The sequence below is a fragment of the Arvicanthis niloticus genome, chromosome 10 (assembly GCF_011762505.2).
Source record: "Arvicanthis niloticus isolate mArvNil1 chromosome 10, mArvNil1.pat.X, whole genome shotgun sequence".
Lineage (NCBI taxonomy): Eukaryota > Metazoa > Chordata > Mammalia > Rodentia > Muridae > Arvicanthis > Arvicanthis niloticus.
Genome location: NC_047667.1, coordinates 56,758,442 through 57,046,799, shown reverse-complemented (window position 1 = coordinate 57,046,799; position 288,358 = coordinate 56,758,442). Strand labels below are relative to the sequence as shown.

General features: G+C 43.4%; 5 protein-coding genes, 4 long non-coding RNA genes and 3 pseudogenes across 18 annotated transcripts; 4 read left to right on the top strand and 8 right to left on the bottom strand.

The window, feature by feature from the left end:
* Window positions 1-41,867: 41,867 nt before the first annotated feature.
* LOC117716687 (U4 spliceosomal RNA) lies at window positions 41,868-41,950 on the bottom strand (annotated as a pseudogene).
* An 89,278-nt stretch (window positions 41,951-131,228) lies between these two features.
* Window positions 131,229-148,522, bottom strand: Hhipl2 (HHIP like 2). The gene is made up of 9 exons (XM_034513375.2): window positions 148,205-148,522; window positions 143,561-144,213; window positions 142,437-142,580; window positions 140,816-141,147; window positions 139,229-139,355; window positions 138,627-138,769; window positions 134,677-134,758; window positions 132,745-132,827; window positions 131,229-131,601 (listed from the first exon to the last, which is right to left on the bottom strand). Exons 1-9 carry the CDS (start codon window positions 148,520-148,522, stop codon window positions 131,318-131,320), a joined length of 2,166 nt encoding a protein of 721 aa, XP_034369266.2. The 3' UTR covers window positions 131,229-131,317.
* A 3,590-nt stretch (window positions 148,523-152,112) lies between these two features.
* On the top strand, window positions 152,113-153,884 carry LOC143443814 (uncharacterized). The gene is made up of 3 exons (XR_013113106.1): window positions 152,113-152,428; window positions 152,769-152,895; window positions 153,046-153,884. It is a non-coding gene; the product is annotated as an uncharacterized LOC143443814 (long non-coding RNA).
* A 3,099-nt stretch (window positions 153,885-156,983) lies between these two features.
* Taf1a (TATA-box binding protein associated factor, RNA polymerase I subunit A) lies at window positions 156,984-175,270 on the bottom strand. Of its 2 annotated transcripts, none has more exons than XM_076941571.1 (11): window positions 175,127-175,270; window positions 174,742-174,865; window positions 170,274-170,443; window positions 168,303-168,416; window positions 166,301-166,499; window positions 164,332-164,462; window positions 162,676-162,834; window positions 161,493-161,559; window positions 160,735-160,858; window positions 158,730-158,884; window positions 156,984-158,130 (listed from the first exon to the last, which is right to left on the bottom strand). In XM_076941571.1, exons 2-11 carry the CDS (start codon window positions 174,860-174,862, stop codon window positions 158,012-158,014), a joined length of 1,359 nt encoding a protein of 452 aa, XP_076797686.1. In that variant the 5' UTR covers window positions 174,863-174,865; window positions 175,127-175,270; the 3' UTR covers window positions 156,984-158,011. The 2 variants fall into 2 exon arrangements, with proteins under 2 accessions (XP_076797686.1, XP_034369495.1); XM_034513604.2 differs by having other exon boundaries at window positions 174,992-175,251.
* Window positions 175,271-176,402: 1,132 nt separating this feature from the next.
* On the bottom strand, window positions 176,403-178,391 carry LOC143443725 (uncharacterized). The gene is made up of 3 exons (XR_013112944.1): window positions 178,253-178,391; window positions 177,250-177,612; window positions 176,403-176,534 (listed from the first exon to the last, which is right to left on the bottom strand). It is a non-coding gene; the product is annotated as an uncharacterized LOC143443725 (long non-coding RNA).
* A 1,145-nt stretch (window positions 178,392-179,536) lies between these two features.
* LOC117716545 (small ribosomal subunit protein eS25 pseudogene) lies at window positions 179,537-179,917 on the bottom strand (annotated as a pseudogene).
* Window positions 179,918-192,171: 12,254 nt separating this feature from the next.
* LOC117715943 (peptidyl-prolyl cis-trans isomerase NIMA-interacting 4 pseudogene) lies at window positions 192,172-193,116 on the bottom strand (annotated as a pseudogene).
* An 816-nt stretch (window positions 193,117-193,932) lies between these two features.
* On the top strand, window positions 193,933-234,748 carry Mia3 (MIA SH3 domain ER export factor 3). Of its 7 annotated transcripts, none has more exons than XM_034513577.2 (29): window positions 193,933-194,282; window positions 198,300-198,433; window positions 202,128-202,214; window positions 204,946-207,706; window positions 209,928-210,137; window positions 212,003-212,145; window positions 218,607-218,738; window positions 222,370-222,391; window positions 223,041-223,129; window positions 223,361-223,438; window positions 223,531-223,641; window positions 225,123-225,194; window positions 225,379-225,483; window positions 226,087-226,209; window positions 226,297-226,408; window positions 227,169-227,224; window positions 227,312-227,402; window positions 227,554-227,692; window positions 228,666-228,767; window positions 229,615-229,675; window positions 229,787-229,822; window positions 229,909-229,976; window positions 230,088-230,188; window positions 230,350-230,487; window positions 231,268-231,336; window positions 231,444-231,517; window positions 231,604-231,675; window positions 232,944-233,082; window positions 233,927-234,748. In XM_034513577.2, exons 1-29 carry the CDS (start codon window positions 193,979-193,981, stop codon window positions 234,238-234,240), a joined length of 5,943 nt encoding a protein of 1,980 aa, XP_034369468.2. In that variant the 5' UTR covers window positions 193,933-193,978; the 3' UTR covers window positions 234,241-234,748. The 7 variants fall into 7 exon arrangements, with proteins under 7 accessions (XP_034369468.2, XP_034369470.2, XP_076797685.1 ...); XM_034513575.2 differs by having other exon boundaries at window positions 193,944-194,282; window positions 222,370-222,403; XM_034513579.2 differs by lacking the exon at window positions 231,604-231,675.
* Window positions 211,646-217,156, bottom strand: LOC117716525 (uncharacterized). The gene is made up of 2 exons (XR_013112942.1): window positions 216,805-217,156; window positions 211,646-212,865 (listed from the first exon to the last, which is right to left on the bottom strand). It is a non-coding gene; the product is annotated as an uncharacterized LOC117716525 (long non-coding RNA).
* A 1,411-nt stretch (window positions 234,749-236,159) lies between the features above and the next one.
* Window positions 236,160-265,252, bottom strand: Aida (axin interactor, dorsalization associated). Of its 2 annotated transcripts, XR_004607720.2 has the most exons (11): window positions 264,988-265,252; window positions 258,807-258,876; window positions 255,169-255,222; window positions 254,718-254,772; window positions 248,341-248,404; window positions 248,011-248,114; window positions 245,444-245,566; window positions 243,026-243,148; window positions 239,064-239,181; window positions 238,685-238,976; window positions 236,160-237,265 (listed from the first exon to the last, which is right to left on the bottom strand). XR_004607720.2 is itself a non-coding variant. In XM_034512830.2 (10 exons), the coding sequence occupies exons 1-10, from the start codon at window positions 265,095-265,097 to the stop codon at window positions 238,880-238,882; spliced, it is 918 nt and encodes a 305-aa protein (XP_034368721.1). In that variant the 5' UTR covers window positions 265,098-265,252; the 3' UTR covers window positions 237,899-238,879. The 2 variants fall into 2 exon arrangements, 1 of the variants encoding a protein (XP_034368721.1); XM_034512830.2 differs by lacking the exon at window positions 236,160-237,265 and having other exon boundaries at window positions 237,899-238,976.
* On the top strand, window positions 243,144-244,778 carry LOC143443724 (uncharacterized). The gene is made up of 2 exons (XR_013112943.1): window positions 243,144-243,483; window positions 244,717-244,778. It is a non-coding gene; the product is annotated as an uncharacterized LOC143443724 (long non-coding RNA).
* Window positions 265,253-265,576: 324 nt separating the features above from the next.
* On the top strand, window positions 265,577-283,841 carry Brox (BRO1 domain and CAAX motif containing). Of its 2 annotated transcripts, none has more exons than XM_034512828.2 (13): window positions 265,577-265,719; window positions 267,506-267,622; window positions 269,398-269,504; window positions 269,987-270,083; window positions 272,401-272,496; window positions 274,136-274,208; window positions 275,060-275,165; window positions 275,936-276,025; window positions 277,507-277,592; window positions 278,803-278,884; window positions 279,167-279,317; window positions 280,496-280,655; window positions 281,547-283,841. In XM_034512828.2, the coding sequence occupies exons 2-13, from the start codon at window positions 267,522-267,524 to the stop codon at window positions 281,631-281,633; spliced, it is 1,236 nt and encodes a 411-aa protein (XP_034368719.1). In that variant the 5' UTR covers window positions 265,577-265,719; window positions 267,506-267,521; the 3' UTR covers window positions 281,634-283,841. The 2 variants fall into 2 exon arrangements, with proteins under 2 accessions (XP_034368719.1, XP_034368720.1); XM_034512829.2 differs by lacking the exon at window positions 265,577-265,719 and adding an exon at window positions 266,078-266,180.
* The last annotated feature ends 4,517 nt before the right edge of the window (window positions 283,842-288,358 follow it).

Here is a 288,358-nt window from a genome sequence, read left to right as displayed (position 1 = left end):
TTAGACTTTTTCATTTTGATGGCATTTTAAAGTGGAAGAGAATCAGCCCCTCTCAATGCATCAGGAGGAGGAAAGGGGCAGAAGAGCATGAATATGCATGTGGGTTGGTCTCCTCCACCCACCATCCTGGGCATCACAGAAAGGTTTTTTTGTTCAGTAGAAATTCTTCTTATCTTAATGTTCTCCACATCTCAGTGTCAACCACTCAGCACACTAAAGTGATAAAAAGAAGGAAGAGGAAGAAGAGGAGGAGGAAGAGGAGGGAGGGAGGGAGGGAGGAGAGGAGGAGGAAGAAGAGGAGGAAGAAGAGAGTTATTATGTTAACTGTTTGATAAAATACAGCTGATTTTTAAAATCAAGGTCAACTTTGAAATGAAGAGGTTCCAAGAGAAAAGAATCAAAGAGAGGCTCAAAAACCCTGCACGTTTATGCCCCTCTCTTTTTGCCTACATTTTCAGAGTATTATTAAATAAATACTCATTGATTTACAATGCATCATTTTGAATGTGCCCATCAAACGTTGAAAATATCTTAGGTCAGAATACATTGAATTCACCTAAATACTAATCACCATAGCTTAGCCTAGCTTACTTGAAGCATAGGCAGCATTAGCCTACAACCATATACAACCATCTAATTAGAAGCCTGAGATATCTATCTCTCTCTCTCTCTCTCTCTCTCTCTCTCTCTCTCTCTCTCTCTCTCTCTCTCTCTCTCTCTCTCTGTGTGTGTGTGTGTGTGTGTGTGTGTGTGTGTGTGTACACATGTGTATGTATCTTTAAATGTGTATGTAGATACATGTGGAGACTAAAGCTTTGTGTTCTTTTCTTTCTCTTTTGGTTTGGCCCTGTGATTGGTCTAGACCTTGCCAAGTTTGCAAAGCTAGCCAGTCAGTGATCCTCATAGACTACCTGTCTGCCTCCCCAGCACAGGGCTTGTGAGTGTGCACCGCCATGCTCAGCTGCTTTGCTTGGGTTTAGGGGATCAAACTCAGGCAGATGTCCATGATTGTAACTGAGCTGTCATTCAGCTCTCTAAGCCTGTTGGCATGAAGTGTACTAAGGGCTGTGGCAAGATAGTACCAAGTTGTTGCCTCTTAGAATTGTGTGAAGGAGCTGTGGCTCATGGCTGTCTCCCAGCATCACAAGAAGCCCCAACATGTGACGCCTTTCTGTGGGTGCAGAATCACTGAATCCACTGCAGCAAGATCGGGGGCGCACAGCAGAGAGCAGCGTGGAATGACCATACATACAGCCAATGTCAAACTGGGTCTGTTGATACCAGGCCCTTACTATTAAGCAATGTATTTTGTCATTTGTGCAATTATTGTGTGTTTAATAGTGAAAAGACAGACTAACCAAAATAGAGAGATATAGTCAATATTCTCTGCACCATGGGTTCTTCATCCATGGACCCCATCCACCATATGTAAAAGTTATTTGAAAAAAAAAATCATGTGCACTAAACACACACAAACTTTTTTATGTTATTATTTCCTACACATAACACATATTTACATAACATTTACATTCAGTTCTGCATTGTAAGTAACTTACAGATACTTTAAATTGTATGGGGAATGTGTGTAAGATATGTGGAAATTATCAAGGCATTCACACAAGGAACTTCAACACTCTCAGACTTCAGTATCCACAGGGAATCAGAGTCAGTCCTCTAAAGATACAGAACAATGACTATAATTTAAAATTTGGTCAGCCAGAGAAAACTACTATCATTTTCCTGTGCACGTATTTTGTAATAAAAATAAGACCCAGCTAAGTTGTAAGCACCAGTATCACCAGCCCTTGGGAAGCTGAGGCACAAGCGCCATGACTTCACCTCCAGCCTGAGCTACAGGTACCATGCCTTGAAGAAAACAATCAAAGTGTGTGCTTTTTAGTCTGTTCTTTTTACACTTGATCAACCGTACATGGATTTAAATTGCTTTTATACTATAATTTCAGCATTTAAATTATATGTGTCCGTGTGGACATGCTATATTTCCTCAATAGTCCTCAATGTTCTATTTCTCAAGATGTGTTTTCAAGCTTGTCTTTCTTTGTCAGATTTTTGTTTCAATTTAATTTCAGCTTTTGCGATCTCTTTTTATTTGTTGGTTTGGTTGGTTGGTTGGTTGGTTGGCTGGTTGGTTGGCTGGTTGGTTTTGGTTTGGTTTTGGGTTTGGTGTGTGTGTGTGTGTGGTGTGTGTGTGTGTGTGTGTGTGTGTGTGTGTGTGTGTGTGTGTTTGATCTCACTGGGTAGCACAGGCTGGCCTCAAAATTCTGTCTCAGCCTCCCAAGTGCAGGAAGCAAAAGCATACAGTCATGCCTGGCCCTGGCTCTCCAATCCTTTTCCATATTGTAATGTTGCAAAAAAAAATGTAACTAAATTGTTCATACTTTTCTACAGAACCAATGTTTAAAAGTGTCATTGCTGATCCAAAGATACCCACATTTTAAGGTGTTCTCATTTGAATTGGTAGCTACATCTCCAAAAATAGTAATTTATATTGTAGCCAGTAGTATAATAAATATCTGGTAATAATAATAACAAAAAAGTCAAACTTGCATTATAGTGAGTTATCTTTTCTTATTTTTAATATGTATCGGTTTGATAGGTAGATCATTGCTTAACGTTTGTTCATATTGTTCATATTCTCAGTGGCCACATGAGTGTTCTTTTTGTAACTTGCCCATGTGCATACATTTTTGCCATATTTCACTGAATATTTACTTTTTAAATTTTTTAAAGCGTGACACCTGAGGCATGTGAGTGCAGTAGCCCAGAGAAGCCTGAAGAGGGCGTCTGAGCCTCTGGAGCAGGTGCAAGTGGCCTGATGTCAGTGTCAGAAACGGAACCAGGGTCCTCTGCAAGGAAAGTGCATGTACCAGGCCACCAAGCTATCTCCACAGCCCCAAATATTTACCTCTTAAACCCACTGATAAATTAATTTATGCCTCTTGAATTAGGACTTATTATCAGCCCCAAATGTCTAAATCCTTAGAAGTGAGGTACCCAGACCCAACTCTCCTGTCTAGCTAGTATTCTATATTCTGGTGGTTATTTATGCTCCATTTACATATCTCTCTATGAAATTTGACTTTGTTGAATTCAGAGCATAGTAGCAGAACACTTCAAATGATCTGAGACCTCTCCTCTTTTCTCCTGTTCTACACCAAGCAGTTTAACCCATATCCTATCAACACATTCACTCAGATTATGATAAATAATATAACTGGACAGGCTCGGATCCACAGAAAGCCCTTCTCTTCACAAAAATGCCTTCATTCATCATTTCTCTCACAGGTGCCCTTGGGCTATGTTGGAGTCCTGTACATTTATTAACGTCCACAGCCGATGACGGAACACATAATAAGGCAGAGAAAACACGGCCCCAGTTCAGAGAAGTTTACAGACTCACAAGAACATCATCAGTCAGTGATGTTGAAAGCATAATTGTTCCAATGATGAGTATGGGGTGGGCGGATACCCAGCACTGTAGCAAACAGTAAGAGCCTGACAACTGAAAATGTCCATCAAAACATGATGGCTGCTTGGTTCAGGGTAAAGATGTAGTAAAGAAACACAAGTAAGTAGACAAGAAATACGTAAAGGTAAAGTCAAAAGTATTTCTTGATAAATCCTACATAGAGAACATGAGAAAACAGTTGGGTATGAAAAACCCTACATTTCTACCTTCTAAAGGTAAGAACCATGGATGGCTATTATCTCAGGGGTCCTCCCACAGGTGTAAACAAGTACGTGTGTGTGTGTGTGTGTGTGTGTGTGTGTGTGTGTGTGTCTGTGTGTGTGTCTGTGTGTGTGTGTGTCTGTGTGTGTGTGTCTGTGTGTGTGTGTCTGTGTGTGCACATGCACATGTATGTATGTATCTATGTATATATATATATATATATATATATGTATGATTTGTTCTAATAATGCAAATGTTTTAGATATTTATCAAATATGTATGAATATTTATCTCAATGTATATAGTCCACCATATGTTGAAGTGTCCACTGAACCCAGAAGGCACGAGATCCCCTGGAAATTGAGTTATAGACAGTCATTAGCCACCATATGGGTGCTGGGAACTGAATCCTGGCCCTCTGCAAGAGCAAGTGCACTGTAGTGCTGAGTTACGGCTCCAGGGTCCAATACAAACAGTTTAAGCTGACTACATGGCCACTTACACTTACACTAAATAAGTCCCCATTCTAGTCCCCAGGTTGTATCTGCTTTCAGGGTTTGAATAGTACCAAAACCACCTGAGTGTCACCTGGGTGTCACCTGGGTGTCAGGGTTAAGTCTCACTGGATTGACACCATGGCTCACAGTCCTGAGTTTACCAGGCCCTCATGTCAACTGACCCCTTTAATTATAACTCCAACAGTGAATTCTTTCACTAATATAAAGATCTAACTTAGGGGGAAATCCATTTACATTTTTTCATTTTATTAAGCAGCACATTGGAAGCTTTGTCATAAAACTCAGACTAAAGAAGTCGATTGTTTTAATTGTCACAAGCTAATTGGGAAAGTCTGAAAGAGATGTATAGGTAGATGATAGATAGATGATAGATAAATAGATAGATGATAGATAGATGATAGAAAGATAGATGATAGATAAATAGATAGGTAGATGATAGATTAGATAGATAGATAGATAGATAGATAGATAGATAGATAGATAATAGATAGATGATAGATAGATGATGGATGGATAGGTAGATAGATGATAGAAAGATAGTTAGATGATAGATAAATAGATAGGTAGATGATAGATTAGATAGATAGATAGATAGATGATAGATAGATAGATAGATAATAGATAGATGATAGACATGGATAGATAGATAGATAGATAGATAGATAGATAGATAGATAGATGATAGATAGATGATAGATAGATGATGGATAGATAGATAGATAGATAGATAGATAGATAGATAGATAGATAGATGATAGATAGATGATAGATAGATGATAGATAGATAGATAGATAGATAGATAGATAGATAGATAGATAGATAGATATAGATGAGCTCAAGCCAGGGAAAGGAAAAGGAGGTCATATCAGGCTATGAAATTGGAAGGATTTTTTTTAATGGAAGTTGAATAGATGAAAGTGGACAGAGCCTTAATTAGCCTAATGCTGAACTCAGAAGAAACTGGACAGGAACAAGAAAAGTGCCATTCACTGGACCTACTGCTGTGAAGTAAGTAAAACTGGGTTACCTTCAGGAAAAACTCCATGAAGACATTAAGTAAATTACTAAAGGTTGCTATGCACACACTTAGACAGAGAGATCAGGGGAACAAAGTAAGCCTGAAGTATGCTCTTACATTGGGGTCAATTGATTTTCAAGAAAGGGCCAAGACAAGTCAATGAGGATGAATTGCTTTTTCAACATTGACACTACAATAAAAGTGGATCAGTCAAAAGAATGAAGTGAAACCCCTTATAACATGTGCTCATGGGCACACACACACTTAGGGGCATAGACCTAAATTCTTAAGAGCCCAAACTACAAAACATGTTCATGCAATTGAATATTTCTTATTGATTTTTTTAAGGTCTCACTGTGGAACCCAGTCTTCCTTCAAATTGACCATCCTCCTGTCTCTGTCAGAATGCAGAATTGCCACAAAGCCTAACCACACCATGGTTATTGTTTAATAATAAAGAAGAATGAAATAATAAACAGAGAACACCGAGGTGAGTCTGTAAAGCAGTGCGCCAAGCAAAAGCAACCAGATATACAGGGTCATGTATTACAGTCTCCTAGTTACATTCTATTAGTTCAGACCTTTCCTGACCCAAACATCTCTGGAAATTATGTCACAGACACCAGAAGTATGCCTTGTCAATCGCCTAAGCCTTTCTCAGTCCAGTCAAGTGGACAGTCACAATTAAACATCACAAGTCATGTAAGGGGGGCTATCCTGGACCATCTGGATAGGACAGCCAACAGTTGAATACCACAAGTGGCTCAAGTCAGTGTTGTGTAGGACAGAAGTGTTGACTACCCAAGCTCCTCTGGATTCCTGCATCACAAACCAATAGGCTATGATAAAGAGACCGCAATGTATTATTAAATTGGTGACTAACGTGTTTTGTTTGCTCACTTGATTTAAGGCACTAGGAATTAAGCCCAGGGCCCTGCACACACTGAGCAAGTGTATTCTACCACAAGCTACACCTCAGGTTTGCTTTTGCTTTTTATTCTGATACATGGTCTCACAGGTGAACCCATCTTGTAACCCAGGCAAGCTTCAACATGGGATCCTCCTGCCTCAGCTTCAGGAGAAGCTAAAATTATAAATCTTCACTCCCAGACAGAGCTGGGGGCTAGCTTTTCCACATCATAAGTAACCAGAACGAGGTTAATGTGAACTCATTGTCTGAAGTTCTACAGTGAGTGGAATAGATTTCTCTCCAGATGTGTATGCAGAACCTCAGAATGACAACTTACTTGGAGGCAAAGGGTTTACAGATATACGGAAGATAATGATCAAAACAAGATTATGTTAGCTTGAAGGAAGGTCCTGAAGCCACTGATGGTTCTCAGTAGAGGAGAGAGAAAGCAGAAGCCGTTCTAGCTGCAAGGTGAAGGCAGAGACAGACTGGAGTCTGACACAACTGTGAGTCTGTGGACGCAGAGGATTGCCAGGAGCACCAGAGCTGGGAAACTGCTAGAAAAGTAATTTCCACTGAGACTGGGTAGGGGACATAGACATTCCCACAGCCTCATTTTAGCTTCTGGCTTTAGAACTACAAAAAAGTACATATCTGTCTTGCTAAGCCACTGAGTCTGTAGTGATCCACACTGGTCTGGGGAGATTTTGTTCTGGTCCAGCAGTCTCTGTATCTGCTGCTGAGAAGTGGAGCTGGTATATCCCCCAAAATGAGGGCTAATTGCTCCTACCCCAGGGGTGAGAGAAACACATGTCTCTTCTCTCCTGGTAAGACCTGGATTCTGTCTGCCCTTTAGAAAATTTGGGTTTTTTTCTCTGGTTTTTAAAAAATGGCTGTTTTGAAGTTCTTCTGGTCTTTTCCTGTCAGGATGAGAATAACACTTTGTAGTCAAATTCTAGGTTCCTGCCACAAGCTTGAGTGGAGCTTTTCTAATTCATCCTGTCTACACTGGTACAAATGTGCCATATAACCCACTTAGAACTACTTGCTTGTTCTTCCCAATTTATTTTTTTTTTTGTAAAACTATACAAAAATAACATGAGTGATCGCTGTGAGCTTAGAGAACTCTCTCTCTGTCTCTGTCTCTCTCTGTGTCTCTCTATCTCTCTCTGTCTCTCCCTCGCCACCCCCCCCCATGCTCTTTTAGATGGGCAGTTGATAAGACTTCTGGTCAGTTATGAATTTGACTTGTTTTGTGCACTCCAGCCTGTAATTTCCAGGTCTACACTTCTTAAAAGTATAATGGAAGATCTTTCCACATTGCACACCAAAATTTCGATTTCCTTCAGGATTCTTTTGATCTACACATACACATCAATTCTGAACTCTAGACTCACATGGTACAGGTTTGAGAGCACAGACAGCTGTAGGTATAGGAACAGATTTGGACACATAAGAAATTAGTTAGCCTCAACTTGCTCTTGGAGAATTCATGTTAGCTCCTAATCGTGATTACTTTCTAATTTTAGTATGAGTAGCAATAAATCCACACAAATCATGGCTCCCTAGTTTGTGAAATCTATTTTTATCACTTCTGGCTGGTACTGTATTTGCTGTGGCTGTTCTTCTGGCACCTCTCATAAAATGTGAGCTACCTATTCAATAAATAATTCCTGACCCAAGGAAAAAAATTACAAAATGAAAGCTGAAAAACAAAACAGTATTTCTCCTCCTTCTTCTCCTCCTTCTCCTCGTCTTCTTCCTATTCCTTCTCTTTCTCCTTCTCCTTCTCTCTCCATCCTCTCTCTCCCTCTCTCTCTTTGTGTGTTTGTGTGTGTGTGTGTGTGTGTGTGTGTGTGTGTGTGTGTGTAGGTGAGTATACATGTGTGCACCTGTATGTAGAAGCCATAGGACAATGATGAATGTCTTCCTCAGTCCCTTTCCAGCTTATTTGGGAAAAGGGTCTCCCACCAAACCTGAGGCTCACCAGTTCAACAAGTCTGGCTGGCCAGAAAGCTCCCAGGATCCTCTTGTCTCTGGCTCCCCAGTGCTGGAATTACAAGTGTGCAACTCACACTTGGATTATTCACATGGAAGCTGGGAACCACACTCGGGTTCTTGTCATTGCACGGGGGCACCGTCACAAGTGAGCTATGCCCCCTGGCGCCCAGAGCACTGTTTCTTATTTTAAATGATCCAAAACTCTTGAATAAATGCTATAGTTTGAAAAGGATTGTTCTAGCACACAAGTCATAGATCCTATAGAGTAAGACAGCATTTCTGTTGAGTCTGTTATACGATAAAAATCCAGCTGGACCTGAGTAATCACATTTATTTAAATTAAAGCTATAATAATCTGCCTTCTACTGAATCTCACCTGCCATCATATAATACCATGGCATAATTCTAGGGTGTTTACAGGTAAAGCTATTACAGTCTGATATATGACATTCAGCGCTATGTAAAGTGCTTGAAAACCTTACCAAGAAGTTTCTATCTTTATCTCTGTTATGACCCTAATCACATTTAAAAATACCTCTATCAATAAATTAAATTATCTCAAAGTAAGAATAAACATCAATGCTAATTCCTGTAATAATAATGCTTCTTTCCATATCAGATCAGATCTCTTCCTGTTGCAGTGACTTCTGGAGTACCGTTAAAATTAAGCTAAATGAAGCTGACTTCTGAGTGTTACAACTGTCTGTGTTAGAAATAGAAGGTATTATGAATGGTTCGTCTCGCAGAGAAAGGAGGATGTAAGATGCCCTTCATGAGGAGGTCTTTGAGCATCTTTTTCCAATTTCCCTCTGTAGTGTTCTGTCAACAAACTTGACATGCACACCCCTCAGCAGGTGGTGCCCCCCTGTGATTCTCCCTCATACCCATACTAAACATAAGGAGACATTCCTTTGTCTCTACATCAGACATTAACTGAGGATCCAGACCCTGGGGGAAAATACATATTTTTATGTGTTTTTTTTTTATGTATGAAGAGGAAAGAATTATAGCCTGATGTTCTATACTAGCCAAATATTTGTATTGCTGGTATTAATTTTGTTCATCAACTCCACTACAAACTAATCCTCAAAATGAATAAACCAGTGATGTGTGATCTGTTTTTTCCAGAGTGACTTAAATTTTTTTTTAAAAAAGTAGCTGATGAACTAACATAGCATTATCTCGATAGCTAGCTAAGCCAAGGGTGATTATGATATCTTCTATATGAAATCATGACTCCATCTCCCAGAAGGAACAAGCCAGACCTCATGGTCCCATGAATAAGCAGGCCAGTGTTGAGTTTGAATCTGAGCGGGCAAATTAATATGTGTTTGAAGCACCACTGAACTTGCCTACCTGCTGAGGTTCAAAGAGATAAATGACCCAGAGTCATCATTAAATTCCGTATCTACATAGGGGCCACTTGCCCCTGCCTTAGATCACTGTTGCCATGACCACTACCCAGAGTTGCTGCTCTCAACCAGCCAGTCTGACCCACATCAGCACCAGTGCTTGGCCCAATGGTGCAGCTATGAAATGAGTTGGTGGGTCACTGTTTCCTCAGAAGGAAAGCAACAAGCCCAATCAATACTCCATATCTGCATTTTTCCCAAACACAGAGCTCACTTGTCACTATTATCTATAGTCTGTCATCTCAGACTCTACCAAGCAGTCAGGAACAGTAGTCATGACCTGAATAGCAATAGGAAGGAAGCCAATGACAGAATTTGCAAATGTCTCCAGACATCTGACATTTTGTTTATAGAAATGGCTCTAGGCAGGCCCGATGGCACATACCTGTAATCTTAGCACTTGAGAGCCAGAGAGAGCTCAAGCTCCTCATAGGCTACATGGCAATATTTTGTCTCAAAACAGAACAAAAACAAAGAAAAACAGAAGTTCCTACACTTTATAGTTTTAAACCATCAAGTCAGCAAAAATGGAAATTAGCCATGTTTGGCAAACTCTCAAACAACTTCCATCTTGACTTTAAAAAAAAAAAATCACTGGTTATGGGTAGTATTGAAGGGAATGGAGAAAATACATAATTATATTTTTAATTGCAAAAAAGTATTAGAAAAAGCAACTTGTATGAAATTCTCATAGAATTAATTAAAGAATTGCCTTTAAAAAAAACCATTGTACCTACTGGGACCTGGGACCTTTTTTCACTAATTCTTAGAATTAGTTCACTGCCATTTGGATGAATTTGTCTCCCAGTCATGTGCGGAAATTGTAGTCCTCCATAAGTCACTGTCACAGGTGATGGGGCCTAATGTAAAAATCTTCCATATTGGGATGCCACCCTCAGAAGAGATTATTAGTACAGTTATTTCAGGACAGGAGACCAAGGTGTTATAAAAAGAACAACCCTACCCCCTGAACTCCTCACATACTGGTTCACCAAGTGATGGCACACGCCCTTCCATGTGAGCTCCCACTACGATGTCATCAGCATGCTGTAGTCAATATGTTAGGATAAAGCTAGAGGGTCCCTCCCCAGACACTGAACAAAACTATGAATCAAAGAAACCCTGTTTCTCTATACACCATCCAGCCTCAGGCATTCTGCTATCACAACAGAAAACAAAAAATAAACTAGCACAGGTTTCTACCATGCCAATGTCTGGCCCTAATGTGTAAACCTGAGAGTCTCTTCTCTGTACCTTTCTTCCACTCTAAGAAGTAGTATCTCCACCACAGGTTCCAAATAGCCTAGAGGTCCATTGCTCATACCTGGATGGATCTCTGAATAACACAATGAGATATAGCATGTTCAGCTGTGTTCTTCCTTGGCTTTCTCCTTCTTTATCCTAAAGAAATATGTTTCCTACAGTCAGCAGTGGCTATGCTAATGTCTGGAACTTGTGTCCTACTCAGAAACTAACAAGTTAACTTTGTGCTGTTTCATGGGTACTGACAAAAGACATGAGATTCTAGACCACAGAGACCGTTATTAATAACCATGTCTCAGTGAACAGAATGAGCTAATGTTTGTGTTGGGTTGTCTTTGTTTCCCCCACCTCAAATTCCTATGGGAGCAACTTGAAGCCACCTGCCTTCTCTATAGAGAGCCCACACTGAGTTCCAAAGAAAGTTATGACTTCGTTTTTTATGGTTATTCATTGGAAACATGACTTTGAGCAATGACCCTGGAAAAGAATGGCCAAGCCTTGCATTCTGGAACATTCCAGACAGAATGTATAAGCACACTCAGGGCCCAGGGAGGATCACCTCATCCAACAATGACTACCAAATATTGGCAGAAGGACTTGGCCATCTCTAAAATACAAACTCATGCCGGAGTTCGGATGCTGGAAAAACATTGAGGTTACTTGGGTTTTATCAACAGAAAATTACCGGACAACTGATGAAGGGAGATAACCACACTGAGGAGTACACACATAGAAAATGAGTTTAGAATGAATTTAATATGATTTTTATTGTTTTTTAAGCAATTCTTAACAGTTTTGAGTTCTGCTTCTGTACTTCTTTCAAGTGACTCCTTAGATTCCCCTCTTTGCAGCTTGTCTCCATCATCAAGTCCCCAGGATGCTGCTCAGGTTCCTCCTTACACTTAAGACCAACGTACTTTATCCTTATCTTACCCTAGAAGATAAAACACTTGCCTCTTGGGACCCATTGCTTGCTCAGAGGGATGTCTGCCCACATGCCTGCTCTCAGCTCCAGGTTCCTGTCCAGAATCTGTTCAGAAGAAAAGATGGATGTTTTTGATGCTGAGTGATGGCTCAGTGGGTAAGCAATTCTGCATAATCATAAGGACCTGGCTTCTATCACCAGGAAAAGTAATAAAAATGTGCAGTCCCAGTACTCCGATGGCAAGATGGAAAATGGAAGCAGGAGATCCCTGGAAACTCACAGGCCAGATAGCTCAGTGCCCACCACAGCAAATAACAGAGACCCTGGCATAAAAGAGGTGAAAGGTGACACATGAGGTTGCCCTCTGACTTCTACACACATGAGCATACACACACGCACACACACATACACATGCACACATATACACACAGGCATGCATGCACACATACACATAGAAAGACTTTTAAAGAATAGATATAGATACTCTTTTATCAGTTATACAGAGGATTATTAGCAAGACTGTCATTATTTTTTCTTTCTTTTCATCATATAATAACTTTTTGTCAGCTATATTAAACCAATCATTTAAGTGATATCTGGGGATCAGCCAGATTGCCCTGAGTAATTACTGTATGTAATTAATTAATATAATTACTTAGCCCTCACAGCCCTTCAGTGTATTGTTATAAGTGTGTTGTTAGAACCCTCCTACAGATGGAGAAACAGTTCAAAGGGGTTTATCCAAACATCACTAAGTGGTATAAAAAGACAGAAAACAGAGCATCTTGATGCTGAAGCTGACACTTATAACTTCTTGCTAGTACATTTCCTTCCAAATTATTCTGATTCCTCCTCCAATTCCCGTGTACTGATTGGGATCAATAACTTCTCCAGTATCAGACTTTTCACATGAATTTGCATTTCCCAAACTATAGGGCGTGAGAACACATGATCCAAAGAAAGAGTCTTGAAATCATCAGGAGAGAAACAGCCCATCACGAACAGGGAACCCTCAACAAAGCTAACAGGTTTCTCAGAAGATCTGTTGGAGGAGGGGCTGGTGAGAGGGTTCAGTGATAAAAAGCTCTTGCTGTTTAACTAGAGGGTCTGAGTTTGATCCACAGAACCCATCACAGAAGGAAAGCGCTGGACTTACCACAAAGCTGCAATGACTTACCACATTTTAAATACATTTAATACGTCTTTAAAACACTTGAAGTTGGTGACACTGGTAGGCTCTCTGCCGTGTGTATTTTGCTACAAAAAGGGAAGGAAATATTTCCATGAGTAACACCCTAAGTCTCACTGGGGGCTTTTGGATGGTCCATGTTGCCTTGCCACTCTGTGATTAAGAGTCACTTTGAGATTAAATAAGCAGGGTGCTACAGAGGGAAATCCCTTCATTCCGAGATGTAACTTAGAGAGCCCAGCTATCATGGCTGTCCTTCTCTTCTTTCTGTCAACCTTTTGACAGAGTTGTCATTTTAGACATCCCAGGCAATAGCAAGTGTACTTAAGGCCATCAGAGCCAACAGGCTTCTCTCCGGGGCTACCTTGTGCAGCTGTCATCCTACCTGACAGATCTTCTGAATGCATGTGACAGTGGACAATCTACCATAGCAGCAGGGAAATATGCAACTTCCCAGAGACATTTCCTCCAACAAAACCACACCGACTCCAACAAGGCCACAACTGCTAATAGTACCACTTACTATGAGCCTATGGGGGGAACATTTATTCATTCACACCACCACACTGGTCCTATTGCTTGAGGCCTATGTCAATACAATATCATCACAGAATATGTGGTAGAACAAAATGGCTTGACTTATCACCTGGAAGTGAATGACAGTGGGGAGGTAGGCAGGTGGTCCCACAATCCCACTTGGAAGGTATATTTCAAATGACCTAAAGACTTCAATAAAGCCTTTCTCTTGAAGGATCCCTTACCTCCTAACAATAACACCCTGGGGAGCAAGCCTGAAATGGGTGGACCCTTGGAGGCATTCAACATCTAAACTATACCTGCCTCCCTGCATCCTGGGCTTTATGGTCTTAGATGTAACGATAAAGGATCTTCGGTTTTCAGCCTGTCAGAAGACAGGCTGAAATACAGCAAAGTGCAACACTCCCCGAAACAGCCAAAGCCGTCATGAACAACACCAGCTATTGGGCAGCAATGAAATTATGAGAATCTGTTCCCTCTTAGAGAGCTCACTGCTGCTGAGTCCAAGCTATATCCAAGGTCATTTATCTCCACGGACATTTTGTTGACTAATAGGAGACTTCAGATTAAACCCATTACTTACTGTCCTCCACGTTGATCTCAGGACGAAAAATAAGGGAAAGCGTCTGCTTTTTGAAATTCAAATGAAATACATAGAATCTTTTTGAAAGCCCATCTCTTGAGTGAGAATTAGAAATGGCATAGGGAGTGTTGGTGAGGAAATGGCTTCACAAATAAGTCCTGACCACTTGAGTTCAACTCCTCAGAACCCACGTAAGTCAGGAGTGGTCGCTTGTGTTCCTCCTACAGGGAGACAGGAGACAGGAGGCAGAGGCAAGGTTCCCAGAAGCTCATGGGCTGTAGTATGTGCTGCGGTACACAGTAAGAGACATGTTGTCGCAAAACAAAGAACACAACAAGGGTGACACCCGGGGTTGTCCTCTGACTTCCACATATGTGATGGAACACCCAAGTGTGTGTGTGTGTGTGTGTGTGTGTGTGTGTGTGTGTGTGAAGGGAGCACACATACACACACACACACAAATGTGCACATATACATACCTATATCATACACATACATGAATTTATACATACATAAGCACAAAAAAGGAATGAAAGAAAGAGAGAGAGAGAGAGAGAAAGACACACAAAGAGAGAGGTGTGAGAGAGAGAACATGTTAAAAGAAAAGAAAGATAGCCGGGCGGTGGTGGCGCACGCCTTTAATCCCAGCACTTGGGAGGCAGAGGCAGGCAGATTTCTGAGTTTGAGGCCAGCCTGGTCTACAGAGTGAGTTCCAGGACAGCCAGGGCTACACAGAGAAACCCTGTCTCGAAAAACAAAAAAAAAAAAGATATCAACCAGTTCTATGGAGACAACTATAAATGTGAGATCAAAGCGAATGAATTACCACAAAGAGTGAACTGTATGGTTCTGGTCTGAGTATTCCCTCAAGGCTGCTCTGATGGGACCACAGCCCCACACAGACCTGGGTTTTACCCTCGTGGCTCCCATGGCACGTACTGACCTCACCTTTCAAAAATCAGAACATCCTTACCCAGAGTGGGGCAGGATGTGGAATGGAGTTTGTGGCCTCCTAACAAACTCCATAGATATGTTAGCCCTGACTCGCCTTCATTCTGAGATAACATTGGCTGCCCCACCTTTTAGCATTTGAGAATGGCACTGTGGAAACAGCTTCCCTGTTAAGTAGAAACCAATGGCAGGGACAACCCACACTTCTCTGACTTTTCTTTCATTGAATTTACAAGTGGTGACCAACCACTAACTGAGCCCTGTTGAAGTATCAAGACCATTGGTGGCAAGGGGGAGGATGCCCCAGATGAGAGAAACGCTCCAGTCACTACGTTGCTAGGTACCCACTGCTCTGCAATGACTCATTCCTCACTAGAAATGTGAAATCTATAGTTGTGGGAAGTCTTTATAAATGTTCTAAAGCATGTGAAGCAACTCCAGAGGAGCAGAAGCCACTGGCCAGGGAAGCTGATATTCTAGAGAGTCAGGGGGCAGAAGCTACCTGGAGCTGAATCCCAGCTTTCAGGTGCGCAGGAGGCCTGGGCCCTGCAATTGCCTAGGCATAAACTTTAGGCTAAGGCCAACAGGAAACACAAATAAGGGTAAAAGTCTGTGTTTTCTACCCTTGAAGAGACTCCTACTGTCAGGAAATGTGTTATGGCTGGTTTCTATTTTAATTTTACTTAGTTTTAAAATGATACATACTATGGGGCCCATAAATAAAGCAAACTCTAAAATGCTAATGAAATCATCCTGGTGCCTATCGTTAGCAATAACCACACTCAGTGTGAAGGAACAGCCTTCCAAACATTCTACTGTATAAATTTTCCCACACATACAGACATACCAAGTACAGATATGCAAGCACACATATATGTATATGCAAGTACATATATACAATTGCACATGTTTTCACATACACAATTACACACCCATACACACACACACACACATACAATCACACATGCATGTAAGCTATATGGACACACATGCAAATACACATAGAACTACAGACACTCAAATATGTGACTACACATTCACACATATATAAGCTGACACATATGTAAGCACATGTGCATGTACATATACACACAAATGTACACAAGTACACATGCAGATATTTTAAATAAATAACTTATGATCAACATGTTGTCTTATAATATACTTTATCAGCATTACTGATGCAGACATACAGATAATATATGCATTTTGTGCTTTCAGATTTAAAACAATTTTCTTAGGTAGCATCTTTGCTCATGAAAATATCTCTCTCTCTCTCTCTCTCTCTCTCTCTCTCTCTCTCTCTTTCTGTGTGTGTGTGTGTGTGTGTGTGTGTGTGTAGTATGTATATTGTGTGTCAAGAAGAATGTCCATGGATCTGGATTTCAAAAAAGGGTTAGTTCATGTTTTAAGGCTCTTTTAATTGTCAAACTAAAATTGGTTTTGTCTCTTCTACGGTATTTATTGCAAGTTGCATTGACCGTATACTTTCTAATTGTGTTAGTGTATTGAAACCTGGCATGTCTGTTATGGAGGTCTATCAACCAGCTTTTGTCTTACTGCCCTGAGTATTATAAAACCTTGATTCTTCTTTTTTTTTTCTGAAAAAAAGCTTGAAAGTGCTGAAAGAAGTGAGTTAGGCTTTAAGCAGAAGCAAGAAAGTAGTGGGCTTCATTATTGCTGGTATAACAGCTTTAATTTCATTAATTGCTAACACCACTGCTTCTACAATAACTTTGATACAAGTACTTAAGACAGCTATTTTTGTTAACCGTCTAGCAAAAAAAAAAAAAATGTTACTAATGTGTTGAGTATACAAAAGGATTTATATAGGTGTGTGGAACAATGAATTGATGCTCTATATCCTATTTAAATTATCTGAAGGAGGTTCAGGGTTCAAGAGTTAGGAGCCATCTCAAGTGTCATGACAAACATATTGGAGTAGTGTTACATCTAAAATTTACAATGATTGCCATTATAATTAGAAAAAAAGTTTAAGGACACCTGTAGGGTATTTGGCATAATTCTAACACCTCTCTGGGTGTTTTAACTTTGCGTAGTGACATTATGAATTTAAAGAATGCTGCTCTGTTGACCTTTGATGCTGCAGATAATGCCAATAAAATTATCCATGGCCTGAGGTCAGTATTTCCATTTTGGTCAAACCTCAGGAATCGAATATATAGCTTGATCATACTAACCCTCCTTGTACTGGAAATACTTTTATTCCTGCCCATCATGTTAAAGCTTGTCTCTAACTACATCAACAGGTTGACAGCCCAACTACATGACTTGAAACTGAAAATGAACCTCCAGACAGAGTTATTAATTTAACAGGCTGGCAAGCCAAAGACAGTTAAGATTCTGTACAGAGCCTTACTAACCTAAGACATAAGTGCATTGCTTTTGATAATGCATATTCCATGACAGGTAGGGAATGCTTTCTTGTCAGAATGACCTAAGACAGGCTCAGTCTGGCTTATACAATAAAAAGGGGAAGATGTGGAGAGCTTTTGGCGCTGTCTGGCAGGAATCTGACATTGGTCAAAGGCAAGGAAATGGGCTGCTTGGAAGGAATCTGACATAGGACAAGGACAAGGAAATGAACTGAGGGAGGAACCTGACATTAGGCTGGAACAAAGAAGTAATTTCAGACAGAAATCTAAATCTTAGGCTAAATCAAAGAAGTAATTATAAGCAGGAATCTAAATCTTAAGCTAGAACAAAGAAGTAGGTTTCAGGAATGAAAATTACTTTGGGCTAGGACAGGGAAGTAGGCGCAGATATTTTGGTCATCCTGATAAGCCCTTAGAAATAGTGGTCACAGGAGTGATCACGGGACTCTGTTTATTGTCGTGCATGTTCTTTAACTATCTGTGTTTATTGTCTTGCTTGTTCCTTGACTATTTGCATCTATTGTATTGCTAGTTCCTCAACCTAGAACTGACCTTAATACTTACATGTAATTTAAACAGTGTAAAGGCAAAAAAGGAGGAGAAGGGATGGGTTAGGGATTAATGGGGAAGGGGGGAATATGGAAAGGGGATAACATCTGAAATGTAAATAAATAAAATATTAAATAAAAAAGTAAAACAAAAAGAAGAATGTCCATATGTCATGCTCACATGGAGAAGTCAGAGGACAAACTCTGCTGTCAGCTCTCACCTTCACCTTGGTTGACACAGGGCCTTCTGTTTTCCTACCATGTGAGCCATACTATCTGTCCCTCCTCTACCTGCCTTACCCCAGCTTCTAGGGATTCTCTTGTCTCCTTCCTCCTATGGGATGCTAGGACCACAGACACGTACAACACATCCAGATTGTATCATGGTTTTTGAAATTCAAGCTCAAATTTTTATGCTTGTGTGAAAAGCACTTTGACCCACTGAGATGTCTCCCAACCCCTTAGAAAAATTCTTAAAAGTAGAATTGTGGGGTTGGGAGAAAGTGCAAGTCTTCAAAACCTTGGCAGATATGGCTAAGCATACAATGAATGGTCTGTTATCATAGCTGTCTTGGGGTTACTATTGCTGTGATGAAACACCATGGACAAAGCAACTTGGGGAGAAAAAGGTTTATTTGGCTTACAGTTTCACATTATAGTGCATCACTGAAAGAAGTCAGGATAGGAACTCACATAGGGTAGGAACCTAGATGCAACATCTGGAGACCATGGAGGGGTGCTGCTCACTGGCTTGCTCCTTAAGGCTTCTTCAGCCTGCTTTTCCATAGAGCCCAGGACCACCAGTCCAGGGATTACACTACCCACAATGGGTTGGGCCTTCTCTCATCAATCACTTATTAAGAAAAATGTCTTACATCTGGATCCTATGGAGGCATTTTTCTCAATTGAGGTTTCCTCCCTTCAGATAATTCCAGCTTATGTCAAGTTGCCATAAAACAGAATCCCTGTGTCCCCATAGTTTCCCTCCCAGCTGATGAAGCCCTACTTGGGCCCTTCTCTTGGCCTAGCTAGGTTCTGCCTTTTCCCAGAAGTCATGGGTATGCCTGGCTTCCCAAGTGTCTCCCAGAGAGAAAGTGTGAATCCCAGGCTTCCTCAGCCTTACAGTCCCACGATGGATCAGGACCCTAACTGCCCTCAGGGAGTCTCCTCTCTTCTGCAGTCTCACATGACCCTCCTTTCCCATGGGAAACCTGTGACAAGACCTGACACAAGAGTCACCACTCCCCCTAACACACACCTCAGTTCTCAGCAAGTGACACTGTGTAGAGACTCCAAGCAAGTATCTGTAGCATACCATCAAGTTGTGGTGTACAGAAATAGTTCCTACCTTAAAGAGGCACATTTTACCTGCTGGAAACATTTAGCAACATCTAAAGACACTTTACCTTATCACAACTGGGGCAATGTGCTACCAGTGACCAGTGAGTGCAGGCCAGAGACACTGCTAACAGACTTCCTACCCCCATGAGACAGTTACCTAGGTCAAATGTCAATGGTGGCAAGAGAGAACTCCCAGCATGCATTATGTATCCCTGCCTATTTTTTGTTCTTTGTTTTGGGTTTTGTTTCAGTACAAGTTCTCACTATCTCTCACTATGTAGTACAGGATGACTTCAGATTCAAAATCCCCGACTCTCAGCTTCTTAAGCTGGGTTTACAGGTATATACTACCATGCCTGACTTATATGAAGCCTCCAAAAATAAAAGCCAACCTTCGTAATTTTACCCCTGTGGTCGTTAACCTGGTCTCAACTTGGTGGGATTTAGAATCGAAGCGGAAACAACCCTCTGGACCTGTCTGGGATGGAGTATCTAGATTCTGTTAACTGAGGTGGGAAGAGCCATAAACAGCAGTAGAATCCCATGAGCCAGGGTCCTGGATTGAGAAAAAAGGGAAAAGAGAGCAGAGCTTCCATCTCTGCTGCTCCGTGACGTGCGGATGCCACGTGACCACTCCTGCTCCATCTTCCCCAGTACAATAGACACAATACTGAACCCTGAGCTGGGGGAAAAAAAAACCTTCCCTTCTGAGAGTAGATACTTTGTTACTGAAAAGTTTAAAAGTAACTATTACATCCTTCAATGCCTTTCCATGTTCTGTGTCCTCTTCTCACTGCAGAACCAAGATCCACAAACCCTATTTTCAAGAGTTCAAGACTGTCTACTGACTTTGAATACCAGGTGGCTCTGGTACAAATAAGTCTGGCTTTTCCTTCTGTGGTGTTTTGTTTTGTTTTGTTTTGTTTTGTTTTGTTTTGTTTTGTTTTGTTTTGTTTTTGGGAGGAGGTGCCATTTAAACATCAGAACACCAAAAACAGTTTTCTCCCTGTGGCAAATTTTTACTTCTTGATATCACTTTAATTTACAGTCTTCTCTCCAATCACAAGCCACTTGTGTTGCCCTGGAGGCAACGGGTAGAAGTCTTTCTTGTTCCTCTCTAAAAGAGTTTTAACACTCGGGCTGGAGATATTGGCTCAGTTGGTACAGTGTTTGCCTGCCAAGCACAAAGCCTCAGATTTCATCTCCAGCAACGGATAAAACCTGGCATGATGGCAAACCCTATAATCCCAGCAACTCTGGAAGTGGGTGCAGAAACAGCAGGTATTCAAGGTCATCTTCAGTTCCACAAAAAGTTCAAGGACAGCTTGGGTTATATGAAACCCTGCCTCAAAAAATAATAAATAATCCAACAGCCCACACACCACCCCTTCTCTCCCTCTCCACCGCCATTCACATAAATCAAAAGCAGAAACAAGACATTTGGAAACAATTGAACCCATTCTTTCAGCACACCCCACTGGCTGGAAGAGTAACTGAAAGGTACTCACATTTTATCCACATCTGGACTCATTCCAGCTCCCCTCTGGGTTTATTCCCTCACTAAACACTCGGTAGATTTTGTGGGCCAACCAAAAATGGCTCCCCCAGAAGAGAAGAGCAATGAGCCGTGAGAAAGAAGCTTGGGGTAAAGCAGATGGGCCCTGTGACAACAGCCCCATAATGTCTCCCTGCTGCATTGGAGTGACATTGAGGAAATGCTAACAGCCTCAACTGTTTGTAGAAAAGAACTTTATTTCAAATTTGAGTCCACAGCCTACCTGTGTGTAGGTACACACATACAAACTTAAAGACATCTGCACCTGCCCCTGGTGGTAAATTAGCTGTGCTCAATTTCTTTCCCTGCCACACTAAGAGCCAAGTTCTATCTGCCTCCCATCTAGGAAACCATCCTTCTGCCTGATCAGAAATATCAGCAGGAGAGTGCAGCTGAGAACTGCAGACAGTGGCCATGGAGGAAAAGCTCCCGGGATGGAGAAGTGGCTCTGGGTGTTCTGTATCCACAGCAAAAGCCTGAGGACCGGGATTTGGCTCCTCAGAATGCACTTAAAAAGCCAGGGCATGGTAGTGTATGCTTCTAATCTAAATACTGGGAAGGTGGAGACAGAAGGATCCTGGGAGTCCCTGGCCAGTCAATCTTGCCATATCAGCAGGCTCCAGGCTCAGTGAGAGACTGTTTCAAAGATAGGGTGAGAGGAAGACACATGGATGCTCTGGCCTCCATGCACACAAGAAAATATACATATACACAAATATATGTATGCTTGTATACATAATACATACACAAATATACATACATAAATATATAAATATATACATGTACACAAATTATATACAAATATACATGCATACATACACACAAAAAGATATACAAATATATACACAACACACACACACACACACACACACAAGACTATAATGGAAACTTATATTTGTTATCTAGAAAAATCCTGAGATTCAGTAGAGTTGAAAGTATTGTCCACATTTGGCAAAGAAATATCTCTTAAGGGACATAGCAGCCACGAAGACTCAAATTTATGTCTGTAGAATGAGAAGTTTCCACTGATCCCCCTTGTAATACCTAGCACAACATGGCGTTGCTGAGTGAATCGCTTATGCCAGAAAGTCCCCTCACTGGCTGTGACCTAGTCTCATGGTGTCATCTATAGAACAGCAGCAGCTGCCTCCTAGGAGCTTACTAAAAACGTTGGCTCAGGCCCCTCTCTAACCCTAACTACAGACTGAATTTTAACAAGATCCTAGGTGATTCATATACTTATTAAAATTTGATAAGCACTGTTCTAAGCAAATGCTCTTAAGAAAATGTAGTAACTCTGCCCCCAAGACAGCTGAGGACTTATTCCGCCTATCAGTCAACTGAACACTGCCTGACAGCTCTGTATCCTGTGCCAGCCCGAACCACTACACAGAATACAAAGTAAAATAGCATCAAGGAAATACAGGGTTGCCATAGTCCTCTCCCCAACGCCTCCCTGCCCTGGAGACCCTGGACACAACACCATGAGGCAAATAAAAGGCAGCTTTGGCTTCTAGGGACTGGTCTGAAAAGAAGCCTTAGGAATCCAGATGTGCATGGGTGTGGCCATGTCTACTTCCATCACCATCAGTCTTCCCCAGGTGCCTCTGCTGAGAAGTGGGAAGGCAGATCTGAATGAAGATGTAAAACCAGAGATGATGAGAAATGAATAAGCAATAGGTTAGAATGAAACAAGAAAAGGTGAAGGTTAGTGGTACAGCCCTGGACCCCTACAATGACTTTAATAACTAATTTCCAGGCTGCCAAAGGCAGTCACCATCAGTGGTAGTGAGCAGGAAATGAGTGACTTGTAGCCACTGTGACTATGCTCCAGCTAGGGAGACTCAGGCTCTCATTGCCTGATAGGCCTGAGTCTTTTTTTTTTCTTTTTAATTTTTTATTTAAATTTGTTTTTTATTTCTTTATTAGATATTTTATTTATTTACATTTCAGATGACATCCCCATTTCCCCTCCCTAGAACCCCCCTACCCCATCCCTCTCTTCCTTTTTGCTTTTATACCATTTTAACTACATGCAAGTATTAAGGTCAATTCTAGGTTGAGGAACTAGCAATACAATAGATGCAAATAGTCAAGGAACAAGCAAGACGGTAAACACAAATAGTCAAAGAACAAGCAAGGCAAGAAACAAAATTCTGTGAACACTCCAGTGATCAGTGTTTCTAAGAGCTTATTAGGATGACCAAAATATCTGAGCCAACTTCCTTGTCCTAGCCCAAAGTCATTTTCATGCCTGAAGCCTACTTCCTTGTATATTTTTTAAATGTGACCATTTATTCAGACTCAATCATGAACTGCTCTAGAAATCAATCCAATATTGGAAATAACAGTCTTCATTTGGAAGGCTGGTTCTGGACATTTTCAGAGACATAATTGGATGCTAGCTGCAGTTCTCTATAATGTTATGTTAGCAAGAGATAAAATTGGGACAGGATCTGGATTTCAAACAAGTGTTAGTGCATGTGTTAAGGCTCTTCTAATTGTCAAGTTAAAATTACTTTTGTTTCTTCTACAGTATTTAATGTATGTTGCATTGATTTTACACCTTCTAATTGTGTTAGTGTGTTGAAACCCAGCATGTCAGTTATGGAGGTCTATCAACCAGCTTTTGTTTTATTGCCCTGAGTATCACAGAATCTTGGTCTTCTGAAAAAAAGCTTGCAAGTACTGGAAGAAGTGAGTCAGGCTTTAAGCAGAAGCAAGAGGGTATTAGGCTTGATTATTGCTGGTATAATGGCTTTAATTACATTAATTGGGGCTGAGTCTTAAAAGAAAGAAGTGCTGGGGAGGCAGCAGACCTCCCTTTCCAGCTTCTGTTTAGACTTAGGGGTGAGAAGCAGGCTGAAGATGCACAGGCAGGCTGAGAGGGACACCTGGGGAATCCCCGTTCTCCCCTCACCAGCCTCACCATTGCTCTGGCCTGGCAGAGACTATATTCCTTTATCATAGTGTTGAATGGCCCCATGGGGGACACAGTGGATGTATGGTACCTTCAGGTGAGGACAGAGATTATGCTGGGACACGGTGGTGTTCTATTTCATGTAAGTGGGTGAGTACCACTCACATGGTATGCTGAGAGACTGCCGGTGTTGTTAACCAACCTACAATACAAAGGAGATCACTCAAGCCCTAGTGATGAGTGGGTGGGCTGAGAACAGAAGTACTTTCCTCCGTGTACTCAAAGGCAGCTTACTTACCAAGTTAGAGAGGCCACAGGACTGTGGTTCTGACCTCCATGGATGCTTTCCAATGATGTAAGAAAGACCACCACGGCAAGTGGCTTACATATTTATACATGCTTTCAAATTTTGCAAGTCGGGGTTTTTCTTTTTTGACCCAGGGTCACATGTAGACAAAGACAGTCATTAAAGTGTCATTGGCAACTGCCTCATTGATTATCCACCATCTTTACTCTGAAATTCCACGCTGTGCAGTGTGCTGCAAAAACTGAAAGAGATGATGGAGTTCCCTGGGACTAACACCCAGCGTCACTTTGTGGTGTCTGTCGCTCACCAGGGCCCTGGCTGGTGATGGCTCCGTAAGAACTGGCTTGAGGTGGTGCAAGCAGAGCGCTCCAGCACTCTTACTGCATGCTGGGCTTTTATGTCAGAGCAGTTGAACACTGTCCCCCAGAAGTCCCTGTGCTTCCTTCTCCACCAGAGGAAGCCCTGACTCATATTTTGACAAACTCTCCATGTTGGCCACATTAATCTTCACTTTTATTATTTTATTAGTTTGTAGAGAGGGTACAAGTGGGTATGAGGGGCAAATATGTGTTCAGGTGTACACACACACACACACACACACACACACACACATATGGAAGCATCCACCAAAATTGGAGAAACATCCTGTCTTCAATATTTCATCACAATAATGGAAAACAAACTTATTAATACTTTTGTTAGAATTCTTCTAAGTCACCCAAGATCTCCTTGAGCCTGGAACCAATCTGTGAAGTCCAGGTAGCAAGGACATCTGGTACAGATGTTTATAATGACTGAGGAAAGTGAGCAAAGCTGTGATCCACAGCCTGTAACCTACTACATTTGGGTTTTATAGCACATAGTCCAATATAATAGTACACAGTTATCTACATCTTCCCCCCATGCAGCCTGGTGCTGCCAATTTATGAAAATACATCAGTGTCATTAAGAGAAGGGAAGGGCAGGAAGAACCCCAAGGCATGGCAGTGACCATCCTGGTCATTCCTAGTGTACTGCACAGAATAAGCCATGTATGGCTTGGTGTCATTCTACATCTTTGACTTAAAAATGAAGAATACTGTCAAAGCCTTCGCTGACAGTAAACTTCCCTATAGATCTGGAAAGCTGGCTTTTCAGGGTTCTAGTTATCCATGGGCTGTGTCATTGCAGCCCAGGCCTTAAATTTGGAAATGGCTTTTTAGCATCATTGTTACAGTCTACTATGTGCCATCGCTCCCACGAACGACTCTGGGGACAGGGGACACTCAGTCTAAAGTGGAACCAATGTTCCATCCATTTCCCTTCCTATTCACAGGCTTCAGGGTAGAAAACAAAATTAAAGCAAGAACTGCTGGCCACTGCCTGGACTGACAATCTCCTAAGCCCATCCCAAGCAAGGCTGAGATTACATTGTTCTCAATAAATTGGTGTACTGTTCAATCTAAAAAATGTTCCCCTCAGATTGGCCTTTCAGCAAACCTCTGGACATCCTCTTGATTGATGACTGACATGGGAGTCACCCATTGTGGGTGGTGCCATTCCAGGGCAGGTGATCTTGGGGTATACAAGAAAGCAATTGAGCAAGCCAGTAAGCAGCACTCCTTCATGGTCTCTGCTCCAGTTCCCTCCTCCTACTTCCCGCCCTGACTTCATTTCATGATAGATTGTTGTCTGAAGGTGAAATCAAAAGTTGCTCATGGTCCAGGTGTTTCATCACAGCAATAGAAACCTAACTAAGACAACTGGTGTTCATTTCTGCAGTAACTGGGGGTTCTTTGGAGGATCCAAACCCTCTACTTAAAGGCAGCATACTTAGCTGTTTCTCCAACTTGTCTCTTTCTCAAGAGAGTTCTTTAACTGCCCCATCTTTCACTTTTAAACTAGTTTCCATGAAATCTCATATAAAACACAGACCACCAGATACAACAAACCTCAGAAAGAATGAGGCGAGGAGAGGATGACTTCAGAGGGAAAACTTCAAAATGTTTCCACGGGATAGAAAGTTCTAGCTAAATAATCTTTCCACTTCCCCACTTGCACAAAACAAATAACGCCATCTAAGACACAGCGGATGTGAGTGGCAAGACAAGCTCCTCAAGGATTGTAGACCCAATCACTGAAGGAGGAGGACTTCAACTTCCTGCTTTCTCCCTGAGACTGTCTTCCTGCAAGAAACGCTGGTCGAGACAAAGAGTGAAACCTTAGTTTCTGATTAATCACGCTGTTATGGTTTGGTTGAGCATTTGCCAAGGCCTGAGTGCACTTCTGCTCCTCTTCTCTTGCTTTTTTATTTTCCTGACTGAAGGCACCCACAATCTTCTTGAGCCTTCATTCTCCACCAGAGCCATTCGTTAAGTTCACTCATCAGAGGCCCAAAGCAATATGACTGTTCAGTTTAGACCACAACTTCCAGAACCAGGAACCAACAAGCCTTTTCTCTTTATAAGCTAACAACTGTCTCCAGTATTTAACAATAGAAACTCGAATATGGATAAGATACATTCAGTCCATCTATACTAATCATATAGTATGTGTCAGACTCTGACTTAAAAGCTGGAAATAAGACAAGATGTTTCCCATGGAAACATTTTGAAAATTTCCCTCTGAAGTCATCCTCTCCCTGCCTCATTCTTTCTGAGGTCTGTCGTATCTGGTGTTCTTGGAGTTTACATTTTCCTACTCTGGTTGTTTTGTTTTGCAGCAGAGGTTTATGGATCTCGAGCCAGTCTTGAACCTGCTATGTATCCAAGATTGACCTGGAACTTCTGGTCCTCCTGACTCTGCTTTCCAAGTACTGGGCCTATGGATATGGAACTGCACCCAGTTCATGAGGTTCAGGGAATCAAACCCAGGGATCTGCAAATACTCGGCAAACACTGTACCAACTGATCCATGTTCTCAGGCCCTCATTTCTTTGGTCTTGTAGGGTTTGTCCTGAGCCATGTGAATTCCCACCTTTAGGACCTCTGTTTTCCTCTTCCAGCTGCTCAGATTCCCACCCCTTAGCATTTGTTAGCAAATTCAAGACTTCTTCAAAGCCTAACTCAAGTCAAACTCTAGATTTCTCTAATGTAAGGTAGTTTTAACCTACACACAGCCCTAAATTTCAGACCTTAATGCTTTATTTATCTTTTATACATATATTGATGCACAGATCCTATTTCTATAATTATTATAGATTAAAACACTTAGATGACAGGAGCTACAACTTAAACTTTTTTTTTAATACAAGCACTAAGAAGAGTGCTCTGTATGAGAGGATACAGCAGAGACAGTGGTCATTAGCTGGAATGAAAACAACAAAAATGTATTGTCTCCTTCTGTCTGGAATAAAGATCCAGTAAATAAAGCAGCAATATCTATCATGTGAAAGACTGTTTTCTTGGGTTGCAATTTTTTTTAATTCATTGGTAACTACAAAAGGCCAGTTTTCTTGGTTGGTCTTAAATACCACTCAAAGGTCTATTATCAGCTGTCTCCTTGAATGAACTGCCTTTAAGATTTATTTCCCATGAATCATGGGGCTCATGGATACTTCTCACTCTGCTTAAACTTCCTTGAGCAAGCAGCTACTCTGCAAGAATGATGTGGTAGACTGAATAACGGCAGTAGCAGGAGTAAACTCTACTCTCATATGACAAAATTTTTAAAATGAAACAAGACATGCTTCATAGATTTGAAAAACAAATGGTCAAGCTTTGCTGAAACTCTTGCCATTATGCAATCCAGTAAGTTTTGTATGCCTGAGGAACTCCTGGTTAGCAAATATTATTGCTGTTAGGCTGATACTTTTTTTCACTGAAATTCTGTAAAACCCAGGAACTTTCTAGAAACACACATTGATAACAAATCTTCACATTTGAATGTCCCTCTAAAAATTTCAGGATTTCTACACATTATCTTACTTACTCCTTTACGAACCAACCATAAAGAATACATACCAATTTTATTAATATTAGGTTTTGATAATGAGTCTCAAGTGGTATTAAGAGTGTGACGAGAATTAGTCATCTGAGATACATTCCCATCTGTGTGGGTTTTCAACTTTCAAAAAGTATCTCTTGGGAACCTCTTATGAAAGAGGCGTAGTAGCACCATCAACCCCACAACCATCTCCAGTGTGTCTGTGCCTAATATGTCTCTTACCTTCCCACACATGTGCACAAACTACTGACAATTTTACCTGCCTCTGGTCCTTTTCTCTAAATTTGAAATTGAGTGAAATACCTTCTGGGAATATAACCCAGTATCAGAGAACTTTCCTAGCATGTGTAGTTTCTTAGTATTTGATTCTCCAACACCATACACACACACACACACACACACACACACACACACACACACACACAAACACACACACACAGTTAAATTAACAGAGTTCTGGTTAGGGGCAAACTTGATGGGATCATAGCATTCATAAACAATTAAGAACACACTGACAATGTACTTTGAAATATCTGTTCTAAGCACTTTAGCAACAAGAACAGTAAGGGCTGAATTCAATACCCCACAGAGAAGGGAAGCTCAGAGGAACGGCCCTAGGACATGGTAGTGTCTTATGAAGGTATTCATCAATTCAAAAGCAACAGTGAAAAGATTTGGAAATTAGATAGGCATTCTGTAGTTCTCACAGGGATGAAGGATAAGCATTGGAGTTTAGATTTTTCAAAGAAAAGTCCCTGCAAAACATTTCAGAATTGTGGATGTGACACAGAATGACTACAGCCATGGAGTAAGAATGACATCAAAATAGACACATGAGGAATAAAACGCAGTAAGAGCAGCCAGTTTCCTAAGTGGATTGGATACTAGACTCTGACATCCTGCCAGAGGCAAGGGCAACTCTTCCTGTAAGTATGTGTCATTCACAAACCTGGCTTCTCTTTACACATTTTCCTGTGAGACTTGGAAAAAATAAAAAAACAGACAGAGGTAGATATATCTTTAATTGATAGATGGTGAATATATGCAAAAATAGAGATGATGATAATATAATAGATACATAGATAATAGATGCTTTATTGATAGATTATAGAACATGGTAGATAGATAGATAATTGATAGGTAAATGGATAGATAGATAGGTAGATAGATAGATAGATAGATAGATAGATAGATAGATAGATAGGCATAATTTTAAGTCAATATCAAAATGTTCTATAAAGTTGTACTTTAATGGGAAGCACAAAATATACATAGTATACTACATAAGGTAACTGCTAAAACAGTATGTAACCAACAAGGTTGGAGGAGAGAACAAATCAAATACAAGTATGTATTAAAACTTTTTAAAACTATAATACAAAAAGACTAAAACAGATGATCCAACAGAATACAATAGGCTTCCAGAATAGAACTGCTCTCCTGAAAGATTTCCAGTCAGCCAATAAACTAGCCTAGCTTTGTTAGGTGTAAATGTAATTTTAATTAAAATCCAAATTATATAATTTATATCATTACATATTAATATATTAAATGTGTATATTAAAATATGTTATACAATAGATTATATAATTTATATAATATTACATATAATTATAATGCCAAAACTAATTTTGAAGATTATTTTGCAGTACTTATCAAAGTTAAATATAGCTTACAGCCTAGGCTTTCTCTCTTAGGCTTATGTATCATAAAATGTATGCATTTAAATTTAAAAAATCAAAATATTTCTATAAGTTAAAAATATGAGACCATAGAAATGGTTCAATGAACCAAAGCCCATGCTGTACAGCATGAGGACATGAGTTCAAATCCCAGTACTTACATAAGACCCAGACTTGTAGCACAAGTGTCAGTAAACCCTGTTCTCCTAAGGGGGACAAGGGGACAGGAAGCGTGGGCAGGAAAATGGAAGCTCACAGGACAGTTAACCTGCTGTATGGTACTGAAAAGGCCTTGCTTATAAGGAGCTGGAAGACAGGGACTAACAGTGAGCTTGTCCCTGACCTTTATGCATGTGCTTTGGTATGTCAGCACTGCATTCACACTAAGAAATTTGCACACCTACAAACACACATTCATCATATATATATATGTATATGTATATGTATATGTATATGTATATGTATATGTATATATGTATATATGTATATATGTATATATGTATATACATATATATGTATATATATATCCTATACATACACATATACATGTGTGTGTTTATGTCTATGTGTGCCTGTGTGTGTCTCTGTGTGTGTATTATATACATAAGTGGCAGTAATATATATGAACTCATTACTGTATGTAACAACATAGATGATTCTTCCAAACACATTCATGTTAACTGATTAAAGCCACACCGACTGGGATACATGTTTTATTATTTTATTTGCATACTGCTAATTTTCAATGCCAGCCAAAGGAACTGTGCTAGATATTATAGTTGAAGTCATATTGGGAGGAGGGTCAGGGACTATGTTGGGAGGGGCTTCTGGGGCCTAGTGGAGTAGCATTCTGAGTACATTCACATTGTATGGATTACATACGTGATTTCAGTGTTTCTGTGTTAATATTATGCTTCGACTTAAAATTTACTGGACAACAGAAACAAATTTATCTTTGTTTACAGCCAGCTTATCAGTAGGGTCCTTTTTTTATTTTTCCCATTTTATATTACTGTAATATTTTATACTATACATATGTTATTTATAATGGTAAGAAAAGATGCTAAAATCCACATCATTAATATGGGAAACTAACCTTTAGAAAGAAACCCACACACATTCCAGCCCGGTTCCATCCTCTTCCTCTTCCCCCCCAGGAAGGCTTTATGCTGCCTCTGGTCTTCCCAGGGCTCCCTCTGGCCTCACCCACGCCTTACTTTGATTTTCCCATCTTAGAACTCTTGCCTAAAACAGAGTAGTTAGTGGGTTTCCAATAACCTCTGTTAGGTTTCTTCTCTGGTTCTCTCCTGGAGGGAAATCTGTCTATACCAGTTTGAGCCCCTACATTTCAGAGCTTGTAACTTTAAAGCAGAGTAACCTAGAAACAACCCGACCAACAACTTGCTTGCTGACAGAAAGTGCTGGAGAGAAACCAACACAGGTTCTGAACCATGCTGTAACTAGAGAGCTAGATTCTCGCAGATTTCTCCTGTAGTTCCTTGCAAAGTCTAGGACCAATGCTGGTGGTGTCTCATCCGAAATGTACTGGTTCATTGCTACCACACAATCTTATGGGGACACAGAAGGGGAGCTGGAGAGATCAGCTCAGTCAGAAGGTGTTTGTCACACAAACATGAAGATCTTTGGATCGTCAGAGTCCATGTAGAAGCTGGACACAGCCAGCAGCACACAATGCAACCCCAGCACTAGAGAGGTAAAGACAAAATAACCCCTGGGACTTACTGACCACCCAGTAGCCAAATGGTGATCTCCAGGTTCAGTGAGAGATCCTATCTCAGAGATAAGATGGAGGGTGCTGGAGGAAGATATACGTGTGCACATGCGCCAGTACACACATGTGAACACATATACAACACACACATATATATACACACAGAGGCACGGGTGTTTATGAAGTACATACATGAAGGTAGAACCCTGGGGTCTTTACTAGAATTCTGCTTCTGTAGGCACCTATCCCACAATAGAGCTTCCAATAGCATCCTAAGAGAAAAAACACAAGAGCAGGGATGCAGAGAGATAGGGATGCAGAGAGATAGGGATGAAGAGAGATAGGGATGCAGGGAGATAGGGATGCAGAGAGATGGGGATACAGATAGATAAGGATGCAAGGATATAAGGAGGCAAGCAGGGCAAGAGACAGTTCAGTTAAAATCCCCAACAAATGCAAAGTCACCAATGAGAATATCACAAGACACTCAAGGAAAGGGTCGGGTTGATTCTCTTTCTGACTGTGCTGTCCAGCAGAAGAGGGGTCACTCCACAGACAAGACTTCAGGAAGAGATATGAGTTCATCATGAGATGCATCAATGCCTATGGGGAAAGATCAAAGATGATATCTGTCAATCCATAACCCACTCCCTCCCCGCCCCCAGAGAAAGAAAGACTGGAGCAAATGGTACAGCTTCTAACCTTCAAAATCAGTAATTAAACCTGCTACCTTTGTTCCTGTTTCTATTACTGCAAGGAAACACCATAACCAAAAGCAAGTTGAGGAGGGGAGGTTTAATTAGTTTACACTTCCAGATCATAGTCCATCACTAGAGGAAGTCAGGACAGGACCTCAAGCAGGGATGGAACCTGGAGGCAGGATCTGATGCAGAGGCCATCCATAGAAGAGTGCTTCTTACTGGTTTATTTCCCATGGTTTGCTCAGGGTGCTTTCTTATAGCACTCAGGACAACCATCCCAGAGATGGCACCACTCACCATGGGCTGGGCTGGCCCCCACTGATCACTAATTGAGAAAATGCCTTTCAGCCAGATCTCATGGAGATATTTTCTCAATAAGGGTGCCTTCCTCTCCAATCACATTAATTTGTGTCAAGTTTACACACAAAAGCAGCCTGTATACCAGTAATGGATAGGTTAGTCAACACGTGTGTATATGCAAGGACAAAGACTCAGATCTTAGGAGGGTGAAGACAGAACTGAAGAAGACAGGAGCAGACAGAGGTCTGGAATAGAAAGCTATCCCCAGAGCTGAATAAAAGGCTTCAAAGGGGTGCACCCAATCCTCAGTACTCATCAGATGTTAAAATAAAGACCAAAAGGAGAAGATATTTCAGTGGATTAGAGGGTGCCTGGTCCTTGGTAATGAAGACATAGCAGATTCTTTTATGTGAACTGGAAAGAGAGGGTGGGTGTTGCAGGATGGGATTTGGTTAATGTGGCAGAAGTGATTTACCTTCAGAGGATGTCATAAGCCTATGTGTTGAATGAATCACAGTGACCCAAAACAGCCAGAACAGACTACATAAATCCTTCAGACCATGTTCATGGGGTGATGGTGCCCCATGTCAATTAAAAATCTATTTCTTTGGAAAACTGTGATGGACCTCTTAGGTAACAACTGAGTCTTTCTTTCACATGTATAAAACCCAGGCTCACCTTGCCTTTGAAGCATCTCTCAGAGTGACAACTTTCCCATTGCTGTTAGGACTCCCTGTGTTCATTTATCCCACTGGCTTGAAATCCATGAAGGATAAGAGGATGCCTGAGAGGTTCAGACTTATAGCCCCAAGGCCTAGAAGTGTTCCTCGTACCTATCAGCTATTAGGTAAATAGGTGCTACACAGGTCTGTTGAATTCTCTTATTTTGCAGCTGAAGAAGCTAAGTCTTCAAAGTTAAGAACCCTTGTCATTGTTACACCAGTTTGAGAAGCAGGCTGACAGGGTGTGTGTTCATTTCCAGTCCTGTTGAATGAATACTCTCTTCCTACTCCAGCAACATTGCAGTTCCTCTGACTAAGCAGGGAACACACATAAGCACCGTCATCCAGAATGCACAGCTTGGGGCTATTATAATCCGGCCTCTCCACGCATTCGTCCAATGATGCCAACACACTGTGATTCCATGATCCCTCTTTGTAAACTGCCACTTACCAAGTACTCACTCTGTACTAAGCATGAACAGACCAGGGCATTATGTCCACTGACTTGTTATTTTCATAATAACTCCTCACAATGATTCATATCATTCTTTTTACACAAAGAACAGCTATGTATTTCAGAAGTCAAGTAACTGAGCAAAGCCGTCCATGTCGGGGGTAAATACAGCTCTGACAGACCCCAGTATGCAGGGGCTTGTCTACCCTGGTCTAGCACTTTATGCCTTTTTCCGGGATGTTTAGCAATTCCAATGTTCTCTTCTGATAATACTCTATTTGTAACCCTGCTGTCAGAAATGATGTATTCTAAGCAGACACTTGTATCCCTCCCTTTAGTTGTCAGTCAACTCAAACAGTGTACCCCAAGAAACAAGAATTTCCTTAGGAGGCCCCTGTTGAAAGAAAGAAAAGGTTAGGGGACCTTGGTGCCAGCCAGAGGGTAACTTGTCTCCGAGGAAGAGATTTCATCACATAGTTCTCACAAACTGTCAGATCACCTTGCAGAAGCAACTATGGCAGAGATAATGATGGATCACTGACAGGTAGGACTGCACTTTGACCAGGGCTAGTTAATTATGCATACCTTCTGCATTAGACTTCATTGGTCCTCATTGAATAAACAGCTTCTTTTCACCATTACTTGTCTATTTAGCTGGCCTGCTGGGGACAGATGGATTAGTTTGTTATCACTGCCAGAGCCCAGGCTCTGACCATAGCAGCACTGGTAACAAATTATGAAAAGCAGATTGACTAGTCAAAAAAACCAATGAACTGCTTCAAGGCACTGTGAGTTGCTATCAGATAGTGGGGGGGGGGGAGGGGAGCTAACTATAAAGAAAGTCACTTGATTTAAATAAAATTACTGTTACTCATTTTAAAGTAACATAAACTTTATGGTTGACAATACCTATGGAAACTACTATATACATATGAATGCATGTGAATGTGTGTGTGCACGTATAATATACCTGCATGCACATGTACACACACAATAGAAACAGATCGCTAGAAATACCCATGGTCAGGTCACAGGAGGATGGAAGATGTGAGATTCTCAGGTTAACTGTTTTTCCGTTTTACCTGGTTCAAACTTCCTCCTTCCAGAAGAATAACATTTATTCTTCTGTTTCGTAGCTTTCCTACGCAGAAGTGTAGCCAGTTCAAACCAGAAAATCCTCCTGATACAAAACTGTCTTTGAGAGATGAGGAGGTTGGACATTCTAACTACAGATTAAACTGTGCATAGAGGAGAGAATGGAGCTGGGTCTTAGCAGAAGCAGAAACAAGAGTTTGGGAGGAGGATTGCTGTCTCCTCTAAAGTCACAAACTGGCAGCCCTGTGAAGCGGGAGCCTGTTTAATCCTTTCAAATCTGTGTCTACATCTTGTCAATGATTCCATAAAACAGGGCTCCCTCCCCCAAGTCTTGTACCTACAGTGTGACCCCACAGGCAAAGCATGCTGGCAGGTGAGAAGAAACTTGTTAAGTCAGATCCCCTGGCCCCCGAGCTCTCATTAGCTTAAGGTGACATGTCCAGATGACAGTAGACACACTTACTTAGACATGCTCCAGATCCCTGGAGTCAACAGGCTTCAAATTGAGCTCATTATTTTCCCGCCCAGGGGATGGGCTCTGTCCATGCCATGTCATCTCTCATGGAAGAAATATGTTGCCATCAATGCAGTCTACCAAAACTGAAAACCTAATGATACCTTTATGGATGTTTCTTCTACCCCTGCCACCCATTCATCACCATAACCTATTGATGTAGCTCTGTATCCAACTCTCTATGGTGTCATTATCCAAAACCTGGATAATTGCAATGACATCTCTGCTTCTAATATGGCACCTGCTACCCTTTCCCCATGATGTTTTTAGAGTTACCCATGAAGGAAGAAGAAAGAAGAAGAAGGAGAAGGAGAAGGAGAAGGAGAAGGAGAAGGAGAAGGAGAAGGAGAAGGAGAAGGAGAAGGAGAAGGAGAAGCAGAAGCAGAAGCAGAAGCAGAAGCAGAAGCAGAAGCAGAAGCAGAAGCAGAAGCAGAAGCAGAAGCAGAAGCAGAAGCAGAAGCAGAAGCAGAAGCAGAAGCAGAAGCAAAAGAAGAAGAAGAAGAAGAAGAAGAAGAAGAAGAAGAAGAAGAAGAAGAAGAAGAAGAAGAAGAAGAAGAAGAAGAAGAAGAAGAAGAAGAAGAAGAAGAAGAAGAAGAAGAAGAAGAAGAGAAGAGGAGGAGGAGGAGGAGGAAAGAAGAAAGGAAAGAAGGAAGGAAGGAAGGAAGGAAGGAAGGAAGGAAGGAAGGAAGGAAGGAAGGAAGGAAGGAAGGGTGGGTGAGTTGCTCTTTCAGAGGACCTAGGTAAGATTCCCAACACCTATATGGTAGCACAAAGGAATCCATAACTACAGTTCCAATGGACAATTGGACACTTTCTTCTGACCTGTTTCTCTGTTAGCACCAGGCATGCACATTGTACACATACATACATGCTGAAAAAATACTCACATATGTGAAATGAAATAAATACATTTTAAAAGTGTTAAATCTTATCAAATAATTCCTAAAGTATAAATACCTATTGGCTCTGCATTGTCTGCAGTTAAAATTCCTTAGCTTGGGATTCAGGTAACTTGTGGTGATGGGCCAGACTTAGCAAGGATGAACCCAAGTCCCTTCACACCCTATTTGGTCACTCTTGGTGGCTTAAATTTATCATATTCTCACACTCTTCCCTATAAATCTAGGTATTCAGGTAGAATGTCACCTGGTAAGGAGAAATATCCATGTTAGTTAAAGAAAGCCTTGCTTGGGAACCCACTGCAGACTTCATATCTCATTTGCAAGCCAGAATTGTTTCTTTTGCCAGTGAGTAAATCAAAATCCAATAAGGACCTTTCAACCATCATGATGGACCAGACCAACTGGCTGGGTAGGGACAACTTCATTAGTCACTTCTGAAGATGGAATTTTTTTAAGATCTTATTTTTAAGGAGGTATAAGTCTGTGTGTGTCTGTCTTTCTTTCTCTCTTTCTCTGTCTCTGTCTCTCTCTGTCTCTCTCTCTCTCTCTCTCCCTCTCTCTCTCTCTCTCTCTCTCTCTCTCTCTCTCTCTGTCTGTCTCTCTCTCTCTCTCTCTCTCTCTCTCTCTCTCTCTCTCTGTGTGTGTGTGTGTGTGTGTGTGTGTGTGTGTGTGTGTGTGTGTGTGTGTGTTTTCAACCCACTGGATTTGGAGTTACGGGCAGTTGTGAACCCATTTAGTGTGGGTTCTGAGAACAGAACTTGGGTTCTCTGAAGGAGCAGTATGTACTCTTAATCACTGAGCCACCTTGCCAGCCATCCTTGTGCTATAATTTGTTAATGTGTTTGCTCTTTGCCTGTGGTTCCTGGCATAGCATTTCTAAAACCCTTGAATTTTCCCTAGTAATGGGATTATAGCAGCCAGAACAGCCTACGATAAAAGCCTTGAACTGTTGAAAGTGCTGGGATTAAATTTGAAATCCTTTCAACCCTGCCCTTTCTTGTGTTGCCTCTAAAACAAAATCATTATTAAATGGCAGAAATCCTCTCCGGAACATTAAATGTGGGAAGAAGATCCAAAATGCTTTCATTTTCTCTACAGTTGTTCTTGTGCTTTCAAATAACTCAGTCATTCTATCTTCCGAATTCTGGTTTCAGTGCACAAAGATGGGTATTCTTTGAAATTCTCTGAACTGATAGGAACTTCAAGCAGCCCCCGTCTCTTTCATCTGAACCTTCCAACAACTGGTAGGAAGATCTGCCTACCATAGATCAGTCCCCTTCAGGGACTGATGACAGCCACTGGAACAGAGAAAAACACGCCTACATCTCTGTACTTCTGGATTAGAGAGAATAATAACGTGCACTTTGCAGCATCGAAATGATCATAACCACAAGGCAATTTGGCAGCTAACTGGGGTATCATTCATCAGCCAGCTTTGCATGGGAATCAGCATGGGACCAGCCACAAGGATCAAAGGCAAATTGCTTCTTCTTACTCTGGGGGGCATAGAAAAGAGGAGATGATGCCTGGCCACTTAAAATGTCATCAGTGGAAACCAGAGCCAGAGATTTAGAGTCATCAGCAGCAATTTGAGCTACTGGTCTCAACTCCAGAGAATCAAACGAGAAGAGAAAATGAAGTTTTACCAATGGTGTTAAAGCTGTGCTTTCCCCCTACATGCAGCAAGTCCTGCCAGCCTAGAAATCCAAATGAGAAGCCTCGCGGGTGTGAGCTGAGCCCTCCCTGCTCATGCTGCATTTCCAAGACACAGTATACAGAATTGCTCTCCGTTTTGCAGAAATTCAGAAGAAAGGGCATTTTGGTAAATAGGATTGATTTGCCCTAACTACCTGGTAAGAAGTCACAGCAAGATGGATCCCCTCCTGTGCCACATCCTGGACCTCAGTGCACCTGTAGCCATAACCTGAGGTCCCCTGCTCATTAAGTGGCTTGTTCATTGTGCCCAAGTCAAAGGCAAGGCGTTCTTTCAGCTCCTGGAGTTCAGAATTGCAGCATTAGCTTTGGATCCAAATGGCAGGTCAAAGGTTCCCTGAGCCTGTCTGTAGTTGAAGAGACCTCGTGTGTCCTCCCATCAGACATTCTGGTAGAATCACTCACTGAGGAAAGAAACCCTGACACTTTGAAGCTTGAGGGTGGATCTGTGGTCAACAGGAAGCACAAACACGGGGAACACAAGCCTGCCCCTTCTGCTCTCTCTGCCATGGCTTTCTCAAACTCTGGGATCCTATGACTGTATTTTAAAATATCTTTTCTTTTTCATATTTCATATTACCAAGAACTGCAAATTACACATTTTCCAGTCATCATAGCCGATATCTGCAAGAGTATATGAGTGTGCACAAAGAAATGCTTAAGCAGTTTACATATGGTAATTAAGGCAGTGTGATGGTTTGAATATGTTTGGCCCAGGGCATGGCACTATTAGAAGGTATGGCCTTGTTGGAAAAGGTGTGTCACTATGGATATGGACTTTAAGATTCTACTCCTAGCTGCCTGGAAACCAGTCTTCCATCAGCAGCCTTCAGATGAAGATGTAGAACTCTCATCTATGCCTGGACCACACCTGCCTAGATCTTGCCATGTTCCCTCCTCGATGATAATGGGCTGAACCTCTAAATCTCTAAGCCAGCCCCAATTAAATGTTGTCCTTATAAGAATTGCCTCAGTCATGGTGTCTGTTCACAGCAGTAAAACCCTAACTAAGACGGACAGTCTTGACTCTTGTGATTGTATCCACATATCTTTCTGGGAGAAATATTTTCAAAGACCAGTTCAAAGCAGCCCTGGAGGAATATATTGGAGAAAAATTGTTTTTCATCTCATCGTTTTGAACTTGGCAATGTTTATTTAGTTCCAACTAAACCAGGGCCTGTCATGCTGATGTTTTCCCTCCAGGTTTATAGATCTCCCGTGTATGACAGGGCCACAGGACAGAATCCAGCCATGATGCCTGAAACCTAACTAGAAATCATTGTGCTTTCTTGAGTGTGGCAGAGAAAAAAATCCCTAGCATCTGAATGTCCTTGTGTTGTCTGAACTTGTGAGGCAGCATTCAGGGCAAAGTAGCTCCCTGCACTAGAGAAAGATAACCAGTCAGGTGTGTAAAAAAGTCCCAGAGTAGAGATCATTGTTAGGACATCTGCTGCAGGCTGGGAAGATACTTGCTTTGCAAGCATAAGGACCTGAGCATGTGCCCCAACATCCACATTACCCGTGTTACTGTGGTGATGACTGAAATGGTCATCTGGTCCCTCTGTTCACTTGCTCTGCAGGCCACCTTTCTGTCACTCCTTCCTATGAAATTACAGAACAGGCTGTAATTTCATACAGGAAGACTTTCAAGACTGTATGCTGATACAGTCCTTCGAGGAAGGGTAAAGAGGAGAAGAAATAAAGAGCATGAGTTGACCCATTTCCCACACCCATCAAGTACCAACCTGGTACTCCAGGCTGGGACTGAATATAACTGATAAGGCACACAGCATCAATTCTCCTGAGTCTTCACTCCCAGGTGACAGTAGGGAGGATGTGGAACTCAGCTCTGCTGTCCAATGTCCATTTTTACAATGTGTATAGTCAGTCCTTCATGGTCCTCATATTTTTAATCATGAATCTCTAGTAAATATCAGCCATGATAATTAGAAAAGAAATTACAAGATCTAGGGAGAGAGATGAGTGGGTGAAGCACTGCCATGTAAGGGTGGGGGCAGGAGCTACCATCCCTGGACAAAGCTGGATGAATAGAGCAACCACTGGTAGTCCTGACATGCTAGAAGCAGAGACAGGGGGTCTCCAGGGCTAGCTAGACCCAAAACAATAGCTCTATGTTCAGCAAGATGCTATACCTTAGAAAGATTACCAGTTTGAGGCCATCCTGGGCTATATACAGAGACTTTAATGCTAGCCTGGGACACATGTTAAGACCCTAAGTATAATTCATTCTTGTACTCCACTGAGTTCTGGTTGGGCCTTGGCACAAGCCAGAATTATTTTAGAAGGAACCACAATTGAAAAAATGCCACCATAGGATCAGCCTGTAGGGAGTCCTTGGAGAATGTTCTTAATAAGTTATTGATGTGAACCGGTACAGCCCTTTTAATTCCAGACAGTGATATGTGCCTGTAAGTAAGTAATGAAGGTCACTGATGTCAGAGTTTCTGGTGATACTGAGAAGAAGTTGTGAGGGCAAAATCATGACCAAAGGAGCATGGGGAAAAAATGGAAATGAGAAAGTAGAGAGCCTGCCAATGTAGTGACAGTCACACAATAGTGTGAACATACTGAAGGTAACCAAACAGTCTGGTTAAAAGTGTATGTTTCTGTGTAGCACAGTTAGAAACGAGCACGGAGAGAGAGGTGTCTGGAGGGTGGTGGTCTAGAATCAAGAGAAAATTTTTGAAAGAGAAAAGTTGTGTGCTGGCCTGGATCTGCTTTTCCTCTTAGGATATGGGGTTTCCATTCCAGGCACTGTTGTTTACTGGGCTGGACTGGAAGGAATGAAGCTTAGCTGGGAGGGTGGGCTAGGGTCAGTCAGAGTTGGAAGACGTGAGGATGAAGTAAAGTGGGAAATCAAAGCAAGCAGTGAGAAGAATGTGGGGTTTGTAGAGCGAAGAAAATGTAAAATAACTGTGGAGGGGAAAATGGGAGGGTAAAAAATATGAAAAGTATTTTCAAGAATGAGCCCTGGGATCTAAGGTGAGTGTGAAGGAAATCATGTCCAGAGGGGTTACAGACGGTAACCTATGGCTGAGGGCATGGTCTTAAAAGATCTACAGAATCAGTGGATAGTCAGAGTAGAAATGGCAGAGTCACAGAAGAAGGTACTAACAATCTGTACTATAGAGTATTACCAGTGATGTCATGCTGGACTCAGAGAGGCAGTGGGAACAGAGTGTCCTCAGTAGGAGTAGGAGGCTGCATGGGGGCTCCTGGGGGGGAGCTCCTGTGGTGGGGGCTCCTGGGTTGGGCGCTCCTGGGGTGAGGGCTCCTGGGGTGGGAGCTTCTGGGGTGGGAATTCCTGGGGTGGGGGCTCCTGTGGTGGGGGATCCTGGGGTGGGGGCTCCTGGGGTGGGGACTCCTGGGGTGGGGGCTCCTGGGGTCAGGGCTCCTGGGGTCAGGGCTCCTATGATGGGGGCTCCTGGGGTGGGGGCTCCTGGGGTGGCGGCTCCTGGGGTGGGGACTCCTGGGGTGGGGCTCCTGGGGTGGGGGCTCCTATGGTGGAGGGTCCTGGGGTGAGAGCTCCTATGGTGGGGGCTCCTGGGGTGGAGGCTCCTGGGGTGGGGACTCCTGGGGTGGGGGCTCCTGGGGTCAGGGCTCCTGGGGTCAGGGCTCCTATGGTGGGGGCTCCTGGGGTGGGGGCTCCTGGGGTGGGGGCTCCTGGGGTGGGAGCTCCTATGATGGGGGCTCCTGGGGTGGGGGCTCCTGGGGTGGGGACTCCTGGGGTGGGGCTCCTGGGGTGGGGGCTCCTATGGTGGAGGGTCCTGGGGTGAGAGCTCCTATGGTGGGGGCTCCTGGGGTGGGAGCTCCTGTGGTGGGGGATCCTGGGGTGGGGGCTCCTGGGGTGGGAGCTCCTGGGGTGGGGGCTCCTGGGGTGGGAGCTCCTGGGGTCGGGGATCCTGGGGTGGGGACTCCTGGGGTGGGAGCTCCTGTGGTGGGGGATCCTGGGGTCAGGGCTCCTGGGGTGGGAGCTCCTGGGGTCGGGGATCCTGGGGTGGGGGCTCCTGGGGTGGGGGCTCCTGTGGTGACCCAATCAGAAGGGTTTGGGAAAAGTTTTCAATTAGCAATAATCTCGCCTCGGATAAACCTCATTGGCTACGATACTGCCACTGCGCAAAGCTACCCAATCAGAAGGGTGATAGCATCTGCCAGAATTAGAGTCAATAGCAGCAGAGCTTTGGAGAAGAGGGGAAAAAAGGGGGGAAAAACTGAATAAATGGATGTGCAACCAAAGAGAGTCCCTTTGCCCCCTCCAGAGCTTGAGGGAAAGGCAGAGAACAAGCACTCTAAGAGCTCTGTGGGAAGCAGAACCCTTGGGCACAGAGAATTCTGGGAATGTAGAAACACTGAAAAGGCAGAAGATAAAGGATTTTAAGAGGGATTTTACTGATGACCAGACATCAGACAACTCTGAGCTTGCCAGCTTGCCTACCAACCTGCCTGCCTACCAGCCTGCCTGCCTACCAGCCTGCCTGCCTACCAGCCTGCCTGCCTACCAGCCTGCCTGCCTACCAGCCTGCCTGCCTACCAGCCTGCCTGCCTACCAGCCTGCCTGCCTACCAGCCTGCCTGCCTACCAGCCTGCCTGCCTACCAGCCTGCCTGCCTTTGTTCCTTCCTCCCTTTCTTTAAAACAGGGTTACATGTAGCCTAGACTGGTCCTGAAATCCTATATAACCAAAGACGGCCATAAATGTTTGATTCTTGTGCACCCACCTCCCCAGTGCTGAGATTGTAACCCATGTGCCATCATGCCTGGTCGACGTAATGCTGGAGATCAAACACAAGGCATTTTGTTTGTTTGTCTCTTGTTAGACAAGCATTCTGCCAAGTCAGCTCCATCCGAGCACTGACTCTGGACCGTCTCAAGTAAACCTTGGGTCCTGTGAATGCAATAAATTGTTCTTGAAATAACAGAGAATGAATACGTTCTTCTAAGGAATAGGATTTCAGTAAGCTGCCAAGTCTGGAAAGAAAAGCCCATATAGTTATTGTGTCTTCTTCTCCAGAGCCCATCTCAAAGTGCTGCCAACAGACATATGATGGGAGAGAAGCTCTTAGATCCACTCCTATCAGAAGGAGCTTCTTCCTTGCTTGGCACAGCTGACACTCAACTGACTAAGCACTCTGAAAATGTCATGATGTTATCCTTTTCCCACTTAAAATTAAAAGCCTTTATTATGAGACCCCGAAGAAAGGCGTCATTAACCCCATCCGACCCTGATGTTGCCATCTTCCTTGCCTGGCACTTTCAAAACTCCAACCCAATGTCTCTTTGGTTCTCATGAATCTAAATGTAGCTGGCAAATTCAGGACGCTGTGTAAATCATTTGTGGATTTGTACCAGTTAGGGTACAGTAGGATGAGACCAGTAACATGAGACCACCCCCACCGACACAAGGCAAAAGCTCCCCCTACAAATAAATAGTGAATGATGGAAAACTCTCCTAGATTAATCGTCTAAGGTCCATTCATTGTTTTCTAAGGTGGCTGTTAATGTCTACATATTTTGGATGACATAAGAAGATATGTTTCCTACCCCCAAATACTGCCTCTTGGGTCCCTGTTTGTCTTCTAGGAAGAGGGCAGAACAGAGGTTACTCTTTTCTATGGTTCTCTCAGAAGAACCTGGAGTCTGTGCTTCCATTCTTTCAGGAATTCAGTCTCGCCTTCCATCATGTAGGTCCTGAGGATCAAACCCAACTCATCTGGGCTTGGCAACAAGCACCTCATTTCATCCAATAGCTCTTGTTTTAAAAACAGAAATGACAGTACGTCCCTCAATCTGAAGAGGAAGGCATGAGACATGGAACACAAAATGCCTAGACGGCAGTTCTCATAGGACGCCAGGCGTGATTTCTCGATACTCCCACACCATTAATGAACTACCACATGTACTGTATGTGCTCTCTCACTCCCACGGCAGTCCTATGTGGGAGAGTCTAGTCTTCCTACAGGCTCACTCACCTGTGTGCCAGAGGTATGTGTAGTGAATAAGGTTTACGGTATTGTCTGTAACAATAAAAAATAGGGACAAAGAAACAGAACTTATAGAAAGGACAGAACTCTACCTTGTATTCATAACTATGATTTCAAACATAATAACCCCTTACCCCATTGCTTTGTCAGATGTTTTATTACAGCAATTAAAAAAAAACTTAATGAACAGTGTCTACCAAAGGGACCCAATGCTAAAGATCAATAAAAATGAGATCGATATCCTATAGATCTCGTGAGACAAGGGTCACAAAGGACCCTGGAAAAAGAACATCAGTTTTGCTTGTGGTCCAAGGGTAAGTGCTGTGAGCCTGGCCTGATCTTGTAAGACACAAGTGACTTCTCCTAATCTAGAATTTCCTATGTTGTCTGGTCACTTGACTGTGCTGACCACCAGTATAATCTACAGAAAGATAGCACTGTGTTCAGAGATGCCAAAAAATGTGAGACATGGAGTCCTATTCTGTCACCACATGGATCGAGAAAGACTTCATGGGAAGCAGCTACCTGGCTGGTGGGAGCAGCTACGAAGAGAAGAGGATATGCAGCAAGACAGGAAGCAGAGAAAGAGAGCTGACTGGGGAGGAGGAAGGGGGCTTTGCAGCGACTGTGTGGGCTTAGGCTCCACTATAGCTACACACGGGGCTGGGAGAGGAGCCAAGTCAGGAAAGGGGCCAGTGGGAAAGGGCTGAGGTGACATAAGAGGAAGGGGACATCACTTAGACTGGTGTTGGGCTAGTTACTTTCTCATTTATATCAAGCTCGGAAGGACAGAAAGGACTGTTCTACCTGTGAAGTCATCAACAGCCTCATTGACAGCTGAGGAATCTTACAGCTGTAGGCAAGCTGGGCCTCTGAAGGGAACAAAGCAGCAGGCCAAAGCTGAGAGAGCACAGAATTCAGGGAAGTCACCTCTATCCCTGTGACAGGCTTGGAAAGTGGGTTCACTAGTATTTGCTATCAAGGCCAGTCAGTGATGGGGTTAGCCTGGGATTCCGTAACTGAAATGATCTCCTTAGATACAAAGTTGTTCCCTGAGTATAAATGTGTCTCTGTACTCAAAGTTACCTAAAAACAGGAGACCTCATCTCTCTAAGTACCTGAGGACAGACCTTAGTCAAGACCTGGAATTTCTAATCTCAGATTAAGACCTATGTGACATAGAAACCCTTACTGTCTGTGTTTAATGAACCCATAAAGTACCCTCTACTCCCCCCACCCAGTTATCCAGAGGCTGGCTGTCTCCTTTAGCATCCCTAACTATGACTACATCCAAGCTATGCCCAAAAGTTTGCACATCCAAGAACTTGGGACCCAAAAGAACTCATTCCATTTTCACAAAGTCTAACTCTGTTTCCCATTGAAACAAAATGTTATCACCACATGCTATTGAAACAATGAACCTGAAGTCTACAGAACAGAGAGAACTTCTTCCCTCTGTTCCTCTAGCCTTTTACTCAGTAAGCTGACTATTGTGACCCTACTGTGCTCTAGGGACTCTTCTGGGCATGAGGGAAACAGTTGAATGATAGATTTTGGACAGGGGAGCCTACAAATCCAAGAGCAATGAATGATAGTGACAGGCAGGGGACTTCATGAAGCACAGGAACTCCCTCAGAAAGTCTTGATGGAAGAGGTGACATCTGAGGTGAGCTGAGCTAGAAGGTGGAGCTGAAGAAAGAGAAGCAGTCGGGAAAGTGTATATCAAGGAATAGGAACCTGTGTCTGTTGTCCCAAAGGCACATAGATGGTCTTGCTGGAGTGACCAGGATACAGCAGGACAGTAGAAGAAAACTGAATATATCTCAAAAAAAATAGAATTAATGAAAAGGTTAATATTTGGTATACTCATTTCTTCATGGAGGGAATATCATCAATTTTTATTGTATCTTTATTTTGTGCAATGTCCGTTTTTGAAGTACTAAGGATTAAACCTAGATTCTCACACATGCTATGCAGAGTCCTACCACTGAGCTATAACCCCAGATTTTTTTCTTTTCTAAATTATCATAGAACGTTTGCAAAATTAGGAAAGCCAGTATCAGAAAGACCCATGAAAACATTGCATTGCTCATGCCTTTTAAACCCTTCCCCATCAACACAGGCCCTGAATCAGACAGCACAAGTCTAAAGTCTGATGGGGCAGTTCTCGAACACAGTGTCTCTTGCTTTCTTCCTTCCAGAATAGTCTTTCAACGTCCCTTTGCTTCACTCCCTTATCTCGACAGCCCAGACAATATGTCTCAAGTCATTTTACTTCATTTAGCCATTTTTGAAATATCCATGTAGCATCTACATGTCATCGGGACTCTTTAAAAGCACTTCTGAGTTTTAAATCTTTTCCTATGTGTGTCTCTCTCTGTCTGCAGTGTATTTGCATGTGCCTCTCTCTGGGCACACAAACCTGAGCACCACATATACACAGAGGCCAAAGGAGGATGTCAGATGTCTTGGCCTGTCACACCATGTCTTAGTCTCTCTCTCACTGGACATGGAGCTGGGCTAGCAGCCAGCAACCTCAGTGAGAGATGGTCCTTTCTCTGTTCTCCATGGTGCTGAGGTTATGCGTGTAGGCATAGCTACATTCACCTAGATATCCCCCTCTTTAATTTCTTGAGACAGGGTTTCCCTCTGTAGCCCTGGCTGTCCAGGAACACTCTCTGTAGACCAGGCTAGTATAGAACATATGTAGCTCCACATACATCTGCCTCTAGAGTGCCAAGACTGACAGCTGCATCACCACGCCTGGCACCATTCAGATTTTTTAGTGAAAGGGATTTGAACCCATGTCTACATACTCATACAGAAAGTGTTTTTACCCATAAGTCATCTCCTTAGCCCCCTTTAACTTTTTTTTTTTTTTTTTTTTTTTTTTTTTTTTTTTTTTTTTTTGGTTTTTTCCATGCTGTCCTGGAACTCACTCTGTAGACCAGGCTGGCCTCGAACTCAGAAATCCACCTGTCTCTGCCTCCCAAGTGCTGGGATTAAAGGTGTGCGCCACCACAGCCCGGCCCCCTTTAACTTTTAATCAGCATACATTAATCATACATAACAATGGCTCTCGTGACATTTTCATGTACACTGATAACATATATTTTGATTACATTTACACTCCATTACCCCCCATGTCCCCTCACACTCCTGCTGGTCCCCTCTTGTCAGTGAATCCCCTTCCAACTCTCATGTCTCTTCCATTGTGAACCAGTAAGTTTCATCAGCATCCATGAGGGTAATTTGTAGGACCACAGGTACCTCTTTCCCTTCCTCCAGCCTCAGCAACCATTAACTGCCTATATATGGGGACCATGGCACCCCTCCACATTGTGTATTTTTGTTATATTTTATTTCTGTTCTTATGTCTATAATCAGGACTGGTTTGATTTTTAAAGGCTACACAAGTTGTTCATCCTCCCTGTGGAAATAGGCACCATTAGAAAACAGGCTGCATGTTTTCACCACATTCAGCCTGAGAAGACTGGATCTTGGCAGGAACAAGAACCTCAGATGAAGCAGTGCCTCCAGGGAATAAACTGAGTGCTAGAATTCACAAGTGACAGTCAGCTTTTACCAAGTGTCACACAGTCTGAGCATCCATCAGTCCATTCCCTACCTCTCTGCATATTTTTATGTTTGGTTTCTTAGAGATCCTATATTTGAGAGGAGTGGCATATGTGGCATGTAACTGACTTATTTCATCAATGGTAAGAGAACAGGTGCTTGGCTACAGACCCAAAGCTGGACTCTCCTAGAAGGTTTATCAGTAAGAAGAGAGAAATCTTTCTCTCTAGCTCTGATTCCCATACCTTTCTCTCAATGGGCTTCAAACTCCTAAGGGCAGACATGATTTATCAGCTCCATGGACCCTGAGCAAAATGTTTAATGAAGGAATAAATTAATTACTGAGGACTGAGTCCCAAGATTCAAGAAATTCCCAATCAAATAAGAGCAATGAAAATTGGATTGGGGGATGGGAGTCAACTGGAGAATAGACTGAACCCTGGTGGCAGTGACGTAAGCCATACACTGGAATCAAAGAGGGAATGTCACAATCGGGAAGACAGTGATAAACAAGCCAGGTGACTGTGAGACCATAACCAAAGATACTTCCAGAAATTAGAGGCCATGTTGTCACTTGAAAGGGGGACAGTATTGGGGGAGGAGTCTAAAACCTACAGGATGCAGTAAATGAGCATTTCTCAATAACAATAAAAATGATGACAAGCATCCAGGGACTGAGGCAGTCAGGAGAGCTTGTGGGGTGGCAGCCAGATGTGTCACCTCCGTGGAACTGTTACAGAGGTTAGAAAATATCTTATGGAAGAGGTGTATCAGAACCACTAGATACTGGGATGCCATCTGCCAGGCTAGTTCACATGTGCACACAAAGTTGAAATCCAAGAGACAGGGTTATAATAGAAAAGGCCCCAAACCAAGGTCTAGGCCAACTTCCCATCTGCATGCTGATTTCCACACCTTGATGGCCTCCTGGGCATTGTGAAGACTGCAGGGCTTCCTGTGTGAACAAGAATGAATGAACCACAAGTTGTTTTACAGCTCTGACTTGAAGAGCATTACCCAGTCCCTGAGGGATAGCCCTGTCACTGACTGGAATTACTTCTCTTTTTCTTCTGCTCACCTCTGGCTTTGTGCACAAAGGAAACCAAAGCTGGGTTTTGAGAATGATTTTGCTTCAGGCCCCTACTGTCCAGGTAAAGACCTTGCTTCCCACATAAATGGCCACATAAAGCCTCTTGCTTTAGTGAGGATGGAGGGGAGCCAGGGGTTTTGTGGGTTTTGTTTTGTTTTGTTTTATGTTGCTGAACCGTGCTTTGTGGTTCAACAGAATAAGCTCTTGGTGGGAAAAGACAAGACTCTCTCATAAGATGAAAATGAATGGACATGGGTAAAATGTGCTTAGAATATAAAGAGCCAAGCTGTGGTGTGTAACACATGTGTAACATCATACCATCATGTATACACACACCCATTCACTTCCAAGCAGACTTCTTTGTCAACAAAAGCAGGGAGTTATTATTCCATACACTGGTGCTACTGGTGAATCTGCTTAGGGCTGATTCTAACCACTTCCTCCCGAATATCCTACAAAGACATATTATAGTTCTAATGTGAGAGCAGAAAGCTGCTTCCTTGGTACAAGATACTAGATGCCAATCCACTAATTTAATCACTCACTGGTGCTGGGGCTCTCTCCAAGGCAAACTGGGGTTTAGTCAAAATCCCTGGGAGGAAGGTGGAGGTCACTGGCCATGCCATGCCTAAGAGCTAGCACAGTGGACTCCACTCATGGCACATGGGAAAGCTGACACATTGGGGACATTTTCAGAGCCATGTGCTTCTTCAGAGCACCTTATTTTTTGTAAAGTAGAAAGAAACAGGCTCTGAACTGTCAATCAGGAAACTTTAGGGGTGCATTCTTCTCATCTGATCCTGGTATGCTAATGTCCACAGAAAGTCAAGGTTGGTAATAAAAACCACATTGGGGTGATCAGGACACCCCAGGTGGAGCACAAGAAAGCTGGATTTCTCCAGTTATTATCCCTGACCAAGAGAAACAACCCCAGAGCCCAGCGGCATAGCTGCAGCTGTTAATATATTCAAAGACTCTTAAAATTGATTTTCTTTAGCAAATAAGTAAATAAATTGTTCATACAACCATATTGCCATTCATTGAACATCCACTAGCTGGTCCTTGCTGTAGACAGGGGACTTGTGTGACATTAGAGGTGTTCACAGTGAGAGGAGTGGAAAGCAAGGCGCCTACAGAACGACCTGTGTTCAACAAGTTTACAACTCCATGGCCACTAAGCAATCAGAGTTATTTTCTGGATGACCTTTGTTTCTTCTTCATCTCTAATGGGGAAGAAAACTAAAGCTTTCTTTACTGTAGAGAAGAGTTTCTCTCAACATCAGCATCATTGACAGTTTGAGTCCTGACATTCTTCTTTGGGGGATGGTCTTGAGCATCGGGGAATAGTTAGCCTTCTCTCTCTCTCTCTCTCTCTCTCTCTCTCTCTCTCTCTCTCTCTCTCTCATGCCCTGTGCACTGTATGAATCCCAGGATAGCTACGGATGAGTTCTAAAGCTTGGACACGCCTTCTCAATGCCAGTAGCATCTTCACCACTGTCCTTTGCAGTCATGGCTGAATGTCTGCAGAAGACAAAGCCTCCCCTGGTTGAAGACTACTGCTTTAAAGTGTCTTTTGCGTATATATTATGGATAATTTTAAGAGTAGAGACGAAATTCTCAGGATAGACTCATAGCACAACTGTGAAAGTTTGGAGATAAATGCCAGGACATGTTTTCCAACAGTCAATATTGTGATGCCCTTGGCTGTGCTTGTAGATAATGCTGTTGGGCCCTCATCTATGATGATCTGGTCAGGGTACCACCTCAAGGCAGGAAAACAGAAGAAGGGATATCTTCACAGTCTCCTAGCTCCAGAAACTCATGACTGGTAAAGTAGAAAGGTGAGAGTATCCTTCTTGGTTAAATAACATGACTGATATTTCTATATATTAAGGCATTCCAAAGAAAATGGAAACACCAAGAAAGTGTGTGGAAATAGGGGAGAAGGAGGCAGAGAGGAGGGAGAATCGGGAGACAGAGAGGGACTAGGGAATGGAGGCAAGAGAAGAGGGCGAGAAGGGCAGAAAGATAAAAGACAGAGAGAATCAGAGATGGAGGGAGGAAACAAGGGAGGGAGGAGGAAAGAGAGCCAGGGAGCCAATCCTATAATACAGCTCATTCAGAAGGAGCCAGAAGAAATGTGATGGGGAGGCTGACAGGTGCACAAGAGGTGGCCCAATATCCAAAGCTCTGGACAAGTGTGTGCTGTTGCTCCGTCCAGCACTGCTCAAACACCAGAGGCCACAGCCTAAGATGGGTCTCCTCTGCACTTGGCAGAGCTCAGGCTAAATGTCCAGTGCTCCTTATCTATGTGAGTTTGGCATGATCTAAAGGACAGAGGTCTAAGTCTCTTCTTTCTCTCCACCAGTACATTTCAAAGCAAACCTAAAGCATCTGTTTCTGCCCTGTCCACTCTACAGCCACAGCGTAGTTTAAGGAGACTCAGTTACCACCTAGAAAACTGCATGAATGTCTGATGTGCCCTCTCCAAGATGTTCAGCTCTTTTATGGGATTATTTTGTGGGCTTGATTTGTTTTAAACAATAAAAGTCTGGTTTCTCTTGGGAAAGGGAATTGAAGTGATTCTAGATAATGAGCCAAAGAGATTCTAAGCCTGGCAGAGGACTCGCTTATCTGATGAACGCCTCACATGAAGGAAATTGGATGGAACAGTTCTGACATTCAAGGACAGTGTTCAGCCATGTGTCCCTATCAGCCCCACTGGGTAACATAGATGGAATGAAGACAATGTGTTCTGCATTCATCTTTCTGATCAATTTGTCTCTCTGATGGCAAAGGCAGCAACCACTGAAACAGTGACTAGTTTTTATTCTAAATAGAAAGCAGATGGAGAAGGAAGAGAGCAGCAGATAGCCTATGAAAACAGAGTCTGTCAAACTGAGATAAAGCTAGGTAAAGAACTGTTTCCCCACTCGACCCCGGGGGCAGCAGCTGTCCATCACGTTCACTGCCCTGGCCTGTTTTGTTTTGTTAGCTGGGCATACAATTTGTGTCCTGGAGTAAACATTCAAAAGGGACTTTTGCAGCTGGTGAGATGACTCTACAGCTTAGAGAGATTGCTGAAGAGGCATGAGGACCTGAGTTTGCATCCCCAGCACCCATGTAAAAACCTAGGTGTGGCCTCTCATCCCTGTATCCCAGTGCTGTGAGGAAGGACAAGATCACTGAGTCCTGCTGGCTACCAGCCTAGCTCCAGGTTTAGTGAGACACCTGTCTCCAGGGGCTGAGAGTGATAAAGAAGGACACTTGGTTCTCCTCTGGTCTCCATGCACATGTAGATGTGCACACTCAAACACATGCATGGACTTCACACCCATACACACATACACACATACACACATACACACATACACACATACACACATACACACATACACACATACACACATACACGTGTGGATAGGATCTCATGTGGTCCAGCACGTTTTCAAACTCTCTATATACACAAAGATAACATTGATCTCCTGATCCTCCTGCCTCTGCCTAAAAGCTGGGATAATACGTATGCACTAACAGGCTCAACTGTCATTTTTAAAGTTAATTTTCTAAAATTTAAAATAAGTATAAATGTCTTTCTGACTAAATGGCCTATAACAGTAACAAATTAAGGGGGGGGGGGGAGCCTGTTAAGATACATTTGGCCAGAAGAAATGGAGTCCATTTAACAAGGACTTTAACCTTAAAACAATTGCCGTTTACCATGGGTGCCACTGGAGAATGATGCCGAAGTTGGTTTACAAGCCTCAACGCAGTTGAAATAAGTAGAGCTACATGCATAGGACCTTGCATATGTCAAACACAAATAGTATTGATACATGAAGAAGTTACTAGACAGCTAATTTTTAGGAGTCATACAACAAATGTCCATTCTGATTATTTAAGTTTTAATTGCTAAATATTCCAAATGCAAGGGCCAGCAAGCTGACTCAGAGAGCAAAGGTGCTTGCCACCAAAACTGAGAGCTAAGTTCAGTCCCAGGGAGAGTCACATGGTGTGGAAGGAGAGAACCAACACCTGTAACTTGTCTTCTGACTACAACATGCATGCTTACACACACACACACATACACTATTATATATATATATATATATATATATATATATATATATATATATATGTATATATAATGATTATATAATATATAGTTATTGTATATATCAAATAATCACTATATATAATTTTTAAATATCAGCCATCTATACCATTGCTGAGCTTAATGTTAATGGAGAAGACTGACAATAACTGAAATAAACAAATCAATTGAACTGTGATTTAAAAAAAAACTGAAACTTCTATAAGTGTAATCAAGTAGGAAAAAGAAAGAGCAGAAATCCTCAGAGATGGGTACAAGTGGAGATACTGAATGGGATGGCCTCCTGGAAGAAGAGAGACAACCAGCAGCACAAAAGCCCCCAAGTAGGATGCAGGCTCAGCACACTTAAGGGATGAGAGACAGAGACTGATGAAAAGAGTAAACAAAGGGAAAGACGAAAGGCATGAAGTCAAGGTCTCCCATGAGGGTAAGGACCAAACAGTAGGGGCAGTGTAGACCTCTAACTCTGAAAACCAATGAGAAGCCATCACAGTGTTTGCAGCAGGAGTCAGTAGTACGGATGCTGTACTCCCTAGCAACCCCCTTTTTGCTTCTAAGTTACCCAGGCTGGCCTTGAACTCACTCTGCAGCGCAGATAGGCCTCAAGCTCCCTAACAGCTAGGATTGCAGACCCGCACGTGGCAGCCTGAATTGTGTCTCTAAAGAGGCATTTCCGAGTTGCAATGGAGAACTAGAGGGCAATAGGAAGAGACCAAATAGAAGACTCTGACTCTCCCTTCCCAGAAGCCATGATAATTGGCAAGTAGCGATGGTGCCTGGGAAGGGTAAGCTCCTCCCTCCCCCATGCCTCACTGCTCATTGGCCTGATCAGGTGCAGATTTTGTGAGCTCGTGAGAGTATTGACCCTATCAGATCCAGAAGACATTTATTTTGCCTTGATCATCCTAAGCCTCTGGCTCTTAGAATCTGTCCCTTCCTCTACCACGATGGTCTCTGAGCCTTGCGGAGAGGGTGTGGTATAGTGACCCATTTGTGGCTGAGCGTCCCAAAGACACTGATTCTCCACACCTGTAAGGAGTCCCTTTTGATGACAGAAATAACACTGTGCTTAGGTCCAACAGAGGAAGGAAAGAAAATGTTGGTGAAGAGGGAATTGGAGAAGTACAGTCCTCAACCTGCAAGCAGAAATAGGAGTTAGTGGGCTTCCGGTGAGAGCACACAACGCTGGGAAGAAGCAGAAGCCAGAGTCCCAATGCCGACAAGCTCATGGAACACAGAGGGGAAAGTCTCTGGCATTCTGTCTGCTTTGACTTCTTAGTAAAGTGGGGTTCAATGTCAGCAGGTAAGAATGGGGCTGAGGTAGAGCCGTAAGATTTGAAATGCTGAAACAACTATCCAGGAATGGAAGAGAGTAGATGAGTAAGGGAAATGAACAAAGATAATGACTCTGGGCAACATTAAGTTCTCATTTCAGGTACATAGCCATGAATATAAAGTCAAACCAGGCATCAAGAGTGTGATTTTCCCCAGTTGCATTCATCTGTATAGGAACTTGCACAGAATAGGTGGAGATGTAGCCAACGTGGCGCTGTCAGTAAAGTAGTAGGAACAAGGTCACTTTAAATGGGTCACATGGGGATGCCCATGGGATTCAGCTGGCATGGAGTAGAGAGCAGGTGTCAGAAGGATGAGGGGTAATGAACACCAAGTAGAATTCGTTCATTGTGGGATCCTTCTAGGATTGAAGGATGGTTGGAATTCAAGATTCTAAACAGGAAAAGACAAAGAGATTGGGTGACTTTAGCAAGAATTGTGATACATAAAACAGGCTGTGGATCCAAGATGACAGTGTCTAAAGGGATCATAGACAACTTGAAGAAGAACGGTAGAGTGGAAATTGATTATTATTCTAGGACCAGGGCTTAGAAATTACAGACAGGAAGGTTTTAGGATTGGCGTTCTATGACAGGACAGATGGAACAATGATGTCTGCCCATGTCATCAGGTCTCTAGAACTGTCCTAGCAGAGGTGGCACAACCCCCAGCCTGTGAGTGACAGATAAAAGGCTCCCAAGGTAAATGGATTGTATTGAAAGCCTTGTAGCACAGACCCTGCTCAAAGCTTCCTTTGTTGTCTCATTGTAAACTTCCTAAAAGGAGGTGCACAATAATGTGGTGGTGTTTACTCAAGAAGTTCCCCCTCCTTGCTCCAGGTCCCCTCCATCTTCTGGATGGGAGGAGCCCAGAAGTTCTGTAAGTATCCACTGAAGCCATTCTTAAACATAGCCTTTTCCCAGAACCCTCTCCACACAATGTGCTTTGAGGATGGAGTATCAAATCCAAATGCATAGGGTTGGTTGCCATGGCTTTCTGGCTCTGAACTCCTCCATCCACAGCACCTCCCTTAATGCCTCTTCATGATTTGTGACCTTCCCTGTTCGGCCTCACATTCCTGGGAGGCTTCTCTCTTCTACTCATGCCTCACTCTTAAGACAACTCAAAAGCAGCCAGTCTGTGAGATCCCCCAAATGGCCCCACTCCTGTACTAACAGAGATATCCCTTTTCTCCTCCAAGCCATCTCAACAGTACATTTCACGCACATTGTTGACAAAGGACACATACCTTGCCAACCTACTGTATTTCAAAGAGATTTCTACCCATGTGAAAAAGTGGTTATCACAAAAAAAAAAAAATTATACACTTTGTCTAGAAAGATTACTGTCCTGTAGACAGAGATTTTCTCCAATGAACTGAAGACTGACATCCCATAGCTTCTGTCTTACTTGGAAGAATGTTCAGTTTACCAACTACTGTGCTGTTATTCGTTTTCCTGTGGTCATTGGCAGCTTTTCTTTCTGTCTTTATAAAACATGGCACCCCTGGGTATTGTTCACCTCCCTCTAGGCTTGTTAGTAAGTGCATTGAGAATCATTTCTCTTGGTCCAAACTTGATAGGGTAGGAACAGAGTCCCCTCTGTGAGCTCAGACCTATGTCATTGTCCCCAACACTATTCAGTAGAAGCAATGCTTATCAGGGTTATGGTCTGCTTTCTCAGAGTAGTAAATCAGAACCTCATCTCCCACTTGGCTAGCATTTCATGAATGAGTTTTATTCCCTAAAATTCAGGGATGAGGAGAGAAGTAGTAATTCACCACACCCCCTACCCAAGACTGGGCTGTTTACTTCCAAGTATTAATTTGTCAATATAGAGAAGCTTCACTCCCACATAAGACTTTGTAGTCTTTGGTAGCAGGGACATCTTCCATTTCTTTACAGCCCCTCTAGCACTCACCACAATGTGGTGCAAGCAATTGATAGTCAATGGAGAGCTTGGCAGTAATGTTGTACTCACATAGTGATAAACCCATGCATCACTAGCTGTGCCCTGTGCCACCCTGAGCAAGCCTTGCCATCACAATATGAGTATCTCAGTGGATAAATAAAAATAAGACCCAAAAGGACATCTGAATTCCCAGTGTCTTTCTCTGTTCTTCCCATTGGCATAGGGGGAAAAAAACCTCTTATCTCAACACTTCAAAAACAATATAGATTGGATCTCTGGTCCATTTAATTGAACATAGAAAGCAAGGTCACTGTATCCATTCGCTCCCTGTGCCTTTAGAGTCATCATATCAATTAAAAGGGAAGATTTAGCTTTCTGTCACCTACCACTTAGAAACAAACAAACGGCATTAACAGGTCTTTAGTCTCCTCATTGAGGCAGGTGTTTGAGTTGGGAACTATGACAGTTCTGCAATGAATGTGGGAAAATAAGGGGTCTGTGTGTGTGTGTGTGTGTGTGTGTGTGTGTGTGTGTGTTTCCCTGATGGGACTGAGAATGCTCTGTGGCCCTACATAGCTATGCTGTGTGCACATGTGTGTGTGTGGGTACATGCACAAGTGTGCACACACATATGGAAACAAGAGGCAATATCAGATATATTCCTCAATCATTAGCCATCATATTTTCTGAGACAGGATCCCTCATTGAAGCCACAGCAGGGCTGGCTAGGCAGTGAGCTTCGGGAATCCATCTGTCTCAGCACCGGGGACTGCACATGCTACCAAGTGAGTGCTTAGGGATCTGAGCTCAGACCTCCATGCTTGCCATTTTTCCAGCCTATGTACATGCTGGAGGGAAGAGGGGAAATAGATTCTGATCACATTTTATTTGCTTCCTTTGCTTTGGGGTAAGCCCATCTTCACTTCCAAGCACTCTCGTGATACTGAAGAAGGACACTTACCTAGAAGGACCAACTAGAGATGCTTTCAACTCTGAAGCAAACAGAAGCAGTCATGATGGAACACACCTGTAACCTTAGCACTGGGGAGACTGAGGCAAGCAAATCATGAGGTAAGCCAATATAAGCTACATTGAAAGATGTTGGAGAGAGAGAGATGCTGATTCTGAACTAAATGCATTGATCATATCTAATTAATGGCCACTGAACTTGACCCTTGGTGACTATGCTTATTACCAGAAGAGCCCATTCATTTAACAAACACTGACAATTCCCATGTATATATGAACAGCCTCCGAGACTAAGAACCCCATAAAAGTCTGACTTTTAACACTGAAGAAGACATACTAACAGTATTGGATAATATTATGCACAAGTCATTTCTCTGATTTTCTTTATTGCTCGTATTGGTAATCAAACACAAGGCTCACTGTTGCTTAGCAAATGCTTCACCACAGAGCTAAACCCCAAGCTCGCTTTGAATGCCAGTTTTCCAACTCACTCTTCTTTCTTCATAGGTGCTGTCTAGAAAGCACCAGTGGAATGAAAACCAGCCCCTTGCCTTGCTCTCAGAACCATTCACAGACGTCAAAACTTGTGAAGCCACTCTCTCGTGGCCACCAACAGCAGTTACCAGAGCTCCGCGAAGCAAAGGCGACATAGATGTAAACAAGTTTGTCATATGACCTCCTCCCACATATGTACTTTCACACACAGGAACACAGGTACACACAACACACACATAGACAACACCCACAAAGGCAAGACAAAGCTACTGGTGCTCTTGAAGGACGTGGAACTGGCTTAGTATCACTTGCAGAGTATTGGTGAGAGCAATCTCAGACCAGCCCAGATTCAAGAATCCACTTCTTGATAGGAGAGAGGAAAGTGTTAGGTGGCCATCTCTAATCTACTACACAGAAGGTAAGCTATTTACTGAAGATCAGGAAGAAACAAGTGCCTGTGGTGGTTTGAATGAGAATGTAAACCCCCCCCCCCCATGTGCTAGTATTTGAACATTTGGTCCCCAGTTGGTGACACTGTCTGGGTAGGTTTAGAAGTTACAGCTTGATGGAGGAGTATGTTACTGAAGGGCAGGCTTTGAGCATTTACAGCTTCCTTCCTGGCACTTCCAGTTTCCTCTCTCTCTACTTTGTGGTTGATACGATACGTGAGCTCTCAGTAACCTGCTTTTCCCGCCATGCCTGTTGCTTGGTGCCATATTATTCCAATGTGATCCCTTGGGAACCATAAGCCAAAATAAACTCCTTCTTTACATTACCCCAGTCATGGTGTTTTATCAGAGCAGCAGAAAAATTATTAATACAGTGCTTGATCTGTTCAGTCTGACTCTGGCTGCATTACCACCCAGTCTGTTCATGTCTCACTTCACACACACACACACACACACACACACACACACACACACACACACACTTCTATACAGCTGCCAACGCAGAACACAAGTGAGCCTACCCCAGGCTCCTCCCCATCCTTGCTATAACCAAGGCACAGGGTTTCTGAGGACTTTGGCTCCTCACTGAATTCCAAGCAAAGCTACTGCCCATCAGATACAGGGACCCAGGCTCCATGCCCTAGGAGTCAGAATTCCTTTGACCCTGACATAGGAAGTTTGGGTTTTGTAAAATATATCTCCTGATAACTCAAGATTTTTTTATGCAAACTCTTGAGTGCGCTACAGAGATGACAAGTGAAAATTCAAAGAGGAGCCACAGCATTTTGCTGTTGTGCCAAGTTTTAGGTCAGGCCAGACACAAAAACCACCTAAGGGCTTTACTTAACTGGTGATGGGGGGTGGGGGGGCATTACTGGAGTGTAGAATCCTGCCTGGTAATCTATAAAGGAATTTAATTACTCAGAGACTGGAAATAAGTAATGGCCAAGTAGGTAGTATCCCAAGGACCCTGTCAATACCTTTTCTCATCACTGTAAGGTCCCTTTCCTCCAATTCCAACAGGACAAAAACAGGTTGGAACTGGAGGAAAGGGACCTTACAGTGACAAGAAAAGGTATTGAGAGGACAGTGTCCCCATCCCAATCGGAATGGCCAGAGGCTCCAGGAGGACCTGTGAGGAGAGAGTGTTCATATTCTGACTGTCTTCTGCCCACTTCAGGGCAACTAGCCTTGCTCATTCTTCCCTGAAATGATTGTAGCTCCTTGGTACCACTCAGATTCCCTGACCCTGGCCCTGGAGAGCCACACCTTTTCAAGCACTTTGAACTCCCCAGAGCCTGCACCATCACTCTCTCCTTTATCTCCTCAGAGCCAGCATTCTGGTTACAGAGCTTTTCATTAATCATCCAAAAGCCATCCCTGACCTGCAGGGACACTGCGGCCATCTCTAAAAACCCTCTGTCCACCCACAGTCATTACTAGGAATGCACAAACTGCCACACACATTTTCATCTGCTCAAGGCGGTTGTTCTTTACGAGCAACGGCGAAAACAAAGGTTCCATTACGTCCGAGTTAATTCCTCAGAGGCACATCGATAGACGCTCCTCAGAAGCAGTGTGGCAGACCTGCTGTGGCCAGTAGCACAGAGGATGACCAAATTAAAATTTCAGTGAGGCATCCACAGTTAGAATATCCATCCTAGCTAATCCTCCCATATACCCCAAACCACTACCGCATCTGGGTGAATCCCAAAGTGAGTCACAATCTATCTATGCATTGCTCATCCAGCAACTAAAATAGACTATCATTAGGTAGCCCCAACCAGTGTGTTCCGGCCTCCATTTATGACCAAAGGATTATGACCTGAGGGATGGCTCACATCGCAGCAATCAATGGTGACTCACCCTTCCCTTTGCTATCAATCTGCTCTCTCGGGAGAACTTTTTGACCAGAAATCTCTCTACTGCCTTCACACATACCAGGGTAGCCAGCATGGTCACACATGGGAAGCATTGTAGCCACAAAGCCCTGCAACAGAGGGAGGCAGGTGTGGCTTTATGTTGCTGATGTGACTTCTACGGGATTAAAGCAGAGTAGAACCTTGTGCTTTTCTCCTCTCCAGAGGAAAGAGCAGCAATGGGTCACTGTGAGCCTTTTGACAGAGAAAGCCAGTGAAATGTTGAGAGCAGAAAAGACTGCAGATAAGGGGGGCATGGTCACCTCAGCCTCTCATCAAGGGAAAGATGCTCCCAGCCATGAAGGCAATGAGGGGCTGCTCAGAGAGGCTTCCTTTGGGTTTAAAGTAAGTTCAGAAGAGAGAGTGGAAACAGTATCTGCCCCCACCCTAATCCTTTTACAGTCTAAATTCATCTCCCAAAATAAATTTGATCCAATAATAGCGATGTCTGCTTCTCTTACCACAGCTTAAGGAGGTGCCGAGGTCACTGTTTTAATGTACCACTGGAGTCAAGATGATAGTGCTTGTCAGGAATGACTTGGTCCTATCGAGAAAGAAAAGTCTGTGAAGGGAAAAACATTATTCACCAGCTCCAAATAATTCCAACTGGCTAGATGATTCCTTATTTCCACAAATCTAAGCAAGGTTGTCATTCAGTAATTCTCAGTGACCTGTAAGCCCGATGGGACAAAGATCAGCAGAAGAGAAATATGATGCCTGAGAGCCGATGGTTGAGGCTGAGGGCTGACTGCATATGGACCAGGTAGGATCTGATGGACAGTTGAAAAGCCAGTGGTGTTACATGGTGGCTAAGAAACTTGGATAGGGAAGCTCCAGCTGTGCAAAGTCAGAGAGATGTTTTTGAGCAGTGGTTCTCAACCATCCAAATGCTGCAACCCTTTAATACAGTTTCTCCTGTCGTGGTGAACCCCAACCATAAAATTATTTTGTTACTACTTCATAACTATAATTTTGCTACTGTTGTAAATTATAATGTAAGTGTCTGAGATGCAGGTTATCTGCTATACAACCCCCAAAGTGGGGCCATGACCCATAGGTTAAGAACTACTGGTTTTGAGGATACTTCAGTCATTTGAAACCCTTCACAGGCTGCCTGTGCCTGTGGTCATTCCTCAGAGTACTCAAAAGTAATTGAAAGTGAATAGTGAAAGTAATATGAACACCAAAATCTAACAAGGAAAGACTAACATGGGGCTGGAGAGGTAGCACAGCAGTTAGAAATACTTGCTGCTCTCATGAGAAGTAGCGCTTGGACCTCAGCATCAACTTTGGATTGCTTACAATCATTTGTAACTACAACTCCAGGGATCCAACACCTTATTCTGGCTTCCTCAGGCACCCATTCACTTTTGTGCATGCTTGCATGTGCAAACACAGACACACACACACACACACACACACACACACACACACACACACACACATCTTTTTTTAAAGAAGGGGAGTGTTTTCCAGAATTTGCAGAGGTTTCGAATGTATTGGAGCTATCTGCAATGTTAAGGGTTAAGATGGATTTTCCATGCCTGTGGTGGTTTGAATATGCCTAGCCCAGGGAGTGGCACTATTAGGAGGTGTGGCCTTGTTAGAATAGGTGTGTCACTGTAGGATTGGGCTTTAAAACCCTCACCCTAGCTGCCTGGAAGTCAGTCTTCTACTAGCAGCCTTCAGATGAAGATGTAGAACTCTCAGCTCCTCCTGCACCATTCCTGCCTGGATGCTGCCATGCTCCCACCTTGATGATAGTGGACTGAACATCTGAACCTGTAAGCCAGCTTCAATTAAATGTTGTCCTTATAAGAGTTGCCTTAGTCATGGTGTCTGTTCACAGCAGTAAAATCTTAACTAAGACAATGCCTAAATCATATTTCCCATTATTCCCTGCTGGAATTTTCTATAGGAGGAGGATACACAAAACAAAATACATTTATTCTCATAACTGGGAAAAGAACTAAGAGTCTAAAAAACAGAACTTTGGAGTGGCAAAACTGAATAGTACCACATGGTTTAAGACAGAAAACCTAAGTATAGCTTCTCACCCTCACCCAGTGAGCAGCTTCATGCCTCCATGTTTAAGCAAATACTTCAGGATTGAAGAATATGGCGGAATTTCATAACAAGTCTACAGTCTATTCAACAAGGCAGCACTTATGCCACCAGAGACATGAACTAAACACTGAGCACTGGCGACCCTTCCTTGCCAAGGGAATGGAGTGCACGCCGAGTTGAAGGATTGACCAATGCCCAGTGTTTGTCAGTACTTGTCTCAAATAAGATATCTGGTTTGTAGCCTTCCATTAATTAAAAACTGTCAAAATGTAAGGAAAAAAACCACAAAGGTTATGTAAACAAACAAGTTTGTCAATAAGTTTATTGCTTTATTGGTAAGTTCTTTCTAAAGGGAGGTAGAGCATCCTCATACTCAGGTAAGAGACCAACACAGCATCAAATCTCATCCCAATTCTACAGAAGACCACCTAGTCTCAAGGCAGGCAGTACTCCTAAGTACTGGGAGCACAGCACAGCTAGCAGAGCCATGCCAAATCCAATGAAGATTTTCGGGAAATGTTTTAATGGTTCAGGGAATGGCTGTGTCTAGATCACTTAGCAATCAAGCGCTAGTCCTTCGGACTTTATTAAATGGGTTAACCAGTTGGATGATAGCAAGCATCTCTTCAATGCTCCCGCAGCCTGTGTAGCTGGAATGGGGGAGCCTTCAGCCATACCTTGTGCTTTGTAAGCCTATCACAGGAGATTTTGATATCCATGAAATACGCTAGCAGCCCAGAAGAGGTTCAAGGGCTTGGCTCATTGACCGGCTGTCTGAGAGTAGAAGTGTCACCCTTGGACCACATGCTGAGCCTTCTGTGTTCTGACCATAGTAGAAACGCAGGATACTTGAGCCACACAAAGGCTGGTACCTGCCAGGTGAGTAATACAAGCAAGACAGAGGAAAAGAGAAAGAGAAAACATCTCCTTGTACGGAAGCTTCCATGTTCACTTCTTTGAGCTCTCAAGGGTGTCTCAAGGCCAATTTGAGGGTCACGATGGGGTAGAGAGGGCTAGGAACCCCCACCCCTGCCTTCAAAGGAACACACAGTGCCTCAGTTTCAGATCCATCTGTGCAGATCCATGGCGGCTTTTATTTGGCAAAAGGCAGCGGTCTTCTGAACCGTGCTCTTTTAGAAAGAATAGAGAATACAAGTTCCTAATAGAACACAAAGCAGAGCCCTTGGCCTCTAATGTAACCACTTACAAAGATTGACTCAAGCATGGATGAATGAGAACTGCTAGCTGCTGGCTTATTTATCCTTGTACTCTTGGCTTAACGGTCCCAAAATCCAGTGGCATGAAGGAAAGAGCCCCAGACTCAGACATAAGAGACATCGATGTGGAGCGTGACTTCTTTTGTTTGCCAGTAACATCATCTCTCTGAGCTCTTTGTGTGTGTGTGTGTGTGTGTGTGTGTGTGCGCGCGTTAGCTGCATATGTATGTATTTGCATGAATGCACACGTATGTGCATATGTATGTGTGTGAGTGTATGTGTGTATTGTATGTATGTATGTATGTATGTGTGTATATATGTATATGTGTGTATGCATGTATATATGTATGTATGTATATATGCATGTGTATATATGTACGTGGAAGCCAGATGATAACCCCAGATATTGTTCCTCAGGTACTCTCCTCCATTTTACTTACTTAGAAGTATTTATTTTTATTTCATATGTATGGGTATTTTGTTTGCTTTTGTGCATATGTGCCATGCATGTGCCTGGTCCCAGTGGATGTCAGAAGGTATCAGATACTCTGGGACTGAACCAAAGCTGGCTCCTCTGCCAGAGTGACAAGTGCGTTTAACCACTGAGCCACCTCTCCAGCCCATCCTGATTTTGAGGCTAGCCCCCCTTCTCTCTGGAACCTGTGACTCATGAGGTAGACTTAGCCTGGGTAGTCAGTAAGTCCCAGAGATCTGCCTTGCAGGCCTTAAAATGTAAGTGTGTGCTGTCATGCCTAGATTTTTACAAGGGTTCCACTTGAACTCCGGTCTTGGTGCTCACGGGCAAACACATCACTGACTGACCTATCTTTCCACTCTTCCTTCATTTTATTAACTGTGGAGAACTTGATGACTCAACCCCCTCCCTACTATCCGGGGTTCTGAGGACAGTTTATAGGAGAGAATTTCCCATGAAAACTGTGCACTCATTCCAAACATCACTGTGCATCTCTGGACCCAAGTGCACACTTCAGTCAACGAATTATACATTCAAGTGGACCCAAACTTCAGCCAGCCTACAGACAGGCAGGGATAAGTGAATAACTTAAGCTTAAATGAAAGACGACAGTACTAAGAAAATCTTGTGATAAAGAATTCAGAGTCCCACTCTCGTCCACTGTGCTCAGAGGTAACCCTCATGACCACCCAGCTCAGAATTATAAGAATTACAAGTTCACTGAGGGGATGTGTCTGAAGGGTCCCCCTTCGGTGACTTTCATATGCAGCTCCACACCAGGTTCCTATTGCTTGTGCTACTGCCCCAGAGACAAAGAGAGCCAAGGAGCTTCTGCACTGTCATCTACTCAGGCCCACTACCCCAAGCCTTCAGTGTGGACAGAAGATAATATAGCCAGTGACCGTGAGGGCCAAGAAGAAGAGAGCAGAGGCCACGAGGTTCAAGAAGAAAAGCAAATGATATGCTGCAGCTAGAGCCAGAGAGCCAGAGAGAGAGAGAGAGAGAGAGAGAGAGAGAGAGAGAGAGAGAGAGGATGCCTTGTAATTCTCACAAGGGCAGAAAAAAAATCTATCATCCTTCTTAGATATGCAAACACCCGACAGCAAGAGATCTAATTAGCAGAATGCTGCCATGCTCCCCGACCCCCATCAGTAGCTTCTTAAACACCAGAACCCCCAGCATCGGATCATCCAGTGCCGCTGTCACCCATGAGTGCTCCTGCCTCCTCTGCAGCAGCTGCAGATGGAGCAGGGACAGGAACTGAGCACTGCAAACCCAGGCACAAATGCAAGGTACCACTCTAAGAGGCAGGGCTCCGTGTGGCACTCTTCAAAATTATCTCTCAGGAAACTGTATCCCCTAAATCACTGTCTTTGCCTTCATCAATGACACTGGGAAGTCAGCATGCTCACAGAAGAACCCGTGGTTATGGAATCAGAGTCAGGTCACTGAAAAGCAAGCCTAGGCAATAAGAGAAAAGAAAATATCGTCAAGCTGCACAGGAAAGGGGGCTGTTGTCCCTCGCATAAGTATCGAGATTGACCAGAGACGTGAATGACTGCAGTATCCCATGAGTGCTGGAAGGGGATCCCAATGTGTGTGTGATGATCTGTGGCCCTTAAATACTGCCTTGCCATTTTCAAAACCCTTTCACATCGTGATCAAATCTCATGCTCACAAAACTTGGATGCGGGCAGCACAGGCATAGTTCCCATTTGACGGAGAGGAAAACTAAAGCCCAAAATGTTACCTGACTTTTCTGTGATCACACAGCTGGTGACAGAGTTGAGCCTTAAGCCTAGATCTCCAAGCTTCCCGCTCAGTGCTTGCTATTAGAGAAATGTGTTGCCATGGGAACGGAGTGACAGCAAATGAAAAGACTGGGAATGTGGCTCAGTGGACGAGCATTGGCCTAGCATGCATGGTGCTGGTTCAATCCCCAGGACAATGAACAAAATAAATAAATAAAGTCTTAGAGGAAGCACTAAGCTGTCAAACTTCTAGAACTGCATATCAGAACAAAACTGGCCCAAGTGGAAGGTCAAGAAACAAGATGGAGTCAGTGAGATGATTCGGTGGTAAAATGTGCCTGCTGCTCTTTCAGAGGACCCAGGTTCAAGGCCCAATACCCATAAGGCAGCTCACAACCACCCATAACTCTGGTTCCATGGGACCCAGCAGTCTCTTCTGGCCTCTTTGGCACTAGTCACACAGGTGATATACATATATACAGACATGCAATCAAAACACTCAGAAAGAGAGAGACAGAGACAGAGAGACAGAGAAGTAAATAAATTTAAAGGAAAAATGAGAAAGAAATGATAGTCATGATGTCAGAAGGCCAACCCTTGCAAATCTACCTGGACTCCATGCTATTTCTCCTGTTCTCCAGAAAATGCACTTAGACACAAAGACACTAAGGCATGGGCTACAGTGCACATTTAAAACCCAGAATGAACTATGGGAATTCCCAGGTCTTCCTCGAATCAGGTTTGGTGCTAGGTTAACTACACCACTGGGTACCTACTGGATCCCTGACGTTGGTGGAAGGAGGAGAGAGAACCCACAAATGCAGTAGAAAACACCGTTCTGCCCTGAGAAAGCCAGAAAAAACTGTTCTCCCAAGGCAAAGAAGGTACAATCACAGAGTAGAGGCCACCCTCCCCTGTAAGGACCCCGGGAACTCCATTCTCACTAGCTATATATCTGTTTCCTATGGGTCACTGCTGGCTTCCACCTGAATTATTTCACCCACTTCACCAGTCACTGCTGATCAAACGGGAGTCATTTAGCCCACAAGATAGCTTAGGAGGTCAAGGTACCTGCCACCAAATCTGGGGACCTGAGCTTAATCCTGGGTATCACATGGTGGAAGAAAGGAACCAAATCCAGAGAGTTATCCTATGACCTCCACCTATGCTCTGTGGCATGTGTGCATGCACACATACACATACAGTCACACACAAAGTAAATATAACAAATATATACATAGATCAATAGAATCACACAGTAAGTAAATATGATAGTTGGATAGACAGATACATACATACATACATACATACATACATACATAGATGATAGGTAGATAGGTGATAGATAGATAGATGATTGATAGATAGATAGATACATACATACATACATACATACATACGTACATAGATATATAGATACATAAATACATAGATAGGAGTCATTTTTAAAGTCTCTATATAAATTTTGAGAATTATTATTTACTAGGTCCATTCAAGCTAACAACTCTGTAGGTTTTCTGAGTGTGTGTACATGCATGCATGTGTGTGTGCGTGCGCATTTATGCATGTTTGTGCATGTTGTGTGTGCATGAATTGTGTGTGTGTGTGTGTGTGTGTGTGTGTGTGTGTGTGTGTGTCCTGCCTTTGCCTGTATGCCCAATGCTCAAGCAAGAAGCATTGCCTTTTCAATTTACTCTCTAATTCACTGTTCCAGCTTAAAAGGCCCGGAGAGTACATGCTCTGCAGAATCTGGGTTCTGTTAAAAAAAAATAATAATAATAAAGCATTTTGCACCGAATACTGAATGAGCTACCTGGGATGAAGGACAACACAGGCTGTAGTGACACCTTAGCAGACAGTGGCTGGGCACATTACATGCTTCTTCCTTCTGCTCTGAGCAGGCTCAAGCTTCCCACCACTCTGCTATTTTTTTCCCATTACAATAAGTCACAATGTTTCCCTTTCAATGCTCATGAAATATTACTGTTGGGTTCCAGGTTAAAACACAGCCCTAAATCTTATAAAGAAAACAGGGACCAAGAAAATAGGTTGTAACATCATAGAAGAAACTTCAGACCACCCAACCAACCCCTGAAGGCCATAGATTCTCAGCAGGCCAGAAAGAAACACCCAGGGGTCTCGCCCTGTCAAAACCACTATCTCAATCCATCAACACAGTTCCAGCCAGTTCTGCTGGCTCCTGTGGAGGATCAAGGCTAATTAGGTTGCCAGACGAACTTACCATGGTAACCATGTTGAGAGGCAAGTTTCTAACCTCTAAAGCAGCTTGCACTGCTAAAGAGCCTTTGTTTTGGATTTAGGCAGAATGGCTTCAACCTTCCCCAGAATGGGCTGGTGACCTCTGCAAAGAGGGAGGATGAGGTCAAACCTTTGCTAAGCACACGAAGTGTGGTGTTCTCTTAGTTCAGGGTTTTGAGGCAGCAGCGGCAGCAGCGGCAGCAGCAGCATCGTTGACACTATAGGACAAGTAATCCTCTGTTGTGGGGTGTGTTGGCCTGCCAGGGAAATGAACACATAAACAGAGGAGCCGAAAACAGGAGAGACTTGTTCCTTCAGACTTCCAGAAGCTGGAAGTCTGATGTCAAGGTGTCAGAAGGGTTGGCTCTTCCTCGGGGCTCTGAGGGGGATATGTTCCATGCCTCTCTCCAATCTTTCCGACAATGGCAGTGTTAAGGATTGACTCCAAAGTGCACACTAGAAGTTCCTGCTGTCTACACTTAAGCTCCATATTGCCCTGTGTTTTGAAGACTATGGGACCTGGCTGGTGAAAATAGGTCAAAGGGTGGGCTTTAAGGGTCTACCCTTTGCTGTGGTGGCTGCCTTCTACTTGATATGATGTGCCAAGCTCATGCTTCTAATGTTAGAGTCTGATTTACTCTCAACACAGGTGTCTTTCCCATTGGGATGGAATGAACTCTGTCTGAAACCATGAGCTAAAACAAAATTAAGCCTTCCTCCCTTCGGCTGTTTCTGACAGGGATTTTGGTCACTGCCACGAGAAGCATAACTTAGTTAAATAGAATCCTTGGTGCTCCCTGGCTGCTGTGACACAGCACCTGAGTCTCTGCTTTCACCTCCTCCTCCTGGGTTTTCTTGGTCTTTGTCATCAGACCATCATGTGGGAATATGTGGTCAGGTTGGTTCTGGGGTGCTGAGTCTCAGGATATCCATGTGTCTTTCTAGGGAGACATAGTTAAACTCATAAAGAAGAACGTCGTGGGTACATGATCTGTTCGCAGCATTGAGCCCTCCATGTTTCTCATGTCAACCTCCTCCCTGCGGTGACAATTTAAAATGTTTCCAGACATTGTCCAGTGTCCCCTAGAGGTAGAAGTGTACTGGTTGAGAAGCAATGTCTTAAAGCTTTTTTGGATCAGAAAAATGAAAGTTTGATCATGAGTCTAACTACTAACGCTGTGGCCTTAGAAAACTTGGGCTACCCTTTCTTCTGGTCACCTCAGGTTCATAATTACAGAGCTGCAGAGCTGCTGGGGATCAAATGACAAGGTATGAAAAGCAATGGCTATGAAGTGAGACCCAAGAAACAGCAGCTGCTGTATTCATGCGATGGGGAAGTTTCTTTGGCAGGATTCTCCACAGGCCTCAAGATTTAGTACCCTTGACCCCTGAGATCCAGAAAAGGCAAAGTTGCTAACCCAGGTGTGCTCTGCATCCACTAATGAGGAGCAAAACTCCTCCATAGAGCCTAGCCAATACCTTCTCAGCATCAGTGAGCACAAGAGTAGGTCTGCAGATCGCCATATATCACAGCCAAGAAATGGCTTGAAGTGCTGGTATGCCCAGAATGTTAATGTGAGTGCCCTTGCACCATGGATGGTATCAGGCAAGAGAACACTAGAAAATCTCCTGGAGAAGACAGGGTTAGGGAAGAAGAAGGTAGATGTCAGTTAGTGGCTTCTCTGTAGGCCTTGCTTCCTGTGCCATGACATGACCTACTAGCTGACATCTCGCACTGTTGAGCTGAGACTGCCGAGTTACTCATCTAGTTCCCTCACCCGAGCCAGAGAGAGACAAGAGCAACATGTCATTTACATGCCTACCACTTACGCTATTAAAAAAAAAAAAAAAAAATGCCTGCCATTTTGACAGAAGCAGAGAAGGCGGTGGTGTTTACTTGCATGCCACCCCTGTGCTACCAGTATTGCCAGCCTCTTTGATGGCAGAGCAGTATTTATTGAACACTGAGTCACCTCTCCAGACCCTTAGTTGGTCCTTGAGGCTCACTCTGTATGATGTCAACTGAAGTACCCCACATCACTCTAGTTGAGTGTTCAGTGAACTGTGGAGAGCAGGTAACAGCACCTAACAGACCCCTTACCAAAGACTGGATAGGCCACGTCGCTTTCTTCTGCAACTACCAACAGCTTCTCTGAGGTCACCTTCATTTTCCTGCCTTCTTATCAAGGCCTACATTTGATGATGTGGGAAAGGGATTCTCTATCCTCTTAGGAATCTCCAGGCCTCCCTTTGTCCCAGGTTATTGCTCCACTCAAGTTTGGGAGCAGAATAACAGGAAGCTCCACCCCCCACTCCATGTTATTGCCCATCCCAGAATGACTAACAGTGGAAACATCTTCTTTAGGAACAAGGGACTCTGGTCACTGTTGTCCCATCCCCCCCAAATCACCATATTTATCAATAACTTTTAACATGTGGGTTCATTCCATCTTAACTAATACCAAAAAGAGAAGTGTTACTTCAAGAGTCCCAGAAACACAGCTCTCGTGTCAGACCCAATCTCTATCTCTATCGTTCCTCTGGAAACAATCATACCCATCCCTCATGACACAAGCTGAATAAATCTGGCTCACAGAATGCCAAGTCACCAAGGAAAAAAGCAAAGCCTTCCAACATAAAGTTTAATTTGCATCCCAAAGCAGACGACTCCATCTCAGACTGTAGCATGTGTAGTAACTGGTCCAAATCTCCTTCACTCCACTGAACTGACTTCCACTTCAACTCTGCCTGGTTAAAGAGATCAATCTAAGGTTAGTTCCTTAAACTACAGGGGCATATAGGGATTTCTTGTTTAATTGCTGGTCACAATCAAAAATTCCTTTCTAGAGCTAGAGAGGCGTCTTCGCGGTAAAGAAGGCTCTTGCAGAGGTTCGGTTCCCAGCACCCCTGCCAGGCAGCTCGCAAGAGCCTGCAACTCCATATGCCCTCTTCTGGCCTCTGAGGCACCTGCACTCACATATATGTAATCACAAAAAATACATCATTAAAAATAAAACTTTTTTTTTTAAAGTTCTCTTCTCATTTGAGGAAACTGTCTTGATGAAAATCCACAGAGGCTAAATGTAGGTGATTGCTATTCCTTCCACACCTTGGCAGCCGATCAAGGGCATGCTCAAGGGCAGGGCTACTGCAGAGACTGCTTTTGTACTGCTCAACTGCAGGCTGTGCCTGCCCACTCTAGTCCTCCTTGATTTCAGTATTCATTAACAACACTCCAGCAGAGAGAATAAAATGTCTAAGGGGAGGAATGGCTTTGTATGGTTCATATAAAGGCTTCATTTGGACCAATGGTTCTCCTGGTCCAGCACCATCCAATATTTTAAATCAAAGCAAGGGAGATCCACTGTCTCTGGCCATGTTATGTGAATAGTCCTGGAACCTGTGTCTAAAGGTCATGATATATCATGGTGACAATATAACCTGGCGGCGGTATATAGTGCCAGCAGTGGTACTATAAATTATAACATGGTGGCCAGATATAGTGTCAGAGGTAGTACTATAAAATCTAACATGGTGGCCAGACATAGTATCAGTGGTGGTTCTGCAGAGCAGCGGCCATAGCCACTGCTTACTCCCCACTGTGTGCAGCTACCATCCAGCTTCCACATGGATACTGTGAAAGCCAAGATTATTCCGGATTCTTGCTTATATTGAGCAGCTAGACATAGCTGTAAAAAGGCTCACAGCCATACAGAAACTACCCAGAAGTCCTACAATCTTCCTTTAATACAATCATTCTCAACCTGTGGATTATGACCCCCTTTGGGGGTTGGATGACTCTTTCGCAGGATTTGCATATCAGATGTGCTACATGTCAGATATTTGCATTACAATTCATAGCTATAGCAAAATTGCCGTTATGAAGTAGCAATGAAGGTAATTTTGTGGTTGGCAGTCACCTGTTGATATGGTTTGGGGGGCTGCTTTGTTGGGTTCTTTCACCTACCTCCCTTCCAACTCCCCAAAACTAGGTAGGAGAGAAAGAAGGAAAGAGGGGAAAGAGGGAATAGACCTCTTTAGACTACTTCCTGCTGCCTAGGGACATCAAGTTCTCTGGGGCAAGTCCAATCTTCGTCATCAGAATATCCAGTAATCCAGCAATCCAGCAATCCAGCAATGCAGCAATGCAGCAGTGCAAATAGCAACAGGAACCAGCTACATTGAGGGCACCAGCAGGGGGAGCAGCAGCAGCCCCAGACACTCTCAGGGCTCCCTCCCATTTATACCCTCTCCAGAGTCCCCAGAATCCCAAATGTGAACTATGCCCAGCAAGCAAAGTCACACCCCTCCTAGAGGGTGAGACAATCATAGTTAGTGGCTGTGGACAATCTGAAGCAACCCCATACCCCATACCTGGGATTAAAACAAAAACATATTGATGTAACACAACTGGGTTTTTTAAGAAACCAAAATTCTCACTACAGTCACCACAAGAGAAGCTATATTAAAGGGCCGCAGTATTAGGAAGGTTGAGAACCACTGCTTTAATACATAGGTTTCCTTGTTTTGGCAGGAACTAGATCCGACCTTCTGTGTTCTCCTCGGCAGCTCTGGGGCCTCCTTCAACATCTCCTCTCTGCATCACCATCTTCAGCTGACAGCTTCATCCTTCCTCACTGAGGGAAACAGGAGCAAATGAAAGACAGCTGTACTTGTCTCTCACTTTCTCTTCCTGCTGCATTGAACTCTGGTCCTGCTTCATCCAACCCTTCAGTTGCACTAGAGTTCACACCCATAATCCTCCCTGCACTCATAGCCACCCTGTCCCACAGTCACCTGTCCTTCTCTATTGACTGCTGCTGCTCCAGTCGGCGTCATTATAATCTACAAGTTGCCATTACATTTGAAAACAAGATCTCCAGTCCACTGGAAGCACCCTACTTAGAATCTCTGACATGATCCTGCCTCTCAGAGGGGTTAGACAGCTGGAAAGGTTGTTTGTATTGGACTCCTCCCATCAAGGAGGGGTATCCATTTGTCCTCACCAGAATAGATGCTTACCTTTTCATATGGATTTACTTCCTCTGCCTTAGCTACTATGCTTCTATTAGTGTATTAACTAATTAACTTCAGTTAGCATTCTATACCATTGTGGGCTACATATTGTCTGACCGAGGGGTTCACTTGTAAGGAAATACAGGTAAAAAGGTTAATGTTCACACAACTCAACATTATATAATGCCTCCTCTCACCCAAGGACAGTTTGTGGGATGGTAAAATGCCCCACTGGATCCTTGGAAAGGGACAAGTTTGGAAGCAATACTGCCTTGGGGTTGGGGGGGACCACACTCGAAGACGATGTGTATGATCTGAACCACCAGTCAGCTCACGGAGTTATCCATGTCCGCCACCCTCAAGACACAAGGCAATGAAGTGAGGGAAGAGAGCTGCATCCCTCGTGGCTGCTCCCAGTGGCTGTGTCGAGCAGCAGCTGAGACCATCAGCTGCAGCAATGCCCCGCAGTGGTCATGCCCATACTCTGGACTGGTCCCTTCTACCATCAAACCACCTTGGCTTCTGCCCACTGTCCCAGTACTGTTTTACTTGTATGAATAAGTTATTTAGGAATAGCCTATACCTTGGGGCCCAGGCTGGACAGGTGGTAGTTGTTAATTTGCATAAACATGACCTCAGCATTGATTCTCAAAATGAAGCCAACTCCTGTTTAGTTTAATGGAGTCCCTTGGTAATGGGCCCAGACTGAAATCTATAGAATACTAAAACAGAACATGGTCTCTCCAATAGGAGTGGTCTCCCAGTATCTGGAATTTGGCTCTGGAATGTTCTAGACAGAGGAGTAGGCCTCTTCTAGTGGATGAGGCAGGTGGAAAACAGGCACTCAGGGTGTGGGCTCTTGGTTGGTGACTCTGATTTGCATTTGAAAGACTTGCTCCTTGGTAAGTCCTTGCTATCTCTAAGAATTAGCTATCCTCAGGAGAGACAATCTGTCACCAGGCAATGCCAATGCGGGCACAAATGTCAAAGCACCTGTGAGGGAAAAAAATGGCTTCCTGAAAGGCCTCCTGAATTATCAAAGTGCATGGAATCTAAATCCATCATCATTTTAGTTATAAAACCTGTAAATTTTAGGATTACTTGTTACAAATCATATACACACATGTACACATACACAGAGAGAGAAAGGAGGGGCAAGGAGGGAGGGAGAGAGAGAATGAGAGAGATGAAAAAGCGAATTAATCTGGTTTCAACAAAGTGGGGAGAATGGGTTTGTTGACTCCTAAATGTCAAGGTTTGTGTTTAGTCAACTTCCTTCACCAAGGTAAGACCACAGAGCTGCCAGACTCAAATCCCCTCTTTCTACCGATAAAATCAGAAGGAGAAAGACAAGGTTCTTTTCTCTAAAGTTCCAACAAATACCACCTTGGTTCCCAGTATGCTAGATTACATCATCATCCTTGCACCAGTCACTCTGGCTCTCAGAACCACCCAGAAGACCTGCTGAGACCTGGCAGTTGAAGCCCACTGTAAAGGCTGCGGGCTTAGTAGACTCCATAGAGCCTGGGCCTCTGAGTTACAGCCAAGGTCTCAAGGAGCACTGACACCAGCCCTCAGGGCATCTGACTTTGAAAATCACTGCTGTACATTAGGTGTTCGATGTGACTGTTCAGCTTCTCACTATAAAAAATTAAGTTCTTGGGGATGAGGGTGTGGCTTATTGGTAGAGTATTTGTCCAACATGCATGAAGCCCTGGGTTCAATCCCAGCACTACAGAACCCAGGTGTGGTAGTGAATGCCTGTAATCCAGCACTAAAGGGGTCTTAGGTAACAGCTGGAAGAATAAAACTCCAAGGGTTATCCTTAGTTCCATAATAAGTATGAGATTAGCCTGGTCTATGTCAGACACTATCTTTGAAAGGAGAAATCTAAACAACAAAGTTCTAAATGATCATTCTGCTTTCAGCTTTAACCCTAGCCTTCTGGGTTACTGAGAAAACATTTTATAAAAAGGAAAGCCTGTGTGTCTCCTTGAGAGACATCAGGTAAGGATAATGGCAAGTTTACACAGTTCCTTAGACAATTGTTCACACGGTCATGCTCTGAAAGGTCACCACAGCAAGAAGATACACAGATGTTGCCAGGAAAGACACCAATGAGCTTACAGTGCTTGGGTTACATGACTGGTGGATCCAGAGCCCAGAGTAGCCTGATGTACAATTTATATTCATAGGAAAAAATGAGCTTTGTGGGGCTGATGTGATGGCCCAGCCAGTGAAGGGCTTGCATCGTACACATGAGAACCTGAGTTCAATCCCCAGGACCCACATTACAAAAAATTTTTAAAAGAGCCAGGAGGATGACACAGGCTTGTAATCCCTGCACTGAGGTAGATGCGGGAAAATCCCTGGGGCTTGTTGATGAGCCAGTGTTGCCTAATGAATGAACTCCAAGTTAGTGAAAGACCCTGTTTCAAAGAACAGGGTGAATGAAGACTGACACCTGAGGTTGACTGCTGGTCTCCACAGGCATGTGTGCACATGTGCACTTGTACATACAAGAACTCACACAAATATGCACATATACATGTATGCCAATAACTTCACAAAAATACTAAGATATTCTTTTTCTATTGGGATATGAGGCTTTTAAGACTATTTTATATTCCAGGAGTGCCTGGCTCCTTAAAATGCCCAGTAGGTCCCTCAAATGCTGTCATTGTATAAGGACCCGTAGTTGGAAAAGTCAGATGTTCATTCCTGTCTTAAGCACCCCTGTTGGCTGGATTTATGCTGAGGGTAGTAGCTGTCTCCCCGTGACTGTCAATTTTTCCAGTTCAGAAACCTTACAAGGAAAAACAGGGGGAGGCAACACGTTTTGCCAGTCCTGGGGAAAAAAGAAGGCAATATGTTTTTGCACACACATATGGTTTCTATAACATTCTTTTACTACAGTTTGACCTGTACATCTGATAAAGACAGTTCAGTTGAGGACAGCAGGCACAGAGAACCTACCTCTGCCTCAGGCAGGGTGCACCTGGACTTGATTTGTGGCCCTGGATGGAGCCCTGGACTGTAGGGTGACTTTTATGCCATTGCCTTGCTGACTGACCTCCTCGAAGTTGCTCCTTCCATACACAAGCCAGCTTCATATGTTTTCCAAGTGGGTGGTGATCTGGAATCCATAAATAATAAGCATGGAAGGGAAACATTATGTCCCTAAAATAGAAACCAGATATGCGTATTCACAAAATGAAGCTGCCCCTGAAGAATAATGCCCCTTATGATAATATGGCAGTCATGGGGGTGTCCATAACTGCCACACCATACACCAGAACCTGAGAAATACAAATTGAGCCAGCTTAAAAAGACTTATGAGGTGACCACCGTTCCCCTGTTCCTATGCCTATTGCACTGAGATCAAAATACCCAGCACAACAACATAAGGGAGGAGAGATTCCTCTCGTGGTTTCAGGTGGCCTCAGCCCATCATGCTGAGGAAGGCCTACCAGAGAAGCTCAGTTCACAGTGGCAGTAGCAAGTGGCAAAGACAAGTCATAGTCACCTCATGGTAGACCAGGAAATGGAAAAAGAAAGCCAGAACCAAGGACTTACTTTGAGCAGGTAGGCTCCTAAATATTCTATATCCTTCAAGGACAGTGGCATCAGCTGAGCAACTAGAGGCTAGACATGTCTCTTAGCCTTGCCTTAGCTCAGGTAGCATGTTCTGATCCCTCTCGTGAGCCTGCATCTCCTCCATGACAACAAACATCCATGGCCCTCTGACTCCTCCTTTCTGTGAGTCCCACTCACATCCACCACCTCACCTCACTTCCCTCTGACACTGCAGCAACAACGTTCTACCCCACAGAAGAAAAGATCCAGGGTCCTTTTTTGAACCATGTACATTGACAGAACCTCACTATATCTCCCCAGGCCTGTCTCATCAGCCAAACCCATGCTCCTGTGGTCCTTCCAGAGCCTTTCGTCACCCTATCCATTTGGGGGTCTTCTTATTTGGTGAGAGCAGGCAATTATAAGGACAGAGGACTTTCAGTAGATTTTAGTCAACCTCCTCAGCAGTCCCGTGGTCCAGGGAGGATCCTCCATCATCATTAGCTTTGTCCGATATCTGATCTCTGCTACACCCCCATCCCGTTCATACCTACAATAACAAGAATTAATAACTGTCTCTGCCCAGTGTTTTTACCATTCCCACACATCCGGTTCCCACAGAGGAGCAGGAAGGAGTGCCAGTGAGCTCGCTGGCCATTGGTCGAAGGAGTGTTGTTTCATTCACAATATTTCAGAGAGTTGTTGGGAAAGTTAAACCCATTTCCACGCCAACATTCTTCCTCTTCTGACTGCTTCCTCTGAAAGTGAGAGGGACTATAAACGTGGTGTCCATGAAAATAAGACTGAGTGAAGAGCAGGAAGCCAGGAGTTCCCTCTGCTGCACCCAAAGATCACTAAGAGGGGCTTACCAAGGAAGGAGGGCTCCTTCAGACACTCCACAGTTACCTCAAATTATGTCATTTTCTCCCTATCTCCGCTAAAGAAATCTATGGGAATACTTTTCTCCTTGCTCCCCTTCCCTTGAGCCAATTTCTCTCTAGCTTCATGCCTCCCTGCCTCCTCCAATCATGTCTTTCCCTCCATAATTACTTAAAATTAAAGGTCTCTATGCACAGAACTCTCACAGACACGTAGACATGCAGAAAGGTCACAGAGTTCAGACATATGCAGGCATGCATACCTGTGCACACGCTGCAAGAGATTTACTGCCCTGGAATGTTGCCACTTTCACAGACTTACTCTTTGAAATGTGGGTTTTCCTTCTGGGATGGACCTGTAGGGTATCAGCAGAGAAAAGAAAAGACTGCATGTATTTCACCAGCCCACCCAGGCTCCAGCCATCCTACCAAGGAAGGAAGGGATGATGGAAGGAGAAGGGATATGAATAAATCATTACAAGCAAGAACTGGAAATGCTACTCAGTCTAAGGCTTTAGAGCCGGTAAAAAGATTCAGATCACTGGGGAGATTTATAACGACGACATCTGGTCCATCTACAGTGGACTAGCACCTCCATAGACAAGCATCCATTTCCAGAAGCAGATGCCACAGAGTGATGACTCTCAAAGTGAGAAGCTTGTACACTGTCTGCCTGCAGCTGAGATTCTACCTCAGTGTTCCCTGATGGCCTACATAGCTTTTAGGGCTACCAGCAATTCCATTAATGTATCACTTCAGAATCTTCCTAAAATAGATTTGAATTCTTTCAAGCTGGGTGGTACACACAAGCCCATGAAGGACAGGGACTGGCTAAGATATATGGCGTGCATCAGGTTGTTAGTCAACTCCAGCTACCTAAGCAAGGAAACCCTGAGGAAGGGGTCCCAGATATGTATCTCTGTAGACATCTAGGAGAGAGTCAGAGTGGTGTTTTAGCATGCCCTGAAGTGCTCAAGGGATTCATTTATAACTGCAGTCTCTAGTTGTCAAAAAGCAAATGCAGACTTGGAATGCATCGCAGATGGGCTTAGTACAATGCTTCTCAACCTGTGGATCACGACCCCTTTAGGGGTCACCAACCTTTTCAGAGGTTTGATCACGTAAGACCATCAAAAATACAGATATTTACATTATGATTCAAAACAGCAGGAAAAGTAGTCATAAAGTAGCAAATGGTCAGGGGCACATGAGGAACTGTATGAGAGGGTGTAGCACTAGGAAAACTGAGAACCACTGGTCTAGTGGGCAGCCAAGAGAACAGCATGGTTCTTCCTGGGCCCTGCCAGACCCCAGGGGTGGTGCCTATGTCAGCTCTGAGCATCACTTTGTAAAAATGATGTTGACAGATTGAAGCTTATGTAGAGAACTGTAGATACTAGAGGGGTGACCTCTGAGAAAAGGTCATTTCCGCTCATTTCCTTGAGTAACTCAAAAGATACCCTCTACGTACACACACATACAAGCACATGTATGTACATGCATGTGCAGACACACACACACACTCACAGAGAGAGAGAGAGAGAGAGAGAGAGAGAGAGAGAGAGAGAGACTTTCATCTGCTCGCTCTGAGATAGTCTGTAGACAGACCCATCACCATGTAAAGAATTGAGTCACAGCTCTATTCATTATAGTTATCACTTTAAGAATTATACCTGGTTGTTTTTTTTTTCCAGTTGTGTGTATACCTTTAAAAGTTTCTTGCGTGTGAGGGTTTTTGTGTTATACTGATTTGGATATGAAACTCCCCATTGAGTTTATGTGGAGCATTTGAACCCCAGCTGATGGTAGGAGAACATGGCAGAGGAGGAGGAGCTTTATGGTTTTATAGTCTGGTACCACTTCCTGTTTTCCTTCCTTTATCCCCACGTGTAGATGAAATGTGACCATCGGTTTACTGACTACTAGACCCGCCCACACTCCTGCTGCCAGGCCACCCCCGCCATGATGGAGAACATCCCCTCTGCGACTCTGAGCCAAGATAGAGTCTTTTCTTGTCTAACTTGACTTTGCCAGGGCATTCTATCACAGCAGCAGGAATGTAGCTGGTGCACTCACACACCATCATGATGCTGTGTCTCCAGTGCATGGAAAAAACTGCAGCTCACAGCAAGAATCCAGTGCATCCTGATTGGCTGAGTGAGTACCAGTGAGTGACTGAGTGGTAAATTAGGCCAGTATACATCTCTAGATCCTGAGATTCTAGTAATTTCATCAGTGCAGATGGGATAAGAGAGTAAAGAATACCCCACATAATACATATTCAGGATGGAGGAAGGAAGGAGATGGGTTGGGGGGGGTTGTTTGTTTGTTTGTTTGTTTAACTTTTTATTGATTCTTTGTGAATTTCACATCATGCACCCCAATCTCACTCATTTCCCCATCCCTCTGCCCTTATAACCTCCCCCCCAATAGAAGACAAACAAACAAAAAACCCTCACCTTGGAAGCTGCAGTGTGTCATGGTCACAATATACCCTTTCACCCAAACAGCTTCTCTTGCAAGTAATCACTGAAGTGAGTCATTGGTCTGGTTCAAGGCCTCTGGCTTCTGCTACACTATAAACACTGGATCCTCACCAGGACTCCTCCCAGATATCCTGTTGCTACCCTGTGTCAGGGAGATCATGGAGCTTTGGATCCGTAGGATTGGCTCTCACGTGTTCTGCAGTTCATAGATAGGGTAGATGTTGGGGTGGGCCAACTCAAAGCCCTGGATCTGGACCTGTGTAGTAGCTGAATTGGTCAGCCTGACAGCTCCCCACAACCATGCCACCTGGGCCACCTCTTTAGCACTGCCCAGGTGAAGGATGGGGCCAGCTCACCTGAGTGCCACAGCCAGCAAAGGGCAGGGCCAGCTTACCTACTCCCATGCTTTTGGGGCTGGCTCTCCCACAGCCCCCCCAAACCAGGGCCAGATCTACTGTGCTTTCTGCATGAGGTGTGGAGTCGCTCTCCTGAGTGGTATAGCCAGCAATGGCTGGAACCAGCTTGGGATGAAGATATTTTAATATCAGACATGTTGTCACTTATTCCTCACAACCTATGAGGTCATGTTATTATGGCATCTATTTTCCAAATGATCAAGTTGACTAACGTAAGTGGGGAGAAACTTCTCTGAGTTCTCACAGGCAGAAATAAGGATGCAAATTTGTAGCACCGGTGCTAAGGTTGGGCTGCTTTCACTGCCTTACGTTGCAGAGATTACTGTTCACAGGGACACATGTATGGTATCACCCTTCATCTCAATACTTTTACTGAGCTAATCAATGCATTAGGGTATGGGTTCTTCAATAGCAGAGACAAAGGTGACTATTTCTCTTGAGAAGACCACTGGTCATGTAAAAATATTTTCTATAAATAGATAGATGGACGGATAGGTAGGTAGGTAGAAAGGTAGATGAATGGATGAATGCATGGATGGATACATGGATGGATGGATAGATAGATAGATAGATAGATAGATAGATAGATAGATAGATGATAGATAATAGATAGATGGATAGATAGAAGATAGATAGATAGATAGATAGATATGATAGATAGATGATAGATAAGTGATAGATAGAAAGATAGAGAAAGAGAGATGACAGATAATAGATAGATAAATAGATAGGTGATAGATAGATAGGTGATAGATAAATAGAGAGAGATAGATGATAGATAAGTGATAGATAGGTGATAGATGATAGATAGATAGATAGGTGATAGATAGATGATAGATAAATAGATAGATAGATAGATAGATGATAGATAGATAAATAGATAGATGATAGATAGATAATAGATAGATAAATAGATAGGTAGGTAGATAGATGATAGATAGATGATAGATAGATAAATAGATAGGTAGATAGATAGATGATAGATAGATGATAGATAAATAGATAGGTAGATAGATAGATAGATAGATAGATAGATAGATAGATAGATAGATAGATGATAGATGATAGATGATAGATAAATAGATAGATGATAGATAGATGATAGATAGATAAATAGATAGGTAGATAGATGATAGATAGATGATAGATAAATAGATAGGTAGATAGATAGATAGATAGATAGATAGATAGATAGATAGATAGATGATAGATAGATGATAGATAGATGATAGATAGATGATGGATAGCTCCTCCTTCCAAGATTTCCATTACTAAACTCCAACTGTGCTATATTCTGATTCTAATTTTTTTTCTGTGGCCTAAGTCAATATTCCAGATTCATCTGAGCAGGACTCTGAAAACCTCCTCAGGCTGTACCTCTGGTACCTCCTGGCTGTGTCTTCTGCTGCTGCTGATATTAACACACTGAGAGCCTATTAGTATGAAACTCCTATAGAAAGATCTGCCGTCCCTGCTGCCTGCAGATCTTTGCTTGATTCATGGTAACTTTATGGTAACTTTCTCATTCTACAGACCTGGAAGTCATAGCTTTCTACACAGAGGGAGGCTGTGGAGAGGAAGAGTTATGATAGTGAATGACGACCTTGTACATGATAAGTGTACACTGAGTCACCACACAACCATGGCTCCGATTTAAGGTGACTATTGTTTAAGAAAAAATAAAAGATGAATTGTGACAGCTCTATGGCAGTTCCCTAGAGTGTGACTGAAAACTGGTAGTGTAGCTCAGTGGTAGAGTTCTTGGTATGCAAGGCCCTGATTTCAATCTACAGCACAAACAAACAAACAAACAAACAAAAAACAGGAAGCAGAGACAGGCTTCAAAAAACAGCTCAACGTGGATCAAAGTTCTAAGTCTTGAACTTCCAACTATGAAACTGCTGCAAGTTAACACCAAAGAAAAGAAAACATTTTAGGCACTAGGGTAAGGAGTGTGTGTGTGTGTGTGTGTGTGTGTGTGTGTGTGTGTGTGTGTGTGTTATAGGACCCTTTAAGTTCAGGCAACCTAAGTAAACTTGGACAAATAAGAAGCTTTGGTACAGCCTGAGAAACAGACAACAGGATTAAGAGACAACACACCAAGTATGAAAAAATATCTGCCGATGGTAGATCTGACAAGGGATTGATGTCTAGTAAGTATAAGAAACTGGAAAACCTGTACCCCTAGAAGCAGAGCTTCCCGCTTTGAAGTGGACTAAGAACAAACAGAAGTCAGATGTGGTGCCTCATGCCTATAATCCCAGCACTCAGGAAGCACAGGCAAGAGGACCTCAAGTTCAAGGCTACTTCAAACTATACAGTGGTTTCAAGACCCACGTGAGCCATCGAGTGAGATTACCCCCAAAACCAAAGGTGGGATACAAAACAGAGCATGGATTGTAGGTCACATGGCATGTTTGCTGAACTGTAGGTCATACTACATGCTCGCCTGAACTGTAGATCACATGGCATGCTCACCTGAAAAATTCAGTGAGATATTTATTCTCCTACCTCAACTAGAGTGGCTACCATCCATAAGAAGGAAAAAGAGAAAAAATACAGGCCCCAGGGCAAGAACAAGAATGGCAAATGCTACCAAAAAATGTGGAGAAATGGAGCCCATACACAAGTAATGAGCCTGTGAGTTAATACAAGCATTATGGAAACCACTGTGGAAAATTCCTCCCTCAAAAACAAACGAACAAACAAAAATGGAAAAACAAGCTAAAACTAGAATTACCATCCAATTCAGCATTTCTAATCCCAGCTATACTCAAAGGAAACAGAATCATTCTACCAACGAGATAAGCGTTATTCATTAACAGCCAGAATAGACTAGCAACCCAGATACCTTTCTCTGAGTGAAGGGATGCAGAAACTGTTGTCTTGAATAACGCTCAGCCATCAAAAGAATAAAATTCTGTCCTGTGCACCATGGATAGGGCTGGAGGCTGTCTGCTGAGTGAGTGATACAAGCCAGACACAGAGGGACACATACCACATGTTCTCACTCACGTATGGAAGCCAGTATGTCAGCTTAGAAGAATGGTTGGGAATTGTGGTCACAGGGGATGAAGAATATAGAGGAGAGAGAGGACAGAAGTAGATTAAGAGGGATTTGGAAGAATGTTGGTGGTGGTAGGGGGAAAGGATGCCTGAAAAGAAGAGAGGAGTGGAGGAGAGAGGATGAGGAGGGAAGGGGAGAGGGAGGGGAAGAAGAGGGGAGGGGAAGGAGTGAATAGACATGATCAGTGATTGATGGATGAATAGAGCATCATAATGAGTCCTGTTAATTCCTACAGTTAATAGGTGATGATGATAATCACATTAAAAGGGGCAGATGCCAAGCCCTGACTCTCCTCAAACCAGGAACACTGCCAGTGCCTCCCTTGTTGAATGCTAAGTAAGATGGTTGCATAAACCATCCATACCTTCTGCCTTGAAGTGTTTACAGTAAAGTGGTACCCCGGTGGTCTAGAACACAGCAGAAAGGATCATCATAAGAAGAACGTGCAGTGCGCAGCTCAGTGTATCGTAGCATGCTCATAGTCTCAACTACCTGGTAGGCAATGACAGGTGGAGCATGAGTTCAAGGCCAGCCACAGCTACACAATGAGCTCAAAAGCCAACCGGAACAACTTAAAGGGACCTTGTCCCAAAAATTAAAAGGGCTGAAGATATCCTTCTGTTCAATCCTCAGTACAGGTGGGTGGAAAGGGGGCTTTTAGTATGTAAAAGAAGTTTTGCATAACACTTTTGAATTAATTTTAAGGCTTCCAGCAAAAGTGAGGTCAGTATGACTACTATGCTTATTTTACAAACATGTGGACAGAGATTCAAAGAAGGTAAGTAACTGAAAAGAATCACAAAACTAATGAGGGATAGACCCAGACAGACTGACTCCAGAGCCTGTGCAACATGCAGTGCATAGTGCACAAGAGTCACATGACAGACACCGAGAAGTATCTCAGAAGATGTGTATATCTGAATCCCTGATGGTATTGAATTCTCTCTCATCAACTGTGAAAGAAACAGACCGGCCTATTTAAAGTACAGCGCCATCAAAGACAGACTTCACATGTACACAGTGAGAACATCCGCTTGCCCTTGCCAGCCCTTCCCCTTCTGCTGAGGCCTTCCCTCCAAAGGGACTGAAACTAGGCACACACATGCCTTCTTGACCACACCTCTAGAGAGGTCAGGTCTTTCCAAAGCCACAGTGCCAACAAAAACTAAGCATAGCTACATCTCATTTAATGACATTTTGGTCAACAGTATTGATCTCATTAAGATTATACCAACTGGTGACACTGTAGCCATCTTAGTGCAAGCCAGATACTTTATGGTGTCGCATGGTTAAACTTTCTAATAATGCATTTCCCAGAATATATTTAGACTGATAAATTAGACACAACTGCTGACGCTCTGATGGAGTCTAGCAGGAGACATCTTCACCACACGGAACAAGTGTCATCATTCAAGGCTCCTCTCACTTCAGCAACATCTTCCCAGAGTTCCATAGGAGGGACATGGGCTGCATTCCTAAGTGAGGACTTGGCTGCAGACTGGTGCTCAACTGATCCTAAGAGACATGGGGGAGGAAGAGCCTCCAGAAGGTCTTGATTAACTGATTTTTCTGTGAACACGAAGACACAGCTGTCACTGCTGCACACCTAAAGCTGTAAGAATATGGAGGGGTTGTCTAAAAACAGGGGCGTTGAGAAGCTGTCCACGCTGGTCACCTGCCACTAATGGAGTGATTCCAAAGTAACTTCACATGGACATAAAGCTGCTGATACTTGTAAAAAGCTTACAGAAGAGGAGGGGTGAGAAGAACACACTAGGTTGACTTTTGTTACACAATTCTACCCTTCCTCCATAGTCACTGAAAAGAATAGAACATTCACCCTTAAACTACCCACATGAAAACAGTGGTCATCTGGCCAAGGCAACCATTTGCCTGTCAACTAGAAGCATGAGCAGAAAGTGAGGACCTATTGTGTGTTTTCAAAAGAGGAGACGGGAATTAACCCAGCTGGGCTTTGTAGAACTCGGCTAGCATAGGAGGATGCCGACTGACACTCCCCGTGAAACAAGTGTAATTATGACTGCAGGAGAGCAATCACAGGGGCTGTGGAATAAACAACACCTCTGAAGAGCCATTGAGGAGCCTGAGCTGCATACAAAGTACAGAAGCTGTGTGACCAGCATACGCCATCACCTCATTGGAACTGGTCCAGCGTGCTAAGACAGCTACGCTTTACAGCTACTTTGCTGGCATCACCTCCAAAATCAAACATAATTCAAATGTCAAGTGTGGCAGGAGAGAGGTCTTCACAGGCTTGGAGAGTGAGTGGTGAGCTGGTTAGTGTTCACTGTCAAGTTAACTGGACTTAGAATCACCATAATAATACATCTCAGAGTCTGTCTGTGAGGGTGTTTCCAGAAAGGTTTACCTGAGCAGGAAGAACCATCCTGAATATGGACAGTATCACCTCTTGCAGTGGAACGGCAGACAGCGTGATGGACAGACTGTACCTTCAAACTGTGAGCCAGAATCAACTCTTCCTCCTGTAAGTTGCTTCTGTTGGCTATTTTGTCTTAGCAACAACAACAGTAACTCACACAAATGGCGACACTGAGTCTGTTTTGTTTAAGCATAAGGAAGAGGTATATCATTAAAATGACGTATGGTTAAAGGTTAATGTCAAGATGGGGAGACTCCAATGTGCTATGTCAGTTTTAGAAGTTAGTTTTAGTAACAGTGATGATTTGACAAGAACAAGGTCTCTGGCTGGAATTGTTTTATATAAATATCAGCACTCAGGGACTGGAGAGATGACTCAGTGGTTAAGAGCACGTGTTGCTCTTTCAGAGGACCTGAGTTCAGCTCCCAACACTACCTGTAACTCAGCTTCTAGGAGATCTTATGCCCTCTTCTGGTCCCCATAGTCACTGGCCTCAGGAGCAAACACATAAGCACATACACACATAAGGTTTTTTTAATCCCATATACCAACACTGGTGAGAAGAGGCAAAGTTACCTTCTCCCAGTGCATGGTTTCTGAGTGACTTTCTCACTGGAGAGTCACATGGAAGCCAGAGCTCTGTATCTATCCAATGGAGTGAGCATTACCAACTTCCATGGATTTATGTGATCGGGAGTATAGCCTTGGTGTGTCTTCCTCCATCTCATATAGAAGGGACTCATGTGGTCCTCCAAGGAGAGTCAACTACAAAGAGCGGCTTTACACACATATAGCCTTCTGTTCCTCCACTAATTCTCTCCTACATGCATACTTTGGAAGAAATTTCAGAGCCAGCACATACAGAGAGAACTCCTGACAATGTAAGCATATACACATGATGTTTGGTTGTTTTTTTTTTTTAATGAAGAGAGATCAGAATAGTTTGCTAGAAGACTTCTGGGCCTAGCCAACATCTTTTAAAATTTTTCTCCATGGAAGTCACAGCCTTCATCTGGACATGGTGGTTGTGCCTATATTCCTAACATTTTGGATGCTAAGGCAGGAAGATTTCAATTCTAAACCACCCTGGGATACATAATAAAACATAGGAAGAAAGAAAGAAAGAAAGAAAGAAAGAAAGAAAGAAAGAAAGAAAGAAAGAAAGAGGGAGAGAGAGAGAGAGAGAGAGAGAGAGAGAGAGAGAGAGAGAGAAAAGAAATTTCACTCCCTGCAAATGGAGCCACAGTTTTACACATACATGCATGAGCATGCACACACACACATGCACATACACAGACACAGACACACACACACACACACACACACACACATGCACATACACATCCTCCCCAGGTCTCAGGCATCAACCCATTTTCAAAGTACTCTATTGAACTCAGAAATAGTTTGCTGATAGTCAAGCTCAACTGGACTTCATGTGTAAACACTCACAGGTTGAGAGAGAGGAAGTGTCACCCTCTTCTACAATCCTGAGAGCTGTCCTTCATGCTGTCACAGTGGCTCAGGGCAGACGTCTGGGTCAGACAGTGCTGGTCTCACTGATCAATCCTGCTTTTCTTCAGGCAGCTGCACTGCCCCAGAGAGCAGAGCCACACACTGTCATGTCAGAATGGCACATGGAGGATGCTCACGGAGATGCAGCATTCATAGCCACTAACATCGAGTGAACTGGTAATGCTGATTGTACGAGGGCTAGCACCACCCTGATTCTGTGTTTCTTATAGGATGACTATTTTAATGTCTATGTTTCAATCTAAAGAGTAAATGAGACCATTTGAAGCATCAGTCATTGCTAGTAAGTCATTATGATTAATTACTATTAACTCCACACAAGAATCCCTGGAGTCTATGAAGTTCTATGGGTTTCAGGAAATGAAGTCCGTGACCGCAGTCTTCCCCCTCCCCTCCCTATGTGCATTGCTTAATTTCCCAGCCCACCTCAAAGCTAGGAACTACTTCTTATATAAAATCTGAGTGAATGGGAATGGGTAAAAGTGAGGGGAATGAAGACGGTTGATTTGGGGCTCATGGTTTTATGCCGTTGTCCATCCATGGTTGGGGAAGGCACAGCAAGCAACTCGGCTGTGGGGGCATGTGCAGGAGAAACCAGGAACCAGGAATAAGCCCTTCAAAGACCTGACCCTGTGGGCTCCTTTCTCAGGCAGGCTCTCCTCGTACATGTCACCATAACCTCTGCATAGGGCACCCCAGTTACCAGCTGGAGAACAGGAGCTCAGGACATGAGCCTGTGGGGGTCATTTCAGATTACACCCACAGCGTTCACATTACGATAACATATTGTGTGACTGTACAAATGTATAGTAATCCATCCTGAGTGAGGATGTAGGAGAGAATTAGTCCTAATGCCTCATGGGAAACACCTTCTTCAAACACACTGCTATGTCAGTTATAAGTTTGATACAACTGGAAAAAGAAACCTTTATTTGATAAACTGCCTCCCTTAGATTGGCCTGTGTCATGTCTGCAGGACATTTTCTTGACTACTAATACACAGGAGAACTCAGCTCACTTCGGACAACCCCTGGGAAGGTTGACCTAGGCTATAAGGTAGCTGAGCAAACCAGAAAACACAAGCCAATAAGCAGGGTTCCTCTATGGATTTTTGCTGATTGCAGGTTCTGGCTGTGAGCTCTGGCTTTCCTTGATGATGGACTATGATCCGCAAGCTGAAATAAACCCTTTCCTCTCAGGTGATTTTTGGTCAGTGTTTTATTGCAACAACAAAAAAAAATACACATGGGCACATAATATGTATAAAAAATACCTCTCTTCTGTTCATGATAGGTTCACTCCATGTACCATCTGAAAGGACGGAGAGAATAATCAGAGCATTGTCTGTGGTTCATGGTTTGATTCACACAGGAGATGGGGAAGACATCAGGACTCCTTATTTACAAATGAAAATAGTTACAGAATCTATTCCAAGTATTCTATGTTCCTTATAGGCAGGCATACACAGTGTCTACATTCAACACTCTATCCTCAGTCTCATGCAGAACCAACAACTCACAGATTTTTTTTTTTTAAGGAAGAAAGGGTTTATAGTTCATCTACTATGATAACCCTCATTTTTGAGGAAATTCATTAGCAGGACCCATTAGAATGTCCATTTCTCCCTAGTGGAATTGTTTCTACATGCTAATCGTCCACATTAATATAATTTTGCCAATGTGCACACAGTGGGTTCTGCTAAATTGGGAAAGAGCTGCAGTAACAGGTAGATTCATATCTCTTTAGAGCTATAATTGTGCCCCCAGACAAACTAACAGTCTGAACTGAAGGAAGACGCTTCAGCCTTTCCACGGAAGCTAATACAATGAGATGGAGTTAGGTGCTGGGGACAGCATGCAGTGACAAGGACTGCCTGCAGTAGGCCGTGATGGAGACATCTCAGAAGCCCATGGCAGCTCTTTGTAAAGAGGATGGTGTCTGGGACCCTGAGAAGCAGGAGACTCATCCCTCCAGGGGACTCACCATCTGAAATAAGGAACTGCCTGCAGTAGGCTGGGATGGAGACATCTCAGTAGCCCACAGCAGCTCTTAGTAAAAAAAAAAACAGTTGTTCCCATTTCTCCCAACCTTAGCTCTGGACAACAGCTGTATAGATCTCATTTGTGCGTGACTGTTTTTCAGTTGGCCTCGGTGTGCATAATTATTCTATTATATCTGACTTTCTTCTTTCTTTCTCGCTCATTCGCTGGCAGCTTGAGGCTGCACACACTCTGCATTCTCCTGCGCACTCTGCTTTTCTCCTGTGTGCATTTCTTTTCTTGAACTCCCACACTCCTACACACCTCTGTGTGTCCCCCTCTCACTCTCACACACACTCTTCACACACATTTCACATACACCACACACATACCACATGCACTCTCCTTTCACTCACACACAGACTCTCCGTACACACCTCACTTTCTCTCTTCACTCTCTCTTCACATTCTCTCCTCATTCACACCTCACATTCTCTCTTAATTCACTCTTCACATGCTCGTCTCAGGCTCTCTCACCTTTCTCTTACCCCAGTCTTTTATTGATACTCCAAAAGCAGGTAGAAAAAAAGACATTGTATAATCATCGCCAAATCAAATTCAAAAGAGTTACCATGTCCCACAAAGAATTAAGAATTACAATTGTTCCTTAAAGTTTTAAGCTTCCCCTATTCCTAGGCCTGTAGCCAAAATAATAATAATTGCAAACTTATCATTATTTAAACTTTAACTTTTAACTTATTATACTTCAGAGCTCAGAGCTCCGAGGTCAGCTACTTGAATTTTCCTGTGAAGCTCTAATGATAAATGACATGGGCAAAGCTGCCAGGCAGTGGCCAGGAAGAATCAAGTTAACCCTTAACTCAATAGTTCCACTGGCTTTCTGCTTCTGTACATTGCACACAATGACTCTCCTAAGAGTCCCAGTATTTTTACTTAGTTTTACTAGTATAAAATGTTATGTATGTTTCTTATCTAGGAACCACTCTTAAATGTTAGGCAAAACTTATTTCATAACTTCAATAGATTTTTCCTTTCTTGGGGTCCCAGTGTTGGCTCTATTTCATTTTCTAATAATTTCTTCAAACTTTCTTTACAAGTCAAGCATTAATCCGGAACTACCATTGTGCAGTTATTGCATTGTTTCCAAGATGAGAGCACACATATGCACCTGGGCCATTAGGACTCTGCTCTGCCATGCCCTATGCCTCAATTTTTAATTGTTTAAAAATCATTACATCAGGGAACATCTAGTTTCACAGAATTCATCAGAGCAGAAGGAGAAAGAAGTAAGAAAGTCAGATGTAATAGAATAATTATGCACACCAAGGCCAACTGAAAAACAGTCACGCACAAATGAGATCTATACAGCCGTTGTCCAGAGCTGAGGTTGGGAGAAACGGGAACAACTGTTTTTTACAAAGAGCTGCTGTGGGCTTCTGAGATGTCTCCATCCCAGCCTACTGCAGGCAGTCCTTGTCATTGTATGCTGTCCCCAGCAGATAGGGAATTTATCTTCCACTGAGGTCCCTCCCAACTGAAGGTGTTTCGTAAGGTCGTCTCCAGCCTTCGTGGGAACAGTTTCTAGACAATTCCTAGATGAGAACAGTTTGAGTCACTGCTCATCTGTGTATCTGTAATTCCAAACTGTCTTTGATGAAAGCATTTTTATTTAAATCTCATATATTAACTCCCAATAGTTGGGCTAGCCCTTTAATGGAGTCAGTAGAACCAAAGCAAAGCTCTCAGAACCTCTCTGAAGCTTCCAGTCTGCATCCTCAATCCCATTCTGGCATCTGTCTACCCTCTGCCTCTCTGGGCTCTAGTTTTCCCCTGGGAATTTTCCTGTGCAGTGATGTGCCTTAGCTTGGGGTTCAGGAATGTTCTGGACTTTGATCCACCAATTCCTCAGTTCATCCTGATCCTCTGTATGATCTGGAACTGGGGTTACAGATGGTTATAAGCTACCACATCAGTGCTGGGAACTGAACCTGAGTCCTCTGTAAGAGCAACAAGTGCCCTTAACCACCAAGCCATCTCTCCAGCCCCCATTGCATACTTCTTAAACAAAATTTCCTAGTGATATCAAGAGAGCAATCATTCCAAGTCACGGGATAATCCCCACATGCCCTTCCAGAGCCAAACTTAATCATTGAGAAGTCATTTTCAGCATACAGCCTTGCCATGCCAGAGAATGTTTACAAAATGCTTTTTAAACAGTGTTCTCTGTAGCAGTTGGGGTTAAAGAAAAATTAGATTGGCTTAGATAAAACAGTTGTAATAATCCAGCAATGGCTATCTCACACTAGAAAGGCTAAGAACTCAGTAGCTGGTCAGTCCACCGGGCTGACTACCCTGGCACTTCCAGTCTGGCTGCAAAGGCTGAGGATTCCTGGAAGGCTGTCCTCAGTCCACAGTGGAAGGCAGAAGAATCTGGTTCTAATCTCAGTGAAGGGATCAGCAGTGGCAGCAGCAGAGTAGATGAACTCAACGGCAAGAGTAAAAGAGCAAAGCTGTCCTGCTTCTGTGTCCTTTGATCTGGGCAGGTTCCAGAAAGTGCCATCCATGTCTAAGGTGGGTCTTCCCACATCAATTAAGGCAACTAAGACAAGACCCCACAGGCCAACCAATGTAGACAATCCTCTGAGACCCTCTCTCCAGATGAGGCTAGGTTGCGACAAGTTGACAGAACCAACCATCACACCCTCCAAAGCTTTTAGGAATACAATCATGGGTGAGTAGAGGGTACATCCCAAATATCCATACTCCTTATAACCTTACCAAAACACCCCAGATGTGGCACATGGTTTTCAAACTTCACAGCTTAAATGCTCATTAGAACTTGACATCCTGTTTCCAGATTTACCAACACTCACATTGGGATCCTGAGATAGCTTAAAAAATGACTTCTCACTAAATAAGACTGACTCTGGAGGACACGTGGGGATTATCCTGTGACGTGAAGTGATTTCTTAACTGTCGACAGGAAATTACACTGAAGAAGTAGATCATGGGGCTGGAAAGATGGCTCAGTGGTTAAGAGCATTTATTGTTCTTGTGGAGAACCCAGGTTCCATTCCCAGAAGCCACATGATAGTTCACCACCATAACTCCAGTTTCAGGGCACCTGATGCCCTCTTCTGAACTCTGCAAGTGACAGACACATGAGGTGCACAGATGTACACTGCTGGAAAAACACTCATACACATGAGATAAATATATCCTTTTTTATTTTAAAGAAGTGTGTCATGAGCCTATAGAAAACTACAACAGGGGCTGCAGAGGTGACTCATGGGTTAAGCTCCCTGGCTGATGTTCACTGGGTTCAATTCCCATCACGCACGTGACTTCTCACAACCATCTGTAACTCCAACCCCGCGTCTATGCTGCCCTCTTCTGATTCCCTCCAGAACTACATACATGAATGTGCTTCAAGGGAATAAAGGCGGGCAAAGCACCCACACATATAAAAACAAAACAAAAATAAATTTAAAATTATGACGGCTCTTTTATGTACAAGAGAGAAGCGGGTTCCAACAAGAGAGAGTGGGGAGGTTAGGAAGGAAACACCAGGACAAAAACAACTGAAAGCTGTTATGTAAATGTGGAGGCCTGTCAAAGACATTCTTAAAAATAAAAACAAAGAGCTATGACAGCGAACTGGCCCCAAGGACATGAGGCTCTGGAGCTGAGTTTTAGTTGAGAAGACAAATGAGAAAGCTGGAGCTGCACAATCCCACCCACCTCCAAAGGCTTCTCCTTCCCCTCTCCTCTTCTTCCAGGCCCCACAGGTACCTCTGCCCCAGTAGTCCCTCCACTTTCGTGCCACACGTCTTATCCTTCCCAGCTCTGTCCATCAAAGCCTCTTCTTCCCGCTCATGGTCCTCTTCCTCTTCTGACCTCAATCCAGTGTCAAGATATAGATAGATATAGATAGATATAGATAGATACAGATACAGATACAGATATAGATATAGATATCTATATATATAGATATACCTATATATAGATAGATATATATAGATATATATAGAAAAATAGATATATATAGATATATAGATATATCTATAGATATAGATTAGATATAGATATAGATAGATATATAGATATATAGATATATAATATACACGTAATATAGAGAGAGAGAGAAAGAGAGACATAGACATACATATATACTATACATATATATGCATATACATACACATAGACATATACTATACATATACATATAAACACATACATATATGCTATACATATATATACATATGCATATACCATATATACATATATATCCACATATACATATATACATATATATCATATATACATCATATATACATATACACATACACATATAAATTAGGAATAAAACATTCCCAGGAGAGAAGGCATATGCCATTTGTCTTTCTGAGCCAGGGGATGCCACATTTAGTATAACATTTCTCAGTTCCAGCCAGGATCCTGTAAATGTCCCAAGTGTGCAAGGATGCTGTACTGCAGCTTTGGAGAAGATAAGGAAGGAGTATCCCAGAGCAAAAGGCACTAGAAAAACCTGGAAAAGTGGAACTAAAGGGCATACAGGAAAAGAGTGTTCACAGTTTCCCCAGGCATCCTCTGACCAACAGAACTGCCCACTACAGTGAACAGCCTGTGATACAGGAGGGCTAGCTCCTGCTTTTGACAAGACTTGTCAGTAGCAGAAGCCATGTCATTCTACCTCTTGGAAAAATAGCTCTGTCAGCATAGCTCTGAGAAAGGATGTCTCTGGGGAGGCAATAAGCAAAACAGAATCTTCCACACCGGGAAGAATGAAGTCAGTCTCCCCTCATTCCCTAAGCAGAAAAAACCATATGTTCACTGTTTTCATGGTTTCAAGGGAGAAATCAAAAAAGCCTGGTGTTTTGATATCACGTGTGTGTAATCAGTAAGAGGTAACACATTCCAAAAGAATGGATGCTCTCTCCTGGGAAATGGAATCATGTATGGAGTCCTGCAGAGAGGTCAGAGTTCACTTGCCCAGGTACCAGGTCCTTGGCTTCCTTTATCAATCTCTTTTTTTATCAACGCATTAAATTAATTTAAAATTTTATTTTATTTTTTAGACACGATCTTACACAGCCCAAGTTGACCTCAAACTTGCTATATAGCCAAAGGAACATGACCTTGAACTTCTGATCTTCCAGCCTCCACCTCTCAAATGCTGGGGGGAAAAAAACAAAAAAAAAACACACACACACAAAAAAAAAAAAACCCACACCTGGTTTTATACAGTGCTTGGAATTGAATAAACACAGGGTTTTGAGTATGCTAGGCAGGTGTTCTACCAACTGTGCTAGGTCTCCAGGCTTATCAGTCACTTTTCTTAAAACCATTCCACTTGAGGTATCAAAATAAAAATATACCATGAAGAGGTGACTGACTGGTCATCTATAAAACGTTCACAAATGACTGATTCATTGGGCATACTGGGGCGACTGAGCAGCAACCACAGAGATGTAGAAGACTCTATTGCTGTCCCTAAGGACTTTTTAACACCCAGAAGATAGCCAAGAGCCAGCCAAGTTCTTCTCAGATACTCACATAATGCCACTAAGACCAATCCAACAATATTTGCTTATTCACCACATTTATGTCAGGACCAGGCTACAAGAACTACAAAGCTTCCAGATTCAGATTCTCCCTTAAAACCATTCCCAAGCCAGTTAGGCAAATAAAGTCGACGATCAGGGAACAATTACTAAGCAGTAAGAAATAAAACACTCCAGTAACAGAAGATCTGGGGAGGGAGAGATGCTTCGACATTTCACCAAGCCGAAGGATAAGCAGAGCATGGGAAGAGTGGGTAGAGGAAGAGCCACTCGGAAATCACTGTGACACCATGATCACAATGTGAGCAGGAGCCACCAAGAACAGGAGGACAGACAAACAAGGACAGTTAGCATCAGGAGCAGTGGGAAACAGCCAGATTGAGACACAAAAATGTGGCCAGAGGGTAATGGAAAAGCAGGTGTAACTCATTCTTTACCCACTTTGAAATAAGGGCTTTATTCTCCCAGTTCTCTTTTCATTATATCTATTTAGGGTGGACAATGTGTCATTCTGATACAGTAAAGAAACCAATATAGTAAAGTAAGTTAACACATCCACTATCTCACTTAATTGCCTTTTGGTGTGTGTGTGTGTGTGTGTGTGTGTGTGTGTGTGTGTGTGTGTGTGTGTATGTGTGTGTACACCTGTGTTTGCTAAAATTTATTCTCTTATTAAATATCCAGGATGTATGTAATGTGTCTGAGTTAGGGTTGCTATTTCTGTGGTGAAATACCACGACCAAGACAACTTTGGGGGGGAAACAGTTTATTTGGCTTACGTATCCTGAATCGCAGACCAATGAGGGACACCAAGTCAGGAACTTAAACAAGGTGGGAACCTGGAGGCAGGAGCTGATGCAGAGGTCACAGAGGAGTGCTGCTTACTGGTTTGTTCTTTATACCTTGCTCAGCCTGCTTTTTTATAGTACCCAGGACCACCAACCCAGGCGGCACCACCCACAATGGTTGGACCCTCTCACATCACTTAGAAAACTCCTTATGACCTCATCTTATGCAGGCAGTTTCCCATTTGAGGTTCCCTCCCTTCAGCTTGACACAAAATTAGCCAGCACATAATATATTATTATCTAAAACTAAAAATACCTGAAAAAGCCAGACAGAAACCTACTATTCTGTAAGTTTCATATGCAACATCTACATGTGTGTGTGCGCATACACGTGTGTGTGTGTGTGTGTGTGTGTGCGCGCACACACACACATGTATTCATATGAAAGAGTTTAATTGGAGTTAACCTATATGGGTGATAATACTCCTTCCAGAAGGCATAGGTTACCAAATAAAAAGTCCAATCATAGGTCTGGAATAACATACCTCAAGTTGTTGGTCAAAGGGGTCCTGAAGGCCCCAAAACAATGCAAGCTGGTGACATTACTCATGGTTGCCCAACAGAATTTGATAGTAAAACCCTATTGCTGAAGATACCACACACTTGAGTCACAGGACTTGGAGAAATCAAGCTGGTACTATATACAGCCCTGCTAGCTGGCTTTACAGTACTGATGGATGCTACGCAGGCAACTGAAGAAAAAACACAATCTTACCCAGATGTGAAGCCTGCGAGCTCCGGTAACAACTGATGTGAAAAGACATCCTCAGGTGTACAATCGTTTCATGAGCCTTACGGTCATAACCAGCCCACGTCTTTAACTTCCTCTTGCTTCTCCTGTACATGTGTCTTAGATATGAAACAAGGTGGAATGCTCGCTCTGCCTTCCAGCACGCTCTGTTCTTCCACCTCTGTTAACCAACTTCCTGTCACTATAACTAATGTGTTAAAGAGAAGAAATGGGTTTTTTGGGCTCATAGCTTTCAGAGTTTTAGTCCATGATCAGTTGACCCCATGGCCTCTAGACCTCCAAGATGAAGGAAACACACAGAGAGTACAACCAGGTCATCTCCTGGACTAGAAATACAAAGGAGGAAGATACAAGGCTCCCAGTCTTTCTCTTGAGGACTCACCCCAAACACCTGACAACCTGCCACTTCTCAAAGGTTCCACCATATCCAAAGGGCACCAAACTGTGAGGCAAGCTTTTAACACATGGACCTTTGGGGGAACATCTCAAATCCTAGTTATAACATTACCTCCACGACTTGAGCTGACTTAAATCGCACTGCTAACATCACTGTATCACTGTCAAAAACCCATTTTTATTAACACAAATCAGTTATATGTATTAAAAGGGTGCAATGTCATATGCCCACACAGATATGCAACATTCATAAATCAAATCTGACCCCTCTTTTTCCACCCTTACCCCCACTTACCAACCGCTATTGAAGACTCATCTCCATTCAAGTCAACAGGTTTTAGTTCTGACAAGTAGGAAATAACATGCAGTGTTTGTGTCTAACATATTTCATTTTACATTTCCATATGTTTGCTGAAAATGGCAGAATTGTATTCTTCTTTATGTCTGAATAGTAGTTCAGTATATTACATATCACATTTTCTTAATCCATTCATATATTGATGGGCACCTCTTTTGGTTCTGTTACTTGCTTTTGGGGACTATTGCCATGCCCAATGTATTGGTCAGGGCTCTCTGAAGGGACAGGATTTATAGAATGACTAATACATATATTTAAATATAATGTGATTAAATTTATATATACATATATAGTCAAATTTATGCCAAATATATATATATAATATTCATTCATGTATTGTATATTTATTTATATTATATATATGTGTGTGTATATTTTCAGAGATACAGAGAGGGAGACAAAATGTATTAGAGCAACTTATAAACTGTGGTCCAGCTAATCCAGCAATGACTGTCTCCCAACAGAAAGTCCAACACCCAGTAGTTGTTCAGTCCATAAGGCTGAATGTCTCAGCTGATCTTCAGTGTACACTGGGATTGGGATCCGGAAGAAATGGGGCTAATGCCAGTGAAGGAATTGACTTGCCAGCAAAGGTGAGAGCAAGCTTTCTTCTTCCATGTCCTTCATATAGACTGCCAGGGGATGATGTGGTTCAGATTAAAGGTAGATCTTCCCACTTTAAGAAAATCTGTATTAAAGGCACATTTTTCCTCCTCAAAGATCTGGATTAGAAGTGGGTCTTCCTCACAGGAGTGGCCAGCCACTTGAGTTTTAGTTAATTCCAGATGTGGTCAAGTTGACACCAAGGATAGGATCACAACATTTATATATTTAGATACACCTACTGTATCTGATTTCTGGACAGATTTGCCCTGAGGTGGAAATGTCTGGCTGTGCCATGAGATGTTTTGCTGAAGTAGATTCATGTGATGTTTTCCTGAAACAGACCTGTGAGAGGACACTTGATGTTTGGAGACAGTATAAGTAGGACCCAACAGACAGTGACAGGTGCTTGCATAGCTAGCCATGCAATGCTTTGTTGGTCTCTCATCTTTGATGATCTTCACGTCATTGAGAGGGGCATGGCAGAGAAATTCTCCTGGCAACCCATCTGGTTCCGGTCCCTCCCGACTCATGCTGATTCAGAAGAAGCCTGGATGTTTCTGCTGGATCATGCTGCCGCTGCTGATCCATGTTTGGTGACACTTTTTGAACTGGATCATTGGTATCTTGACACTAGCAAACTGGATGGTTGGTACTCTGACCATGGAGATTGGGATCCCCCAAAGAAATACTTCTAAACAGGTCTACATCCCCTTTGTTCAATTTACCATCTTTTCTCCCCTGCCTTTGGACAGTGGGCTAGAAATGGGTCCAAGCATTTGAGAACCCTTATTAAAGTGGGTTTTGAAGAATCTAAGCCTACAGTGACCCGCTGAGGTGGTGGCCTCAAAAGCAGTCTCCTGGAGGGCTAAACAAAAGAACTCAACAATAAGGAAGTCAGAGTCCCAGGAGAGACAAGAACCCATAATGTATGTCCTCTTCTTCCCTCTCTAGGAGAGTTATCCACTCCACACAGGCTCTCTGGAACATCGTCTATAGGACAGTCACCCACCCAGGCAGGCTCTCTGGAGCAGCCCTTGGGTTTTGAAAAGCTGGCATCAGCCGATGCACTTGCCTTGCGTCCCTCTCCTTCCTCACCCCACTTCCCACTCTCCTCTCCCCATGGCTTCCTGAGATTGTGCCCTCAGGAAGGCATTCATACATACAGTTTTACCTCAGCCTCTGTTTTCATGGCATACAGCCAACACACTTCCAAAGCATGCACTCATCTTCACGGCACTTGTTTCCTTCTGCCTTGTGCTTGTACTGGGGCTATTTCTGAAGGGTCCACCCACACCAACTGCTGTGTACTAGTAAGCACTCAGTAATCCTTTTGTTTAATGGAAGTGGGTGTGCCCCGTTATACTCGAATCAATAAATAAAAAACAAATTGTTCTAATGATCAAAATGTATTTGACCCATCAGGTTCCATGAAGCATAGAGAGATAGCACCACCAAAGCTCAACTCCAATTTTTCCTTTTCTTATGAATATTAATACAAAATAGATATTTTTCGCTCTGCCATATCTCACTGCTAATAGAAATCTGAATAATTATTGTTGGTATTAGGCCCGAACCCAGTGACATCACATCTAGGCGACCCCCACATCGTTGCCAAGGCAACCTCCATACACTCCCAGAACCCACCTGGCTACCTCACATTTACCTGGGAGATACTACGTCACCGCCCATATAAAACAGGCAGGACCCCTTGACCTTGCTCTCTTATCCTTCCATCTTCTTCCCCCCACCTTTGCCCTATCTCCTGAATAAGCCCCCTCCCCCTTGGAACCCTGTGGTCTGGAGTGGTCTGTTCTGAACTGCGGTCGAATTTCTAACAACTACCACTTATAACACTTATAGGGAACACAAAAGACCAAGAAAAGTGGTAGCTTATAGGGTACCCAGGGGTGCTGCCTGTAGTTTCAAAGCCTAAACAAATTAAAGAATTACCACCGGCTGGTCACCATCATGACAACCTCTTTCTTCTGCCCTCAGTGAACAGTTTACTTCCAGGCCTTTCTAGACACTTCATTTTGTCATAAATCACAGTGACATTTCTGAATCTGCTTAGACTCACAATCCATCAGCACAATGATAACAGAAGGGAGTATGCTGCAAAAGCCAATGCATTATTGATGCCCTCTGTAATGAATGCCCACTCAGTAATTACAGTCCCTCCTACCGAAAATGCAGGAGCAAGTGTGTGAGGTGAATTACAATGCTTCCTCACTGCAGAAATCAGTCCAGGCATCTTCAGATCTGAATGCACTGTGGCCGTGCTGTTGGGAACATTTACCTAATGTTATTAGAAGCGCGACACCGCGGCACTGTGGTTTTCTAATTATTCTTACTCTTTCCCCATGATCTATATCCCAGACCTCCACCACTAAGTCATGGTCCACCCTAGACAGAGGATTTTCCCGTTGCAGCCAGAGGCTTAAGCCATAATAAGGTCAGTGATGAGTGGGTCAGACTCCCAGATATGTTTACAACAGGAAGACTTCTGTGGTGACTAATCTTAGTTGTCAGGTTGATAAGACTGGCCTCTGCATGTGCCTGCTTGAGACTATCTTAGTGTCTTACTGACACCCACTGTGGGTGTCAATCCCAGACCTTGTAACTACAGAAAGGAGACAGTGAGCTGAGCACAGGCGCTCACTGTCCTCTGCTTCCTGACTAACATAGTCTTCTTTGCCTGTGGCTGTGCCTTCTCTGCCTGCTGGTGTCTGTTCCCGCCATCGTGCATTGTTTGCCTCTGGGATGGTAAGCTGAGAGAAATGCTCTCTCCCTTAAGATGCTTTTTTCAGGGCATCTTATCACAGCAACAAGAACATAACTAATACAAGTTCCAGATGCTGCCTGCATCCCTGCAGGAGGGGCATGGATAGAGCCACAGCAGAATAAAAACTATTGGGCAAGAGCCCATGGAACAGGCAAGCTGCTTATCTAGCTGTGAGCAGCCCCCCCACCTTGCCCCAGATGCCCACAAGATCCTCTACTACATGTGGTCAATTCTATGCATGGTGTGTGAGACAGACAGACAGACAGACACATAGATATATAAATATATAGATACATAGATACATAGAGAGATGAAGTTCTACAAAGGGTTTGTTATTTAGATCTTCCCACCTGTAAAATGTCTTCATTCTGTGTGGTTTCACCTTGCCTGACCTCCCAAAGGGAGTCACATATACAAATAAAATAGAAAAAAAAGGGGAGGGAGTGTGTGTGCTCTGGAGACCTATTTGTCCTGAAAGTGCTTGTACAATGGATGTATTTGTTAACATATTTGCATTTCTTATGTTATCTCATTACGCTAGTTTTGTAGTGGATCTGCACTGCTTGAGTCCACACCAATTTATTCTGACAAGAAATGCTACCGGAACACGCTATTAGTAATGGAAAATTGTATCAGGCCTGCAGAAGGATAATCAGGTTTTAAAAGTTAAAAGATGAAAAGGCCCCACATCAGGACCCAGCACAAGGAGAGCTCTGGTTCCACAGGACTCTCTTCTTACAGGCTTCAATATCTTGTCCCTAAAACCAGTCAAGACAATTCTTCAAACTTTTTTGTTTTGGTTGCTTTTTCCAGCTTTGAAATAAAATGCTATTTGCATTTGGTTGTGTGTGTGTGTGTGTGTGTGTGTGTGTGTGTGTGTGTGTGTGTGTGTTTTAATCTAAGCACGGAGGAAGAGTAACTCTTCTACAGTTAATGAGCTACAGTTACACTCTGGACAGTGATGCCTATGCACGTTCCCAGTATGACAGGCTAGAGAGATCTTGTAAAGTAAATTGCTACTGGACAAGGAGCTGTGTCCTGTGGTCTGTAGTTAAAAAAGTCAGAGGCAGGGAGGAGGAGGACGTGAGAAAAGCCTCTTGCTGTGATGTGGACCGTCAAAGGGAGCACATTCCATCTATGAGTAGAAAAAGTCCTAGGCTCAAAATGAAAAACAGGAACTTAAATGGTCGTCACACTTTCCAGTCTTTCCCCATGCAAGAATCAGCAAGGCTGAAAGCACAAAGTAGAGCTTGGGACTCATGGTGACAGCCAGACCTTCTTTCCCTACCCGGGTTTACTGTAGGGAAACAGGACTCACTGTATCGAGGGAGAGAACATGTGACAACTTGCTAATGACTGCTTCGATCAGATGAACATACATTTAATTCCCACTTCAATAGCTATACTGTCACAGAGGCCAGTGCTGATATCGGCCACCCGGGCAAAGACAGCATCAAACATCACAGGCATAAAGATTCTGCCCTCCAGTCGTCCTGGAGAGGCGTTCATAGAGCATGAGGTCAGAGAGGACTACCAGGCTGCATGCCCATCCCCTGTGGGATCAAGCACAGCACTCTCCTGTCTTCGCCTAAGCAAAAGCTTCCACTTCCTGATGTGTAAAATGTGAAGACCATAATAGTCTGGGGCACACATTGGAAAAATGTATGTGAAAATGTTCCACAAAGTTTTCAGGTGCGTATGGTGACATCTTCAATGTATTCCCTCTCATGTAACCACACAGCAAGAGTCACCTGTCATCATCTTACCCACGTCCTGCTTTCCTCTGGCATGTCACATCTCCAATCTGGACCATACTGAGAAAAGGAGATCTAATTTAGACAAATCTTCCCCAGTTTTATAGATGTGGAACACATAGCAATTAGCCTATGGCTATCCAGGAATCACACATTCAAGTGTCTCAGTCCTCACATCAGAAAAGCTCTGCTTTACTGCTGAGATTCAGAGCAGCTGCAAAGGATACCCAGTGTGACCAGGCTGGCCTCACCCTCTCTGGACTCCAGAGAGAAGGGTCACAGGTGAGAACACTCTAGTGTGGAGTGGTACCAAGACACTTCATGTGGCCATCAATCAGCCCTGCAAAGCTCTTGGCAGCTCCCTGGCATTGTAGGCTACGCATACTTTCAATGCAAGACAACGCATCAGCAAAAGAGCAGACTCATTGCAAAGTGCTGGTTTCTGGTTCATACTCATTTGCATTTTTAATTATTTTAAAGCAATCATTTATTAAGAGAGCAGCATAAACGTGCCTGCATAGTCCTTGCAGGTACTACATTATTGTGCAAACTCGTTGGCCAGAAAATACATCGCAGCAGCTAAACAACCATGTATAGCGTATGTGTTAAATATTGTACTAAGGACCATCCCAACCCTCCCCTTTGACCCTACAGTTTTGCTTTATTCTTCTACCAATGCTAAAATAGAGGCTCAAAACAGCCAGGGTGCAAATTCAAGGTCATGCTGACACCTGCAAGGTGACAGAGCCAGGATGTTGGCTCAGGGCCGTCTTGGTCCAAAGCCTGGCTTCTTCGCACTGCACCACACCCAGCCCCAGCCATAGTGTAAGTGCAGTAAGGAAGAGAATACAGATTCCAAGTTCAACATGTCAGCTAGCTAAATCTCCTCAGAAATAACTCAGAGCTCAGAGCTTTTGGTGAAAATAGAGCTGGCTCCTTTTATGACTTCTTCCCCCTGGCAGACATTTTGGCTCTCCTCTGAAAGTGCCTTTCTCTTTTCTTAATCTACATCTTGCCCACAGGCATCATACACATTAAAAACCCCTCCACTGGTACCTCACCGAGACAGGAGTCAAAATTCTCTCAGCTTTGTTGTTCAGCACCCACCCTTTGCTGTCCTCGACTTGGCCACCCACACTCAGTTTACTTACTTAGCTGCTAGTTCCATACAGACAGAAGTTAAATCATTTGTGAAGTTAAATCCCTATGTGAAGAATGCAAGTTTCCTCTCCTAACCAGACACAAGTTTCAAAGTCTCTTGTTCCCATGAAGATGGAAACTGAGTTGATACTTAAACATTTTTGATTAAAATAATAAAACAAGGCCTATTGTAAGTAGTCAGAATTAGCAAGCTCCAGGCTTAGCCTTCAGATTGACTGTCACTCTACAAGCCTGCGGACTTTGTAAAACATGGCTCTATATAGAACAAGCCAACCCTCTGTCCCCAGCCCTCCTCCATGTTCTTTTCCCTTCCTGGCTCATCCCCAGGAGCATGGGAGCCATCACATCTCTAGACCTGACCTTACTCCTCTGAACTGAGACTCTTCTGTAGATCCCCAACATGTCAAAGTATCCCCACCAGAGTTCCTGAGGCCTCCCTACCCTCCATCCTGACCAAATCTTAGTAGACATGCCAGGCCCATGAAGACAAGCACTTGACTAACAACAGTCCACACAACACCCAGAGCTTGAAAGACACTGACTACAGTTACCCATCTCTACAGCCAAACTCAAGGTTGCCATTCCCCAAAAGCCTTCAATGTAATGGAATGATATTCCATTACACAGCCCTATTCTATGGTCTTCTTCATTTCCTTATTCCTGATATACCTGATTCCTGGCCTCACAGAGATCAGTGCTTTCCTTGGCTCCTCCATGCTGCACCACTTCAGAAACAGCAGCGCTTCTCCTTGACTTACCAATCTACCCTACCCACCCCACCCCCAGGTTGGTTGTTGGATGTTCTCTCCCTGCTAACCTCAACAACTGTTGTCTGTCTTTTCTATTATATGTCTCATGGAAATTCCAACCCTTAGCCATGGCTGCTATCCCCCATCTCCATTACGACACCCATCCCTGCACTCTTGGCAGCTCACAGGATCTGCTCCTCTCCTTGTTCCTCAGCTACTTGTAGCCAGCATCTGCTGTTACGCTCCCCCCAGTAACCACGCCAAGTGCATCCATCCAGGTCCTGCCAACCTTAGAATCTTAACACCTCTTCCATCAATGAAACTGGGATTGCTGAGTGAGCCTCGTCTTTTCTACAACTAACTACAACTTAAATGCAGTGTGCTAGTCTGCTAGGGCTGCCATAACAGGCTGTGTGGCTCAAATAACAGGCATGTTTTTCTCACAGTCCTGAAGGCTAGAAAGCCCTAGATCAAGGTTCTGGCAGGGTTCAGGGTCTGTGAAGGCCTGATTATTGGCTTGAAGATGGCCATCTGCCTGCTCACTATGTCCTCACACGGCCTTTCTTCAGTGCATATACACAGAGAGGGATGGTGATGGGCAGGCTGTCTGACTCACTTTCTATAAGGATACACAATAATATAACTGGATAAGATCCCATCCTTATGATGTCATTAAATGTGAATCCTTTCCTTGTGCCCTTCATAGCCACACTGGGCTTAGGGCTGCCATGTATAAATGCTGAGAACCAAATACACCAATCTACAATGTGAAGCCACAGCAGCTTTGGTTCTTTCTCTCTAAACTCACAGTACTGGGAGTATTTCTTTTTTTCTTATCAGTACTCAGCCTTCCACCTGAGACCTCTCTCTACTTTCTTGCATACATCTCTTCCAGAACCCCACCTCACTAGTTGTATCTGGTCTCTTTCTCTTCTGTAAGGGATGTAAAGGAAATATGGGACATCATGCCAGACCTCAAAAGAAAAAAATTAAATCGTCTTGGAGAGACAAACTGAAGAGACATTGAACACAATATTAAAGCAGCTGCATCAGAGCCTAATATACCCTCATGAATCTACCACACAATCCTAAAGAGCCAGCCCTGGACTCTTCCACACAACTGCAAGGTCATCTGATACTCCTGTCCCAGGCAGTCGTCCAACTAAATGGACCAAGAAGGAGAGTTGTCTGGCCTTACATTAAAAACTCTCCAGAGAGAAATTCCAACAAGTTTCCTTCCCAGATTGGCAGAGGCCCTGCCCTTAGGGACATTCAGAAGGGATGTGTTTTGAGCTCACACTAACCCTCTCAATTTTCTCCTATTTCTTAAAATGCCTCATTCAGAAAGACCACAAGGCAATCAACTAAAATTACTTCCTGGAAATGAATAATACGAAACTCTGGGAAAGTACAGTTCTCCCCAGGACTACGAGGTTCCAATAACTCAATTTCTTCCTAAAGGAATTGATGGCCCCTGAGTGACATCCTAAAACATTGGCTGTCCTTAGGCTGGTAGATAAGGGAAGGCTGAACTTCTGGGGGACACACATACACACACACACACACACACACACACACACACTATTGCCTTCACCAGATCTCTAAAGTTCTTCCCTTCCTCTTCTTTTTCATTTCTCCCAAGAGGCATAGCTGAAGCTTTCAGCTTCAACTAGTCTGTGTAATGGAAGCCATCCAGCCCTGTCTCAGTAACTGACAGAAGCTTTGCACAAATTCTTGAGCCCTAGAGAGTCAATCAAACCATATTCAGGAATCACCCAGCTGATGTTCTTAATGCTGCTCTTGCCTGTGACATCTCAGACACTGTAGCCCACGAACAAGGACCAAGGACAAACTCAGCCATATATTCCCAAGAAAACCTTGCAGTAGCCATTAGCAAAGTTCCTGCTGATAAATAGTTCTCTCTGATGGAGTCAAACTTCATGACCAGAATACGTAGCCCCAAGAATTTCCACAGCTAGAACAGAATTTCTTCTTGGAAGGATTTAGTCACTAAAATGCTTGAAGAAGACTTGAAGAAAACAGTGTGCTGGTAAAAGAGGGGAACAAGGTTAAATATAACTCTGAAAATGTCTGTCTGCCTCTGCCCCTGATGATGCAACAACCAGCAAGCCCAAGACCGCAAAGAGGAAGTGAGAAATGGGAGCACAATGAATGCAGCTGGTCTAAAGAGATGATGCTCATATTTAGGACATTGTTCCTACTGCATATTCAGAAAGAGAACTGCACTTTTAATTTAAAAAAAAAAAATACCAACTCCAGGCAGACCAGGGCTACCTAGTGACATCCTGTCTCAAAACAAACGAAATATAATAAACAGAACCAATGATCTTCATTCATTCATTTCAAAGCATTAGCTCAAGAGACGTCATGGCACTGAAGAACAGATGAAGAACAGACCGTGTCAAATGAGGCTTCCCATTTCAATACAAAAGAAGCCAAAGGCCCAGCAAGGTTAAATGACTCTTCTAAGACCTACAGCTTTTAGACAGGCCAAACTCCAACCTCAGTCCTCTAAACCCCAAAATGGCATTTATTGTCTAGAAAAGGATACTACAGTTGTATTTATCATGGGCTTGTCTCTCTTCCAAATTGCAAAATTCTATTCTTCTCTTTGACAAACTCAGCATCATATTTGCAATGTCCCTGCAGACTTCCTTGCAGAGCCTCGGTTGCTCAGGTCTCTGTACTGGACACATGACCACCCTGGGGAATTATTCATGTGCATGACTGACTATACAGAAAGAGCAAAACCCAGAGAAACCGCTAGTGTAACAAGTAGTAGTTTGACCATTTTGTTGATAGCTCAGTATTTAATTAGGAATGTGCATTTTGCTCTAGCTAATGACTACTTTGGTTGGTTTTTAGGATAAAAAGGCTGTTTTATAGGCCATGCTAGTCAGATTACATTTCTGAAAAGATTTCAAGAAAAACACTTTGGCTATTGAAACAGGTGAGCTGGGGCACTGGGGAGACACTCAGGTAGTAAAGCGCCTAATGCACAACATTAAGTCGGGTCCCCGGTGCCCATAGATAAGGCCAAACTTGACAGTGTGCATCTATAGCTCCAGCATTAGGTGGGTGGGGAAGAGAACTGGCTGATCTCTGAGGACCAGTAGCCAACCATCTCAGCCAAATTGATGTGCTCTAGATTCAGTGAGAGACCACACTCCCAAAAACTAAGCTAAAAATCAGTGGCAGAAGACACCCAGTGTCAACCTCTGTCTTCACACACATACCCACAAATAAATAGGTTTGTTTACTGACATTTATATGTGGTTTATGATGTGCCTACTAAAAATTAGGTCTGAGGATGTTGGCATAGTATTTGCCTAGCGTGCACAGTACTCTTAGTTTGAACCCACTGCCCCATAAACCAAGTGTGGTAATATACACTTAGAATCCTAGCACTTAGAAGGTAAAGATGGGAGGATCAGAAGTTCAAGGCCACTGGATGTGGCAAGATCCCTGCTGTGTGCTGTGTGCAGTAACTTGGGACTGTCTGCTGCTCTGTGTCTTTCTTCAGACAAGGGAGACAGAAGAGACACAACAGTTTGTACAACAAATACAACTAAATGTTGTGTAGGACAGCCACTAGGGGAAAGTGCTGTCAGGACTACATGGAATCCTGTGGTGCACGTCTTCCAGTCACGTGGAATACTGTGGCCCATGTCTTCCAGTCTCATGGAATCTTGTGGTCCATGTCTTTCAGTCTCCCTCTGGAAGCACCACTGAGGCTTTTTAAATCCCCATGGAGTCCACACTGATGGTCTGAGGATACTTGATGGAGTTATTATTTATTCTAAATGGTTCTTGATTCTCTCATTAGCCCATCATGACACCATCTCACATTCATTTCCCCAACCAAGGTCTGAACTTTTCTATCATGTTGGTCTGTAGTGTGTTTTAGGGAATAAAAATGTCATAAAATGGACTCAGTCAAAGCATTCTTCTTATTTGTTCCTGAACTGTCTATCACAGGCTTCCGAAGTTGCCTCTAAACTCTGTGGTTATGAAATTTGAGCCTGTATGTGCCATCCAAGTCCTTCATAACATTCTTTGGTGATTGGGGGTGGTATTATTTCTATACAGATGAGCCCTGTGGTACAGCTCCATGTATGAGAGTCTTGTTTAATAGTCTATATTTTAATCATACCTACCTCCAACTTCCCTTGTCCACTTCCTCCAGTCACCCCCCTAGCATGTCCCCATCTTGTCTATGCCTTTTTTGTAACCACTGAGTCCAATTTGACTGATCTTGCTGATTTGACCTTATCCATGTCTTGGGCACGTAACCCAAGCTCCGGTGATGTCCAGAACACAGCATTTCATAGGAGGATGAAGAGGACTCACTCTCCAACTCTACACTCTTCTATCTCCTTCTTCCATACTATCTTCTAATCCCTGGTGGAAGGGGATGTTGATTAAGATATCCCACTGAGGGCTGAGTGATACAATATGATATGGTATGATGATATAATATATACATATATGCATATATACATATATATACATAATATATGGTCAATAATCATTTGTTCTCAGCATTTTGACCAATTGTGAGTCTCTACATGTCTTATATCCAGGTCAGGAGCAGAACTATCTTTTTCCATACTTTTACCTATGATTCTTCACAGTACTCTTATCTTTTATTGTATCTCCCTTGATTTGTACCTAAAAGACTTCCCCAAAGTTTGTCATACTGGTTTGTTTTTATTGTTCCTTCCCTAGGAGGTTGTGTTAATCCTTTTGACCTATTATAACAAAATATCCAAGCACAAGATATCTTGTGAACAACAAAGATCAGAGCCAAGATGAAGGTCAATGATATAAAACACTTGTCCGGCCGAGCGGTGGTGGCGCACGCCTTTAATCCCAGCACTTGGGAGGCAGAGGCAGGCGGATTTCTGAGTTCGAGGCCAGCCTGGTCTACAGAGTGAGTTCCAGGACAACCAGAACTACACAGAGAAACCCTGTCTCTGAAAAAAAAAAAAAAAAAACACACTTGTCCAACAATGCAAATAAAATTTCAAAAAGGAAAGAGAACTCTATTTTTACACTTCAGGAAGGTGTGGCACCAGTGAATCTGGTGTCTGCTGAAGGTGTTCAAAGCTGTGCTATGTGTTCCCATGGTGAAACAGACAAAGGACCCCCTTCTATTTTCTTTCTTAAGGGCACTAATACCTTTTGCAAGGGATCCAACCTCATGACCCACTCACCTCCCCAAATCTCCTTCTCTTAGAATCATAAGCATGGCATTTGGAAGTGAAGAAATGAATTTGAAAGAGACACAAACATTTAACTCAAGGAATTATTTTCCATTGGAAGTGACTTTTATAGAGTTAGCCTTACAGAGTCCCCACTTCATGCAAGTGATGAGGTCCATGGGACACTCCCCACAAGGGAAACAATTTAAATACAGGGATGACAATACATCACTAGAAACACAGATGCACACAATAAATCGCTCACTAAATTGGGGTCATTCTTCAGCTGTTTACCGGTGTTTGTCTTTATACTTCCTGCCCATCCTCCGGCTTAAAGTGAGTGTCATTCCTCACAGAAAGCTTTGTATACATTCTCATAGGCTTCTGTACACTCATCTGCTTATCTTTTCAACCACATTATGCTTGCTTTTTTACTTATCTCCACCATGGTCTTCAAAGCAAAGCACTGCTCTGTGGTGGTCCTACTTCCAGCATGAGCCCAGGATGGCATTATTAACCTTTGACCATGGGAAGCTGGCCTGTGCATTGCTACGAAGACTGAACAAAGTTTGAGTGGCTGAGCGAAGAGCAGGAAACCACACCTATGCTAAAGTTTCTGATTAGACTGATTAGAACTTGTAGATTGTAAACCATTAAAATGTTACAGATCCAGAGCCGAAATATCCTGGGCTGCTTCAGTCCTCTTAATATCTACTTATTACCTACCTATGCATTTGACCTAACATCCTTGTGACTTCCAGGTAAAAACCTTTGGAATGTATCAACTTAACAGACCACTAGATTCCATTAATCCCCAAACTAATAATATTATTAGATAACTTCTGGGATCTATAACAGAAATTCCTCCACTGCAACCTGACTACCTGCTATTTCCACCAGCATTTGCAAAACACCTTAACTTTTCTTCATTCTGCAACTATAAACTCTTTCCATGCTGCATAAAATTTGAGGTGACCTGAATCTGTGTTCCTGGGTCATGGCCACTCCTAATTGGCTTAAGAATAAAGTCTACTCCTCCTGAACTGTGACCTGTGTTTTGTGTCTACAGTTTTGCAGGGGCATCACTAGGGGCTGACAGCAACACCTTCTGTTTGGGGACACAACTCGGCGGTAGAGTACTTGCATAGAATTCACAAAGCTCTGGGTTCAATCCCCAGCATCTCAGAAGGGGATGAAAAGAAAAGAAGCCAAGGAGACCAGCATCCTATTGGAGTGCAGTGTTCTCCGTCTCATCCCATGTGAAGCCCCCTCAGATACCCCTTGACCCAGGAAGTATCTGTTTATCTTCTCTTCCCCAGTACCCCACAAGGCTGGGGACAATGCCTTGGCTACCTTCTACTGACCACAAACAGTCTCTCTATGTGCTGCCCTACAAAATAGCACTCCGCTGAAGGACTACTGGGTCCTGCACAACACTCTACTTCCCATGCTCGCCACAGTGCCAAAGACTTGTTTGTTTCATGCTCATTGCAAAATAAAATCTAAATTGTAGTCATGATGTATCATTTGTCAGGCATTTTGTTACCAAAAGATGAAAACATAAATGATGAATGAAGCAACAAATGAAAATATGTTAAGCTACATCGTATGGAATATGTCCATAATTGCACTGATTCGTTTTGTATTGAAAGTATCGTGAATATACAATACAAAGACAATTTCCAAAAAGTTTGCCTCCTGTTATGTACATTTCCCATGACAACTTTAATGAACCTTCTTCATCTATCTGTCATGATAGAGGGACTCGTGTAAGACGTTTCTGTCTTTAGGAATTATTTTTAAGAATGTCAACTAACATCTTTCATGAGTACAAAAAAAAAAAAAAGCTCAATATTGGATATCTGTTGACAGAATACCAGATATGCAGCCTTTTCTGAGGTATAGACTAGCTTTAACATAAACTGAGCCATTTTTGAAGGGCACCATGTGGAAAGATCTTAAAGTTCTTTCTCCCAGAAGAGGCAGTGAACCCAATGGGATGCTTGTATATAGGCTGGATGTTAACACAGGGGACTGGGATCCATTGTAACTAAAGACCCTTTGGCACTTCTTGGTTCTTGTTTCCATCACACGTGACCACCAGTGACCCGATGATCTAGGAATGCCTGCGGGCTCAGCCACACAACTTGTACATCACTGACTCTGGCCCTGCTGCAAGGGCAACCCTTCCATGTTGATTAGCATACAATTCAGGACACATCTTTTGGGCAGGGGCAGGATCCCAAGACCAGATGATTTACCCAGGCTTTTTCTGTTCAGCCTCAGCCCTGGCCCCACATTGACAGAGTGACCTCACAGAAGCTGGACAGGTTTGCTCTGGTTCAGTCCTCAGTGGCCATTTTGAAACTACATAAGGAGAACAGATGGAGCCTCAAATGAATATTCATAAAAGGAAATCAATTACCCACCTTCTGTGCCACCTGCCCTCTCAACCCGACTTAGCCCGCAGCTGTGAGAGACAAGGGGGCTCACACGCACACGTCACCTCGAAGGCATTCACCGAGGCCAACAGCCCAGTGCCAAACCTGGAGTTTTGGCATAGCTGACCTGAAAAGATGGAACATTTTGTTGGGTTTGACCTTTAAAAACAAGAACCAATGCCATAGGAAAGTGGCACATGGCATGAAAACTGTAAGATCTTCCAAGCCATGCTGGCTGGGCCTCAGAGCCCCAAGCTGACCCTTCTTAACTCCTTCACTCAGTTCTGATGACCCTGCTTTGAGTCTTACTCACCTCACCTACAGAGCAAGGATACCAAGCTGTGCTGGGCCGATATACTAAATCTGAAACCCTAGCACACCAGGAATGAACAAGCATTGCTTCCTCCTGCCTGAGAGAGTTCTTATATACAAGGATGAAAACTATCTCAGGACTCTTTAAAATGGCTCCCTGGGCGAAGGCTCTTCATGCTAAGCCTGACGACCTGAGTTGGCTCCTTGGAACTTAGAAGAAGAGAACTGACTCTTGAAGATTGCCCCCTGACCTCCACATGTACACTGTGACACGCACATGTTCACATAGATACATACATACACACATGTACATGTGCACACGTACATACATGCATGGATGCATACTTATATTCGTACATAAAATAAACTATTTCAGGGCTAGCGAAATGGCTCAGTGGGTAAGGCACCTGCCATGAAAAGTCCTGTAGACAAAAGTTCAATCCCAGAACCCACATAGAGATGGAGAGAGACGGCCAACTCCACAAACTTAGTCGGTACCCACACATACACCATACACACAGACAATAATAATAAATGCTTTTTTAAAGCTATTCCAACCTACTCTGTGGTGATGGGTAAAGATATGGGATTCCTAGAAAAATATGTAACTTTTCCAAGAGCTGAGGCATATTTAAAGAATTGATGTTAATGTTACATATTTCTTGACTTGTCAGTTGTTTTAAATAATAAAGGTACCTCACATATAGGTTCCTCCACCCAGAGAGCTAACGTGTGCCAAGCCACCAGGGCTTGCCTGACACGACAATGACAAACTACATTTGCAAAGGGGCCTTACCAAGTGGCAGAAATGAATGGAATCAACGCGTCAAGGTCAGTGATGGAAAACTCCCTCCGCACAAGGGCCTGGGTTTTAGCTCAGATGGCAGCGGATTTCTGTTTCCACACACTCTTTCAGTCCCTGCTGCATCTCCTGTCCTACCACTCAGGTCCCCACTCCCAGTGAGGGGCAATGAAATCAGTTCCAGCTCTGCTGCCCCGGGGTCATGGTTCTCAATGTGCATGTGTGCATGTGTGTAAGTGTGTGTGTACCTGCAAGTACATGTATATGTGCATGTGTGTATGTATGTGCATGTGTGTATAGATGTGCATGTGTGTATGTATGTGCATGTGTGTATATGTGGTGCATGTGTGTGTACATATGTATATATGTATGTACATGCATGTGTGTATGTGTGTGCATGTGTATATGTATGTGCAATTGTGTATATGTGCGTGTTTGTGTGTGTATATAAGTATTCACATGTGTGAGTGTCTTCTACTTGCTTCCTGATGTCTGCAGAGGCCAGAAGAGGGCATCAGATTCCTTGGAGCTGGAATGACAGGTGGTTGCGAGCTGCCCCACAAGAGTGCCAGGAACCCAAATCAGGTCCTCTGGCAGAAAAGCAGTGCTCTGAGCTTCTGTGTCAAATCCCCAGCCTCTTGGGTTCATAATCCTCTATCCTTACTCCCAGCCTTGTTGTAAACCATCCTGACTTGGACACTCCAACTTCCTACCATGGAAACGCCACCTTTTAATCTAATCCCTTTAACATAGAGAGCAATGAAGTTAGGGGAACAGTCAAAAAAGAACAGTCCTGTGGGAGAAAGCTGCTTCTGAGGACTGGATGTTGAACCCTTGCTCAACCATGTACAAGGTCCTGAGTTCAAGTCACCTCACTGCAAAAGAAAAACGAGCCTACCCTTTGGTGTTTTCAGTTTGCATCCAAGGCTGCCTCCGTCTCTGTTTACTTTATTTCTTTTCCCCACTGTGGGTTTTGTATGAACGGCAGCAGCTAGGAGGGAGGCAAGAATGAATCTGTGATTGATTTCCCACAGGGGAACCACCCTCGCCTCTTGATTCAATCCCGCAGAAAGAGAATTACATTATTCTAATCGAGGGCTCCAGAACAACTCTTCTGTGCCAAACCATGACAGGGAGCAATTTGTTGGAGTCACCTGGGCCCCTTTTTGCCTTTCAGACTGTCACCGGCTCAAACCCTGGAAGCAAGAACAGATTACAGACACCCTGGAGCCCCCTAAGTCCGGGATCCAGCTTCCATGCCATATCTCAGTCTCCTCCTGAGGTGGACAAAGCTTGGCTTGCTGTTGCGTGTGACACACCTACTTTTCTACTCACCCAGTCCCTCCCCTCGACCCCTGCAAATGAGGCTGAAGAAAGGTGGGGAGAAAAAGAACTGTACGCACCCCACGATAGCTATGCAAAGCTCTCAAAGCAAAATCAGAAACAGTCTGAGAATTTTTTGCAATTTTTAAACTCGATTGTGTAATTCTCGAGCATGAATTTTTATCAATACCAGGTCACGGTGTCAAAGGAGGTACCACGGATAATTGAACACCATTCAAACCCCTAAAGGTGTCTACTTCCTGCTACAGCAGAATTTCCCCTCAAACCTAGAATTACACAGGAGTAGCTGAGAGGATGTGAGTGGTAGAGAAGGGAGAGAGGAGGTAAGAACTAGGACAGTTTGCCTCATAAAACTATTGTTTCTGATGGAAACCCCAGGTGGATCTTTGCACAAGTTCACGGCCATAATCATCATAGCCTGGGGCTTTGATAAGGAGTCCTTTGAAAAATGTACCGCCAGGGCTGGAGAGATGGCTCGCTCAGTGGTTAAGAGCACTGGCTGCTCCAGCGGTACTGAATTCAATTCCCAGCAACCACATGGTGGCTCATGACCATCTGTAATGAGATCTGATGCCCTCTTCTGGTGATCATGAACACAGAGCACTTATGTATATAAAGTATGTTAATAAATAGTCTTTTTTTAAAATGTAGTGCCTTCTTACACCTGACTTTACGGAAACTACCCTCCCCTCTCCCAGTAGGGCCATACAACTTGGACCCTGTACCCTCTTTCCTACTTCCTTTTGACCAGCCAAGTGGGACCCAGGCTCTTTCCTCTCTCCTGCCTCTTGCTCACACCTGTATGTTCACCTGCTCCATCTACCCTGCCTCAGTCTGTCCCTTAGAACACCTGCTATTTAAGTCACACGATGCCATCCTCTGGGCTGCAGGGCTGCATGTGTGGACATGATCCCTGGCTCTCCTTCCATTATATTTTCCTATCATTGTTGTTCTACAAAAACCCTGAAGAAAGTCATGGATTGATTAAGACACATAAACAAGCATAGTGTTCATGCCTCCTACACCAGAGACACAGGCTTCTCGCAGGCCAGGCTTCGCGCAGGGTTTACCGGCCGAGCCTGGCCCAACTGGAAGGCCATTAAAAAGCTGCGGACTTTGTAAGGGAAAGATGGATGAGGCCCCTGTGAGTAGTGTGAAGGTCAGCAAGTCGTGCTGTCCAGCTTTCAGTTCCTGGGGTGTGACATCTTGGCAGATATGGAAATCTCTATTATTTTCTTTTTGATAGCTACCCTGGACAGATTGCAGCCTGGCTCACTATATATATTCAGATCCTGACAGTTCTGGAGAACGCCTTTCCCCTACACAAGGGGGACATTCTCCATCTCAGCCAGTGATCCAAAGCTGGGACAGGGCTGCCATTCAGGCCCAGCAGGAGGGCACTCAAGCACAGCTGGGAAAAGGGTTCGCTTGTCAGATCTGAAGGTTCAGAAGGAGCAAGGACCCTGCCACCCTCTCATGGCTGGCTGCTTGAGATTCTAAGCACCTCCATACTGCTCAGATTCAGACACCAGCACCTGACTTTGGGTAAGAGTGACCAGAGACCCCATGATCCCCTCCCTGGCTGTCACTCAGGGAGAAGAAATGGCTAGCCATGGTGATGTAAGCTCACCACCCCAGCACTCTGAAGGATGGGATAGAACTTTCACAAGTTCCGGGCCAGCATGAGCTACATAGAAAAATCTTTCTTGGGAGGGGGAGGGGCATAAAAGGAAGAAGAGATAGGGGATGAACATAAAACTTTAACTCCATGTTCCACACATAAAACTAGGCCCAGGATTCTCTCCCAAAGATAACTTAGCTTCCTGCAGTGACTCCCAGTACCATGGACTATGATGTGCTGAAGCAAGGATACTGTCTGTCTGGAGTTCTGCCTTCTCCTTTTCTACATGGAGGCCAGCCTGGAGGAGCTAGTAGCCAGCCACTCAGTGGAAGCATCTCCTGACTCAGCCTAGATTTGGAAGTCTACCTGCTTTAGCCCATTACATCTGCCTGGGCGCGATGTTCTTTCCCCCTCCTTGCCTTTTTATGCAACAAGAAATTCCCTCTGTGAGCTTGAGGCTGGACCGGTTCACAGAGCAAGTTCCAAGCCAAGCCTACATAGTAAAAACTTGTCTCAAAATAAATAAGAAAAAAAGGAAAGAAAGAAGGAAGGAAGGACGGGAGGGAGGGAGGGATGGAGAGAGGGGGAGAGAAAGGGAGGAAGGGAGAAAGAGCTAGAGGGAAGGAAAAAGGAAGGAAAAGAGGGGTGGGGAAGGGAGGGGGGACTAATTCCTACTTCTGGTTGGATAGATGACTCACTGGTTAAGAGTATTTACTGCTCTTGCAGGGGAACAGAATTCAGTTCCCAGAAACCACATCCATTGGATCACAAGTGCCTGTAACTCTATTTCCAGGGGATCTGACACTCTCATCCAGCCTCCACAGGAACAGTATTCATGGACCAAATGTACACACACACACACACACACACACACACACACACACTCACACACACACACACTCACACACACACACACACACACACACACACACACATACCACACACCACACACACACACACACACCACACACACACACACACACCACACACACACACACACACACACACACACCACACACACACCACACACACACACACCACACACACACCACACACACACACACCACACACACACCACACACCACACACACACCACACACACACCACACACACCACACACACACACACACACCACACACACACCACACACACACACACTCAGGAAACACCCCCCACCCCAGGCCCTGCCTTTCTCTGTTTCTTCATCATCCCTCTTCTCATCATCCCTCTCATGAAGCCCTCACCATCCTGAACTGCAGTGCACAACCATGTGGGCCATTCTAAAAAGCCAGCCTCCTTCATCTTTACTGGTCTTCAAGCCTAGCCCGTGCATATTAAATGAACTCAACAGGCTGTTTTCTTGATCTCTTGACCTGGGCCTGGAGAGATGGCTCTAACAGAGAACTCTCTGTTTAATCATAAGTACCAGAGCTCAGGTCTCAGCACCAACATAACAGCCATGGCGTCCCATAAACATAAACAGGGGATACAATAGCTTTTTCTGTCCTAACCTAGACACACACACACACACTAAAAGGCTTTTTTTTTGTAATTCCTTTAAAAGGTCACATAAAGTAAAACTTTGTCAACTGTGCCTTGAAGCCAGATTTGATGGGAAAACCCTTTGTAACACAAGGAGTGTTCAAGAAAGTGCTGAGAGCAGCAAGAAGCGACCACAGGAGGGCTTCAGAGTCTGACTTCATGATGATTTTGATTTTCTCAACCCTCTGGCCTTCATTCTCATCCTGGGAAACCAAACCTGTAGCCAGCACTATCAGCCCTAGACCAAGCCCTGCCCTGCTGACCACCCCTGGACAGAAGCACCCTTGACACAACAATCCGGGGGTAGGTGACCAGCAAAGGCCTCCATCAGACAAGTTCCCCTTTTGGGTTATCATGGCACAGTATTCTCCAATAGAGCCTGGGGTTTATCTCATAGCCCTCTGAAGCACAAACAGACATAGGAGAGAAACAACTGAAGGGAGAAATGTCTTAAAGTAGGCATGCCATAATCAAGGCCGTAGCCTCCGTTAACCCATCTGAAAGTCACTGTGCACCAAGCCCAAGGGCAGCCAACGCTTCCTCATGGTCACCTTCGAATTTATGGTTATGGGCTTGGCTGCCTTTCAAGCATTTCTCTTGGCAGAGAAAGATTCCTACCAGGTAGATGCTCTTGACTGTGTCTATAGGAAAGGGAGTATTAAATTTGCACCTGACTTGCCTACGTGGCTATCTCCCACCCTGTTTATGCCTGCTTGTTGGTTGATAATGGGAGAGGCGGGCCAAGGTTCAAATATCAGAACCACCATTTATTAACTCTGTAAAGTTAAGCTTGACCTTGCTAAACTTCAATCCTTGGTATGAGAAATGGAGATTTAAAAAAAAAAAATGTTGCTTGGTGTCTTAGTTAGGGTTTCTATTGATCTTAAGCACTGGGATTAAATACCTACACTACTACAGCCAGAAGAACTCAGAACTTTTAACTTGCTGTCATATGAACTGTGATGCTCCAAGAAGTACCCATCTTCAGGCTCTCCAGGCCACTACAAGCACAGACTTCTCATCGCAGAATATCACTTAGCAGTATCGGGTGATGGTTGTCACAAAGTGATGCCTTCAATGAAGAAGAATGTAACCAACCGTTCAGTGTTAGTTTCCCAAATGGACTTTGGTTTCCCTTAGGAAAACCATCACCGAGAATTAAACCCAAATCATATCCCTGCTCCAAGACAAAAGGCCCACTTACACTACCAACTCTCCCTTCTTTCTAACATAGACCCCAGCATTAGCACCCCACCCCCAGCCACCCTCACTGTTCTATTGCTAAGAGCAGATACCTAAAAGAAGCAACCCAGGAGAGAAAGAGTTTCTTCTGGATTATGGTATGAGGTTAAAGTCCATCATGGTGGAGAAGGCACAGCAAGCTCAATGCCATTGCTGGTGGAAGCATGAGGCTGCATTCTCAGTCAGATCAGTGAGTTGAAATGAGCAAGGAGATGGAGCCCTGAGCTAAGCCCAAGTCTATCTCTCAGAAATCTGCCTCCTGCAGCTAGGCTCCACCTCCCAAAAGATCCACAACCTCCCAAAGCATCGCCACCATCTGGCAAGCAAATACTCAAACATGTGAACCTGTGAGGGCCATTCCTGCCCAAACCCTAAGGGCTCACATGTCTGTTGGTAGCCCTAGCAATTGCCCTTCTAGAAAGAAGTAAGCCCAAAATAAAAGTACAGGGAGGGCCTGTATGGCAGCTTATCAGGGTTTGTCTGAGTTTATGTACCTCCTCCAAATTACTGCTAAGTAAGCAGTAAGCGTTCTTGTGCCATCTGTGGATGTATAGAACTTTTCAGCCATTTTGACTAACTTTACATGGTCCTGTAATAGAAGCAACCTGAAAATTCCCGTTGCCTATGGCTAAAGAAAGAAACAGAGAACAAGGGCATTTGAGCCAGAACAGAAACAGCAGTCAGAGGAGGTCCTGGACTCCCCCCACAGGCTATAGCATAACCCTCCAAAATGAATCTTATGGTCATAGCTTCAATTCATCAGATCCTGGCAAGTTGCAAAACAAGCTGATTCTGCTTGCAAGGGGTTTTCAGTCTGCCAAGGGAAGGGATTAATATGCATAGCCGTCCTTCCAAAACTATCGGGCATGAAGAGCCACAGTAAACACTTTGTCCAATAAAGCCCTTGCCTAGAGTTCTGCCTAATAGCTCTGTTCTTTAGCTCGTGGATTAGCTTCAAGGACAGTTGATCCCTGCATGCAGATGAGAATGCCAGCCGACGCACCTCCACCCCGTCTCCTGCACCTGATGGCACACGTAATCCCGCTGCTAAGTCAGATATAAAATGTAAGAAAGACAACCCAGAGAGATGGATGTGTTGGAGACCGGGACCTGTGAGAGAAAGAGTTAAACCTCTCCTGGCTCCCACATTCTTATAACTGCTCCTTGATCCTCCAGCTGTGTTCCTCCACTCTCAATAATACCCGACTTCAGCCACCTGGCTCCGGTAAGGAAGTTGGTTATTGCCTTGGAGTGAAGAAGCAATTGCTGGGGGCTAGCTAGGTGACTCAAGGGGTACGAGCATATGTTTCCAAGTCTGGTTATAGTTCAGTCCCCAGGACCCACATGGTGGAAGGGATGAAATGACACTGGTGGGCTGTCCTCTGACCTCCATATGTGTGCAGTGGCCACATACAGTGTGTATGTGCCCACATATAGACACACATAAATAAATAGATAAGTAAATACATAAATAATTTTTAAAATGTGTAATGCTTTAAAAAAAAAAAAACCATCTGCTCAGAGTCACATACTGAGAGGCACATGTAGGATTATAACCTCACACCAACTCTGGGAACTGCAGCTTTCCATTGGACAAAGATAAAAATAAATCAAGGCTGATAGGTTAAAATATCCCTGAGAATGCCCAGGGGCAGTGGGCTTTGATGAGTGGCACTCATCACCCAGGTGAGGCCAGAAGTGACAGAGAATGGTATAGCTAACCTGAAATGGATGACATCAGATCCAGTCGTCATTGTGGGGCCCTCCCAGAACCTGTTAAGACCACCAGGTGTGAGAGACATATCCTGAGCTCTGCTGAGATCTAACTAACACCTCACACCCAGAGAGCTTCCTGGCACATAGCAAGCATTTGGATGATGAGAAGTTATCTCTGTAAGACTGTCAGGATTATGTTTGGCCTTTGTAGGAGTGGACATATGTATTAGATACTTTTCTATTGCTGTGATAAAAATCCTATGACTAAGCCAACTTATAAAACGAAACATTTATTTGAACTCATGGTACCAGGGGGATAAGAATCCATCATGGCAAGAGACATAGTAGCAAGCAGCAGGCTTGGTGCTGGGAACAGGAAGCTGAGAGCTCACATCTTCAAACTGCAGACTCAAAGAGCAAACAGGAAGTGGGCAAGGCATTTTTACTCTCAAAGCCCACCCCCCAGTGATCTACTTCTTCCAACAGGCCACACCTTCTAAACCTTCCCAAACAGTTCCACTAACTGGAGAGCAGGTATTCAAATTTCTCAGCCCATGGGGGACATTCTCACTCAAACCATATCTCATCAACTGCCTCATATGTACATAAAACTAGAAAGTTTATTTCTCTCAGTCATTTGCCTTTCCTCAGTCAGCTCCCTCTGTATCTGTGTTCCTGAGCACTATGGGTAATGTGGGTAATTAATGGCCATGTCTGTCCTGCTCAACAGGAAACATCTGCAGTGTGATCCAGGGTTTAAGCTTTGTGCTTCTCCAACACGTCACATGCCCAGCCGACGACTGGTCTGAACATTAGTGACATGGATAAAGCCCAGTCAGAAAGCCAATTTGAACAGCATCACCTGAATCCTCAATGGGAGCCTTCTAATGGTTCAACAGATGCTGTTAAAATAGATGTCAAAATACATACAACCCTCTTCAGCCCCCGTCCTCCTTCCCTTGACAGAGGACCTTGGACACGCTGCTCTTGGGTTCTCAGTTCCTCATTATACATTCATCTGTTGACTTCACACTCTGCTTGGATGACTGTGCTGCAGGAAACATAAACCTCTAATGTCATCTCTGCATCTCCAGCTCCAGTGCGTCAGGTACGGGCTGTGAAAGCATGACAAAGCATGACAAAGCATCTTCATTCTGTGCTGATGAAAGCATGACAAAGCATGACAAGGCATCTTCATTCTGTGCTGATGAAAGCATGACAAAGCATGACAAGGCATCTTCATTCTGTGCTGATCCATGTTAATGCAGACACTCAGCAGAGATCTACTCATCTATGTGCACAGAGAACCAGACATGAAAAGAAAACCAACTCCCAGCCCAAGAGGCTCTGAATTACTGAGAGCATGCTGACACTCTCCCCATACTGCAGAGTGCTCAAAATCTACCTTTAAAACTGGAGGAAGACGATCCTGGAGGCCCAGATCCACCACTGCTGCTGTGTGCTCTTACCACGCATGCCTGTGCCTGTATTAAGCAGTGCAGAAATTCCCTGTACTCCATGGGGATGCTTCACAGGGTTCCTAGTGCCATCCACAGGGCCCTGGGCCACGTTCAGCCTCAGGAAGAGAGATTGGACACCAGAGTAGACACTGTGGGGCTGGGTGAAGGTACACGGGACAGTGAGCACAAGATGCAGGTGAGACACGTAAGTCCAGGCTGATGGTGGGATATGAAGCACTCTAACTTCTTTGCTTGCCTTCCAACATGAACAGGCAAGGGCCAAACTGTAGCTCCCTACTACAAGCTGTGAAAATCCAAACAACTCGTTCATCCCCTTCAGGTCTTTATCTGTAACTGGAAGACAGTGGCCCTGTCACAGGGATCTCATGAAGATTGAGCTAACAAAGGTGTTGGGGTAAGACCTAACACATCATGGTAAAATTTACCACTAATAATAATAATTATCATCATCATCACCATCATCTAAACCTTGGTCTATCTGATTATCTTACCAGTAAACATGCCACTCCATCATTTGCCTGGCTTTCATTAATTTCATCAGTGAATCCCTTTTGTGTACACCTTGACCTCTGTGTGGCCTAAACCAAGCTCTTTCAAGGACTAGCTGTCTCTTCCCTGAAGCTCTCCTGGCTATCACCAGCAGATGTATCCATGCCTCCTTAACCTCCTAGAGCACTCCACTTCCTCCCTTGCAGCCTTTGATACCTTCTACTTCAAACCATACTTTAAAGCTCCCTCAAGAAAGAACCAATGGCTGAGTCCTATTCTTGTTCCCCACAGCTTCCCTGTTACATAGAGAGTAGAGTGAGGAAGTGTGGAATAGACCGGGCCTTAGGACAGAAACTGAGAGAAGAAAACCTTCTCACTAAAGCCTGTTTGAAAAAGATAGACAGGGAGTGATCAGTCAGAGAGGTGGTGTGTAAAATAGCACTGTGTGTGTGTGTGTGTGTGTGTGTGTGTGTGTGTGTGTGTGTGTGCGCGCACACACACACACACATACACGCTCTCTCTCCACCGAGTGGATTCCAGCAATTAGACTCTCAAAGGTTAAGATGCTTGCTGTCAGGCTCCACAGCAAGCATCTTAACTGTTAAAACCACCCTGCCAGCCTCTAGAATTATTTTTGTAAAACAAACAAGAATTCTTCCCTGTAAATACAACCGAGGGAAAAGAAGGCCCCAGTACTATCCACCTCCTTGAAAACCTTCTCTCCACCTCTGATCTATGGTGGGCAGGTAGTTAGCCATCACCAAACCAGCACCCAACTGCAGCCAGCATATTCCTGCTACCCAGCTGAGTTTTCCTGCAGATCAAAGCACTGAGGTCAAATCTCCCTTGCCCTCCTAAACATTCCAATGCCATTGCCCCTACTTCACTCCCATCCTCTGCTTCTCAGTCCAGAGGCAGCTCCCGCCTTCCAAAGGATAACTGTCCTGGTTCAAAACCATTACTTTTCAGACCTAGATCTGTGCTTGGGCAACTTTGGGCAGTCCATTTAAGCTCTTCCACACTAAGAAGTTAATTTTAGAAGTACCCATTTCTTAGACTGTCTGTATGAGAGGATCAGAAGAATAGGAGACCTGTTTCCATGTCTTCCTGAAGGCAGAGACCCCAGGTTTGTTTCTGCACAGATCTTCCTCAGTGCCCTGAAGTAACATGGTGTAAAGTCAGTATTCCACAGATGAGAGAAGAATCAGATGAACAGGAGATATGTCCCAGGATGAGGGATGCAAACCCCCACATGAGTTTCACTTTATTACTTTATCTCTACATGAGAGTGAGCCACCTGGGCACTTAATGTCCCCCAAGTCATAAAAAAAGAAACTCTGCCTCCTAGAACAAGGTCTTTAGAGTCCACTGTTAATGTGAGGTGACCTGGGAAACAGCATCCCACCACACGGTCGCCAGTATCTCCAGCTGGAAGCTGCATTGTTGGGCATAGCTGAGATATGCAAGCACCACCAACTTGTAGACGGCTTTCATTACGATCATTCATGAAACATGTGTCATCTGCGGAAGATGATTTGCATGCTGTCGTGGGATTCAAATTTACTGATCTCTTTATTTGGGTCTATAGATTCTGTTTATCATTATGAATTACTGCTTTTGCTGGCCTGTAGCCTGTGGCTCTCCAGAGACTCCTGGGAAAAGAGCGTGGCATACACCCAAAGGTCACCCACATTTTTAAGAAACAAAATTCTTTGCTTGGAAGCATTCTAGGCACAATAGGGTAGCTACACTCCTGAGCTCACAGCCATTGCGATGACCTACACGGGACAAGGCCGTCAGAATCCTAGGAGGGAAGACGGGCTCGAGAGACCCAACTGCTCTCTGAGGAGTTATGAGCAGCTAATGGCTACTTTAGGGGAGACACGTTCTTTAGTGGTGTGACCACCGCTAAGTTGCCTGTGCTCCAGTAAACAACCTTTCATCCACACTCCTGTAAGCATCCTAACGAAACGCACTGGACCAACGGCAACAAAAAAGACATGAAAGTTGAAGAGAGGGGCATGATGGGAAGAGGGAGGGGACCAGGAGGAGGGGGTGGGAACAAGAGAAGGTGACTATAGCAAGATGCTTTAGATGCGTGTATGGAAATATAGTGAAACCCTTATGTATAATTACTATATTACTATTATGTATAATTAATATATTCCTACCACCCCACTGAATATGTAGCCTGTCATCTTTCTCCTCCCTTTTCTTTCTGTCAAATCTGTGCCATAGTGATCTGCTATTTGACTCTCAAAATTCCAGAATCTGCTTTGCCCCATTTTCCAGGAACATAGATCTCAATATTGGGGGGGACTTTTGTGCATCATTACAAACTGCTATTCAGGCTCCTTTTTCTTAAGTCTTTTGCTCAGACCCCAGGCAAGGAAGCAGAAACCACTATCCAGAGATAGCCTAATCATGTTAGAGCTTCAAATTGACAAAACAGTCACAAGCTGGGGTCCTGGCACCAGGACTGGCAGCAAAAACCAGGGTCTGGGTGACAGAGCCCTTCCTTCTGGACTGTCACCACAAAAGACTGTCCTTGCTGGACTCAGCCTTATGGCCAGGCACCAGATGGCTCAGATTCACCTGTGAGACCAGACCTGCTGTGAGACTTTGTCTAAGTGTGTGTTTTGATCATCTGGAATCTGCAGCCAGAGTCTCAGGCAGCAAATGCCCTTCTCCACTGATTCAGGCAAGAAAATGTACCTGCCGTGGTCATGCTTGCTTCACTAGGCTGCTGACTTATTTTAAGAACTAAATCTCTCCTTTTACTCTATTTTTCTCTCTCAGGGGTGTTGCGTACTCCAAAACTGCCTGGAATAATTTGCAGCCAAGTCAGGCAGTCTCTTATGTGGTGACCTAGCGCCACCTACCGACTACTCACTTAACAGCAGCCAAGAGTACAAGGTCCTCTTGTAGGGAAGTTTTCTTTCTACTTACCAGGCCAACTTTGCCTGGAAGTCTTGTGCTGTGCTCTTTTGATCTTTGATGTAACCACGCTAGGACCATGTCACCAACAAGGAAGCTGGGGAGCTCTTTACTTGCCAGCCCTGCCTCATCTTTATCTCTTTAGCAGCTGTTGCTTATAAATGATGAGCTTCTGACAGAGACGCTGGTGCCATCTCCCGATATCCCAAACACAGACATGGAGAAAGACTGCGGTCCCAAGGGACCTGATGCAATTGTCTTGTCTTTATTTAACCTGCCTGACCAAGGTCTCTGAACTTTAAGTACAAGAATATTCTCCTGGTACCATGTCACCATGGCTCTTCACACACAAGAGGTAGGAAGTGTCTCCACTGTAGCCACTAAGAATAGATAGACTGTTGACCTTAAGCCTCCACGGTCCTTGCAGATTTCCTGCCCGGTGCATGAAGCCCAAGCTGGTAGCCCTCACCATCCAGCAGTTCCAGCTCCAGACTCCCAGTGCCTTCCAGATATTTAGAGACTGAAATTTCTTGACCTTGGTACCACTGGGTCAAAGCGGTCTGTGTTACTGTGAAGCTGTCTGCTTGCCACAAACATTTAACAGCACGCCTATCTTTTGCCGAGGAGATGCCAGTAGCAACCCCAAGCCCCAAGCCCATCCTGTTACAACTATCAAAATATCTGCAGGCGTCGCCATTGGTTCCCTGGGGTGGGAAGTGCAAAATCAATCCCTGATTGAAAACCCTGGGTCTGGAACTCAGGTTCCCAAGTTTGATGCCACACATAGTCTCATGTGTTTAAACAGCTGATCCCAGTAGGTGGCGCTGTTTGGGGCTATTAATGTATGGACATATACATTATATTGAACAGAAAGAGTCTGCATGAGTGAATAATGCTGCCTCCAGAAGACAGAAGTTACAAACGATTATCTCAGAGCCAGGCAGGCAATCTCTCCCTGTGAGTTATTGGATAAGGAGGCCCCCAGAGGCACCCAACACAACACAGACCTGCCGCCATTGCTCTTGGTTGCCCTCCAGGACTAGATGGTGAGATCTGGTTGCTGAAGACACCACTCCCTTATGATGCACAACATAGAGAAACAACACGAGCTCACCAGGAAACTCTGCTGGCTAGCTTACCTAGGCTAGAGGGGCTGTGCCAGCCTCTGGAGGAGAAAAGTCACCAAGACTCTTCCATAGTTGTGATCCTTGCCGCACTGACCTGACGGCAGGAAGTCCCCACTGGAATATAGCCGCATGACAGCTAAGCAGGTAACCAACCGTTCTCTGGCTAGATGTGAAGCTCCACAAGAGAAATTTCATCTTTGGTGCTGTAAACCCAGTCAAAAGCCCTTGACTGAGGAGATCACAGGCCTGTCTGGGGGGGCGGGGGGAAGGGGTGTAGGGTACCTACTGTTGTTGTTCGGTTCGGTTTGGGTTTGGTTTTTGCTTTTGTGCTAAGTGGTCATACTATCAAACCACCTTCTAAATATGTATGCTTGTGCCCATAGGTTCCTGCCTCTCCCTCACCTGTAGTCGGAGAAGCTTCCTTTGGCGGTGGGCTGTGGTTCATCTAGAGACTCATAACAGGCCAAAGTGCCAAGTATAAACAACCGGGCACTCAGCTGTGGGTGGATCAATCTCCCACAATCCAATGCTCAGGACACTGGCGACTGGGGGGAGAGCCGCGAAACACTGACATTTAGGCAGCCATGGCTGTTGCATGCATCAAATCACATCAGCTGTGGTTACCTGCACAAAATCAAGCCAGTCAAAATTACAGCACGGGGAGGGGAGGGGTGCCCAAGGCCCCACCACCCACGTGGGAGAAGCTATCGGGTAGTTGCTGAGGGACCTGGCCACTGAACGGTTGCTCGTGCCCTAGTGATGGCCCACATATATGTGCATACAGGCAGCATGTATTGCGTTCAAGGGGTGATCGATAACAAAATAAAAGACACGAAGCTGGGAAGGAGAAGGGTCCATGCCCTACAGAGAGCTGGAGGAGGCAGTAGGTGACTGGATAAAATACGAAACTCTCCAAGAATAAAAACATCACTCAAACGAGCAGAAAAGATGCAATGGGAAACGGATTCCTAAGATGTTAGCACCTGGGGATGCCTCTCAAGAAATTCACACCGATACCGGGCATCCCGACTGTATTTTAGAAGTAACACAACTGGGGTCCGGGGACCGGAGGAATCCTGGAATATAACCAAAGCAAGAAGAAGGTGGGATGGGGTTGGAACCTTACTACCGCACTAGGTTTTTAACTAGGTTCACGGGAAATGGAGATTTGAAGCTCCACCCTCTTGTTCTGAAGGAAAATGCTCCTGGAAGCAAACTTGGCCTCTGGCAGCCCGGAGGCTCCAGGCCTGCAGTTACGCGGGTCGGCCGGTGAGAGGCGCTGTGGCGCTGCTCTAACCATGGCTGGGGAGGAGGCGCTGCTGAGCCTCCCACACTTGGCCTTGGGATTGTGGCCGGCTGGACCTGGACACCGCCCGGCGCTGTGGCCGACACGTGGCAGCCCCTGTTTGCCAGCCCAGCCTGGCTCCAAAGTCCTGTCCTGCCAAGGGCAAGGGCGGGGGAGGGACTCCCAAAAATAAAAGTTCCCGATTGCTTTCCTAGTTAGAGCCATTCTCGGTTGTTTGGTTTTTTTTGTTTGTTTTTTTTTTTTTTTCCTTGGATGCTAGAACACCCTCTGAGCTGGGACACTTGGGGTAGAGCGCCAAGAATCTTTTCTGAACGCATGAATTTTCCGGCGAGGGATTTTTCACCCAGATCTCGGGGCCAGGGCTTGATAAAGGATACACAGACTGAAGGCCACTTGAAGTATGACCTTACCGAATTAAAATGAGAACAACCATACCTCCACTTAGAACAGTTAGAACCGAAGAAGACAAAGAATGTAAACTCTGTCATTAGGGAGACTTAACAGCTTACAGTGTTTGAACATGCTGGATGAAATAAAATGTATAATTATAATTAATTTCCCCTCTTTTGTGAGTGTGGTTTTAGCTTATCAGAATGTAATGCTATCCAAGGTGCCTCAGGAACTCCATGTACCCATTTACCAGAGGGAGAAGGGGAAAAAGAAAGTTCCCAATAAAGCTTTAATGTGTTTTCAGAAGCCACCACGGTCGCTGGCAAGGCTGTAACTGAGTCGGCCGGTCCCACGCTGTGTGACTACCAGCCTGCTGTTAGCACCCATGCTTTAATCGATGAGAAAAAGAAAAAAAAAAAAAAACTCTTCATAATGAACCCCAACTCTGCTTCATAGTGTCCTCTCCTACTGTGGTTTTCTGCATCCCAGCCAAGCACTCCGGCTTCAGCTGAGAGGTCTCTAACCGGAAGTCCGCAAGGCTGCTGTGGGTGGCAGCATGGAGCTGTCTCCAGCCGCGCTTCAGCATCACCTCAGTTGCCATGACCACCTTATCCTTCTTGGGTCGCTGTGGCTCCCGCCCCCGCCCCACCAGTTGGTCTGCAAGCACCTGGGCCCTTTATTTTGCTTTTGTTTTTGTTTTCTTTCCCTTCTGGACTTTCCAACTCCATAAATTGTGAGGAAACTGAACACATGTTGACTTCACTGTGCTTTTCCGGCTTTCTGAGAGTCTTGTGACCTTCCATGAAAGCTCACTGCATGACTCTCCATGACAACTCGGCAAAAACTCTGGGCCAGGGAAACTCTCTGCCCCTCCCCCAGCTTCCCAGAATTTCAGAGAATCCTTTCAGTTCTGTTCTCTAGACCCACCCACAACCCTCCCATTCAAAAAGAGTCCTGAATGGGGCTGGAAAAAATAACTTTACTGCTCTTGCAAATGACAAAAGATCCAGCTCAGTTCTCAGCACTGATAACTCTGACTCCAGCGGCTCCAACACCCTCTTCTGGCCTCCGTGGGCATTGTATTCAACACATACAGATAGACACGCATACACATAATTAAAACAGTCAGTTTTAAAGGAGTTCAGAATGCCTTACATCTGGCCGGTGTAGTCTGTATTTTGATAACCTGTGTTTTTAACGCTCAGTTTAAACACTACCAACCGAGCTATGTTGTTGTTGCCTGCTTTTAACAGAGACTGAACGGGCATGAACTCAAATAGTCGCTTCAGAGGTCAGAGCCAATCTTTCGGAACAGATCCAGGGCTTTCCATCTTAGAACGAAATGACACGTGTTGGGGGCCGACTTTTAGCAGAAAGCGGCTATCAGCTTTGCAGCCATCTTGAACCATATACCCTGACATGTGACTTGGATTACAATAGCCTACAACAGCTGAGCACACTCCGATAATCTTGGTTTAGATACCTTGAGATTAAAGGTGTGTGAGATTAAAGGTGTGTGAGATTAAAGGTGTGTAGTTTAAGAGTGTAATTTAGAGATAAGATTTAGAGACAAGACCTAAGGGCATGATTAAAGGTGTAACCAAAAGGCATGGCTTAGAAGTGAGACATATAAAAGGCAGAGACAGAACAGAACAGAGAACCAGACGCAGCAGAGAGAAGACAGGTAGCAGGCACTTGGAAGAGAACTTGGAAGAAGTAACTTGGAACTTGGAGGGACTAGGAGCTAGGGACTAGGCACTAGGAACTCAAGACTTAGGACTTAGACTGAAGAATAAACGGGATTGAATTACACTCTGTCTGATCTGCATTCTTCGAGTCCGTCCTCACTCTCGCTTTTGCTGAACCCTGACCCGAGGACCGGAGCGGCAGCTTGGGCCAGGATACAGTGGCCGCCCAAACGTGGGTCGGCCAGGGCCTCAACATTTTGCTCGGGCCAAGACATTTTTTGGCACCCGAACGTGGGACTAGTGCGGCTCTCAACATTTTTTGGCGCCCCAACGTAGGGCTAGTGTGGACCCCAACAGACACGGGGTTTAAATCCCTTCCATCTTTAAGATGAGGTGGTCATCTGAAAAGTAAGAAGTGTGAGGTCTCAAAGCTACGCCCTCAAGTTTATTTCTATCCTGCAGAATACTTGCTAGAACTGTTAATAAGGAAAGGGGTGGAGCTAGGAGAGGGGGAGGGGTGGATAAACAAGCCTTGAAAACGGCAGTTCGAGAAGACATGGGTAATACCTAATACCGGGAATCTTCCATAAAGATAGAAGAGCAAGAAGCAGAGAGGCTCAAGAGTGTCGCTCGAGTGAGTGTGCCTGCAGAAGAGAAAGGTACGGCTTGTTTCTATCAGGGGAAAAAAAAAAAAAACCCTCTAGAGTACAGTTCAGCCTTTAAAGCAGCACCCACATTATTGGTTAATAAAAGCCCTTAGCCGCCCTGGTACGCTAGGCTTTGTTCTCTTTAAACTAAGCATCCACGGTGTCCTAGATGTTATTCCTGATCTGGATACCTGCCAGAATCTTACTTCCTCTCTTAGTTCTATTGTTAGTGGGTATGGATAGTTCACCTGCCTGTGTGCATGTGAACCCCTGGATCTGGAGTGAGAGGCAGTTGTTAGGAGCTTTGTGGTTACTGGGGACTGAACCCACGTCCTCTGGAAGAGCAGTAAGTGCCCTTGATTTCTGAGCCTTCTCTCCACCGTCACAACCACCCCTCCACACACAACCTTCAGTTCTCCATTCCTCCTTTAGTTCAAAAGCCACAGGCCTTCACCGAGGCCCCCACAGGGCCAGGTGTGTTGTTTTGAGAGGGAGCACTGACTGGCTGTTCTGAGACACTTCCTCACTCTGGTTGAGAAGCCCTGCCTTCCCTATCTTCCACAGAGTTGTACAGCAAGACTAAGCAAGACGAGGAGATTTCAAGATGAAGCCTACAGAGGTGGCCAACCGAGACCCCCAAATGAGATGCAGTTGTGTTGATTAGCCATTAGCTGAACCCAAAGAACAAGTGCTGGAGGATCAGAGCTGAGCCTGCTTGTTTTCAGTTCACGGGCTTCTGTCTGGAGGAAAGAAGGGGGCCATCTGTCTTCCAGAGGGCTTACTTAGGAGCCAGTCACAGGCAGCAGGAGAGAGGAGCGAGCTGCTAAAGCAAGCTGGCTGAAACATGCCAGATTTCCCATTGCCAAACCCTGAGATCAAAGGATGTGTAAGAGTAAGCCAAAGGTAATTTATTACCCCAAGTAGAAAGGGTGTCAGGTGGGACTCCAGGCAGGTATGCACACTAGCACATGCCATGAGCCAGGTGTAGGGTCATGTGGGCTGTGGTCTCTCCACAGAAATGCTGCCCACAGACCAGGCTCATGTTTCCTCAGTAGACAGCAAGATTTCCCAGGGGGAGAAAGGCCACACATGCTGGAATCCAGCTCCGCCCAGGCTTCCTGACTGTCTGAGACCCAGACTCAGCATCAAAAGCAGTATGCACTCGGTGAAGCATTCTCCTGTCTCACATCTCATTGGCCAAGTTGACCAAGAGGTCATGGGCGACTTCTGCCTGGGGATTTCTGTGTAGCCTGTCTCATCAGGACACCACGGCTGTCGAGATTCTGCTTCCTCTTGCCCTGGGGACCCGGGGACCACACTCTGCTTTTCTTCTTGGTACCAAGCCTTCGAAATGTTTTCTTACTGCTTCGGGGAGAAGCCAGCTTCTTGGAGGAGCCCTTCTGAGATGCAACCCGCTCTGAGCTAGAAGTTAAGGTTGAATTGGATGGTTTCCGAGCTGCTTTCTGTGATTTCTCTTTCAGCAAGTCCAAGACCGTGGCTGGAAGGTAAGGATTTATTCAGTGACAGCCAGCCCAGGAAGAAGCTGTAAAAGGAGCCCTAAGAGGAACCTACAGCTTTCTAAAAGACAGGGCCTGGCAGAGTTCTCTGGGATGGTCTCCAGCAATCCCCTGTCTCAGCCTCCTGAGGAGCTGGTACTGCTATTGTCACCACACCCAGCTTGCCTTAAGGGAACTGTGATAACAATTGTTCGTATTGATATCATTTTAATACCCCTATCTGGCCTGGCAGTAAATGCCTTTCTTTGCAGATTAGTGTCCCTCCAGAGATGCTTGGTTCTGGGATGTCTGCCTAAGACTGGACCCTGCCTCTTAAAAGTCTTCCGTGACTCCCTGTTTTACCAGGAAGATTTCCTCACCTCAGGCTCCCTCACAGTACCCTACACAACCTCTAAACCAGAACCTCACAACTAACTTATTTCTCTATGTCCTCCTCCCATTTGACTCCCAATTTGCCTAGGTTAGAGATGTTGAGCATCTGTTGCTATGTCTCCAGGCTTAGCACAGAACCTCCCACAAAGTAAATACTGAATAATTATCACCAAATGAATGAATACATTAACAATTGCATGGATGGATGGATGGATGGATGGATGGATGGATGATGGATGGATGGATGGATGGATAGATGGATGATGGATGGATGGATGGATGGACCGATGGATGGATGGACCGATGGATGTCTGGAGGACAGCAGATCACAGTAGAAGCAGGCATCCCACTAATTCTGGTCTGTACAAAAGATGTATACACTGAGCTCAAGTTAATAATCCTTATAACCCTTTAGAGAAAAATTATGACCCTTGGAGCTCAAGACAGCTCAGCCATTAAGAGCACTGTTTGTTCTTGCTGAAGACCCAGAATCAGTTCCCAGCACTACCCAGTGTGGCTCACAACCAACAGAAACTCCAGTTACAGGGCATCTGAAGTGTCATTCTGGGCTCTGTAGGCTCCTGCACACACCCAGTGACCATATGCAAATGCAGACAAAACATGCATACACATAAAATAAATATTACAAGAAGAAAACCAAGAAAGTCTGACCCTCCACCGGGGATTGCCACATGTTTGCTAAGGATGTGGCTATAACCCATGACTAAGCCAAACCTCAGGAAGGGACTCACCAGCGAGCGGCCGGAACCGGATCTTCTTACTCTTGGTTTTCACCGGCACAGGCTTGTATTTGCATTTGCCTGGCGGGGCTCGCCTATAAACACGGGCAGAGAGGGCAATGTCACAAGATGGTGAAGACACAATCAATACACCGAGGTTGACTCAGAGTGTACATTTATAAGAACTGGGCTTGGCCCTTTCTTGTCCATGGGCTGGGTAGTTATGGTAGGAGTGTGCTCTGAGCTCAGATGAAGAGGAGAAAGGGCACCCAGTGCCTTCAGGAGGCAGTGGGGAAATGGAGGTACAACTGGGTCCACATCAGAGTAGTCCAGGGCATCTTACTAAGCCTTAATTTATGCATCTATGAAATGAAAAAAAAAATGGTTTCCAATGGCTCACAGGGAAATAGTAAAGATTAACTGAGAGCTGTGTCCCTGGCACACCATAAGTGATTGGTGAAGAATGGAGTTAAAAATAATAACACTTGGACCAGATCCAGCAGATAGTAAGTGCTCATCAGATAATGGGGATGATGGTGATGGTGGTAATGATGATGATCATGGTGATGGTGATGATGGTGGTGATGGTGGTAATGATGATGGTGGTGATGGTGGTAATGATGATGGTGGTAATGGTGGTAATGATGGTGGTGGTGATGGTGGTAATGATGGTGGTGGTGATGGTGGTAATGATCATGGTGGTGGTGATGGTGGTAATGATGGTGTTGATGATGGTGATGATGGTGGTGGTGGTAATGATGATGGTGGTGATGATGATGATGGTGGTGATGATGATGGTGATGGTGGTGATGATGGTGGTGGTGATGGTGGTAATGATCGTGGTGGTGATGGTGGTGGTGATGGTGTTGATGATGGTGGTGGTGGTGATGATGATGATGGTGGTGGTGGTGATGGTGGTGGTGGTGGTGATGGTAATAATTGTTGCAATGATAATAATCAATCACTTTAAAGAAAATCCCTTCAGAAGAACGATAGAACAGAAGCTAAGCATGGCCCACCTCACCAGCTAGCATCATCTTGCAGTTAAGTTGCATGTCCCTGTGCACAACTCCTGAAACAAATAAGGCTTTGGGCACTGTACTGGAACCTCCCAGGCGGTTCTCTCTGCATTCATCGCTTCACTCCGACCGTCTGATGTCACTCTCACCCCATGAGGGTCAGAGACTTAGCTTGCCCGGCTTCAGTCTCCTTAACCATGGCCTGAGGCCTGTCTTCTCTTGGCATTCTGTCAACATGTGTGTTCATAAAGCCAGGCTTTGCGACTCATACCTACAAGCCCAGCACTCAGGAGGCTGAGGCAGGAGGACTACCTTGAATTCAAGACGACTAAATGAGTTCCAGGCCAACCTATACTATAATATGAGACTTCCTCTCAAGAAAGCCAACAACAAAGTTCTCAACCAACCATTTCTGTCTGGTTTTGTTTTGTTTCTCGGGCTGTTCTCTGGAAAGAGGGGGGTTAGGTTATCTCCTAACCACATTTAACTACAAAGGAAACAAAGGAGAGGGGACTTGGGTCAGCCTGTAAACCATTAGTAGGAAGAGCAGAAGTCCTTCTGGGTGGGAGGGCATGATCACCCCACCCAGAGCACTCTAAAGGCTGGGCAGCTCCAGGCCAGAAGACCAGAGCTGTGCACAGCAATAGACCACAGGCTACCCAGACAAGGTTCACCGTGTGGCAACCCGCACTCTACTTCTCAGCAAAACATCTAAGGAACGGCCTTGGGGACCAACTAAACCTCCCCCAGGAGCTTCTGAGGTCACACAGACAGAGAGCAGCTGTTAGATGAGGGAAGCTATGCTGGGCCCTGAGCAACGGCTACTTCTATTTGTCACATATCCACTGAATAGCGCCTCAGAGCGGAAAATCCATCTGTATGTCCATGAACTAAATCCTGAGAAGAAGATGACACCAAGGCTCACCTTGAGGGATCCACAAACTTGTAAATAGATCCACGTGGTGCATAGGCGCTGGGGTAAGAGGTGGCCAGAAAATACAGCTCCCCTATGGAGACAGGAGTCAAGACCAAGAATACCACATCAGCAGAGCTGAGATACGGCTGGACACACAGAAAACAATGGAATGAAGCTACCAGTCCTAAAGGGTTGTGATCATCACGGTGAGCTCTGGAAGCCTGACAGGCAGCCCTGCACCAGGTCTCTGGCTTCTCAAGGGGGAAAGTTCACCTTTGAACCTCTTAGAAGGAGGCCCAGTGGAGGCCAATCCATGTGTGTGCTGCTGGGTCCAACAGACTGGTCTCTGTCTCCTCTTATCTCCCAGAAATGTTGCCTCGGTGAAGCTCCACCCCCTTCTCCAACCATGCCACACAAGTGCAGGCTGCTGCCATATGCCAGTCACTTTACTCCGTCCCTTCATCCCTGTTTCCTGGTAGCCTAGCTTTGACATTTTCTCCCTCGGTGACTAGGTTGTTGATTTCTTTCTGACCATCCCCACTCTTTCAGCCTTTCTTCTTGGTCTTCTCCACACACCCCCATCCCAAACACCTCCAACCACACCCTCCAGGATCACACTCAGAAACAAGCCATGCCTCCTCCCAGTCCTTCCTGCTTAGGTTTCAGAAAACATCTCTATTACTTTCCGGTGGAAGAAATCTACCTCACTTCACCTGGCGGTTGTCTGTGCCGAGCATGGCTGTGGTTGTGGATGGGCCTCAGCCACAGTGTTACCTGGGTAATTCTAGACATGAATTCTCATACCACCATTTCTGAGCTGTGCTATCCTGGGAGACCTCCCAATCTATGTTAATCCCCACATAGTCATTCACCCATAAGAGAGAGAGGCATGGAATGACAACATTGCTAGTGGCTTATGAGGGGGACAGGAGAGAGGATATATATGTACGTGTTGATGTATGTGACATGCATACGTACAAATGAGCATACAGAGGCCACAGGTTGGCACTGAGTGTCTCCCTTGACTCTTCACCATCTTATGTTTGAAACAGGGTCTGACTGGGCTGGCTAGCCACTGAGCTTCAGCGTCCACCCGCCTCTTCCTCTCCAGCACAGAGATTTCAGCGCACCACCACACCCAGTTTTAACCTGAGTGTTGGGGAACTGAACTCAGGTCTTCATGCTCTCAGGGCAGATACTTGACAACTGGGCTGTCTCTTCAGTCCCCTATTCTTTCTTATCTCTGATGCACGTGCCTCAGCAGCTCTGTCAACCCGACATAATGCTATCGGGTTACACAGTATTAAACTCACTCACAAGGCTTATGTAACTTCTTGTCAGCTTCATGGAAGACAGTCATGAAGCTGCAAATGTGACAGTTCTACAACTTTGTCCTCAGATCTGTGGAGAATAGCACCCATCTGTTTCTCTGCAGTGTGAGGGTCTTAGGCTTTGCAGAGTCTGCTACCCAGAGTAACCGGTATTGTAGACACTATGGCTCCCCATACTGATATAAGATGTGCTTATAACTGTTCTGAGAAGGGACAGGTCCAAGGAGTCAGGACCCGTTCTTCTCTGGGTTCAGTTGTACTATCTGACTGGAAACACCAAACACCATCAGACACCATCAGATCAATGAGCTTCCTTCCAATAGTCACGTGAACTCAAGCTACTCTGGCCAGAACCTAAAACACACACCGGATCCAATGTGGGAGGCAGAAGCTATCTTACTGCATGTTTACTTAACCTGACTGTTGTGTAATGTGTATGTTTTGAACATGCCAAGGACTCCCGGTTCTATGTTTTAGGAGGAAAATACAAAATTTTATCTGTGGTATGCAGCTAACATTGTAAGTATCTGTTTTACATCTTACTTGTTGATTTGGGGCATGTGAGAGGTGTGTGTGCCACGGTCCATGTGTGGGGATTGGAGGACAAGCGGCAGGAAGCAAGCAGTTCTCTCCTTGGGTTCCTGGATGGAATGAATTCGGGTTGTCAGGCTTAGTGGCACCTTTACCTGCTGACCCATCTTGCCTTCCCCTTAATATCTGTTTCAGGCAGAATGCTGAATAGCTCTGATGCAGCAGGGATTGCTGCAAGCATCCTCCAGAGGCCAGCCCTTACTTACTTAGGTCAGTTTGCACACTGGCCCAGGGATAGCTCCAGGCCAGCCATTCCTGTAACCTCACTTCAGTCACACCCAGCATCAAGTCTAAGTGTTCCCTGACTAAAATGTGGCAAGAGCTAAGGCAGTCTAGTTCCATTGAAAACTAGCTTACCCAAAGCTAGCAACTGATGCAGGAGACAGTATTCTCAAAAGGACACAACAAGGAGCCTGCTTTTACAAGAAACTCACCATGAGGCAGCTTCTCTGGCCTCAGGACTGACCGGGGCAAAGCCTTGGTACAGTCCCACTTGCCAGAGGACACTAGCTGTGTTTGCTAGAAGTGACTGTTTTCAAAAGCGGCCTGTCTTCCCCTTCTGACTGTCCACAGGCTCAGCAAACCAAACCTCCAAAGCCAGGATTCTGTGTTGCAGAGAAGCACCTTTTGGAGGGTTCCGGTAGAGAGGCCCCACTAGGGTGGATGAATGGCTTGCACTGATCCATCCTCTCTTCCCTGAGTAGCCTCTTGCCAGTCTGTGGTTTTTCTACTTTAAATGTTTGGATTCCCAATTTGCAACTCACATAGGCTTTTTCCATTTAAAATTCTTGAATTTTCTAAAATACCCTCTGTTAGGCTGGGACCCCTGCTCATCCCCTGCACAAGCTGGGAAACCCCTGTCTGCTCTCCTTCCTCCAACCTTGCCCACACTGAGAAAATCTCCGCTCCCCGTTTCTGGTGACCCACCCAAAAGTACCAGCCCAGGGGCTCAGTTTTGGGCCATAATCCCAGCTCCTAGCTGGCACGTCATCTCTCCTCACCTAAACTTCATAAAACCCCCTTGCTTTAGCCTGGATGTGTGTCTTCACTGACCTCCACCTGTGAGACTGGTTAACCCACCCGAGAGCTGCCTCCTAATAAGCCTGCCTTTATCTACTTTATATCTGGTCTAACCTGGCCTGTATCTCTGTCACTGAGGGAGAGAAAATACACAACACCCTCTGCTTCTATAAATGTTCCTGCCAAAGTATCTGTCCAGCAGCTAGCTGAGAGAAGAGGAAAGGGGGCTGACTGGATTTCTTTATTACCTCCTCAAGATAGGGTCCTGTGCAGCCACCCTGAGGCTCTGAGTGAAAAGAGCTAAACTCGAGACTCTCCTACCCCTGGCCTTCCATCCACACAGAATCTCAGGTATCTGGGAGACACTCATAGATACTGGGTTTTGTTCTTTTTCAATTGCTTTGTGTCTGTCTGTCTCTGTCTGTGTCTCTCCTTGTGTTTCTCTCTCTCTCTCTCTCTCTCTCTCTCTCTCTCTCTCTCTCTCTCTCTCTGTGTGTGTGTGTGTGTGTGTGTCTCTCTCTCTCTCTCTCTCTCTGTGTGTGTGTGTGTGTGTGTGTGTGGTGCATTTTGAGATAAGGCCTCACATAGCCAGATTAGTCCCAGACCCTCATAAGCCAAGGATAATCTTGAATTCCTGGATTCTCCTGCCTCCACTCCTAAATACAGGTATTACAGTTATGAGACCAGGGCCTCAGACACTCTGAGCAACTGAGCTCCATCCCCTGCCTATGACACCATGTTATTCCCTTTTTTGCCACTTAAGCATGGCTAGACAAAAAGGATCTGTGCATACTTAGGGAAACAAAATGGATAAAATTTGAAACTTTAACCTTCCTCAAAATGAAACATCAACCAATGGAATGCTGAAACTAAAAATGAACTCTCTGGGGGCTGGCTCCAACACTACAACAGGGGTGGGGGTGGGGCAATCAACTATCAATCTGTTTCCCCCCTCAGGACACTGAAAATAGTGACTGTATCTCCTGGGCGCTGTGGTTACAGAACAGCAGGGGTTACCTGCTTCATCTTCAGCAAAGGAGATGATGAATTTGCTGTATGCGCTGATCAGGCCGGGGAAGGCGCAGGACGAGTTCCCCAGGCAGATGTCTTGCTTCGTCCATTTCTGGGTTTTCCTATCTTCCTGCAAAGCCATAAGTCGACTAGATGAAAAATAAAACCTCATGTTGTAGGGATCCGTATTTCCACTCCACAGTTTTATTTTCCCTCCCAGAATCAAGGATCCTCAAGTACTAGCACTGAGCATGGTGAAGCAGGCCTCTAAGAGGCAGGAGAATCGCCATGAGTTTGAGACTGTTCTGTTCTACATAGTAAACTGCAAGTTGGCCAGAAATATCAAAAACCTGCCAAAACAAACAAACCAACAAAAAACGGGCTGGAGAGATGGCTCACCAGTTACGAGCACTGACTGCTTTTCCAGAGGTCCCTAGTTCAATTCCCAGCAACCACATGGTGGCTCACAACCATCTATAACATGATCTATAATGGGATCTGATGCCCTCTTCTGTTGTGTCTGAAGATGACAGTGTACTCATATACATAAAATAAATAAATCTTTTTTTTTTTTTTAAAAAGGAACAAATAAATAAATACTTCCTTACCCACTCATGAAGTCCCCAAAAATGTAGAGGCCGTTGAGATTGGGAGATTCACACCCACGGTAGACATACCCTCCAGTGACTGACTTTCCCACCTCATGGCCATAAGCATAGATGGGCAGAATGTCATCTGTCAGGACCAAGTAAAGAAAGAAGTAAAGATCACAGCCTAAGTGGATAGTTCTAAGAAATCAAAAGTAGACTTCTCAACTCAACTGTCTTATTTAGCTTTTGGTCATTAGTAAGACTGACCATTGAATCCTTCCTTTTTCTCAACAGACCAACCATGGACACAAGCCTGTTATCTTAACTCCAAATCCCCTTCCCTATGTCTGGTTCCCTTCTTAGGCTCTCGGGGCAGATATACCAGAAATCTTGAGACACACGTGGAGACAGAAGGATCAACAAGCATAAAGGCAGCCTGGGTTATGTGAGACCTGTCTCAAAAGGAGGAGCAGGGGGAGGAGGAAGAAGTGACCATCAGTCTCTAGCTTTGAAGCAGGTGGGACTCTCCAACACCCCTTGATTGTTGATTTTGAGGTACCATCTTTCTTCTCCATGTGTATGGGGGATACCGTTTTAACAGAGTGTTCCAACTGGGAGACTTTTTAAAGCCCATGTAGCCACCAAGTTTGCTCTACCAGCAGTTCGTAAAATCATATGCCTAGAAGCCACTCGAGTAACTTCTTTAAAGTACGAGTCAGTCCCAGTACCCCAGAGCACCCAAAATGTAAATGCATTATGGCTGGCATATACCATATGAATCAAAACACTTTAAAAAAAAAAAAAAAAAAAGATTGCATTTATGTGTGTGAGCATTTGCAATGAGGACAGATTTCAGGTGCTGGTTTGAGTTTTCCATCACGCAGGTCCCAGGATCAACTCTGCTCATCAAGTTTGGCATCAAGCGCCTCTATCTGAACCATCTCACCGGTCCCAAATCAGCACCAGTTGGCTTTACTTTCCATTCCATAAAACATCCCATTCCGTAAAACAGAGCGAGTGTCCCAGTGATCTGAGCAAAGACATTGCTAGAGAGAAGGGTTCTGTGCAAACAGAAAGGGCTGGACGCTCCCAGCATGCAGTTGGCTAAGGCTGGAGGATCATGAGTTCGAGGCCAAAGTCAATCCAGGCTTATTCAGACCCCCCAACTCCAGAAGAGGAGACAAAAACTAGTCGCCCAACAGCATTCAGTTCCTGTCTTTGTAATGCAGCCGCAGACAGACAGAAAGGTAGGAAAGTTACTGATCTGCTAACCTTAAGGAGTTACTCCCCGCACCCCTGCAGGGTGCGCAGGCAGGCGTTGAAGTCCCTGTGGAGCCTAAGCAGGCTCTGAATTCACAAGCCTCCAGCCTCTGCCTCCAGCACCGGGATTCTAACTAGGCAAGTACTACTGACCAGCAGGGATTGACTTTCAAACATCACCAAAGTGCCTCTGCTGTGACGGACTGGGGCAGCAGAGAGGTACCACTCCATAGCCCAACAAGCCACCATGGAGACAACCCTCAGAATAGTCAGTAGCTGCCTAGCTACTTGCTCTGCCAACCTAGTCAACTCATTCGGAAACCACCCAGACAGCATCCTACTTACCCAAGGAAGCATTATGGCAAAGTTTCTTGTCATAACATTCAAACCCTTCCTTTGCTCTCCAGCCGTAGTTCCCGCCTTTAACGATGAGGTCAACTTCTTCGAACTTGTTCTGGCCCACATCCCCACAGAACATCCGACCTCGGCCCTGGCGTGTAACCGGGTCCCCTCGGTCCACAGCACAGCGCCACATGTTTCTGACCCCATAGGCATAGACGGCAGGGTGGGCACCTGGCTCAGAAACAAAGGGATTGTCCAGGGGCACTCGGTACCGCTGGCCACCCACGCCTGCCCCGTTCACATCAATCCTTAACACTTTCCCCAGCAGAGAACTTCTGAAAGACAAGAAGGCAAGAAAGAGGCCGGGTGAGCAGGGACACAAGTAAGACACGCAAAGGGTCAGAAGAGAGAACCAGGGAGGCCGCTGAGAGCTTATGCCTCTCGGGAGACTGCTAGGAACCCCACAGGGGAGAGTGACCGGCCTGGTTCTTTTATTTAGGAGATGTTTAAGACTCCCTCACCTCTGGTTCAAAGGTGATCCTGTACCACGTGACCCTTAGTAATTTGAAGATTTGGCTTTCTATTTTAATGATGGGCGCCCTCCAATTTGGCCTACTATTGTAAACTTGAAAATAAGTAATGTTTTGTTTTGTTCTGTTCTGTTTTGTTTTGTTTTTGTTTCCCCAAAGGGCCGTGTGCTTTTTTTTAGAGAGGCTCTTCCAGTGAGTTTGAGTGCTGGGCTGTGAGGCTGTGCCACACTGCTGGTGTGATAAGACATTTAATGGGCAGGCATTTACACGGTACATAATGAAATCCCTGAATGACAGCATTCAGCAGATACTAGCTTAGTGTGATTGACATTAATATTTCACTCCTTGGACTAGTAGGAGCAAGCACTCCTTGAGTGCAAAGGGCAGGACACAGGGACCCTGACTTGCAGCACAGATAGCACCGAAGGACTCTGACACCAGTGTCCAAGTCTTTTTTGTGTTCTGTCTTTTTTGTGCCAGGAAAATGGAAACCATAATCCCTACATAGGAATCTCTCATACATGTTTACAGTAGGCCTGCTACTAATGACATAACAATTCAAACAAATTAAAACTTCCTCGCCCTTTAAGTGTGTCATACATTCTCAAGGATAATATGAGAAGCAGTCACTATCAACACCATGGGCACCCAATATGTCTCAGCTCTTATTAACTGACTTCTCCTGTGTGTCTGAGCCTAGCACGGAGCCTGAGGTGTACTGAGATATAAGTCAAATTACATGGTTGTTGCCCTAGAGTGTCCTGTTATGTACGTTTAATTTTAAAATTATTTTCTGCACAGCATTATGATAGCTTGCTTGCTTATTTATTTATCCTGGAACTCACTATGTAGATCAGGCTGGCCTCAAACCCACAGAGATCCACCTGCCTCTGCCTCCCAAGTGCTGGGATTAAAAGTGTGTACTACCATGTCCGGCCACATTAAGCAATTATATTAGTTAGCACAGTGTTTTGTATGTATTAATGATAGGAAAGTAATCCAAAGGGGATTAGATCTTTTGATTCTATGTAAAGGAACCGTATACCAGGGGTGCACGTGAGAAGAACAGGGGTACAGCCCTCCATTCAGCTTACTTGTTCTGAGCATTTCCAAACTTGCCAAAGGGATCCCCAGCCTGCCCTCCATCTCCAGTGAATATGTACAGATAGCCATCCAGGCCAAAGAGAAGCTGTCCACCATTGTGGTTAGAAGCTGGTTCGTCTATCTCCAAGATGACCCTGAAAGGGAAAAAGAAACTATACGTTAGGCTTTAGCAGGGCTGAGACACCCAGAAGTTGGCTGGTCCAAGCCACCAAGATCTGCAAAGGTAGCCAAGCATGGCTTCTGTCTCCAAGGACCACAAAGTAGGGTCTTAATAAATAATATCCTTAGCTAGCTGGTCCTGGACTGTACAAGGAAGCTTGCTGAGTGGAATCCAGCGACCAAGCAGCCTCCTCTGTTGCTCCTGCTGTGTTTATGCCATGAGATGAGTTCCTCAGTTGGAGGTAATGCTGTTTGGAAGAGCAAGCAGGCCTACCTTCAAGTCTGGCTTGGGGTCCTGCCCTGCCTTCTCTCTGTGACTGACTGTGGCCTGGAAGTATGAGCCAAATAAGTCACCCTCTCCTCTACCTTGTCACAGCGACAGAATGAAACCAGAGCATCGACTAGACAATCTCACACTGAAGGTAAAGGGTTCTGTATCTAGTGGCCACACAATTAATTAGAGGCTACTGATGTATTTAATATATTATCTTTAATCACTCTATAATCTTTTTGGCTGCCAGCCCTGGCTTCTCCTTTGTTAACACAGGTAAGCATGGCGCTGACTAGGTTAGGTAAGGTGAGGGCTATACCCCATAAAGAAGCTTCACTCTAAGGTTACCCAGGTTGTCCTCATTCATCAGAAGTGACTTTAACATTTTTATGTGCTTTTTTTTTTTCCTGTGCACCAACCTGCATGCAGTACCAGCAGCTTCCAGAAGAGGGAGTCATATCCATAGAACTGGAATTACAGAGGGTTGTGAGTGCTGTGTGGGTGCTGGGGACTAAACACAGGTCCTCTGCAAGAGAACCACAGCTCTTAGCACCATCTGTCCAACTTGTTTTCTTAACATTTTAGTCTAGTACTTGAAAACCAGGCCCAGTCCTTCGCTACCACCCCAAGAATGGAGGGGCATCATTTGGGAGCGTAGTTTTGGTTCTCATGAGATTGTCTCACCTCTCTGATTTGGGATCTGCTTTATTGCGGTCAGACAGGGAAACCTTCATCTCACTAATCCGGATTTTCTCCACCTTCCTCTTGCCCAGGCATGAATAATAAATATAGAACTTGCGGTTGCGGCGGAATTTGGGGTGAAAAGCCAGGCCCAAGAAGCCTCTCTCATCCCCGATCCACGGTGTGGTTAGCACCATGCTCTTGAGATCCAGGAAGGGCTGTTCCAGGCGGCTCCCATCAGGGAGGTAGACCCACACCACTCCTACTTGCTCAGCAACAAAGAAGCGGTGGGTGCCATCCCCAGCATGGACCATGGACACGGGGTTCCTCAACCCATTGGCCACCTCGGCCAGGCAGAGCTGTAGGCAGCCCTGCTGGTCCTCAGCCATCACTCCTAGGTTACGGTTCAGTTGATCGTTCCTCAGGACGTTGGGGAAGCAGTAGTCCTCGTCAGGAAGGTTGAGGAGGTGGCAGAAGCGAGTACCATCTTTTTCATGGGACTCCTGGAGGCCGCGGTCATTGGTTAGCAAGGAGATGGCCGAGTGGCAAGTGTGGTGGAAGGCAGAGCAGTAGTCTGAGCAGAGGCCCGGAAGGTTCCGGAGAGGTGTCTGGGGGTTCTCAGCATCGTAGAGGTGGGCTGCATAGGGAGAACACTCCTGGAAAAAGAATGGGAAGCTTAATCTCAGTGTGAGCAAGCAAAGAAAAAGGAGAAGCGGTGTAGTGGGGGGTGGGGGGGTCGTCAGCATTCTGGAAGCTTGCAGACAAATGGCTGTTAATCGTTTCTCTAGAAGCCATATTTCTGATACAGTAAATGCACCTGGAGAAAAAGCCTCACATAAAATGTGTGTTAGCATGCGTTAAATTGTATATAATGATGGGTTTCATCCTGACGTTTAATGTCACATTTAATCGTAACTCACCACACCACCTCTCCCATCCCCGTCCCACTCTCACCAATCTCCTTTACAACAAGCATCCTGTCTATTGTCTACGTGTGTGTGTGTGTGTGTGGTGTATGTGTGTGTGTAACCCAATGAGTTTTTATTAGATCTGTTTGCAGAATGAGCGAGTGTTTGTTTACAGGATCAAAGCACCTTATTTGTGGTTTCACCACTGAAGAAACTGTCTCTCCCTCCATGATCAACCATAACTAGATATAAATCCTGAGGGGTGGGGTTTCAAGAGCCCCTCCCCCTTCCATGACGGGCAGTTAGATCTTGTGCAAGTATGACAGCTGTCAATAGCCTTGTTCTTGACACCTATGATTATATATTAAATGATGGATGGCTTTTTAAAATATTTCTCTTTATGTACATATATGTGAGAATACCTATAGGAGTTTATGTGTGCCATGTGTGTGCAGGCATCTGCAGAGACCAAAAGAGGGCATAAGAGTTGCAAATGGCTGTAAGACACCATGCGGGTGCTAGGAACAGAACCCTGGTCCTCCATGAGAACAGCAAGTGCTCTTAACCACTGACGCACCTCTCCATCCCTGGGAGAATATTTTTTAAGGCAATGGTATTTATTGCATTTTTCAATCTTTCCTTTTCTCAAGGTGAAACAACCTGACACAAGTTCCTTATCTATTAAATCTAGATACCTAGTGTTAGTAGTCATATTCTATGCTCCTTCGTGTTTAAAATATTTAACAATGCAAATGTATATAATCAAAATGTCTATTTGTGTCTCTCCCAGAGGTTAAGATGCTTAGTAATTTTTTCATATATTAGACATTCGTGTTTGATATAAGCAAGGCACTGTACTGGAAGCTGTATGTTTCTCTTTCAATTCTAGCGTTTTAGTAATGAGACTGTCCTATACAAAAGTATACAAGGATTAAATGTTCAAAGGAGTAACTGTTATTTGACCTCCTAGACTGTAGCAATTTCAGGAGAAACTGTGGGCGGATCCTCAGCCCCCTGCAGTGATAACAGACAGAAGCAACTGAGACTCAGAAAATTAAAAGAGCAGTTGGTTTGAATGAGAATGGCCCTATCAGCTCATTCATATATTCGAGTATTTGGTCCCTAATCGGTAGGACTGTTTAGGTTTGGGAAGTACTGTGTCTTGTTGAAGGAGGTGTGTCCCTAGATGTGGGCTGTGGGGTTTCAAAAGTCTCATGTACTTCTCTCTCTCTCTCTCTCTCTCTCTCTCTCTCTCTCTCTCTCTCTCTCTCTCTCTCTGTGTGTGTGTGTGTGTGTGTGTGTCTCCTGGTTGTAGATCAAGAGGTGAGCTCTCAACTGTTCCTTCACTCCAGCATCATGGACTCTCATCCTCTGAAACCATAAGCCACATTAAATGCTCTTTTTAAAAAACAAGTTGCCTTTGTTGTCATGGTGTTTTATCATAGGGACAGAAAAGTAACCAACTTGAGGTTTAAAGGAGAGAATCTGGAGCAGTAGGGTAGAGGTGAGTCTGTCAGCCAAGCACCTCAGATCACTGACAGCTCTCGCAGCCAAGTACCCTGAGTGACTGGAGTCACTCATAAAGGGACCAGCAGCACTTCCATGTATATTAGAGTCTCACCATTCTCCTTTCTCCTGGTCACTATAAAGCAAGCCCTTGGTTATGAGGCTGAGGGAAACAAAGATGCCCAGAGATGCATAGCGCTTCCCCTTGGACTGCCTGCTTCAACTGAGGCTACACGTCAGAGAAGCTGGTACAAAGCGAGAGGACCCACTCTCCTGAGTGTCAGATCACCCCAGTCCATCAGCTGGGTATGGAGGTGAAATAAGGAGATGCTTGTGGACGGAAGCTGGCTCTGGAAATACAACCGTCATCCTGGCACACTCTTAGGCAGCTGTTTAGAGCTTGCAAAGTTGTTTTGACTCAGCTCGGGAACCAAACCAGTGTTTCTCCACAGGGAGAGACTCAGACCCAGAAGCGGCTCTGCTGTGTGATGATTGCACCTCTCCTGTGGGCGGGCCCCACAAGCAGCTGTGGGCAGAGTGCACACTTGAGTTCTCAAGGAGCTCACACTTGCCAGAGTTCAGAAAAGCACTACAGAAATCGGCCAGACACAGTGCTGTACTTTACCCTGGTGTCATGTAATTGAGAAGTCCCAAGACCTAGAGCCAACATATGATCCAGACGAGTGGGGGCCACAACAGTCTGAAGCAGCACTGTTGGGAGTGGACTACTCGTGGTTCTGGGAAATGGTCTTGTCTATTTCAACAGGCAGATGGGCTCATTATTCTTCAAGTTCATAAAACAAGGGAACAGCTAAATGTGGCTTTCTAGATCCGAGAGGAGATGGGAAACAAGCGAGATTTTCAGCAGAGGACATCTCAGAAATAAGTTTCCATGCTTCTCAGAAAAGCTTGTGTTCTTCCACCGAGATGGCTCACTTACTAATGGGCTTGTTTGCCAGCAGGACGACCTGCATTTGGATCCCAGCCTGGCACTTTGGATCACAGCCAGTGCCCAGCACTGGGCCAGAGACAGGGAAGCTCTGGAGCTCACAGGCCAGCCATCCTACCTGAATCAAGGAGATCCAAGTTGTATAAGCCCTGTCCCAAACAAGGTAAAGAGAGATAGAAGAAGACACTTAACACTGACCTCCAGCCATTACACACACACACACATGCACACACACGCACATACAGTGCATGCACACATGTATGCACATGCATACACACATGCATGCACACACATGCACACGCATACACACATGCATGCACACGCACACACATACACATGTGCACACGTACGCGCACACACACACCTTTGTTCATCTCACAGTTAAGTTTCCAGGAAACAACTGAGGAATGGTACCCTGCCAGGAGAACACAGCCCCGAGGCAATACCACCCAGGTATCTGTCCTCTGAGACATATTGACTGCACTGATTCCTGCCTGGGCTGTCTGTGCCCATGCATAGACCTGAGGAGAACTGTATACTTTTGAAAGAGTGGCTAGTGGAGAAAAGATGCCCTGGGTCAGCCACATAATAGCACTAAAGTGCCCCAGAAGGATTTCTGTCACAACCTTAGAGCTGTACTTTCTTGCAGAAGCTTCTCTCATTGGATTCTCTTCCCACAGATGTGTGTGTGTGAGAGTGTGTGTGTGTGTGTGTGTGTGCACACGCTCGCTCATACCTTCCTATTTTCAAGCTCAGCTCAGCTAAGGTGATGCTTCCTCCATGTGGATTTTAGCTACTGGTGAGCCTGAAGAGAAGAAACTCTGGGTCATTTCCTCCCGGCAACTTGAGGCTCTCTGTGTCCAGCTTAGGAGTTCTACAGACGGGACCCCAACCCCTGCCACCACCACTATCACAACTGAAGCCCCCTTGGCAAAACACCCACTCAGGCAGCTGTCACTACTCCCCCACCGCCCCATTGCATGATGTATAAATGCCACAGGCATGCTGTGCCCAGCTCTCTGTTCCCTGTAGGCAGGACGGTGCAGTTGCACCGAGAACCCCATGAATACCTCTTTCAATCTTCGCTATCTGGAGAAAAATCCCAGAGGGAAGAGTATGGAGAACCAGGGCACCCTCACCTCTAGCTCTCCGGGGGGGTGGGGGGGGGCGCCTGGCAGAAACATCCTACTCCAGGATCCACCATTCAGCCAAACACCCTAAAGCCACAAATCACTTTTCCAAATTGGTCCCCGTTCCTCCTCTTAGGATTACACTCAGACCCACCTGGCAAAGGATGTCTTTAATGTAACCTCCACAGAGTTTGTGGCCCTTCAGATCAAAGTAGTTCATGATATCCCAGTATCTGGCAGCGATGTGGTGGTCTTTGCGCTGATCGCAGCAGCCGAAGGAGTCATAGTCAGAGCAAAACTCCAGGTGGCGAGGAGGACGGAAAGGTGGTCCATAATCCAAGCACTGGGGGTGTCCCTGCAGCAGGCCCACCCAGCCCATCAAGAATGCGAGGCCCAGACAGAAAACACCAGGAAAGAGCCATGAGGCCCGCCGACTAGGAACAGTGTGTGGGCTAGTATGTTTTCCCAGCATTTGGACCATGGGAATTCTCTGCTGCTCCTTCCTGGGTTGGCCTGCTCAGTCTGCCCAAGTTCCCTCCCCCTCTCCCAATTGCTCTTCCTTCTTTCTCTCCCTCACATCCTGCCCCAAGTTCACTGAGGTGGTTCGTCAGTGAAGTCCCTTCTCAGTGCTGGTGGCTAAGCATACCTAGTGACATCAGGTAGATGTGTCCTTACCTGTCCGTCCTGCCTAAAAGGGAAGCTGGAACAGATCTCAATACTAGTACCAAGTGGTTGGGGGCCACCAGTGCTTAGCCAAAGGTGTGATGGCACCAGTGACTCAGGTGCTAGGATTCCTCAAACTGCACAGAGTTCTTGCCACATTGGGGGCAGGCCAGGAAATTCCCACTTGTTTACTTCAGGCTGAGCAGCACGTATTCCAGAGGTCTGACAGCAGAGTCTGCACAAGGCAAGCGTCCAGTTTCCTGCAGTGCAGAAGGGCACAGAAAGTGACTAGTGTGCGTCTGAGAGCATGTCAGGGAGAGCTGTCCAGTGTGCCTGGATGGGAGGAAGCTTCATGAATCTTGCATCCCCAGCAAAAAAAACACAAGCAGTAAAGGAAAGGAAGGTGCCTCAATCACTTCACTCTGTGGCAATGAATATCACAAACTGGAATGTGGCTCAGTTGGTAGAGTGCTTGCCTCGCATTCGTAAGGTCCTGGATTTGATTCCCCAGTATCTTGCAAACCTGTGTTCAACTGTCACGTTAATGCTTAGAAGTAGGGACAGGAAGATCAAAGGAATCAGGTCATCCTTGGCTACAAAGCAAGTTCAGGACCAGCCTAAGCTACCTGAGACCCTGTCTCAAAAGCACACTAAAGAAAACAAAATTCAAAATCAAGGAGCCAGCATGTCCAGTGTCCAGTAAGGAAACTTTGTGGCTCTGTCCCCACCATGAGAGTCAGAACACACCCACCTTCTGAAGCCCCCTCTTGGGCACCGCAATCATCCACTAGCAGGCCAGGAGACCCAGGGTCTCATACATTTGGAGCACACCCTACCACCCACCAGCATCCCACCCACCTGCATCCCATCCACCTGCATCCTTCCCACCTGCATCCCTCCCACCTGTATCCCTCCCACCTGCATCCCTCCCACCTGCATCCCTCCCACCTGTATCCCTCCCACCTGCATCCCACCCATCTGCATCCCTCCCACCTGCATCCCATCCACCTGCATCCCTCCCACCTGCATCTCTCCCACCTGCATCCCTCCCACCTGCATCCCTCAGCTGTTGTGGTTTAGATCTGGACTATTCTCTAAAACATATACATTGAAAACTTGGCTCCCAACTGATGACACCATTGGGATATGCTGGAACCTTCAGAGACAGGGCATCATAGGAATGAATCAGATGCTGAAGGGGTGACCATGTAGGCAGATTTTGAACCCCCACCTTGTCCATTTCTGTTTCCCAGCAACCATGAGGTGAGGCATTGCATTACAGGCCCAAAAGCAATGAATGCAGGACCATGGGCTCAAAGTCCCAAAACTATGGGTTCAAATAAGCCTTTTTCCCTGATAATCTAGACATTTTTATGGTAATGGAAAAGCTATCTAACCCATTAGCCCAAAGCCTGGTTCTCAATACTAACACATTGACAGATTTCAACACACAACATTCTTATGAATAGGTTCATTGTGTCCCAGAGGACAAAAAGACCAGGAAGCAGAGTAGACCTGACTTTCTTTTTTGCCAGATCTATTGTATATGTGTGTCTATGTGGGGCAGGGAGTAGGGGGCGAGAGGTAGGGTGTGAGGGTGGGGGTGAGAGACACACCACACAGTATGTGTGGAAGTCAGGGGAGCATTGTCGGAAGTATATTCTCTCCTTCAATTACATGGAACCCAGAGATGGAAGTCAGGGTGTCGGGCTTCGGGGCAGGCACCTTTACCTAGCCACCCTAACTGGCATTAGAAGCATCTTCCCCTATATACATTCCATCAGTGTTGAAGATTGTTTCATTTCATACATACCTGCTGCCCAACAGGTTTTTTTCTAAAAGAAGGATCTTACTATAGAGCCCTGGCTGGCCTGGAACTCTTGATGTGGACCCCAGCGATGCCTCCCGAGTGCTGGGATTAAGGACATGTGCCATTATACCTGCCTGGCTTTAATTAGTTCTTGAATGGATGGACATGGAACCCTAAACTTACACAGCCCCAAGCCCAGCGGTATGGGCACTGGCACGGATCCATGCAGTAGTTAGTGACTGAGCCCCTCCCAGCATTCTCTGTAATCCCAGCCCATTGGCACTGACATGTCCTGCTGTCCCTGCATTTTAAGGAAGGTTGCTCAAGTACGAAAGTAACTGTTACTCTCCTGCTATAATTGTTACCCAGGAGGCTTACCGCCTTGCCTGCTAGGGTAGGCCTAGTCCCGGAAGCTTCTAGCCTCTGTACATTCTAATCTAGGCCTAGAATGTTTTTAGCCTCTGGGACTTCCTGCTGAATAAGTTCACCCTTTCTTGGTCTTTCTGATCTCTAGCTGGCTGGTTCAACTCAGCCATTGTGGCTCAAACTCCTCACCAAGCTGACTGATTCAATCTGGCTTTTCTCTCACCCTCAGAATTTCTCTGCATGGCCACAAACTCTAGCAATCTTTCTAATCTTCTGCTCCTTCTCATTCTCTTGCTCATTCTGTGGTTACCTGTGTCTAGCTTGTTCTCTCTTCAATCTGTCTCTGTAAAACTCTCCCAGTAAATCTGCCTCCTTCTCCCTCTCTGTGTTGCTCCACTCTCCCTCTCAACTCTAATCTGCTGCTCTCCACGAGCTCAACTGTATTCCTATACTGTACTCTTCTTCCTGTGCTGTCTGTCTCTCCCTTAAGTAACTTCCCTTTCCTCTCCTCATGAGAGTTGGGCACATCCTATTCTATCAAATCCTTCTCTGATTCATCACTTTTTCTGTCAGTCAATTAGACATCACTTTCAAACATGGCTGCTTCCTTCTACAAACTAACTTTACCTTCATTGTTTGGGAATAAAGGTGTGTACTAAGGACATGTCTGTATTCCAGCCAGAAGGATTAAAGGTGTGTGCTAAGGGCTAAGCCACACCACAACTAAAAACAGGTTCAAATACCCTGTAACCCCCATGCAGCTCTCTCACTGATCACACGGGAGCCACTGCCAGGACATTAAGACCATGAGCTTACTTGTAGCCAAGTCTGCACTTAGTGCTCTGGATTTTAAAAGCCTCCACAATATTCAAGATACAAACAAAACCCATAAAAGAAAGGGAAGCCAGAGTGGGTAGTCAGGATAACTGCTAACATAGCCCGGCTTTCTGATTTGTTGGACAACACACCTTGTAGTTTTACTGTTGGCAGAGCTGAGGGTGGAACCCAGGCTCTCATACATGGTATGAGACACATGGTATTGAGCCATATCCCCAGCCTCTGCTTCTGAAAGCATAGGTGGAGTCTGATTCACTGGTGACTGTGCAGTTTCCACGGGGCTGTTTACTCAAAGGTCAGTCAGTGCCTGTCATTGCTATGGAAGCCTTGGGTGGGAGGAGTAACCCTTGGCCCCACATCAGCCAGTAATCTCACAGCCTCCGGGGCCTGCTAAGCATGAGCCTCGGTGAGCAGAAGTGCATCTCCCTTCCTGGAGATGATTTCCTGATCTTTTATTAGCATTTATGTCTTGGTCTCTTTCCTTTGGCCACAAAAACACATAGCTTTTCCTGTTTGAGGGGAATGTCCTCGAAAAGATGACTGACTAGGGAAAGATCAGCAGCCCACTGGGCACCCCAACACAAGCTCCTGATGACATCACACTTCACATAATCCAGTAAGACACTTGACAACAGATCCTCGGTGCCAATTCAGGAAATAAGCATTACTGTGATCAAGAAGCTCTGCTGGAAAGGAACACTGGTAAGTAAGACAGATGTTTCCAGTGTGCTCTGGAAAGAAAGGGTAAGCTGCGTGTCTGGGGAAAATGCCTGTAACAAATACCTCGGAAGCTGAGGCAGGGGGACCAGCAGTTATGAGGCTGGACTGTATAGGATGTGAGGAGAGGAGGGAAGCATAAAACAGTGTCCTCCATTCATGGGAGGCAGATCATAATATAGGGAAGGAGGACAGTGTGGGAGGGGGACTCACAGGAAGAAACGGTGACATCAGATAGCACCCAACTTTGAAACTGACAGTTGTAAACTTGGGGTACAAAGCACAACATCTATGAGGTTCTCATGACAGACTTCTTGTCTCTCAGTTCTGACAATTCTGAGGCCATGGTCTTGGCAAGGCTGGTTTTCTCTGAGGGCTGTGAGGATCAGTTCCAGACGTCACTCTCAGCTTCTGGTGGTTCACAAGCAATCTTCTGCAGGTGTGACTTTGAGGTGTGCTACCCAACTTCTGTCTCCATGTTCAGATGCCATTTTTCTGTACGTGTGTCTGTGTCTGGTTGTCCTCTTTTCTATTTTTATGAGAACACAAGTCATATTGGATTAAGGCCCACCATAACATTATTTTCATTTATTTTTGTACAGACATCTCCAAATGAGGACATCTCCTGAACTACGGACCCCTTGTAGCTTACAGTCCCTCTGCAGTCCTCCTTCAAACCATGCTCCTCTCTGGAAGCCTGCAGATGCAGGGTGTCCCTGATGACAGAAGGCAGGTCCAGCATGCATACCATGCACCGGTCTACAAAGCATGTCCTTACACCTCATCTCCCTGATCTTTATAATAATTCTTGGAGACAGAAAGACACACATCCATTATCTGCATGCACACAATCTGTGGGGTCACAGAGGTCCAGTGAGATAAGAATCCCACCAGAGATCAAATGGCAATAAAATCTGTAGAGTGAAAAATTATAAAGACCATTTTATAAAATATATACAGGCTTTTTCTTTACCCTAGACCTGGGCAAAAGAATGCAAGTTCCAGAAAGCAGAACTGGATGTAAGATTTCAGGCCTTCACTGCCCTGGGACACATTCTGGGTGGAGGACATTATCCCTGAATCAGAGGACACTTGCTGGATTAACATTCCTCAAGCCTCAGGGTGGGGAAGGCCAAAAGCAAGAAGACACATTCCTGACCACAAGGAAAGATGCAAGTTATCTGGGTGGTTCCAAGAACTAGCTAACTTTCCACTGTTCTTGGTTACCCACCCCCCTTGAGGTTTTCCCAGTGTTATAGCCTGCTGATGTTCAAAATTTGTAAAACAACCAATCATGTGTAACTGTGCGAAAATTCCTCCCTTTCCCCACCCCGTGCTATAAAAAAGGCTCCTCAGCTTGCTGGCCTTTTGTCAAAATTCTGTTCCTGCGTGGATGAGCAGGTTTGACCTTGGCTAGCCAACTCTCCTCAATAAACCTCTGCTGGTTGCATCCAGGTATGATTTCTTGTGATTTTGGAGTGGTCATGATTTCCTGAGACTTGAGTAAGGGTCTCCCGAGTTTGAGGGTCTTCAAATTCAGCATTTTGAATTACAGCTCCAATTTCATTCCATGATTTACCAAACTCAGCAGTCACTTTTAGTTGTTCTTCATGTCTAAAAAATAACCTGCACCAGCTGCAGCTAGCTACTGAAGACACACTAGCTGAACACACAGCCATATTAACGGGGGGGGGGGGGACTGGGGGGCTAGGGAGGTTATCTGTGAATTCAAGATAGAGGCATGATGGAACTGTGATTGAACAACGGGCGCGGAGACTCATTCGCCCAGTTCATGACCAACTTTTTATCTATGAAGATGATTCCCACATCTTTTGTGGGGACACACATTTAGCAGTCTACCATTTCTTTTTTAAAATGTTACTACCCAATAATATTACCCCTGAGAAAATCCATACCCAGGCTCCATGCCACCTACTCAGTGGCTGTCATTCTCCCGTCAGCCACTGTTTCAGAATACAAGGACAGCTCCATTAGACAAGGCGTTTTAGGCATGCTGGGACTTAAGACCCGCCAGCGCTTCCTGACTCCATGGTACTTTGGGGGTTGTTTGGGGAGTAAAGACTCAAATACAATCATTTGATATAGAATAGTCAGAATCTATAAGGCAACTGAATACCAGAACTGTAAATAACCTGACTTTAAAGACAAGCAAAGTCCTAAGTAGAGGCTTTTCAAGAGAAGACATTAAAATAACTCAGAGGTGCTAAATTGATGCTCATGGTTCCAGTCATCAGAGAAAGGAAATTAAGACAAGGAGGTACTGAGGAAAAAGCAACCATTGGATATGGGAAAAGGAACCTTGTGTACTAGTAATGGCAAGGTCAATTGGTTTTTATTATATTGTTGTTACTGTAGTAGTGGTTGTGGTGGTTCTGCTAGAACTTGAGTCCTTGCTGGAAAGTAGATTGCTGGCATCTACCCTACTGCCACCTATGGAAGCTGTACCAATCCTCCACGAATATTAGAACCTAGGTTCTTTGACTTGAACATACACTGAAAATCAGCTGCTCTCCAGAAATTCCCCAGGCCTTCAGTGATGGAGTGGGACTGACTCACGACCTGAGTAGCCAGTGCTGGGCTCCCAGCTTCCCCGGTGTGCAGACAGCCAGTGTTGGGCTACTCAGGTTGTGTTAGCCAATCTGATTAGTGAGACTCCTTTGTGTTATATGTTCATTCTATGGCTTCTTCTCTAGAGAACCCTGATACAGTAACTATGCAGAGGTGATAGACTATTTTGGTCATGGTAATCATTTTACAGTGTGTATATCTACCAAGGTATCAAACTGTATACCTCAAAGATACACATTCAGAAGTTTCTAGGAAAACAGCAAGAGACTTAAAATTCTTTTAGTTCCTGTTGTTTAAAGGGTCATCATGACGGATACTTAGCAGTTAACTGGACCTACTGTTAACTAAGTAGCAAACTAAATTAAAGCAAGTCAATTTTAAAAGAAAGACTGCTTGGCAACTTTGCCGGGGACTCACACACTACTAGATGGAAAAGCCAGAGCTGGGTGTGGTGAATGCACACCTTTAATCCCAGTATTTGGGAGACAAAGGCAGACAGGCAGTAAATTCAAGGTCAGAGCCACACAGTGAGATTTTGTCTCAAAAACCAAAGGAAACCCCAGGATTCTAACTGTGGTGATTTAAATAAGAATGCTCCACCACTATAGGTTCCTATACTTGAATGTTCAGTTGTCTGTTTAGGAAAGATTAGAAGTATGGCCTTCATGTAGGTGGAGGTGTCACTGGAGTAGAGCTTTGTGATTTCAAAAACCCCCATTAGGCCCAGTCTCTCTTTATCTCTGGCTCTCTGCCTGCCTGTCTGCCTCCACCGTTCCTACCATGATGATTATTGACTAACCCTCTGAAACCCCTAATTAAATGCTCTCTTTTATAGGCTGCCTTAAGTCTTGTCTCTTCACAGCAGTAGAACAGTAACACACTAGCCCAACAGGTCCCAGGCCCTACTCTTGGCACAAGCTTGCTATTTTCCAGGGGGTGGACACTCTTAGTCACTTTCACACTTTTGTGTTTACTTCAACTCAATGATTATGTAAACCAGACATTGCTAAGTGGAGGTAATATAAAGATGTTTATGTGTCAACAACATACTAATGGGAAAGGCAAGCTCTACAGAACTAATGACTCCTAGGACACAGAGGGGAGCCTACCAAAAGCCTGGGAGAACTGACCCAGTTTGCTTGGGCCAATGACCTCAGGGCTGTGAATCCTCTCTTCTGATCCTAGCTACCCAGCTTGGTGCTTCTCACCAAGCTAGGAGGCAAAAGAGGTGGGTCCAGCATGGTATCTTCAGAACCACTCTGATGTAGGTTGCGGCCTGACCCTGGAGAGGTACTTCATTTCTGCGGACTTCCCCTTCTTGGTCAGAGGGAGTGAAGAACCAGGAGGTTCAAAGTGCCTAAAAGCCTGTCAAGTGTTATTCACGGAACTGCCTTTGAGCTCAGCAGATGTAAAATAACTCCCACAGGTGTTAGATCACAGTGCTCTAACTGAACATGTGATATGAAAATTCTAGGACGGGATGTGGTTGGTAGTCTACACATATAACAGCTGAAGCAGAGGATCATGAATTCAACAGCCATGTCTACCCAGGCAGACTTTGTTTAAAAAACAAACAAACAAAACAAAAGCAACAACAAAGTCCTAGAACAAGCTTTGTGCAGAACCACAGCTCCTCCTCGGTTCCCCTACAAGGTCCCAAAGAGCATCAGGGTGCACAGACCCTAACTCAGGATTCCAGAGCCTGGTCCTGCTGCCCTCGGCCTGTGCTCTGAGGTCTGGACGTTTATTCCTACAGTGTTGCTCTCACACAGAGCTCCCAAACAATCCACTCACCCACACTCAGTGAAGCTGGCCCTTTTTATGACTCCAACCTGATTTAGAGTAGCGCTTGAAACATCCACTTGTTTCGTTTATCCAGGATGAAGTTATTTTTTGCTACTCTTTCCCCCAAGAATAAAATACCACTGAGAAAATAATTACTGACAAAGCATAACTTGTCCACTTTTATTGTACATTATTTAAAGCTGGTAGGGCTATAAGCCAATGGGGAGATGTGTGGTTTGTCACCTGATCACCAGTGAACCTTCCTGGAATCTAAGTACTAGTCACTTTAACAATAACCACATGACGGCCAAGATCATGCTTTAGCATTTATCAGCACAATGCTACAGAGCCCCATGTACGCTCCTGGAACACGTCACTGGCTTCTGGGAAGCTGTCCCACGGGGCTTACTTCGTACCTGTACTTCACGGCAGAGACTCTACTGTTGGATTCTGATTTCCAAGGGACCAACCAAGGACCCTAGTTCACCAAGCCCTTAAGGTTAGCCACCCCTCTTCCAGCACTAACTCAGAGCAGGCCTCCAGAGTCAAAGGACTGGAGAGCACATGGTCTCACCTGCTCTGGTTAGAGCAAGAAAGGAGTCCTCTTCCTCCTAGCCTCTCTCCCTCGAACCATCGGGAGCTGTGTGGGCATGGAAATAAAGCTGGTGGAGGGACAAGTGGGAGGGAGGCCAAGTGCCACAGGCTCCTGTGTCCTACAAGTCCTGACTTACTGTACACAGTACAGCACTTGAGACGGCTCCTGGCACACTGGTGAGACAACAAAAGGGACCTGAGGCCAGGGCAGTGGCTGCTTCCCCCATCTTCAGAGAAGTCACTTTAACAGTAACTACATGACAGGTGACCAGCCCCTTCTCTACAGGCCTAGTCATACTTGTGCCAAGTCATGTGCACATGTGTACACATATATAAAGACATACACAATAAATGAATGAATAAAAAAATAATCTGGAGATGATACCCACAATTATCATCCCAGCACTAAGAAGAATCACTAGGTCACACCGGCCAGCCAGCCTAAGAGGTGAGCCCAGGCCTCAGTGAGAGACCAGTCTCAAAGCAAGGCTCCTGCAGGGTGCCACAGCTGACTTCTAGCTTCCACATGCACCTGTGCAAACACACAAAATTAAAATACGAACACTACACTGTAGTGACAACTGTAAAATAAGTTAAAATCTAGGTGCGAACACCTGGATTTACAATAGTGTATTTTTTCACAAACTTCTTCATCCGCTTGATTTTCTTCTTCAAGGTTTCATGATCTTGTTTTAAAATATACCGAAAATATTTACAACCTAAAAAATGAAACAAAATAAGTTTTAATATTTATCAAATTATTAAGAATACTTCTACATTTTAAATTTTTCTTTAGTCCTGGAACACTAATGATCTGGAATGTATATTGGTTTGTGTCACGTACACCAATGTGGCTTAGGCGTCCTGTAAAAGCCTCACCAGTGAGGCTGGACCACTTGACGGGCATGGCTCACCAGTTAGAGCAAGCACTTCACCTCCACCCTTCCTCCTAAGCCTAACCATGGCGATGTGCACATTACACATACCCACTTATTAAGTGAGCCTCCTGAGAGCTAATTCACCCTAACCCAGCTCAGGGCTCCCACTCCCATCCCAGTCACTTCTGAAGCTCCTTAGCCCCGGGGCAGCCCAAGGACAGAGGAACGAGGGCTCACTTTGTTGTTGTTGTTTTTTGTTTTTTCGAGACAGGGTTTCTCTGTGTAGCCCTGGCTGTCCTGGAACTCATTCTGTAGACCAGGCTGGCCTCGAACTCAAGAAATCCGCCTGCCTCTGCCTCCCAAGTGCTGGGATTAAAGGCGTGCACCTGCCCGGCTGAGGGCCCACTTTCTAAAAGATCAACAGAAAACTGACTACAGACCTTTCCCTAAAAGGACTCCAGCTACAAAAGCTTTCTCACAAGCCAAATCAGTGTCTGCCTTCCAGTCACTCTTTGCCCAAAAGAAGCTGAAGTGAAAGGCGGGCCACCAGTTTCTCCTAGATTTCCACTCTTCTTTAACCCACTCGGGATGGCTTCTGAAAAGAAACAGGAGAACAGGGAAGTCACGACAGGGAAGATGCTTCCAAGCTGACTTCCAAGCATGTTTGTGGCAGCAGCATGGGGGCCAGCCCGAGTTCACTCTTGCTATGAACATCCCATTTCCACTTCATAGCCAGTGCACTGCACCAGAGTGGTCGACAGACAGCAAGAATGCTGACTAAAATCCAGGACTGAAATCCTAGCCTCTTCATCTCTAACATGATCCCAAGCAAGCTGCCAAGCCTTCTGAGCCTCGCTTTCTTGGGCAGTGGAAGTGGCTATTTCCTGGCATTTTTGTTAGAAGCAAGCGAGTCCAACAGCGCAAAGTAGATCCCATAAAGCTCCTCACACAGTGTCTGCTGCAGAGTAACTTTTAGCTATTACTGTAATCACTTAAAGGTACTTTACAATCCTAGATAAAATGATATGCTACCGAAATTACTATCCCAACTCAGATGCCATTATTACACAAACATACAGATACATGAGCTTGATGCTGAGCCAAGCAAACTAACTGTTCCCCAACGGCCTATGTTCATGTGCACTTAAGGCCTGTGGCCGTCCTTGTGGTCGAACTTCTAGATTCAACATGTGAATAGTGCATTTCTCAACCTACAGGAACCCTGTGATCCAGTAGGTATTTAAATGGTTCTAGATCTATCTATACAGTGATTGACAGTGACTGTGCTAACCTATCACACTGTTGTAGTGTGAATGCATTCATCATCATATGCAGATCATCAAAGGCAGAAGTGTAGGGACCACGTCAATGAGGTGAGGTGCTATGCAAGGCCTAGGGGCTGAGTCACTGGGACATCGTAAGTTAGAGCCTTGTAAGAGCCCCAGACAGAGCCCTGTCCCTTTCAGTAGGGGAACACAGCAAGAGGGCATTGGGAACCAAGAAAATGGGCTTCGCTGGACACTAAATCTGCTGGCATCTTCTCCTTGGACTTCTCCATTACCAGAGCTTTTTAAGGAAAACAAAACAAAAAACCTGACTTAGGATTTATTCCTCTGTCTTCAGGGTTGTTGGAACATGGTACAAACACGTGAGGGGAATTCTGAGTGCAGTGAGAAATCGCCCAGAAAACAAGTCAAGAGTCTTGGTGACCTCAGTTCTTCAAAAACTTAGAGCTGTGTTTGGAGTGTGTTTTTGTGCCCCTCCCAGGTGTAGCAGATAGGATCAAGTGTACTTCAGCTGCTGTTATCCCATCTAAGAAAAAAAACCCGTGGTTTTAGCATGAGTGTCTTGTCCTTGTGGTTGTACACTATACTCAAGTGACTCTCCTTAACCCTCAGAGTATAAATTGTCTGATGCTCTGAATAAAGTCTGCTATTGCATGAGACTTTAATCCGTCTTGGTTTCGGGCCCTGCTCTCCCAGGTTCACATTGCCAACTAGAGCAGCAAACACAGGATAAAGTCAGTTCCGAAGCCCAGAGCAAGTATTCTCAGACATAGGATTTCTTCACCAGCCAAAATGGATATGACATTTAAATAAAGCTTAATTCTGGGAGGCCTCTCTCTCACGCCTTTTCTCTTACCCACAATGTAGCGCTAACAATAAGCACTTTAGATGCAGCATCAGACACTGCCTTACATGCATGCACTTTAAGATGCAGCATGGAATTTGCTAACATGAAATATATGCATACAGTTTTTATATGTTGGGCTTATGACTTTGTACTTCCTAGCTTCTGATATTCAAAACAAAACAAAAACAAGCAAACAAAGAAAAAAAACCCTTAAATATCCTTCACAGGAAATTCAAAAAACTTTAAAAGCAACAGTTAAAATATGGGACAATTACTTATGATGAACAGTTATAAATGCTGTTTCTCACGTACTCCACTAATATCTGCTTCAGATACTTTGCCAAGTATTTCCAGGCCATTATGTTCTTAGTGCATCCAGCAAAGTCCAGAACTTCAAATAACACGGCCAAGCCCAGTTTCCGGTGTTCTTCCATCTCTGTAATGGTCACAACAGTCCAAGTTTACAGATAGTACTAGAGAAGTGACAGAGCTAAGAAGATACATCAAGTTAATGAAGCATTATAAACTGCAAGTCTTCTGGCTGGTTAACTGTTTAAAACAATTCATTGTGCTCAAAGTCCTGTGCTGAACTGAAGGTTAATGACATCAAGACAGTGAGCCTCCTCTGGAGCGTATATCTCTATTTAAATATCACCTTCCCTATTTGGCATTTTGGTAAATACAGGCTTGAGACCTACAGACTTTGTAGCAACTGGCTTAAGCAAGCTGACTTCCTTTTAAGACATGTTCTCTACTATGCTGCCCTGAAGCCCTCAAGGCATCAACAAGAGGCAAATCATACAAACGAAAGGCATTCCTACTCCCTACGGCTCTCTATTAGGACTCGATGGTAAGCATTTTAAGCTCTGTAAGCGGTAGATGCAGAATCTCCAACAGAGCCACAGGCTCTACAGTCATAGTGCACCATCAACCACAGGCATCCCAGGAGCAGGAAAAGTGCGAGTGAACTCAGCTTGTGAAAACAGGTGATGAACAGATGTGGCCCCAGGTCATAGATTTCAGATCCTTCATCTAGGCTCTATGCACAGGAGTATAAAACACAATTTTACCTGATTTTCTAAGCAACGTATAGAATTCTAACATTAGTATATGGGATGGCACAATCTCATGTAAAATCTGAAAGAGAAGACAGTCTTGTCATTTACATACTATACAAATTCTAGCTTATTCCCACGTAAGATTTTTACTGGCTAATATGCTTTCAACAAATGACTAAGGACTTAAAAGGTACTTTGATTTTATCCAGTTTCAATCTGAACATAAGAAGGTATTCTCCAAAAAGTTATTTTAGAAAGCAAAATTCCAGGAGATGGCTCCGTGGGTAAAGGGCCTGAAGACCGAGTGCAGATCCTCAGTGCCACACAAACAGCCAGGGGTAGGGGAAGCAGCATGCATCTGCAATCCCAGCACTGGGGAGAGACAGGACAATCCTTGGAGTTCGCTGTCCTGGTAACCTAGCCTGTTGGTGAGCTTTAGGTTCAGTGAGAGACCCTGTATCAAAACAAGGTAGAGGTGCTAGAGATGCCTCAGCAGATAAGAGCACATGCAGCCCATAGCCATCGGCAACTCCAGTCTCCGGAGGATGAGTGGCTCTTCACGTGATGCAGACATGCATGCAGACAAAACATCCATACACATAAAATAAAGAAAAAAAGTTTTAAAAAACAAGGTGGAGAACAACACAGTGAGACACCTAAGGGACTCCTGGCCTCCACATGTACATGTGTGTGTGTGTGGGGGGGGGGGTGAAACATGGCCAGACAATGCACATTTCCTCTGGGGACACTGCTCACTCAGTAGGTTGTTTGTCTAGTATAGCATGAGGACCTCACTCTAATCCCTAGAACCCTGGACTCTTGGAGTCTCAACACTGGAGAAGCAGTGGAACCTGTATGGATCCCTGGGGCTTGTGAGCAGCCAGCCTAGACTTCCAATGAGAGAACCTGCCTCAGGAAACAAGACAGACCAGTCGTGAGGGTGCACACCTTTGATCCCAGCTCGCAGGAGTCAGAGGACAGTGAATCTGTTAGTTTAAGGCCAGCCTGGTCTACATACAGAGTTCTAGGCCAACCAGGGCTAAACAACAAGGCTCTATCTTAGTTGTCTCAGCTAGTAGTCAAGGACTACAGGAGCTCAAGCCCACAGCAGACCAAGTGAGGCCAGCCTTTCTGACACACTACTGTCCATCTCAAGGGAATAAAAACAAAACAAGCACTGAGGACATGCCTCTACCTTAAGAACACTTATGAGCTTCGCCCTTGGCGCCTTCTCTCTCTTGAGGAATTCGTATAAGTAGATGTGGGCATTGGGGTTGGACGGGAATCTCTCATCATACGCATAATTGGTGAGCATCTCTCGGGCTCCATCTTGATCACCATAGAACTCCAGCATCTGTATAAAATAAAGTGAGCCTTAGATTAATTCTATAAAATAATCCCACAAAAAGTTATACGCTTACTGCTGAGAACAGCAGCAAAAATAAATAAAAATAATAAAACCCATGAAGGGAGGACAGTATCCAGTGGACAGCAGCCACACGAGCTCTGCTCTCCTGCATCCCTACAACTTCACACGGCAGGGCAAAGGCCCACACGTGCTCTCCTTTCTTCCTTGTATTTGTTCCTGGAAAATGTACAACTTCAAGGTAAGAACTGTTCCCACAAGAACCCCAAGTGCCCAAAGCAGAGAACAGTAATGACCAAGAATGGGATCCACTATGTCAGCACCCCTGGAGCATCATCACCCTAAGGAGTGCACGAGAATTACAGCCTCTGTCATGAAGAGGCTCAAGAAGAACTAATCATCCCGACAACAAAACAGCACCTCAGCACTCACCTTCACAGACCAGCGCCTGAGCCCTTGGTCCTTCTGCAGTGACTCTGCGATACTGGGCCAGCTTCGTGCATCCTCACCCCACATGCTATGACTTAGGTTCTGTCTTTACCCCCTTCCCTTCACCATGCCACCACGTCTGTAGCAAGTACCCTGCCTTTTCTTTATCTTTATAATAAAAGCACAGATTCAGACTTGCCAAATCACAGTTACCTCGCTATGTACTTTACAGGTATCTGGCCATGACAGGTTTATACTTATCTTTCTCACATGCCAACAAAAACATTACCAGAGCAACTAAAAGAAGGACTTACCCATGTGGTAGTGGCACATGCCTTTAATCCCACCACTCAGGAGGCTGAGACAGGTGGATCTCTGAATTTAAGGCTAGCCTGGTCTACAGAGCAAGTTCCAGGACAGTCAAGTCAAAAAATAAAATAAAATAAAAAGGGGGGGAAGGAAAAAGAGAGGGGGAGGAGAGGAGGAAGAGAAGGAAGAAGAGGAGGAGGAGGAAGAAAGATTTATCTGTATGTAGAGTTCAGAGGGTTAGATCCATTAAGACAGAAGACAGGGCTGAAGAGAAAGCACGGAGCACCTATTATCACATGACATTAACCAGAAAGAGACTGGAAACAGAACCCTCCTTAGTGACCCACCCCTACAGCGAGGCACTAGCCATAAAGGTTCTACAATCTCACAAGGCTAGTGACCAATCATGTGAGTCTTTGTGGGACATTTCACATTCCAACCATAAAAATAATCCAGGGTAAAAGTAAATAAGACCGAAACAGCGTGTTAATAAAATAAGCAAGAAATTATTTAGACAAGAAAGAGAAAAAGCCATTTTCTCTATTAGCCTCCTTCTGACTAAATGACAAAATCAAACACAATCTTGTCCTTTGTTTCTTGAGAAAGAGTTGTATTATGTATATAGCTCAGGCTAACCTGGAGTTCATATATTCCTCAAGCTGGCCTCAGACCTGCAGCGAGCCTGCCTCGGGCCTCTCAATGCTGGCACTACAGTGTCCCCCACCTGGCCTGTGGAAAGTGACTTACCTCTACATAACTCTTCACAAAAGGATCCCAGACCCCGGGGGCTTTAATCAGAGCACACATATTTGTAGATGTCTTGCAGCTCTGGCTGAGCATGTTTCGGGTTTTTGCAGTGTAGGCGTAATCATCCTCATCTGCTCAAAAGTAAGAGATTCACAAGTTCATTTTAGAGAGCCCACAAGCAGAGCTCAGGGCTGGGGGTCACTGGTAAGCTCTAACAGTGCAGAGAGGGCCGGTGCCTCCCCACCAGGGTACTTGCCACACATAAAGGCAATTAGAGACCACAGCCGAGGTCAGCTTAGCAGCTGACGAGCAATTAACGTGAACAATGAAGAACCACCCTCTAAACCAGATCAGTGAGCAGTCACCGAAAGACTTGACCAAGTTCAATAACTCTTATGTAATCAAAAAGTCATCAATCTAGGAATAGAAGGACTTACTCAATCTGAATTTTTAATTAATTTTTAAAATTTAATTTAAAAAATAGCTGTTGAGTGTGGTGGCACATGCTTTTAATCCCAGCACTCAGGAGGCAGAAGCAGGTGAACTTCTGTGAGTTCAGGGCCAACCAGCTCTACAGAGTGAGTTCCAAGACAGCCAAAGTTCTGCTAACGCTAACAAGCTTGGTAAAATCTGAGAAAATGGCAAGACATCCTCTTTCACAACTTCTTTTCACTGTACTAGGTTCGCATCAGGGCAATGAAGCAAGAAAACACAATGACTCCTATACTGCAAAGGAAGTAAAATTATCTCTATGAAAATGACATAAATACATTGTTACTGATACATAAGTTGTCATAATACACTGACACAGAATACATTGTCACTGATACATAAATACATTGATACATAGTCCTGATATATAAATTACCCCCCCCCCCAACACACACATATATAAATCCATTAAAAACTCTTAAGAGTTTGAGGGCTAGAGATGGCTCAGAGGTTAAGAGCACTGACTGCTCTTCCAGCAGACCAGGGTTTGATTCCCAGCATCTACCTGTTTCTCACAACCATGGATATGTCTAGTTTCAGGGGACCTGATGCTATCTTCTGGCCTCGGCAAGCACCAGGCATGCATGTGGTGCACAGACATATGCACATGCTACATATAAATTAACTTTTAAAAATTTGATAAGCTTAGAAATAAGAGCAGAAAAGCAGATTAATGATGTGGAAAAATGATGCAAGAAAAAAACAAAAAGCAGACCCCTGGGTTTAAAGGAGGTCGCCAATCACCAAGCTCATCAGACCTGACAGGCAGAGTTGCAGCTACACCAGGTCCTCAGGCTGCACCCTCCAGAGCTGCTACAGAAGCTAGTGTCTTTACCTCTACTGTTGGATTTTTGGTTTTTGGTTTTGTTGTTTTGTTCTTGTGGAGGGTGGGGGTTAGGAGGAGGGTCTACTGGCTGTCCTGGAGACCAGGCTGTACTGAGTCTCAGCGATCCACCTAGCTCTGTCTCCAGAGTGCTGAGATTAAAGGCATGAGCTACTATCACCATCTTACCTGTGACAGAATTACATTAAAATAGCAATGACTCTAAAATAGTCACCACTGAAACTACCTATCCTGTGGGTAGGAATGGTTGTGGGGTTTTGTTTTCTTCATTAAAGACACTTGAGATTAGGTGTCTGAAAGTTCCACCCATTATTCGACCCACAATCTTCCTAGAGAATAAAGCATGAACTACATGAAGAAATGCAGGACATCATCTGCCATGAGAGTGGCACACACCACGATCCAGCCACCACATAACTTGCTCCAGTTCTAGTACCACATGTAAGAAAAGGTAACAACTGTAACTCAATCAATTCACACCAGTGTGTTTTGTTTGCTTGCTTGTTTTTTTGAGATCTTGTAATACAAGCCGGGTAGGCTCAGCCTCCCCAGAGCATGGATGAGATGAGTGGTCTGTGACCCACACTGCCCGGCTGTCCCTTCATCATCAGAGAGCTGAGCTTGCTGACTCACCAAGTTCTGACAACTCCATCTTCTTTCTGGACCAAGTGTAGTACTGTAAAAGCCCTTTGTAGGCCTTAACAAGGTTGATCAACACTTCCTGAGAAGACGACTTTTCACCATATCTCCATGTCTCTGCCTCACTTAGATTTCTGTTTGCATCCTCAAGCATTCCATGATGTAAAAGATACAATGCGTGTTGTAAGGAGATCTGCATCAATAAGAAAAACCCACTGTCGCTGAAGTCATTACAGAACTATTAGTCAAAAAACTCAAGAAAGAGATACCATATGATGGCCCACTCCTGAAAATTGTGAATTAGAACCTTCATATAAAACTGAAGGCTGAGCTGGGCAGTGGTGCACACCTTCAATTCCAGCAATCAAGAAAGGCAGAGGCAAGTGGATCTCTGAGTTTGAGGTCAGCCTGGTCTACAGAGCAAGTTCCAAGGACAAGCATGGCTACACAGTAAAACCAAAAAAAAAAAAAAAAAAAAACCAAAAAACTCTGTCATATATATTTTCACGTGAAACAACTAACACTATGCAAATAATGTAAAATTCTATAATACAGAATACAGTGCAACACAGTGAGAAAGCTGGGCATTAAGGCCACATCACAAGCCTGAACTAATCAATCACTCAATGCTTCTCCTTCACCCTTCACAGGAGACAGGTCAAGAGTAAATAATAAGCTTTTTATACATCTAATGCCTGCTTGGTTCACAGCAGACAACAGTCTAACAACTTCATACATGTTGAATACACTAAAATATATTCTGCCAAGGAGGAGTGAAGAATGGACTTAGTTCAGGTGGGAAAGATTACCCCTGACAAAAGCAAAAATAACCACAGAGATTGGTGGCACTCATCTGTAATTCCAGCACCAGGAAGGCTGAGGTAGGACTGTGGATTTAAAACTAACCTGAGCTACATAGCAAGGCCCTGGCTTTAAAAAAACAAACAAACAAACAAACAAACAAAAGAAAACAAAAACAAACAAAAAGGTGTGTGGGGGGGTGTCTAGGGAGATGACTCAGTGGGTAAACTATGCTGAGAAAGCTAAAGCCTGAGAGCCAAAGTCTGGGTCCCCAGCACCCACAGAACAAGTCGGGTGCACATGGGGTGGATGCAGGACCCCAGAGCAAACTGCTAACCAGACTGTAGACCCAAAACCAGTTAGCTCTGGCCAGCAAGAAACTTGCCCCAATAGGTAAGGTGGAGGATGATCAAGATCCCCAGTGTCAACCTCAGATCTCCAGACACACACAGACACACACAGACACATACACAGACACACAGACACACACACACCACCACCACACCAAACACCACACACCAAACACACAAAACAGAAAGTCGAACAAGTAAAAGCAAAACTAAGAGCCAGAAACACAAATTCTAAGCTTTGCAGGCCTCATGGTTTCCGTCCCATTTACACAATCTATGGCCAAGCTCTTACACAGCTTTAAAGTCTTGAAAAAGAAAAAAACAATAAATTATTTATAAACTTACAAAAGAAGAGTAGTGCTGTTTAGTTAGGAGTATATACAGAAAAGGGGCTATAATGTTGTGCAATGTTCTCAATCCACTTTGCAAAACAAATTCTTGTCTTATTAAAAGACAAGAATTCAGAGAAAAGGTTCTATACAAACATCTGGTATGTTACAACATTTGAATATGGTCCAGTTCCTAACTTGTTCCACAGGTATTTTTGTTTTGTTTTTCAAAAGTGCCAGCTCAGCTCAAGTAACTTCCCAACTGTAGGGTCTGGTCTGTGTACACAGTGAAGTGCAAGCCTCAGCCCCCACAGCCAGAGGCAGACGGAGGGCTGCAGTCAGATCACAGAAGCCAGTTAGAACCGGGCATGAGCCATTCTCACAGCCTTGTTCTCCCATTGCTCCTTTACCGGCAGCTCTCATCTATGTCCTGTGATTTTCTGTCTTAGCATTGATATAAGCAATTAAAAACAGACACACATTAAGAACCTAAATTTTAAAAGCCTATATTCTCACCTTTAAATAATTCAAGACACCAATATTTTTCATTCGGTCAGCGAAGCTATTAAAAGTCTCCACATTGCTTTTGGGGTGGTAAAATAGAATTTCACTTCCAAGCTTCCAAATGATCTATCAAAGCAAAAAGAGCAAAATAATAAATTCTTACCCAATCCAGTTTCTTCCTACAACATTTTATTTTTCCTGGTTATAATATTTAAAAGCAACTTATAATTACTCTCCATGGAAACCAGCACTGCCAGGCTTTACCATTCTTTACCTAGTAAACCAGCACTCTTAACTCGGTGATAATCATTCCATCTCAAAATACCAGTGTACTGGGGACTGTGATAAAACACCATGACCACAGCAACTTTTACAAGGAAGTGAGTACTCAGGCTTACAGTTCCAGAGAGCCAGGCCATGATGACAAGAGCAAGAGGCTCACGTCTTGAATGGCAAGCAGGAAGCAAACAGCAGACTAGAAATGGCATGGATCTTTGATTCTGAAAGCCTCCAGTGACAGGTGTGCTTCTTCCAGCAAGGCTCTGCCTCCTGAACTTCCCAACAGTGCCCCAAAGGGAACCAGTATTCAACGCTGGAGCCTACGGGGCATTCTCATTCAAACCACTATTTCAGGTAAGAAGAGCAGTGCCACAGTTAATTAGTGCTCTTTAAAATGCCTCATTAAGATGCATATTAAATGTGAACTTAACCTCAGTCTAAAATGGGTAACTCAGAGAATGTTCCTAGGGGCTGGCTCCCTGGCACCACACCACCTCACTCCTGTGGAAATGCAGAACCAGACATGCCTGCATTCCCTGAAATCTCATCCACACCGAGTATATGTGCTGCGCATTTAGGATGTCCATCTAAGAATATGTATAAAAAAGACCAACGTTAATGATGTATTGTTCTCAGACTACATTTTAGTTCCAGACTTGAGCTTTGCTTTCTTAAGGGAGCAAATGTCTACTTCTCTCTCAACCTAAAGTAAATTAATAAAATCAGGTGTCTTCTTAAGAAAGAAAGAAAGAAAGAGAGAGAGAGAGAAGAGAAGAGAAGAGAAGAGAAGAGAAGAGAAGAGAAGAGAAGAGAAGAGAAAAAGCCTTGCCTCTGCCTCCCCCTGCTGGGACGAAGGTGCGTACCCCCACACCTGACTTTTTATACACCAGGACATCAGGAGTGCTGGCAAAAAGTAGGGATAGGTAAGTTGCTTAAAGGGGCCTTGAATGAAGGCAGAGGGGCTGAAGAAAGATCCTTCTGAGTAAAGGAAATATCATAAAGGAACACACCTGACCGGTTCCATTAAACGCAGAACAGTGAGGCTAGAGAAGAAAAACCAAGACACACTTCACAACTTCAAGAATCAAAAAAGGAAAAAAAGAAAAGACAGGCATGGCCAGCTCATGTTTCTCAGCCTCAGGAGGCTTAGACAGAGAACTGTCAGGTTTAGACAGAGGACTGTCAGGTTTAGACAGAGGACTGTCAGGTTTAGACAGAGGACTGTCAGGTTTAGACAGAGGACTGTCAGGTTTAGACAGAGGACTGTCAGGTGTAGACAGAGAACTGCTGGAAACCTGAGTCTAAGGCCAGCATGGTATCCAAAAAAAAGAAGATACTAAATCAATAAGATTGTGAAGAAATCAGAACATTAAATATTGCTGGTAGAAATAGAAAATGGCAAAGCCATTTTGGTAAAAAAAAAGTTTGGTAGAATATTAAGAGACTAAAAATATAACCTAGAATTCCATTCCCCAGTATTTATCAAAGAGAAATTAAAGAAAGCACACGCAAACCCACATCCATGAACACTCGGGGAGCCCACTAAGAGTGCATGCTAATACGTGGTAGTCCACACGCAATGGAAGCTGACACTGAAGGCCTAGGCCAGGCTTGGTGGTATAATCCTATCTGCAGGAAGCTGAGGCAGAAGGAGCAAAGGACTGAGGGTGGGCAGTGCTGTGTCCCGCAGGTGCACTTGTGTACCTCAGGGGCAGCTTGTCTCTTGTAGGTGTCTGAGTCCTCCAGGGTCTGCAGGTAACTGTGCATGTACTCTGCAGCTTGCTGCCACTGGTGCTTCAGCAGGGCTTCCTGGATAAAGTTTAAACAAGTACTTGTCGTCTGAGCAAAATCCTTCTTCCTCTTCCCTCCAGTCACTGTAGCAATGAACACAAGGAGAATTGCTCGAACCGACTCACTCCACACAGTTTCACAGACACAAGATTTCACAGGGGCAGTGGTCCTCTGACCTAAACTTTCCCAGTACCAATCCCATTGACTTAAAACAAGCCCTGCCACACAGTGTTAGTTTTAGGCCTCCCAACCCCCAACAGGATGCTGACAGGTAGTCCTGGGCAGGCCGCATTCAAGCAGCCAACGCTGCTATACATATGGTCTTTCCATACTCTTGAAACTGGCTCATATAGAAACACAAAGAAAAATTAAAAACTCAAGCTGGCGATGAGGACACACGATTGCAATCCAAGCACCACGAAGGCTGGCAGGACTGTTAAGTCCAAAGACAGCATGGATGACATAAGGAAAGTCTCTCAAAAGAGAGAGAGAGAGAGAGAGAGAGAGAGAGAGAGAGAGAGAGAGAGAGAGAGCCGACCAGTGATTTAATAAGTAACATGGATACAGCCTTCCAAAGGGACAGGCCCTAGCATTTAAATGGGCAAAAGTCACCAATGCTATCCTAGTGAAATAGGGTCTTCATTACCTACTGGTGTTCCAAAAACCCCAAGAGAACCTTTTTTTTAAAGGATCAAGTTTTCAGTGATTCGGTGACAGTAAGTACACAAAGAGTAGAAGAACGGTAAGCACTAGCACCTATCAGGTCTGTAATGCACTGACACTCTCCATGGGAAGGTACTTGGCTGTCACACTGTCGGAGACAGGTTAAGCTGGTGCTCCTGTGCCCTCTGACAGGTACTGTTTAGCCAGCTGTCTTTTTCTGTTTTTGTTTTGCTCCTGGTTTCCCGGTATTCACATGGCCCAAGGCTGACCTCAAGCTCACTCTGCAGCAAAGTACAACTTGGGACTCTTTCTGCCTTGTCTCAAAAATCCTGGGATTACAGGTGTGCCTGACCATCCCTGGCTCTGGGCTCCAGTCTTGCAGCTAGATAACCTTATTTAAGCAAGTGGCTAGCGACCAGCAGGTGCTTCTAAAACACTGTGGGTCGACACTGGCGAGGTGCTCAGGTTAAGATCATACTCTTAAGAGTAGGCCAGAGAATTCAGTTCCTAGCACCTTGTCAGGCAGTTCACAATCACCTATAACTCCAGACCAGAAAATCTGACACCTCTTCTGGCCTCTGTGGGCACCACATACATGGTACACACACATACATAAATATACATACACATGAAAACCAAAATAAGTTTAACACACACACACACACACACACACACACACACACACACACAAACAGCCAAGGCAGAGGCTGTAGCTCAGTGGCAGTACAAGTTACTTCCAAGGCTCTGGATTTGATCCCCAGCATGCCCTAAACAAACACAAAGAGCACACAATCAGCTTGCATACCCATATCTTCATATGCTCCTTCCTAAAACTGACCTTCTAGAGATCCGTGCCAGGGCTCACGGCCTCACAGCCGAATGCACGGAGCAAAGATGGGGATCCGAGTGAATGATTCCAACGCTGCCCTTTGCAAGTCATATGACTTGCAAACTGTGTTAGAACTGCAGAGACACTGGCAACTTTCTTTGTTTTAGTTTTGTTTGTTTGTTTTCTGGAACTCAGAGATCTGGTAGCCTCTATCTCCCGAGAGGTAGGGCATGTGCCACCATACCTGGCTTTGACACTGGTAACTTTTGTTATTATTTTGTTTGTTTGTTTGTTTCCACAACAGGATTTCTCAGTATAGCCATGGATAGCCCAGATTCACTCTGAAGGCTAGGCTGGCCTCTCGAAATCACAGAGCTCCGCCTGCCTCTGCCTCCTAAGTGCTGGAATTAAAGGTTTTTGCCACCATTGTCCAGCAGCACTGGTAACTTTTAAGAGCTCATCATGGAACTTCAGATATACTGGCTAAACTTTTACCGCATTCACTTCTCTGTGTGACCCCAAACTTCTTAGAGAAATTGAAACAAACATAATAGAATTGATGAAGTCTTTCTTCCAGAGAGAAATAAAAATACAGAACAGTCAAACTGTGTGGTTCACACCTCTAGTCCCACCGATAGCTAGAGAACTGAGACTGGGGCCTGCCTGGGTATAGCAAGATGTTTTAAATTAATTCTGCTCAAAATTCAAGTGTACGTGTCAGAGGGAGGGGGATAAATACAGAAAAAAAGTAGCTGAGGAAAACGTGGTATCCTTATCTTGCTGAGATAAAATAAAAATTAAGATTTACTCTAATAGTTAAGTCCCAACAAAAGCTCGTCATGTCTTATCTCAAAACAAACTTTAATACTTACAATGGACAAGACATTAAGAGTATATATGCAGTAATACACACTCAAAAAACAATGCTCTAAGCCTTCCATCTAGCTGAGTGTGGTGGCACAGGCCTTTGATCCCAGTGCTTAAGAGACAGAAGCAGGTATCTGTGAGTTCAAGGCCATTCTGGTACACAGAGTGAGTTCCAGGACAGCCAGGGCTACACAGAGAACTCTTGCCTTGAAAAACCAAATTTATTACTAATTAATCAGTTAATTTAAACTTCCATCTATTAAAAGTTTTTTTCTCAATTTTTAAAAACTGGTAACAGAATATATTACATTTCTACATAATTTAGATGTTACCAGATTTTTAAAGTAACATTTCATCTTAAAAATCCATCATGTGGTAAAAATTTTATCATTTGCAACTATTAAACTTGACAATTTATATAACACCTTAAAAATGCCAAGACAGTTTAATGACTACTCTGAGACACAACACATAACAAATCTCGTAGGCAACATGTGAGAACCATGATAAAGACCACAGCCTCTGGGGGTGGGGAAGGGCAAGGTGACACACGTCTGTCAAAAGCAGGAGGACAGCTGCAGATCTGGGGCCAACCTGGTCTGGGTAGCAAGTTCCAGGCTGTCAGGCTGGTCAGCAAGGCCCTGACTTGAGGGGAGATGTGGGTGGAAAGAAGTCTACAGCACAGACCAGGACCATTTAACGCAAACTCTAATCATCCGGGATCCTCAGCCTTATTGCTCACGTGCTCCTGAAACTAGCAGCATATGGGAATTCCCTGAAAGGTAATTAGAAATGGAGACGACTTCACCACTCTCTGTGTTTAACAAGAACTAAACAAGCTGTTCACATCGCCAACAATCCCAGGCAACTAGCCCTGAAAACTGTCAAAATATCTGCTCAAATAACTAGCCTTCATTCCCCTAAGGCAGGACTGCTCTCGGGCCAAGCTCCAGCTATCTCCTTATGGCTAAAAGGACAGGATCTGAGATTAGACACATATTTGCTTCCATATATCACCATTGCAGAGTTTAATTTCTCTGAGTAAGGTGGCGCATGACTTGAAACCTAGCAGTTGTGGGGCAGAGGCAAGCGAATCTCTGAGTTCAAGGCCAGCCTGGTTTACAGAGTGAGTTCCAGGCTACTCAGAGAAATCCTGTCTCAAAAAAAAAAAAAAAAAAAAAGTTCAATTTACTTGCAATCCAGTGTCCTCACATGAAAAATGCAGGAAGTTTTCTTTTTAAACAGGAGCTAAACTCTAGGAGCCAAGAAAAGTGCTGGTGTGCGTGTTTAAAGGTCTGTCGGGCATGGCAGCACGGCAATCACATCTTTATATATATATAGTCTTATAGAAGTTAACCCACGAAAAACCCTGTCTGCATCTACATTAGATGATAACAAAGAAAAATGCTTTTCAAACATATTATGTCATTATTCTATATGGAATCATTTTCATTCAGCAGAAATTTCCTTAACACTTCCTATGTGTGTGCTCCTCAATGAGATCATATTTTCTTCGGCTGTAAGTCCCCAATATTTTGCCAATGCTAAGATATAAGTGCTACATAAAAAGGACTAAATATTAAAAAAAAATTAAGTATCTATCTACCATAATATAGACTATATGTTATTAGTTTCAATGCAAAAAAAAAAACTAAAACAAAAAATTGATTTTTTATAATTTCCTTTTTGTCTACAACTGTATGAAAGAAAAGGATAACCGCCCCCCCCCCCAATCTAATCTCAAAAAGATAAACAGACATCAAGGTTCACACCTGTAATCCCAGCACATGGAGGCCGAGGCAAGAGACCAATCACGAGTTCTAAACCAGCTTGAGCTAAATAAGCGAGTTCAAGACAAACCAGGGACAAATAGCAAGACCCTGTTTCAACAACAAATAAAATAACGAAATGAAAAAAAGGGAATAAGAAGAGCGAACTAGTCCGGGTATTCATTCTGTGTCTGTGTTCACTCCTAGCACTTCCTGGCGGTAAAGTGAAAGGCTTCGATGTTCTGTCACTTACCTACAGCTTCAACGTGCTTCTGAAACCATGGGAAACGTATTCCTGTATTAGAGAACACCGAAGTTTCTGCGTTTTCCTCCGCCACAGCAAGCTTTGTCAATTCTTCACTGAAATCACTCATTATCTATTCCAAAATGAGAGTATCAGTTAGTTTCAGCACGTGCTAATCCACACGCAACTGAACTGTACAGAAAAGAAGCTACCTTTTCGTCTAGTATCATTCCTTGGCCCTCAAAGACTCAAAACTGACCTGGTGGAGGTTGGCGTGGTGGCGGTTGCCAGGGTAACCAAAAGTTTGCAGTTCCTGTAACTTACGGTCTCAGAACCCAAGAGCACAGAAAGTCAAGAGAAAACCGCAGAAGGAACAAGCAGGAGGCTCGCACACCTCTTCCTATTCCACTGAAAGCGCAAGGCGCACAGAACCGTAGAGCGGCTAAGTCCAATCTCCAGAGTCGCGGGACTACACGCTGTTCACTGCCACAGAAAACCTCCGGAAGCAGTTAGCGAGCGCTTCCTGTGAGCGTGCGCATAATCAGCCTGGCGGACGCTCGGGTAGCACGCATGCGTGGCCACGCCCCTACGTGAGCAGTGCCTGTGGGAAAGCTGCAGAGCCTATCCAGCGCTGCAGAGTTTCTGGACGAGGCCCGGAAATGAGTGTCGACTTCCGCTTTCCTATTAGTTTGGCCCAGATTTACAATTTTGCTTGAGCCTTAATGAAATTGGGAGATTTCTATCACAAAATTGAGTTTGGCGAGGGGACGCATAGCCGATTCCAACTGCTCCTTTGAAAATTACTTTTATTACAGCTTTAGTATCTGATTTAAGTGACTTGCTGCCTCACAGTTTCAGCAAGAATCCAGTTTTCCTTTTCAACGTGGTTTGTTGTAGGGATCGGCCTGGATACCAATTTCATGAGGGATATTCACATCCATGTGTTAATTCTAGAGGTGGATAGTGAATTGTTAAGCCCTTTCAAAAGGACCATGGAGAATGGCGGGAGATGTATGGAAAAATAGTATTCGAAGGACTGATCCGTTAAATAACAGACTGGCACCAGTGATGTGAACAAGCATTAATAAATAAAAGCTAAAGGGAGACAACTTTAAAGTTATTGGAAAAAAATGTTTATACTAAAGGCTGCATAAATGATGGCATGGACTCCTCCGAAACTGAATTTACTCCTCGAGAATAGAATCTGAGTATCATGGAAACCAAAGGGTCTATAAAAAAGACTTCGTATGAAGAGGCATTTTCTTTTAATATGATGGATATTTTATTCTGTGTTTTCTATATAAACGATATGCAGTACCCATAGGCATTGGAGAAAAGGTATTTATACTGTTCTTTGTGTCTGTAAGACCCCCCTCAAGCCTCAGGAATTCATGGCCACCCAATAACTCACAAGACACCATTCTTGATGCAACAGCAAGAGGTTTATTTCGGAATCAGTTGACTGATGGTCAATTCGTAACCCTCGAAGGGGCAGAGGAATTGACCAGACAGCCTGGTCAGGGGTGGTCTTTTATAGGAGAACCCACAAATGGGGGGGGTGTGTGAAGGGGTAACCAAGGAAACATAACATAAAAACAGTGGAAAGTCAGCTAGGTCCTGGAACCACCCAGATGACCTGCATCTTTCTTTGTGGTCAAGAATGTGTCTTCCTGCTTTGGGCCTTCCCCAACTGCAGGTGAGTTCTTTTCCCTGAGGTCTGAGGAATGTTAATTAGTCCCTCTCTTCCTCTCTTGAATGTTAATCCAGCAAGTATCCTCTGACTCGGGGATAATGTACCCCTCCTGGAATGTGAAATGTATTCAGGGGCAGTGAAGGCTTAAAATCTTACATTTAGTTCTGCTTTTTGGAACTAGTGAACCTGCATTCTTTTGCTCAGGCCTAGGGGTCATAAAAACTTTATTTTTCATAAGTTTTCTATATCTTTCAGGTCCTTGCCCTTAAGCCTCTTCTTTTTCTTGTTAAGTTTTTGTTTTGTTTTATTTTTGTGTTTCTAAGACCGTGTCTCAACATAGCCCTAGCTGTCCTAGAACTCACTCTATAGACCAGGATGGCCTCGAACCCAGAAATCCAGTCTGCCTTCCAAGTGCTGAGATTAAAGGCATGTGCCACTACGCCTGGCCTTTAAACCTGTACTCTTTAACTACAGACAAAGCTAAACTAAATATGTGGCCAAGGAGGGGCGGTCACACACACCAAGATAATGATTAGCTTGTCATCTGGAAGCTTGATTCATCAAAATGACTCAGCTGGTTTTGGTCGTGCCCATAAAAATAGGGGGGAAACACCAGCAGTGGTGGTACCTACCCGCAGAGGCTATCTCTTGAGTTTGAGGCTAGCCTGGTCCGCAGAGTTCATTCCAGGACAGCCAGGGTTACACAGAGAAACCCTATCTCAATAAAGGGGTGGGAGGATATCCTGATGTCAAAGTTTTCAAACACCTCCTGACATTGGGAGATAAAAGTGAGAAAATCCATTCTCTCTCTAGTCCTTACATACCACTTCCAGTTCCCACCACTTCCGGTTCCCACTTTCCGGTGATGAATTACATCTTCTGGAAGCTTTGAAAGTATCTCGGAAAATATTATTTCTATGAACCTTTACTGTATAAAAAAAAATGAGCTTCACACAACCAAGCAATTGAAAACATCACAAGTAACATTAACTCCATTACAAAAAAGAATGTGGCAAAAAAATATAAAAGCATAAAGTCAGAGCCAACTTACATGGCAGTTTAGAGATCTTTATCCAACCATAACATTCCTGAAATACGTGGGCTAGAATGGTACCCTAGGCTGGGACTTAGGAAAAGACTGGTCTGGAAGGCAAGCTTTTTCCCTCCTTGTGTGGTGCCCTGAGCCACTGTGGAAAGAAACACAGATTAGCAATGTTGAGAGAGAGGCCAGATGTATAAAGAGGTCCTGGCATATTAGCACCTTATGGAAAGCACGGGGCCTTGGTTCCAGACACATAAGAAGATAAAATAGTGATCACCACAGATCTTAGAACAGTCATTGGCTGAATGCAACTCCCTGAGTGGTTCCAGTTGACCAGAGGTATATTAAAGGCAAGCTAAGCCCTGTACAAATTCCCAGCTCAAACTGTTTATGATAAGTGGTGGTTATCTGTAGGCACTAAGTTTGTCTGTATTGACTAAGAAAATAGGACAAAACTGTCACTCTACCCATGCTAGCCCTGGGCTAAGATGCCTTACACGTGTGGCTTTTATTGTGAAGGAGGACACCTGTCAATAAGTTTGGAATTCAAACTAGATAATTTAACTGAGAGATAGGCTTATTCTAAATCAGTTTAGCCACCTCAACACAGCCACCAGACAATGGAATGAAGCTATTTTAACCCAAATCATGGCTGAAGACAGTCATAGAAGACCATTAACTCATAGAAGACCATTCAGCTAAGTCCATAGAATAGAGAGAAATAAATGATTTTTTACACCATTAATGTGTTACATAGTATAAAGTAAGTGTTGATCTGTTCCTACCCAAAGATGTCAACTCTCATTCTGGAGTTCATTTTAGCATTGCTGGCAGCAAAGTTCTGTTGTTGTTGTCTCTGTTTTCATTTCAGTTTTGAAGATTTATATTGGGCTGGCAGGTTTTTTTCTCTTTCAGCTCTTTAAACATTCCCTTTGACTTTTAGTCTCATTTCTGATAAGATTAAACTTTAACTGTTTTACTGATTGACAGCGTTTTGCTTGTCTCTGGTTGCTTTCATTTTTCTCCCTCCTTGATCATTTATCAACAGTAGTATACTGGTCTATGAGTGATTTTTTTTTATTAGACTTTATATGCACTGAGTCTCCTAGACACATCATTTGTTTGGAGAGTTTTTTAAACATTTTTTGCCTCCAAAAAATGTCCATTCAATTATTTCTGCCTTTCAAATACTTTGGAGACTCCTAATTATATATTTGTAATACCACTTAGAATTAAGAGATTGTAATAGAATTTCCGATTATTTTTTTTCTTTCTGGTCATTAGACATGATAATTCCTGTTAAGCTATCTTCAAATTAACTCTTTGTTGGTTGGTAGTGTAAAATCTTCTGATAGCCTATTTCCTTATTTTTCACTTAAAATACTTTGTTTCTTTTTTTAAAAAAATTGTTTATATTTTATATGTATTGGTGTTATACCAACATGTATGTCTGTAAGAGGGTTACAGACAGTTGTGAGCTGCCACATGATTGTTGGGATTTGAACCCTGATCTTTTGGAAGAACATTCTGTGCTCTTAACCACTGAGCCATCTCTCCAGTCCCCAAATAATACGTTTCCTATTTCTTAGAATTTTTTTTTCAAAAAAAAGTTTTCACTTCTATGTCAATATACCCTATTTGTTCATTATAACTGATTCCCACTAATCCTTTGGAATAATTTATTTAACTTCTTTTTTGAGACAGGGTCTTGCTGTGTAGCTCTGGCTGTCCTGGAAGTCATTGTGAAGATCAGGCTATCCTTAGACCCACAGAGATCCACCCGCATCTGTCTCTCAAGTGCTGGGATCAAGGGTGTGGGCCACTACTTCCAGTTTATGAAGGAATTTAAATTTTATTTCAGCTAATTCTAAAATGTAGATCATCTCGAAGATGTCTTATTATTCATGGCTTTTTTTTTCTTTTAAAATTCCATTTTTCTAATTTTTTGCAATCTGATAAGGTTTAATTCTATTGTGAACATTGATAAATTATAGGAAGTTTGTATTGTCTTTTTCTTTGCTTTCTTTTTTTTTTTCTTTTTTGATTTAATAAAGTTTTATTTTCCCAAATGTACAGCTGATTGAACCTGTTCATGCATCTTCACCAGCAGCTGGGGCGTCTCCACCTTTTGTGTTTCTGGTGTAAATAACTTGGGCTCTGTGCTTTGAAACCAGCTTGATAAGTCCTTTACTAAGCAGCTCCTGAAGGGCTGACCTGGCCAAGGAACCTCGAATCTTCAGTCTCTCAGAGACCACAGCTGGAATAATAAGCTTATAGATGGAAGCTTCCTTACAGAATTTGTCAAACAGGACAAGGTTGTTCAGCTTGTCCTGAACTTTGCCTTTGGACCACTTCTTTTTGCCCTTGCCACCAGATTTATTTACTGGGTCTTTGTCTTTTTTGGCTGAGTTTCCGGCATCTTTCTTCTTCTTGCCGTCTTTGGGTGACATAGCGAAGCTCAGAGATTGGTGTGGACCACTGCAGCCTCACTAAGATGGCGAGGGTGGGGGAGTGTGGACCACTGCAGCCTCACTAAGATGGCAGGGGTCCGGGGGGAGGAGTGTGGACCACTGCAGCCTCACTAAGATGGCGGGGTGGGGGGGAGTGTGGACCACTGCAGCCACACTAAGATGGCGGGGGTTGGGGGGGGAGGTATTGTCTTTTTCTAAAGGAGATTGTAATGGTTAATGTTAATTCTCAATCTGATTACATTAAAATGCCTAGTCAGAGAGTATCTGATGGTATTTCCAGAGACAGACCATTAAGGCTCTCAACTAATCAGTGGATTGATTCCTTAATAGACTTCTCGACTTATCATACTGAAAAGTAGGAAGCAGGGCCCAGTGCTAGACACCATCTCACCAGCCCCTAGAGTTAAGTTTTAATCATAGCATTTTTCTAGTGCTATGGCTATATTTAAATATGCCCGATCAGAACTGAGATATGTTACAAGGTTAAAGTAAATTTTGGAATTCAGAGACTTCATATGAAGAAAAGGATGTAAAATAGTTCATTAATAGTTTTACATTTATTATAGGTTGAAATAACAGGTAGATTGGGTTAAATAAAACAGTTAAGCTGCTGCAGCAGCGGGCAGTGAAAATACGAGGCGGGATAGGAGATTCTACAGTCTATATGAATTCATCTTTTGTCAGACTTCAGTAACTTGATTGCTATCTGCTTTTGTTGAGACTCTGATAGGTTAAGGTTAGTCTGGGGGGCGGGGTCCAACTGTGTCTCCGTTGGGTTTTTCAGGAATTATTTTTCTAACTGATATGACAAAATATTTGAGAAGTGGGGCTGGAGGGGCATGGCTGGAGGGGTGTGGGTGGAAGGATGGCTCAAAAGTTAAGGTCACTTGCTGTTCTTCCAGAGCACAAGAATTTGGATCCCAGCACCCAGTGACCAATCACAGGAAGCCCAGCTTCTCCCACAGCCAGTTTTTAAGCGCACTTTATACCTAGATTTCATCTGCTTGCTGCAGCCAGCATATAAAACCTCCTTTATTCAGGTTATGTTTTTTGTTTTGGCATTTTTAATAGATAAACTTCATTCTTTTTCATTGGGTTGGTTTAGTTTTTTGAGACAGGGTTTCTCTCTGTGGAACCCTGGCTGTCCTGTAAGTTACTCTGTAGACCAGGCTGGCCTCAAACTCAGAGATCTGCCTGTCTTTGGCTCTTGAGTGTTGGGATTAAAGTCATGTGCCGCCACTACCTGGCAAGATGTTCTTTGTTCTTATACCCTGATCCATATGAGGACAAGTGCCAGAGAAACTACATTAACCTATTGGTGGTTCAGAGTGCACAATCCTTGGAAAGGAAAGTTATTCTGTATTTACTTTTTTTTTTTTTTTTTTTTTTTTTTTTTTTTTTTTTTTTTTGAGATAAACTCTTAGTATGTAGCCCTGGCTGCCCTGCAACTGCCAGCATGGAAGTCACAAAGATCTCCCTGCCCCTGCCCCTGCCCCTGCCCCTGCCCCTGCCCCTGCCCCTGCCCCTGCCCCTGCCCCTGCCCCTGCCCCTGCCCCTGCCCCTGCCCCTGCCCCTGCCCCTGCCCCTGCCCCTGCCCCTGCCCCTGCCCCTGCCCCTGCCCCTGCCCCTGCCCCTGCCCCTGCCCCTGCCCCTGCCCCTGCCCCTGCCCCTGCCCCTGCCCCTGCCCCTGCCCCTGCCCCTGCCCCTGCCCCTGCCCCTGCCCCTGCCCCTGCCCCTGCCCCTGCCCCTGCCCCTGCCCCTGCCCCTGCCCCTGCCCCTGCCCCTGCCCCTGCCCCTGCCCCGTCTGATTGCTGAGATTTAAAGTGTGTACCACAATACCCAGCCTCATTTACAGCCAATATTATCATAGCACAATCATGATCAGAGAGGACAACCAGCTCTCCTGATAGGCAAGGCACCTTGAAAGACTTGCCCTAGGGATATCCTGGTAACTGCTGTTAAGGGAAACACTCCTTCCTAGAGGGAGGCTCATGAGACTCAAAAAGATCTTCACCACGTTTCTGGGAAAGCTGAAACGTCAGGATTCACAGAGGTCTTCTCCACATGGATTTAGAGTCAACACAAAGATGGAGGTGCCTAGAGGAGACTTCCCAACCCAACAAGGTGCCTGCCGGATATGTAGAGAGTCCAGAACTGCAGCTTCAAGACTTAGCATCCATGTTTGGGAGAGCTTTCAAGTGATGTAGCTGCCTGTGGGTCATCCATGCTACTATAAGTGACCTCAGTAAACTCATTGGTTCACCAAGATGGACGTTGATACAATTGTCCCTTTGGTCTGTCATCTGGTTCCTATCTGAGGTTGGGTCTCTGTCTGGGGTAAATAAACATTCGTGTCTTGTCATGGCTCCCAAGGGAAAGCCTCATACAGCAGTGATACAGCACTTGACCATATGCTGTGCTTATACTGCTCTTTCCTGAGTCCAGGATGTTGTACCTAGACCTCCTTCTGTCTACCCTACCTCTGGACCCGACCCGCACCCTCACCTGTCAGTTCCTGGTAAAATTAGAGCCACAGCACAGTCTGAGGGACCTAAAAAAGGAACGAAAACCTCTATGTTTACCCAGGCAACAATACTTCAGAGGTTGGACTCAGGGAAATGTCAAGCATAGAAGTTGTTGCAGAGCAGACACAGTGGTGTACCTGAAGCAACACAATGCATGGTTGAGGGAGATGTTGTTGGAGCTCACCATGGGTTTTTAGTTTGTTTTCAAGATGAGAATCTTGCTATGTAGACCAGGCTGGCCTCCTCCCTTGACCTCCCAAGTGCTTGGATTGTAGATGTGTGCCCCAAAGACCAGCACACACGGCCTTTATAAAGGACTTCCTAAGCCCAGAAGGTTGTGTCAAGGTTAAGGTGAACAAGCTGGTCTACAACTGCAAAAGAAAAAGTGATGGGGAAAGGAAGAGATACAGGGAGGGAAGGAGGGAAGGAGGGAAGGAGGGAAGGAGGGAAGGAGGGAAGGAGGGAAGGAGGGAAGGAGGAATTTTCTCATGATAGAACAGAGATCTCATTAGAAGATTTACCATTTAAATTCTACAGTGTTCCCCAGGAAAACAAATATGAGGGCAGTAAGATAGCTCAGTAGGTAAAAACATGCATTGCAAAAACCCCAATAACCAGAGTCTGATCCCTGAAATCCATTTTGGAAGGAGAGAACCAGCCAACCAAAAGTTGCCCTCTGTTGATTTCTGCATACATGTAGGTGTATGTACATATAAACATGTATGCACATATACAATATGTATATGTACAACAATAATAAAATCTTTTTAAAAAAGAAAATAAAACATGAAACTTATGTAGACCATGTGAGATGATCTAGTGGTGTCTGTTACACGAGGAACATTTTCCATTGGCCAAAGCTGAAAACTCTAGAAAATAGTGTATTGACTTATGTTTTACTTCAAGAAATTGCCATATTTTTCTTTATTGATTACCTTTATTAAACCAATAAATTTAGTTACAGGAATGGGCTTTTCTGTAATGTAAAGTTTCTCTAAATAGAAATATAAAGATTCTACTTTCAGATCTTAAATGATATTTGAAAATTGTGATGGGAATAAAATGGCAAACCAGTTTTTATAGAGACACTAAATATATCTGATTACTGAGCTAAAGAGTCTTGTGAAGAAAAAACACTAACACTTTAAACGTTTTATGTATGTCTTCTAAAATTTTTAAATTATATTTGTAACTGGTAATTATATTTTTATTGGACATTCTATTCTGGAGAATCAGAAACAAGGGAGGTCACATATTGAGCCTGCCTGAAGCCATTTGAGCCTGCTGTCATTCATCCATCCCTTCAAGTATCCTGTACCACTTCAAATTCTGGGGGAGTTCACATTGGAATGGGCTTCCACACTAGTCCCAGAAACCTCTCATTTTCCCCATGCATAATGGCTCATTGCTCAGTCTCTGCGAGGGCCTTATGGTCCATTTGCAATTCTATGTGCATGCACCAGCTGAAAAGCAAGTGCCCAGCGATGTGTTTTGTCCCTTTGTCTGTGTCACTTGTGGTTGTATTCTACCCTCAAAAACATATCTTCTCACGCACGGTTGGAGAGATGGCTCGGCAGTTAAAAGCACAAACTAATTTTGTGGAGGACCAGAGTTCAGTTCCCAGCACCCCCATCAGGTGGCTCTCAACTTCTGAGAACTCCAGCTTCAAGGGACCTGATGCCCTAGACTGGCCTGCATGGAAACCTGTATTTACACACACATACTCAAACACAGAGACAAACACACCTACACATAGTGAAAAAAAAAAACAAAACCTTTCTTTAAAATGTGTTTTCTCTTTCTTAGCTCTTGGCGTTTCCTCCTCACAGTGCCTTTGGTCTTCCCAGCAAGCTTGGGAGGACATCCCTGGCCTTGCTGTCTTTTTGAATGAGAACATTTTCTGGGGTAGCACCATTCAAATATGTCTCCTTCATAAAGTTAGTCTGCCAAGTTCATTGCCTTGACCCCAATTTTATAAAGATTCAGAGACATAGGGAAATTAGTGGCTCATTATCTTTAACTAATTCCTAGACCAGGCCTTCAGCTGGCTAGTCCAGGCCTTCAGATGGCTAGTCTGGACCTTTGTTTGGCTAGTCCAGCCTTCAGCTGCTAGACCAGGCCTTCAGCTGGCTAGTCCAGGCCGTTGGCTGTCTACATTCCCTGCCTCTGCTGCTGTTGTTCTGGTAGGGGAGCAGTTGCTACCTGAAAACCCAATGGACAAAGCTGGGCAGCCTGTCTCATGGAGACTGAGCTGCACAGACCACACCCTGAAATCTGTTTTGTTGCAAAACACCAAATATTTGGCTTCAGTGAAAATAGTGCCAAGATAAATTCAGCCCGCCCAGAAACAGGAACCCAATCACACAGCCGTGTATTGGTGGCAATTGCAGATGTTTGAGTTTCTTTCTGTGTATGATTAAAACGTAGGATAATATTTGTCAGAGCTGAACAAATAGTGCATGCTGGCAGGAAATAGGACCTTGTATTCGATTCACTCCCAAAGAAAGTGCACAGTGACAGGACTTTCTTAACAGTGGGGAGGGAGTTAGCTCAACTGGCCCAGCCCAATACAAATCCCCTATGTTTCTCAGAACAAGAAGCTCCCTGATATCCACTTCTACCATCAAACCCTTTCCTGACAACCTCAGAGCTGTCTGTGTCTAAATTCTTGTCTTTGTATTCAAGGGTGTTCATAATCCTCACCACCTGGTTTGTCTTCCTTCAGTGTTTACAAGCCTTCAATGTGGTTAGAGGAAGTCTTCTTACTGTTTTTTTTTTCCCCAGTGCTTTCTGCCTTTAATCTCAGCACTTGGAGGTAGACACAGGTGGATCTCTGTGAGTTCTAGGTCAGCCTGGTCTACAGAATGGGTTCAAGCACAGCCAGGGCTCTATAGAGGGACACTGTCTCATCAATCAATCAATCAATCAATCAATCAAAAACATTTTTCTAGTTTTACTAAAAGAAGTATAGTACTTTAAAAATTTTTAAATAATATCTTTTAATTATGTGTATCTGCATGCATGGCTGTGTGCAGGTTTGTGCACATGTCTGCAGGTCAGAAGAGAGTGTTGAATACCCTGTGGCCAGAGCACAGGTGGTTGTAAGCACCCAACATTGGTGCTAGGAATGGAACTCAGGTCCTCTGCAAGAGGACTCTTCATGTCAAGCCATTCCTCCAGCTGTGTGGTACTTTTGGCTGTTAGATTAGTCTATAGTGTAGCTTGAACCTGTTATCTAAGAAAAGTGGTTTTGGTCTGTTAATAGAAAAGCATTCTGACAGACTAGAACAAAGAGCATTCTGTGAGATTCTGCCTTGACTATTTCTGGGGTGACTGGTAAAGGGCTTCCGCGTCAGGAGGTATGGTCATCAGACCATGGATAATGAACATACAGAGGAGTGGGATGTGCATGGGGGGGCTTCTCACCACACTCTGGGGTCTCGAGAGCCTCTATAGCCCTTCCCTCTGTGTCTGCCAGATAGTAATCTCAATCCCAAACCCCACAGCATTCATCTCTCTACTACCTGCCCTCACTTAGCCTGTGCCCTACTATGCTCCTGTGTTGTCCTACTGTGCTTTATAAACTCAGTAGATTCCTGATCCTCATGGAGCCTGGAAATGATTTTCTTTTTGCTTTTAAATTTTTATGAGATAGTTTGATAGTTTATTTAATGCATTTGTTTAGTTCGCTGTGTTGTGTCATTTTGCTGTAGATTAAGAACAAGTGCTTAACAACTAGAATTATAGCTTCATAGGAAGCTCAAAACCAGTCTGGGATATACAAAACCCTGTTTAAAAGATAGAAAAAAAGGATGGAAAGAAGGAAGGAAGAGAGAGAGAGAGAGAGAGAGAGAGAGAGAGAGAGAGAGAGAGAGAGAGAGAGAAAAGACAGGGCTGGAGGAATGGTTCAGTGATTAACAGCACTGACAGCTCTTCCAGAGGACACATGGTTCAATTCCCAGCATCCACATGGCCTGTCGAAAGCCATATGGAACTGCAGTCTGCAGTTCTAGAAATCTGACTCCCTCTTCTGGCTTCTGTCGGGCACAGACATTCTTTTTTTTTTTTTTTTTTTGCCTTTTGAGACAGGGTTTCTCTGTTGACCAGGCTGGCCTCGAACTCAGAAATCCACCTGCCTCTGCCTCCCAAGTGCTGGGATTAAAGGCGTACACCACCACTGCCCGGCGGGCTCAGACATTCTTACAGGCAAGATGCCCACATGCATAGGATAATAATAAATAAGTCTCAAAAAAAAAAACCTTAGAACAACAGAAAGCTAGAAATGGCCCTGATATACCAGGTGTGTGTGTGTGTGTGTGTGTGTGTGTGTGTGTGTATCAGAAGATATGAAGATATGTACATAGAAATTATCAAAAGATGTGCTTTTCTAAAAGCCAAAAAAAAAAAAAAAAAAAAAAAAAAAAACAAAAACCAAAAGACTACTAACTAAGGATTTGTGATATGAGAACCCCTGACCCCTGAGGATAGAGGACTGTGAATAGGAAGGGAACAAAGCATAAGGATCCAGGAGTTATGGCCTTGCCTGGGCAGGAAAGTTGCCTTTAGAACCAGTAGATGGATTCTTTCCAGTCTCAAAATGGAAATGGGCACAGAGGGGCGGGGGAATGCTTAACAAAACCAGCTCAAAGGCCTTCAGGAAATATCTGTTTCAGTCAGTTCTCCCACCAAAGCCTCTGTTTTGTCTTCCCAAATTGTTCCAACTGAAGACTAGGCCTCAAAAGTGAGACCAGGGTCTAACCAGAGAGGTGTCTAGAGAATCCATGTTGGATATGTATAAGAGGCGGTTCTCTCTGGTACTATAATGAGTGTTCATACTCCTGCAAGGAAGAAGTGTAAGCCTTTTTCATTGGGCAACAAAGTAGCATCTCATTTCTAAATCGTTGGTGATTGCTGGGACACAAGCCCCTCAGGTAGACATTTTCCATGGTACAGGTAAGTGCAGGTTTCCTCAAAGTCCAAACTGGTCACAGATTGTAATGTTTAGTAAGGAATCATTTGCAAGTCTCAGTAAGAAGACACTTCTCTTTTCAACTGTATTTTTACATAGTCGTTTGTATTTTTTTCAGGAGGCTATAACTTCTACTGGCCTGGAGACAAAAGATAGTAGCTTTGTTTGTTTGTTTGTTTGTTTGTTATAACAGGGTCTTGCTATGTAGCCATGGCTGGCCAGGAGTTCACTATGTAGATCAGGTTGGCCTCAAACTCACAGCAGTCCTTCTGTCTCTGATGTCTGAATGTAGGAATTACAGTCATGAGCTACCACCTACGGCTAACTGGAGTTTTTATTTTAATTGTATCTGTGTAATAGATTTCAGTAGAGTTGGTCCAACTTACAGAAGTTTAAAAAAAGAAGAAGAATCTGATCATTTCTATTTAATATTATACATTTACCTTGTATGGGCATTTTCCAACTTTATTTAGGTATCAATCATATTTAAGTGTTTAAATACTCCACTTTCACATATTTAGACACAGACATGGATGAAACCCTATCACACAATGAAAAGGGGGACAGACACCCCTCTTTACTACACATCTCCTGTGCCCACCCTTTCCTTATCTATCATATTACTTACTTTTCTGTTACAGTGATAAAATTCTATGACCAAAAGCCATTTATTCAAGAATAAGTTCACCTTAGTTTACAGTTCCCAAGGGGAAGTCTATACTAAGGGGGAAGGCAAGACAGTGGCAAGCAGGAGCAGGAATCTGGCTGATCACATCACAAGGGTACCCCAGAGCAGATGGCAAACCAGAAGTGGGGTAAGGCTATCAACTTTCAAACCCCTCCCCTAGTGACACGCTTCCTTCCAACAAGCTACACCACCTAAAGGTTCCATTACCGCCTGAAACAGCGCCACCATCTGGTGATCAGTGTTCAAACACATATGCCTATGGGGGACATTCCTCCTTCAAACTACTACACCTGGCCTTCCACCAGGCAACTATCCAGCTGTGTTGAACTTTGTAGCACTTTCTCTAAGTAGAGTTTCACAGTGGGTGTCTTTGTCTAGCTTATGACACTCCACTAGCTATTGCTAGTCTCAGTAGTCCATCATCTTGTCAGTCACAGCTTGGGGTTTTGCTTTATTTTACTGTTTCAAACAAAGCCACTGTGACTGCTTGTTTCCTTTCTCTCGGGTAAAGAAAGGCTGGGTGTGTATAGCAGATGTGTCTTATATTCAGGAAATCACCAAGGTGTTTTCCAACAACTCATACTGTTGGTTACACCATTCACGTTGTAGCCAGCAGTGCTGTGAGATTTCTAGCAGTCTTCATCTTTGGGAGCATTTGTCAGCACCAAGCCTGTTAATTGGAGCCATTGTAGCGTGTGTGTGTGTGTGTGTGTGTGTGTGTGTGTGTGTGTGTGTGTGTGAATGTGGCTTACATTTACACCTCACCAGTGACTTGCACAGTTGCTGTGCATGTATCAATTTTGCTCACTGTTTCTACCTGGGTTGCTTTGTTATTAATCAGTTGGGAGAGCATTCGTATATCTTAGATCTAATTCCTTTATAGACATGTTCTGCAAACACCCTACTCCATTTAATTTGCATTTGCATTTTCACCCATTGAATATGGAAGTCACAATATAAGTTTCTATTTAACTAAATTCAACTTCCTGATTCATTCATTTCAAAATTCGTGCTTTTTTTTTTTTTAAAAAAAATACCATTTCTCTTTCTTTCTTTTTTAAAGATTGATTGATTTATTTAATGTATGTGAGTACACTGTCTTCAGACACACCAGAAGAGAGCATCAGATCCCATTACAGATGGTTGTGAGCCACCATGCAGTTGCTGGGAATTGAACTCAGGACCTCTGGAAGAGCAGTCAATGCTCTTAACCACTGAGCCATCTCTCCAGCCCCAAGTTTGTGCTTTTTATAATTTCAAGTCCTTTTTACCAAACCTAAGTTCACAGTTTGTCCTGTGTCACCTTCCAGGACTTTTGGTCCCTACATTCAGGTCTGTGGCCTGACCCCTGCACTGTGTGGGGTCCCATTGTTCCTTCCCTTTACCAGCAACTGGAACTGTCTGCTTTAGTATAGCCTCCCTAGCAAGCTGGAAGCAGCAACTCGTGGCGGCTTCTGCTTCACATTTCTAAAGGCTCATGTTACAGAATATCCTTTCATCTCTTTACAAGCCTTGAGGCATTTTCTACATTGCCTTTTATTAGTGAATTGTAAGAATTGCTTATGCATCCTAGATACAAACCCCTTACCAACTGTATGAATTGCACTTATTTTCTTCTGAGAAAAAGTTTGAGTCAAGGTTCTCATGTAGCCTAGGTTAGCTTTGAACTTGCTACTTAGCCTAGGCACACCTTAATACTCTTTACCTTCTTGACTGTGCTTCCTGAGTACAAGGACCAACATGGCCATTATTTTCTTCCCTCGATGTTTTTTCACTTTCCTTTATAATATCCTGAAACAGGCGTTTTCTAACTGAAGAGGGACACTTCAGCTGCATCAACATATATTTTTCTTTGGTTGAATGTGGTTCAGTGCCACATCTCATAAGGCATACCTGATTTAAAAGTTGCCCCTATGCTGTCTTTTATTATACTTAGGGAGGGTCTGTGATCCATCTGTAGTCAATTGTAGAAGTTCATTTTAATTATTTTACATTAATAGATTTAGTCTCATACCTGAAAGACAAATCTAAGGTGTCAATTAATTTTCTTTTGGTGTCTGAACTGTAGTCATCCTTCTTTTATCTAACCAGAGCACTTCTATTATTATTAATTATTATTATTATTATTATTATTATTATTATTATTATTATTATTATTTTAGTTTGTGGTAGGTACTATGATACAAGCCAAGGGCCTTTCATATCCAAGGCAAGTGCTCTACCACTGAGCAACGTCTGTAGCCCCCAGCTTTATTTTTGGTTTTGTCTTATAAATCAGAGTCTCACTGTGCAGCCCAGACTGTCCTTGAACTCATGATCCTCCTGCCTCAGCCTCCTGAATATTACAATTACAGGTTTATATCACCAGACCTGGTTAGAAAGCTTCTTGCCGGGCGGTGGTGGCGCACGCCTTTAATCCCAGCACTTGGGAGGCAGAGGCAGGCGGATTTCTGAGTTCGAGGCCAGCCTGGTCTACAGAGTGAGTTCCAGGATAGCTAGAACTACACAGAGAAACCCTGTCTCGAAAAAAACAAAAAAAACAAAAAACAAAAAAAAAAAAAAAGAAAGCTTCTTAATGCCGATAAAGCAATGTTTTTTGCTTTTAGAAAACAGTGACTTGTGACGTACTGGATTCCTAATAAGGTGTGATAATATGCCTCTTTGTTAACTCATTACACTATTTTGTTATTTTTAATTTTAAAAACTTTTAACGAATGAATGAATTGGGTTTTGGTTCTTTTTTTTTTTTTTTGGAGACAGGTTTTCCCTGTATGGCTCTGGCTATCCTGGAACTAGATCTGTAGACCAGGTTGGCCTTGAACTGAGAGATCTGCCTGTTTCTGCCTCATAAGTGCCGGGATCAAAGGTGTGTGCCACCACCAACACAGTTTTGTCATTTTATCTTCATTCCTATGTACTCTTGGCACCTGCTCTAAGAACCCTGCAGTTTTCTCCCTTACTACTGGTTTTAAGCATTCACTGCATGGTAATTGTTTTTTCATTATTCGTGATCCTGGGATGTATTGAGCTCCCCGAGTCTGTATGTGATCATCAGTTTGAGAACGTTTCCTTCATGATTCTGCCACACATACTTTCCGATACATCTGTTTTGGAGACCTTGATTACACATATATTGGACTGGTCAAGTTGTGAGTGCTGGTGGTTCATTTCTTCAGGGTCGTTTCTGTGTTGTACTAGGGAGTTTATAACACTTCTGTAGCTCACTAGAAGTTTCTTCTGTGATGCCCACTCTGCTCTTGAGCCCATTCAATATAACTCACCCTGGCCACTGTTTTTTTTTTTTTTTTTTTTTTTTTTTTTTTTTTTTTTTTTTTTAATATTTTTGTCTTTGATAGAAGCTGTAGTCCTCAGCGAATGTCACTGCTTTCTGGACACAGTAGTTTCATTATTCATATAAAACAATTCTTCCTGGCAATTTAACTGGTAGGCTAGATACTTCTGGACAGGTGTCAGAGCAAATTTGCAATGGTATGTATTACAATACTGTCTTCTGCTTATTTCAGATACATTTGTCTTGTCTTCTCATTCACACATCAGATTTCCCAAGGTCAAGAACCTGCCATATTTTATATTTCTATGTCCTTTCCACCACAGACAACACATGTGTACTTTTAACTATTACACAGCCAGTGAAAATCCCCTTCATAGGGTTAGTGAACAATGCACATAGGTTAGAGTTTATGTTAAGTATCAGAGTCACACACTCAGATGCCACAAGCAACAACAGAGCCTAGTCACACACTAATTAACCATTCTGGTGGGAAAGAGCTGCCACTACCACCCCAGTTGTCACCTGAGAAGTTTTCTCTCGTTATCCACTAGATGGGTTAGTGTCTCTTTAAAGGAGTATGTGTTTTAGAGGAACATAAATTAAACCTCCAGAACCTGATGAGCCAATGAATAAAGGCACACGCTGCCAAGCCTGAAGATGTCACTTTGATCCCTGGAACCCATATGGTGGAAGTACAGGACAGAGGGAACTACTACTTCCAGTCATCCTCCAACCCCTGCCGTGCATCCCCACAAAAGATCAATACATTTTTTTCAGTCTTTCGTGTGATTTTATTTTTTTTCCTTTAATTGTGATAACGTGATATCCAAGTTTTGTCTTAACTGTTGGGTCTATAAACACAGGGTTAGCCATCTCACTTATAGGCAAGGCAAGTGCTACTTCTTGAAATGGCCCCACCGTGGATCCTCTGGTCACCCAATCCAAGTCACCCCCTTGACTGGCTTTATCTTCACTGTATTCTGTGGCGGCCACCTCACTGAATTTCATCACAGACTTTAACTTTTCCATGATTTCCCCGTGTTTTCCACATAGAATGTCTCTGACCTTTACTGACTTACTACCACCTATAGGCCCCTGAGACGTCTTGTCAGCACTGCCGTTCCCAGAGGCTGCACCTCCTTTCCCTCCTTTTCCGGAACCACTATTCCCCTTCAGTCACATCTCTTAACTTTGCTGTTGAACTCTCCAGGATAAATACATTTTAAAAGCAGAGCCCCAATGAGCCAAACAGTGTATTCTTTAGTAATAGGAACACTGACCCTGTATGTAAAAGTTTACTTAAATAAAAATGTCACGCTATTTTATTCTTCTTTTTCTACCAATGGAATTTTATTTAACTCTATTCTGTAGAAATAAGACGACGTTTAAATCACTCTGACCTGCCTTTGTACCCCGGTGGCACCCAGGACAACAGGAAACAGTGCAGTGAGACTGTAGTTGCTCTGACAGATATGTCCCCATCTAACCGTCAACGTGTCTGCAGATGTGTTCCTCATGTTTCGGATGCTGCTGAGGGGAAAGCACTAAGTGCCGGGTGTAGTGACTGTTTAAAGACTGTTTAAATTAGGAGTGTGATCCGAGGGGAACCGTGGTTCATGCAGCAGATCAGTGTTGAGCACATCACAAATCCCAGATATTTTCCTAGGTACCAAGGAATAGGAGGGAAAAAAAAAAAAAAAAAAAACAAAACAAAACAAATTAGGGCAGGGATGTAGCTCAGCGCTTTGCTGAGCATGCTGGGTCTACAGCGCCACGTAAGCAATAGTTCCTATGGAGCTATTTGAGGTTTGGAAAGAGTGGGGTTGTTCTGTTTGAGTGGGCCTAACAGAGGAGGGGAAGAATGCCAGGAAACAGGGTAAAGGGACAGAGGACGGGGCAGTCTGTGGTAAAGCCATTGCATGTTACTTGGAAATAAGGAGTTATAAGAAGTCTTAAGGAGAGGAGAGACACCGCTGAATTTACCCTTAAGGTTGAGACAGTGCTATTGGCAACATAAGGGCGTTCGGGTGCGACATGAAGTGGCTCTGGCCTACAGTTCTGGCAAAGGAGATGGAATTGAACACATTGGTGCTAGACTACATGGCTTTATGTCCTTTATGGACAGCGACAGAAATCCGAAGACCACTGTCTTCTTAGGATACCACTTTGTAGTTTACTGTCTCACCCACTACTCCATTGAAAGAAAAGGCCATGTGATGGAGGTCCCAAAGAACCCCATGGAGTCTGATGTGTATGTGTGCCAGGGTGGGGGTGGGAGGTTGCACGAGGATCAGTTGCACACTGTGGCCAGTCCTTTGTGGGACTTGGCGGTTCAGAACTAAAAGCAGTAGTTGGAAGAAATGATGAAGAGGGATGGCTGTTTAGCATGGACCAGAAATCCGAAGCTGAAGGAGGAAGACAGAAAGAACCTGTTGGGTTGGCGCTGAGATGCGGATGACGAACCCGGTGACGCGGAGGGTCGTCTGAGAAGGCGCCTGAGCCGAGGCTCACGATTGGGCGAGGGGAAGGTGCCTCTGACGGTTGTCAAGGTAGCAGTTCGGGAGGGATGCCAAGGCCTCCTCCAAGTCACCGCGCATCTCTTGCTGAGTCCTTGCTGACGTGTCACTCGCAGCAGCCCGCCTCCTGGGCGCCTCCCCCGGCACCGCCCGCTCCTGCCCCGCCCCCGGCACCGCCCGCCGGCGGCCTCAGCGTCACCCGCGCCCGCGGTGGCCACAACATGGCTGCGGCGCCGGGGCTGCTCTTCTGGCTGTTCGTGGTCGGGGCGCTCTGGTCGGTCCCGGGCCAGCCGGACCTCAGCCTCGGACGGCGCTTCTCGGACTTTAAAGTGTGCGGGGACGAAGAGTGCAGCAGTGAGTGCGGGATGGCGGGGTTGGCGGCGGGTTCCCGGGTGGCGGTGGTGGCCGCGCGGGTCGGAGTCCCACAGCCCGCACCTGGCCTAGGGGGTCGCAGGCCCGCGGAGCCCGCGCGGGTATGCTCTACTCGGCAGTCGTCCGGGTAGCCTTGCGGTAGAGGCCGTGCCCACCACTTGTTGCCGGGTTTGCTCTCTGCTCCTCTGACCGGGCTGGGGGGCGCCGCAGACCCAGCCGGGTTTCCAGGATGCATCTCCTTGCTTCCTTACTCCCGATCTCCGCCTTGGCTCCCGGGGTGATGGGGTGGCGCGCCCCCGCATCCTGGGCGCTCTATGCTGCAGCCAAGAGCGTCTCAACGCCGGCCGCGGGGACTTTGGTCCACGCAAGACCGAGACCCACGCGCTTAAGGATCCGGAGCGCAATCCCAGCGGCCGATTGACGGCGGGGTTCCTCCAGAAGGCACCCCGACGCGCTGCCTCTTCCCCTCTTGGCTCGCATCACTTTTGGAACCAGAGGAACCGGAGTTTAGGTTTGGGATGAGTCCCGAGGCCAAGCAAGCAGTGTGTATTCTGAGGTCTCCCTGGTTTTCTCCTTCAGTCCTGTCGCTCTTTTGCATAGAAGCTTCTTGCCAGCTCCCAAGTAGGGCTGCGGGAAGGTCAAAATCTTTCGTTCTTAAAGAGGCCAAGTTGCTGCACCTGTCACTACCTGAGAACCGCAGCCGCCTTCTCTGTGCGCAGTCGCGTCCTCGTCCTAGGTTGGAGGTGCCAGGGTTGGAGGTGGGCCATGGGGAAGGTTAAGATTAGAAGAGGGCTATTACTGTAACGGCGATAATAAATACTACAAGGGTCTCAGGAGTCAGTCCAGCCTTTTCCTTAGTCCCCTATGTTGCTGGGACCCATTCCTGCCCAGAGTAATTCATACTGTTTTTAGGTTGGTCTCCAGCAACTGTGTAACTCACTGACAATGATGTCCTTAATAAACCACAAGCAGTACATACAGAAAATTACTCATTCTAAAAGAGTAAGAAGAGTGCAGGTTAGCCATTTATATTTCAATTGGTGTTATAAAAAAAAAAAAAAAAACAAAATTCACAACTTGAATGGTTTACCCCAATACCATTAAAGAAAAAAGGAGGTGCCTGTAATTTATGTCACCGAGATTCTAGGTCCTAGCTGGAACCCAGGGCCAATGTAAATAAACCGCGAAGGTAAAGCCACAATGGCAAAGTCTCCTTTTCATGTTCTACCACTATTTGGCTGTTGAATATTGCCAAGTGTTTTCTGTACTTTGGTGTCAAGCACTGTCTTACCTGAGTTCTTCAAAACTTGGGAGGGCCATATTACTGATGCTGCCTCAGAACTGAGACTCCTCGTGGTTGGAAGAGTTCCAGGCTATAGTGTGACTTGAGGAGTGGCCCATGCCCAAACAAATGTAAGAGACAATGATAGAAGAAGCAGGGCCCAGGTGTGTGCTGGGGGTAGGAAGTGCTTGTGATAGAGATGCCAGGTGTCAGAAAAGGTGTCACTCAGTGTGCATGTCACTCATAAATGATTGGCTGTCCTTGATACGTTACTGTACATCCTCAAGAATCTAAGGAGGGAACCAGAAACAGTGCTGTTTCCAATCTGAGTAGAATCCCCAGTCTTAAGTTCCTTTAGTCTGCCTCTTGCTCAGTCTCATCTGAACTAGGATGCTGGCATACCTGAAAATAATCTTTTATTTTAGCTTTAAAAACCAAGTTAGCCGGGCAGTGGTGGCGCACGCCTTTAATCCCAGCACTTGGGAGGCAGAGGCAGGCGGATTTCTGAGTTCAAGGCCAGCCTGGTCTACAAAGTGAGTCCAGGACAGCCAAGGCTACACAGAGAAACCCTGTCTCGAAAAACTCAACAAAACAAAACAAAACAAAACAAAAAAACCAAGTTAGCTCCTCTAAATGCATGCATGTCCCTTGAAGATGTATTTCAAAGACGTGCTTTTATACTATTGCTAATTGGCTTTTAGACAAAGTGCACTTTCCGTTACCCCGTGTCTCTGCCCTTTAATGCACTGTTAATTTCATTTGGCAAATGCTGCTTCTGTTGGTGTGATGGAAAGTTGTAGCCGCCCAGGCCACAAGTCAACTGGGTTCACCTGAAAGGGGGGGCTGGGAATGAAAGGGGAAGGAGGGCGAGAAGAGATGAGGCCAAGACAAAGTTCTCTGATCAAGGCCCCAAGCTTTAATGTTCAGCTCTCAATTTAAAGGGGAAGACCCAACCCACAACCCCTCCTGGTTTCAGATGGGTGGGATAATCCATAGTCTTCCAGGTCACTGTCGGAGATGTCTCAAGGCAAGCCCAGGGGCAGTTCTGCTTCTGTGTTCCGGGCAGCCAAGGTGGGTAACTCCACCTAGATCCTATCACTTGACGTTGTTGTGGTAACAAGCTCTCTCAGGCCTGCTCATGGTGGAGGGGAGAGTACAGAAATTCTGTATTTATATTTATCATTTATTTATTTGTTTGGGATGGAGTCTCACTATGCAGCCCTAGCTGGCCTGGAATGCACTTATAGATTAGGCTGGTCCAGAACTCATTGAGCATTTGCCTGCCTCTTCCTTCCCAGTGCTGGGATTAAAGACACGTGCTGCCATGCCCAGCCAAAGAGCTGCATTTTAAATGAGAAAATAACTTTTTGACCTTGTCACATAGTTTTGTTTGGCTCCTGACAAATGAGATACCCATCTTGAATTTTGTTTCTAGAAAAATTTGTCTTGAAAGCTTTTTTAGATTTACTAGTGTGTGTGTGTGTGTGTGTGTGTGTGTGTGTGTGTGTACGTGTACATGTGTGCATGCACGTGCACACACACAATACTGGAGGACTGACCCCAGGGCCTTGTCTATAGCACACAAGCATCAAGCATTCTACTATTGAGCTATGTCTTTGGTTCTCTTTGTACTAAGTTACCTAGGCTGCCATTGAACTCCCTCTGTACTTCAGTCAAGCCTTGAACTTATGATTCCCCTGCCTCAGCTTTATGTACTCCAGTCAAGCCTTGAACTTATGATTCCCCTGCCTCAGCTTCCTGAATAGTGGAATCATAGGTTTACATCACCAGGCCTGGTAGGAAATCTTCTTAATGCTGAGACGTCCATGTTACTTGCTTTTAGAAAACACTGCCTTGTGATTGATTGAGCCTCTAATAGAATGTGATCATCTGCCTCCCTGTTAACTCATCCAGACACCGTGCAGAGACAACAACTTAGCCACAAATGAAACTGGCCGTGTTTACTGCCGCGAAGAAACAGTTGCAGCCACTTACAGGCAGTGCCTGTTAGTGGTTAGTTCAAGTTTAATTGACCCCTTGGGGATTCCTGGGCATTCTTCCTGGCTCCCTGTTATCTCCACAGTTAGCTATGTTTAAACCAGTTAGCACCTGCACCTGCATTTACACATCCGCAAACGAAGCTTTTTTATGATTATGAAACAGGAAAAAAAAAAGGGGTGGGTGGGTGGGTGGGTGGGTAGGCGAGAAGATCAGAGAGGAAAAACAGAGTTGACCTGAGAGCGGCGATCCGTGGTAGTGGGCACACGGTTTTCAGTTCCTCAGGCTTAGCCAGAGAGAAAAGCAGAAAGTTTCCCTCGTCTGATTGTAGGAGAGAATGTGACTTATAGCAATGAGGTTCTGGGGACTTTAGACACTTGGAGCATGTGAGCTGAGGTTAATTCCAGCAGAGTACTGGGAAGGCTTGATTATTGTTTGCAATGGGATGCTTATATTTCCTGAAAAATCTCTAAGAGCTGATTGGTAATGCTTGCCTAAGATGCACAAAACCCTGACCATGAGCTCCAGCGTGTGCCTGAAATCCCACACTGGAGAGATGAAGGCAGGAGGATGAGGAGCCCTGGGGCCATCCTTGGGTACCAAAAAAGTTTAAGGCCAGCTTGGGATGCCTGTAACCCCACCTTTAAAAAAATTAAAAAGGGTGCGGGAGGCTGTGGAAATCCTAATATTATTTTGTTCTTTTGTATTTCTGTATGCAGTGTTGATGTACCGTGGTAAAGCTCTTGAGGACTTCACAGGCCCTGATTGTCGTTTTGTGAATTTTAAAAAAGGTGATGATGTCTATGTCTACTACAAACTGGCAGGAGGAGCCCCTGAAGTTTGGGCTGGAACTGTAAGTAAAATGGTGAAAAGCCTTATTTTCTTATTTTTGTTGGATTTTTGTAGCACTGCAGATTTAAATCCCTTTAGTTGAGGTTGCCGAGGGTGTCTTTCCTAGACTGTAAACAGAAGGCAGCCCTGTGGTCCTAGCAGGCCTTAGGCCTGGCACAAAGTAGGGGTAAGGCAGAGGTTTCTGAAATAGAACTGAACTGGTTCTGGCTACTGCTCCACAGCTAGATAGGAAGCTGCCTGTACAATGTAAGTCAAAATGGCAAAGACCTGAAAAGCTTTCCTTGCTTCAAGAAAGAAGTATTTGTGGTCACTAATCTTGTAAGCTATGTGCAAGACAGTGCTTCATGTGTGCAGGGTTAAAGTTGACTTTGTACAACATTTCTCTGTAAAAGTAGTCTGTCAAAAAGCTGAAACAGGGCAGGGAGATAGCTTGGTCAGGACCAGAGTTTGATCCCCAGAACCTACTTTTAAAAGCCAAGCTTCATGGGTTGTGCTTATAATGCCAGAGTCAGGGATGCGCTGGAGAGGTGGACCCCTAGGACTCACAGACTAGCCAGCCTCATCTTCTCAGAGAGAGAAAAACCACAAGGTGAGACGTGAGTAAGGGAGAAGCAGGCAGACCTCTGCGAATTTGATGCCATCCTGGTCTACATAGCCAGTTTCAGGCTAGCCTGGCCTACATAGTGACACCCTATCTCAAACCACAAAAACCAAAAAACAAACCCCACAAAAAACAAACAAACAAAAAACCCCAAACTTACAAAGTAGACAGCACTTGAGAAATGACAGTGAGGTTGTCCTGTGGCCTTCACACATGTGTCCCACACACATACACACACACCTACACACACATGTACACACATACTCTAACACACACATGCACACACACATTTACCACACATACACACACGTGCACCACACATTCTAACACACACACGTGCACACACACATATATTCATACACATGTAACACACACACACTCAACTGCGTGCACACACATACACTCACATGCATGTACCACACACACACACACACACTTGCACACACATACACTCAACTGTACACACACACCTATCCCTGTACAAACACAGACCTGCACATACATACACAGACACATATAGAGAGGCACACACAAAATGGGAGATGCTTTGTTCACTGTGTGCGTTCTTACTTGGTTGGTTTGTAACTTCTGAGGTATCTTTTTCTTGCTTTCTTTGTGCTTGGAAGGTGCCCCTGGGATTCTGGTCCTGACACTCTTTGCCTCTTGGTATCAGACATGGCCGACCTTGGCTGTATCCACCATGCCCTGGTATAGTTTAAGAAGGAGATTCACCAGCAGGGACCTGGCTGAGAAGCATGAGAGTTGTTTTTTCCCTCTGAAGAGGGCTGGTACATGGGAGGCTGTTGACTAAAGGGTCTATGATGACCCATGGGATATTCCAGCTTAGAAACACCCCCAACTCCCAGCCTCAAATGTTCATTCTCAATAAAACACCAAATGATCAGCACAGAACAAGATTCTAGCAACCCCTTATGGAGAAAAAAAATTGTTCTGTCAGCATCCCAGCTCTGCTGGAGGAGTTTAAAGCATCGAGTGGTTGGGCACAGCCCTTTATTTAGACAGCATCCCAGTGGTTGCTCACAGGCTTCCTTAACAGATATGAGGGAGAGTCTGTGCTGTTTTCTCATGGTTCCCAGGTGAGTGTCTGGATAGTCTTGACTCTGGGGCTGCTTCCTGTGTGCCTGTGTTACATCTGTCCACAGCTCATTTGTGTTCGTTTGGCCTAAGGTGGCTTTATGGTTTCCTCTGGTCTGTTAGCTCTCCGCCTCCAGACATGTTGTTTCTTCTGGGTCACAGTTCTTACTCTGCTAGCCTTGAGCTTCTGATCCTCCTGCCTCCACCTAGAAGGCAATCCATGCTGGGATTACAGGTATGCACCATTTGTGTAGTGTTTCATATCAAACCAAGACTCGATATGCAATAGGCAAGCACTCTACATCCCGGCTGTCACCTTGCTTCCTTAAGAAACCCTGCTTTCAGCATCCAGCCAGAAAGTGATCTTTGCTGGTGGCTATGTTCATGCCTGGGTGGGACTGTTTGCCCAGATCCTGTGACAGTCATTTTACTGCTTTGCTTGCCTGCCAGCTGGTGTCTCAGCTCACTATCAAAAAACCACATGTCTGATCTGCCATCTTTTTGAGTGTTTCTTTACAGGGCTATATAGCACGTAATTATACTTGTTTTCGAAGTAGCTTAGGCAGAAGTAGTCCTCCTAAGGCAGACACTATTCTCTCCACCCCCAAATCAAGTCAGCAGTGCCTTGGCAGGGGTGACACACAGAAGCCAGATTAGATAAGAATTACCTCGGTGAGGGCCTGTAGTTTATGAGAAAGGGTGGCACGAGTCTGATCCTGGAGCTTTCTGTGAACTGTACTCTCAATTGACAGATTACGGAGGAGAGCTCCCTCCCTTTCCCACGTATCTCTGGATTCCTTCTCTTGTCTACATCCAACCTCAGTAGAATTTTCCTACAGAAGGGAAATGTATTTCTGCTCAGTCTCCCTCTCATTTCGGCAACTTCACTACTTGCAAAATTAACAATTCTTAGTTTTCAGAATAACTTGTTTGAGTATCTTTGCTCTCATTCTAAAGTCTTTTTTGATTTCCTACAGTCTCAAGGTTCATCTGCTAGGCTCGTAGCTTTTAATGCCCTTTCTTATCTAATCTTCGGGCCTTTGTTCTAGTGCTAACATGAACTGCAGATGGCTTTGGATAGACCCAGAACACTAGTGAATGGGGAGACTTTAGAATTAGTGATAAGGTGGGCTTGCCTATCAGTCTATCAGTCTATCTATCAGTCTGTCTATCTGTCAGTCTACCTATCAGTCTGTCTATCAGTATGTTTCTTCATTGGTTGGGAATTGGTCCCTGCTTTGTTTCAGAGTATGGCCAGTGAAGGACAGTTTCTCAAATGGAGCTTCTATACACACATGCACATTTTATGTATCTTAGTTATGAGTGCTAAGAAAGACTGGGGTTATTTCTTTAGATTTATTTTACATGAAGCTGAAGCCTGAGAAGTAGATAAGTATGCATTATGTCATAATTTTAGTTAATGCCCCCAAATACTTCTGAACGCTGGTTTTGGAAGAAGCTAGCACATAACACATGGTATCGATAAGTATTGTCTGTTGTAGCCACACACAACAACAGAAGTTGTTGACAAGTCTTGCTTGCTTCTACTGATTTCCATGGCTGCTGTGAACTGATTTAAGGGAAACTTGTTAGACATGGTTGAGGAGCAATGTTATCAAGCGCTCACGTAAATTCTGGCCAGAGATCACTTAGAACTGTGTGTCTAGTCAGCTTTGTTTTATCAGGTCTTAACCACATAGACTGCAGGAAGCTTCTCTTGTTCAGATCTCAGATTACTTCTAATGCTAACACTATGTTAATGTTATACATAAGTGATATGCAAAAGAACATGTCTGTGGCTTAGAGAACTGTTGGTTTAACAATATTAATTTTCATTGGCACAGTCATTGCAGCTAAATTATTAACAGCAAATGCCTATTTCTCTTGTTTATACCTTACCTCTCTGAGTATTTCCCGTCACTGCTAAAGGCTGTCCTTTGTATTTCTCATACAGAACTTGATTGACATTTGTCCCTTTTGCCCATTTTTTTTCACATAGGTTGGACCCAGTTTTGGATATTTTCCAAAACATTTGATCAAGGTGCTTCATAAGTACATGGAGGAAGAGCTACACATCCCGGCAGACGTAAGTTGTTCTTAGTGACAAACTGCCTAACACGTTCATCAGTGATAATCAATTAAAACTCGTGTTGGTGGTGGTGATGGTGGCGGTGGCTGTTTAAGATGGTGTCAGGCAAAGACACTCCATTTCCCCTGACAGTTCTTATATAGTACAATCATCTCTTCTGAAAGACTCTGGCCATGCTTGGATAGGGGAAAAACAACATTTATGCATCAGATTTGAATTTGGAATCAGACTAACTAAAAAAGAAGAGAATGTTTGAAAAGCATTTACAGGAGATTATGTATTCTGAGAATTGTCTAATATATTGAAGTTGATGTTCTTATAGGACTGATAGGCTATAGACTGATATATCTCCTTTTTTAAAAAGTATGTAAAAGTTAAGATTTAATATCTTAGTCAGGTATGATGATACTTATAATCCTAATATTTGAGAGGCAGCAGCAGCAGGGTCAGGATGCCCTCTTAAAGAGCCTGAACTTAAAAAGCCAGCCTGAACTACTTAAGATTTTGTCTCAATAAAACAAAAACAAAAACAAAAACAAAACAAAAAAAAATTGTTGTACTTAGTTATAGAGGTAAACAATTTTATTTTACAAGCAGAAAGAGGAATCCTAATTTGAAAACTACTCACTAGGTACTAAGCATTTTAAACACATAGAAAGTGGGCTCAGTTAATCAAACTCAAAGTTGTGTGCAGACCCTGTTGCTACAAAGGCTTTTTGTCCACGACTCTAGTGATCTAATGGCCAATGTCACAGATCTGGAAAAGTGATGTAAGGGCTTTATGTGAGGTACAGTCTCAGGTCTATAAGGGGCTAGCTCCCCCTCTACAGAGCATTCATCCACAACACAGACTTATGGTGCTCTTGTGTCTGAGGTGATTTTTTTATCTTAGAATCCCCATCCCAGTGACTCTTTTCTGAGGCTTTGGAACATAACAATTAACGCCAGCATCTTTCAGGTGGCTGCAGGGCACGGGGCTGCAGGTCTAAGGCAGTTTGTGGACTGGGTCGCAGACCTGACACTGTTCTTCACAGCCCTCTATACTCTCGGGGGTCATCATATCGTTTTACATGTTGAGGTTCTCTGTTAACAGACTGTGCAGGAAGGGAGAGAGACCTCGCCTGCTATGGACTCTGTGTTCCCTCTTGTCACTCTTCCCATGACATCCTTCTCTTGACATTAAGACAATGGCTTGGAAATGCCGGTGATGAAGGGAGGACGTCACCAGCCCCTTTGCATGGGACAGGTCTCCCCAGAAGATTGTGAAAGCTTGGTTGGGGACAAATTTCTTAGTTGTTCTTTTAATGTTCTTCTTAGAATGTGATTCCTTTGGCACCAGTTGCTTTGTGGGAAAAGAACCCAGATATATGAAGTCTTTTAAGATACTAATTGCTGCCAAGAACTCTAACTTACTGAAAGGTATCCCCCTGAACCATGTTTTCTGGCTGTTCCAGAAATTAGAAAGTGAGACTTTGACACCCTCTGACTCCATTCTCAGCCCTCTGAAGCAGCAGTTCGCAACCTGCCTAACGCTCTAATCCTCTAATACAGTTCCTCGTGTTGTGGTGACCCCTCAACCATAGAATTATTGTGTTGCTACTTCATAACTGTAGGTTTGCTCCTGTATGAATCATAACGTGAATATTTGATATACAACCTTTATGAAAGGGCTGTTTGACCCCAAAACAGTTCAAGACCCACCACTTTCAATTCTCACTCCGTCACTAAGATGCCTTTTTAGCCGATAGATATTTCCAAGTCCAATGAAGATATGTTTCAAAAATCCCTGAAGACTTAGAACACCACAGCCCTGTTATGGCAGAGAGGACTCTGGGGCAGAGTGCTGCATGGTCCTGCTGCTCCCCAGACAGATTGCTGACAAAGTGAGCATCCTGATATTAGACACAGGAGGCCCAGTACAGGACAGCCGCCTTCCCCTTCTGTCTGTTACTTTTCTCTTGCTGTCGGCAGTACTTGAAGAGAAGCCCTTGTTTTGTCTCCTGGTCTGAGGTATAGTTCATCATGGCAGGGAAGTCTTGTCTGCAGAAGCATGAGGCAGCTGCTCATCTGTGGTTAGAAGCTGGAGCGATGAATTGTGGCATTAAGGTTGCTTTTTGCTTCTTATGTCATTCCAGGCCCCTAGATGATGCTGCCCAAGTTTATGGTGGGTCTTCCCTTGTCAGTTCCCTTGTCTGGGCTAGAAACTTTCACAGCCATGCCCAGAGGCCTGTCTCCTAGAAAATTATCAATGCTGTCAAGCTGACAACAAAAGTCACTGCCACCGAGTGTTCAGAACAAACTGAGAAACACAGAAGTTGCACAGAGGGAGAATATCAGAACTCCATTTGTTTACTCAATGTGCTTTTTAGAAAATATGACCCAGCTTTTTATTTTTTATTTTTTAATGCAGAAATAATTGCACTGTAGAATAAGACAGATTTACCTAACCAGAGCTGGCCAACAGGAAGCCTCCAACTGTCTCCATAAAACTGACAGCATGAAGGAACAGATTATTTTCCAAACAGATACAGGGATGGGGGCCAAGCAAAGTCATCAGCCACATGAGTCCTCCTTCTCCCTCCCAACCTGATATATACCTGGACTGGCCCAGCACTGGCTCCAAGCCCTCCTAGAACCAAGTGTTATCTCTATGACTGGTATGAATAAGAGTTGCTCTTGGGACACTGGCTTGTTGAGATGCTAATGTCTTTGTTTTCTCCCCATACAGGAGACAGACTTTGTTTGCTTTGAAGGAGGAAGAGATGATTTTAACAGTTATAATGTAGGAGAGCTTTTAGGATCTTTGGGACTGGAGGACTCTGTACCCAAAGAGTCGGAGAAAGCTGAAGAAGTTTCTCAGCACAGAGAGAAATCTCCTGAGGGGTCTCAGGAGCATGAACTTGACCCTGCACCTGAGCCCAAGGCAGTCAGAACTGATTCAGAGGATGGAGAAGGTGCTTTCTCAGAGAAAACCAAGGAACCTCAGAGACAATCTTCAGCTCAGGAGAACCACCCTCATGGCAATCTAGCAGCTAACACTCAGGGAGTGCAGTCTTCATTGGACACTTTTGAAGAAATTCTGCACAATAAATTAAAAGTGTCCGGAAGCGAAAACAGAACTGGTAATAGTTCTTCCACCTCTGTGGAGCAGGAGAAGACAGATGCTTACAAAGTCCTGAAAACAGAAATGAGTCTTGACCTGAAAACCAAGCTTGGCTCAACTGCTGATGCCCTTGTGTCTGACGATGAGGCAACCAGGTTGGTCACTTCCTTAGAAGATGATTTCGATGAAGAGCTGGGTGCTGAGTATTACCCAGTGGAGGATGACGAGGAAGAGGAGAACACAGACAGCTCTGATGAACTACCATTACTAACCTTTGCAGACAAAGACGAGAAAGCCCCTGGGAAGCCCATGATAGAGAAATATTTAACAGATAAGGACCCGAATTGGAGTGAAGAAGATAAAGTTGAACCCACTCTGCCTCCTGGCATCAGAGATGACAATAAAGATGTATTGACAACCTGGGGGGATACTTTCTTCTCTGTTGTCACAGGAGGTGAAGGAAAAACGGGTGTGGTGGATTTAGAGAGACCTATCATGGAGGAGGATGTGTCTGTTTCACCTAGCCATCAGAGGAAGCCACAGTCAACAGCTGGCTATACAGACCAAGAGGTTGAAGGTGATGATCCTTTTGTAGAAGAGACCAAAACAAATGATGGAAAGGACTCAGAAACAGACCCAGAACTTGCCATTACAGGAGAAGAAAAGGAAATACAGGAATCCAGGAGAGGCCTGGTACATCCTGACTCAGAATCAGAGGATGCCAAGTCAGAAACGGTGAGTGCTTTTCGTCCTCAGAGTAGCAAGCTGAACCCTCTGCCGTCTGCTGAAGAACGCAAAGACTTTACACTAAAAGCCGTTTTTGAAAAAAAAGAAAATGGCCTAAAAGAACCAGTTATCCATATCTCAAAGGAAACACCCCATGAAGACAAGTCCAGAGAGATTCAGAGAGACGGCTTGGAGAGTGAATTAGTACGCGAAGCTGCGGGGAGTTCAGTGATGGAAAATAACAAGCTCGAATCCTTGGGTGTTACACCACTCACGGGAAATTATAAGCCTGATGCATCCAAAGACAGTACAGAGGTTCCAGACGTTTCCATCAGTGGACCAAAAGCCAGCCAGCAGGAGGGATTTCTAGAACCACATCTTAAAACTCAGAATCAACCTAGATTCTCCCCTCCAGAGGAAACTGGTTTCTCAAGAGAACTGGAGGGGAAAGTTCCTACTTTGGGAAAAAATCTTTCTTGGCAGCAAGAGCGAGACATAGCTGCTGTAGTCAGTAAGCATGCGCATGAGAAGACAGGGTTTCTGGAGGAAGAGGGCAGGGAAGACCCTACAGATGCAGAGCCACCCAAGGCCATACAAAGGACACAGGAGGCTGAGAGCTCGAAAGTGCTGAGTGTCCAACCTGGAAGGCTGGATGCTGAGGAGCAGGAAGATGACTATCCCCCCGAGGGGCTGCTGGAGGATGAAAATGCTGTAAGTGCACAGCAATCTAGAGAAAACTACCCTAGCACTCATGACGGGAGGTCAGATATGAATTCTCAAGTTTTCGAAGAAGTAATATTGGGGAGCCTTAACACTGAAAAAAGCAAACAAGCAGCTAATATGATTTTGGACACTGGTAAAAACAGTGAAATCACATCCGAAGAGGCAGGTGATTTGGGCAAGGAGTCCGGTAGTGTGGTGGTGGGCAGAGAAGAAAGCCATCTGGCAGATACGACAGCCCAGAGGCCCTCTCAAGTCCCCGGTCTTCCTGACGAGACAGCAGCCCAGACTCCAAGCTCCAGGGAAGCTGTTCTGAATAAAAATCCTAATGACTTACACAAAGACAACCCCGAGGAACTAGTCAATACCTTGGGACTTGAAGACCCTTGGGGAGAAGAAATCTCAGAAGGGGAGCTGGAAGATACCAGGGAGCTTGGAGACTCAGAAAGCCAGGAGCCTGACACTGATCTTGGGGATGACTCGTCCCAGGGAGCTACACCCGAAATTCCTGACATAGTGCTCAAGAGTATAAGGGAAGACTTGCCTATCATAAACAGCTTCTTCAAGGATGACCAACGGTCCCTGTATCGTTTCCTAAAGTACTTCGATATTCATGAGCTGGAGCGCTTGCTCCAAGACATGTCGATAAAGCTGAGATCAGCGCATCGGGACAGCCTGCCGTACAACGTGGAGAAAGTCCTAGACAAAGTCTTCCGAGCCTCAGAGTCACTAATTCTAAGTATGGCGGAGAAAATGCTTGATACACGAGTGACCAAAAATAGGGACCTGGGCTCAAAAGAGAACAGTCCGTTGGAAGAAGCTGAGGTGCTGGATAACATACAAGACCTGATCTATTTTGTCAGGTACCAATACTCTGGAGTGGAGACTGCCCCATTAGTCACACCTCCACCTCCGGAGGAAGTCTGGGCTGGACCAGAAGGTAAAGTACCTGCCTATGACCTCGTGGAGATAGTCTGCAGGAGTGAGATATACTAAAGTGTTCCATTTCCTGTTTGTAAAATTCTAGTCACAGTTCTACAGGAGTGTCTAAAGGAGAGGCTCTAGACCTACAGAGCCTTCCCTTCCAGCTTCCTTTTAGGCTGAGTATAAAGGAGGATTGCCCCTCTCCCCCCATACCATTGTTTCTTTCATAGGACAGCTGAAATTGGTTTTCATCTTCAAAGGGAAACTTTATAAAAACTTTACGAGAATACGTAACCAAGAAAACAAATCACGAAGTAAAGTTCTTAACAAAGCACAGCTTTCATGTAAGGTTATAAGAGGGGCTTTATGAACACACGTTCCTTGTGTATTTATTAGTAAAGGTGCAGACTCAGCACTGTAGTGCTTTATAACATTTAAAATATGGGGTGTCCTTCCAGCATGTCCTTCTCTGCACCAGGCTACCCTCCCTTTCCCCATCCCGTTTCCAGTTAGCCTTCCATGTTCCTCTAGACAGGAACACATCATTTGTACATAACTGATTTTGTATACCTGTATAAATCCCGAGATCCAGAAACGAGAGGAACTGGGACGTCTGTCCTTTGGAGACAGACTTACTTCACTTAACATGATGATTTCCAGCTGCTTCCACCTTCCTGAAAATAACATAACTTCATTCATCCCCGTGACTGAAAAGATTCTACCACGTCCCACATGTTCTTTGTCTGCCCCTCTGTTGTTGGACACCTAGGTGGTTCTGTATCTCAGTGGTCCTGACTAGGGTTACAGTAGACATTGATGTGTATCTCTGTGTTACACTGTCTTGGAGTCCACTTGCTGAACACTTAAGAGTGGTATAGCTGGCTCATATGTCAGACTTGTTTTAGTTTCTTGATTTTCATAGCTGGGAATCGTACTTTTCATCTTTTGTGGGCGTCCTGTTATCTCCTACTTCTTAGGGACAGCAGCTTACACCAGTTATACATCACTGGCCCCTAGGGTCTTTATGTTAGGTTAGTCAAGGATGGAGCCAGGATGAGCTTTCCTACAGCACTGGACAAACAGAAGTATATATTTATTGAATTGACCCCTGACATAAGCTTCTGATTCCTGTACGTGTTGTATTCAATGTATTCATGCTTTGCAAATGAAAGTAGCTGTACAGAAGGTGAATGGTATCAAGCATAGTTACAGATACCTGTTTTCCTAGACTGCTAATTTTCCTGAGAATTGGGAGAAGTGAGCATGTTTTAAAATTGAAGCTTTTGGTTAAGAATGGAATATTCAGGCTGGAGAGATAGCACAGCGGTTAAGAGCACTGGCTCTTGCAGTGGACCTGAGTTTAGTTTTCAGCACCTACATAACAGCTCACAACCATTAGACCTCCAGGTCTATGTGATCTGATACCCTCTGGGCACTGCATGTACATTGTACACACACATACATGCAGACAAAATATCCAAATACATAAAATAAGACAAATTAAAAAAGATTAAAACTCAAATAATTTTGGGGGTTTAAAAAATGAGGCTGTGCCGGGCGGTGGTGGCGCACGCCTTTAATCCCAGCACTTGGGAGGCAGAGGCAGGCGGATTTCTGAGTTCGAGGCCAGCCTGGTCTACAGAGTGAGTTCCAGGACAGCCAGGGCTACACAGAGAAACCCTGTCTCGAAAAACCAAAAAAAAAAAAAAAAAAAAAAAAATGAGGCTGCAAAGAAATGATCTTTTTTCGTGGCTCATAGTGTCCTATCCATCACTCAGGCTCATAGGAAAGATAGTCCTCTCACCTGGAAGTATTCTAACAGTACTCAATAGTGTTCTAAAGTCACTTTTGCAAGCTGTCCATGCGCAGAATGCCCTTCTCTATGGGCTCCCTGAGACCAACAGCCTATGCACGAAGAAGACTGTTCTTTATGTTGTTCCTGGGTTCTCTGTTAGACTGGAATCCTCCTCTGCATGTCTGTGGGCATAGTCTGGCTTGCCATGGCAAGTCAGTAAAGTCTTTGTCATGAATGCAGTTATGAAATGCTTTGAAGTGAAGGTTTCTTTGAATATCTGTGCTTTATTGTCACTTAGTATGAAAGAAGTCACAACTCTTGCTTCTCTTTTTACCTGTGCACATGGGATCTAGGGCAATGGGCTGGCGATGAGGGAGTGCTGGTCAGCTGGGTGAACTAAAATGGATCTTTGATCAAGCTCCCTTGATGTGTTCTTCTCCAGAGAGGCAACCACCCCAGCAAGACAGCTTACCACAAGAAAACACAGGAGATCTCAGTGTGCAGCTTCCGGACGACCCTGATCTCTTAGACCAACCTGTGACCAGTGGGCAGCTTCCAGAGGACCCTGATCGCTTGGATCAACCTGTGACTGGGTACACAAGTGCCTCAGAGGTATCACAGATGCCAAACATCAAGAAAGACCTAGATCTAGGTAAATTTTATAGTTTTTCTCTACGAAATAGAGGTGTATTATAAAGAAGCCCTGCTAGAATATTTATTCTTTTTTTTTTTTTTTTTTTTTTGGTTATTCGAGACAGGGTTTCTCTGTGTAGTCCTGGCTGTCCTGGAACTCACTCTGCAGACCAGGCTGGCCTCGAACTCAGAAATCTGCCTGCCTCTGCCTCCCAAGTGCTGGGATTAAAGGCGTGCGCCACCACCGCCCAGCTAGAATATTTATTCTTAAAGGTAGGAAAGTCAGACCAATTTAGGTGTGTATAAATTTCTAAAATGTTCCACAAGAGACAGGGAAAAGCAAGAGTTCATATGCATGGAGATTAAAAACAGGAACAAAGCCAGGGACTGTCATTAACATGCAAACCAGTGTTTGGCTGTGTCCAGACACTATAAATCATTTCAGTATGAAATTGAGCTCCCATCCTTCAAAGGCTACATGTTCTAAGGCAGAGCATCCTGTTAGACAAGAGCACAAGAAGTGCTGGGCTGGGGATTGCAAGCTGTATGAAATAAGCCCCCAGGAAAGGCTGACAGTTTAGAGTCTCAGCTTAAAGGCCCTGGTTTCAATGACCACTCCCATTCCTCTGAGTGGCTACAGTGCAATTCAGATATATATTTTTTAAATTGTCTAAATGAGGCAAATACAGCCTTTAAAAAATACTGTGAGGTATCCAGGTGTCTTCCCATGGTATGCTTTTAGGAAACAACAGGGGCTTGGGGGGAGGAGGGGATGACAGTCCAAACCAGACTGACATTTATAATTGTAAATACTTGATTTCAGCACACAGGAACTATTTGTGGGAGATAAAGAGTTCTTTTTCGGTTTTGTTCTAAACATCCTCAGTAATGGTATTAGTGGTTTTCTAACTGTATACAGCTCACTCTCATTTCACTAGTAAACCAGATGCTCTCAGTGTGCTGTTTTGCTACCCAATACAGTATCATGAGGATGTCATTACTGGGGTTTGTTTGGTGGGGTGGTCCAGTGCTAGTGATCACATTCAAGGCCTCCTACATGGTAGGTTAGTATTACCACTGACTGCCAGCTCTAGCGTGTGTGTGTGTGTGTGTGTGTGTGAACATAAAGCATAGCTTAGCCTTAGTCTATAGAAATGAAGGGTTCAGTGTCACTCGGGTAATATCCCCTGCTCTCCATGGAATACACAAAGTGTACAAAATGTCACAGTGGAGAGCCCAGGGATTAAAAGAATGTCTTGCTTGGCAATTCTATCTATATGGAGAATGTGTAAAATTTTGTGTTTTGTTTTCAATTCCCCTTAATGGACAAGAGACATGATGGAGTACCTGGACAGCAGACTGGAGCTGATCTTATTTTTATAAATGAAGGCTCTGATGGATCCAGTTAAGATCCTAGAGGCTTTGCTTTTTTCTCTGTGTAATTTTCCTTAAGAGTCTCAAATATTCTATGCTTAGTGTCTTAGTTATGGTTTTATTGCTGTGAACAGACACCATGACCAAGGCAACTCTTATAAGGACAACATTTAATTGGGGCTGGCTTACAGGTTCAGAGGTTCAGTCCATTATCATCAAGGTGGGAGCATCCAGGCAGGCATGGTCCAGGAGGAGCTGAGAGTTCTACATCTTCATCTGAAAGCTACTAGGAGAATCCTAACTTCCAGGCAGCTAGGATGGGATTCCGAAAGCCCACACCCACAGTGGCACACTTACTCCAACAAGGCCACACCTCCAAATAGTGCCATTCCCTGGGCTAAGCATATTCAAACCATGATACTGAGTGACTAATATTTAGAGGGCATTCTGTGAACATTTAAATAAAGAGAAAAATACTTAGAAAATATGTTGTCTGTTGCCCCCTTTTAGGTCTTGTAATGGAAGATGGTCCTGTCGGGGCTGGAGATGTACAAAAGCAACTAGAGACTACTACAGAGGAGCCAGCGGCTGTCCCACCTCTGGAAAGTGCACTTGGTCCCCTGTATTCCTTCATCCTTTATTTAAGTAAGATGGTAAGTCGGATATAGTTTCTTCAGCTAGAACACTGATTAATATTTCGGTGTTTACAGGGAGGAAGTATTCATAAGGGCTGATGATAGCAGGTCTTATATAGGTGAGGCCAGCCTCAAACTCCCCATGCAGCCACGGCTGACCTTGAACTACAGATCCTCTGGCTAATATCTTCAAGTGTTGATGCTGTAGACATAGGTTGCCATCTTGGCTTGATTTGCAACATGTTTTAAGTTGAATCTGAGCCTGGAATGAAGAATTTAAAATATCTTTATGAACTCTGCTTCTGATCCTCTGGAGGTGCCTCCTGAAGTGAGCCGCAGGTGGATGGCTTTAATTAGGAGCTCTTAGGTTAGCACACAAGAGTTCAGTCCCTGGCAGGGCTGGGCATGTACACACCTATAAAGCAGGATTTGTCCTCTGGGACCTTTCAGTACCTCAGGGAGCTGGAGATGTTCACTTGAAACAGAAAATACAGTTTTTGTCATGGTTGGTATTAGAGCAAGAGGGCTAGGCGTTAGCTGAGATGTGGATAAGAAGTATGGTTTGTTGTTGGACTGAATGGACTGGGGAAGGGTGATGGACAACAGGGACAGAAGGGACATGTTAGAGACAGAGAAGCATGGAGCAAAGGGGATGCTGGGGGAGACAGGGCAGCCTGTGAAGGAGGCGTGTTCTCAGGCGTTCTCTTAAGTTGTCCTTGTTACGTACCCTTTGAAGATCTGAAACAGAGAAGTGGGAGGTCAGATCTATTTCCTAGAAAGAGCTATCCTGGCAAAATGTTTATTCCAGCTCATCTTTTTGAAGAGAGTCCGGATCCAAGTAAGACATTAAACATCTCTGGAAGCTTAGTCAAGTTTGTAAGATTTAGCTCCCTCTCGTGGTGTATGTGGATATTGGATGTTTTTCTAGGTAAATTGGACCAGGCTGGAGGCCAAGTGATGTCACGACTGCATCTTGGTCACAGTGGTCTCCTCTAGGGCCTGTAATCTTGAGGATTGTGTAAAAGAGTTTTGCTTTTGGATGTTTTCTGTAAAAATGGTTTTGAATCAGGAAGATCTGGTTTCAAATCCCAATTTAAAAGTTTGTACAAATTATTAAACCTTGTTTATTTAGAGCATAGCAACTGTACATCTTTATGATGTGAGTTATGGTGACTTGATAGATGTGTAGATTATGTGATGAGCAAATCAGGATGATTATGTCTATGGTGTCTCTGATTTTTTTTTTTTTTTTAAAAAAACGTTCTTCTATCTATTTAATGTTCATGGATGAGTGTATGCATATGTATGTGGAGACAGTCAGGGAACAACCTGCAGGAGTTAGTCCTCTCCTACCATGTGGGTTCTGGGGACCAAACTCAGGTTATATTAGCAATGGTGCAAGCACCTTTGCCTACTGAGCCATCTTTACAGCCCACTTTTAATCATTTGAAAACTTATCACAGGCTGTTACAATCCATGAACTGTGATACAGAAAATGCAGAACTAGTTCCTCTGTGCTTTTCTGCCCCTCATTTAATAACTTCCTGTCCTCCCCACTCCCCTTTCCGTCTTTGTCAACCACTGTTCCATTCTGTTAAGATGTTGAATAGCAAATAACTAAACGATGCATCTCAGCCTCCTTGTCTGAAAAGTGCAAATAAAAACTATGCCGACTGCAACAACCAAGTGATCTGATCGGCAGTGTCTGGCACGTTGTGGGATTTCCTCCCACTCCTGCTGCTTCTTTATAGTTAGAAAGCAGTGTAAAGATGCTGAGTACCAGCAAATTCAGAGAGGCTGCCTGATGAGATGGGACAGAGCCAATCCATCTTAAGTTTTCTCCATGGCTGCTTGTGCTGGTGGCAGCTCCTGGCTAAGGTGTGATGGCTCTGAGCTGTCACAGTGAAGATGCTTTCAGTGACTGAACCAGGCTCAGGAGTATCCTCCAAGCATCTCATGGAGTCAGTGGTCGAGTCAGTGGTCGAGTGTGGAAGGAAGACTGTCTTCCTCACATATATATATGACTCTCACTTTTTGGTCTGAGTTAGAGACACAGATAAGATACAGGATATAGCATCCACTTGTAGGGTGCCAGAGGAAGATATAGACATACATGGCAAGAAAGGACACAGTGTTCTAAGATTCTGACTCAAAGGGCATGCTCCAGAAAACATTTTAATGACCCAATATGCACAAGGCATCTGCTAGGAGTCAAAGATTCTAATATGGGGGCTAGCAAAAAAGGCTCAACAGGTAAAGGCACTTGCTGTCATGTCTAACTACCTGAGTTCAGTCCCACATCCCATGCCTTGGAAGAAGAGAACTAGTGCCTGTAAGTTACAGTCCTGACTTTTCAAGGGCTCATGAGGATACGATTATATGGGAAAACTGGGGACCTACGAACGAGGCAATATAAAATTTCAGGCAAGGAGCATAGTTACCTGGAAGAGAAGATAAATTTGTTCTGCTTTGATCAGGGGAGCTGAACCACCGCAGGTCAGCTTCATGGGTCAATTGTTGGCTGCTATTTGGAATCTTAACAATTAGAAGGGACTTTGGAAGATGACTGCCCCAGCGTCTTACTAGTGACAGCGATTTCCTGACATGCCATTCTTTCTGAGGTCTGTGCATTAGTAATTCTTCTTTTAAAAATGTATTTTGTTGTGAGGCTTCATACAAGTAAATATCTTGTGTTCAACATCTCACCAGCCCTCTGCTCCCCCTTTCTCATCCATGTAGCCCCCTTTATTCTCCTGGACAGTCTTACTTATATTTTCATGTCATATATACATTCATGCTTTTATGTATCAGTTTAGAATCTAGGAACCGGAAATGATAGAAAACATATTTGTCTTTCTGAGGCTGGCTGAATTCACTGAATGTGATCATTTTCAGTAGGCTCTACTTTCCTGTGTGCATCAGTAATTCTTAGTGTGAGCCTGCCTGTCAGGGCCACGCCTCCTCTGTGGCTAATTCATTTTTATATTGACTCAAAATTTCTCTTTATATGAAACTCTCTGTAAGATGTAATCCTTTTTCTACACAGTAATTCTTTGAATAGGTGAAGTTGTATCCTGTTTCAAATTTTAAGGATTTTGTTTGTTTTGTTTTGCTGGTTGTTTTTCTTTTTCTTTAAGACAGGGTCTTACTACATAGCCTTGATGGTCCTGAAACTCTGTAGACCAGGCTGGCCTCAGACTCACAGAGATCCGCCTGCCTCTGCCTCCAGAGTGCTGGGATTAAAGGTGTGCGCCACCATGCCCAGCTTTTTAACACTTTGTCATGGAAATCTTCAAACAAAAGCAGCAAACCTAACTTGGTGATGAGTATCAGATGACAACAGTGTAGCATTCATTTTCAAACCCCAAAGGAGTTCTGAAAGACTCTGCCGTATAGAAATGAAAGATGCTTGAAATGGGTTCTGGTCTCTTAGACTCTCACTGTGAAAGCACAAGCCTCATACCAGGTATTTTGCACTTTTTTTTTTCTCTAAGGGTTTCGATGTCAGAGCCTTAAACATATTCAATTCTTAATCTTATTCCCAGTAGCCAATATTCTTATTTCTCATCTTGTTTGGAACCCATATCCTAGCACCATATACAATTACTATTGGTGTTGGTGTTTCTTGAAACAGTGTCTCGCTCTGTATTCCTCGCTAGCCCAGGCTACCCTTGAAGCTGTATCAGTTTTCCTGCCTTGGCCTCCCAAGTACCAGGATTGCAAGTGTGAGCCACTATTCTTATCTTACTTTTATTTTTTTAATTTCATTTTTATTTTATGTATGTGGCCAGTTTTTTCTACATGTATATCTGTGTACCACATGTATGCCTGTGCACTGTATGCATGACTGGTGTCCATGGAGGCCAGAAGAGGGCATCAGATCCCCTAGAACTGAAGTTACAAACAGTTGTGAGATACCATCTGAAAGCTGGGAATCCAATCCCAGGTCCTCTCAAAGAGCAGCCAGTGTTTTAAAACTGCTGCGCTAACCACCGAGCAATCTCTCTAACCACTCTTTTTATTTTTATGTGTCTGCACGTGTGTCTATTTGAGAGTTATGCACGTGGAGGTCAGAAGAGGGGCTTGTATCACCTGAAGCTGGAGTTACAGGCAGTGTGAGCCGTCCCACCAGGGCATTGGGAACCTAACTCCTATCCTCTGCAAGAGTGGTATGAGTTCTTAGCAACTGAGCCGTCCCTCCAGCTCCTTATTTTAGTTCATTGTCTATACTAGGGTCTTACTTTGTAACCCAGGAAACCCATTCTGTAGCTCAAGTTGGTCTCAAACCCACAGCAATCTTCCGGCTTCAACCTTCTACCTCCTATGTGGGGGGGTTTCTGGGTTTTCTTTTCTGCCCTATGGTCTGTATTCCAGGGGTAGAACTGAGCCTGCCTTCTCACTATATTCTTTCATTTGGTTATTCTTCTGCAACTCAGGACATCACCACCACTCCCAATTAAATGCCCCATTGCCTTCAACTTTAAGAACATCATTTCTGGGCTATTTATTACCCTTGTCCATGTCCACAAAGCACGTAACCTTAAAAATGAGGGAGACCCCAGATGTTGGCTCAGAATTGGAAATGACAGAATTCCTCCATAAGGCTATTTACAGGCAAGTGGAGGTAAAGGAGAGGAACCATAAGAGGATTGGAGTGGGCAGGAAGGAAGGTCTTACCCAGAAGCCAGTCTGATCCATGATCCCTCAGAAGGGATCTGGAGATCCCTGGTCTTGTCTGGGTTTCCAGAACCAGTCCCTTCTATGTCTCAGCACCTCAAGACAGGTTCTGTTCTGGTCCGTCCATAACTCCATCTTGATAGCTCCTTGGCCACATCGACCCCATGCCCTGTGGCAGGTGAGCGTCTTTCATCTGGATTGTGCTTCACTGGATCTCTTCTGCTTGGTTTGAGCTCTGGTCCCCACTTTCTCCTCATTGGACTCTTCCGTCCACCTCTAAGGGTTATTCGCCCTTCATCCTCTACCTTGTGCTTTCTCTGTGCTGCTCCCCTCCCCCGCCCCCCAACGCCGCACTCACCTGACTCTTCTAATCAGCTGCTCAACCTTCTCCCTCACTTGAACCCCCACCCCTACGCCCCGCCGGGTCCTATGCTCTTTTCTCTCTCTCGTCACTCTATGAGTGGTTCTGCTAACCTTCACGCACCATCTTTTACCCTTTACTTCCTACGCTTTGACTCGTCCGCTCAGCGCGCTGTCACCCCCAGCTCCACCCGGCGGTTGGTTTGCTCCGCACACGTCCCGTCTCGCCCCGCCCCTGCCCCGCCTCCCGCCCCGCCCCCCGCACGCTCCGCTTGCTGGCTTCCTGGGTGCGCTGACGTCGCTCCTCGGCCGTGTCTGATGACGTATGTTGCCGGAGGCCTAGTGCGGAAGGTGCGGCGGCCCGGGAAGGCGAAGTTCATTCCCAGTGTCCGCCCCCCGGAGCCGGTCCTTCCCGAGGCGGAAGCGGTGAAAGCCGGCTCGGTGCTGTCCACAGGAAGCGTCGTTTCCGCGCAGCTGCCCCCACACGATGGACTCATTGCCTGTCACCGTGCCTGCTGTCACCGCCTCCCCGGGGGACCCCGAGCTGCTGGGGTCCCTCTCGGTGCTCTACGCAGCCCTCATAGCCAAGCTCCTAGAGGTGACAGTCCCCAGTCGCAGGGAAGGGTCGCGGCTGTGACAGGCGGGGGGACCAGTGGTGGACAGAGCGAGTATCCAGAGCGACGGTCCCCGGAGAGGCGAGCGGAGCCCGGGGCCGGCGGGACGCGGCGCTGCGGTGTGGGACGCCTTGGTCACTTGTTGGATTTTCTCTGCCACAGTGACAGGCAATGTGTTAGGTGGTGGAGTCCTTTCCCTGCGGCTGTGTCGGGGGGTGGGGCCAGTATTGTAATTAGCAGGCAGTGAAAGTGTAGAGTGGGCAGGTGTGTGATACTGCCTCTGAGGAAACAGAGCCAAGACACAGAGCCACATAGACGACATTTTAGAGCCTGACCTCTAAACCGGTTATCAAGAACTTTCTAGACTTACTCATCACTTGTCTTTGTTTATGTAAGGATGTAGCCAATAACTTAAAATATTACGAGACTAATACGTTATCACATTGGATTTTTGCATCCACAAAAGTTGATTACTTATATATTTAAAACCTTTGTGTTGTGTGCTTTTTAAAGTAATAAAACTTATCTAAAAGTATGATCCAGGGAATTTCTAAGTATATAATAGACAACACAATATAACAGAGCCTATTAGAAACTGGAAATATATGTTGAACTTAAAAGATATTTAGTCTCTCTGCTTGAGGACTCTACAAGTCAAGCAAATTAGAGACCGACAATATCCTGTATTTTTTGAAGTGGGAATTTTTGAAGATAGCCTGGAGTGCTTACCTGATGGAGATTGGTTTAGAATTTTTATGAGGATTCTTTATTAATGTTTTATTGTAAAAATTTTAAAGTTTTCCATTATTTCTAATCTGTCTGTTTCAGCTAATTGCCACGTTGCCTGATAATGTTCAGCCTGGCCCTGACTTTTATGGACTGCCATGGCAGCCTGTGATTGTTACTGCAGTCTTGGGAATTGTTTCATTTGCAATTTTCTCCTGGAGAACTATTCTTGTTGTAAGTAAATTAAATTATCTTATCACATGACTCAAAAGTACATGGAATATTTTGTGATCACTGACCCTTTTACTTATTTTAATTACTACATGAATACAAATTAATGGTTATACTTCTAGTTAACTTGTTCAAATAATTTAGTGTAATCTTTGTATTGATAAAGACTTAAGAGAACAAGATAACATTTATAGTTTTGATTGGAAAAGTTTGATTTTAAAAAACTCCTATAGCATTCAGTAGCTACATGTACACTGTAAGTAGAACTGGGAATTCTTTAAAGCCATCCTAAAAAGTAATTTAATAATATGTATCAGATATTTTATAAAGGAGTAGGATGGATAATAGTTATCCTCTTAAATAGTATGATGCCTTGTCAAAAACCTATCTGAAAGAAGAACTAATTAATCATACATTAAAGATCTTACACAAGAATGTTTAATGAGACAGTCTTTATTTTTAGTTAGTTGCTAGTTGTGTGTGTGTGTGTGTGTGTGTGTGTGTGTATTTTCTGCATGTGCACTTGCACATCCATCATGAGAACTCAAAGGACAATTTTGTGGAACTGGAATTTTCTCATCTTCTACATTTACATGGACCCCACGGCTTGGACTCAGTCGTGACTGACTGACATCCTCAGGCAGCAGGCGCCTGACCTGCTGAGCTCTCTTGCCAGCCCTGGAAGAGTATTGGAGTGGGAACTTGCAGCAACCTAATCTTCATGCACGTGATGGGATATTTGACAACTGAAATGACACTGGGTGCAGCCAGTGCTTGTGAGTTGGTGGGAAATGGAATGAGTCGCAAGCTGTGCCTTCAAAGTGATGTTAATGGCACATTAACACATGGTCATTAACACATGCACACACACTGCAAATAGGACAGCGCAGTGACACACACAGCTAGCAAATGAGGTCCTTTAAGCCTTCTTTCATTATGTGTTGTATGTCTGTGCACCTGTGCCTATGTGCATGTGAATGTGGATGGATGAGGAGCCCAGAAGAGCCTATCAGACCCACTGGAACTGAAGTTCTAGGTCATTGTGGGACAAACTCCTGTCCTGCAAGGGAAGGAGGTGCTCTTAATCCTAAAGCCATCTCCCAAAGCCTTAGCCTTTTTCTTTATATATGTTTCCCAATTTTTTTCTGGTTTGATCATATATTGTGGTACTCAGAAAATGTCCTTTTTATTTGGAATTACAGATTATATAGTGTCCAAAGACACATTATTACATTTTCATTCCTTTGTTTTCCTGGGCACAATTTGTGTTTCAGATACACACATTCACCTTTGGAGCCTTGCTCTTTTTCCTAAGATACCTGGGTTTTGCTTCTTCCAACTTACCTGTTCTTGTTAGTTTGGGTGAAATGGGATAAGAAAAGCTTACTCGTTGATTGCCAAGGCTATGGCATTAGAGAAAGTCATTCATTTCCCTGTGTTGGAAGGTTTTTTGTTTGTTTTATTTTAACTCCTGGAACTGGAGTTACATTCAGTTTTGATCTGCCGTGTGGGTGCTGGGAATTGAACCCAGGTCCTCTGGAAGAGCATCCACTGCTCTTAACTGCTGAGCCATCTCTCCAGCCCCAGAATGTATTTTCTTATAACAAGATAATTATGCATGTTTTATATGGATAAGATTGAAACTTCATGGATGACTTATGGATGCTTCTGACTTTTATCACCACTTAAAATTAACAGTAGTATTTGGAGGGCTAGAGAGATGATGGCTCAATAATGATCCAGTACTTACTGCTCTTGCAGAGCACCCACATCTGATTCCCAGCAGTCACACGGTGGTTTGTAAACATCTATAACTCAGGTTCCACGAGATCCAGTGCTCACTTTTGACTTCTACAACCACTAGGCATGCATGGGGCACACATATATATATATATGCATGCAAAACATTTAAACATATATAATACAAATAAGTACATTAATAAAAATAAACAATAAATTAAACAATACAAATAAATACATCTAAAAAAAGTTTTTTAAATAGTAGCATTTGAAAGGAGAAATATATTTTGAGTTACAAATTAATTTAGCAGGCCAGCAAGTTGACTCAGTGGATAATGTGCCTGCAGCTAAGGCAAACAACCTCACTGTGATCCCAGGACACCACATGGTTGGAGATAAGAACAGCTCTCACAAGTTGTCCTATGACCTACACATGTACATATGTATGCCTTTGGATGTACACATCCATACACATGAACACATACATAAATGTAATTTTTTCTTAAGAAATTTGGGCTAGATGTTGCAGCATACACCTATAATCCCAGTACTTAGGAGGCAGAGGCAGGTGACTACAAGGCTAACCTGGTCTACATAGTGTTCCAGACTAACGAAGGCTACAGAGTAAGACCATGACTTACAAGGAAAAGTAAATTTAGCAAATCTTTCTGCACCAGTTACTATCTCAGCTTTGTAGATCTAGAAGTCATTGCTTTCCTGATGGGAATAACAATTTTAGCTGTCCGCTTTCTTGTATGTCTCCTGTGGAAACATGTCCTTTTCAGGCCTAGTACCATGTACCACTGTTAGTCTTGGAAGTCAGGTGATGTGCTCTGTCAGATTCCTAACTTGTTTTTAGTTTTTCTGTGTGTCTGTGGTGTTTGTGTGCATGCATGTGTGCATGCATGCATGCGTGTGTGTGTCTCTGTGTGTGTGTGCATGTGTGGAGGTCAAAGGCCAACCCTTGGTGTCAGTTGTAGCCTTCCTCCTTTCTGAGACCCAGTTTCTTTTCAATTGTTCATCACCACATATGGTAAGCTGCTGGCCTGAAGGATTCTGGGAGACTGATACTGCCACCTCCCATCTCACCGTAGGAGCACTGGGATTACAAACATACTGCCATTCCCATGGGTTCTGGGTTTCCAAACTCAGGTCCTCACACTGGCATGGCAAAAGCTTTATCCACTGCTAGCTAATTCTCCTACATTCAACAGATAGACAGCTTTGAATAGGATTTCTAGAATAGTTTCTGGTAAGTGAGAGATGTATATCTAAATAGATTTTCCCTTGAATTTTGTTTCTTTGCTATTTTTCTGAACACTTATTTCTATAGTTGTCTCTAGCTATTCAGAGTTGTCAGATGATACCGAGTAAATAGAACGTTGATGTGTTTATTCTTACTAAACTAGTAGCCACTTGTGTTATGAAGCATCACTGCTAATATGTTAAGATTGGTGCTCTTGTAATAGATGTATAAACATACTTTTAGCTATAATTTTATATATATCTATTGAGGCTATTGTGAACTATTTGTACCAGTTACACTTGAAATGCCTTTTAGCCTTTTTAAGATTTTTTAAGATTATGTTTATTATTTATTTGTTTGCATTTGAGCCATGGTGCACATGTGCAGATCAGAGCATAACTTGCAGGCTTTCTCTTTGCACCATGTGGGTTCTGGGATGGAACTCAGAATGTCAGAGCTAGTGACAAGCACCTTTGCCTGCTGAGCTATCATGCCAGCCCAACCTTTCCTTATTTTCAAATACTATGGATTTATTATACTGAACCAAGTTTGTTGCTAATCCTCATTTGTTTATGGTTCTTTTGTATTAAGAACAATATGCTACTTAAGTGTTTGACCACAAACTTAATCTTCTTTCTTTTCTTCTAGGTAAAGGGTAGAGTATATCAAGGTAAATATTTAGGTCCGGTTTTCCTTTGTATTAACCTTCTGCATTGGTGTTTGATGTGAGTTTTCTGTAATGTAGACTTAGAGACCATGATTTCTACTGTCTGATTGCTTTATTAACTCCTGGAAAGTTTACTGTCTCTAGCCTACCAGCTTCGCTGGTAGAACCGTGGTGATGCCAACTGAGATAGGTAACAGAGAGCAGCAGACTGAGGGAGTGGGGAGAACAGGGTTAGTTACCATGGCCAGATCAAGTATGCATGCTAATGACAAACACACATTAAATGCACACTGGATCCATATCTGAGTGGACAGTGTCCAGGATGGTGGAGAGAGCTGGTATTGTGTGTTTCTCAGTTTCTCTTTGCAAATGGTTTTTGAAGCATTCTCATTTTCTGAGATTTGCCAAAGGTATAGCACTTCCTTAAATTCTATATCTCTAAATTAAACATAAGGTCTGTACACTGCACTTTTTAAGGCTTAACATTCTTATACCTGTACTGTAATCACTATAGATTGCCTTTAAGGGCATAATAGTCATGGAAAGCATGGTTTCCCTCTCTTAGGGCCATGCACCAGACCTTGCTGTTAAAATACTGGGGCATTTGGCTTCATCTTGGGCTCACAAACTTACAGATTTCCCTTCTTTTTAGTTACTGAGAAACAAATTTCTGAAAAGTTGGAGACTATCAAGAAAGAAAATGCAGAACTTATGCAAAAATTGTCAAGTTATGAACAAAAGGTATAATTATTCTTTTAACTTCCTCTCCCATTCCAGCTTGAATGTTTCTATCTTAACATTCCATTCATGATTCTAAAGATTAATTTTATTCCATCATTTTCTATGAGCCATCGGAGATGTAAACAGTTGTTATCTAGAGGAGGTTGTCCATTTGGAAGTGACTTTGCTAGCACTATAATTTGTATTTAATTCTAAGTTGTAACTTAATCCTAAACACCTTGTTTTATACAGATCAAGGAGTCAAAGAAATCTGTTCAAGAAACCAAGAAACAAAACATGCTTCTCTCTGATGAAGCCGTTAAGTATAAGGTAACGATCTCTTAGGGGAGAACTCGTTCTGCAAGTGACTGTAAATGGAAAGAGGAATTCTTGCTAATCTTAGTATTTTTGTTTTTGTTGAGGATAAAATCAAGGTACTTGAAGAAACTAATATAAGTTTGGGTGACAAAGCCAAAAGCCTTCGTCTTCAGTTAGAGTCTGAGAGAGAACAGAATGTCAAGAACCAGGACTTGGTAAGATTAGCTGCTCACTGGAAATGTAATTGTGCTTTTGAAGGCTGCTAAGTGAGGGCAACTTTCCTCATGCTGTTAGCTTAAGTGGAAATGGGAGTCAGGGAAGTTGACTCTACTGTGGCTTGAATTTTGTAACCCTGGGTTACTTTTATGGGCACAGGAAGAGTATTTTTGTTCTCAGTACTAGTCCAGTGTCAAATGGCTGGGCTCTGCCCTCCAACACAGGTAGACTATGAATTTTGGCCTCATTGAATGGTTCTTAGACCTTGTTCTGACTTTTCAAAATTCTCTTTTCAGTAACTTGTTTCAGTTTCATTAACGGTTGCAGAGAAAACAGAGAGGCTTTCTATGATATGCTACTTCAGCAGAGCTAATGCCCCAGCTAAGGAAGTACTAGCCATATTTCTCTGATGTTAATTTATTCTTTGCAGCTCTTTGTTTACTGTATTCTTTGGAAACCACTATGCATGGCTCACAGTTAGAGGAAAGAATTACATTTTCCACCCCTTGAGGAGCTGGAGTCTTCATAAATTTTTGGAATTCTTGTGTATGAGATTGGTCTGTTTTCTTGCAAATTCTTCTATTCCCAATTTAGGCAATGAAAGTCTCCCCCCACCCCTCTGCTCTTGGATTTTGACCCTAGTGCCTCACACAGGGTAACTGGGTCTTCTAACACTGAGCTATAGCATTATCCCTTTTCTGTTTTTAATTTTGAGATAGTGTCCACTAAGTTGCCTATGCTGGCTTTGAACTCTGTAGCCAAGATAGGTCTTGAGCTCATGACCCTTATGTCTCAATTACCAGGCTTAGCTAGGCAGAGATTTTTTTTTTCTCTACTGGGAATGGAACACAACCATGACAGTAATTTGAATTGGCTTGATTTATTCTTTTATCTTTTTATGCAATTATGTACTGCATTATCTTGTAACTAAGGTTGGATCATTAGTACATTTAATTTTCCCCCCTTAGGCCAAAACTCAATCTCTTAATTTTACTAAAACCACAGGCTATAATGGGATACGTTTATTATTGTTTCATCCTCTAGTGTGTGTGTTAGCTGGTTTTATGTCAACTTAACACAAAGGGAAGTTCAGTTGAGAAAATGCCCTCCCCAGATTGTGGGAAGGTCTGTTGTGTGTTTTCTTGATTGATGGTTGATGTGAGAGGGCCCATCTTTCTATGGCCAGTGCTGCCTCTATGCTGGTGGTCCTAGGAACTTAAAAGAAAGTGAGACACCTGAGTAATCCATGGGGAACAAGACAGTGAGCAGCATTCCTCTATGGCCTCTGCATCAGTTGTCTCCAGGTTCCTGCCTTGACTTTCTTAGATGATGGGCTGTAAGCTGTGAGCAAAAATAAACTTTTTGCCAGGTTGCTTCTGGGCAGTTGATCACCGCAGTAGAGAACAAATAAAGTCAGCATACGTGTACACTAGTGATTTTGCTGAGAACTGAGGCTTTGTGTTCTGCTTTCATGGGTCAGATACTGGAAAACAAGAAGTCTATTGAGAAGTTGAAGGAGGTCATTTCGATGAATGCATCAGAACTTTCAGAGGTGAGTCTGCCTGTATGCAGACAAGAATATCGTCTGTGTCCTAACTAAGCATTGTCTTAGTTTAGTTGAGCAAAAGTTTGAGGTGTGCTAAAACATGCAAAAGATGAAACCTACATGTTCGGTTAAGAAAACGTTAACTTTTTTCTTTGCATTAATTTACTAATTGGGAGTGTTTTTTTATTAGGTTCAAGTTGCCCTTAATGAAGCCAAGCTCAGTGAAGAGAATGTAAAATCCGAATGCCATCGGGTTCAAGAAGAAAATGCCAGGCTTAAGAAGAAGAAGGAGCAGGTAAGGCAAGTTCACCTAATAGTGATGGCATTTCCCCTCAGCAGTCTCCCTCAGCAGTCCTCAGGCTGCGTGTGGGAAGAGTAAATGTGCTTCCCAGAGGGAGCAGGTGTCTGTGTCAGGAGTTTCCTGTACAGTTTACCGCAGCTCTCAGGGCGGCTGGTTTTTTTTTTTTTTTTGTCTTGTCAAACGCCTGACTTGTAAAATTGATTAGCCTTAAAATAGCAAATAATTGGATTTTTATGTCCAAAAATTAAATATTTTTAACCAGTTTTTAATAACTTTACTGACTAAGAGAAGGTTATATGACCAGAGTCTGGATTTAGGATTCTGTGAGATCAGTAGATTCCATCCTACTGGAAGCAAAATAAGTTGAATTAGCAATAGTTTTCTGAATGCTGGAACAACTGGGTCAACCTCCTTTACACACAGATGTTCTTACCTCAGCTCTGAGGGTTGAAACCACTCTTCCCCCCTTTGTTTAACTGAGATTTGAGCTCCTAATGACAAGCCAAGGAGAGGCCTGGCTTCCTTCCACTGTCTCGCACAGCTCATTTCTCTCCCATCGCACCCCTGCACATGGAGTTTATGCTCTTTACTTTTCAGTTGCAGCAGCAGATTGAAGAGTGGAGTAAATCCCATGCTGAGCTCACTGAGCAGATCAAGTCATTTGAGAAGTCCCAGAAAGACTTGGAAGTAGCTCTGACTCACAAAGACGACAATATTAGTGTAAGTTTACTCTCATGAGTATACACTTAATCCATGTGTTCTGATTTAGAATCAAGAGGCTTTTACATCCATTTGCTTCTTTTCTAGGCTTTGACTAATTGTATCACACAGTTGAATCGGTTAGAATGTGAACTTGAGTCTGAGGATCCAAATACAGGAGGAAATGAGGCAGATGAACTGGCCAATGGAGAACTGGGAGGTAAGGTCTGCTCAGGGAGCTTGTGCGGAGGCTGCTTTTCAGCTGTGTTAAGCTTTAGTGCTGTGGGCTCACACTAATGAATGTGTAGATGTGTGTGTCTGTGTTGGGCCAGGGGGTTACTTGTGTAGGCATGCAAAGAACACTGACTTTTTTTATCTATTCCCCGAGAACAAGGTGTATACAGTGGAGTTCCTCTGTCATCTCTTGTAACTAAGTCTCAGCCCTGCACAGGGGAACTCATCTTTACAGTGTGGTCTCTGGGGCTCTGCTCTTAGTGCTTGCAGCTTTCTTTCAGAGGCCTCAGGAGGCAGGAATCACAGCTCAGGCTGTGAGGTAAGAAGCTAGAGTTGTACAGCAGGCACAGCAGGATGCTAGAGGCTGACACCTGAGCAAGCCTTGTCTCTCTCAGGTGGAATATTGACTGCTCCTCACCACTGAGGTGCTTTAAATCCTACCTGCTAGCAGATTCAAGGGACAACAAAGGCCAAGTAGTAGACACTTGTCCAGGTTTAGGCAATCTGAGAGAAGAAAGCACTCTGTCTTGGAGCAAGAATGACTTTTTTTTTTTTTTTTAATGGCACAAACTGGTAGTTAACTTTGTACATATAAATTTTCAATTTTAAATCAGTTAATCATTTCTTTTAATTGGCTTTTTTTGTTTTTTTATTTGCTGTTTGAATGTGATCGTTGTTTGAGGGAAGTCATGAAAATGTCATTAAAGAGCAAGGAAGGAAAAGCAACTGAAGTTTTTCTCTTGCAGGTGACCGGAGAGAGAAGATGAAAAATAGGATTAAGCAGATGATGGATGTCTCTCGGGTATTGACCTGTTTGTAGTCCCAGAAGTACCAGGAGTCTTCTCTATGGCTCACTGTTAAGACTAGATCTTTCTTCTGTTATTTTTAGACACAAACTGCAGTCTCAATAGTTGAAGAGGATCTAAAACTTTTACAACTTAAGCTAAGAGCATCGATGTCTACTAAATGTAACCTGGAAGGTAGGTTCTTCTGGAGACAAAATTGCCACATATTAAAACAACTTAAAATTTGATTGGCAAGATAAGTAGATCCCAGTGTTGTTTCTTCTACTTCTCAGAACTGACCCCTCAGCCCTGTCTCTCAAGCTTCTGCACCTTTTATCCCTTATAGACCAAATCAAGAAACTGGAAGATGAGCGCAGTGCGCTGCAGACTGCTAAGGCTGGGCTGGAAGATGAGTGCAGAACTCTGAGGCAGAAGGTGGAGATCCTGAACGAGCTGTACCAGCAGAAGGAGATGGCGCTGCAGAAGTAGGCCCATGCTCTCTGCCAGCCCTGCACACACCCTCTTCTAAAGCTTATAGTTTTCCCATTTATAATCAGCAGAGCCTTAGATTTCCCTTTGGGCTTTATTTCTATAACTTGCCTTTTCTTTGTACATATATGCTGGTGATTAGGTGTTGTATGTGTGTGCACTATATGTACTTAATGAGGGTATGCACGTGTGTGCGCATGGGTGTAGAGGTCAGAGGTCAAAATTGGATGTCTTTTCCTCCTTTGATGTTCACCTTTATTTTTTGAGTCATATCATTTATTGATCAGAAGAGCATTCATTCCATTAGGCTGGCTGGCCAGTGGGCTTCAGGAGTCTGCCTGCCTCTGCCTTCCCCTGCTGGAGTTACAGGTGTGCACCTGCACGGGTATCTGGCTTTTTATACAACAGTTATTCCAGGACAACATAAACAAGTAATTAGTACCTTTTCCAGGGCAAAAAGAAGTATTTGCCCCTGCTTTAGTTGAGTGGGATGGCTGTTTTCCACAGGACAGGAAGCTTTTATTACCTATTATAATGCATGTTACCCACTGAACACAGTGTTTTGTATGATTGTTTTATTGTTAGAGGCAATTATGGGATACATTGAAAATGACTTCTGGCTTGCCAAGAGGTCAAAGTTTAACTTCCTAGATATATAAGGGAACTTTTGAAAACTTTGCCTGACTTCATCTGTCTGGGCATTAAGGGAAGGATAGGAAGCAGGGCACTGTGGTACACACCTTTAATGCAGGCACTCAGGAGGCAGAGGCAGGCAGATCTTGAGTTTCAGGCCAGCCTGGTCTACAGAGTGAGTTCCAGAACAGCCAGGGCTAGGCAGAGAAACAAACAAAAAACATAAACCAAAACAAACAAAAAAATACAACCAACAGAGAAGGATAGGAAAGGACAGTTCAACAAAAGTCATCTGCCATAAGGAAGGACGTTCACCTGTAACTGGTCTCATCCTAGAAAGCTGAGTCAAGAAGAGTATGAACGGCAAGACAGAGAGCAGAGACTAACGGCAGCTGATGAGAAGGTGGTTCTGGCTGCAGAGGAGGTGAAAACATACAAGTAAGTTCAGGCTCCGCACAGAGCTCTGCTTGCTTTCTCAGCAGGAGAAAATGTGCACAAGAGAACAGCATAGAATCATGAGTGAGGTGGGGATGTGAGTCCATTCAGTCACAGAGGGAAAAAAAATTAGCAGATGAAAAATATTAACAAATTTACTTAGCCCACATGCTGATAGGACTCTAAAGGCCCTTGTTTCCTGCAGATGGCACTGGGGCAGCAGAGCGGGGAGGAATTTTATATACTAGAGCAGTGGTTCCCAACCTTCCAATGCTCCAACCCTTTAATGCAGTTCCTCATGTGTGGTGACCCCCAACCATAACACTACTTTCATTGCTACTTCATAACTGTAATTTTGCTATTGTTATTATTCGTAATGTAAATATTGTTGGAGATAGAGGCTTGCCAAAGGGTTTGCAGCCCACAGGTTGAAAACCACTGTATTAGAGTCATTCTTTAATGAAAACAGTTTGATATGTGAAAATCACTGCCATGATTGTTCCACTTGATAGCTCAGTAGTCAGTAGTCTGTTTAATTTCCTGTCGATTAAACAAGAAACACCTGTACGTTGGTTGAGAAGCACATATTCATAGCAGGCTGTTATGAAACCATATTGAAGACCATTAAGGAAATGATAGTCTAAGAATCTCTAGCCATGAACTGGCAGGAAAATTAATTTTTTTTTGTTTTGATTTACTGTACTCAAAGTAGAGTAAATATATAAAACATGTTTTTGTATGTCTTGTGATATCTTTAATACTGTAGCTATTCAGAGTTAAGGGAACACTGTCGGATTGTTCCATCTTATCTAGTTGTGTTTTAATTGATAATGCCAAATGTAATTTTTAGGCGGCGAATTGAAGAAATGGAAGAAGAATTACAGAAAACAGAACGCTCATTTAAAAACCAGGTAAAAACTATATTAGACTATATTAGTTGCAGTTTTCTTTTTGGTAGCTAATATGTTAAAATGGGCATTATGAAGAACAGTGAATGTGTATTTGGTGTGTTATCTTTTCAGATTGCTGCTCATGAGAAGAAAGCTCATGATAACTGGGTAAGGATTTTTTTTCCTTTTTTAAATTTTATACACAGCCTATCACATCTGAATCACGATACCTTTTTCTTCAATATCTCCAATAGCTCAAAGCTCGTGCTGCAGAAAGAGCCATGGCAGAGGAGAAGAGAGAAGCCGCTAACTTAAGGCACAAGTATGGAATTTTGATACCTGATTTTCAGTGCGTTTACAGTGCTTGAGTGCTAGGTGGTATCTAGTAAGGAATTGATTGCTATTTCAAGTCCATTGTTTCTCAATATTCAAGATTACTGGAAATGACTCAAAAGATGGCAATGAGGCAAGATGAACCTGTGATTGTAAAACCAATGCCAGGAAGACCGAACACACAAAACCCTCCCCGGCGAGGTAGGGAGCACTCTGTCTGTACATGGCAGCAGGATTCTGGTGTGGAGTGTGTGTGAATTAAATTTTACTTCTGTGTTAGGTCTGATGCCCTAGAAAGACTCCTGAGCTTACTGGAGGGAAGGGGCTGTCATAGAGTGGTAACGAGGCATTGCTGTCTTCAGGTCTACTGAGCCAGAATGGCTCTTTTGGCCCATCCCCTGTGAGTGGTGGAGAATGTTCCCCTCCCCTACCAGCAGAGCCATCTGGGAGACCTCTCTCTGCCACACTCAGTCGAAGAGACACTCCTAGAAGTGAATTTGGTGAGCACTGACATACTTTGCACTACAGTACTCAAGTGTGTACTTAGAATTTAGGTCTGTCAGTAGAAGATGTCCTCATACAGAAATGGGTCACTATAAGTTCTTCTGTAGGACAGAAAGATTTATATTCTCATAGAGGCCCCTGCCTCGCTTTTAAATAGTAATATATTCTTTAAAGTTTGTGAATATGAAATGTCAATTCCATCTGCTGCTTAGAAAGATTAGAAGTTAGACTAGAAAAATGCTGCCAGTACAGTGCTATTAAATCTCTAGCTTGAAGCACCAGTATTCTTACTATGGAGTTTGGTGCTTATCTTTAAAACTAGGGTAATTCCTAGAGCTGGAGAAGTGGCTTGGTGGTTAGCAGCACTTGCTCCTCATGCAGAGTTCAATTCTCTGCACCCACGTGGCAGCTCACAGCCACCTGTAACTCCAGTCCCAGGAGATCTGACACTCCCTCTGGCCTCTATGGGTACTGCACACATGTGAACCATACACATATGTCCAAGCAGAATAACCGTCCATATAAAATAAAGGAAAAGAATTTAAAAATACATTTACAAAAATGGAGGTGGAGGCAATTCTTGTTTTACTACTTGAAGTCTTTTTATAAACTGTGACTTGTATATTGAGATCCCTCTTTGGGATTGCAGGCACATGCTACCTAACCTGAAGGAGATCCATTTGTAATGCTGATTTCTAATTAAAAGTTGAACCCTGTTCACAAGTTTATTCCATCTGAAAACGACATATCAACAGCTCTGTTGTTTCTTTCTCAAGGGTCATTGGACAGGCATTTACCTCGCCCTCAATGGCCATCAGAAGCATCTGGGAAACACTCTACTTCTGGTAAGGGGCCTAAGTAATTTCCAAGTCTCATGCATGTGGGGCTTTGATTCTTCTCAAAGTGTACCACAGTCAGGGTGAGTCTAAGTCAGTTCTCTGGCCTCTCACAGACCCAGATCCAGCTCCTGTGGTGAACAGCAGCTCCAGGAGCTCTTCTCCCGCTAAGGCCATGGATGAGGGCAAGGTAAGCTCCCAGGCATACAGGCAGATGAGTATCTCCTATTGGTTTCATCCTCATCTCTTGTTTATATGACTTTGTTTCTTTAAAAGCAAACTGTTGCCCAAGAGCCCGAAGGCCCCTCAGTTTCCAGCACGGCCCCTTTAGCTGAGTATCCAGTAGCAGTGAGTGTTAGAGACTGAGGGCTGGGGTGGTCTCTGGCTTTGCTTGGTTTTGCTTGGTTTTGCCTGTAGAGAGTTTATAAATGCATGTGACTCACCTTGTTCACTATCTTTGAGAGGCAGCATCACTCTAGTGACTTTGGAGTGTCACTGAGTCATTGGTTGGTTGTTGGTGTTCTCTTTCCTGTTGTATTAAATTACTGACCAGGTTAGAGCACTTGCTGTAACTATTACTACATAATGAAAAATCATCACTACAACCTATGCTGTGTGCTTTGTGCTGAAAGCTCTGAATGAAATAACTCATAGTAAATCACATGATTTGTTTTCACTATCTGCCTAGAACTATGCTGCCCCTGCCTTTGTGTACCTGGAAGACTGTTTTGAATGATATGAAATCAGACTGTTTACAAACAGAAATGAGTCCCGAGCACCGTCCATACTTGTTGACTGTCCACAGAAGTGTGTGCTCTGAGACATGTATGGCTAGTGCAGTTGCAGAGCCTGCTGCACTACATTAACACAGTAAGGGGATTCCTGTCCTATAGGAATAGCAGTGTTGCTAACCAGGGAAGGTCATTACTGGAGCTTTGGCTTCCTAATAATTAATGTACATAACACTGTGCTAGATTCAGTTCCAGTGCAGGATTCCAGGGATGTGCACCTCTTGAGAAATCTTTTTATCCAAAGCAAATCTGGATGAGCCCAAAATGCCTTTAAGTTACAGATGGGAGGGGCAGGCACAGCCTTGGAGTGGAGCCAGGTATTTGAGTTCCAATTTGCCCTCTTTCAGTAATTCAGCTGAACTCTTCTTGCCTTTGCTTGCTCAATGTTGTAAGCAAGATACACAGATTGGAAGATATGAACATTTGAATAATGTAGCAAAAGGCCCCACTGAACCCTGAAATGGTTACTGTCACTGTATAGATACTGTTTTCAATCTGTTATGTATATTCTTGTTTTTTTAGTTACAACTGCATATCTTTTATTTTAATTTTTTTACATGCAGTATATCCCAATGTTCCCTGTATTCTTAGTATATACATCTAGAGTTACAGTCATGAGAGACTTGAAAGCACTCTTTTTGATACAGACTGCAGCGTGTGTGGCATGACCCTAGTCACTGCTTTCTAACCTCTTTGGGTTGTCACTGGAAACATGGGGTGAGGTGGTAGCACACTGACTGTTCTTTGGACAGGTGCCAGTTTACTAGTCTTTGCACTTTTGTCATGTTAAAGCATTTCCAAACTTTAATTGCTTCCTTCCTGCAGATTAACATGGCTCCCAAAGGGCCACCTCCATTTCCAGGGGTGCCTTTCATAGGAGGCCCAGTGCCACCGCCCATCCGATACGGACCACCTCCTCAGCTATGCGGGCCTTTTGGGCCTCGCCCACTTCCTCCACCATTTGGTATGATGATTTAGGCAGTATTAACTCCCTTGTAAAACATATTCATCTTTTCTGTTCTTTGCTAAAGTAGTTGCTATCATAGTTTTCCAACTAAGGCTGAAGCTGAGAGTACACTGTAACCTATCTCCAACTTTCTGATCTATCTAATCTCCCTAAATTGAGTTGGGTATGGCTAGACAAGGAAAAGGGGTCATTTAGGAAAGCCAGCAGTGTTCCGTCTGCAGGTGCACTTGAACAACAGTGGCTACATATTATGTAGAAAAGGTGGATGACCTGTGCCATGACATTCTGTAGGTCACAGATACATATGTCCTATAACATAAAGCTTGTTATCATCTGTAACAGAAGCATAAGCCACTGGTCACAGAATGAGAGATGGGAGAAGTAAAACTCCATTCTCAATGGGACTAGATAGAAAACAGGTGTTACAGCTAACAATACAAACCTAGTAAATGAAGATCAATTTGAGTTCATCTTGACTCTTTTGGCACAGGAACATTCAGTTGACAAATGATAGTAACATTTCACTTAACTCTGCTGCAATGAAACTGTGTCTCACAACTATCCTCTTGGAATGGCTGTTATTCTCAGTGAGCTATTCTGAGATGCAGAGCTACAGAGTAAAAAGAAAACTTGGAATTAAGCAGAGCTGTTTAAACCTGACCTTTGCTTAGTGGCCACAGGCTATAATTTAGTTTGCTAAGCCTCATTTCCCTTATCTTAAGTACAGTCAGGGTGCCACACTTGATTTTATAGGGTTGAGAAAATAATACACACATTTCTGTACTTGGAATGACTGTTCATTTAAATATGTTACTTGGTATTTATATGATTTGTTTTCTAGTTCCAGTCATGCGTCCACCACTAGGCATAAGAGAATATGCACCGGGTGTTCTGCCTGGGAAAAGGGACCTGCCTGTTGCTCCTCGGGAATTTTTACCAGGACATACACCATTTAGACCTCCAGTTTCACTTGGTCCAAGAGAGTTCTTTATTCCTGGTACCCGATTACCACCTCCAACCCATGGTCCTCAGGACTACCTGCCACCACCACCTGCTATAAGAGACTCACTGCCTTCAGGCCCGAGAGAGGAAGCCCAACCTGCCTCTCCAAGCAGTGTCCAGGACCGCTCACAGGCTTCAAAACCCACCCCTTGACTTTGACCTCTGTCACTGAGTCAGAGAGGAAGTGGACAGTGCATTATTCATTACAGCAAAGGATTTCATTGGCATCAAAACCTAAGTTTGTTTTACAAAGATGTTTTTAGTACTAAGCTGCCTTGGCAGTTTGCATTTTTGAGCCAAACAAAAATATGTTCCCTTCTAAGTAAAAATCACCTCTTAAGCTAGAACATCCTCTCAACTTTGAAATGTGCAATAAAGAATACCTGTGTTTAGTTCATGTAGCATATGTAATGATTGCTAAATGATTTAGAATATCATAAAGTATGAACATTTCCTGTGGAAATGCTTTAAGAACATGTATTTCCATGGCCTTGGTTTAGTGTGTGCCAGCTGATTCAGAGCAAGGTGTTTACAACTCCATTGTGTCTCAAAGACTGTTACGCTAAAAAAAAAAAAAAGAAAAAAGTTTACTCAAGGATCATAAACTGTCCCGTTGCTGAAGTTCTTTGTAGTAATAGTTCATAAACATGGTTTATTAATATTTCCCAGTGTCTGCTGATTCTTTGGGTTGCTATGAGACATGCATCGTTTGGGAAACCTGACAACTGTACTTCTGGAACTGTGGGCTGTGAATATTCCATGTGACAATGCTAAGTTCTCCTTCAATGTCATCAGTGAGCTCTACAAGGAATTTCCTCTTCTTTCAAATAAGTCAGAGGCCCTACTCATCCTACATGTCTGCCCTTTCTTGCTGTTTACTGCCTGAGAATGATTTTCTGAGTATTAATTTATACTACTATCAAGAATTATTTGGAGCTGGGTGTGGTGGCTCACACCTTTAATCCCAGCACTTGGGAGACAAAGGGAGGCAGATATCTGGGTTCCAGGACAGCCAAGGCTACATAGAGCCTGTATCAGAAACTGAGAAAAAAAATTATTTGGGCCAGTAAGCTGGCTCAGCAGGTAACAACACTTACTGCCAAGCCTGACAGCTTGAGTTTAACCCCTTGGACCCACTTAGTGAAGAGAACCACTTCCCACAAGCTATCCTCTGACCTACATATACACACATGCCGTGGCACATGTAGGGAAAAAAATTGACATTATAAAATTATTTGACCTGGTATTTTGTTGCTTTTAAAACCATTCTTTGACTACGGTTGGCTAACAAGATAAAAATCATGCCATGACAGTAAGATCATTTCTTTTTAGAAATGTATATTCTATTTTCTCTCATATCACCTAGCAGTTGATTTTCAAGGAGTATGGCAAAGAATCAGGAAGCTGCCATGAGGCAGAAAGATCTGAAAATCAATGTACATCCTCAGTCTACAACTATGGGCTAAGCGCAGTTACATGGCTGTTTTGAGCGAGGGTCTCATTATGTACCCAACATGGCCCTGCAACATGGTCTCAGCTTAGAGGCTGGCATATCAGGCTTGACTTACTATGCCTGGCTCAATTCTTTAACAGATACTATTCAGAAATTAGTATTCAAGCATTGCTACTTTATAAATCAGGTAAGTTTAGGAATATGGTATTGTGTCATAAAGTTTACACCCTTTTACACTGTCTTTAAAACAACTAGTTCAGACAATTTATTTACAATACCTTTAGCAGCACGTTACATATAAGCTGCAGTAATTAAAGCTATAAAAAGTGAAAACCACTCACTGTGACACTGTACTCTCTAAAGTCCTGTGAAGTAATGACCGAGGGCACATCATGCCACTGCTGGGAAGTTAAATCCATTGGAGATTTATGAGCAAAAACTTCAATGTGAAAGTTCAATTCAAATCTTCAATGATTGAAGACATAAAAAGACAGGTTCTCTCAATGCAGGAGGAGTTCCAAGGGAGCCTGTAAATCCTCCAGTAAGAGTTCAACCTGCCTGACCCCAATCCAGAATTACAAAGATTTTATATCTATAAGAAAATGCACAGGATAGTGTATATAATTCAAAACTTTATTTTCTATTCTATGCATATGTGTTTTGCTTGCATGCTTGCATGTATGTATGTATGTGCAACATGTGTTATGTCTGGTACCCATGGGACCAGAAGAGGGCACTAGATCCCTGTAACTGAAGTTATAAGCAGTTGTGAGCCATCATGTAGGTGCTGGGAACTGAACCCTGGTTCTCTGTAAGAACCGAAAGTGCTTTTAACCCCTGAACCATCTCTTTAGCACCTAACACATGCCATTTTTAACCATATAAAAATAATATTAAATTGCAAACACAACTTCTTGAAAGTATCTGTCAACCCCCCTCAGGACACAAAATAGTGAAAACATAATTTATAATTTTTGCTTTTTTTTTTTTTTTTTTTTTTAAAGATAGAGTCTCACCTATATAGTCCAGGCTTGCTCAAACTTGTTATCCTCCTGCCTCAGCTATCTTGATTACCTAAATTTAGAGGGCATATAGAATAAAAATTATACAAGCTAAGAAGACATAGTAAAGGTAAATTAAACCTTTTTTTATATTCAAAATTAAGATATTCCCTCTCTAAAGCCCTTTGGTTATCCTGACATTTATCACAGAAATCATCAGAAGTATGTGGAGAAACCTCAGTTGTAGTCTTTCTGTGCCCTTCTGAGCCAGTCTCACTGCCTTTCCTCAGCCTCATCTCATCAGACATCCTGTGCTACAAAAGCCTGTCCATCTACAGATGACACAGAGGACATCATACTTCAGTTGAATCCAACTCTTCCATTTCAAAAGTTTTTGTTTCAGAGGTCCCTTCCAGCTGTTTCTGGGTTGAATGGCTAAAGCTCACTAGGAAGGAGCAGCACCTCAGCCTGAAAGCATCTCTGCTGGGGACAAGGGTACTGCTCAGTACAGAGGAAACTCAGCTTGTGAAATGGGGAGTGCTCTTGTGTTAACTGCCTTAAGACAATCTGGTCATCCAGGTCTGAATTAAAGTTGAGCTTATCACATGATGTTCCACTAAAGTGCTGTAACCCTGACGGCAGGCATCTGTAGCTCATATAAACCATGCTGTGTTGATCAGTGCTGTAGCACAGAAAATTCCACTTGCTATTTGTCTTCTATGATCTGTAAGAAATGAGAAAGGATGATGTACAGTCTTTGCTACATTTTAGTAATAATAGGTTTTAAGGAATTATTTTTTACGTCTATTCAGCAACATCAAACAAAATGTGCTGAGTACTCCCAGGTACATAGTACTGCTAAGTACCTTAGAACCTTCTATGACAGATGTGGCTCCTGCCCCAGAGGAGCTTACAGTCAGGGGATCTACAACTCAGCACCTGAGCTGGACAGTGAGCTAATTTAAAGCAAAAATCTCCATCCCCTACAGCTATTATAGATGGAATTATTTTAGCATTTGGAATTAATCCAATCAAGATTAATTTTGAATTAATTTTAGATTGAACCTAAAATACAGTTTTTATTAAGATCTATCTAGTAAACAGTGGCCTAGTAGGGGTTGAAAGTCAAGATCTCTTGAAGGGCAAGTTTAAAACATCTTCATTGTGGTTACTTACTTGAAAAAGCAAATATATTGAATGGTGTGATGAGGTTATACTATTAAAAACAGGCCCAGTATTGACAGTGCAGCCCCTCCCTCATGCACTGTTCATTGACAGGTGAATATTAAAATAAGTGGCACGTCTAACTCACAGAAAGCCCCTCATGAATCCTAATGTTCTGTGTAACAACCATTCGTCATGTGCTTTCAAAGTTTTATTTATGCCTCGTTACACCAAAGTAAATAGCCCATTCAAAATAAACTAATGACCTGCAAATTTTCATAAGGATGAATGACTGTGTATCTAAATAGGAAATAAATGGCAATCTTATCTACCTATATTTAAAAAAAAAAAAAAGACAGTCTTTCCAGATTATTGCATACTAAGGAGAGGTATGCGGTCTTAAGGTCTCACAACGGGTGGTCAGGAAAGCAGCAGTTATCCCACAGCATCTTAACTCTGACTTGGCTGTTCCTAAATGATATGATTTAACAGATACTGTAAACACATTTTAAAATCCATAGTTATTCTGAGATGGTTCACCCTAGAATCTATCAGAAAGAGTTAGCAGTACAATAGAGAACAGCAGACTATGCATGTGCTCTCTTCAGGAAATCACTCTGGTCACTGGGGAGCACTCAGTGGGGACTCTCATCTGGCCAGGGCACACTTTGTATGCAGGGCCCAGAGCATCAGGCTAGGTCTCTTCTAAGGAGTCTCTGCTAGGCAATGTAACTAGTCCAATTCCTCTCAGCAGTTCTACCCACCTCAACTCATGACATTTAAACCAGAAGAGCACACTGGAGCAGAAGTGAGCAGAGATGTAAACTCTAGCACATTCTTATTGCTGCATTTTCTGAAGTTCTGCACATCTACCACAACAGTACTGTCCGGGAAACAGGGTAGTAGTGGCAATGAGAAAATAGACTATTAATTGAACAGTTAATAGAAAAGTAAAAATGTTTCAAAATCTACAATAAACCTGTATCCAAAGGAGTGATAGGTCAGTGACGTGCTGAACTTTTGTTCTGGGGTCCGGCTGTGCAATACACTTGCTTGGTCAACTGGCATGGGTAGGGTTCATTTCCTGCCTGTTGAAGGGTGATTATGCTACACAGAGCTATGATGGTTTCTGAGTGGTAAAATTCACACAAGTTCTTGGTTATTTGTATCAGGATCATTCCTTGTGTAAACTTTGATTTAGATGAAGATAAAGTGGTTTCTTGGTCAATAATTGCAATTTCTTTCTTTTAAAGTCAGTGGGTTTCTTGTATCTGCAACCACAACAGAAAGATTATTGTTTAAAATATTCTGCTTGATTGACTCCCAAGTTCTATTCATTTGCTATGTCTAAAACTTACAGTTCTATTACGATTGGCCCAGGTTTAATTTCATCCATCTCCATGAAGGCAAAACACTTGGTGCTGGTAAACCTCTTTTTAGGCTTGTAATGTTTGAATTCAAAGAAAATGGCCGCACCTAAGAAATTGAAAGACACATAAACCACAGGTAGCACCTTTTGTGTTAATTAGCTTTCTTTACTCACCAGAAGCATATGAAAAAGCAATGATTTGCATAATCTGCAAAGTCACCTGTTAAATACAGTTTGTTGAGGTATGACTATTGGCTGCTAGGGACACCACCACAATCTCTGCAGTATCTAACATTTCTCCACATCAACTAATTCTACAAAGTCTAGCAAACCCTCCTAAGCAAGATTGACTCAAGACTAAATCACTAAGGAATGGCGAGAGAGCACAGTAAGATGGCTCATGGTTAGAGCACTTGTCATACAAGTGTGAGGACTGGAGTCCAGATTCCCCGGAACCCATTTGGCACCCCCATGGAGGCCTGCCTGCAATTCCAGCTTGGAAGGAAGAGACAGAATTCCTGAAGCAAAATGGTCAGGAAGACTAGCTGTATTGGTGAGCTCTGAGTTCAACTGAGAAATGTGTCTCAATGAATAAGAAAGAGTAATTGAAGAATACTCCCACTGCCAGCCTTGAGCCTCCATAGACTTGTGCACACAAACGTACGTGTACCTACATATACATGTGAACCCACACATAAAAACTGAAGTACACCACTGTTGCTAGATAGATTTATATTTGCTTGACAAAGTCATCTGAGAAAAGGGAGCCTCAAAAAAGGAGATGCCTCCATAAGATTGGGCTGTAAGGCAAGCAAGCCTAGAGGGCATTTTTCAAAATTAGTTATTGATGGGGAGGGCCAACCCATTGTGGGTGGAGCCATCCTTGAACTGGTGGCCCTGGTGCTATAATAAAGCAGGCTGAGCAGGCCATGAGAAGCAAGTCAGCAAGCAGCACCTTCCAGGGCCTCTGCATCAGCTCCTGCTTCCAGGTTTCTGCCCTGTGAGTTCCTGCCCAGACTTCCTTCAGTGATGAACAATGACATGGAAGTGTAAGCCAAATAAAGCCTTTCCACCCAGCTTGCTTTTTTTTTTTTTTTTTTTTTTTTTGTCATGGTGTATCCCTGCAGCAATAGAAACCCAAACTAAGATAAATCACACACATAAAAAATTTCAAACTAAACAAACAAAAAAAAATCCCAGAAAAGGAACACAGTTTATAGAGATAAAAAAATACATGTGTACTGGGCAGACTGGCAGTGAAGGTTCCTTTTAAAACATTCAAGCTTGACCAGTTTTGCTTTCTCCTTAAAACAAATCCTGATATCTAAATAACATGCGTCACATGCTGTTAACAGTTACCTAACACCTGCTTTAGAGTCCTAAGCTGTGTATTTTACCCCCTGCAACTGCTGACACATACATCAAGATGTACTATGGAAGGAAGGTTATAAAGGCAACAATAATCAAGCACTGACTGAATCAAGGATAAGGAAGTTACATCATTATACATCTACAAAGACTGACAGTTAAGTTCTCTGTTATGAAGGGAAAACCAGCTAAAATTAGGGAAATATGTCACCTCACCAGTGTAGACAAAAACTGATTTCTAAAAACAGCATGAAAAATAATGCAAGTTGATGTTTAACTACTTAATTCTGCTTTGACCAGGGTGGTGCTGGATCCCATCTTTAAAAACTGTAACAGACATTTACTTTAGTGACAATACAGCTTCTAACTGATGTTTAACTATGTTCTAAAATGTGTCAATGGTCCTGGCACTTGGGTGCAAACAGACATCTCACAAATCAAGCAAAAAAGCCCAGTCACTCAGGAAACACTGGAAAGAGAGAGAGGAAGGGAGAAAGGGGCACACTGGCCATGTACTTGCCTTCACACACAAGTATGACAATAGTCAGGCTACTGAGGACCCACTTCCCTAAGCACAAGACCCTCTAGATGCACAAAGTTGTAGTATCTCTTCTCATTCCACACCAATAGCAGACACACCTGCTATTATTAATAACAGTATCAAAGAGACTCTGGAGCTATCGGGTCACATGTCGTGAAAACGCTGCTTGAACATCTAAGTCCAAACAGGTCACCATCCTTCTTACTTACTCATGTACATAGTAAGAAAACAGGATGTCTTGGTATACAGACCTCTGTACTGCACACAATTAAGAGAAATGTAAAATTAGGAAATCCTGAGATGACTAAAAGGTTCATAAACAGGAAGGTTCATTAGTCAGAACTACAGTGACTAACGATTAAGTTCAAAACTGGAGAAGAGGAGCAGTGAAGTCCTGCCAATGGTCCAACGGTTCATCAGCATCAGGACAGAGAGCACAGCAAGGACCACCACCATCTTCTCTTCATGTCAGAAATGGACCTCAAAGTAACAGGGAGAAAGCAAGCATGTAACCCAGAACACTCTGACGCATACTCTCCTAAGGGAGTGTCAAGTCCTGGAGTCTATCAGGGACTTGGAGGACTTTAAAGAACACTTTGCTGTGCTGCACCATGCTCAGCTATTATCAGAGTCCAGGGGCTGCTTCTGCTACAGCTCTGGCTTTGAGAAGTAAAGCATCACGACAACAGAGGCTGCAGGAATGCCTTCTAAAGCATTCACTTCACACACATTTCCTACAGAGCTTGGCATCTCAGAAACTGCAGTTGAGCCTCAGGTTCTCTGCAGAGAACACTGACGTCCGTGTGCAAATGGCAACTGCTGATATTTACATAAGGATTTAGGCTAAAAGGTAGCTCTTTCTTCATCTTCCCTCCAATGAGCTGCATGTTCTGCATTTTTCTATTCAGTGCAAACAGAAGGAAAGGGTTAGAGAGCATCCTTAGGAGTTCCAGCTTAACCACTCATTAAAACGGGGAAAAAAGCTGCCATGCATGTGTGCGTGTGTACACGCAGAGAACTTCAGTATCTTCCTTAGTCAGTTTTCCACATTGCTTTTTGAGATAGGGTTTCTCTCTGAGCCTGGAGCTAAACTGCCAGGAAACCTCAGGAATCCACTCATCCGTCATCTCCCAGCACTGGCAGGCTGTCACTGCTGGCTTTTACATGGGTCCAGTGGATTTAGCTTAGGTTCTCCCACTGAGCCATCTCTCAGATCTAACATTTTAATAGTAAAGTGTGGGGAGGCGACAGAAGGCAGCTATCATCCTTGCAGCCATCTTGAGCCATATACCCTGACAAGAGACTTGTTTACAATAGCCTACAACAGCTGAGCACACTCTGATAACATCTTGTTTTAGATACCCAGGATCTTCCCTTCGGGTGTGTGAGACTTAAAGGTGTGTGAGTTAAGAGTGTGACTTAGAGATCTGATTTAGAGACAAAACCCAAGGGCATGACTTAAAGGCGTGCCTTAGAAGTGAGACATATAAAAGGCGAGAGGGAGACAGAAGAAATTATTATTAGGTATTAGGCATTTGGCACTTGGAGGAAGAACTTGGAATTAGACAGTAGACACTTGTACTCAAGGCAAACACTTGGAAGAGAACTTGGAACTGGGAAAGAGACTAGCAACTGTAACTAGGGACTAGGAACTCAAGACTTGGAACTTGGACTAGGAACTAGGGACTTGGAGAGAAGAAGAGAGACTGAAGAATAAACGAGATTAAATCACACTCTGTCTGATCTCCATTCCTCGAGTCCGTCCTCACTCTCTCTCTTGCTGAACCCCGACCCACAGACTGGAGCAGTTTGGGGCAGTGCAGGCTCTAACAGTTTAGCCCCCAAGGGTTTTGGCAGTGCAGGTTCCAACACTGATAGAGAGGTCTTCGACAGTAAAGAACTTATATTCTAGTGTCATTATACACCACCCGTTTTCAACACTTAAAAAACTGACTTCTGCCAGGTGTGGACTATGATAGGACCACTGTGTACATACTCAAACGAATGCTGTTCATAGGAAGACAAATATTATGGTCACAAACCTTTGGTTAACTTTTCAACATGTTTCTGGAGCTCAATGTCCACATTAAAATGAACATAAGTATCTTCTTTTCTTGAAGCCACAGGAGTATCTTGTACAGGAGTTAAATCTATGCCATTCAAATCTAGAGAGAAACAAGTTTACACTTAGGGGCAATCAAATTTACAGACCACTGCAGGCTACATATCATGCAGAGGTAGACAGGAGAGGGATTCTGGGGCCCTACCTAATAACTAAATCTATGACTACTAAACTATAAATTAGTTTTCCTGGTCTCTGCTCTTAACCCCTACCTCCTCTTTGGTTTTGCTGTGTTTTTTGAGACAGGGTTTCTCTGTGTAGCCCTGTCTAGCCTGGAACTCTGAGGTTTGCCTATATGCACAGGGGCCTGGGAACTGGTGCTGCCCATGGGTGTGGAGAGAGCTGAACTGAGGGGATGGAAACCACAGGGCTGAGAAAGTAAGTCTGCAGGAGATTGAATTTGATTTTTAAGTGGGAAAAGAATTTTCTGTTTCCTGAGGACACATATGTGCAGCAAAAATCTGGACCTTATATACTTTGCTACAATGTGGCCAGCCCTTAGCCACTATACTGCTACAATGATCAAGGGCATGGCTGGAAAGGCTTTAAATCTAGAATGAAGTCAGAATTCCTCAGCTGTATTCAAGTCAGATGGGCATGAGATGGGCTGCCAAAAAGAAAACAAAATGAAACAAAACCAAACAAGCAAAAACAAAAAACCAAACACACAAAAAATCTGTTTCATCAGTAAAGAAATGTATACACTGTACCTACATTCTAGTTATGCTTCCTAAAACACTGCCTGCTTGACCACAACCAGATGGTACACTAAGTTACTGGATACAGTTTTAATTTCCTGGATCCAGGAACCCCACTTAATCAAATTCTGCATTAGGTTTAACAAGTAAGTGTTTATATATTTATTATTCAACAAAGATATTAATTTGGTAGGTCCATCTGATTATTTTAGTTCTTAAAGATATTTACACAAAATCATGTTCAACATACATGCAAAGGTAACTTAACATTCACTGTGTATCATTCAATATTTCATATTTAACTCAAAAATACCTTCCTGAATGAGTTATATCATCCTATAAATGGCCTATCAAACAATGTGTAGAGTACAATTATTTTTTTACACTTGATAGCTAGTTATATCTTAAAGCAGAGGTTCTCAGCCTGTGGGTAGTGACTTCTTTGAGGATAGCTCATTCAAGAAGGTATTTTTGATATGTAGGATATCAGATATTTACATTACAATTCCTGACAGCAGCAAAATTACAGTTATAAGTAGCAACAAATACAATGTTACGGTTGAGGATCAGCACACCATGAGGAACTGCATTAAATGGTCGCAGCATTAGAAAGATTGAGGACCATTGACTTAAAAGTATTACCACCAGTTCTCTCAATCATGGTCTCTGCTTATTCAAATTTTCTCTGTGGCTAAATTTGTTACTAACAAACCTATGAGTGTGGGTTTATTTCTACAAGTGTTTATTTCTACACTTAATCCAGCTTACATCTGGTTGTCTGGTTAGCGTTAACTGCAGCATCATGTTAACCACTTGTATTAACTGTGCAGTCATTTCTTGACAATGAGATGACTTGACGCTTATGAATCAATAATAATGTTCTTAGTAATTGTTGTTTTTTTTTTTGAAACAGGGTCTCTTTATGCATTCTCTGAAGTTGGCTCAAGTAATTCCTCTGCCTCAGCTGCCTAGAAACTGGGATCATGGTATGCTCTATTTGACACCAATTAAATATTTTTAAAGACTAAGTGCTTTGAAAACAAAGTACTGAGTAATATGTATGGCAACAACAAAAATTCAGCCATGTGGCTTCCCTGTTAACCATGCAGGGGACCGGCCAGTATAATCACACTTTCTAACTCTGATAACATCCTTTGCTGACCTGCAGTAGCTCTCAGGGACTGGATATATGTATGGACAGTCCGGATCTCTATTTTCACCCTCCACTGCAGCATTCACCTTACGGAAACCTGCTATAGGAATCAAGGGCTATTCAACCTACATGCCTGTGGAAGATGAGGGATATTTTCTTAGTTCTGTATTCTGGATACTGTCTCTGCTGCTAAGAGGACTGTGCATGGTTAGCTAGCTCCCTAGATGAGTCTGGAGTATAAAGTATAACAAGAAACAAAGACAAGCTCAAAAGCAAAAGTGAGTCTAACCTATACATTTAAAAATATATTTATTAAATTATCAGAAGCATTCACTGAAGGACTAAAGATCAATTCCAAGGACTTCCTATCATAAAATGTATTAAAGTGAGTGGCTACAGACATAGTAGCCACGGCTCTACAAATACTGTTCCAAGTGGAAAGCAGCATGGTGTCTGGCGGAAGGAAACCCACACACGGGGCTCTGACCTTTCACGCTGACTGTGATGTAGGGATCGATGCACTGCCCAGCGTCTTTCAGACCGATTTTCTCAATCCTGATGGTGAGTAACGTCATCCCTGGTTCTGATGGCAACCGTGGCAATAAAGTACCTGGCAACAGAGGAACCACAGTAACAATTAGGCCATCAAAAATTGCATCAAAAATACTTTCGGCAAGCAGAAGAGACACAGGCTCCCTTGGAACTTAGCAATCGGGCAGACACTATCATTTTGCTTTCTAGCAAACACTGTATTATTCCTTTTTGGTTTTTAGGATGTTTTTAGATTCCTGAGTATAGACCTATAGGCATGTACCCCTACACCTGGCTTGGTATTAATTCTCCGTGAATAAATAATTATATGCAAGATAAATCTGCACTTCATACTCCACAAACATCATAAAAGCAGAATTATTGAGGCAAGTTCATTATATGTTCATGTTACTAAGGAAGCCAAATTCCAAGCTAGCACAAAATCAATAAAAAAGTACATCCACATAAAACATATATTCAGTGCACTCGTAAAGATATACATTATATTTCAATATAAACTTGTTAAAAAAAAAACAGGAAAAATCTTGTTAATCTAAGCTTGAGAAGTTTGTGAGGCTGAAAAGATGGCTCAGCAACTAAGGTAACTGGATGCTCTTCCAGAGGATCTGTGCTCAAGTCCCAGTTCCCACACACCAACTCACTTCTGTAACTCCAGTCTAAAGGTATCTGATGCCCTCTCCTGGCCCCTGAGGGCACTGCATGAACATGGTGCACATACATGCAGACCAAAAAAAAAAACACAAAAAACAAAAAACAAAAACACAACTTGGAGTGGCCCACACCTTTAATCCCAGCACTCTGGAGGCAGAAACAGGCAAATCTCTTAAATTTGGGGCCAGTCTTATCTACAGATGAAGTTCTAGGACAGCCAGAGCTACACAGAGAAACCCTGTCTCAAAAAATAAAACAAAACCAGAGGAGCGGGGGTTGAGAGCAGAGACCAGGAAATCTTTCAGTTACTACTAATTTATAGTTTAGGATTCCTAGATTCAATTAGTAGGTAGATTATTAAAGCCTAATTTGCAGCTCTCGTCCTCATTCTGTATGATTTGTTCTTAAAAGTTAGAACTAGAGAGAATGACAACACAGAACTGCGAGAGCAATCTGAATGTTGGGACTATTTCCATCCACCAACTAAACTTGACTGGGTTGGGAACATGGCTTGGTGTCTAAGTGTGCTTTCTTCATGACCTGAGTTTGAAACTTAGCACCTTAGTAAAAAGCTGCTCAGGGCTGCACTTGCAAGTGAGTGCTGTTGTAGTCCTCAGGGATTTGGTTTTCTGTAGTGCTTTACTCAAATTTAGGTGTGGAGAGGCACTCTGAAGGTCAACAGGGTGGCACACCTTTCTGAAGAGGGTGTTGAAATGTCCTTTCCTTATTAAGTTGTAAGACATCTCTAATATGTTAAAAAAAAAAAAAAAAAAACAGCTTAAGAGGGTTTTTCCTTTTTAAAGAATACTGTGCTGAAACACACACATTTAAAATGCCTAAAATTCAAATGCAGCTTGCTGAGTCTCACCATGTGGACACACCTCTGTTGGTGGCACCAGAGCATGAAAGGCATGACGAATGTGCTAGGGCACCCATGATCCTTCTGCCCAAGTCAGGCTTCTAATGTCTCCCAGAAGACAGCAGACTCTGCCTTGTCTAACACCACAGACCACAGACAGGCTGCTTAGATAAGCCTGGTCTCTAACAGTGTCTTCTATGAGAATTTCATACTAAGATAGCCAAATTTCTTAATCCCATCTTTCATAGCTGGTTCTTTTAAAAAGTCTATATAAAATGGTATTTAACTCAACAGTAATAATGGCTAGTAACTGTAGACACTAGGCATGCATGTGGTACACACACATACTTCAAGCAAAACACATGAAATTTTAAAGATGAGTAAATCTAATAATTAAAAAAAGAAAGAAGCATCTGTCTTCAGAAGCAAAACGGACTAGAACTAATGTCTTGTACCCAAAAAGGACCTCCAGTCGTAACAGCTACTGTGCATTATTTCCCTAAAGTTATTTATATTCACAGGGAAGGAATCTTCATTCAAGCTTGTCCACAAATAAAAAAAGGCTCAGTGTGTATCCTTTATGCCTCTTAGGTAAAGGTATACCAACTACAATTCAGTTAAAGACTAATTATGTACCACAGACACAGACTGATACTGTGGGCCCAAGGCAAAGCCTACTTGCAAGGCTGACCTGTGGTTGGCATTTGGGATCTTAGATCTGATGAGGACTTCCATCTGTCCCTGTTCATCCTGTAACACCTCAACTGTTTATATGAGCAGTAGCTTGTGAGCTGTGGATATGGGTGAATCTCTCAACATGTGTTCTGAGGACCTAAAGCAACGATCCTGTCACACTGTGTGCCTAAACACTGACAGAGGCCTAGCCATGGAACTCTGCTTACGACTGGTTGTCCATGGCTCTGGAGAGGGTTTCCTCTCTTCCACGTGTCCTGCAGGATAAAGCAAGGCATGTCCTGGGGAAGGATGCTCACCAGGGACTCTAGCAGAGAAAGAATCAGGAGGTCCTGCTCCAGCACCACCTTCCTCATCTTCTTCAAATTCCAAATTCTCTTCTTCACCAGGTGCTAAAATCCGTCTACATGGAAAAAAGAGAAGAAGAAAACCTTAAACAATGAGCACTTAGTACACCAGCAAAACTTCAGAGCAGTTCCTCAGGATGTTAAATATTTTAAGAGGGTGACATATTGTTACCAATGTTGGTATCAATCATTATCAATGATACAAGTATATAAAGCAACAACAGAAGTATCTGAAAAGCAGGTATAAAGAAGACAATAAGGGAGGAAGAGAAATGTGAATACCTTAATGGGATAGGCTGAACATCAAATGGGAATTCTTTATTATATGTAAGAATATTCTTCAGGACTATAATAAAAAGACAAAGAAACATGAATTTTTCTATGAAAACCAAACATTGTAGCTGAGAGAGCTAATTTTTAGTCAATTTTACCAAGCACATTTAAATATATTTTTAAATTTCCAGACTATCTTTCCAGAGCCACTATGTATTTGTTTGCAGAAGGTCTGAGGAAAATTAGCCCCTAAACCTTTCTCTACTATGTACAAGGTCCTGGGTGAGACATGAGGTACCTCCTCCCTGTACTGCTTTAACTAAAAGGACTGACATTAAAGATGGCAATCAGAGAGACACAGGAACATATCTTATTTTGTCTTAACTTTTCTCCTCAATATCACCAAACTGATATAGTTTGTGTTAGCATGGTTATACTTATCATATTCCTTTTATGATAAAACTTACTGTATATCTCCATATATTACAGATATAGATAGAGTAGTGTTTATCTTCAAGAGAAGTCTCTAGACAACATGGTCCTGTATCCTGGCTGTGGTTGCTTGCCTCCCACAGCTCCCTTTGGGCACATAAGATAGAGGGAGATGCTTTGTGATACTGCTGTATCTGCAGAAGTGACCTAAATATGTAACTCAGTGTTTTACTTCCAGCCTTACAGGTCCCCATAGTAAGTTGCAAATTACATGTAGGTGGACCCACAGTAGGAAATGGGCAACACAAGAGGCTCTTGTGTCTTAGTGTTCAGCACACTCAGCCTTTAACTTCCAGAGGCGCCAGTGGCAATGGCCTGGCATGTTCCAATGACTGTCCATTGTTATCCAGCAGGCCCAGTTCTCACTGATCTGCTTTCTCTCTCTCTAGCTCCTCCCCATACTCTTCTACCGTCTTCCTTTTCTTAGTAACTGTGTACTTACTGCCCATGATGGTTTAGCTGCCCATGATGGTTTAGACTCTCCTAGGATACAGTGATCAAGAATTCCTAAATGGATCTTAAACCAAACTCAAGAAAAACAGACAACAAACACGTCAACAAATAGACCAGATATCATATAAATATGAGCATGCTAGAAGACAGCAGAAGAGCATCACACCATGTTTTATTCTGTCTTGAATAAAACTGGCCCCTCAATGGCATAAAACTGAAAATCTGTGGCAGAAAAGTTATTCTTCTGAAGCCTCTCATGATAAAATTTCATTACATATTTTAACATATTATAGATCTAGACTCAGTAGAGCTTATCCTCAAGGGAAGTCTTCACACATGAATACTGGCTGTGGACAGGTTTTAGATTGAGATGTACACTCAGACTATGGATGCCAACAAGTCAAGAGGCTCGTGCACCAGCGTGGACACCGTTAGGACGGATACACAGGAAGCTGTGGGAATGGGCAGAGAGATGGTGGAGCAGCTCAAGTCCACGGGTCAGTGCTTCAAAACTACGTTGTGAGAAGACACTGGAGCTGTGACTCGGGACAGAGCATTATTCATAGCCACTCTGGGGTCAGAGCTGTTCAGTATTCCAGAAGAAGCAAGAGCAATATTGGCTCAGAGAAGGAAGCAGAGCTTTGGGGCATGGGTGGGTGGGGGGCTTTTTTTTTTTTTTTTTTTTTTTTGACAGTTTCACTCAGTATCTCAACCTAGAATTCCCTCTGTGAAAGTGCCTCACCCTGACCTCACACAGCCTTCCCACCCCTCTTGAACAAACATCTATTCAGCTTGAGTCTGGCTTCTTCCAATAATACAAAGTTTACAAACAAGAGAAAGTTATCAGAAGACCAAAGTAGGTTTAAATAAAATCTCAGCCTACAATCCCACTGCTGAATGCTTGTATAACTATGCTAAAGCAGTGTGCTTTCCCAATCCTGGACAGGGAGTGCCTCTTCCTTCCCAGACGGTTAGATGGAGAGAGGAAGCCGAAACCTGAGCTGCTTGCGGGAATCAATACTCACCAGTTTTCCTTGTCACGGACTAGAATCCTACATTTCCTGCCTCACAGAGAGGTTCTGCCTTTTCAAAACATAACAATATCCCTTCTGAACTTTATGATTACAGTAAACCATTACCTCAGTAACCAGCAATTACTCACTTAGTGTCACATAGTAACACTAAAAAATGGGAGCAAGGATGACAGCATTTGTCATTCATATTAGATACAACACAAATATCATATTTTATAATAATTAGAAAAAGCCAACCCTTAAACAAATAAAAGAAGCTGAAAGCTACATTAGTTATAAAGAATATTTCCCTTAGGCCAGAGGGTTTCATGTAGGTCAGGCTGGTCTTAAACTCCCTACATAGTTGAGGCTAGAGTTGAATTCCTAATCCTTCTGCCTCTGCCTTCAGAGTGCAGTAATTACACAGAGGCATGTGTTACCACATCTGCAAATATTTTGCATTTTGTAAACTTCTTTTTTCAGGTATCAGTGCTTTGGATAAGAAAAACTTAGAGCTGGAGAGATGGCTCAGCATTTAAGAGCATGTACTATTCTTTGAGAGAACCTCAATTCAGTTCCAAGCACTCACTCAAGGTAGTTAGTTCACAACTACCTTTAACTTCAGTTGCAGGGGATCTGAAGCCTGCTGTGGTCTCTGGAGGCACATGTGCTCCTCTATAAAACCAACGTCGAGAACACTCCCAATGGCCTGCTTCCATAAGCCAGGCTTCACTGGTTTGTTTCTTGGTACATTTTACGTACTTTGTTTGCATGCACTGTAGAGGTCAGAGGACAGCTTTTGGGAATAGGTTCTTTCCTTGCACTATGTGGGTCCTGGGGATTGAACTTAGGCTTGGTGGCAAGTGTCTTGCACTCTGAGCAGTTTTGCTCTCCACAGGCCTCCCTAAATGTTTTACACCCCCTTAGTTAGGACCATTCACATGAACCTTCAGTTTCATGCACTCACAAGCACTCTGCCCTCTCCTACTGAGACTCAGTGTTCCCCGCCCTTCTGACTTCGGGAATGGACCTGCCATCAGGTCCTGCTATAAAAAACGACACACATGCAAATTTCAACACATGTTCTTATAGCAATGTATCACTTCACGGTAGGCAAAAATGGAAAGCTACTTTCATTCTGAATTTTTTTTTTAAAGCTATGTAAGAAGATTCCCTCTTAAGACACTCAAATCTATTGACTATAGCACAGGCTTATACTGTAAACAAAGCACTGCATAGACTGACTGTGCATGGGCAAGTCCAAGGCTGTGACGACGCTGAAGAATGAAATAAATAGAAACAAGGGTAACACAGGGCAGGGCAGCCTCTGACTGTGGATATAAGAACAGCACAAAACAGAGAGGAGGAGGAGGTGGTTAGCTGAGGCTAAGGAGAGCACAGAAAGCTTGCAGAAAGTGGGATTTCTGTGGTACTCTAAAGGATGGGTTATTGGAAAGGAATTTTATTAGGGTGGGAGAAAATGTGTTGGAGTAAGCAGTACATTCTGAAAAGGTAAAACAAAAGTTATTAGAATTACTACAATCACAGTTTTAATATGAACTTCAGACAGGAACTTCAAGAGATTAAAAAAACTTCTAAGGAAAGAAAACATTAGCAAAATGAACTACCTCGGTCCAACAGACTGAAAGCTGCTGTCATTATTTTTCCACAGAAGAAGCATAATCAAGGGAAAGCTTGGCCAAGACTATTTCATCTAAAATATAGTTAAACACTGACTTGCAGAAAATTTTTTTGATAGAAATAACTTCTAAGTGCTCTACTTTGATAAACTAAAAATTACAAAGTTTGTTATACTGAGGTAAACTAGACATAGCTCTGCTCCTTCCAGAAAAACAGCAAGTTAATCATCCAGAAGTATCAAGACAGGTCCAGAAGATAGCTTAGTGGGTAAATAAATGTGCTTGCTGCCAGGTTCAAGGACCTGTTTGATTCCTGGGACCCATACAGTGGAAGGAGAGAACCAATTTCTACAAGCTGTCCTGCACTTATCCTCTGATGTCTACCCAGACAGTGAGCCTTCTACTCTTCCAGACAGACAGACAGACAGACGGATGGATAGATAGATACATAAATAGATATAGATAGATATAGGATAAGATATAGATAAGATAGACATAAAATAACTTTAAGGTCAAGAAGTTCAAATGAAAAGCATATTAATTCAAAATATAATAAAATGAAGGCAAAGTTAGTGGTAAATTACTGTAATGCCCATACTTGGGAGGCTAAGGCAGGAGAGAATTGAGTTTCAGATAAGACTGGGTTATACACAGCAAGGCCTTGCCATCTCATCAAAACAAAGCAAAATAAATCTAATATAAATCTTTAAAATACAAATAAAAGCCTTTAAAAAAGCAAGCAAGAGGAATAGCAAACCACTCTTAGTCTAATATTCCACTAAGAAGTTTGAACTAGATAGAAAGCTATGGCATTTAGGATTAACATATCCCAGACCCATTCCTGCTATCTGCAAGCACAAGGGCATCAATGAGTGTCAGAGTTGTCATTAGCAAGAGGCAGCTGAGGGATTTCTCCAAATGCCAAGTCATTCAGCTGATGACTCTCAAAAACAAATAAGCAAATGAGAGAGAAACAGAGAAAGAGAGAAGAGAGAGAAAGAGAGGGAGGAGAGAGAGAGAGGAGAGAGAATGGGGAGAGAGAGAGAGAGAAGGAAAGAAAGAAAAGCAACCAATCAAAGAATTACAAAGAATGATTACAGATATTGTTCTCCAAAATATCTTATATATAGCCAGTCATAGAAGACCATATATGGTTCCATTTGTATAAAATGTTAAGAATAGACAAGTCTATAGACAAATTAAATTAGTGGTTGCCTAGAATTGGAAATTGGTGTAGGTCAGGATTGGTAGGGAAACGAATGATGCTAGTGGGTACAGGGCTTCTGTTGAGGGTCATGAAAGTATCCTGAAATTGACAGTGGTGATGGCTGCAATGTCAAGACAATACAAAGTAGGAATTATACTTCTATGGTATCTAAATATCATCTCAATGAAGCTACAAATAAAAAAAAAACTTACGTAATGCTTTTTAAAGAAATCCTAAAAGCTCTAGGCATAAGAAAATGTGGCCAAAAAAAAAAAATTAAAACTTTTTACATTATTTGATTGGCATTCCTATATTACTGAGTACAGGTAAAAACTATTTAGGAATATAAAATTACAGTTCTTACAACAAAAAGGTCATGGTCTGCATTACACAAAGTAACCAAAACTACTAAAATGACATAGTTCATCATAATTCTTGCCATATGCAGAAGGATCTTGCTCTGAAGAGATGAAATTTGATCAGCTAACAATTGTAGAAAAGCCACCAGAATCACAGCAGATCTGTGTTCCTGTGTTCTTTGTTGTTTCTCTCTACCAACCCAAACAAAACAACAGAAACCTGATCCCTCTTAGTACTGACTCTGCAATCCTCTTTCTACCCTAGTCCTTCCATTCCACGTACATTTCACTCCTTTAGAAACTTACATCTGTCTGCCTTTCTCAGACTTGCTGTGAGCTGGGAATTGGCAGCTTGTGAAATTGATATGAACAATCTCTTCAGTCTTTCACCCTTCACCCAAGGTATGGAGACACCCAAAGGATTGCACTAATACAAACTCTGCTCTCCTGATTCAGGTCCTGCTCAGCTACTAAGGGCTGCAGAGAGACAAGGCTAGTCATTTCATCTCATTCTTCAACTATACAGTGAGAGAATATGACCACAACAAGATTCCACCATGTTCTCGCTGCTATGATTTTATGATTCCCTACTTAGAAATCTGCCTTAAGAGATGGCTTTGAAAACTGTTCTTCCCCATTTACAAACACATGTTGAGCAGTGCAATCCCATCTCAGTGGTACTGGCTTAAGGTTCACTGTCATCTTCACCTCTGCCCATACTGCAGACATTTCAACAAAGTGAGCATTCATCTGAACCAGCCAAAAAAACAAAGGGAAAACAAAGTGTCAGCAGCCTTTTGAGAAGCATCTTTACCACCAAAATATTTGAAGAAATTATTTCCATCAGAAAGTTGTAAAGAAAGAGGGGAAAATGGACTCCGCAAAGGAGTCTTTTCTAGCAAGGCCCACAGAAGGCTACAGCTCCGTGCCATGTAGGATGGATGGCATCAGTGCCACAGCTTATGTCTTCCTTAGGATCTTCTGTAAACGCTTTCCAAAGAAACTAGTGTTATAAATGACAACAAAACAAAATAAAGACCAATATATATTTACATCAAACTGTAACTACTACAAATACTGTAGGAACTTAAAAAAAGGACTCAAAGGATGCTATATTACTAGATATTAAGAGAAAATCACCATCTATGCTAAATAGTGTTAATATCTACAATGAATTATTTCCCTAAAAGAGACCACAAGAGTACCAGAAGATAAAACTTACTTGGTTCTAGCTTCTTCAGGTCCTCCAGTTTAAACTCTTCTTGGGACTGTGTGGACTAAATTTAAACAATGCACATTACATCTTTTTACTACAAAGATTTCACTGTACCCTATGTCTCTTAAGTGGCAAAAACCAAATACTTAAAATTATTCAAAATCTAATTTCTTGCTTTCAAAGTAGAAAATGAAAAATGCCAAACTGGGTTTTGTTTGTTTTGCATTTTTAGAATATTCAGGCTAAATGTAATAGAAAAAAATTAAAGTTCTATCTTTGACTTCTATAGTTTACAAAATATGAATTAACTCATGTACATATGCATGCTACTGATAATCTCCCATACTTGTAAAACTCTTCTGAGATGACACAGCTTTTGGCATGAACACCTAATGTTTCCACAGAATGATCATATTAGAAAATTGAAAAAAAAAAAAAAAAACCAAAACCCATTTACCTGTAATGCTGCACTTCGCAATTCCAAACATGTTGCAATTTTGCCTATGGTTTTCTGTAGGGAGAAAAATAAAAAAACACTGTAATATAAAATACAATTCGGTAAATTTTTTTGTTTTACCAATAAGAGGTTTCTAATTTTTTTAAAAACAAATTAAACTTTATTTCTCTGTAGACCTCACAGCCTGGTGCATGTAGCAAGTTCCAGCATAGTCAGTGATACATAATAAGAACCTGCCTCAATCAATCAATCAATAATCTGGTTGCCCATTAATATGTATAATTTGAATGTTTTTCTGCATCAGTTAAATTTAAATAGCTGGGCATTGTTGCATGCCTTTTATCTCAGTACTCAGAGAATCAGAGACAGGCAGATCTCAGTGAGTTCAAGGCCAGCCTGGTCTACAGAGTTTCAGGACAGCCAGGGCTACATAGAGACCTGTCACAAAAATAAATAGATTAATTAATTAGTTAATTAAGAATAAATACAAATGTTGCAGAAAGAATGACAATGAAAAATACTCAATTCCATGGGTCCTTCCAAGCTGTCTTATGACTTCTCCAATAAGCCTAAAACTCACCAAAGAATTTAAAATTTCTCAATTTATTAGTAGTATCCTAGCATAATGCAATTCTGACTGAAGCAAATCTAACTTATTTAAATACATACTTAGTACAAAGCAAAGCCAGAATTTATAATAAACGGTATTGTACAGTCAGATACATTGTGAACAGGATATAAAATAGACACTAATGTCTAGGCATAGCCCCCTCTTTCAATGAGCTCATCTCCTCTGTGACGTAACGTAAGGCACAGACTCATGTCATACAAAGCATGGATACAAGCATCTAAAGCTTCAGCAAAGGGAGCTATCCAAGCCTTACTGAGACACAGTGAGAGCTGCTGAGGAAGCAAATAGAGGCTCTAAAATTACAGAGTTCAGGAAAGTGACAGTTCACCTGCTTCAAGTCCTGAGCAGAAGGAAAGGCTTGAAAAAGTAAAGTTATATATTTAGATATAACTTCTTACATATTTAAAAAACAAAACTAAGAGCTGGAGAGAAGGCAGTTAAAGAGTACTGGTTGCTCTTGCAGAGGACTTGGGTTCAAGACCCATCAAGGACTTGGCAGCTCATAACCACCTGTAACTTCAGGTGCAGAGATCTAACACCCTCTTCTGACTTCTGTGGGCACCAGGTATACAAGTGGTAGATAGACATGCATACAGGCAAAACATCCATACAAAAAATTAGTTTTAAAGATCTTGAAAAGAATTCTATTTGCACTAAGATATACGGATGCACTGATTATGTAAACCTCTTCTGGCTTCTATGAGCACCGGGCATGTAAGTGGTACATAAACATGCATATGGGCGAAACACACAGACACAAAATTAAATGTCTTTTAATTTAAAAAAAAAAATTCTATTTGTACTGAGATATATCCATACTCTAAGTATTTTAAGATGACAGCATCCACCACGTCTTTTTCTTGTTCCCTCCTTCCCCCAGGGACTACTGTTTGATTGGTGTTGGTTGGTATTTTTTTAATTATGGAGTCTGTTTAATTAAATACACTTAACACCTAAGATAAAAACGTAGTTTAACAACCGGGAGGTCACTAGTAAACTCTTAGCTGCAAACTTTCCTTCCTGTAGACTCAAGAGCTTTTATACAGAAATGTACTGCGCGATAGCACAACAGGCAGTATTCACAACTGGTTTAAGAAATGTCACCCAACCTCAGTTGCTCTTGAGGTCAAAATGCTGTGCTCTACTGAAACAATGCAGAAACGCGATTAAGTAACTCAAGTCTAGATGTCAGACTCCACAGGCAATAAGAGTAAGCACTGAGAAGCCAGACGGCCCAGGGAACAGAAGGGATAACCGTGTCTGCTGTACAAGCCTGCCACCTAAGAGGTGAGGGCAGAAAGAAAGAACCAACTCCTGAAGACTGTTCTCTCACACACACCTTAATAATAAATAATTTAAAAAAAAAAAAAAAAAAAAAAAAAAAAAAAAAAAAAAGATGAAGCAGCCAGGCAGAGGTGACACACACCTTTAGTCCCAGTCAGTGCTCAGGAGGCAGAGGCAGATACATCCATCTCTGAGTTCAAGGCCAGCCTGTCTACAAAGTGAGTTCTAGGACAGCCAGGGCTACACAGAGAAACCCTGCCTCAAAACCTTCCCACCCCCAACCCCATAACCAGCTTTAAAAAAAAAAAAAAAAAAAAAAAAAAAGACTAAGCACTGAAGATAAGGTAAGTCTAACTTCAGACTTAAATTATTAACACTCACTCAAAAACTAATTGTTCATACTTAGTACAGTATAGAAAATGTAGGTAAATGCTAGTTTACTTTGTCATTGCCTAGGGAAATTGATAGCTCAAAAGATCAATTATGAGAAAATATAAAAAATAAAGTAATTGTGCTATGAAATATTCAATTTATATAAGGAAAAATGAAACACATATAAAGAATATAGTCTCACCTAATCTAGACTTAATTTTTTTTACTAATTGTAAATATCTTTTTTCTTTGCATTCTTTTTTTATTGGATATTTTATTTACATTTCAGATGCCATCCCCTTTCCCCATTTCCCCTCCCTAGAAAACCCCTGTCCCATGCCCCCTTCTCCTTTTTGCTTTTATACAACTTTTTAAAATGTTAATCAAAGGCTTTATAAGTTTGATAATGCTCAATATCAAGATGCCCATGCAATCAGAAGTCTAGACTTAAATTTTTAACATTTACATTTAAGTAATTAGTGATCTTCTGTCTAGCTGGGGAGAGAGAGTGAGAGTGTGTGTGTGTGTGTGTGTGTGTGTGTGTGTGTGTGAGAGAGAGAGAGAGAGAGAGAGAGAGAGAGAGACAGAGAGAGAGAGAGAGACAGAGAGAGACAGAGAGAGAATAAGAATGAACAGATGCAGGTAGAAAAAAAAACAGAGATAGAAAGGCAGACCCTAAATATATACACGCATATAGCACTGAATTCTCATTACCACTAAATTTGGCTCAAAACAGGGAAAAGCTTTCTCAGTCTCCTGAGTCAGGATGTTCTATGTGGAAACATACATTAAAAACAAACAAAAAAACCTACTATACCAAGTGGGGAATTTGATGGAATGAAACATTTGGCAGCTTCTACTGGCTATTACAATCAGTTGTCATAATAACAAGACAATTGAAAACTAAAATGAATGCTAAGTAAACTAATCATGAACAGGCTCAAGTAAGAATCATAAGTTTCCAGCCATGGTGGTACATGCCTTTAATCCTAGCACTTGGGAGGCAGAGGCAGGAGAAACTCTGTGAGTTTAAGACCATCATGGTCTACATAGTGAGTTCCACCATAGCAGGGCTACATAGTGAGACACCTTGTCTCAAAACAACAACAACCCACCCTACCCAACAATGGACATGCCAAATGGACAAGGGAAAGCCCATGAGGCCCCAGACCTACACAAAGAACTAAGGTAACGAAGGAGTACTAAGAGCAGGGCAGTCTTGCCCAGGGAAGATCACACCAATCATTTATCCAATAGCAAACGGTCAGCCCTGAGAACATACATACAGTAATATTATAGCCCTTTCCTTATCAGTGGGAACCATGTGCACCTAGAGATTTCTTTATGGTACCTTTTGTTCTTCTGTGAATTCAGAATTATTGTGTTGAGCTTGGGCCTCCTTCTGTAAATGTCTTGCTAATCTGTAAGAAGAAAACATTGTTTAGAATTGAAAACAAGCAAGCTATCTCAACAGCAGCAAGATGATACAGTTCAATCTTTCAAATACAGGGAAGCACAATGCTTTGTTGTAATAATGTCAGCCTCCCACCCTTAGACACAAACTATAAATACGCTACACTATTTTCACAACATTTCACTGGGCAGAAGTGGAGCTAAGACAATAAAGTAAAATGCTAGGCCTGAAGAGGGTCTCCCAGAACATCGAATCCAGCCTTCCTTAGCACAGACGGGTTCTTCTGCAACCAGCCAGAGGCAGTTACTCAGATTCAGTGTAGACTTTACAGCCCAGCACCAATAGCTGTACTGACTAGAGATGCCTTACCAATCTACTATCAACCTGCTGATTAGTCCAAATCCAAATTACAGCCATGACAAAATACAAATACTTTATCGAAATCTACTTGTTGAAGGTACTTGCTTTTGAAAAGAAAAATTCCAACATTCAAAAACAGAAACTACTGATTACCCAAATATCAGCATACTGTAAAAACAGAAGCCATGGGCCAGAGAGAGGACTTCCATGAAGTCTCATGACCCAAATTCGATCCCCAAGGCCCACATAAACCAACTTTCCCAAGTTGCCCTCTGACCTCCACACACATGGTATACACATGCCTGCAAATAGCAGGTAGGCCCTCAGTGTTTTCAAGGTTGGATAAACATTACTACTCTATTTGTTGAACAGTATAACAAAAAGGACTGACATTTAAAACACAGAAACAGAGAAGGGGGGAGGGGAATGGGAGGGGGAGGGGAGGGAGGAGGGAGGAGGGAGGAGGGAGGAGGGAGGAGGGAGAGGGAGAGGGAGAGGGAGAGAGGGAGGAGAGGGAGTGTCCAGTTTGAGGAAAATGATTCAAATAAGGACTTTTCTTGAGAGATGGAAAGGGCCAATAAGAACATGAAGAGATCCACATGACTGGTCATAAGAAAAGGCATACTAAATGACCTGTAACCTTTCCCAACCAGAGATGTATTGCATGATTTTAAAAAATAAAACAAAAGGAAAAAATAACAGATATTGGTGGGTGTGGAAAAAAATCAGGACCCTTACTCATAGCTGATAAAAAAACAAACTGGTACCAATCGTATAAAAAGTTTGGTGGTTTGCCAAATAACTAACTACAGACTTACTACATGACCTAACAACTCTAAACTACTAGGTATACATACATCTCAAAGAACTCAAAATATATGTTCACATGAAATATTTTTATATACACATGCATTATTCACAACTGAAAAGTAGAAACTAAAATGTTCAATGACTAATGAGTGACTAAATAAAATGTGGGACACCCATTCAATAAAGGGCTTGTCACTATGTCTAAAAACATAGCTCAGCAGTTGAGAGCACAGTTACTCCTGCAGAAGCGCCAGGTTTAATTCCCAGCACCTACCTGGCAATTCACAACTATCGTTAACTCCAGTCCTAAGGGATAAGCAACCCTCTTCTTAACCTCTGTGGACACCAGGCACACATGTGGCACACATACATACATATAGACAAAACACCTACACACATAGAATTTTTAAAGAAATATTTAGCCAAAAGAAAGACTAAAATTAAAATAGCATGTTAAAATATGAACTTAAAAAATACCATGCTAAACAAAAGAGGCCACATTAAAAGACTATGATTCCATTCACATGAGAAGTCCAGAATAGCAAACCCATTGACACAAAAGAACTATCAGGAGCTGCTTCTGCATATTTATTTTCTCCCAAAGCTTTCCCCCAAAGTGTTATTCACAAACTTTCATGAACTTTATATGAGACAAGATATATGGAAAAACTAATATGGCATTTGTTCTTGTTCAGGGAACCCTTAGAACTTTGTATGTACAAGATAGTTCAATGTTTAAAAACAGGCAAAAAATCTGGAGGGCACACAAAGACTTACAGAGAAAAAAATAAACATGAAAAGATACGCAAGAGTATTATTAGTGTGTATCATTTGTGTAATGTAAATTGAAACCAGTTAGGTATGCTATACACCCTCTAGAAGGGCTGTAATCAGACAGTAAGAAATGCTAGATATGTGGGAAAAAAAACTTCCCACTGCTGGCAGAAATATGAAATGATATCCCTACTTTGGACAATAATTTGGCAGGTTTCTTTTAAAAGTCACATATTTAGCATAAGGTCCAGCAATTCTACTTATTGGTATCTATCTCCATGAAAGGGATAAAAATGCATGTTCACATAAAGAATTCCATGGGCTGAGAGGTGGCTCAGTGGTTCAGTTCAGAGTGCATACTGCTCTTGAGGAGGATCCAAGCTAGGTTCCCAATATCCATGCCAGGCAGCTCAGAGCTACCTGTAGCTCAACTCTAGGAGATCCAAACTTCAGGCCCCTGTACACACTTGTGCACACACCCCATAATTAAAAATAAAATATAATTTTGAAAAAGAACTGCATGGAAATGTCTAGGGCAGCATTGCTAATTATCAAAAGTGGAATGTCCTCTAAGTAGTGAATGGGCACACAAAACATGGTGCACTTATACAACATAACATTTTGTTTGCTAACAAAACACATGAGACATGCTAAATTCATCTTAAAGATTATACTCAACAAGCCATTACAAAACTGAATTAGGTGAGTATTATATGAAATGTCCAGAAAAGACAACATTATGAAGACAGATCATAGATGAGCAGCTGTTAAGGACTCTCGATGTAACAAAGGGAGCACAGGAACCTTTTGGAGGCGATGGAAATGTTCTAAATGAAGGGCAGTGACAGCTCTGTAACCTGGTAAATTTAACTTAAAAAATCATTACATTATACATGTAAAATATGTCAGTTTTGTGGTGTATAAGGTATGTCTCAGTTTTTAGTTGTTGGTGGTGGTGTTTTGTGTTTTTGAGACAGGGTCTCACTAAGTAGCCTTCCCTGGTTGGCTTGGAACTGGCTGTGTAGAAAATGCTAACCTCTTCACTTACCTGCCTTTCCTCCCAAGTGCTAAAATTTAAAATAAACAAACAACAAAAATTCTTTAAAAGTCTAGGCAAACACACACACACACACACACACACACACACACACACACACACGTGTATGTGCATGTATACATACCCAAATTTCATGTGAATGCAATCCTAAAAAGAAAAGTGAGACCTGATTATGTGCACTGAAAGAAAACCTACATGCTCTGGATAATTATATGAATAAATGAAAGAGTTGATTATTGGTAATGTAAGAAATTAGTCCAATAGACTGGAGAGATGGCTCCACAATTCAGAGCACTTGCTGCACAATCCTGACAATGGGGGTCTGTCAGCAGCCACACAATTAGTCAAGTGTTCCTAGCACACCTGTCAACCTAGCACTGAGGAGGCAGAGAGGAGCACCACTGAGGCATGCTAGCTTCCAGCCTAGCAGAGAATATTCAGGGAGAGATTTTCCCTCAGAAGGAAAGTGGAGTGATAGAGGGTGTCCACTGCACACACAAGTGCACATAACTCACATAAAGGCAAAGCAATCTATGTTATCCTACAAGTAAAATAGGACTGCTCTCAGGAAATAACTTAAGTACACTTTAAGCCCATAAGTGACTGACAGGAACCTTATCGTCTCTGTGGACAGAAATTAGTGTGTCTCAACCATCTATAGCGAAGAACTAGGTTTTCTTTCCACCACTTCCAGGCAGATATTCTGCAAATAAAAGAAAAATTACTGTGGACAGGTGAGATGACTCAATTGAGAAAGCTGCCAAGTCTGACTACCTAAGTCAGTCCCTGGGATAGACATGACCTCCACATATAAGCACCAGGCACATATGCGATGTGCAAAAATATATCCAGCCAAACCACTCTCACACACATAAGTTTCAAAACAAAATATAGTATTCTTAAATTGAGAGTACATAAACAATCTCTCCAACATGTCCCCCACAAACCAGCCTCCAAATGTTGTATGACTATGAAGACAATATGGCCACCCAATCAAAAGGCCTAATTATTGTAAGCCGCTCCCTTCATTCTTGGTATCTGGCCAGTGACTACTTGTTCACATTATCATGATCTTCAACTGGCCTCCTTGGCTTCTGTCTTTCCTCCCAAAGAATGTGTGGTTTTTTTTTTGTTTTTTGTTTTTTTTTTTTTTTTTTTTTTTTTTTTTTAAATAAGAAAAAGCAACATGTTTCTATTTGTGGTAAATTAGAAAGATGTAAATTCTTGGCTTCATTTATGTGTAGCCTGAAAGTTACAAAGTTTGGCCTAATCACCACATTTCTACTGAAATCTGACAGTGTCGTTTTATAACAACGGAAGAGTATTCTGCAGCTCTCTAGTACAGTGGTCAGTGTGGAGACTCAACAAAGGATTTACATGTGCCTGTTACTCTCATTCCCACTAAGCAGCCTGCATATTCAATTTTCCTTTGTAATTTCAATTAGACATGGTATTCTTCTCTCTCCATTGGGAGGTCTGCTGCCCAGTACCAACAGCTGCTAGGTCCCACTGTATCACAAATGAGAGGTGGCCTTACATTTCAGCCTATGACACTTTCATTTACTATAGAGGGTAATACTCACAGATGCCCATCAGCTAACTGATCAAGGGCACATTCTCCAACAATGGAGGGAATCTTGACATTCGTCCAGTTTATTCACAGAATTTCTCTACCATTGTCTTATCAAATAAAACTTTATCATTAACTCACATACCAGCAAAAAAGGCTCTTAAGTTATAAAACCAAAACCAAATAAAACCCAAGACAACCCTCCCCCACCCCCACAGATTTCAAAGGTATCATGTTGTGAACCCAGTTTTCTAATTTTCTAAAAAGAAAAAGAATTCTATCCCTAGTGGGAAGCTACACAAACAAATAAAATCAAGTGGGAATCCAAAATATATGTTAGTAGTTGTCTGACATAGCAAAACACCCAGAGTACTGGGTTTTTAATGTAGAGAGCACTCTATCAGTTAAGATGGGCAGAGAATATCTATATCCAAATCTTACAGACCAGACAAGTAGCTATCGTAGGGATAGGAGTTTTGTACCAATCCTGTATTCTTTCCAGAAAGGGAGTTGAGAACGGTTTCATTTTGAGAAACCTCCAACAATAACTTACTCTAAAACCGAAAATTAATGGTAACGGTTTGCAAACAATAGCATTTTAACGGCCAGTTACTTTTAGTAGGAAGTCCAAGAAACTAAGCGAGATGTTAGTTTTGATCTTTTTCTCAACTGTAAAAGCATCCCTAAAGCTTTACTGCTAGGTAACAGAAAGACTCGGGTGGATGAGGGAAACCAGTCCTCACATGTACCCTGAGGCTATCTATACATTGTACACAGGAAAAGGGGGAGGGACCCAAAGAGGGAGTGGTGGCTTCTGTGCCTGGTCTATTAATTCACATTTTGCTCCCCTCTATTCATATCCTGCACGGACTCCACCCAAAGCAGTCAAGCGAGAGGGTGGGTGGGACTCACAGCCTAGCAAATAACAGTCCCAGAAATCGAAAACGAAATCGAGTTGGAATTGTGAAAACACCGCTCATCAGAAAGAGGGGTGGAGAAGGAGCAAGAGTGTATCGAGTAGGGACCCTTCTCTTGGCAGGAGAGGGATCCCTGGCCCTTCCCGGGGGCAACCTCTACTCCCGAGCTAGCACATCCTTCCTCGCCTACACGTGGAGAGTGGAAGACACACACGCAGAACAAGGCCACTCATCCCTGGAACGTGGGCGAAGAGCATAGAAGTATTCCCTGGGGACAGATTTTTTTTCCTGGAGGGGTGGCAACCTGGGAGAGGCGACGTAAAGGAAAGGAGACTGCCTTCAGTGCAGGACCCGTGAGAAGCTTGATGGAAAAGAGAGAGGCAGTTAGGGCCCCAGCTACCTGTTGAATGGACCCAGCCCTGTGCAGAAGAAGAAAGATGCGAGAGCCTCCCCGGAGGGCGGGCGGGTGGTCCCTAAGCAGCCAAAGCCGGGCCCGTGGAATCTCAGCCCTGGTGCTTACGGGGGGGCCCCACCCCAAGAAGCCTGCGCTGCGGGACACGGGGATGCGAGACCCGGGCAGAAACAAGGAGAGGCGACCCGCCTAGCCAGCTCCCGCGTTTAGTCACTCACATCTGATACTCGTCTATCGCCTCCACCAGCTGGCCCCAAGAGTCGAAGTCGGCGCCTCTCCTAAGACTGGCGCCCCAGCGCTGCAGCAGACTCCGGGTCACCTCCGACATGGCCGGTCCCCGCCCCGGCCCCCTCCCGCCCCTACCCCAGCAAGGCCAGGCTCTAGGGCGCCATCCTCCCCGGGCTTGGCCCTGACATTAACAGGGCCAGGAGGAACCGCTAAGGCCACCGCCGCCACCCGCCGAGGAGCCGCCCAAACCCATTTGCCGCCACAGCCAAACTTTGCAGCTCCAAGGCGGCCGCCCCGCCGAGGCCACGCCCCCAGACCACGCCCCAGTTAGGTTGAGGCCGCCCCAATCCGCCGGGGCCGCCATAGCTACAGAGGCATTCGGCCTTGATTTGGGGACCCCAGGCTACATCCCTCCTTCCTTAGGGCCCAGACAGAAGCTCGAGAGGCAAGAACAGACGAAGTTTAGAAAGGGTAAGGAGACGGAGAGAACCGCACGGGGCAACAGCGCGGCGGATCCCGCCCCTCAGAGACACGCTCGGCCGCCTCCGCAGCTGTCGCGGTCTCCAGTCACGTGACGCCTGCTCGCGATTGGCTCCACTTCCGGCCGCTCTAGCCCAGTTATCTCGGTGCTACCGGCGCCTTCCTTGTCTCGCTGGCGGACTCCGTTCCACCTTCCCTTTCCTTCAGCAGGAAGAGTGGCCTGACGGACTCTGAGGTTCCCGGTAAGCTTGTCAGGGAGCGTAGGAGCTTGTGATCTCCCTCCCCTCTGGTCCCTGACTTCGGTGGGCGGGTCATCCCTTTCAGTACCATCACCCTTGGATGGTAATCAGTGGAAGAACCGATGGTATTAGCAGCTAGATCGTCCGACTGCCTCGCCAGGCGTCGGCTTTGACTGCTGTTAGAGGGCTTATTACATGCGGAACAGTGTCTTGGCAATCATCTGCTTGTCCTTCCGAGGTTGACAGGATCGGAGTGCCACCCTAAGGCCTGATCGCGATCCTGGAGGCGGGTCGTGGGGTCGCGGCCGGCCGACTCGGTAGGACACCGGGAGGAAGAGGCCGGGCGGTAAACAGGAAGTGGGTGCGGGCAGTGTCTAGACGACTGGTAGGCTCTTGGGGCACCAGGAAGCTCCCGAGTGTGGAGGGACTGTCAGGCGGCCCGGTGGTCTTGTGGAGATTGGCAGGTGACATTCTTGACTCGGGGTTGTATTTGGGGCTCCGAAGATGGGTGTGTCTGTCGTTCTTCGACCCCTAACCTCAGAGTTCTTGAAACCCGAGGAGTGCCAGGTCATCAGAGCGTTTTGAGGGATGGAGCAGAGTATTGTCATTAAAAGAAACAGTCGCGGAAATTTTATTTTCACAAATTTCTCTAGAGTGTGGTAGGCTCACCCAGTGCCGAATTTGTGTAAGTTTTGAAGGTGGTTTGTATCGATGCTGTTTTGGTGATACATTATGAAAGGGTTTGTTAAATGGTTTGAGTCCTAAGTGAATCTACCCAGGTTATCACAGAGTATACAATGCATTCTCTGTTCATTAAATATTTGATGCTTCCCCAAACCAGTTTTGCCGTGAGTGAGCCTAACCGGAGTGGTGCATAATATAGATATCTGGGAACACTCTACCCATCCACCCCGACACTTTTCCCCCCTAATAAAGGCTGATTGGAAAGCTGTGCGATTCCTTTAAATAACATGTGCCTTATCAGAATTTCTTCTGGAATCTAATCAAGTATGTGAGGCTTTGGCTTGGAGCCTTCCTGTGTACTAAATGCATTACCTACCCAAGAGCTTTCAGGGAAACACACACACCACTTTTTTTTTTTTTTTTTTTTTTTGCTATAACTTTGTAAGTTAACATTTCATTGGGGTTTTTTAAATGTTTTTGCATTCACAATGGAAACTGATCAGTTTATTATAAAAATACTCTTAGCAGTTTTGTACTCAACACATTTATTAAAGAACAGAAGGTTTCCACCAAGGTACTTTGGTGCCAACAATATGTGGAAAATAAAATGAATATAAAAACCTATTTATTTCAAGTAGACTTGGTATTAATGAAGGGATCCACTTGACTCTGTTAAGAGTATAAGACTCATTTGGTCCTGAACCTTCCTGTTTGCAGCCATCCAACCAAAGCCTCAACTTTGCTTCACAGAAGTGTAGTCTGGAAGCCCTGAAGTGTCAGCATCTCGGGCTTTCCCCCAGACTGGTGAGAACACATACAAGACTCATACCTCTAGGTGATTTTTGTTTAATAAGTATTAAAGTTTAAATATCATTGCTTTTCCATATTTTATCCCTGAAGTTATTATGAACAAAATTTTCAGTTTTCTCATACAGGCATAATCTAAGTGTAGACTGTCAAGACAAATGTGTTTGTTGTGTATTATATTTATAGATATATGTTTTATGTATAATGACTTATGCATAAAATGTATGTATATTGTAAAATAGCCAGTTATTATTGGGTTCTTTTCTACTTAATGTTTCTTTGTGTTTTCTGGTTGTAGAGAACATCTTGTGAAAATGACCCATTGGTTTCATAGGAACCCATTAAAAGCTACAGCTCCTGTGTCTTTTAACTACTATGGCATGATCACTGGTCCTCCCGCTTCAAAGATTTGCAAGTAAGTGTTGTTGCAGTTTACAAAGTGTTGGTTAGGTGATGAATCAAGGTACTTTGTAAAGTTCCATGGTCAGTACAGAAATGTGTACTGCACATTCCTAACATTCACTTACAATAATTTTGTATTCTATCATTAACAAATGAAGATCAAATCATGGAATATTTAAGCTTTGGTTGTCATCTAGGCTGCGTGCTTCATTTTAGATCAGTAAATGAACTCCAGAAGGCCTAAAGCAATAATAATCAAAGTCAGACTCTATATTTCAACAGGTCCATAAGACAGAATATGATCCTTTAATGGGCCAGACAGTAATTATTTACGTTCCTAGCAGGGAGAAATTCCTGTGGTTTGAAATAGGCTTCAAAATAGTGATATAGGAGAAAGGACTTGAGCTGAGGGTCACATAAATTATCTAACTTCAATTGGCAAAATATGCTGTGTGTGTGTGTGTGTTTGTGTGTTCCATCACCCACAGCTCAACATGCAGAATGTTAAATTCATCTAAATTAATTTAATTTAATTTGTACCATCTAAATGGTACAAATTAAGAAGAGTATGCCTTTAAAATATGTGATTTAGGCATAGTCATGAGATCTGAGTTTGGATCTCTAACATTCACATTAAAAAAAAAAAAAAAAAAAAAACACTGGACAAGATGTGTAACTCTGAACTGCAGCACTGGGAGATGAGGTGTTTGTGGAGACAGGCAGAGCCAGGAGCTCCCTGGCCAGCAAGTTTAGCCAAACTTCTAGATTCAATGAGAGACCCAGACATCCAACCCTGGCTCCTGAATACTAGCATATGTGCACATGTGCACTAACTTGTATTTAGAATGAGGACATTTAAATTGGTATTCGGCAGCTTACACTTGTTTTAAATGTCTTTACTCAGTGCTATCTAGTGGGATTTCTGGAACTCGCAGCTTCCTGGATTATATGTGGATGTAGATTAGAGATAGTATAGATAGATCTAGGAGAGGAAGTCACTGAAGATGTGAGAGTAGAGATCTCAAAAGTGAAAAGCAGAAGGCCAAAGAGTGGCAATTTGTAGGTGAGAGAAAACTGGGGACATAGAGAAGAAATGTTAACCAGGAGGAACATCTCAAAACTAGAGCGCTCACTGTGACCGTGGCTCACCTTGACCGTAGGGTGAAGGAATTGCTAGAAGAAAAGGTATTTTAAACTAATGGTCATATGTTTTTGCATCTGCTGGAGATTATATGTATATATATATATTGTAAGAATGAATATATATGTTAGATATTTTGTGTGTAGTGCCAAATCTAAAAATTCAGAATAATTATTAATTAAAATTATACATAAGTACATTAAATTTCTGTTTTTTCCAAAACGATTGGCTAAATAATGAAAATGAATATTAAATGCACTTAGTCGTTTTTGTTAATGGAGACAGGTCTTCAGTAGACTGAGTGATTGAAACTTGGCTTGACTCGTAGCTAAGGCTCCTTCTTGCACCTTTTGAGCACTGGAATGACAGGTGGTATGGCCAGGCCTGGTCAGTTTTTCAAACTTGCTGTATATTTTTATTGCACAATTGGGTTTTATTTCACAATTGGCATTGCTCCTTTAATTAGACTGAGTTTATTTTTTCATAACTTCTGAGTCAGTTGTTAATAGAAACTTCATTTATTTTTAACAAGAAGGTAGCAGTGGATCTGTGGGTGTTGTTCTAGTGCTCTTACATTGAAGCCTCTGGGCTGTTTTTACATAGTCTTGGAAACATGACTTACTTACTTTACTGTCTGTTGATGTAAGTGATTTGAGATCTGCCAGGACTCGGCTCCTCGAACTGTTCACTGATTTGAGCTGTAATCCAGAAACGATGAAGAATGCAGCAGACTTGTATTTCTCTCTTTTACAAGGTTAGTCACCACTATAAACTTGAGCATTTTTAAAAACCAACCATGTGGAAGTAGACACTTAACTTTTCAGATTCAGACAGATTAATCTCCCAGGCTATTTTTGGAATGCATGGGTCTCAGAATGTGTAGTGGTCATTCATGGTCTTTCTAATATTTTGAAAATTGGATATGCACACATTTTATATTCCGTTACCAGGAGAATGTGTAAAATGTAAAAGGGAAAATGGTACCAGAAGTGTCATTCAGGCACCTAGAGAAGTAATTGCATGAATACATTTTGGGGGTGGGGGGTTCGATGTTTGAGACAGGATTTCTCTGAGTAGCCTTGGCTGTCCAGAAATTTGCTTTCTGCCCTAACTGGCCTCAAATTCACAGAGATCCCCTGCCTCTGCCTCCCGAGTGCACATGCTAGGAGTAAATAATATTTTAACCAGAACACATAATATTTGTTCCACCCTAAAATATGTTGCATCTTTTTATAGGTTTCATAAATTCAGTGGGTGACTCTACCCAGGAAAGCAAATTACGATACATTCAGAATTTCAAGTGGACTGATACATTACAAGGACATGTTCCAAGGTGAGCAGGGCTGATGAGGCCCTAAGTCCAAGTCTGTTTTTAACTATTTAACTGGTATATTTGAAGAAGAAAAATAGAAGACTGACAAACATTTTCACTTGCTGGGATATTAATCAAAACATTGACTTAAACTAAAGTATGTTCTATTAAATTTAAAACTGTTTCTATCAAACAAACATCTATTTTTGAGATAACATGAATATTAACTTTAAACACCTTTGTTTAATAGCACCCAAATTTTGTAATCCAAAATTGGCTTCATAATTATGGTGGTTTATGCTAATAAACTGAGCACTGGGGAAGCCTGAGGCAGGAGGATTATGATCTTGAAGCCAACCTGGGCAACAGAGCAAATCTTTGTCTCTAAATATATATAAATTAAGTAATATAACCTTAAGTAGTATCCAATACTCAGTACACATGAACTATATACTTGATTGCTTCATACTTAGAAATTATGCTACATATGTATTTGTGTCAAGACAGTCTCACTCTATGTCAGTGCCCTCAATTTGTCATGTAGCTCAGGCTAGCCTGGAACTCATGGCAGTCTTCCAGACTAAGGCTCCAGAGTGCTGGGGTAAGACCACACCCAGCAGAAAAATAACTTTTTATAGTCCATGGTGTCTTAGGGTTTTAGTGCTGTGAAGAGACACCATGACCATGGCAACTCTTGAAGGAAAATGTTTAATTGCGACTGGCTTACAGTGTCAGAGGTTTAGTGTGTTATGGTGGAAAACATGACAGTGTACAGGCATGGTGCTGGAGAAGGAGCTAAGAGTTCTACATCTTGATCCACAGGTAGCAGAAGGGGACTGTCAAACCCCGCCCCATGGTGATAGACTCCCTCCAACAAGGCCATACCTACTCCAACAAGGTCACATCTAATAGTGCCACCTCGATGGCCAAGCATTCAAACACAAGAGTCGGGGGGGGGGGGCATACTACCACAGATAGTCATACTACTGTTTAGATTGTGCTATTGAAATCGAGTGTTCCAAAACAAGGTTGTAGCTTAATAGTAAACATCTAGCATGTGTAATGCCCTAGATTTGAGCCTCAGAAGCACACACTCACGCACAAACAAGAAAAGATAGTTATACACTGTCATATAAATTAGAAAAACCAGGGCCATTGAGGTGGTACATTGAGTAAGAGTGGTTGAGTACAAAGCCTGCTGACCAGAGCTTGCTCCCCAAGAACCACATGATAGGAGAGAAGTTGTCCTCTGTTGTCCTCTGATGTCCACACATGTGTATGCTGTGGGGACACACACACCCACACACACACACACATTTCTAAATTTTCTGACTTTGAGGATGAGTGTCAGAAACACATAGTTCTAATGCTCTTCTGTGTAGCTTTGGGAACTACTTGTCATGATTATTATCGTGAAGTACATAGTTCATACTTGTGCAGATTAATCTTTTGTCAGCTTCATGTAAACTAGGGAACTCAACTGAGAGAATGCCTCCATCAGGTTGGCCTGTGTGGTGAATGATTCATGTGAAGATGTCCAGCCCACTCTGGGTGTTAGCACCCTGGGCAGGTAGTCTTGGGTTGTGTAAAAAAGAAGCCAAGCAAGCCATGGAGAGCAAACCAATAAGCAGTGTTTCACCACGGCCTTTGCTTCAGTTTCTGCCACCAGCCTTCTGCCCTGAGTTTCTGTTCTGACTTCATGTTGTACTTACTCTAAGCTGTAAGATGAAGTAATGCCTTTTCTTCCGTCAAGTTGGTTTTTTTGGTTGGTTGGTTGGTCGTGGTGTGTATGTGTGTGCGTATTTTAGCAAATAGAAAGCAAAAAGACAATGATGGACCACACTGTATTTAGATTGTTAGTTATCTGTATCATGTGTTCCAGTCACATTTTTGTTTGTTTGTTTGTTGTTATTTTGGTTTTTTGTTTTTTAAGACAGGGTCTCACTATGTAGCTAGCTCTAACTGTCCTGGAACTCACTATGCAGACCAGTCTGGCCTCGGACTCACAGTGATTCACCTGCCTCTGCCTCCTGAGGACTAGGACTAAAGGTGTGAAAGACTAACCCCAGCTTCTTAATTTTTAAAATTATCTTGATAATTTTTTTTAAAATTACTGCATTTTATTTATTAGGTATATGTGTGGCCATGTGTCCGTGTGGTCATGTGTCCATGCCTGCATGTCTTAGTGGTATGTGAAATAATAACATGCAGGGTTCCTAGGGGTTGAACTCGGGCCATCAGACTTGGCAGCAAGAGCCTTTACCTGCTACACCAGGAAGCTTTGTATAGCAATGTCATCAGAATTTACCGAACTTAATGATTTCATTTGTAATTCCAGTGCCCAGCAGGATGCTGTTTTTGAACTGATTTCCATGGGATTTAATGTAGCACTGTGGTATACAAAATATGCTTCAAGATTGGCTGGAAAAGAAAAGTAAGTTAGAAAGCAAAGGTCACATGTGTCTTCGTTATTTTTAAATATACCAAATTTAAGTCTAGGCTATCTATTACAAGGTTCCATTTGAAGTTGGTAGTAGAATTATTGTTTCATACTTATGTACTACAGGCATGCAGCTTAGTCTTTGTTTTGTAAATTTTTATTTGTTGTTATTTGGGGAGGAGGGGGCATACATACCTAAGTGCACGTGGAGGTCAGAGGTCAGTTCTGTGGAGTATTTTCTCTCCTCCCACCTTATGTGGGTTTCAGGGATCCATCTCAGGTTGGCAGCTTGTGTAGCGAGCCGTCTCTTCACCTCTGTACTCTGTGACGAAAATGTTCTTAATCTTGTTACATGGTAGACCTAAGTAAGGCCCCAAACCAAGAAGTAATTTTTAAATGTGAATATTCAACTATATTCGATATCTATAAACAAAGCCAGGTATGTTTCCAGATGCCTTTAATCCCAGCCCCCAGGAGGCAGAGGAAGACGAATTTCTGAGTTTGAGGCCAGCCTGGTCTACAGATTAAGTTCCAGGACAGCCAAGGCTACACAGAGAAACCCTGTCTTGAAAAACCAAAAGAAACAAATAAATAAAATATATAAATACTATAAGCAATAAATAAAGATTAAAACAATAACAGAATTAGTTAACAAAATTGCAGTTCATTATAAACTGTCCAGTTTTAAATATGTCCTCTCTAATACCATCAGATCAGCTGAAAGTAAAAGACGGGAAAAGGCAATTCATAAAGGAGAGAGATGGAGGCTTAGATGCATATAAAAAGATGTTCAAAGAACTGAAGAATTGGACACTAGAGTCAGTGAGGTAGCTCTACAGCAAAGGTGCTTGCCACCTGACAGTATAGCCCCAGTGTGCCTCAGACCCCACAAAAAGATGCAAGGGGAGAGCTGAGCCCACAGACTTTCCTGGAAGCTCATGCACACAGGAAATATTAGTGTTTTCTTAAGAATTGTAAAATTAAATGATACAACTGTTGTAATAACTAACATGGATAAGAATTAGGAAACTGGCAAATTAGCTATGATTCATCCATAATAATATGCAGCCATTTAAAAATGAATCATATTTGCTGATATAAAATGATACAAATGACCAGACCAGTGTCTATAACTACCATGTGTGTTAAGTTCATAATAGTTTGTGTTTATGACAGAACAATCTGGAAAGAAAATAAAATCATTTAGCATTTATTTCTAGGCACAGTCTCTATTCATCTGCAGAGTATTGGGATACACTTCACGTGATTTTTTTTTTAATGTCAGATTAGATTTTTTTCTTTTTAAGAAGAAAACTAATAATAAACACAGATAACTAATATGTTTTTCTGATGTGTTTAAATTATGTGTGTGGGTGTGTGCACATCCATGTGGAGACCAAAGACATTAGGTCACTGGAGCTAGAGTCAAAGGCAGTTGTGAGCCACCTGACATGGGTGCTGGGAACTGAACTTGAGTCTCCTGCAAGAGCAGTCAGTGCTCTTAGCCACTGAGCCATCTCTCCAGCCTTGGTGTTCTAATAATGCATTTTAGCTTTTATAATGACAATGATAATTGGCTTTTAGTTCCAGAAATAAGATTCATCTTCTAACTAACTTAACCACTGTCTTAAAGCATAACAGAAGATGAAGCAAAAGAAGTTCACCGAAGCCTAAAAATTGCAGCTGGGATTTTTAAACATTTAAAGGTAAAGTGGGGAAGGGGCGGGGGCCATTAATTCTTAAGCTGTGTGGAGGGATTAGTAACTCCATTGTGTCACAGGAGGTAGTTCAGTCTCTCCAGTGACTGCAGGGAGTTGGTTCAAGAACAGACTGCCCCTTCCACATTTCCATAGTAAAGTCCAGATACACAAGTGTCTTTTCTAAAATGATGGGGTCCCTGCATGTAAGCCATGCACATCCTGTATACTGTAAACCATCTCTGGTCTAGCACAGCGTAGTGCTGTGTGAGTACTTGTTCTTCTGAATTGTCCAGGGAAATGTCTGTACAGACTCAACACGGATACAATCTTAGATGACTGTGCAGATGACGTGGAGTGCTTGTGTCTGAGCTACAGCCAAATGCTGAGTTAGTAGCTCGCTGCTAACTCATAACGAGAAATTTTAAGCTGTAATAGTCTGCTTCCTTTTCTGTCTCTTTACCCTGGGTAAAATCAAAACAGATAAATGAGTGTCTGTGCTGTTGCACATTGCTCTCTACAGTTGCCAGGAGCAGTCACAATTCCACAGAACTAACCCAGGTTGTACTCCAGGCCCCTCCCTGGCCAGCCAGTCATTACATGCTAATTGTGTCAGATAGCTTAGGGATGTTAATGTTAATATACCAATACATTACATTGTATTGGTAAAGAAATCTACCAAGAACCTAAATTTTGTTGTTGGGTTCACTTTGAATACTCATGCCCTCACCTCACCTGTGCCACCTCACGGCTGGCAACTTGATCTGTCCGCTTAGGTTCCCAGTGAGTCTGTAATTTGAATGTTCTAAAAGTTGTATCTTTTTCACCTTGACAACAGTGCTTCTGTACTTTGTTTCTAGGAAAGTCACATACCCAAACTTCTTACACCAGCAGAAAAGGGGCGGGATTTAGAGGCTCGGCTCATCGATGCTTACGTCATCCAGTGCCAGGCCGAGGCTCAAGAAGGTATCCTAAATACTGTAAGGTGTTTTCTGTTTGTTTTAAGAATATTTATATTGATTTTTAATTCTAAGATTTAGCTGTATTAGATTTTAAGTTTTAAAAATTGTGAGGGTTATTATCTTTAACATTTCCTTTGCTGTCCGCAGGAGAGTGCCTTCTTGCTTCTCCTTAAAGGCTTTTGGCTTCATACCTTTTTGATAGCATTAATGTTAATCTTTGGGTTTTCTTTTTTTAAGGTTTATTTTTAGGCATGAGCATGTGCATGTGTAGGGTTATGGTAAGCATCCAGGGGCCTTTGGAGGTCAGAAGAGGACCCCAAATCCAAAATGCATGTTGGAAGCTGAACTTGGTCCCTCTAAAAGAGCAAGATGTGTCAGCCATTGCTCTGGCTCCAAACGCTGATTCTTTAACTCATCTTTCCTCATGTTTTGTGCTTATTGTTTTTCTTCTTCCACTCACTAACTTACATTGAAGTCATCATCTTTTAGTTGCAGAAAACAGGAGAGTAGCCTCCCAAGCTTTTCATCTATATTTCAAAATGAAGTGCTTTGCAAGTGTTTGTCTTTATGTCATGACTAGTTATGTAAAGACACTGAAAATCAGTGCCTTCTTGTTGTGTTTACATTTTCCTATAAATTGTTATACTAAAACTTATTTTTAAAAAATCTATGAAAATTTGAAAACAGACTATCAGATTGTCTTTGCTATTATGACTGAACTTCCCATGGAAGGATGTGGACTCAGAGAATGTAATTAGTGTGTGTTGGTTACAGTAACAATCGCCCGAGCAATTGAACTGAAGCATGCTCCGGGACTGATCGCTGCACTTGCATACGAAACGGCCAGCTTCTACCAGAAAGCAGGTAGGCCTTAGATTTTCACATTTATTTGATTTTTGTTTAAAAAAAAAGGGGGGGGAGGGAGAAAAGATTCTCATATTTTCCATTACAACACTAGAATAAAGTCTTTGGGCTTTTGGCCTTGTTTAAGAGACCAGGCCTGGTGGCACAGCTACTCTGGAGGCTGATGTAGGAGGGTTGTACCAAGGCCTGTCTGAGCTACAGAGTAAGATCAAGGCTAGCCTGGGCAATTCGTCTTGAGAATAGGGACCCAGCTCTGTGGTTAAAGTGTTGTCATAGGAGTATCAGGACCTAAGTTCGATCACTAGGACATAAAAAGCCAAGTGCAGTGGCCTGTGCTCGTGGTCTGAGAGCTGAGGAGAAGGTGTCCGAGGGATCCCTGTGGTTTGCTAACCAGCCAGCCTCAATGTACATTCATGTGTATATGTCTGTAGTTAGTTTTTAAGACTGAGTCTCTCTATGTAGTCCTGGCTGTCCTAGAACTCATTAAGTAGACCAAACTGACCACAAACTCCAGAAATCCACATGCCTTTGCCTTCCAAGTACTAAGACTAAAGGCATGCCCAGATCTTTATAACTGTTTCATAATTCTTAACGTTATTTAGATTAGATACTGACAGTACAGTGTTATTTAACCACTTATAACTTGACTATAGCATGTGAAAGGTGGGAACCAGACTTGGCTCCTGTGATGTGGGAAACATGCTTAGGTTTATGTTTGGAGGCTGGTTACTGTTTTACTTGTTGAGCAATAATAATAAATTTACAGTCTGGGGGAGAAGTCAGGTCATGATGTAAGATATAACATCAGTGGTATAAGGAACTGAACAGTGTGGACATGCTAGTGGAGGTTTTCAAGAGGAAGGTGGCTTTTTAATGTCATTTCAAAGCAAACTGGGTCTGATTTGATTGGATTATAATTCTGAAAAAACAGTTCTCAAGCTCACACATGAGTTTGCCATGTGATAGAAGAGGCTGGCTCAATGTTTAAGAAGAAATGACCACAGGCTTTGGAGGAAATGAAGACAGGTTTGACAGTTATAATAAAGTTGAAGTTAAGGATTATGTGAGCACGTGTGGACACCTGAGTGAGTGACTGTGGAGTTTTCATGCAAGGTTCAGTAATGGTTGAATGGATATAAGTTGTTTCTGGCAGGCAGATAAATGCTATGTGCCTGGCTATCTTACATACAGTTTTTTAAAGTTTTTATATAAATACTTGCTTTGAAATCCTAAGTTTTGTCACATTTTGTCATTAACTTAAAGCTACATTAGCCATCAAATTAGAGAGGTATTTAAGTTGTTCAAATATGTAATTATGGGGAAATAAATCATGTTTAGTATTTAGTGTTGTTTTTTTAATGTATGAAAGCTTGAGTTTAGACTCGACACCAGTCTGCTTTTAGCACAAGAACACAGGAGCTAAGCAATGCTCCAGTGAAACGGGGTGAAATGATACTTTGCTTTTTAAAATGTAACTTTAGATCATACTTTGTCCAGTTTGGAGCCTGCACACTCTGCTAAATGGAGAAAGTACCTTCACTTGAAGATGTGCTTCTACACAGCTTATGTAAGTGCCAGTAACCCTGTAGACAGTGAGCACACTCTCTCTACCAGTAACACTGCAGACAGTGAGCCCCACAGACAGTGAACTCACTCTCTCTAGCCCCTTCTCCCCTCACCACTAATCCTTAGCAACTCACCAGTTGAGTTACTGAGGCAGCCTTCAGTAAATGTTCACTGACAGGAGTGGGTGGAAGGAGTTGTAGACCTGGAATTGCTATATCCAAAACAAAGGCTGGAGACATGAGAATTCTCTCAGTTGTTTCAGTCTGTCTATTTGGAAGGACAACAACAAATTCTCCTCTTAATGGCCTGAAGAAGGCTCAGTAGGTAAAGCACTAACACAGCAAATGTGAAGACCTGAGTTCAGATCCCCAGAAGCCAGGTAAAGCTGGTGTACATCTGTAATCCCAGCAGATCTACAAGGCAGAGAAACCAGCAGCTAGCCTTGCATACCTCACAGCAAACAACAGGACACCCTGCCTCACTCACGCCTCCTCTGCTCACACTGATTTTGTTGTTGGTTTTTTTTATTTTAATCTGAAGGTATACCACACAGTGTATATCTCCTAGGTGAAAACCACCAGTATGTACCTTTTAGAAGTTCCTTACCAGTTAATTAAACCATCAAACTTGTTCTAAGATTGTTAGCATGTGAGATGCAGTTAAAACCTTTTTCAGAGTTAAATGAGTATTTTTATCCCTTACATGTCGTAATGTTTTCTAACTTACTGCTGCCCAACACCATGTGTCTGCATCAACAGGTTTTAAAGAATGCATCACACTGTTGCATTTTCCTTAAAACCTGTGGTCCTTGCTAGGTGTGGTGATATGTACCTGTAACCTTAGCATTTGAAGGTGAGGCTGGAGGGTCCTGAACCCAGTCTAAATTTCAGCAGACTCTGCTGCAAGGGACACACACACAAACACTATGCTCTCCCTTTACATATGCATAACAAATAATTTACTCCTTCATTTACCTCTGTCCTCACTTTTAAAAGAAGTTCAGCCAGCAGGTTTTCTCTGGGAACATGATTAGAAACCTACTCTGCCTCAGGGCTGGACCTAGTTCTACCTTTTGTTTGGACAGAGGTGTGGGTGGGGCTTACCTCAGGGAAATGACATGAAGGATTACATCAATAATCCAAGCAGTGACTGACAGTGCCTAGCTGACATGTGTGAGAACAGAACATATGAAAACATGTTTCTTCTACCAGGCGTATTGCTACCATGGCCAGACTCTGTTGGCGAGTGACAAATGTGGAGAAGCAATCAGATCTCTCCAAGAAGCAGAAAAATGTAAGTTTGGCTTTTAGAATTAGATTGTTAACTCCTTTTTTAAGGAAAAAAAAAATCATTCATTCTAAAGGGAATGAGTAGATTCTGGCTGAATTCCTGAAAGGAAATGGGCAAGATGGAGAAAAACAAATCTTACCTGGAGCCTGGAGAAAAGCTGCCTTCTGACAGTGTTGTCATCTTGTTGCTTTATAGTATTGAAAGCAGCTGGAGTTACGTTGCTGACTTAAAGCTCTTTAGTAGCCACAGGCAGACTGTGTTCTGAGACTGTTGTGCTCTCTGCAGTGTACGCAGAGGCGGAAGCCCTGTGCAAAGAGTACGGGGAAACCAAAGGACCAGGGCCAACGGCCAAGCCATCGGGACACTTGTTCTTTCGGAAGCTAGGAAGCCTTGTGAAGAACACCCTGGACAAGTGTCAGAGAGAAAATGGCTTCATGTGAGTGTTGCTCATTCCTTAACTTTAGTACCACATGGTCATAATTGTTAAAATAGTAACAGCTCAATATGGTTCTTATCTCTAGTCCCAAAAGATTTGTCTTCAATTGCATTTAAATTTAGTATTAATTTTCTTTTTAAGTTGGTGATAAAATTGATTGTAAGGCCTTTTATTCTGTATATGATGATGTCATAAAAATAGGTTTTAAAATGTAAATGTGAATTGTTAAACATAAAATTTATTTCATCAGGACACTCCCATAAAGGCTTCATTTTCTTTTAACTTTGTTTCCATTTTAGTTCTGTGTGCGGGTTGTGTGTGGCCTGTGAGTTTAGTATGTGTTTGTTGGGAGGGTGTCATGATTTCAATATGATTGGCCTAAGGAGTGGCACTATTTGGAGGTGTGGCCTTGTTGGAGTAGGTGTTTCACTGTGGGCGTGATCTTAAGACCCTCATCCTAGCTGCCTGAAGCCAGTCTTCTGCTAGCAGCCTTCAGATGGAGATGTAGAACTCTCAGTCCTTCCTGCACCATGTCTGCCTGGGTGCTACCATGCTCCTGCCTTGATGATAATGGACTGAACCTCTGAACCTGTAAACCAGCCCCAGTTAAATGCTGTCCTTATAAGAGTTGCCTTGGTCATGGTGTCTGTTCACAGCAGTAGAACCCTAATTGAGCCAAGGGGGTTGTGTGTCTGTGTGTCTGTGTATGTTCAACTTCTTTTGCATATTTCTCTCAGTTTGGTTTGAGTTAACTATAAAACAGGAAATTTTAATTTTCTCATAATTCTTCCTGGTCTTTTCAGACAGTAGGACTATGACTGTTAGTAAATCAGTGTGCAAACTGTATTTCGGCGCCTTTCCCTGCTTGTCTCTTTGTATTCTTCCTATGATGCTGCATTTAGGTCACACTGAACTTTTCACTTGTCTGGTTCAGTTTTTAATCACTTCCCTTGAAAACAGACTGAGCCTCCAAGTCCAGGCCCAAGCCCCCTTCCTATCTTGGAAGCTTGTGCTGCATTGTGCTGTGGGTGATAAGGCTTCCTGCTTTTATCAGCTGTCCACATGTGACTGTTTCCCAGGGGAGAGAACTGTCATACTCACTGTAGGCCTTGAACATATTAGGTACTCAGGTAATTGCTGAATAATGAATAAACCACTATTTAAATTGCTTTTTGCAGTTACTTTCAAAAAATTCCAACAGAAGCCCCACAACTGGAACTCAAAGCAAACTATGGGCTGGTAGAGCCTGTGCCTTTTGAATTTCCTCCTATGAGTGCTCACTGGACACCGGAAGCGCTGGCTGCATTTGATCTCACCAAGAGGCCCAAGGATGACAGTGTATGAGAACGGGGTTTTCCTTACAGTCATAGAATATAGAGACAAGGAAGGTAGAGCTAGCATTGTGCTGTCTTTGTCTGCTTGAGCAGGCCTATGTATTTTCTACATTCTCACTAAGCTTATGATGGTGCTTGATCTGCTGTGTGGTAGATGGCTCTCAGATGCCCTGTGCCTTTAGCTTCCTCTGGTTTTCTGTGTAATAGACTCACATTGTTTTCAACAGTATTTGTTTTCACTACTTGTCAGCTCTTCCTAAGAAGGGTGTGGGAAAGGCCCCCGTGCTGATGTAGCTATAGCAATGCTCTTTCTGATGCTGGGCATTTGAAGATTGGGTTTAACTTCAGCTTTAGTCATCCAGGAGTAAAGCAGAATGCTTTTACATTCGCTTAGACCTAAGTACACACGGTGCTCTCAATATGTGGGCGATTACACGGAAAGTGTGATGTTTAGTTACCAAAGGACTAGGGATCTGTGACAGAAAGAGTGGGGATTGGTTTGCAGCCTAGGAATTGTGATTGTATGCAGTTTCCTCCCATACAGCTGCTCCTTAAAACAGCCATCTTTGCTCCCTGTGAGGCCTCTAAAGTAGTACCCTTAAAGACAGCGTGTCAAGTTGTCATACAGTATCTCCACACGCTAGGGTCCCGTTACTGAGTTGTTCTTTCCTGGAAGGGTTGTAGAGCAGGAGTGCCTACTGGACGTGGGCCCCGCAGTCCATGTTCCCGTCCGCTGGGATGTCGCCTATGGGCAGCATTTTAAATGCAGCTCCTGGGATGGATGGCCCCCTCAGCACTGCCCTTAGAGATCGATCTTGAAGGTCTGAAGTGGGGCAGATCTTTGTGGGTTTTCTCTACTTCATCTGCATATTTACCTTGTTTTCTTTCTCTTTAGATCAAACCCAAACCGGAAGAGGAAGTGAAACCTGTAAAAGAACCAGATATCAAACCTCAGAAGGACACTGGGTGCTCTGTCTCATAAGAATGTCACTCACTTAGAAATCTCTGCTGGTCCATAAGAGAAACCGTGGGACCTGAGTTCCCCTCTACTGATTACTCTGAAGCCCATAGGATAATTGTTAGCTTCAGAGCGGCTTGGCCTTTAGTTTATTTATTCTGGATTTTTAACATAGAGGCATTTCATGATTTTGTTTCTGGGCTCTGCTTTTTTAATCAGTACAACATTTGGAAGGGTTGTTTTTTACACCTCTAATGAGTGTATGTGGGGGTGGGGTTGGACCTTTTTTGAACTCTAGATAGTAAGTTTCATGTTCATGTTTTTCTACTTTCACAAAAATGTTTATTCTTCTCATTTGATACCAGAAGAATGTTTTGAAAAGAGATGGGTTCACCTCACATCACCAGCTTGTCGTATCTGAGTCTAGCTTAGTCTTCTGGTGGGGAAACAGAATAGCAGAACCTCAGACCAAATTCTTTCCTTTTTTTTTTTTTTTTTTTTTTTTTTTTTTTTTTGGTTTTTTGAGACAGGGTTTCTCTGTATAGCCTTGGCTGTCCTGGAACTCACTCTGTAGACCAGGCTGGCCTCGAACTCAGAAATCCACCTGCCTCTGCCTCCCGAGTATTGCTGGGATTAAAGGCGAGCGCCATCACCGCCCGACTAAATTCTTTCCTTATACTTAACCAGAGTCTATAATTACTAGAAAATCACTGTCTTCAAGAATGTGTAAGTAACTTGGAATCGGCAGTGTGGGTCTGTGTCCTTCAGCCCCTGGCTCAGCCTCAGCAGTGTGGGGCCACGCTCTCTTCACCCTCTGTACAGACACAGTGGTTGGTTTTTTTTTTTTTTTTTTTTTTTTTTTACAAGTACCTTTTCTAATGAACTTTTTACTTAAGGGGTAAAGCTTTGTACTAGCATTTAGTGCTTCTGTGTAGAGAGAGAAAAAGAATGGAAGTAGGTTTTGAAGAAGTAAAATGTTGCATGTTGTAAAGAAAGCCCTCATAAACTCAACCAAGATAGGTTGTCCTGGATCACACTGGTAAATCCTTTGTTAGAAGTGTTGTAAGAAAATGCCTTTTCTTACCTGATTTTGGTGTACATTGTGTTTTTAACATGGTTTTCTCCAATATGTATCCTATCAGAATTGTTTGGCTTTAGGCCAAAGGCCATAGCAACAGAAAGTTAGGATATAGACAATATAGACATACAAACTATGATCTTTAAAGTAGGTTATATCACTTAAAGGATTTGGTTATACCCAGAGACTGGGATGGTGGCTGTATGATATTTTACCGAGTAATAGATGTGGGTGTATCCTGCTTAGTTACTCTCTTGGGGTAATAACTTCCTTTTCTAGGTGACAGAGTGCTTCATGTAATAGGAATAATAATGTATGTGAGAACTTACTGTGTGCCAGACAGTGTATAGGCACATACACAGACCACTGCATCCCCTTAGGAACCCTGGGAGAAACACATCAATCTGCATAAAGTATTAAAACAGGAATATACATCTCATGATGAAAAATGAGCAGATTATACCTGTCAATCAAGATTGTAGTCAATAAATCATATATCATAGTTTAAACTCCTTTGAAAAGCTACATATAATCACTAAGAGGGTTTTTTTTAAATAATTTAAAATGTTAGTTACAGCTTGCAATATCTAATATTTGAAGCTGCTGCTTTCAGAATACTTGGAGTAACTACTGAATGGGAATTAAATTTTATTTTGCTGCCTATAGAAAAACAATACTTTATTAAGTTTTTACCCTTCCTACAGAGTCACTTGTTAAATGCCAGTTACTAACAAAACTTTAACCAGTTCTTGCTGCTGCCTGTTTACACTCTGCCTGTAGGACTTATTCTGTGTTCTAATACTCATTAACCTAGGTAGTCATGCTGCGGTTTCTGTGGACTAAACTGCTGTTCATAAAATGGAAACACATATTATGTCTGGCGTGTCTGTAAAGGGCAGTAAATGCAGGTGTTTAAATCCATAATTGGCAGTGTTCATATGTTCTCATGAGCAGTCTTCAGTTGACTGCAAAGGTAACACCAGATGCCTAATATATGCCATACCATAATGTTCTGAAGTAGTATTGGGGATCTGGGGAGACATGGAATACAAAGCACTGGCATGCAGGCTGTGGAGAGATGCTACTTCTCTACAGTGTTTATATGATTTATCCTTTTATTTATGAAAATAAAAGCCATTTTACTTACATATTCACTGAATTTGTGTGGAGATATCTATCTGCTAGTAGAAGATTTCGAACAGTAAAAAAATCTTTCTTATAGTTATACTTTAAATGACATTTGTGTCCTTTGCTTCCTGAGTTAATGTTCTTAACATACTTAGTTTATGCTTGTGTTTGTATTGGTACTTAACCACCTCTTAATGTGAGAAGCACAATTGTAATTAGCTCACTTAGCTCACATTACCAGTTCAGTGCAGTATTCTGTGAGTTGTGGCTAGCAGGGCAACACCTAAGGAGCTTCCAGGGCTGATCACCTTCAGGTTTACAAACAATGTAATGCGCTATCTACCATGATGTAAACATTGGGAAATGACCAGAAACGGGCACATAACTACACACAGGCACACAGTTAATACTGAAGATAAAGGTGCGAGATCATCCCAGGCGACCTATAGACCTGAGGAGCAGCAATAGCTGGCTTACACTGGATTTGTCCGTGTTGTACATTCTCACTGACTCTGCTGCTGTGCACACAGCTCTAGTTCCTTCTGTATGGTTGTGCTCAGCACAGGTTAGAACTCTACACAGCATCTTGACTTGGGAACAGTGGAGGCTGGAAGAGGGTTGGTTAGTTCATGTGTAAATTACCCAGTGCTGCTTTTTTGCTTTTGTAACCCAATCCATTTGAAAACATGATGATAAGTGAAAACAAAGCAGTAACAGACTATTGGTAAGATGCCTTCCTCCTGCAAGTTAGAAGCCAGCATGTGCTTTCTTGGTACATAAATCAACTGAAATGATTACAGATGATAAGAAGAAAAATACTAAAATTGTTTAAAAGCAGAAAATAAGACTGTTGCAAATTTGTATTTTGTAATCTGTTACATAGTTCCTTTCCATACTCTAAACTTAACTAACTCAGCCTGAGTCATTAAGTGAATGCTGAGTTCCAGCCATACATCAGGACAAGAACATCACTGGGCAGAAGATGATGGAGCAAACAAACTTCATTTGCTATGGTTTGAATGAGAATGGCCCCCATAGGTTCATTGATATGATATTTGGTCCCCAGTTGGTGAGACGTTGGCATTAAAGGGTGTGGTGTTGGAGGTGGTGTTTGTTTCATTGGATACAAGCTTGAGGTGTCAAACTGAATCAAGATGTGAACTCTACTGCTCCACCATTCTACCATATGTTTGCTATGACATCATAGACTAAACATCTGGAAGCCTAATTCATATATTTTCTACAAGTTGCCTTGGCTGTGGTATTTTGTCACAGCAATAGAAAACTAAGAAGTTAGGTCTCGGAAGTGGGCTACTACTCCCATGAACCTAGCCATGTGATTTTTTTTTTTTTCTCTCTTGAAGAATGTGGAAGACTCTGGTACTATGAACTATAAAATCAGTTGAACACTGTGAGCAAAGGTTAAAAGAACCATCCTAGTAGGAGCTCAGAATACAGAAGTGCTGGGGAAAATGTGGACCGTGGAGGTCCAACTCAAGTTTTAGAGAAGAATATTAGCAATTGGGATATTTTGGCAAAGCATGTTACTTTCTGCCCTTGTCCTAAGAACTTGCCAGAGGCTAAATTGAAATGCTATATCTAGATTTTTGGTGGAGAATATTCTTCAAGGTAACCTGTTATTTACTCTGTTGCATGGTTACTAGAGTTTACTCTTAATGCAGATTTATGAAAAAGCAAAAGAACAGAAAGAAATACAAAATAATACAGTTTAAGGAGGGGAAAAAAACAGCTCAAGTTTGTGTTGAGAGAAAGGAAGCTGATTAATGGGAGGCCTGATCTGCAGTGAAATAAAGAACAAGTCCCCTCAGGCAAGACTCCAGCCCGCTAAGCCTCCTACTCTTGAAAGGTAATAGCCTAACGAAATTCCTCCTAAAAAGCAGCAACACATGAAAGCTGAAGTAAATGGCTGGAGGAATGGCCTCCATCCCAAGTGGGCTGCTGGACTGGGCAGTGTTGTCCATGTGATTCTGGCTTGGAGTCATGGAGGATTTGTAAGTAAAAGGTTCGAAGACTTTCCTCTGGGGTTAAGGGTAGCTACTATGGCCAGACATCATGTGGTGGGCAGTCCCACTGTTGTAGGGTGAGAGGCCATTATGTGTAGCTGTGATGTGAAACCTGGCTTACACTGAAGACCCTGAGATGCCACAGCTATGGTGTATTTATGAAGGAGAGACACATGAAGCAAACCAGCACATCAGAAAGAAAGGTATTGATAGATGGAGCCATCTAAGCCCTGTGACATCAGACTACGTCAACTATGGGATTTGGAGTTTGCCCTGCTGAGTTTTAATCTTGCTTTGGTTCAGTGTTCTCTGCCTTTTGGAATGGTAATGTATATTCTGTACCATTATATGTTGGAAGGATGTAATTTGCTATAACATTTTACAGCAGGTTAATTAAGAGACTTAAATCTCAGAAGAGATTTTAAACATTGGTTCAGTGTTGAAACTGAAAGACTATAGCTTTTGAAGCTGAACTAAATGCATTTTTGCATTATGATATGCCCATGAGCCCACGGGTCCAGCGAGTATCATGTGGTAGTTCAAATGAGAATGATTCTCAAAGGTTCATATGCTTGGATTCCCGGTCCCAGTGGGTAGAGCAGTTTGAGAAAGGTTAGGAGGTGTGACCATATTTGGGAGCAGGGTTCACTGGGTGTAGCACTGAGGTTTCTGAAGACCCATGCTATCTCTAGTATGTTCTCTGCCTCCTTGTGAGTCAAGAAGTGAGCTCTCAAATGCTGCTCCTGCTCAAGACATATACCACCATGCCTTTGCTCCACCACCAAAGACTGTACCCCATTGACCCATAAGCCCAATTAACTCAAAATTGCCTTGGTTGTAGTGTTTGATCACAGCAATGGAAAAGTAACCAATGTACCTGTTCTGCTGAGGAATATCTAAGGAGGCAATATGTGTGAAATGAGCATAGTGTTCGTGAGGAAAAAAAACAAACAAACCAGGGAACAATTGAATAAAGACTGAATGAAAAGAATGGAAAGTTTCCTTGATAGATGGGGGGCAGGAGCCTTGGATATGGTGTTTTAAGTTAAAGACCCAAAGCAAAAAGGTACAAAGTCCAAAGAAAAGAGGAGCAGGGAGAGCAGCCCACTGTGGCTGTGGGTGACTCATCAAGGAAGTTCAGCTCAAGGTTGGGGTTAGAATGTGAGGGACAACAGTTCTTATATGACTTCCTAAGAATTCCATTTCTATTCACCACAGATAGAGGACATAAAGGTAGACCTAAGAGACAGTTTCATCCGAGTCCAGCTTGGTGCACTGGTCAGGAGAGGTGGGGACTCATCACTGAAAAGCTGACTGTGCATGAGTGACACCTCAAGGGGCTGTACTGCTGGAGTCCTCAGGTCAGTCAGCCTTCCACTTGTGTAGCCTAGCATCTCCCAGGATGTGTAGCCAGGGCAGGATTGCATGTAGCTGTGGGCAGGGAGTGAAGGGGTGGAGATGCAGTCTCGGGCATGAGGTTCAACAACCATCTTCACCCCCTCTACAGGAGAACTTCAGTAGGTCAATCATGTGAGGGTCAAGTGCAGGTGATCGAACTTGCTGTGGTTTCAATACAACAACACCCTGGTCATGCCCCAACAAGACTTCTACAACAAAAGCGCAAGAGCCTACAATCACAGAAGACTACAATCACAGAAGACTACAATCACAGAAGCCGTTGTAAGGGCTTGGGCTTTTGACTTGGGTAAGTCACTGGAGAGGTTTATACAGGAGTGACAGGACCAAAGAGTTGAACAATTTTGGGTGCTTTGTTGTTGTTGTTGTTGTTAAGTCTAGACTATATAGGAAACTTAAGGAACCTTTACAAATAACACAGGCATAAAACCAAGGTGGGACAGTTGAATGGCAGAAAGTCTTAGGGTTCTGGAAATATACAAGATAATTTCTTGATGTATTTAATATGAGGTTTGATTAAAGAATCAAGAATGGCTAATACTAGAGGGATAGAATTGTCATATATTGAGATAGCAAGACAACCAGGATAGATTGTGTATGCAGGGGGTGTGTGTGTGTGTGTGTGTTGATTCAGTCTAACCAGGATTGAGAAGTCTATTAGACATCCAAGAAAAGAAGGCAAGGAGGAGGATCTGTGAAATATAGCCAAGGCAAAAGCCTGATGTGGAATATATAAACTCCGGAGTCATCTGAGTTTAGACAATAGTTAAGCCACAGAGCCAAAGGAGATAATCCAGAGGCAGCCCAATATCGAAAAGCTGGACACAGGATACAGTCTGCTGATTACATTGTGTACCTGGGAGCATCCTTGATCACCTAGAGTCAGGTTTTTAAGAAGCAACAAAAGGTCTTCAGAAGAATTGAAAGGGTTAAAAAGTTTGATACATGAAGTATTTGACCTAGGAATTGGTGTAAAAAGAAATGCTGCTACGATGTTCAAAAATCAGTATTAAGCTGTAAGACAGGCAGTATTCAATAAAGTGAATTCTGTATGGCATGTTTTCAAATGCCCATTAGGTGGCAGAAAAACCTTCTCTAAATGA

Coding starts and splice junctions, on each gene's coding strand:
- Hhipl2 (XM_034513375.2), bottom strand. CDS start 148,522: ATGCTGGGAAAACATACTAGCCCACACACTGTTCCTAGTCGGCGGGCC. Junction 142,581..143,560: donor GCAGATCCCAAATCAGAGAG/GTGAGACAATCT, acceptor TTTCCCTTTCAG/GGTCATCTTGGAGATAGACG. Junction 139,356..140,815: donor TTGCCATAATGCTTCCTTGG/GTAAGTAGGATG, acceptor TGGTCCTGACAG/ATGACATTCTGCCCATCTAT.
- Taf1a (XM_076941571.1), bottom strand. CDS start 174,862: ATGAGTGATTTCAGTGAAGAATTGACAAAGCTTGCTGTGGCGGAGGAA. Junction 168,417..170,273: donor AGAGACAAGCTGCCCCTGAG/GTACACAAGTGC, acceptor TTGCTTTGATAG/ATCATTTGGAAGCTTGGAAG. Junction 158,885..160,734: donor CTGAAGCAGATATTAGTGGA/GTACGTGAGAAA, acceptor GTTTCTTTTCAG/AAGCCATCCCGAGTGGGTTA.
- Mia3 (XM_034513575.2), top strand. CDS start 193,979: ATGCCAAGGCCTCCTCCAAGTCACCGCGCATCTCTTGCTGAGTCCTTG. Junction 225,195..225,378: donor ATGCATCAGAACTTTCAGAG/GTGAGTCTGCCT, acceptor TTTTTTTATTAG/GTTCAAGTTGCCCTTAATGA. Junction 231,518..231,603: donor AGGCCATGGATGAGGGCAAG/GTAAGCTCCCAG, acceptor TTTCTTTAAAAG/CAAACTGTTGCCCAAGAGCC.
- Aida (XM_034512830.2), bottom strand. CDS start 265,097: ATGTCGGAGGTGACCCGGAGTCTGCTGCAGCGCTGGGGCGCCAGTCTT. Junction 258,877..264,987: donor GCGATAGACGAGTATCAGAT/GTGAGTGACTAA, acceptor TTCTTCTTACAG/ATTAGCAAGACATTTACAGA. Junction 248,405..254,717: donor CCTGAAGAAGCTAGAACCAA/GTAAGTTTTATC, acceptor TTTTTATTATAG/TCCTGAAGAATATTCTTACA.
- Brox (XM_034512828.2), top strand. CDS start 267,522: ATGACCCATTGGTTTCATAGGAACCCATTAAAAGCTACAGCTCCTGTG. Junction 269,505..269,986: donor GTATTTCTCTCTTTTACAAG/GTTAGTCACCAC, acceptor ATCTTTTTATAG/GTTTCATAAATTCAGTGGGT. Junction 275,166..275,935: donor CCAGGCCGAGGCTCAAGAAG/GTATCCTAAATA, acceptor TGTTGGTTACAG/TAACAATCGCCCGAGCAATT.